Source organism: Macrobrachium nipponense, chromosome 14, assembly GCF_015104395.2.
Source record: "Macrobrachium nipponense isolate FS-2020 chromosome 14, ASM1510439v2, whole genome shotgun sequence".
NCBI lineage: Eukaryota > Metazoa > Arthropoda > Malacostraca > Decapoda > Palaemonidae > Macrobrachium > Macrobrachium nipponense.
The window spans coordinates 34,727,977-34,930,476 of record NC_087207.1 but is presented as its reverse complement, the minus strand read 5'-3'; the positions used below and the strand labels follow the sequence as shown (position 1 = coordinate 34,930,476).

The following is a 202,500-nucleotide window of genomic DNA, read 5'->3' as shown; positions in this document are numbered from 1 at the left end:
TCCAAAAACTCAACTCATTTTTCAGTATGAAGTCCAAATCGTCTTCCGTTCAGTGTAATCTTGAATCTTTCGTTCACTCTAAGTCAAAATAATTTTTTTCTGGAAAGAAAGTCAAAAGTCACAACTATCCATCAGTACTTTGTCGATAATCGTTCTTCTTTCAGCTAGTCACGTTAATAACTCCCCTTTCAAATAATAAGGTATAATGGTCTTTCTTTCATTTTGCATAGTAACACTTACCTTTCCTTCAGTTTTGTAGTCAAAATTATCTTCCAGTATCATGTAAAATTCACCTTTCTTTCAGTTTAACGTCAAAATCATCTTGTTCAGTATACATCACAATTACCTTGTTCATTCGGTATAGTCACAATTGTAGTATCATCAAAAGTAGATACTATGTTTTATCTAAAAGTTAATGTTGACAAACAACAAATTTGTCAATCTGTGTGAAGTCAAATATTCTTCTGAATTGATCTTTCCTTCAGTGCAGTTAAAATTACCCTTGAAGAAGTCTATCATTCCAGGTAAAATCTGGCCAAAATAAAGCTCTCGGTCAGTGCTCTATAATCCATTCTGAATACAATCTATCATTCTGCAATGTTCAAAATTCCACCACAAAATAAATCTTTTGTTCTAGAAGTCGTAATTCCCACCGAAAAATCCTTTCATTCACCATTCATCCAAACTTGCTAACAGTGGAACTTCAAAGTGATTGCAAAATAGGAAGGGTCTCCTCTGCTCTTGTCTACTCTAGTTAATAAATCCCTCTTGCCCTTCCCTCGATTCCATACACAAGACGGCCTTCTCTCACTAGAAGGACGACTTCAATAGTTTAACAACAAATAACGAGTTATAATATAACAAATCATTGTAACAGTGACTGAATGCTTTTTGTACCTCTGCCCGGCGTCACAAAAGATAAGGTCGTGGAAGCTTCTATAATAGCGGTATGGGCGAACGCTGCTTCGGACACAAAGGTCAAATCGACCTTAAAATCAATACGCCACATAGGAGCAACTACATGTCGAGTCACCTCTAATGCCACGCCCTTTGCGGGGAACGAATGGAATAACGCTCATGACGACCTTCAGCGTCGTTGATGAAGATCTTGGGGAAGAGGAAAACCCCACAGCACGGAATAAGCCCTTTAGATAAGAAAATCATTCAATTCTATCCCTCTCTCTCTCTCACACACATATATACATACGTATATCTCACGTATACAAACGCGTGCTTGCACACATTAGTGTGTGTGTGTGTGTGTGTGTGTGTGTGTGAGAGAGAATCTTACGTATACAAACGCGTGCTTTCACACATTAGTGTGTGTGTGTGTGTGGTGTGGTGGGTGGTTGTTGTGAGAGAGAAGAGAGAGAGAGAGAGAGAGAGAGATAGAGCGAAGAGAAGACGAGAGAGAGAGGGAGAGATGGAGAGAGAGAGAGAGAGAATGGGGGGGCGGGGGGTTATCTTCAAACCAAGACACCACCTGGCCGAAGTTGAAAACCTAAAATAAACCATAGACACGGCACCAATACGTAAAAGATGTGGCAAGACTGCCTCAGCTCCGGCTTTTACCATCACAGTGTTGGTTGTCACTACGAAAAAGAAAAAAATCTATTATTAAAAACACGACAATATTTTGGACTTCTCCAGTCTGTTAGGTTTGAAGTCTTCAACTGGCTGCCTTCCACTATTTTTATATTATTTCACAAGGGCCACTATTACTGTTCGTAACTTACACAATAATCTCGATTAGACATAAAAGAATTATAACTACTGGGAGAGCAGCAACTTCTAACAGAATCTCCAAAATCCGGTGTAAGGTTCAAATGTGTTGTATTTAGGGCCAAAAAAAGGTGTTCTAGGTCATTTTTACACTCCACATTTAATCACGGACTTTCCATGATAGTTTGAAGAGGTGTGCCAGTTTAATAAATGTGATACGATGACTGTTTCTTAAATATGATAAGCAAGTATGGTTCGAGACTGCAAACCTCCCCCAAGTTTGAGGATTTAAAACTACTACGTCAAGAGACCTACGTTTTGTAAACAAAACAATTAAAAACACCGTAGAAAAACGCAATCACCAATATCCCTTAATACAATCTTGTTAACAAACAAGCGAACCAAACAGAGAACATATCCTCTTTTGAGGAGATAATGATAGCGAGTGATGGAATGCGACAGCTTACAATTAAAACACAGCCTCATTAAGATACAAAAAATAAATAAAATGAAACAAGCAACCACCAGAAGATTGAGTCTCCCCCCCCCCACCCATGTCACACGCACTCGGGGCAACTGAGTAAAATAAGAAATAATGACAAAAGACAGTAGAAAGTTATTAGAATAGAAAGTTACCACCGGTAGCGACATTGCTTTCTACCTGACCCTGCATATTCCGTCGGTATGAGATTCCACTGGTGTAAGATTCCGTTTGCAAGAGTCCCTTCTGGAACTAAAGATTTCACTGGTACATGGACACACTGATGCAAGAGATTCCAATAGTATGAAATTCCCCTGAGATCAAGAGATCCCAGTGATGAAATAACGTCCACGAGTAACAGATTCTACTGATGAAAAAAAATTACCGTAATTCTACAGATAATATAAAGAAATGCCATGGGTATTAGGATACCCCACTGCTGAAAGATAAGCCACGGCTATCTAGAGATTCTACTGCTAAGAGAAATTAAGACGGTCACCAACAGATACCAAAGCTTTAAGATCCTGGCAAAAGAAATTCGGCGCTAATGAATTCCACTGCTATAAGAGATTCCATATGGGTGTGAGAGAGAGAGAGAGAGAGAGAGAGAGAGAGAGAGAGAGAGAGAGAGAGAGAGAGCCTTCTTTCACGCCTGGAACAATTAAAATTCCTGGCCTACAGATCATGAGATAAGGAGATAGAAAACGAGAGAAAGAGCTCTTAATGGGACTCCATTACTCGGGCGTCAATTTCCTTGGGGGGCCGAGTAAGGCGGATAGACTTTACGGCACCCAGACCACCTGGCTTCTCCTCCGAAGGACAACAAAAAACCCAGATAATAAAACACCAGAAGGTTACGTGACCGAACGGCGTCAAAAGGACTTATTGCTTCTAGGAGAAAGTGCAGCATCGAAGCTTTCTTACGAGTTCCACAGAATTCGAAAGGGGAAGCTTCGGTTTGATTCCGATATTATAAAAATAACATTCAATAATGAAAATCACACACACGCTATTTAACTGTACATGTTCTGTCATTAAAACCCGATAACAAAGCACTAACAAACTTCATTCCCGTTGTGGCAATGTGGATTTTGATTTATATCACGCACATGATCAATATTTTGGTCGAGTTATATTATGTGGGCAGTATCGAAGTTTACAGAACCTGTTATAGAGGCACTGAGGTGCTCGTAAAGAGTTACTTAGATTAGGTGTGAAGAGGAGAGGACTATTACACACACAACTTGAACAGTATTGATTGATGAAATAAGTCACTCATTTACACACACAATATAATATACATACATACATTTATACATATATTATATGTGTGTGACGTATATAAATATAAATGCGCGCGCGCACACACACACACACACACACACACACATATATATATATATATATATATATATATATATATATATATATATATATTATATATATATATATATATATACACACACACACAATATTCGGTAATGCTCAAAGGAACCATTAAAAACTAAGCTAAGCAAGGGCAAATTACTGGTTAATTACTCGATTTCGGTAAGATTGTGGGATACGCTTTCCCACGATAGATTTTGAAATCCGGAAGAAATTGAATGAATAAAGAAATTACCTTCTCAGGCGGGATTCTAACCCACACTGGTACAACACTGAGGTTAACATTTAACACAATACACAACTACTGCGCAATTCAATTATTTGAATGTAATTCTTACTTTCCGAAACAACTGGTTACGGGTTCCCCCATAAACCAGATGTCTCGGACCTAAGGCCTGGTAAGTATTGGGTTGCAGATTATATATATATATATATATATATATATATATATATATTATATATATATATATATATATATATATATATATATATATATATATATATATATATATATGGTATATATATATATAAAATATATATATAACCGTATCCATAATAGAGCAAAGAATTCAAGTTAAGAGGGCATTGTGGCTATTACAATTTCATATTATATGTATATATACATATATATATTATATTTATATATTATATATATATTATATATGTATATTATATATATATATATATATATAACTATATATATATATATACATGTGTGTGTGTGCGTGCGTGCGCGCGCGTGTATGTATAAAGTTGGTTTATATAATGTGACAGAATCAGTCTTATCACTGCAGACTCTAAGACGAGAAGTCTCGGAACTTATTGAGTCTTAATGGAAATCTGCTTATGATTTAGCTTGGAATTTTCTTTCTCTTTTTTTTGGTGGAAAATTCAAATGAGCAAAGACGGAAGTCGTCTTTCTCTACTGGTAATAACAAATTAGCAAGAACAGAGATGAAATCCCAAAAGAGGTCGTTTTTTGTTTTTCCTGTAACTCAAAAAATCAAATTAGCACAGATCGAATAGCCGAAAGGGGCCATCTTGTCGCGCACAGAGATATGTATGAGACCAAATACCCGAGAGTGTCCCTATTTCTAAAAATGACCAGATCGTTGTAGCAAAAGAAAAAAAAAAGGGCTCATCATATACTAGACAGCAGTTCATCTTTTAGTTCAAAGCATAGCGCATTATTAATGGGAAAAGAAGCTTCAGTTTCCTTTAACATTCACAAAATAAAATATTTCAATTTACCCAATGAAGGATTCATATATAACCAACTACACTGTCAGTTACATTCGACGGAAAGTACACGACTCAAAAATACATTAAGTAACCCAGTAACTAATAAATAAGCCAGATATGACAAGACATCATAGTAGGCGAGTTCACAACAAGGCGGGGATCGTTGCGAGCGTGTGAATGACCAACAACTTCCCGACCTTGGAGGAGGTATTCCAACAGCCTTCCACCCCCCCCCGCATCCATCCATCCAGCACTTCGTTCTGAGAGAGAGAGAGAGAGAGAGAGAGAGAGAGCTCCTGATACCAGGTCAGTTAACTGTGGTCGGCATCGCCGTGTTCCAAGTGGTATTACGTTCCAAGATCGGAATTTGAGATATTCGGCAGATTGCAGGAGTCCCAGTTCCATTTGATGTTCGTGAGGCGTAATCACACCAGGAGAAGTCCCATCTCTCATCGTGACGTCTTTTGAGTTCGAAATTCTATGCATTTTCTGAATACTTAGCAGTCTAAGTCTTCGCAAAGTTTGAAACACGCTCTCTCTCTCTCTCTCTCTTGTAGTGTAATCCAAGGTATTCTTTAGACCTTGGTGTAATCAGCGGCATTTTCGTTTACCATTCAAGAGGTCTCATGTTATAAGTGTTGGGGGAGGGCAGTCGGAAGGACACGCTCCGTTAAAATCACACTCAACCTTTGTTAAATTAACCAGATAATTCTCGACTTGGTAGTTAGATATCTGGCTGTGGTGGTCCCATAAGGCTTACTCCCGGAGTCATCGCCTTGAAGAGATATGTTTCAAGGTGGATGGTGAGTGAGTTTGTGTATGCACATATACAATATATATACATATTACTTATACACATACATACATACATATATATATATATATATATAGTGTGTGTGTGTGTGTGTAATATATATTATCAGTCCACTGATAATACTTCCCCCAAAAAAGGCTGCGTGCGCACGCACAGACAATACGCCGAAATGTAACAGTCGCTCGTGGGAAAATCTCGGCAACAATTTTTTAATGAAAAAAACGAGACGGTCTGAATACGCAAAACTAGTTTTCTTTAGTTAGGTCTGCAAGTAAGCCATAAAACTGTTAAAAGGAGCTTAGAATGGAAACTATTTAAAATACAGGCAGTGCAGAGGCGAAGTGGAATGAAATGTTTACCAAACCGACACCTTCTTGGAATCAAGATTCTTAGCACTACCTTCGTGATTGGGAAAGCAAATACTGACCACCTGACTTTGAGAGCTCACTGTTTAAAGAACAATTTATACGAAAGTCAGAGGATAACGAACTTACGAAAGTAGAATCAATAACAAGTGACAAAACATGTAAAATATAAATGAGTTCTCATCCGTTAAAAAAGGGAAAGCTAGGAGCCAGGAGTCCAGGAATTAAAAAAATAATTAAAGGAGAAAGTATCGCTCGAAAAACATGATGCAAAATCAGTGGGTTCTCTTGTCTTTATCTCCGTCTTTGGAAGAAAAGGTGACTGCAGAGATGCCAGGCATATCCATACTTGTGCGATCATTTATTATCACACATTAACATGGTTATGTGGCAGTGATACGGCAAACGTCCTTCATAACAATTTCCATGACCAACAATGATCAATGCCCTGCACGTCCGCACAACAGCTACAGTTGCGTAAACACCACCTTGGTATGCAGGTACAGGACACTTGCACATAAAAACGGGTCCATTTCCGTACTACTGTACTACTCATTGCCATTACACGGCACGTCTTGTAAACGTACTCACCACACCACGTGGCATTCTTATGAGTCACAGGTAGCAGGGTACATTACAGTAACATATCTCTGTATGATTCGATATGATAAATGATTAATAAAACGACATTTAATGAACGGAAGTGAAAGGTGTAAGATGTAACGGCAACGACATCATTCATGAGACAGATTAATTCCTCGTTGGACGAGTCGGTTACATGCTCGACTACCGACTAAGAGTCCGGGTTCGATTCCCCGCTCTGCCAACGCGAAATCAGAGGACTTTATTTCTGGTGATAGAAATTCATTTCTCGATGTGGTTCGGATCCCGCAATAAGCTGTAGGTCCGGTTGCTAAAGTGAGCAATTGGTTCCTAGCCATGTAAAAATCTAATCCTTCGGGCCAGCACTAGGAGTGCTGTAAATTGGCTCAATGGTCTGGGTAAACTAAGATATACTGACTTACTCATGATACAGACAATTCAAATCAAAGAGGCATATTTTGGTGTATTAAACAAGTAAAGATGAGTTCAAGACACTGAATTACACGAATCCTGTAACTGTATGCCCTTGCGTTTATATATTCTAGCTACAAAAGTGCTCACACGATGTGAATGCTAAAACCCACAACGGTCACAAAACAAAACACTGTGCAAACCTACAATTTTCACTCTTCGAGGCATCAGCACATTCAAATTTCAAAGCTGCTCTAGATTCTTCATCTTCAGAAATAACCTTCTAGAAAAGTATGAAAATATGAGAGTCATACTTTAGAAATTGCAAGTTAACAAAAAGTGAGAATAGTATACTTCAGCATTACGGTCAGCTTGGATGAAAAACAAGAAAAAATATTAATCTTAATATTTGGGTAATTAAAAAACTAAAGGTTTTTACAAATTAGTTATATATACATTGCTGAACACGTAGATGATATTCTTTTTCTTGAAAATGAATTCACTTAATCAATATGGTGTCTCACAATATATAAGAATTTCAGGCACACTTATTCACGTTTTTCGTCCAAGTGCGTCAAAGAAACTTTATCAGTATATTTCTGCCAAACTGTTATTTATGTATATATCAAACACGATATACAATACGCTCATAGCAAACTCAACGATTATGCACACACTGAAACGGCTTCTTTTCTGTTATACAAGGCTCAGTTTTTTTTTTTTTTTCATAATACACCGATTCTCTATCACACACACACACACACACACACACACACACACACACACACACATATATATATATATATATATATATATATATATATATATATATATATACACACACCTGACTTTCAAATATTAACAAACAACATGCCAGAAATGTCGTTTAATATAGAATACATTATAATTTAGGAATAACTTATACGCAAAGGGAATTATAATTAACCAGCATTTACCAATTATAATTCAAAGGCCATGGTCCAAAAGATGCACGAGTCACTTATAATTCCCACTGGTTGTTTTAACTCCCACAGTATAATAAATTCGATATTCAACGATATATGTTTCTTAATATTTGTGAATATAGATGAGATTTCGCTAAACAAAAACTGCTTTGAGTTTGGGGAGAGAAATTCCAACTTTTTTTCGCCTTGTTACAACATGTACACAAGAAAACTATCTTACAAAACAATAACAAAGAAGAAAACTTCACTACCGACAGGGAACAGCTTTATCTAGCTTATAGTTTCATTTGTATTCTCCACTTGGATTACGATAAACCCTATTTAGATAGATCTATAGATGGATAGAATTGCCGGCAAGTGTGTGCTAAAGATCAAAAGGTCGGTGACTGGTGTAGTAGTAAGAGAGGTTTAATCCCAGCATATCTATAACTTCAGTGCTTAACTGCTTATGCACCACGCTCCCACTAAATATTTCAGCCTGTTTACGTGTTAATTATACTTAATGGTACTGAAAATTTGAATACATTTGGACTTATCTTTGACAGCAAACTTACTTATTCGCAGAAATACTTAATGGTACTGAAAATTTGAATACATTTGGACTTATCTTTGACAGCAAACTTACTTATTCGCAGAACTTTAACACAATACGATTCAATATTGTAGGAAAACTAAGCTCGTTTGTATATCCCTAAAACTATATTTACAGTGGCATTAATGGCACTTGTTTCAAATCCAAATTTCACCATCGTTCAAATATCTTTCTTCTGCCTTGATGTTTGCAACATCCTTGAATCTTCATCTTTGTGAAAATGGATCGTGTAATGGTTTTCTTCATCTTAACCCAAGCTACAAAGACGTGGAGCACCATCAGGTGCGGTGTCCCGACTGACAGTCCAAGACTTCATTCCAATAGAAATCTTCTGCTACCGCCTATAATGCCTACCTGTCTGGAGTTAACGCACGCTGCTCGGACAATCCCACTGTCACCCTTCCTATAGCACTCGTCTGGAAGTCTGAAGGTATTATAGTGCCTTCTACCAGTCACCACTGCGTCCTGTTTCTTATCAGCATGTAGCCACGGCACGCTACCGAACCCTTCAAACTAACCAAGGTCCAACTAACTGGCCATGTTTAGACTTGCAGTCTAAACATGGCTCTCAAATAATCACGCAGAAAAGCAGCTTTCCGGATAGCACGTAATCAAGAACAATAATTTTTTGTGTATGGATCCACAAACTACTATTAATACTACTACAAATAATGAATGATGCTTCTTTACAATAGTACCGCACATCATTTGAGTCCTGCTCAAGGTTTCCTTTCCCCCATTACTGGCGTATTTCTTCTATAAAACAAAGATATGCAAATATGGTTTCATCAATTTTGGAGTGAAACCAGTCTTTGTATGAAAAGCCACTGACATTGCAGGGTGTCCTTTTTCAAAAGGGGAACCCTCAAAACAACAATCTTCTAACGGAAAAGCTGTATCCTAATTACACAAGAAAGAGCTCTGTAACATTCAACTCATGCAATACAAATGACAAAACCCTGTAAGTCGACAGGGAAAGATTTCAGCAGCATTTAATAACAACGAAAACCCGAGTAAGGAAATATAATTATGGAAAAAACTACGTATACCATGCAACACAAGAAATGACCTTGCTATCTCTTTTTACACTAGCGTTCCTGCTTCACAACTGTGCAAGATGTAAGTAATAAAGAAAATGACATATCATGGAATTTCTACAGATTCCCTGTCCATTGAAGTCAGTTACTGAAAACTTACGAAAAAAACAAATCTATCTAACTAATACATATTTGTCTATACACGTGTTTCATACTTTTCACTTAATCAGCATCTGAAAAGTATACTCTGTAATAAAAATTATATATAACAAACATAGTATGTATATATATGTATATATATACTGAAAACTATACAACATACAAAATCTTAAAAGAACTACAGTACAACTGAAACTCAGTGCTACACAAAATGATAAAAACGAATAACCAAACTATTTTTTACCTTGAGGTCGTCAGTACCGGTTCCCTCCCCGAGAAATAGTTGGTCACTGGCATATTATTATGCTGCCATAACTGGACTACAACCACGGAGAGAGAGAGAGAGAGAGAGAGAGAGAGAGAGAGAGAGAGAGAGGAATGTCTCCTCCGCCTCGTGTTCCACTTGGATAAGGCCCAAAACGATCCCCTCCCTCGAGGTCCTTCGCCTCTTTAGATATTGCTACAAGGAGCAGTTCCGGAGGTCCGACGTGAACAACCAGCGCGAGGCGTACCAGGTGTCAGGGGTCCCTGTAGCATCTGACCTGGTTTGTGCGTGGCGTAACGCCCAGTTTGGTCATCGTGAAGATGCTGGTGGTGCGACCTTGCTCATCAGTGGTAGTATGACTGATAATAGAATGATGGGCATCATCTGAAAGTTACCGACATAGGGTCGACGAAAATACTTGACACTTCAACCCTTTCACATAAGGTTCCTGATTTGTTACAAAATCGAAAACGCTGGCTTTTTAACCTTGTGTGTGTGTGTGAGAGAGAGAGAGAGAGAGAGAGAGAGAGAGAGAGAGAGAGAGAGAGAGAGAGAGAGAGGTAAACGTAATGAGCTTACCTGACAAATTAACCCTTTCAACTTGAAGGTCACTGATGGGATAATTTACAGACAATCGAGAAACTGAGAATTGGCTCCTTACGAGATAGAACGCGAGTGTGCTATTACCACTGAACTAAGCATTTACTGGATGAATGAACCGGCGTTAAAACAAGAAAGGTTACAGACGAACCTGCGATACAAGAACCGAGAGATCTAATAATTACGCTAAACGAGAGAGAGGAGATGGACGATATGAGAGAAGTAGAGAGAGAAGATGAGAGGAGGAGCGAGAGGGAGGACGAGGAGAGAGAGAGGACCTCCAGTGTCTCTCCCTTGTTGAAACACGTCAATCAAAAAAATAAAAATGGTCTTCGTACGTCTGATGTAAACCAGAAACGTCGATACAAATTAAAACGTTATTCGCCCTGCTGGCCATCGTGTTAAGTTAGACTGCAGTATCACACAAAGCAAGATTTCTTGTTGAAATCTTACAGTACTGAAAAGTTGTCTTTCCATTTTTCTTCGAAATCCAATTTCATCATTATATCAATTACTTAGCGTAGGCTAGCTTTTGATTTCCACCACAGAGAAGAGAGAGAGGAGGATCGAGTTCTGATTTCCACAAGAAAAAAAGGAGGGAAGAAGAAGGAGAAGGAAGAGGAGAGAGCGAGAGAGGAGAGAGAGAGAGGAGATTATCTTAAAAAAAAATTTCATATTTTCATATAAGAAAAAAAATGAGTCACTATAACCGAAGAAGGAGATAAGGAAGAACATGAGAGAGAGAGAGAGAGAGAGAGAGAGAGAGAGAGAGAGAGAGAGATTATCTTCAAAAAATTGTCCATATCATTTTCAAATAAGAAAAAAATGAGTCACTATAACCGAAGAGAGAGATAAGGAAGAACATGTGAGAGAGAGAGAGAGAGAGAGAGAGAGAGAGAGAGAGAGAGAGAGAGAGAGAATTACAACACAGGAAATGTCCTTACCAGTACGCTATTTGTAATTTCTTTATGGTCTGCGAAGTATGTTTGACAATATCGTTTTCTCTCAGACAACAGAAGAAGAAGAAGAAGAACAGAAATACAATTAGGAGAGAGAGAGCGAACGGAAATGCTCTAAAGAACAGTCTGACTTTCCTCAACATCTGGTCTGCTATAAAGCAAGCTGTAGCTTTCTGACCACCACGCTGTAGGATCTAGAATTATTTGGCTTTAATGACAAAACAGACTGAGATGAGGATAGGTTTACATTAATCTGGCGCCACGACAACATGGATCACCGAAGCATTTTGAAAACTAGGATAAACTTAACATCGTACACTTGATTAAAGCCTTTTTAACAATAATGATTAGGCGTAATACAAGGTATGAATATTGATAGTAACAACATCAATAATGATAATAATAAATTATAGGTACGATAACTGTAATACGTATATTACAACAATATCATATATCAATATATATATATGTATATGTATATGTATATGTATATGTATATATATATATATATATATATATATATATATATATATATATATATATATATATATATAGTATATATATATATATATCTATATATATATATATATATATATATCTATATATATATACTATATATATGCATACATACATACACACACACATATATATATATAGTGTGGAATAGAAGTAAATTTCTGACTAACATGAGGACCGATCCCAGGTCTATCAATTAAAAGACCAGACCGCTGCCAACCAGGTGTGGGCCTGGTTGGCAACGGTATGTTTGTTTGTATGATATTTTTACGTTTGCATGGAACCAGAGGTTATTCAGCGACGGGACCAAGAGCTTTACGTGACTTCCGAATCACGTCGAGAGTGAACTTCTATCACCAGAAATACACATCTCTCACTCCTCAGTGGAATGGCCGAGAATCGAACCAGCGACCACCGAGGTGGGACGCCAACACCATACCAACCACGCCACTGAGGCACTTTGGCAACGGTATGGACTTTAAATTAAGAGACCTGGGGTTCGATCCTGATGTGAAGTCAGAAATTCACATATATAAATGTTTAAATATATATATATACATATATATATATATATATATATATATATACATATATAGTAGATATACTATATATATATATATATATATATATATATATATATATATATATATGTATATATAGTATATATATATATATATATATATATATATATATATATATATATATATATATATATTATATATATAGTGCATGTTTGTGTATGCGTGACACTGATAGTATAGTTTAGCTATCAGAACATGCCAAGCAAGAAAATAAAGAGCAAATAATATATTTGATATACGCGTACGATAAAACTGCACAATGACTTGAATAAATTTATGACGTCGTTCAGTCCTCTTTATAACCAAGCACTGATCATCGGAAGCATCAACAATTCCTGCGGAGTCATCAATCAGCAGCAGCGGAAGCAGAAAAATTCAAAGTGGCTCGGACCCGTCGTGGGAAGCGACTGCCAGAATCGGCCTTTCGATGAGAGTGAAGCCGTTTCGTGATCACGAGGATCCCAAGGACTAAAGCTGGTTCACTATGACTCTCTATGAAAGTTGAAGTTTTTGACTGAGACCGTAAGAAGGAGTCATAGTTGCTAAGCTTCCTACCTCCTCGTGGTCCCGCTGGAAACTAGGCATAGTGATATGCCTAGGCTAAATGGAAGCTCACCCCCTGTCCCTACAGGCAGGGGGATAACCCGGCTATCTGGCCAACCGAAAGCACTCACAACGCCGGCGAGAATGAGAATAAGAAATTGAAGGATGGATGTAGAGAGTCCAACATCAGTACCCTTCGCCACCTTTAGTTCAAATGATGCTGACAACGGACATCAGCTGTTGGGGGGCGCTGATCCTGTGGCGCCGGATAGGAGTAAGTGTCCCTATTGCACTAGAGATTTCGCCATGTTTGCAGGTAATAGGCTGCACCAACGGAGAGCCCATCCGAGTGAGTACCACCAGGGAGAAATTCAAAGACTTGAAAGCCGCCCCAATCAGATCTGGTAAGATGAAGAGCTTATAAGTATGGCAAGCTATGAGCTCAAAAATTACAAAAACCCCTCCCTGAATAAAGCTATCCAAAAAGAGGTGCTCCCACATAGAACCATCGATGGGATAACAGGAAAAAGGAAATCTAGCAAATACAAGCAGCTACTGGAGGATCTTAAAGCAAAAAGGGTTAAAAACGAAGTGGAAAAAGAGTACGACGGAATATAAAGCCTGGACAAACCAAATTAAAGATGACAACCCGAAGACGATAAATAAATGCGGTAATAAGGAAATAGCAGGAATGAGTAGCAACGGAAGTAAACCGCCTAAAGAAAAAGGGAAAAGTGACTGGACATCTGCCGAGCTACAGGAGATGGCAACCTTTGAGTACAAGGTGGGAGCCACCTATCCCCGGATAAATAAGAAAATCAAGGAAAGTCTCTATCCCAGCAAGACTCTGGAGAGTATTAAGAACATTAGGAGAACCAAGCAATATCTGGAGATACTCTGCAGAACTAAACAAAGGGCTCACCTTGAATCTCCAAGTACCAGCAAAGAGCCAAGAAGAAAAAGTCTTGAAACCTCGCCAAGGACGCCAAGAAGGAGACTGTCGAACCTGCGTAGATGGCCGGTGGTCTGCTTAACACCTGAGAACACAGAAAGTGAAGGACGGATCCATCAAGTAAGCGACATGGAAAGGAGCAGGGACGGCAGTCATGATGGAATGAACAACTATCTCGAACAATGGACTACGGAAAAGGAAGCGGAAAACAGAGAAGAAGTAAGGACACCATCATCGCCACCAACACCTGGCACCCCTTCAAGCAGCAACAACGATGTATCAACGTCCTCGTCAAATACATCAGACGACGAACCTCAGGAGGACATCCCGTCTGAGGCTGATATAGAAGGAATGTATATAGACATCTTCGGAGTGAGGGAAAGAGCCAGCAGGAATACCCAAAGGATAGCAAACCATCGCAACATTCCAAATAGAATAAGAAGAAGAAGGGAGTATGCTGTTACCCAAAGGAAGTGGAAAAAAAACAGAGGGAAGGTAACAGCAGCCATTCTAGATGGGAAGGACCCCCTAGCAGACCCCTCCCTTCCGCCAGGGACTGAGGAATTCTGGGGGCGATTGTTTGGGAGAGAAAGTCCGGCGAGTTATGGAAACCCACACGAGGGAATCACGATCTTCCCAAAAATATCGATAACGGAGCCAGTATCAATTGAAGACATAAAATGGACAAAAGGAAAAACCAGGCTGGGATCGGCACCTGGACCAGACGGGGTACGACCAGGTGAATTTAGATCTGCCGATGACCGAAAAATTATGCTGCTGTACAATACCATCTTGAGACACAGCGTAGTTACTAAAATGGCTGCTACGGGACAGACCACCCTCATCCCAAAGAAAGATAACCCAACCGACCCGAGTGACTTTAGACCCATCACAGTCACCTCGGTCGTCACTTGGGGGCTACATAAAATACTGGCTAAGCGGCTGGCGGACCGGATCCCGACTTCAGCTAGGCAGAAAGGATTTAAGGCAGAAGACGGGGTCGGCGCTAATCTACTGATTCTTGAAGAACTGATCAGCAAAGCCAAGGCCAATTCCACGAGCCTTTATTTAGGATTCGTCGACTTCAAGAAGGCCTTTGACTCGGTTGGCCACAACGCCATTTTAAAAGTCCTAAAGGAACGTCAGCTAGACACGAATTCAATCAAGTATCTAGCAAACTACTATAAGAAAACCCGAACCAAGATCTTAAATGCGGAGATCCAAGTAAAGAGAGGCGTTATGCAGGGAGATCCTCTCTCCCCCATAATATTTAACATCGCCCTTGAAGCTGCTTTGGACAAGCTACCAGCTGGAATTGGGGCCCAGCTGGAGAATGAAATGATAAAGTATATAGCCTTCGCCGACGATATCGTTGTGGTGGCAACCTCAAGAGAAAAGTTGACAGCTGGATTAGAGAAACTCTTAAATGAAGCAGGCAAACTGGGCCTTGAGCCTGGACTGGAAAAGTGTGCCACCCTCGGGATCATCGGCGATAGGACGAAGAAAACCTGGTACCAGGATGGCCGACCAATCGCATACCAGGGAACCGAAATTCCAGCAATAAAGCCCGGCGAAGTATACAAGTACTTAGGAATAGAAGAGGGCGCTGACACAAAGACAAATGGGAAAAAGGATATAGGGAAATTAAGAAACTGCCTGTGCCATCTACAAAAGGCCCCGCTGAAGCCCCAACAAAAACTCTGGGCTCTGAAGAAAGTGGCCATACCACGAATGAAGCACATGGCAGTAAACAGACGGCTCAAAAAATACCATCTAAACCATCTAGATGCCGAAGTTAGAAAATTTGTAAAGAAGGCCCTACACCTCCCAAAGGACATCCCCAATGCGGCCCTTTATACTTCGCTGGAGGAAGGAGGAACAAAACACTTGTCCCTGTAGAACTAAGGAACAAGTGGGGCAGACTCAAGTCAGCACAAGACCCAGTGGTGGCTGGACTGGCGAGAGTTAAATTCGAGGCAACATCGGAAGAAGCCACACAGAAAAATGTACAGAAGCTGTGGCAAGAGAGACTCATCAATTCAGTTGATGGATCGGGTCTGAGTGAGGCAGCCCAGGGACTGAGGCATAACTGGATTGATGCCGGAACATCACTAGTCCCTGGAGGAAGGTTCTGTAACCTAGTTAAACTCAGACAAGGAGTCCTGTCCACCCCTGCGAGAAGTGCAAGAGGAAGAGATGTGCAAGGACTTTGCGACCTGGGGTGTGCCAGCCAGGGCACGCTGCATCATATTTTACAAAACTGCCCTAAGATGCAGCCCTGGAGAATAATAAGACATAACAACGTCATGAACTGGCTGGCCACCAAGTTAGAAGACCGAGGACACCAGGTAGTGAAGGAGCTGCACATCTCGACCTCCCAAGGTCTAAGGAAACCAGACCTAACAGTCTGGACTAACCAAGCAGCCCGGATATTAGATGTCCAAATTGTCGGGGATTCAAACGTCAGCTCGCTGGTCCATCTGGACAATTTGAAAATAAGGAAATACAATACCCCCGAAATAATTAGCAAAGTGGCGGATTTAACGGGCCACACTCCGACAGTGGGAGCCATCACCATAAACTGGAGGGGGGTGGCCTGCAAGAGAGCAGTGGCGACGCTCAGGAAGTTGGGCCTCAGAAATAAAGACCTTAATATCATGATCCTGAAGGCCATGGAGGGAGGCCTGTCCATATATTCAAACTATATGGGCATGGCAGGAGGAGGAGATGTTACATGATTGGCGCCCCACAGCAGATTCGGCCATGCGACGTTTCCTCGGCTCTGTGCCGTTGAGTGGAGATCGTGCCGGGACGGGAGGCAAGTTGGATGTCACCTGGAAGCCTCTCGTGATCTGTAAATAGTAAAATTAGCTTAATTTTAGGAAAGCAAATGAGGTTAGCGCTAACCATAGAGTTAGGAAACATCTGGGGTGTAGGTAGGTAGGTTAGGTTAACCAATAAAAAAAAAAAAAAAAAAAAAAAAAAAAAAAAAAAAAAAAAAAAAAAAAAAAAAAAAAAAAAAAAAAAAAAAAAAATTCTTGGATGAGCCAAATGCTTACGAGACGTTTGTTTGGCGACAGCTGATTGGCTGGTACCGGGAGGTAGGCAGCTCCCAGCCAATCAGCGGCCGCCAAACAAACGTGTCGTAGGCATGGGGGTCATACAAGAATCTACCTTAAGTGAACCAGCTATAGATGGATGTATGAGTTTTAGGGCAAAAGCCCAGGAACTGGGGCCAAAGAAGCCATTCAGCGCCGTAATGGAGATTAAATAAATTACATTATGAATGAGTTAATAAGTCTAAGAAGAAAATGGTTCATATATAAATTACCATATGAGAAATGAATGAATTAATGAAGAAATAAATGAAGAAGATGCTTAATAAATAAATATATATATCTATGATGTGATAGCTAAAAAATAATAAATGTTATTAAAATATTTTATAGACTTTAAAAAGGAGATGAGAGCAGAAATATCTGCTTCATCTCCCAAAATATCACAAAGGGATTTACCCTAAGATATCTCTCTCTGGTTAAAATATCTGGCCAAGCAACCAGAATGTGCTCCACTGTTAGCATCTCGCCACCGCAAGCACACTCTGGGAGGCTGCCCCTTCTAAAATAATCTGATGGGTCAAATAAGTGTGCCCAATCCTCAGTCTGCTTAAAACTATTTCTGTTCGCCTATCAGACTGGAAAGACGAAGGCCACGGCAATATATTGTTTCTAATATTTCTGTACTTTCTATTATTGGCAAGATGAGGAGAAGTCCACCTTTCTTGCCATTTGCTTAAAATATAAGACCTAGAAGGACCTTTTAGATCTGTATGAGGCACCTAAAGGCTGTTTCTGAGGAGACACTAGCAGCTTTCGCTTCCCTATCTGCCATCTCATTTCCGCAAATCCCGACATGTGAAGGGACCCAACAGAAAGAGACAGATTTACGCAAATAATACAAATGGAGGAGCGATTCCTGAACTTTTTAAACTAACGGATGGAAGCTATTGAATTTTTTAATAGCTTCTAAAGTGCTTTTCGAATCAGAGTAAATGACAAAATTAGTGTCGCTACTTTGAACAACTATATCCAGGGCAGAGACTATGGCTGTTAATTCTGCTGTGAATATGGATGCAAAGTCAGGTAGTTTAGCTGTATATGCTGTATCACCAAGGATAACTGCACAGCCAACACCACTACTCAACTTTGATCCATCCGTATATATTTTTGTCACATTAGTATGGACAGTTTCGTGCTCCAAGAATTTTCCCCTAATCTCTTTCCTCAGGACAGTCTTTTTTGTTAAATGCTTTTTTGCACACGGATGCTTTCTGGAAATAAGCGATGGAGGGATACACAGGATGTTTTACTTCCATGACTTTCTGGTATTTAAGATTATTACCCCCTAACATCTTCATTTAGTCTAACTTGGAATGGTCTAGAGGCTCTTATACCAGAAAAGACCCGTGAGTCTGCTTCCCTCAGCACCTGGAAAGAGGGATTTTGGGTAGCACTTTTAATTCTAGCCATGTACTTAATCCTAGTTCTTGCCTTCTCAAATCAAGGGGAAGTTGGTTAGTATCAACATATATGCTTTCAACAGGCGAAGTTCTAAAAGCCCCTGAGCATAATCTCAGCCCCATATTGTGTACAACGTCCAGTTCCTTCAGCCTGGTTTGACAAGCTGAGGAATAAATCTGACAGCCATAGTCTAGCTTGGACCTACACAACGAGTCATATAGTCTCAGCAGGGATTTTTTTATCAGCTCCCCAACTAAATCCAGAAACAATCTTTAAAATATTCAGATTGTTTAACCTTAATCTTTAAGGAGTTTATGTGGCTGGCCCATGTCAATTTCTGGTCAATGGTCATTCCCAAAATTTCACTTCATTTCATAAGGAATGATAGATCCTTTTAAAACTGAGTGTGGGAACCTCTTCCACACGCTGGCACCTAGTAAATCTTATTACAGAAACTGTTTTAGGAGGAGAATTTAAAACCACCTTTCTCATCAGCCCACTTTGTAATGGCATTAACAGACCTTTGCAGATGTTTACATACTGACAAGGCATCATATCCTGTGCAGTATATTGCAAGGTCATCAACAAAAAGTGAGCATTTAACAGGTGATGATATTTGTTGGACTATACTGTTTATTGCCACTGAAAAAAGTGTTACACTTAAAACGCTTCCTTGTGGAACACCCTCCTCCTGCACAAAAGGTTGGGAGAGTGTGTTGCCCACTCTAACCTTAAAAAATCTCTCTGTTAAAAAAGGAATATACAAATTTAATCATTCTTCCACATATGCCAATCTTGTGCAATTGTTTTATGGTGCCAATTCTCCAAGTAGTGTCATATGCTTTCTCAAGGTCGAAAAATACGCCCCGATAGTCTGACATCGTTTTGCAAATCCTTGCTGGATTTGATTGGTCAGCTTCAGCAAGGGATCAAGGGTGGAACGATTTTTCCTGAAACCAAATTGAAATGGAGATATTAGTCCTTTTGTTTCCAAAGGTCCAGCCAAACTAATCTGGTGTTTATCATTTTTTCCATCAAGCTTACACACACAGCTGGTAAGAGCTATTGGTCCTATTAGCCTGGTGGCTTGGGAAGCGTTCTTTATTAGGCTTTGTTTTTTAATGGGAAGCAATTAATTTGGATATTTTCCAGTCCTTATTGGGTAAAATTCCAGTTTCCCATATTTGGTTTATAATCTTAAGTAGATACTTTTGGCATCATCTGGGAGGTGTTTAAGCATTTCATATAAAACTGAATCACCCCCTGGAGCTGTTGATTCAGTTGAAGATAGGGCCTCCCGAAATTCTCTTAAGGAAAATTTGTGATTGTATGGTTCAGATTTTCCAGATTCAAATTTCAGAGTCATTTCGGCATTCCGAATTCTTTGAAATTCTAGAGAATAATTGTCAGGGCTGGAAACTTGAGAAAAATGTTTTCCCAGTTCATTGGCAACTTCAGTGGGCTCTGTGATCAGAGTGTTATTGACCTTTAATGAGGGTAATGGTGACGCAACAAATTTTCCACTTAGTTTCCTAATTTTGCGCCACACCACTCTCATTGGAGTTCTGGAATTGATTCCATTGATATAGTAAAGCCAACTCTCTCTTTTGGCTTTCTTGTCAAAGCGCCGCTGCTTGGCTAACGCACGATTATAGATTAATTTAGACTGAGGGGAACCACTAGTTTTGTATCGTCGGTAGCACTTCCTAGTGACTTTCCTCAGAATACCACATGTCTTATTCCACCAGGGAACTGCAGGTCTATGAGGTTTACCTTTTGTCTTGGGAATCGAGCCCTCAGCACTCTTCAGAGTGGATTCAATGAAGTAGTCATAGGCATCCAGGTGAGAGTGAAATGACTCAAACTCCCTATCTAGATTGACTCCTTTACTGAACTTGTCCCAGTCAGCATCCTCTACCTTCCACTTAGGTAATGTTTCAGATGGAGCATTTACAACATATTTCAGATGGATCGGGTAATGATCACTTCCATTCAAATCTTCATTAACGGACCAGTTAAAGTCAAGGTGGATATTTGTTGAGGAAATACTAAGGTCCAGTGCAGAGAGATGATTATTATGAATGCTGTGGAAGGTCATTGACCCATTATTATATAGGGCAACATCATTCGTGTCAATAAGGTCCTCGATTATTTTCCCCTTGCTGTCTAAACACCGACCTCCCCAAAGGGGGTTGTGGGCATTAAAATCTCCTAATAAGAGAAAAGGAGTGGGAAGTTGGTTAATCAAGGACTGAATATCTCCAATGTTAAAAGAAAGGTCGGTGGGATGGTATAATGAACAAACCGTTATCCTTTTGTCTAATATGACTGAGACAGCAACAGCCTTGTAGAGTTTGTTATTTAATTGTATTGTGGAGTGCTGCAGAGATTTATTAACAATAATTGCAGCACCTCCATGGGCACGATCACCAATTGGGGGAAAAGAGTTAAAAATAGCATAATCAAGTCCAGGATTATAAGGAGAGTTACCTAACATAGTCTCCTGCAGGCATACAATCCCTGGATGAATTCATGCATTAAAACTTTAAAGGTTTCTGTCCGGGCTCTGAGACCCTTACAGTTCCACTGAAGGACATCGAACTTGAATGTTAAGGTGGTAATGTACTACTTCCCACTCTTTGGAGGGGAAGTACTGATCCTAGGGTGGAGAGGAAAATTCTCCTTAATAAGAGATTGTTTTCTTGATCCCTTTTCATCTTTATCAGAGATTAGGGTTCTTGGCTGACAAACAGCTTTCTGAATTCGAGGCTGATGCTCAGGATTTTTACTGTGATTATGTGCATCACTACTGCTATTAGTCTTGGGGCAGCAAGACTGATGAGAACTCGCATGTCTTTGAACTGGATCTGCTTTCGGAACTATCTTCCTTGGCGGAGATATCTCTTCCAGAACACTGTACCCATTTGAATTTAAGTTTTTATGATAAAACTTTCATTATTCGGGGACGCATTTCTTATACGCTTCCTAGTGGATGCAGCTGTGGTCTTGTAAGGTTTCTTAGTGACTGTGATAATTGATGGATCCGAGCTAGATCTCTCTAGTTTGGACCACTCCTTTGGTTGCTTCTTGGTGAAATTTTTATTTGTGCCCATTTCCAAAATTTGCTTAGGGGCTGAATGTGCAACCGTTACATTTGTATTAGCTTGAGAAGATAAATTGTCCATGCTTTTGGAAGAACAATTTTTAGTATTGGGCTTCATAATGCGTACTGACTCAAGTTTCTGATTTTTTCCATTGCAAGGAGAAACAGGTTTCCGATGCTTACTGTTAGATTCAATTACTGGTGGCCTCTCATTGCTAGAACTCTTCATCAACTTTATTACAGAAGCATAGGTAGAGTTGGCACTTTTGTTAGACCCCCATTACCACACGATTTGCATGCACTGATGCTGAGATGTTCATTATCAGCCACTGCCAACACGTCTTGCTCAAACCTGTACCTGAGGCAAGAATCCTAGTGTTTGGAGAGTGATCACCCTTGCACTGGAAACAATAACGGGCTGCTCACTTGCTCCAAATTGTCATGCTCAGCAGAGCACACAGAGCATCTCTTATTATTTCCACACGAGTCTTGAATGTGGACCATATTCAAAGCATTTGCGACATTGTTTAGGGTTTCTTTTATATTTTTTTTGACTTGCATCCTCTCATGGCCAACATTGATGGTATCAGGCAAGTAATTGGAGGAGAAGGTTAAAAGCATAGCTGCATCCCCTCCCAATTTTTTAACATGAGAGCACAAGGAGGGCACCTAAGGAGAATCTCCTCCTCATTAAAAAACATGCAAGTCTCGGGAATAAACTACCCCTTTCAGCGTGTTAAAAAATCTGTGTGATGTGATAGCCTCAATATTTCCACTTTTAGGGGGTTTGAACTTTGATAATAAAACAGCTTGCGGTCTCATTGCCTGCTTTTATGAGCAAGTTCTCCATATCGTTTCAGATTACCGATAGGAATAGAACCTACTTTGTTCTCAATAACAAATTCAGCCGCTTTAATGAAATTTTCCTTTCCCTCTTTATAACTAGCAACATGCCATATAGGGGGAGGAAGCGTCCTGGTGTATGTTGCTGGTCCACATTCTTCGTCCTTAGGAACAAAATCAAACGGCTCATCGTTTCAAATTCCTCACTGAAAACACCTTAGTACTTAGAACAGAGTCATTTAGAATGTGCCATTTAATTGCAGTGTGCCTCACTAGCTTCTTGGGGAGAGGAAAATCTAATGTATGCAGAAAAGACTGCTTGTCTTTTTCTAGAAGCATCTTAACCTCTCCACCTTACCAAACTGGTTTTGGCAACACTATGCAAGCACTCGTAGTCCAATGAAAGGCTTACATTAGTGGGCAATAAAGTACTCTATTAGTCACATCAAATCACCAGTTTTTAATAGCACCCTGGTGTCGCGGTGCATGGTTCCGTGTGATAGCCAAGCTCATATCCGTGTCCATGCCTGAAGTTGTCGCCAGTGCCGTTAAGTCGTCTGATCCAGGGGAGGGCAAACATTGGTCGATATCCATGTTTTCAATATAATTGTAGACTGCTTGGTTATATCAAGAAGGTATCGTGGGTCAGTCAGGTAATCAAATTCTCCACCAATGGCACAAGTGAGAGTCGACTCCCAATGGTCCACCCCTGCCATACCCTACCCTTACGGGATAGCACCAAGACGCCTGCAGTGGGGCCCAGGTATAAGACCTATCCGCCTGCTGGGAGTTCTGCCCCCACTAATGGGGACCGACTCCCCACTCCAAACGTATGGTGGGCTTCCGGACAAAAGCCAGGAGTCCCATCCCAAACCCAAACCCAACCCCCCCTGGATTCCGATGGGCTGATGTTTGAGATGGTTCCGCCCTCAAGGTAGCAATGGGAGGGTCCCCATCACTACCTCTTGGGTCCAAACCATATCAGGTGGCGACTCAACAACCACCACAACTCCCACAATTAGCTTCGAATGCAAACCCTTCCAAAACATGATCCCTTCTCAGACTCACCTAAGCAGTAAAATTTAACAAACGTGGAAAATTCCACATAATTAATCCAAATGCTAATAAAAAATATTACATGAAGGAGAAGGATGTAGTAAGAATGAAAAAATTACAGAAAGAAGGAAAAGTTCTGACTAATTTAGTTGGATCAGCAGCTGGGCCCCAAGGACCACTGAGAAAGCAACCCCACCAGGCATCAGAGCCCAGCTGCTGGTCCCTAAGCCCCCTACCCACGTCAAGGGGTCAGCATCTAGGGGGTGAACCAGCTATAGAATCCTGTCCCACGCAAGGGAACATTGTTTGGAAACAAAATTTGCAAACTGTTTGCAAACGGTGTGCAAACGGGTTACAAACAGTGCTCAAACAGTTTGTCAATAGTATGCAACCAGTTTGGAAAGTGTCCAAAAAGTTCACAAACTGTTTGCAAACACTTGTCACCTTATATTTGTTTCCTATCCAGAATGGAAAATATTTAAGCGTTTCTATGTATATGTATATATGCAAGTATAATTTATATTTATATATATTATACAATTAATGTGTGTGCGGGTGTATACGTACATATATATGGGTGAATATATAAATACATATATACACGTATATATATGTATTATGAATAATTATCACATCACCGTGATTCATATAAATCATTCGAGTTACAAATGTCCTTTAATATCTAATTCGCTCTACCTCGGAATTGACATATTTTCATATATGTACCAAGGGGAATTGTTCAAACCTGTTCCTTTTTCTAAAAACTTCCTCACGCTTATTTATTCATTTACCCTTCCTCGAGTATTAACACTGCTAAAAAAAAAAAAAAAAAAAAAAAAAAAAAAAAAAAGCTACCTCACCAACAGGCATCCTGACGACAATTGAGGTCTGAACATGAAACATTTTTTGCCAACAGTTTCCAAGCCGTTTGCTAACTTTGTTTCCAAACGATGTTTCATAGCGTGGACAGGCCTTAATACTGCTGTAATCCGCATAAGTCCGAGCCATCAATCGCTGCGAAATGACGCGTTATTGGCGCCATCAAAGCCATTGATTTCATTTACGCGGGAAATTTCGCGCTTAGTGGCGGGTGATTTTCATGAACAACACACGAATCGTCATTAAACGATTGGGCATTAAGAAAATTGAAAATATAACTTATCGTGGGCACATTTGTAGCCATTAGAAAGATCTAAACTTCATAAGCTGGCGTCACAGCAACGAAGGTCATATACGCAATTACACATACACACACACAGAGAGAGAGAGAGGAATATTTTAATATTGAAAATTAGAGTTGCAAAAAATTATCTCCGAAGCAGAGAGAGAGAGAGAGAGAGAGAGAGAGAGAGAGAGAGAGAGAGAGAGAGAGAGAGAATTAATATTATCAGTTAATAAAATATAATAATAGTGACAGCAAAGACACTAATTATAACGATGATTCTTTGTAGTTACCACATGCAACAAAGAAAAGACTCAGTACCTGAAACAACGTTTTTACGCTCATCAGAGTATCTTTAATAAAAAATAATCGTTATTAGCCGCATGATATCGAGAAACGATATTATGACCAGTCTTCCTCAAAGGAAAGCACTCTTACAATTGACAGTAATGAACTACCTTATATGACAGCCACCCTTATTCATAACTTCGATAGAGTTAGCGCTTTTGATCACAGGCGTCACAGTAATCACGATCACTTATACAGAGATCAAATCAAAATGCTTAACAAAGCAAAACCGTTGCTGGGGTGCTTTAAAGCTTATTCACTGAACCATCGCTAGGTGAAACTACTCACAAAAACATACAACCGAACGTGAAAGTGCAATACAAATTCATTAGCATGAAAAAGAAAATTCGTAAGCAGCCACGAGAAAGTATGTGACGCACTACAGATAGGACAAATGACTGATTAGAAGCAACAGTTGCTATCAGTAGAAAGTCAGTATAATTAGCATAACAGTTGTCTTTTGAAAAACAAAACCGCCCCCATAAACAGTTTCATTCACGGTACAAATCCTTCCAACTAAGAGGGGCGAGACTCCAGTGTTTCAGGATTATCAACTTGGAGGTTCTAGATTCAAGTGATTCACCATGAAAGACTGGAATCTCACAGACTCAGACGTTCAGGATTCAAGTGACTTCATCAAAGACTAGGACGTTCAAGACAAATGTTTCAGCATCAAAGTCTTGGAGGTGTACGATTAAAATGTTCCGGATTGGGAACTGTGATGTTCAAGATGAAATCATTTCAGCATCCAAAAATGGGAATGACAAGATTCACTTTTTCAGAAATAAACATTGGAAAATTCAAGGCTCAAATAGTCCGTGACACAAGAGTGAGATAATTATGATTCGAATGTTTAAGCATCTAAGTCTGGATGTTCAAGAATAAAATGTTTCCGGATCAACAACTGGGACACTCAAGATTCAGTTTCAGAATCTAGGATTGGAGCATTCAAAATGAAAACACTCCAGGATCAATGACTAGGGAATTCAAGATGCAAATATCTGAAGATAAAAAAAAAACTGCGAAGTTTAAGAACAAGGAGTTGTAAAATCAAAGGTTAGGACGTTTAAGAACTAAAACTTTCAGATCAAAGACTTGCATGATTCAAATGTTTCAAACATCTCAGGATCAAAGAATTGGATGTTGATTTCAATGTTTCAGGATCAAAGGCTGCAATATTTAAGACTCAAGTGCTTCAGGATCAGAGACTAGAGAGTGCAAGATTAGCCTATTGCTTTCAAATCAAAGACAGCGATGTGAAGATTTACCTGTTATGATCAGACTGCCACGTTCAAAATCTCATGTGTTTAAAAACCAGTGACTGATACGTTGATTCAAATGTTACAGGAATAAAGACAGCATTCAAGATTCAAGCAATTTAGGATCAACGAATAAGAAAATCGAGATTCAGCTGTTTTAAGATTAAAGACTGGCAGGAACACGATTCAAATGTTCAGGATTCAGATGCTTAAGGATTAAAGATTTGACTTTTGATTCATGCGTTTCAGTGTGAAAGACTGGAGCATTTAATAATAAACCGTTTTGAGATTGAAGACTGAGACGGTCGAGATTCAAATGTTTCAGTCTTAAAACTTAGAAGAGGATTCAAATGTGGCAGGACCACAAGGAACAACCATTTTCCTATAAGCTTTTATCTTCAAAACTGCACATACCAAATTCTGTTTTTTTAATTAAGCAGTCTTTTTCAAATTCTATTTATTCTGATCTTTTATTGGAAAAAATGTTCCCTTCTTCATGAACAGTATTTTATGAATTTTCTTAATAAATCTACAATAATTTGCTGTTTCCATCCACATTATAATGAAGATCACTAACAGGAAAATATTGGAACTCAAATAATACAGGATAGGGTCAAGACATCAGGTCTTCCCCATTCCTTTTCCTCTTCTTCCCTTTCCCTTCTTCAAGCACACACCAGATAAGGGAATTAGGCCGCCTGTCCTAAGGGCATTTGGATTTCAAAATCCCAAGATGTACTAAAATGCAGCCGTTAATTTTCCCATAATGGCGTACTTAGGCGATTTCTCCGTACTTTCCTGTTAACAATAAAAAAAATCCCTTTATACAGATCCGGGAGACTAACCTACAAGTACTGATTATCATCTACGTGTTTTGATCTTGCCTGGCACGTCATCCAGGTCAGGAGAGAAAGAATGGTTTGATCGCGATTTCTTATTAATTCAGTAGGCCTCTGTTAACACAAGCAGTGAATCAAGTGCTTGATTTGTTAGTTGACGGCTGTGGGTGGGTGGGTGGATGGATGAATGGATGGATTCAATTTAAGGTCACAGCACTAAGAACGGAAAAGTCTTTCGGCGCTAAATATGACAAAGCAATGAAATGACACGATCTAAAATATGGACACTTTTTAAACACTTTCACTGTACTCAGCTTTCAATAATGACTCGTATTCCTTTCATTAGTTACTCATTACACTTACGGTTATGCAAGGAAAATTAATCATGGGAACAAATTGGAAAAATGGACTACATATCTTGAGAACATGTTTCAAAATGTTACGGAAAAAAATAAGGCTGATAGACGTGATTGATTGGTGCTCCGTCGAAATGTATACCATCATATGAAAGGAAACGTGAGGGTCTCGAAGGGTAATCTTCGTTTTATCACTATTCCTCTCTCTCTCTCGTACTTCCCGAGTTCCATAAAATCTGGCAACTTTATATATTACGATCCAACTTCGGGATATCTGGCAGTCAGCTCGGTCACCATTTTTCCCCCTTCTTGTCGTTAAAATCACATAATTTCTCAAAAGCTTATTTACATCTATGAAATTTACTGATTTAGAAGAAAGAAATTTTACTGAATTACTTACAGGATCTGGTGTGACACCCAGTGAGGTCTCCGAAACAGAAAATGTGTGGAGATGAAGAATACTTCTGATTGAAAAGAAGACACTCCTGACAAACATTTTACAAGAAACTTAAACTCAGCCTAAACCATCTTTGTGCATACTTTCCCGCCACATGTACTTATAATCAAACATGACAACTGATGCACCTGACAAAAATTATATTTCTTTAAGTAACACTCACAATGTTAAGCATGAATCGAAACTAGAAAAAAAATTACAAAAATGTAATTTGTTATACATTTCTCAAAGCGGTTTTTTTTTTCACTTCTTCCAGATGAAGATTATAAGCTAAGGCAGCTTAGACAAAAGATGCCGCACCAGGAAACGTGACGAATGATACCACTTCTTAATTAAAATCCGCCGGATATTAAACCTGCATGCAGTTCTCGTGAGAACTCCCTCGCTCTAAAAGTTCTTTGGCTTTCTCATAAAAAAAACTCTCAGTCCTGCTAATAAGTTTACCATGATTCTGTTATTATCTTTCCTTTGGAGGGAAATCGACACCAGAGCAATAAAAAAAAAAAAAAAAAAAAAAAAAAAATAAAAAAAAAAAAAAAAAAAAAAAAAAGGGGGGGGGGGGGGGCAATGTCACACTTTGTCAATGTTGCACTCCAGTATACGTAGTACTGTTGATGCGCTTTGATACTTTGCCCACAATTTATTATCAAGAGTAAAGCTCAGTCATTGCTAGAAGACCTTACACAAAATTAGTACGTATTAAACCGCTAACACTGCAACGAAAATTAGTGTCACAATAACGATGATCATCGACACAGGATATATATATATATATATATATATATATATATATATATATATATATATATATATATACACTAATATAACTGATATAAAACAAAAATGAAGTCACATTTCACTGTTGTTTCTCGTATGTCAGTAGAAAGAGAAATGAGTGTTCGATGCAAACGACATTTCGAACCCCAAAGTTGAACCTGCTTTGAGATGTTCGAAACTTGCCATCTCATATAGGGTACTCGAATATATGGGGAACCCATGTGGCCGCTGCAAAAGTCTACGTCAGATATCCTGATTTAACTTTTTTGAGGAGGTATTTATGAATACATTGATAAAAATTATACCTACGAAACCAATGATCTGGTTATAGCCATAGAAGGCTATAAACCAACTCTGATCAAAGCTCTATCCAAAGGTTTTAGTTTGGTTTAAATCCGTCAAGCCGTTTGACTGTGATTGAATAACAAGACAGACAGACATAACGCCCATTGTAGTATGATGATATATATACATCCTGATTCTCATTATTCTCACCCACATCTCCCCCTACCCACAGAAAAGGTGCTTAAAATGCAATGACACTTCATGACGACCAGCATCTTCAAAAACATAATAAAAATATATCACTGAAACAGAAGAATAAAGCTTGATATAACTAAATAAAACTCCAGTACCGGTCTTACGTCATTATCTTAGAAACGGAATGGAAAAGGACAAATTGTATACGGGAAGATGGAGCCCTCACATATATATATATATATATATATATATATATATATATATATATATGTGTGTGTGTGTGTGTGTGTGTGTGTGTGTGTGTGTGTTTTCGTTCAATAATGTCTTAGTAAAGACGACACCGCTTGGATTCTTGCCTATCATTTTCCTGTGGTATTCGCTTATTTAATGAAGTCACGTGCATCCACTGTGATTTTTAAGCTAATATATTTTTAAGCATAAATATATATACCTATATATATGATATCTATATATATACACACACACACATATATAGATATATATATGTATATGAGAATATATATTTACACATACACATATATATATACATATATGTGTATATATTATAGTACATATGCAGAACAATTTCTAAATATGAATTTTACAAGACAGCAAAGAGCAAAGAGGGGCAAAATAAATATAATTAGATACCATCATAAGGAAAACTCTTGTTTTCATATCATAAGCGAAAACACATGACCCAAAAGAAGTCGCAGAACGACAAGTTTCTGTGGTCATTCACCTCACGATGTACTTTAGCTTCGACACCTCTATCAGTTTTAATGGAGTACAAAGACTGAATTTGGGAACAATCATATGATGGGAGAACTTTTTACAACAGCGTAAAGAATTACAATGTATAATTGTGTGTGGGGCTTGCGTAAATGTGGACACGTGTGTTAAGCATTCAACATATAAATTATGTAGCATTGAAAATATGCACTTACTACTCAATTCCACGAGACTTCTGCATAACATAATCTTAAACTAATTTTGGCACGGTGTACTGTTATTCGGCATCAATTTAACATTAAAAGAATAACCAACTAGAGAGATCTGTTTCTAACGGCGGAAAAACATGCCCAAGTTCATTCCCATGCCTACCAATCCGTACAAAAACGACAACAGAGCGTAAATAGAAATGACGAAATTTAAAAGCCTAAATTACAGTACTTACCTACTGGCGTGGCTTCCGTCCCCCAAGGTCTCCACTCACCTACCTACCTGAAAGTATAATTATCATTTTGTACTACAAAAAATATTGCAAGTAATTTGCATCTTCACAGGTCTGTAAAGCAAAGCCTTTTATACATAGGTATCCTTCAGTTAGCACTGATGGATATGCCTATAGACTAGGCGACGATTTGTATTTCATTGAGAATGAATAACATATGTCCGTTAGTATTTAATTTTATTACTACTTAAAAATATAATGTTCAGGGAAAAAGGACCTCTAACCGTTAACTTTGAATACTCTGATGCATGACTGCTAACCGGTAACTTTGAACACCCCAATGCATAAGGACTGCTAACCGGTAACTCTAAATACTCCAATACATAAAGACTGTTAACCAGTAACTTTGAATACTCCAATGCATAAACTGTTAACCGGTAACTTTGAATATTCCAATGCATAAAGACTGTTAACCGGTAACTTTTGAATAACTCCAAATGCCCATAAAACTATTTACACCCGGTAACTTTGAATATTCTAATGCATAAAGACTGTTAACCAGTAACTTTGAATACTCCAATGCATAAAGACTGTTAACCAGTAACTTTGAATACTCCAATGCATAAAGACTGTTAACCAGTAACTTTGAATACTCCAATGCATAAAGACTGTTAACCGGTAACTGAATACTTCAATGCATAAAGACTGTTAACCAATAACTTTGAATACTCCAATGCATAAACTGTTAACCGGTAACTTTGAATACTGAAATGCATAAAGACTGCCACTGGTAACTTTTGAATACTCCAATGCATAAGGACTGCTAACCGGTAAATTTTGAATACTCCAATGCATAAGGACTGCTAACCGGTAAATTTTGAATACTCCGGTGCGCAAGGCCTGCTAACCAGTGACTACAAACTTGAATACTCCAGTGCATATGGACTGTTAATCCGTAACTGCGAGTACTCTGTTGCATAAAGGACTGTTAATTGGTAACTGAATACCCTGATGCCTAAGGACTGTTAACCAGTAACTTTAAATTTTCCGATACATAACGACTGTTGACTGGTAACCTTGAATGCTCCCATTTAAAAAATAATAATAATAATAATCGGACATCGGAAAAGTCTGCTACCTAGCTCGCGATGTGGGAGGATCTGACTCTCGCTATCTTTCTTCCATTTCTCTCTGGCATCATATATTCCCAATACCATGAAATGTCAGTTTTATATCTTGCTCTTTAAAATATACTAAAGTCGCCTTTAAAATGTGCATTATATACATACATACATAATATATATATATATATATATATATATATATATATATATATATATATATATATATATATGTATATGTAGGGGTAGACAGATATTATGGGAAAAAAAAAAAAAAAAAAAAAAAAAAAAAGGAGTCGATAATTTGATGGAAAATATCATTTAAAGTTTTGATAGGAAGGAAACGAAGGCAAAGAAATGCTTTGAAGGATGGTATGAAAGCGTTGGTGGAAAGAGAGGGCCTTACTATTTAAAAAGTGCGAGAAGTGAATGACAGTTTGTGTAGGGGATTTGACGCAGTACTATTAAGCTGTCTTGTGGAAGTGTATGAAGAATATTATTTAGCGAAAGTTGCATCGTAATCGGCTGTCGGGTTTTTTTTTCCTGGAATCATTCTTTTGGGAAACATCTTTACAGTGATATTATATATATATATATATATATATATATATATATATATATATATATATATATATATATATGTCGTGCGCCCACAAGCGCGTAATTGAAAGTTGTCACGAGGAAGTTTCTAATCATTTCAATTCCGCAGTGAAAGGCTTCTGCTCGAACACTTTCTTTTCTTCTTCGTGACGTCAGACGTATCTCTTGGATTATTCAAGATCATATCCGTTAAAGGAACAGCCATCTGTATGGAATAACGAGTTTATACGATTGGAGAGGCACTTAAAACCCAACACACACACTGCACGACTACTCAATTCATTTACCTCGGTTAACAAACTGTATTTATTCTCTTAGATTAGCATATGTAGCCTCTTGGTTATATTCTTAATTAATAAACACTACTTCGTTGAACTAAACATTGGCATATGTAACTGAACAAATCACCTAATATATTCATTCTCTGAGATGAAAATACAAAAAAATGAGTATCCAATCAAGCCATTACTGGGAGATATCTAAAATATACAGTACCTAAAATACTTTTAATGCTGCAGGCTATCTTGCGACATAAATAGATTGAACTTTATTAGATTGAGATTCAGGATTAAAAGCAAAGAATCACGCAGCACAAACCACGAATAGGTAGGAAGTATACAATACACATGTACATTTTTTTCAGCAAACATTGCCTTTTAAAGAAAAACACAAATCATACTACAATGGGCGTAATGTCTGTCTGTCTGTCATTCAATCACGGCCAAATAAACGGCTGGTCAGATGGGCATGAAACGTGGCAGAGTTATGGTGGGGACCCCTAAGATGGTTTGTAATGGGGTTTCATCCAACCTAACCCCCTCCTTTGTAGGGGGTGGGGGTGAGAAGGAATTCCCTGAAACGGAGCTGTTTCTAGCCGTGAAACGAGGCTGGTTATTCCCGTAGACTTAGTTACTTTACGATTTTTCATACATAATTTCTGTACAACTTCCCCAGAGAAAGTCGCGAATATTTCAGCTCAGACACAATAGAAGATGAAAATTATCATCAATATCCGCAAGATTTTTTGAATAACTTAAATCCATTGGGACTGCCAGTGCACAAAATAACGTTGAAGAAGTACTGCCCGGTAATGTTGCTTCGGAATTTTGATCCTGCCAATGGACATAGCAACGGAACGAGGTACACTGTTATGTAGCTAAACTCCCAACTCATCGAAGCAGTGATAGCAACGGGCCCTCACACCGGCAAACGTCTGTTCATCCCCCAGATTCCTTTGATGCCTACAGACAACCAGTTTCCGTTCCAGTTACGTCGCAGGCAGTTTCCCATCAACCTGGCCTTCTCATTCACTGCAAAGAAGTCGCAAGGCCAGACTTTGGATCGTGTTGGTGTGTTTCTGCCGTCACCCATGTTCACGCATGGCCAACTGTATGTGGCGATGAGCAAGCAACCGACTCTGCCAACTTGAAATTAAGTTGTGGACAAACTGATAATATTGTGTACAAAGAGGTTCTGTAGAAGGTATGTATAAAAATCACCCTTATTTTAATATTGCTGAGGAAATAGTAGATATAAATTTTTCACTTCTGCACCCGTATTTTAAGTTTGCTAGTAATAAAAACACCCAAATCCACTAATAGTCCAGAGAATGCTTGTCAGTGGCCATTACCAGACATTAGATCAATTTACACACGTTATATATGTATGTATGTATATAAATAAGCAGTCATTCACCTTAATACGGAATGTCCTCTAAATACACAGAAGTTTACTCCAAACATGCAGTGAGAATTATCTTTATTATACATCCAATTCATTTTCTTCTTAGCCTAAACATTACCCACAAATAATTATGTAAACCTGCAACAAAAACCAGTATTCTAATAGGTACTAAATTTAGTCTTACTCCACAGAATTTAGTGCAATAGGTTGGTATAGCCCGTTCGGGTGTTTCTTTCATTCTCTTCTATCCTTTTTCTTATCATCATTATTAATATAATTCTTTATGCGAGCACATTTACAATCACTTAGAACATGCCAAAAAAGGCAACTTACGCGTCATGAGCAATCCAGCATGAACAGATCACTAATGAATGAGAGAGAGAGAGAGAGAGAGAGAGAGAGAGAGAGAGAGAGAGAGAGAGAGAGAGAGAGAGAGAGAGAGAGAAACAAGCTGCATAATCTGTGACTTCTCAAGGAAAAGCTACTCCTTCGACAAGATATCCCAGTACGCTGTGATATCACGTCCTAATTCAGTCTCAACTTCAAGCATCTTATAAATTTATGTGCAACTTTCTTATTCTAATTCAAAGCCTGTTGCAAATGCAAAATGTGACTCCCTGTCCTAACTTCAGGCTCCTTGCAATAACTGTACAATGGGATTCCAGGTCCTGATTGCATACGTTTTGCCATTGATCATGAGGTTCCGCGCCCTACTCTCAAGCATGTTACAACTGCACATCGTGATTTCATATCTGAATTTCAAGCATCTTACAATGCTATTTTCCACCCTAATTTGAAGCTCCTTATAACTGCAATGTTATTTCATGCCCTTACGACTGTATAATTAGATTTCATGTACTAATTCCGAGCATCTTACAACCGCCCCTGTGATCCTGAAAATAAAATTCATATATCATACAACCGAACATTGTGGTTTAATGTCCTAGTGTCTTATAACTAAACGATGGGATATCATGCCATATATCTATGTGCCAGGAACGTTTATGATGTGAAATTGGTCTTACTTTAAACAATCTTATAGTTGTAAAACGCGATTTCACGTCCTAATGTTCAGCATCCTACAATGTACGAGGAGATTGCAGATCGTGATTTCTGGTGTCTCACAACTACGTATAAGGCCTCACAACTACGTCAATGGCCTCATTTCATTCGTCTTACGAGTTTCAACCGCATTGTAATCATATACCATGATTCCATGTCCTAATATCCGACATCCTACAAAGGTGCTAAAGAATTCCTTACTCTAATTTTACCTGTTTTGCAAATCGCTATTTCAATCCCTTTCCTTATCCCAGGCGCCTAAGGTGTAATTCCACGTGTCCTACAATTATTATACAAGGCAATTCCATGTTGTAATTTTAAGACTCTTAAAACTGTTCAACGTTATTAAAAATCCTGGCTTCAAGTGTCCCACATTTGTAGAACGTTATTTCATGTCCTGACTTCAGTCGTCTTACAAATGGAAAGCGCCATTCCACGTCCTAATATAATCCACCGAAGTTTTATGTTTTCACCAAGCGTCAGGTAGTTTGACTACACACTATAGAATGGATAAAATTACCAACCTAAAATTCTAATTACATAAAACCCATAAAAGTTCCTCATTACTCAAAAGAGCCTTTAGAAGTGAGCAAGGGCGGTGACCTCCTTACCAGTTCTGCAGACACTTTTACCGAAAACAAAAACATACAAGGAAAAAATGCGCCGAAGTTTCTTCGGAGCAATCGAGTTTTCTGTACAGCGAATGATGCTGTATAAAACTCTAATCCACGTCCTATGGAACTTTCAGCAACGGTGAGGTGGTGGCCTGTGTTGTTGGCTAACTTCAACCTAAATACAATAAGAACTACCGAGTCTAAAGGGTTGCAATTTGCCGTTTGATGATTGGAGGATGGATGATCAACGCACCTATTCCTAGCCCTCTAGCCACAGCAGTTTATAAGATCTGAGGTTGGGCAGAAAAAGCACGGACGGACAGACAAACAGCCAATCTATATGAAATGAGTGTTTCTGATCACCGTGTGACCGTCGTCCGTATGTAAGTAGTAACTGTTGTGGATTTTCCACATTATTTTTCTACAGAAACTCTCAGCGAGTTTCCATCCAATTCACAACAAACGTCCTGGTGTCGAGAGATCATAGTTTGTTAAATAGGGGGTCACGTTCCAAACAATGAAAACAAGGTGGGTAATGTTTGGAAAAATTTTTTTTCTGAAACTAGTGACATGATAATAAAACCCGCGTGAAAGCTTCCATAACTAGTTTGACTTAAACCATGCCACCAGGAAGAGGAGAGGGGCATCCCAGTTGCTCTATAATTTTACAGTGGAATGTGAGAAAAATCTTTAATATACAATCAAACTCTTAAAATGTAGATTCGTGTGTTGAAGGCACTGCCTGAAGACAGGGATGTGACTACAACAAGTCATGTTTTAATAAAAATCCTCTAATATAGTGCTTGCAATTGCAGCAAGGTGGAGGACCAGACGACTTCCGGCATGAAGCAGCAGACAACTAAAGAAGAAAGACCTCTCTTCGTGCAGGTAGTCATTTTCACTAACGAGGAGTGAATCTAAAGAAAAAAATATTAATGTAATTATATATATATATATATATATATATATATAGATATAGTATATATATATATATATATATATATAATTACATAATATATATATATATATATATATATATATATAATTTATGCATCAAGTACTGTTAAACCACACTCACTGTGTGTGTGTGTGTGTATGTGTAAGAGAGAGAATGTGTCTGCTTGATAATACTTGATGAATAAATAAATATATATATATATATATATATATAGATATATATATATATATATCTATATATATATATATATATATATTATATATATATATATATATATATATATATATATGCATCAAGCACTGTCTGCCAAACACATTCTCTCACACACACAATTGTATATATTCTCTCTCATTTAAAATATTATATATATATAATATATGTATATGTATATATATATAGTATATAGTGCATAATATTATATATATATATGATATATATATTATATATATATATATATATATTATATAATATATATACATATAATTTATATATACATATGTATATATATATATATATATATATATATATATATATATATAAATGCTAAAAAATCACAGTAGATCCACGTGACTTCATGATATAAGCGAATACCACAGGAAAAATAATAGGCAGAAATTCGTAGCCGAGCGCTTTCGTCCCTTAATAAGGCATTGTCGAGGCACAAATGAGATACAGTTGAGAAGAAAGTTACAAGGTAAACAAAAAGATCAAGAATACCAGATGGTTAATTGTCAAAACGGTTCAAATCAAAGAGATAACCCAGGATAATCAGACATCACACGGTCCCACACTAAAAGAGACTTAGCCGTAAGAAAAACGGAAGCTTAACCATACAAAGTAGAAAAACATTTATACAACTGACTATATTAATTTTGTTGCTTATATCTATCTACAACTTTTTAAAAATTTTTATATATATATATATATATATATATATATATATATATATATATATATATATATATATGTATAGTATGTATGTATATGTTTGATTTACTGCAACACAAGTACTATAACTACATGTGTCTGCATATTCAGGTATAAATTTCACGTGTACATAGTAAACTCTATGCAATTATACATGCACACCCCTACAAATATATATATATAGATATATATATATATATATATATATATATATATATATATATATATAAAATCATTCATAGCTATACCTAAGGAACATAAATCTCTGCGTACAAACACACATAAGGAGCAAACATGGCACATTTGCATTAAAACAATCTGAATACGGTCTAATTTACTATTTCCTTTCCTTTGTCTATTCTTTCAAAAGCATCTATAATCTTGTGAACATGTAATACATCCCCCCTCCGTCAACAAGCATCAACTGGCAAGACGTTGTTCACTGAAATACATCCTCAGATATATTATATATATATAAAAGGAAATAAACCGTCGTCACATACCAAACTAATCTATCCTACCAGATCCCCACGCCAACCACTGACCCCGTGACCTCGATCAAGTACATACCGGCCTTGGCAGCGTGACCGATACCCTCTGAACAAAACGACTCCTGTAAATGGAAATATAGAGTCATTCCAGGCCAACGTTTATTTCATCTGACGCCGATTTCACAGAAGCTGCGATAAAAAGGATATTCTCATTTGAAAGCTGAAGGCGCCTGTTGACACAGATACTGCACGCGAGCGTTTCCTGGATCACATCCCCGAAAGATGTTTTTACCAGAACCAGTTGGGGCCCCGGAAGAAGCGTAGCGAAAAGAAAAAAGCGGGGGCCCCGTAGCGAGCCCGGCGATGTATTAAAGGTGCGTCGTCTGCTGTCAGAACGTCACTAGTGAACTTGTTGGTGTGTGATGTGCTAAGGAACCCAACGGAAAAGAACTCGTCTTGTTGGTGTTAATATAATATAAGTGACTCTTAAAAAGTAAGTTTAAGAATCAAAGTTGTGTGATGAAGTGCCTGCATGTTGGCTTTCACGATTTCCACGTACGATACTCGATTCATTAAGGACTGCTCGAGGAAATGTCTATATAATTCAGGGCTGACCCAGCACAAATATTTTAACAGAAAACCTCTTGTTAAAGTTGTGGAGCAATTTTCACCAGCTTTGTTTAGTGCAATTGGATTACTACTTACTGCAACTTCGGAATCTCCAAGCAGCGCCAGTTCCCATTACCTGTTAAAATTCCAACTTTTACAATATTATGTAGTATTCAATGTGTTTGAGAATGTGAATTCTTCTCTCAATCTAAGGTTTCCTTGTATTATATATTTACACGTTGCTTAAGAAACTTAATCAAGTTTGTTTTGTGAACGATCACATTGGTGACCCGTTGCCGAGTAATAAAGAAAAAAAAAATCTTTGACGCCTAAAGTTAATAACCGTAAACTCTTTGCTCACATGAACGATAAGTTTATTCGTGTCACATCAACATTTCTTTCAAGACCATTCATTTAAATACTGGTAAATTGCCTATCGTCTCATGTTTAACTATATTGTACTAAGAACTTGTGGAATAATATTCCGATAACTAAATCCAAAAGGCGTCGCTAAAAGCTGCTACCATCATAAAACCGAAGTCATGGCGCCCATTAAGTTCACTACAAATAAAAAAAAAATTGCCAAAAATGTTCCATTTTTACGTTCATCAAAATAGCTTGTCGAATCACTGCCGGACTGCTGAATCTAATGTAAAGGCATAAACTTCGCTTTAACACTAAAGGAATCATAGTCGCGCGTTCTCACTCTTTGAAAATCACGTTACATCCACCGACATTAAGTTTAGTCTTGCGCATATCTATATCTTATAATGATAATTTGTTACTATTGCTCAAAATATTTTTCTTTTCGAAATACTCAAACTATTATTTTAAAAATTAAAATGAAAAGTTCCTCATGCTCCCTAGACAGCGCACTAACCCCGTCTCCCTCTCGCAGATGTATTCTTGGCTGCGCGTGTTGGTGCTCATATCGCTGGCGGTGTTTGCCGTCACAGCGCTCGAAGAGGACACCCAGGCCGAGGAGGCGCAACCAGTAGAAGAGGAACCCGACTTTGTGGATGACGGTGATTCCCCTCAAGGTATGAGTAAATAGAAGTCTGATACCAGCAACATGTAATTTCAATGTGTCCCTTTCTGACCTGTAGGTACTAGCCACGGGTATGTCTACTAGACGGTGTGAGGGGAAACTTGAATAGCTAAAAGGGGGTTAGACTACCAAATGACTACATATACATACATATATATATATATATATATATATATATATATATATATATATATATATATATATATATATATATATATATATATATATATATATATATATATATATATATATATACATTATATATTATATAGGTTACCCGCACATGAGAGGGGCTTGGGTTCTCCTGTGAAACAGTGAGATAAGGCAGGTTCCAATGATAAAATTATAAGTTGCTCTTTAAAAACAGGCCTTGATATTTCGAAGGTTTCAGTAACAGGAATGCTGTATATGTTTGCAATCTGCATATTTTTTATTAAAGACGCCATTAAGGATATAGTTTACATGCCGGGACAAGTTTATCTAGTGATAGATAGATCGTAAGGGCCCCGTTATTCATAGAATAACTTGCGATAACGTTTAATGATAATAAATCGTGGTCTATCATTTTATGAACTCGAAGTTTTCAAGCAATCGGCCAGTTTTCAACCTTTGCACCGACGTTTTAAATGCTTCACTATGAAAACAAAAACGTTTTATAACAAAGACGTATAAAAATCTTGCCCCTAACCTTTCGGCGACTCTTAGCAGCCAAAGACCCAATGCAAAATTCTTTACTTGAACAGTCGAGTGTCCAGTTTTTGTGCTGGTTTGACGTGGACAGGTAATAAGATGCTCTAAATCTATCCGGGTCAGTGTAAAAGGGATGGGGGTGGCTTTACTGAAGGACCTTTGCTCAGTAACGCATTATGTACTAACCAACAGTCAGCAGTAAGACGGGAGAAGGACAAGCAAAAATCGTTTATTCATAACAACTGAAGGAATGAAAAGATTACGAACATGGCAAAACACTGGAAACGTTTATGCATTTGCACACATTATTGGCTGATTAAGAAGACAGACTGGAGGGATTATTTCCGTTCGATTTTTTATAATAAACATTCAGTATCATGACATAAAGTTTTCAATATAATATACCGCTAAGGCTTTCAACTGAAGGAAAAAAAAAAAAAAAAAAAAAAAAAAAAAAAAAAAAAAAAAAAAAAAAAAAGTCAGATTTTTAAATATGTATTGCTTTCACACGCATGCAGCTGTAGCAGATTCTCCAACCTTATTTCAGGTCGCACTCTTAGTGAATGGAGCGAATCTTTCTGGAGATGGATGGGCTATGACTACGACGAGTACTATGAGGAAGATTACGACAACAACTTCATCTTCCAGGCTGCCAGTCCTCAAATAGGATACGGGCTTCCAGCCGTCGGATATCTGTCGCCTTCGGGAGGATCACCCCACTCCTCCTACAGCAGCTACGTTCCCGTCCAAGCTTCCCCGCAATCGTTCGCTCATCCAGCTAGAGATGATGAGTGAGTACTATTCCATTCTTTTTTCATGATAAGGACGATAGTCCAGAAATTGTGAAAATGAGCTTAAAAAACAAACAGTTTGTGCAAGGACAAAGGTGTGGGGCTTAATCCCAGGAAGTAACAGCAGACTATAACATGTAGCTTCTTGGTGGATGCAAGATTTTCACTTAGGGAAGATAGGGCCACATGGAGAAATCAAAGTTCTGGCGTCAAGAAAACGAACTGTTCTTACAGATGCCTTACAATTCCCCTGTGTGGTTCTGTTCTGCTCCTCGAAGCATTTTTATTAACTTCTCTGACTAGCGCCCAGTCAGAATTGTACTGATGGCAAAATAAAGAAACGAATAACAGTTAACTCTACTAAGGATCAATCTAGCAAACTCTTCATGTACTGAAATCAATACCATATCCTAATGATCTTTGCAGATCAAAGAAATGCGTTCTCCGAGGCATCACATTCAAATTTTGCTTTCTTTCTCTTTCAGCTACGACGAAGACAGCTGGTCAATCACGGATATGTTGTTCGATATGGCAATCACTGTTGTTCCCGTTGGTCTCCTCCTTTCTGCTTTGCCAACTGGTCTCTTCACCTTCGCCATCAGAAGGTTATTTGGATTCTTTTGGTCATTCAATAACTTAATGAATTACTGAATATTTAGCATATTAGATTCAATTAATCATCAACATTTTCAAAACCTGACAGTAGGAGACCCAATAACCGTTTTTTTCTTCATCAGGCGTAGCTTCGATGACAGCAACTTGCTGATCGACAGTCTGGAGCCCACTGAAATCAATCGCATCGTCTCCCTCCTGAAGAGCGACCTGACTGACCGTAGGTGCCAGGAAGAACTCTTCTGTGAGCTTAGCAAAGTTGGCGAGTATGAGGACTCTTCTTACCTACAGAAGGCTTTCTACTACATCTCGACTCTGTAAGTATACTTCTCACATAGCCTATATTATGTTATACCAAATCTACACTTACTAAGAGTACAGTTCAATGTTTTCTTGTTACATTACAGTTTGTTTCGGGCTGTGTAACCATGCAATTTCATAAATTAACTCTTTCATGTGAAAAAAGTAGGAAATAATTTATTTATACATGCAAATTTTGCAGGACACCAGACTTCCTGGCCAGCAGATTTGGTGTTGGCAGATTGTTCCGCACCACACGCTCAGGGTACTGCCAGGCACTGCAGTGCCCTTCTAAACCTTTCCTAGAACCTCCCAAAATAACCCACCAGGTTACAGATACCAACCTCATCTCTGAAGTTGTCACAGATGCCGAAAAGGAGGCTACCGAGGTGTCCAAAGAATGATCTGAACCGCTGCTTACCTTGAAATAAAACAGCCGATCGTGACAAATGAATCATCATCATAATCATCATTCTGCAATTTAGCTGACTTTTGTTCTTTGGAATACCTTAGTTCTGTTTAGTTGCTGGCAACAAACTCTTCAAGAGCTGCTTATCAGTGAAGTCAACCACAGCAGACCTGCGAGCAAAAGCAACGTAAGCTAGTCATGCTAACCAAGGATGCATACGTAGGCGTCGCATCACATCATAATGCACCCAAGGACATGGCTATCATTTAAGTTATTAGTAATCAGTACATATATATATATATGCAATGTTCTAAAAAAACTAATTTTTTATTCTCAGTTTTTCTAAATCTCTGGGTAGGTTTCTATTTTAACCACTGACGTGAACAGGTGACCGATATCTGTAGACAAATGAAATGTAGACAGACCTGCAGCAGACGCCACGGAACCACGTGACTTAGTTTAAATCTCTCACGGTGCCATAGCAGCCACAAAGTCTGGAAATGCTCACATATGCTAACTTATCTGCTACCATTAACGCAACAGCTCGCGCAATGCACAATGACTGCTGTGAGCTTATGTCAATGGAAAAGCAGATAAAACTTTGTGACTGCCATGCTGACTTGATGGACTTCAATTTGTGCTCCCTAAACATGTGTTCAGTTCTGCACACGAATTATCTATCAGAATCAAAAATATTTTTTTTTCCTGATGAAATGGCATGCAAAACGGTAACGGATTTCACTCCCTATCCAAGGCTCGGAAAGCAAACCGTAAAAATCAAATGAAAATGGATGCCAATCAGTGTGTACTTTTTGTGGTCCATTAACAAGATTCGCATTGTATTTTTGTAAGCATCCCACAACCCACACCATTATGCGTTTCACATTTCCGTTCACGGGAGATTCATTCTGCACTACTACATAACCTTCCGTAATTTAAGTGTGTGTGGTTAACGTGACTGATAACGATGTAGATACTGTATTTATTTTTGTATACGTAGAACAATGTATCATCTAGCTATTGGGGCTGGCCCTCAATCCGTTTTATACTCAGGCTCTCCTCCTGAATACTTTCCACAGTACTTTTAAGGTTGCTCAAATGACATTATTAGGACAGAACGCTTGACGCAAGGAGTCGGTAACACCTTTGCCAAGATAAAAACACACAGCCATACGTTTGGTTTATGAATTAGACTTAAATGATGTTGAAATTAAATGTAAAATTGAGTATTCTACTCATTGAAAGAATTACCATTTCAAAGCCGAGTATTTCTTAAAATAGCAAAATATTCACATGGCAAAGGTGAAACTGAATCTTTTCATGACTACGGGTAGACTTACAGCCAAAGACTTCCAATGGATTAGCACACGTCTGACATTCAGTATCTAAGGTTGCACTGATAGTTACAGATGACTTGTAAACATTGACCCTACTATATAATGCAACAGCCCAAGTCCAGTGGCTGCATCTTCATTTTTCATTGAACACAGATGTTTATTCTCAGATCGGATCGAAACAAGTGACAATAAAGACATGTGACATTACAAATGAAATGTGCTTAAAACTTACGCAACGACTGTTCAACAAGTCACACAAATGTAACTTATCACACAATCACTGGATTTTATTATGCAAAAGACACAAGCATATACTTAAATTTGCTCAGCTCTTCACTGTTTCAGATAAATTTCATGAAATGAGTCATTAGGCAGCAAATTTCATGTAAGGCTGAAGTCACTCTGCCCTTTTTGTGAACGTACACTTCACTTATCCTAGACATAATAATCATAGCATGCTTATCAGAACATAACTACCTGGGTTATTTTTTTGCCCCCAAAAAACCACTGGTGCTATTTCGTCATTGAAGTGAAGAAATAGAGGTCCAGAGACGGAAATGGACTTTACCTAAGACAAGACTGTGATATAGATTTATGTTAGCTAGACAGCCCAGAATGCCAGACATAGACGATAGCAATGACATGATTTATAAATCTTTTCTAGCATAGTGAATCGTTCTTAATTTTTCACAGAATGACAACTATCTGACCTTTTCTTTTAGTATATTAATAATAATATCTCATTCAAGAAAACTGTGGAGCTGCATTAAGGCTACGATGCTACAGAGATACATCTGGCCAGAAGTGAAGATCTGAAGTTTCTTACCGAGTTACTGACACTTGAAACTATCACTTCTAAATTTCTTAGAAGACAAGTGATTGGAAAAAAATAAACTTTTCCATAATATCTAGTTAAGGAGGCATCAAACAATTCCATTAACTGGAGATATGGAAACTGACTTTCCATGACAGAAACATTACATAATACAATACACACGGTTTAACTCTGGTTCACTTTCTTAAAGCATGCACAATAAAATTCACGGGTTATGTTGAATGTTGCATTTCAAGTGACTGACGCCAACGACTACACTTCAGTTTCGAGTGAGTCTCGGTCTGCTAACGAAGTGAACTGACCTACTGACTTCTGTTGGACCAAAAATGCAATATGAATGTAATCACAATATAAACAGTATATTATGACAAGAAACTCTCTCATCTAAGTTTTTCTTTGTTCAGACTTTTAGCACAGGACTTCTATTATATTTATGATCATGTTTTTTTTATTTGTTATCACCATTTTGTACTTCCCTTTTGTTATATTTATTAAGAATATTTATTTTTGTTCTATCAGTACAATAAAAAGCATCCTTTTCAAAGTGTCGTTATTCTTACATACGAACAAGGTCACCACAAAGAAAAGTCTCATTTCACTAACATCACACTGAAAAAACAACAGCATATGTCAATAAATGATTTTGAAAGTTCACAATTTGTGACCACTATTCCGAGTGACAAAGTTTCTTCGTTCCCGTTTCTACTAAAAAGAAAGTCCCTCTGGCACCATTATGGTTGCTGAGGTTACTATTGAGTTTAACAAGTGAGAATCGTCCTTTAGTGTCAGGCCTAAATTTCTCAAGTTCCACATAAATATTCAATTTGTGTGTACAGTATATTTACTTATCTGATTTGATTCATGTTTAATTCTTGTCTTGTGTAGTCGTATCATCAAATGAAGGTAATATAAGAGAAGGTCGAGACTGCAAGCCCTGAAGCTACAGACCTTCATCCAGCATATTTATATAAGTTAGGAACCGGTGTCGAGAGGCTGGATGATGGCAATTCTACTTGTGGAGTTCATTGCCTCAACACCGTTGTTGTTACACAGGACAAAAAAACATACTTCAAATGCCTTCTACTTTGTATCACTTCACTTTGCTCCTTTGCCTTCGTTCACATTAACATTCTAATCTGTGGAAGCTTAACAACTTATGGCCTTTCTTGACTCGATCTAAATACTATTTTCTTGTCTCAAATAACAGTATGTAACAACACCTTTCAAACAACTTTTATGTTGCAAGTCACGATAGCTTAGTTACAACTCTCAGTCCAGCTTCAGGCTCAAATGACAAAACTTCCTATCTTTGGCTTCCCTATCTATATATAATGTTTTCATGAAATTACTTTACATAATAAACTGTTGTTCCGAGTTTTCAAATTTCAACCTTTCCTTATTTCTTATGGTTTACCTCGGTGATCTTTTCTGTCTTCTACTCCTTATCTTCCTCTTTCTCGATATATTGTATCTTCAATATACTGTAAAGTGCACTGAAAAAGCAAGGCCTGTTTTCTGCCAGTGATTCAAACACTCTACATCAAGCCCTTACTTTTCAAGCATCCTGTGCTTTTTCACTTCATCCAATTATCTGTTCTACGTCTTTTGCCCTACTGCCTAATCAACAGGTCCTTACAATACCTGACACAACATAAGTCAATACGTACTGGTCCTGCCTTCCCAAAACAATCAAGATCATCATACTTCAACCTTGTTGAGTCGAGTCGAGTCGAGTTGAATATAGAATTTAGGCCATAGGCCAAGCACTGGGACCTATGAGGTCATTCAGTGCTGAAATGGAAATTGACAGTAAAAGGTTTGGAAGGTGTAACAGGAGGAAAATCTCGCAGTTGCACTAAGAATCAAGTACTACTATGAGAGGATGGATGGATGGATGTATGATATTTAGGGCTAAAGCCCAGGCACTGGGGCCAAGAAGGCCATTCAGCGCCGTAGTGAAGGTTAAATAGTTGAATTATGGTAAATGAATTAATGAATTAGTGAAAGAGATGATTCATAAAATTAGATGTGACCAATAATTAAAATAAAAATATGAAGTTTAATGAATGGTGTAATATATATTAAAAATAGTTTAATGTCTTTAAAAATCTGTATATGATATATAAATAATTATCTAAATATTATTAAAAAATTTATACACTATAAAAAAGAGACGAGAGCAGAAATATCTGCTTCATCTCCCAATTTATTTGAGAGGGATTTACCCTGGAAATATCTTTCCCTTTGGTTAAAATATCTGGGGCAAACCATCAGAATGTGCTCCACTGTTTGTATCTCGTCGCAGTAAGCACGCTCTGGTGGGCTGCTTCCTTCTAAAATAAACTGATGGGTTAAATAAGTGTGCCCAGTCCTTAATCTCGTTAAAATAACCTGTTCGTCTGTCAATCTGGATGGTGAAGGCCATGGAAGTATATTTTTCCTAATACTTCTATACTTACTATTATTGGCAAGAAGAGAAGTCCACCTTCCTTGTCATTTACTTAATACATAAGACCTAATAGGACTTTTTAGGTCTGTATGAGGCACTTTCATTGAAGGTTGTTTCTGGCAAAGCGCTAGCAGCTTTTGCTTCCCTGTCTGCAGTCTCGTTTCCGTGAATCCCCACGTGAGAAGGAACCCAATAGAAAGAGACTGACTTATACAGACAATATATACGAAAAAGCGACTCCTGAAGATTTTGGATTAACGGATAACAGCACACCCAACACCACTACCTGACTTTGATCCATCTGTATAAATCTTCACATAATTGGCATGGGTAACGTCGTGCTCTAGAATTTTCCCCTAATCTCTTCTTCAATACAATATTTCTTCTTAAATGATTTCTTGCATACTAATGCTTCAGGAATAAGCCACGGAGGATTTACAGGATGTTTTACTTCCAGGACTTTCTGGGATTTGAGATGGTTATCCCTAACATCCTCATTCAGTCGAATTTGGAATGGTTTAGAAGCTCTTGTACCAGAGAAATTCCGCGAGTCTGTTTCCTTAAGTACTTGAAAGGAGAGATTTTTGGGAGAACTTTTCATTCTAGCCACGTATCGCAACCCTAGCTCTTGCCTTCTTAGATCAAGGGGAAGATGATCTGTGTAGACATATATGCTTTCAACAGGAGAAGTTCTAAAAGCCCCTGAGCATATTCTCAACCCCATGTTCTGTACAACATCCAATTCCTTTAGCTTGGTTTTACAAGCTGAGGAATAGATCTGACAGCCATAGTCTAGCTTGGAGCGACACAGTGAGTCATATAGCCTCAAAAGGGATTTTTTATCAGCCCCCCAACTAAAACCAGAAACAACCTTTAAAATATTCAAAGATTTTTTCACATTAATCTTTAGGGCATTTATGTGGCTTGCCCATGTTAATTTGTGGTCAATAATCATCCCTAGAAATTTTACTTCACTTTCATAAGGAATAATAGATCCTTTTAAACTAAGTGTGGGAACTTCTTCCACACGCCGGCATCTGGTAAATCTTACTGCAATTGTTTTGGAAGAGGAGAATTTAAAACCATTCTCATCAGCCCACTTAGTAACTGCGTTAATAGACCTTTGCAGATGTTTACATACTGACAATGAATTATATCCTGTGCAGTATATTGCAAGGTCATCAACAAAAAGTGAGCATTTACCAGGAGGCAAGATTTTTTCAACCACACTATTTATTGCCACTGAAAAGTGTTACACTTAAAACACTTCCTTGGGGAACACCTTCCTCCTGCACAAAAGGTTAGGAGAAAGAGTTTCCCACTTTTACCTTAAAAAATCTGTCCGTTAAAAAGGAATATATAAATTTGATCATTCTTCCACATATGCCCATCTTGTGCAATTTTTTCATGATGCCAATTCTCCAGGCAGTGTCATATGCTTTTCGAGGTCAAAAAATACTCCGATGGTCTGACATTGTTTGGCGAATCCTTGCTGGATTTGGTTGGTCCGCCTCAGCAACCGATCAAGGGTGGAGCGGTTTTTCCTGAAACCAAACTGAAATGATGATATTAATCCTTTAGTTTCTAAGTGCCAAACTAGTCTAGTATTTATCATTTTCTCCATCAGCTTAAACACACAGCTGGTCAGAGGTATTGGTCTCTAGCTGGTGGCTAGGGAAGCACCTTTATTAGCCTTTTAAATTGGAACAACTATGCATATTTTCCAGTCGTTGGGTAAAATTCCAGTTTCCCATATTTTGTTTATAATCTTCAGTAAATATTTTTTGGCATCGTCTGGGAAGTGTTTAAGCCTGGAGTTGTGGATTCACTAGAGGAGAGCGCCTCCCGTAATTCTCTCAAAGAAAACCTGTAGTTGTATGGTTCAGATTTTCCTGAATCGAATTCCAGAATCATTTCAGAATTCCTAATTTTTTTTAAATTCTCGAGAATAATTCTTGGCGCTGGAAACTTCACAAAAGTGTTTTCCTAGCTCATTGGCAAATTCAGTGGGCTCTGTGATCAGTGTGTCATTTATTTTTAATGAGGGTAATGGTGACACAACAAATTTCCCACTCAGTTTCCTTATTTTGCACCACACCACTTTCAGTGGAGTCTTTGAGTTTATTCCTTTAATATAGTAAAGCCAACTTTCTCTTTTGGCTCTCTTATAAAAGAGCCGTTGCTTGGCAAAAGCACATTTGTAGATTATTTTAGACTGAGGAGAACCACTAATTTTGTAAGGTCTGTAGCACTTCCTAGTAACTTTCCTCAGAATACCGCAAGTCTTATTCCACCAGGGAACTGCAGGTCTACAAGGTTTGCCTTTTGTTTTGGGAATCGAGCCTTCAGCCCTCTTCAGAGTAGATTCAATAAAGTAATCATAAGCATCTAGATGAGAATGAAATGACTCAAACTCCCTATCTAGTATGATGTCCTTACTGAATTTTCCCATTCTGCCTCCTTTACCTTCCACTTCGGTAAAACTTCAGATGGACCATTCACAGCATATTTCAAATGGATCGGGTAATGATCACTCCCATTTAAATTTTCGTTAACAGACCAACTAAAATCAAGGTGGATACTTGTTGAAGAGATACTAAGGTCCAGTGCAGAGAAATGATCATCATGAATGCTGTGGAAAGTCATTGACCCATTATTATATAGTAGGATAACATCATTCCTATCAATAACGTCTTCAATTAATTTCCCTTTACTGTCTAGAAACCGACTTCTTCAAAGGGAGTTGGGGCATTAAAATCACCTAGGAGAAGTAAAGGAGCTGGAAGTTGGTTAATTAAGGACTGAATATCTTCACTGTTAAAAACAAGATCTGGTGGAAGGTATTATGAGCAGACTATCCTCTTTTCCAAGATGACTGAAATAGCAACAGCCTGTAGAGTTGTATTTAATTGTATTATGGAGTGCTGCAGAGCTTTATTAACGATAATTGAAGCACCTCCATGGGCCCGACCACCACTTGGGGGAGAGGAGTTAAATACTGAATAATTTAGTCCAGGATTATAAGGAGAGTTACCTAACATTGTCTCCTGCTCTGAGAGTACAGTTCCACTGAAGGATATCGAATATGAATGTTAAGGTGGTAAAAAGTGCTACTTCCCACTCCTTAGAGGGGAAGTACTGTTCCTAGTGTGGAGAGGAAAGTTCTCCTTTATAAGTGACTGTTTCTTTAATCCCTTTTCATTTGAATAGGAATTTAGAGTTTTTGGCTGATCATATTTCTGGTATTGATTCTGATCAGAATTTCTACTGCATTTGTCTTAGGGCAGCAAGACTGATCAGAACACAAGGTTCATTTGTCTTAGGGTGGCAAGACTGAACAGAACACAAGGTTCATTTGTCTTAGGGTGGCAAGACTGATCAGAACTCATATGTTTTTGGGCTGAAACTGCTTTTGGAACCACCTTTCTAGGTGGAGAGATCTCTTCCAAAACACTGAACCCATTTGAGGTTTTTATTTAATGCCATCATTATTTGGGGATGTATTCCTTGTGCGCTTCTTGGTGGTTGTAAATATAGTTTTGTTTTCATTTTTGTTTGTGGCTATTACAATTGATGGCTCTGAAGTAGCTCTATTTAATTGGGATTGGTACCTTGGCTTATGCTTGTTGGAAGTGTTTTTGGAACAGCTTCCTGAATTATTATTAATTGATTTTGGCTCCCTTTTTTAGGTGAGCCTGCAACTATCATATTAGTCACCTTTGTATTGACTTTGGTGGGCGAGTTTTCTGTACTTCTTTAAGTACAACTTTTGGTGTTGGACTCCAAGGCACTAGCAGATGAAAATTTCTTGACAGATTGAGGATTTTCATTATTTACAGTCCGTGGAGTAGCAGGTATGTGATACCTATTATCAGAAGCAGTTATTGGTTCCCTTACATTGCTGGAATTTTTCATAAGTTTTATTACTGAAGCATAGGTAGAGTTCGCACTTTTGTTTGCCCCCATTACCACACGCTTTGCTTCGCTAATGCCGACATGTTCATTGTCAGCCACTGCCAATACATCTTCAAATCTGTACCTGAGGCAAATCCTAGAATTTGGAGAGCAATCACCCTTGCATTGAAAACAGTATTGGGCTGCTACACACTCGTCAAAATTATCATGCTCCACAGAGCACACAGAACATCTTTTGTTGTTTTCACACGAGTTTTCAATGTGGCCATATTCAAACCATTTGCGACACTGTTTAGGGTTTCTTTTATATCTTTAAACCTGCATCTTCTCATGGCCAACAATGATAGTATCAGGTAGGTAACTGGAGGAGAGGGTTAAAAGGATAGCTGCATCCCCTCCAAGTTTTTTTTATGTGAGATACACAAGGAGGACATCGATGGAGAATCTCCTCTTCAAAAACATGCAGGGCTTTCGAGTATACTACCCCTTTCAGTGTGTTAAAGAATCTATACGTGCAATGCATTCGATATTTCCACTTTCAGGAGGTTTAAAATTCGATAGCAAAATTGCTTGAATTTCATTACCAGCTTTTATTAGCAAGTTCTTTCCATAATGCTTCAAGTTTCCAGTGGGAATGGAACCTACCTTGCTCTCAATACATTCATACATTCAGCAGCCTTTATAAAATATTTTCCTCCCTCCTTGTAGCTAGCAACATACCATATAAGGGTAGGAGGCGCTCTGGTACATGGGGCTGGTCCATTTTCTTCGTTCTTAGGGATAAAATCAAATGGCTCATTTAAATTTTTCACTGAAAACACTTTCGTGCTAAGAACCGAATCATTAAGAATGTGGCCATGGAGTCTTTGTTGTGCCTCACTAGCTTCCAAGGGTGAGGAAAATTTAACATAAGCAGAAAATGACTGCTTGTCTTTTTCCAGAACTAATTTCATTCTTTCCACTTTACCAAATTGTTTCATTACACTGTAAAAACACTCATAATCTAATGAAAAGTTTATATTAGTGCAATGAAGGACTCTATTATTAGGATCAAATCCACCAGATTTACTAACACCCTGGTGTCTCAGTGTTTGGTTCTGTCCGATAGCTGAGCTCATATCCATCTTCAAGGCAGAAGTCGTTGCCAGTGCCAGTAAGTTGTCGGATCCAGGGGAGGGAAAACTTTTGTCCTCATCCACAAAATAATGCCGGTTCATATTCAGAAGTCCAAAAAGTGCGTACCCAACATCCAAGAGCCCCGCTGAGACCCCAACAGTACAACAGAAAGGGAAATCAAGGCAGTCTCTAATGCCCAAACTCCCCAACCCAACAAACTGTACAAGCCCACAAAGTGATCCCAGGATACTAAGCACGCACACCCCAGACCACCTCACACAAACCGGCTCACCTACACAACCAAAACTGCTTGGTTTTATCAAGAAAGTATCGTGGATCAGTTACGCATTCACATTCTCCACCAATGGCACAAGTGAGAGTTGATTCCCAATAGTCCACCCCATACCCTACCCTTTCGGGATAGCATCAATATGCTTGCAGTGGCCCAGGTATAAGCCAATCTGCCTGCTGAGAGTTCTGCCCCCACTAATGGGGACTGACTCCCCACTCCAAACGTATTGGTGGGCTTCCGGACAGAAGCCAGGAGTCCCATCCCAAAACACCAGCCCACCCCCCCCTGTATTCCGATGGGCTGATCCCTGGAGATGGTTCCGCCCTCAAGATGGCAATAGGAAAATCCCATCACTATCTCTTAGGTCCAAACCATATCGGGTGGCGACTCGACCACCACAACTCCCACAATTAGCTTTGAATGCAAACCCCTTCCAAGGCACGATCCCTTCTTAGATTCACCTAAGCAGTAAAATTTTTCAAAAAGTGGAAAATTCCACTAAATTACTCCAAAACATTTCTAATATTTTAAATACATGAGACTCTTGGACTCAAACCCGGGAACAAATTCCAGGGGTTTAAGAGCCCCCTCACCACGTCAAGGTGGTCTCACTTTGAGGAGGCTACTATGAGAGGGTGGAAAGTAAGATGAAGAGAATATGAAAGGCGGCTGAAGGCACGCTGCAAAGAACCTTAAGTTATGCCTACAGGTTGCAACCTTGTCATCAATCTTGTAAACTACTACAGTACCGATCTTTGATATCTTATGGTAATGAGCCTGCACACTGGCACAACATAGTAGCTGCCACAAGATCAACTTCTGCTGTTTTTTTTTTTTACTTCTAGGGTAGCCATCTCAGGAGTTGCTTGATTGCAGGGCACTTCATTCTTTCGACCTTGCTATACACGTTATGCTTTACAGCTTCACGATACAGTCAAGCCCAAGTTCAACCCTATAAGGAAAGGGGGTGATAACCAAAATGACAGATATTAGTGTCTAATCCACAGTTTTCGAGGTTGCTCAGAGGAACAGTGACACCTCCCGATGCCTTTAAGTCCAAGTTCAGCCCCAATAGGAAGGGGCAAGAGAGGCAATGTGTAAAAATAATAGAAAATGACAGATATTGTTTAATCCACAGATTTTATGGTTGCTGAAATTAATAGTGACACCAATGCCCTTCAAGTTCAAGTTCAGCCCTGATCGGAAGGGGAGTAAGAAGGGAGTAGGAAGGGGTTACATGTAAAAATAACTCGAAATGACAGCCAGAAGTGTCTAATCCATACTTTTCATGGTCACTGAGAACAACAGTGACTCTCCCAATGCCCTTCAAGTCCAAGTTCAGCCCTGATAGGATGGGGGAGGGGTGTTAGAAGGGGTGGGAAGTGGGTGACATGTAAAATTAACTGAAAACAACAGATACTAGTGTCTAATCCATGGCTTTTGACGTCGCTGAGATAAATAGTGACAATCCTGATACCCTTCTAGTCCAAGTTCAGCCCTGATAGGTAAGGGGGTAAGCAAGGGGTGGGAAGGTGGTGATATCTAAAAAAAATAATAATAAAAAAATAACCAAAATACATATATTGGTGTCTAATCCATAATTTTTGAAGTTGCTGAGACTAATAGTGACACTCCTGATACCCTTTATTTCCAAGTTCAACCCTGATAGTAAGGAAGGAGGGTGAGAAGGGGTAGGAAGGTGGTGACTAGTAAAAATTAACTGAAAACTAAAGATATTAGTGTCTACCGCATAGTTTTTGAGGTAGCTGAGATGAATAATGAAACTCCTGGCGCCCATTAAGTCAAGTTCAGTCCTGATTGGAAGGGGGTGTGAGAAAGGGTGGAAAAATAAAATGTAAAAAATGAGATACAGTAGAACCTCGAGATACAAAATTAATCCGTTCCGAGGCGCCTTTCGTATCATGAGGTTTTCATATCTTGGACCACATTTTACATGTAAAATGGCTAATCCGTTCCAAGCCCTCCAAAAACACCCCAGTAAATTTCATAATAAAGCTAAATTGACCTATAAACAATGAAATACTACAACAATTTGGACCATTCAATACGTAACTTAATAATAAAAATGCAAAACCTGTAAATAAAGTGTATATTAGTGTACAAGAAATATTATTACTTTAACGTAAAATGTGGAAGCTTACCTTTCGAGTGAGGCTATCTCCGAAAGTGGCGGCAGAGGAGGAGGACAAACGGCAGATAACGTACGTACGTACGTACACTTAACTTTACGAAAACACATAAAAAATTTAAGGAAAACTATAAAACTAAAACTTACGAAACACATTAACCCTCTTACGCTGGAGCGGTAAATAAAAAATTGTCTCCCGTGTGCCGGAGGGGTTTCGGAGTGAGAGCGGAAGCGGAAAAAATATTTTTTTCAAAAAATCACAGCGCGCTTAGTTTTCAAGATTAAGAGTTCATTTTTAGCTCCTTTTTTTGTCATTGCCTGAAGTTTAGTATGCAACCATCAGGAATGAAAAAAATTATCATCATATATAAATTATGCGATATATGATAGCGCAAAAACGAAATTTCATATATAATTGTATTCAAATTGCGCTGTGCGCAAAACGATTAAAGGTAACAAGTTACTTTTTTTTTCGTTGTAATGTACACTAACTTGCAATAATTTTGGTATATAACACATTGTAAAACGATAAAAGCAACACAAAGAAAATATTATCACAAAATAATGCATGAATTCGTAACGCGCGGACGTAAACAAATATTTTTTTCAAAAATTCACCATAAATCTAAATACTGTCCTAGAGACTTCCAATTTCTTTCAAAATGAAGAAAAATGATTGAATATTACTATACTGTAAGAGTATTAGCTTACAATTGCAGTTTTCGACCATATCTGACGAGTTAAAGTTGACCGAATGTCGAATTTTTTTATGTATATATTTTTTATATGCAATTATTTCGGAAATAAGAAAAGCTACAACCTTCAAATATTTTTCGTTTTATTCTACATGAAATTACGCACATTTTCATATATAAAACACTATGAAATGCCTAATATGAAACGGAGCAAATATTCCGAGAATGGGACGTACGCATTTCGGAGATCTGTGGCGGATAATCCGCGCGCGGAGGGAAGGAAAGATTTTTTTTTAAATTCAACATAAATCTAAATATTTTGCTAGAGACTTCGAATTTGTTTCAAGATGAAGATAAATGACTGAATATTACTAGACTGTAAGAGTTTTAGCTTACAATTGCGTTTTTCGACCATTTCGGTAGAGTCAAAGTTGACCGAACGTGGTTTTTTTCTATTTATCGTGATTTATATGCAAATATTTCAAAAATGAGAAAAGCTACAACCTTCAATTATTTTTTATTGTATTCTACATGAAATTGCGCACATTTTCATATATAAAACTTTATGTAACGGCTAATTTAAAAGGGTGCAAACATTACCACAATCGCACATATGATTTTTTCGGAAGAGTTGCCGCGCGGACGTAAAGAAAATGTTATTTTTTTCATAAATTCACCATAAATCGAAATATTGTGCTAGAGACTTCCAATTTGTTGCAAAATTAAGGTAAATGCTTGAATATTACTAAAATATAAGCGTTTTAGCCTACAATTGCGTTTTTCGACCATTTCGGTAGAGTCAAAGTTGATCGAAGGTTGAAATTTTGGCAATTATCGTTATTTATATGAAAATATCTCAAAACTGATAAAAGCTACAACCATGGTTTGTTTTAAGTTGTATTGTGCATGAAATTGCGCACATTTCCATATATAAAACTTTATATAACGGCTAATTTTAAAATGGTGAAAACATTACCACAATCGCATGTATGATTTTTTTCGGAAGAGTTACCGCGCGGACGTAAGGAAAAATTTTCATAAATTCACCATAAATCGAAATATTGTGCTAGAGGCTTCCAATTAGTTTCAAAATTAAGGTAAATAATTGAATATTACTAAAATATAAGCGTTTTACCTTACAATTGCGTTTTTCGACCATTTCGGTAGAGTCAAAGTTGACCAAAGGTTGAAATTTTGGCACTTATCGTTATTTATATGAAAATATCTCAAAACTGATAAAAGCTACAATCATGAGTATTTTATTGTTGTATTCTACATAATAATGCGCACATTTTCATATATAATACTTCATGTAACGGCTAATTTACAATGGTACAAAAATTATGTCAAAGTGACGAAATAATTTCCGAGATGTGTCACAGATACTTTTTAGTGCGGCAAGAAAGAAATTCGCGCTTGCGCGCCTGCGTAACGATTGTAAACAAAACAACACCTTGATCCATGAACTCCCAGCATCCCCCGAGGCGCGTGATTCAAAAGTTTTAGGCTGGTAGGCCTATAAGTATTTTTCCGCGAATTTTAAAAAAAACTTTTGTAAGTCGACGTAAAATACGTCCAGTCGGCACACGGGAGACAAAAAATGTCGACGTAAAATACGTCCAGTCGGCGTAAGAGGGTTAACAAAACTGTAACACTTAACTTTACAAAACTAAAAATAAAATTTTTTTTCTTTTTTTTATTTTTAACTTTTTTTTTACTTTTACATAAGGCTTTTTTTTTTTTTTTTTTTTTTTTTTTTTTTTTTTAACAGAATTTCAACTTCATCACCACTTTCAACGTTCTGTTTTTCATCACTTGGTTCTTCCTTTTTGCTTTCAACTTTGTTTTTTATCACTTGGTTCTTCCTTTTTGCTTACTCCTGCTAATGCTGAAGGCCTCTTTAAAAAATAACGATCCAAGGAAGATTGCTTCTGCCTACTTTTCACAATGTTCCTGAAACGACTCAGGCAAACGTCATCGAACTGCGCAAGTATACGACCTGTGTGAGCCTTTTCGGGGTGTCTTTTTTCGATAAACGATTGCACTTTGTGAAAAGTGGCTAGAACATCCTTAATTTCTGCCGTTGTCATAGGGTCCTCCTCCTCTTCCTCGCCGCTGCTAGAGAACTCCTCTTGAACAACGTTATGTTGCATGGCCTCCAACTCCTTCAGGTCATCCGTCGTAAGCTCCTCTTGGTGCTCCTCGAGAAGGTCATTGATGTCGTCCTCGTCGACGACTAGCCCCATGGACTTGCCGAGTGCAATGATCTCGTCAAGACCTGGTTGGGAAACAGTTTCGGGATTGTCAACTGTTTCTGACTCTGCAGCACCAGCTTCGCCCACGTCAAATCCCTCGAAGTCTCGGGCGGATACGGCATCAGGCCAGAGTTTCCTCCACGAGGAATTCAAGGTTTGCCTCAAAACTTCCTGCCAAGCTTGGTCGATGAGTCTGATGCAAATGACGATGTCGAAATGCTCCTTCCAAATTTGAAGCAAGGTGAGGTTTGTGGTATCGGTGATGTCGAAACATCTCTTGAAAAGATGTTTCGTGTACAGCTTCTTAAGTTTGCTATCACTTGCTGGTCCATGGGCTGGAGGAGAGGGGTGGTGTTGGGCCAAAGAAAAAGAATCTTGACAAAGGAATACTCCGCTAGGATATCTTCCTCGAGGCCAGGAGGGTGGGGAGGGGCATTGTCCAACACCAGCAGACATTTCAGGGGGAGGCGCTTCTCTTCCAAAAATTTCTTGACTGTCGGACCGAAACACAGATTTACCCACTCTGTGAACAAAAGCCTCGTTACCCAGGCTTTTGCATTAGCCCTCCACATCACTGGAAGCTTCTCCTTCAGCACTTTGTGGGCCTTGAAGGCTCGAGGAGTCTCGGAATGATACACCAGTAGGGGCTTCACCTTGCAATCCCCACTGGCGTTTGAACAAAGTGCGAGCGTAAGCCTGTCTTTCATAGGCTTATGCTTGGGTAGCTTCTTCTCTTCCTCCGTGATGTACGTCCGACGAGGCCTATTTTTCCAAAAAAGGCCAGTCTCATCACAATTGAAGACTTGCTGAGAACTGTAGCCTTCCTTGGTCATCATCTCGTCGAAAGTTTTCTTAAATGCTTTGGCCGCTTTTGTGTACGAGCTGGCAGCCTCCCCATGACACACCACCGAATGAATGCCAGTCTGTTTACGGAATTTCTCGAACCACTCATGCGAAGCCTTGAACTCTGGGGTTTGCGTTGAAGTCCCTTCCCCTCCGTCGTCTTACGCCTGCGCAATCAAATCGCCGAAAATAGCGCTGGCCTTGTGGGCAATTGCTGTCTCCGTTACCGTATAGCCAGCGATTTCCTTGTCTTTTATCCAGACGAGGAGCAGCCGTTCCATCTCGTCGTGCACGTGGCTCCTCTTGCTGGACAAAATAGTGATGCCCTTTGACAGTGTAGCTGCTTTGATGGCATCCTTCTGTTTAAGGATGGTGCCTATTGTCGACGGATTACGGCCGTATTCCTTTGCGATCACACTCAATCGCATACCAGCTTCGTACTTCTTGATGATCTCCATCTTTGTCTCCAAAGAGAGCATGCGCTTCTTTCTGTGAATTTCAACTTTCTTGGGACCCATGACTACGTTATCTTGTACGTAATTTACGTGTAAGTAACACAATAAAGTTTTCGCACAACACGATAATAGTACTGCAACGAAATCACTAACGAATTTACGTTACTAAACGAAATCGTTGGACCAAACGAATGCCGTGTGCGTACGATAAAGATGTTGGTACGAAGAGGCCGAGATAGGTACGCCACCACGTATACGTATAAGATGCAAGATGGGAGGGATGCTGTCCAATAGGAGAGAAGGATTTCATGGTGGTGACTAGCATCAGGAACCAATGGGAGAGCAGGAGGATGGTGGCAAGTCTACTAGTACCAAGATGGCGGCGCGCGGCACAAGTTTCAAAATTGTTATCCGGGCGAATCTCGGACTTTCAAAAACCTTTCGTATCTTGAAAACTTTTCGTATGTAGAGCCGTTAAACTTTTCGCATTGGCTTTCGTATCTCGAGTTTTTCGTAAGTTGAGCCTTTCGTATCTCGAGGTACTACTGTACTAACATCTAATCCATAGTTTACGAGGTCGCTGGGATGCATAGAGATGCTCCCAAAGCCCTTCAAGTTCAGCCCGGATAGGAAAAGGGGGGGAGAGTGAAATATAAAATGTATCAGTGGTCATTTAGAGATTTCCCAGTCAGTGCTGGGTTGGTCACCTAGTAGAATACAAAATTTAGGCGCCAGGTGCTGGGACCTATGAGGTCATTCAGCACTGTAAAGGAAATTGACAGTCAAAAGGTTTGAAAATTGTAACATGAGGAAAGCCTCGCAGTTGCACTATGATCAATCATAAGGAAAGACTGGAAAGTAAGATAAAAGAAAATATGAAAGGTGTACAGTTTAAGAAATGAAAGTGGTTACAGCTAAAGGCCGAAAGTATGATGCAAAGATCCCCAAGTAATGCCTACAGTGCACCGCATGAGGTACGCTGATGGCACTATCCACCTATGGAGGATGAGTTTAATCTTATACAACAATTTATATTTTTAACACAAAACTGCATTTTTTCTGACTTAATAGCTAGATAAATTGGATAAATAGCCAATGATGGGGAGAGGGACCAACCTCCTTAACCATTTTACACCAAGAAAACCATCCCAGTGATCAAGAATGATGTCGAGTAAAAATAACAGGTTTTGTCTCTATTTTTCATGTTCAATGCCAAGTGTTAAACTTTACTGCTCAAAGTTGTAGCACTATAAACTAAAGATAGTAACTGCACGAATGCACTTCTCTACTGTAAATTGCAGCATACTTTGAGTCTGGCTGACATCAGTCCCTTGAAACTACTGTTCATGGTGGATAGTTTAAGTCAACACGAGGCTAAAAATTAAGAACACCTACTATGGGTTTCAAAGTGTGTGCAAGCACGTTTTTGGGCAATAACTCTGTAACGAACACTCGTATCAGTACGAGATTTTGCTATAGTGTATTACACCCAATGCCGTAATTTATAAGAGAATTACGAATCCCTAATTGTAAAGAATAAAAACACTTGTTCTTGTACCAAGAGGCAAAAACTCGATTAGCCAGAAATGGATACGAACACAACAGTACAAAAAAGCTCCATCTACTCTCCCTCACTTGCCCCTCGCCCTTCTCTCTCTCTGAAAGTTGCTTCAGTTTATAATTATTTTGTATGATTTTTTTCTACCTATCTATCGATCTATCTTCTGTCTAATAATTTATAGTGTTGTATATATCTAATGATGTACTCGGTTACCTGCCAGTCGACTGATTTATCTATGCTCATCTCATCTCTCTCTCTCTCTCTCTCTGTGGTACTGCAAATGGTTATTAGAATGAGAGATATCTGAATGTATGGTGGAGTAGTAGAACGATAGACACTATGATTGATGGTAAAGCGATCGTTATACTTATGGTTGGTTGCCTTCTTCGTAATCCCATTTGGACTCGGGTCATCAGCCATATACTTGTATTACAAAGGTGAAGAAGAGATGGCTACCTCGGAACTTGGAACATAAATGTCAGCAAGATTGCAGAAATGCATTTGTCATTAGATTAGATTAGATTATAAAGTTTTTGGCACATAGCCAAGCGCCGGAGCCGAGGGGCCATTCAGCGCATATATATCTTAAGAATAATAAAATTCGCTATTACACAAAGAAACATACACACAACCGATCTAACATACAAATCATTCATTCATAAAAACCAAACAAGAAACATAAACCAATTAAAAGATAATTACAATTCGTAAAAAAGACCAATATTTTTTAAAAATTTCATAATTTGCTCTGCCTGAGCACCTTCACCTAAAATATTGGCAAGTGTCTTATTTGCCAGCAAACAAGCTCTACGTTTGGTTTCAAAATGAGGGCACTCCACCAAAATATGCACCACAGTCAAATCCACATGACAGGTGGAACAGCGAGGAACCTGCCTATCCGCTCCACTCATCATTAGATACCCGTGAGTATATTTAGTGTGGCCAATACGTAATCTAGCTAAAACTATCTCAGACCTTCTATCCATCCGGCTATGAGGCCAAGAATGAACAGAAGGCCTAATCGACTTTAATTTAAGATTATTATCTAAAGTAGACCAGTGGGCCTGCCACTGGTCTCTACAATAAAATCGAATGGTATTTTTAAAATCGGAAACAGGGACACCCATGTTGGAAATGTGCCTAAGCCTAGTTGCAGCCTTAGCAGCAGCGTCGGCTCGCTCATTCCCAACAATTCCAACATGGGACGGAGCCCAACAAAACCTAACAGAAAAACCTCTTCTATTAATTAAAAGATAAAACCAATCTTGTACTTCTTGCACTAAAGGGTTGCAAGAGACTAGGCTTTTAAGAGAAGATAAAACACTTAAAGAGTCGGTAAAAATGGTAAAAACCTTGTTAGTATAAGAACTATAAAAAATATACTTAAGAGCAGTCAAAACTGCCAGCAGTTCAGCTGTAAAAACAGAGGAATTAGATGGAAGCTTCTTTTTAATAATATTATCACTAGTCACTACAGAGCAACCAACACCATCAGAACCCTTCGAACCATCAGTATATATATGTTGAGAATCACCATGTTCAAAAGCATGGTCCAAAAAACTTGCCCTCAACTGATCACCAGAGCTGATACTCCTGCTGTCCCTAATTGGGCAGATTTCTAAAAGTGGCCTATTCCAAGGAGGAAATTTTGAGGGCGAAATTTCAGCTACTGCAGGGGGTAGTAATCCCACCTCCCTGGCAGAGCTTGCTAGTCGAACTTCAAGCGGCTTTGGCAGTCTAGGTCTATTTGGGGCTCTATCAGTTGGTTCTCTAACATACTTATAATTAGGGTTCAGCTTTGATGCAAGTACTCTTGATATGACTCTCAAGCCTAATTCCTCCCTACGGATAAATAGTGGGGGAAAACCTGACTCAACATATAGGCTTTCTACTGGAGAAGTTCTATAGGCTCCCGTACAAATACGTAAAGCCAAATTATGGACAACATCTAATTTCTGCAGTTGTCTTGCATGCACAACCATAAATTTGACAACCATAATCAATTTTGCTTAGGCATAAAATCTGGTACATCCTCAAAAGGGTGATTCGATCTGCCCCCCAATTAAAATTAGAAACAACTTTTAGAATATTAAGACGAAGCTTCACGTTACATACAACTTCATTAACATGTTGAGTAAAAGTTAATTTCGTATCAAATGTAATACCTAGATACTTAATGCTATCTTCATAAGGTAAAATCGAATCATTTAAAAACAGCGTAGGGATCTCTTCCACTCTTCTTAATCGGCAAAATCGTATAGCTTTGGTTTTTTCTGGTGAAAATTTGAAACCTTTAGCACTGGCCCATAATGTTGAAGCATTAATAGCAGTCTGGATCTTTTGACAAGCTTCGACAGCTGTAGACTTGCTACAGATTATTGCATAATCATCAGCAAAGGCCAGACCATGCACCCCGACAGGAACTTGTTCTAGTAGGCCGTTGACAGCTACATTAAAGAGTGTTGGACTAAGGACGCTTCCCTGAGGTAACCCTTCTTCTTGAGGGTAAGCAGAGGAAATGTAAGAGCCCACTCTTACTTTCAGGTAACGTTCTCACAAAAAATCTTTCAGACAATAGAACAAATTACCCACAACACCCCACTCTACAAGTTGCAAAAGGATACCCCCTCGCAAGGTAGTGTCGTAGGCTTTTTCTAAGTCAAAAAACACTGCAACAGTCTGGTTTTGCACAGCAAAAGCATTCTGTATCTCCCGAGTAAGGAACATCAAAGGGTCAGAAGTACTTCTATTTTTCCTAAAGCCAAACTGCCGATTAGATAAAAGATTCTTTGAATCCAAATACCACACAAGTCGAGCACTGACCATCCTCTCATAAATCTTGCTAACACAACTGGTTAGAGCAATTGGCCTATAGTTCTTAGGAAGGAAGGAATCTTTAAAAGGTTTTAAAACAGGCACAATAATCGATATCTTCCAAGACACTGGTGAAGTTCCTGAAAGATAAAAACTGTTTAAAATGTCTAAAAGAAACTGTTTTGTACTTCTAGGCAAATTAAAAATCATTGAGTACAGTATATCATCTTCCCCAGGAGATGTTGGGGAAGATAACGAGATTGCTTGATCTAATTCTTTCATGGTGAAAGGAAGATTATATGACTCTGAATTTGAACTAACAGCAGGAACAACCGTGGTACCGTCCCTAATATTCCTGAATGCAGTAGAGTAATGTAGGGCACTAGATATATTAGAGAAATGCCTACCAAAGGTTTCTGCAACTTCTCCAGAATCAGATATGAGTAAGCCATCAATTTTCAATATAGGCAAGGGAGGTGGAGAAAATTTCCCTTGCAGCTTTCGGATTCTGTTCCAGACTAATGACATAGGGGAATCATATTTCAACTCTCTAATATATCTGATAAACGATTCCCTCTTTGCCTGCTTAAATGTTTTCTTTTGCTTAGCAAGAGCTCTTTTATAGATAATTTTATTGACCAAGCAAGGATATCTACGATATCTCTTGTAGCAAGTTCTTGTTATCTTTCGGCTCAAGGCACATGAATCGCTCCACCAAGGTACTAGAGGACGACGAGGTTTACCAGAAGTTCGAGGAATAGACAGCATGGCACCACACAGCAATATACTGATTAAATACTCATAAGCAGATGTTGGGCTCTGAAAATCAGTTATCTCTTTATCAACTTCAGTAGATTTTTTGAATAATCCCCAGTCAGCCTCCCCTACTTTCCATTTTGGTAAACATGGAGATGGAATATTTTTCATATACTTTAAGTGAATGGGCCAATGATCACTGCCATGATCATTCTGGTCTACTACCCACTGATAATCTAACCTCAAAGACGAAGAGCAGATAGTGAGGTCAATGGCTGAATCAGTATTATGAAAAACATCATGTCTTGTAGGGGAACCATCATTCATTAAAGTGATGTCATTTAAGTCAAGCAGCTGTTCTATTATTAAACCCCACCGGTCGCAGTTTGGCTCTCCCCAGAGAGTGTGCTTGGCATTAAAATCCCCCATCAGAATGAAGGGTTTAGGAAGCTGGTCTATCAGTGTCTGAAGATCGTTTAATTCTAGCTGACGAGGATTACCCTGCGCATCCTGCAATCTACTTTCTAATGATGGATCAAGGTAGAGAGAACAAATTGTGATCCATTTACAATTAAAAATTTGGACTGCACAAGCCTGCAACACAGAGTTCAATTGAACAACCCTGTGATTAACAGACTTGCGGACTATGATGCCTGTGCCTCCCTGAGCACGTACACCTATCAGGGGTGGAGACCTGTGAAATGAATAATTAAAACCCACATTGGGTGTGTGCTCTCCCAACTTTGTCTCTTGTAGACACATCGCAGATAAATCATGTTCCCTAAACAGAACCCGAACTTGCTCTCTATTTGGTATAAATCCACGGATGTTCCATTGCATGAGCGCCATTATTTAGAGGAAGGGATCTTAAAATTCCCTACTAATTTAGGAATCTGTGTCCTGGTGAGAGAGATCTTATCAGTTTTACCAGTACTATTTGACCTAGATCTAGGTGTTACAGATCTTTTAGAAGATGGGCTTTCACTTGCCCTTTCAGTTTTACTTTTGTTCTTTCTACGATTGTTGAGTGACCGTGAATGAGGCGAAGAGGGAGAAAGGGCCCTCTTCTGACGAATAAAGAGGGCCTCTATCTCCTCACCGTCATCTCCACGGTGCACTGTAATGTCAAGATCAGGTGAGGGCTCAATGTCAGGCAATGTCCCTGACAGAGAAAAGTCGTCAACAAATTGAGACCTGGCTTGAACCCTTGAAACAACAGGGTCCCCTGGCTTGACCAGTGTCTCTACAACATGAGGAGCCCCGCCAGAGGGGCCATGAGGAGCCCCGCCAGAGGGGCCATGAGAAGCCCCACTAGGGGGGCCGTGGGGAGCCCCACCAGAGGGGGCGTGGGAAACCCCACCAAGGGGGGCACGGGGAACCCCACCAAGGGGGGCATGGGGAGCCCCAACAGGGGGGGCACGGGGAGCCCCACCAGAGAGGGCATGGGAAACCCCATTAGGACACCCCCGGGGAGCACCACCTGAAGGGGCACCAGAAGTAGCAATATCCAGCTGTTGTGCCTTCAAGGCATCTGAATAAGTTTTCCTTCCCAATAGCTTCTTGGCCTGTCCCACACTGATGTGTTCAGCGATAGATTTAAGTAATGCCTCCTGTTCTTTTTTAAATTCACTGCATTTCTTATCTCGGGCTCGATGTTCACCCTTACAGTTCACACAAATTACCGGTTCAGAACATTCCTCGTGCTCAGGCTTGCCACACGATTCACAAAGTTTATTTCTGGTGCAAACATTTGAGGAGTGTCCAAAGCCAAAACATTTAAAACACTGGAGCACTCTCGGTCTATAAGGACGAATTTTCATAATTTCATTGTCAAGAACAATTTCAGATGGCAAAAAAGGACTTACAAATGTTAAAATAATCATAGACGAGCGGGGCACCTTGAAAACCTTCCAAACCACGTCTGGACACATCTCCAAAATTTCCTCTTCGTCCATTTCATGTAAATCTTCATTGAAGATGACACCCTTTGCGTAACTAAAATTATAGAGAGGTTTTACCTCTTTTATCATACCTTTGGGATCAAGCTTTAAATTTAGGAGCATTACTGATTGAACATTGGTCTTGGCATGAACTAAAAAACTACTACGCCCAAAGCGAGTTACTTCTGGGCTCCCAACATTGCCAATCTTCTGGCTTACCAACCTTTTCACCTTGAAGAGGTTGCCTCTCTCACCATGTGTTGAAATAATCAACCACTTAGCTGGGTCTGGTGATCTGGGGGTTTTACTTATTTTATTCGAATCTTTAGTTTCAGTTGGTGGTCTATATATCTCAAGATACCTAGGGACCTCTTCTGCCTCTACAAGTCCAACACTCATAGAGTCTGACCTAAACTCTCTGTAGGCTCTGTGAGCTTCCGATTCATTGTTGAAAAATATCCAAAATTCAAAACAACCGTAATTTTTTCCAAGTCTATTCCGTAATTCTTTTACATTCCCAAATTTACAAAATTCATTGAATAAGGTTTCATAATTCCAGTCTAAAGGGACTGGTTTTACATACAAAATGTTTGTAACAAGGAGCTCATTAGAAAAAGGCTCCAAAGTCACAATGGAAGAATTACCAAAATTTTCCTTGTCCTTATCCTTGCCCAAGTCGTCAACAGAAGGTTTTAGTGTGTCCATAAGACGTAGAATTGATGATTCGTCCAGGTAGTCCCCCACCCACCATGGAGCCACATTTAGAGGACAGTGTTATCCCATACAGGGCTGCCCTAGGGGTACCACCCAGATATACACCCCACCCTCAGTGCTTAAGGCGTCATGATGTCCGTCGAGATCAGACCCAGCACTAAGAGCGGGGTTTGACATCTAAACTTTCCCCTCGCTCGACCACGTTAGGTACTCGAGTTCTACGGATGAGGTGGCATGCCAACCATCCTCACCCTCCATCAAATCCAATGAACAAGTCCAAATCATGTCCAAAACCAATCCAAGTCATCAACATAAAAACCGTGCCTTATAGAGGGAGGAAGCAGAAGGAAGAAAAGTTTTAGTAAAAGGAAAAGGGCTGACTTATTTAGTTGGATCAACAGCTGGGCACCAAGGCCCAGCGAGAAAGTAGTTCCCACCAGGCATCAGGGCCCAGCTGCTGAACCCTAAGCCCCCCATCCTCGGCAAGGCTTCAGCATCTGGGGGGTGCATTTGTCATGCAACTTTTCAACTTTTATAGCAAAGAGAAAGCTGCCAATTTCCTTCAGATTGCTTTGAATAGGTAACTGGTTATAGTTACTCTGAGTTACAACTAAAAATGGAGCCTTTCTCCGGGACATTCATTAAGAGTTAAAAGCCTTCATTATATCAATGCACATATTTTCAAGTCATGAATGCTTATTTCATATATATAAAATCCCTTCCTTCATACAGAACTTACCATTGTGTTACAGCGGCCCTAAGTCCTAACACTAATAACCATTTACAGTACCACTACCAGAGAGAGAGAGAGAGAGAGAGAGAGAGAGAGAGAGAGAGAGAGAGAGAGAGAGAGAGAGAGAGAGAGAGAGAGAATGGGCAGATCAGTGCAGAGATAAATTAGTCAAATGGCAGGTAACAACCGTGCGGATCATTAGATGTATGCAACAATGTAAATTATTAGATAGATAGATAGAAAAAAATCATACAAAATAAGTTTAACCAAGCAACTTTCAGAGAGAGAGAGAGGGGGGGGGGAAGGAAGGAGGGGGGTGGAAGTGGAGGGAGAGGGCAGACAGAGCTTTTTATACTGTTGTGTTCGTATCCATTTCTCGCTAATCGAGTTTTTGCCTCTTGTTACAGAGAAAAGTGTCTTTATTCTTTACAATTAGCGATTCAACTACTCTTATAAATTACGGCACTGGGTGTAATAGTACACTATAGCAAAATCTCGTACTGATAAGTGTGTTTGTTAAGTGTTATTGCCCAAAAACCTGCTTGTACTGTCTGTGAAACCCACAGTAGAAGCTGTGACACTGACAGAACCCAAGAACTAGGTGTGGATATCATCTTAAAGAGCCACTGAGAAAGAATGGATCTTGCTACTAGCAATTGATGAGCAAGTTAAATTTTATTTTACAATAATCTCAAGTAGTCTGACCAACCACCGAGATAATTAATTTAGCTTACACAAGACTTCCCTGAACGATTTTTCTAGATTAACAATATTTAGATTTTAGTAAATTGTGGATTTTTCAAAATTTCATAGCTGGGTTAAAAATGTAGGAGATTTTCACAAAATTTCTTTGAATAATTTGTTTCCAAAACTTTACATCAGTTTTTTTTATGTATTATATTTTGGATATTCACACACACTAAAATGTAACTGTTAAGTGTTACATACTCTATATTAGGTACACACATGGGAGCTTCCATGATTTACGGGCTTAAAAAGCAACAGCATAATTCAAAATGGAATTACATAATTTTGGTTATCACTTCTGAGCGACTGATTATTGTGAGGGATAAACACATATGGAGTGGGAGGTGCAGGGAGTGTGTGAATTAGCACCTTTTCTCTTTGGCATGGTGTACAAAAATTACAAATTCTTTCTTGTCCAAAATGCTCCATAAATCTACTTTGGCTACCATATATCACTGGTCAAACCCTTGGGTAATCGAGTAATGCAATATGTTTTCTGATTAACACAATTAGTGTATAGATCACACTTAAATAAGGGATACTGACTTCTGAGACTATAATCATGCACAACGGAAGTGTGTCAGCGAACACACATTAATATGACTTTTTACTCAACTTTCACAATGTAAATGTAATTATATAGGACAGTGCTTAAAGGTATATTGCATTTAGTTCTTGTTCACTAGACATTTGGTCATAACCATTAAATTAGAATGCATTTATGGGCAACAGATTGCACATCAATGCAAATCCAAGTTAAGATAAAATGATTAGGTATTGCATTTAGACCTTGCTTGCCATTGTTGAGTTTTAACTGTTTAAGATCACTTAATATCTGTAAGTCTCTCTCTGCAGGTTTAAAAACTCTTGGAATGAATTTAGTCAAAAGTGTGATGTAAACTTTTCAAACGTAATAACAACTAAAGTTTGGCCTCTCTCTCATTATGTGGCACATAACAAAATCATTCCTGTACGCATACAACAAAGCTGTCCTTGTAAATAATTTTCTTGATTATAAAAGGTAGACTCCCATCGTTTACTGCTAGTGTTAAGAGGGTGCTAATAAAATCACTTCCCTGTGTAACTCTGTCTGCAAGTGGGAAAGTCTTTGAACGATTATTACAAATTTTATCTTGAACGATATGGTCTGTTACAAAATTTTCAATGAAAATTGACAAGTTACCACATACAAATTTTTTTATGATGTTTTTAATATGGAGTGCACCTCCGTGCAGTATCATAGACTTTTTGTATACTGTATCAACAAAAATAACTGCTATTCTAAGTCTGTATTCAAACCCTCTATGGATGTGGTCTTCCGGATGAGAAAGAGAATCTTTTAGGGATCAAAATCTTATTTTTATGTAAATGTAATACAGGTTTGACATGCACCATTCCCTCTACAATTTGCATAGGCAACTTGTTAGGAAATTGGGAGTTAAGAAAGATCCACAGAGCATATTATATGTAGATGACATTGTGTTGTGTGCCGAGTGGAATGGGGTACTGGAGGGAAGTTAGAGATTAGCACTGGAGGATAAAGGAATGAGGATAAGGAGGTCAAAAACAGAATATCCTGCATGTGCACCACCACTGAAGGGGATAACAGGGAGAGTAGGCAGTCCCTGGTTATTGCTGATCCAATTTTATGGGGCTTGTCTATCGCCGAAAATCGGTAAAATGTGCCGATTTCCAGTTAGTGGTGCCAAAACCCAGTACGCCGAAACTCTTCGATTTTCGGTTATCACTAAGTTGTCGGAATGGAACCACCACCAATAACCAGGGACTGCCTGTATGAGGTTAGATGGAGAAGAAATGGAGTAGGCAAGTTCAAATAGTACTCGTGGTATATAGTAGAGGCTGGTGAAAGAATGGATGGATAAGTAAAATATTGGATATAAGCAGGTTACAATAACTGGAGGGCTGCCTCTGGAATCCTTTGGGTCAAAAAAGTGCCATTAAGACTAAAGGGAAAGTTCCATAAAGGAGTGGTAAGACCAGCTATTTGTACGATATGGAATCAGCACGTATGCCAAAGACAGACAAGGAGAAAACCGATGTGGCAGATATGAGAATGTTAAGATGGATGTTTGGTGTAACAAGGGAGGATAGGGTTAGGAATTAATATATTAGAGGGTCAACAAAGATGGTTGAAATATTTAAAAAGTTGAGGAGGCGAGGCTGAGAGAGTACAGACACCTACCGAGGAGGGAGGAAGACCTTATTGGAAGGCATACTATGGAGATGGAAATGCACGGTAGAAGATGAGGAGGAAGACCAAGAAAGATATGGAGAGAGACTGAGGGAGGAATTGAAAGAGAAAGGTCTTAAGCAGAAGCACACCACAAAGGTAGATGGAAGCAGCTCATCCAAAACGGTTACCTCGTACAGAAACAGGATTAGGCCGAGATGAAAAACTTGTTAGGAAATTGGTCTGTAATTGTTCCTTGGTTTGAAATGGGAATAACTGCAGCTTGAGGAAACAAATTTCTGATCCACAAACGATTATAAAGGTGTACAACATTAACCCTAATAATTTTACTAATTAACTGATGGCCATTACTTTCTCTTTCACGTCTAGTTTGATATCATAGATAGTTCCATATTGTAGTACCACCTTTATAGAAAATAACTTCGGTTTTCAAAACACACTGCTGAAATTCTTGCCGAGGAAGCCCTGGGCCAACTTAAATTATAACAAAATTAAGGATTCATCAGACATGTAGCAGGTTTAATACTTTGTAACTTGAGTAGGTAACTGCACAGAGTATCATTACATGCCAAGATAAACAGTGTTACTCAAACGCTACCTTGAAGAAAGCTATTTTCTCTATTTTCATCTTTTTATTTATCAGAAACATACCATTGAATACCTGATAAGTTCAGTCAGTTAAGACATTTATGAATAAAAATAAATATCCATATACAGTACAGTACAGTGTTATGTACTGATTCAGTAGTAGATACAAGAACCACGATTGAGATAGTATGGGCATGTGTTAAGGACTGATGGCGAGGAGGGAGTGAAGAGGGGTTGGGAAGAACCTGTTAGAGGAAGAAGATCGAAAGGGAGACAGAGAAGTAGATGGCAAGATCAAGTGAAGGAAGATATGGAGAGAAGAGGCTTGATGGAGGATGATGCCTTTGATAGAAGGCAGTGGAGAAGGCGCATCAGGCAACCGACCCCTTAATGTAGGGATAAGGTGGGCAAGAAGTTATGTACTTATTCAAGAACTGAGTATCTCCAAGTTGTGTCACGCCTTATAAACACTGAAGAAGATAACCACAGGTGTTTACATTGAAAAACTTCAGCAGGTATACTTTCTAAATTAAAGACTTTGAAATCTTAAGCTGTCCTACAGTTTTGAGAACCAAACTGTGACAATTACAATTTCAGACCCTTGCATATACCACAAATTCATTCATGTATTTACCACATCTGGTAAAGCACATTTGTTGTTATTTGCTTTGCTTGTGTCTTTTCTCGGTTAAGCTACAGAGCATATTATGGGAATGCCGTATTTTTTCGAAAGTTGGTAAGAAGAGGGTTCCTTACCCAGTTAACTGTAGCAGTGTGATTTTTGTGTAATCGATCCTACAGTGTTTCAAAATTTACTGTAATTATTTCTGTACCAATTTTGATTTTACAGTAGTACTTTTCTATATTAACGATGAGATTAACATTTTCATAATGTATTCCCAAATTGTGAGTAATATTACAGTTACTATAGTGATTTCTACTGAGTAGAAGAGTTTCTTACTGAGTAGAAGAGTTTCTTACTTGATTAGAAAAAAAAACTTTTTATTTCTAAACACAATCTGCTATATTAGCCAGAAAATGTTAATACTGGATATACCCAAGACATATGACCTCCAAGATTATGTTCTTTTTATCACTTTTCTGAAATATTCAGGGACCTTACTGTATGCTGCTCAAGTGTGTTACCAACATTCCTATAGCAACATGGCATTTGCAATGTCACTTTCATGGTTAGTCTATTCTGCAATTTCTTGCATCAACTTTTTAGTGTGCTTAGCTGTCCACCTAATAAGTGCTTTACTTCCACCAGTTTTGATAATGTGTCAAACCACCAAGGGGTTGTGAGTTTATTAGGGAGGTTGGGGACATGAAGGTAAGTAATGGAATGATGTGATGCAATTCGTTTCCTTGTGCTTTCATATATATTGATGTTGAATTTCTCATGTGCAATCCTTGGGTGTAAAGCTACACTCAAAGATCCCACCTTTTAATCCATATTCTTTTCTCAGAGATCTAAGGTATATGTTGCTGCTATTTGTTAATACAAACCTTTAAGTGATTTCTATATGGATGCTGTTGGGTACTTGGTACTAAATCTTCAGCAATTTTAAGAAATGTTCATTTTCAACATACAAGCCAAGGACAAAAGCAAGCAGCTATGGACTTAAAAATTAATAAATCTAATAATGTACGTACATACTATACGTACATCTGAGTCACTATGTACTCAGTTTAACTACAAAATTAGTTATATTAAAGAAAAAGCTTATATGTACTGGAAAAGTTGCACACATTATATTTGCAAGGCTATTTTCAAAGGAGGACTTTAAATCTACAATGCAATTGATAAAGCTTTGGCCCTAACTGTACAATAATAAATTTTCCCTAGATTTACAGAACTAATATCTCTGGATAAATATCACATACCATGACAAATTATATGAACATTAGAAACAGTCATTCAACAGTCGCTACCACAACCAAATAACATATCCAAATTCCTCAAATAATTGCATAACTCCTACTAAGCAATCCTCAATTAAGTAGCGGAGATAAAAATTTTTAGGGGTAGGACTAAATGAAAACCTTGTAAACTCTTATGTGTAATTTTAAAATATTCACTTTTAGTATACAAAATTTCTATTAAAATTATATGAAAGTATGAACATTGTTGTTTAATGTCTTTATAACTTATTAAGACAGGAATAGCAATGAGTTACGGTATAAAAAAATAAAATAAAACAATACAAATTTTTGTTGTGTCTTCAAAATCTTCCCTTAGTCTTGAAATATAGTATTGGATAGTTTACAATATTCCTCTATTACCTATTTTAATTTAGTCACTTTCAAAAACCCTTGGGTCATTGAGGAGAAAACTATCAACAGGCAATAGAGGAATATTTGGAGGAGTTATTTTACTCTTAGAGGTAATCATTAATCTGCCATGAAACAGACTTTTTCTCAACTTGATATCAACGAGAGAGCTTTCAGATGTTTCAACATCAGACTTGTTGTCTGGCATACCATCATTTTCTGTTTCTACTTTATACTCTGTTCCATTTTCATCATTTCTTTGGTTAGGCTGGTCTGATGAACAGCTCTTCTTCTTTGTTTTCTTAACAGGCAATCCAGAAATACGAATCAACTTCCATGGCACTGTAGGTTTTTTCACAAGTTTAGGATTGTATGAATACTGGCTAGAAAAATGTTGATATTGACGAATAACCGTTTGAACTTCTTGGTGGATATAAGTTTTGTTTCCAACATCTGTTTTATCCTCTGACAGCTCTTGCGTTTGAGTGTGCACTGAAGAATAAGATTTACTATCTATTTCATCCTCTGTTTGGGAGCCCCTATTATGTAATTTTTTCTTCCACATCTGAGTCCATTTATTGTGCATTAAACTCAGCATCTTGGGGGTTACTTGCGATTCCTTTGAAGAAAACAAGGTACCTGTCCCATGAAATTTCTTGACAATTTCTGAATTATAATCTTTGGTAAATTCAATTTTATTTCCGCCAGTCTCTTTACAATTAGTACCAGGTTTGTCTTCCGTCTTTTTCAACTTTCTAACTTTGTCAGTTTCCCCAGAGTGCTTCCTTTTCTTGGAATGAGATTCAGATGCAGCAGCAATATCTAAATCAACATCATTCTTCGACACCTGTCCAGGACACTGCGATTCCAACTCACTGGATATAAAATAGTCTGATTTTTTTTCAACCACTTCATCTTTTAATTTCTTACTTTCAAAGTAATTTGCATTACTTTTACATAAACCTTGTAACTTACACAGAGATTTGATGTCTAGAACTGGGGCAGTATTTGTTTCAAGGATATGAAGTGTTGCTAAGAGCACCCAGTGAGACCATTTATCCGATGCATGTAATGCCTTCCTATACAGCACGTTAAACACCATCTGAAATACAAGTTAATCAACTCACCAAAAATTTTAAAAGATTGTATAATCTAAACTATTGTAATAATTTTACACCAAATCACTAATGCACAGCTTAACACAGATTCCAATTTTAATCTTATAATACATGCTTTCAATAAATACCTATCACAGACAAAAGTAGGACTGGGTCCTGATAGTGCAGTATTCTCAGCAGCACCAGATGATATTCTGGAAAAATTCTCTCGGCATACAAAGACCATACATTTATACATTTAATAATAGTATGGTGTATGCTGTCACCATAAAGTTATCAGGGCCAAGGTATTTTCCTAAAGTCCTGAGATAGCAATCAAAACTGCTATCATGAACTAATAAACCTAACCTGACTGTGCCCTTTGAGGCAATAACAAACAAGCAAGGTGGAATAAAAATGCCTGGTGCCATCTGATGGATAACTGATGCTACAAGCAAAAAAAACTATTTAGGAAAAGTTGTCACTTCAGATAATTATAAACAAAATTTTATGCCAAAAACTAAGATCTCTATGTATATGGGTTACTATAGCTGGTTCACTTAAGGATGTTTTTCAGCTATTTTTTTCTAGTTTCTTTGATATTTATGTTTTGCTCCTAAATTCCTATATAGGGACTACTCTCACACTGATATTAAAACAGTATATGAAAAAAAAAACTTATTTCATGAAGACATATGCCCCGACGATCGATTGCCGAGCGTAAAGTTTTGCCATGTACCGGTATGGTAAGTACAGTAATGTACTGTATTTTGCTAACGAATACAGTAATAGCATGAAAACATTCTTAACTTAGAGGTTGGTTTCCAATACATACTGCATATCATAATAGTGCTTGATAAAAAAAAATACCATAAGAAACATGGTTCTTTGATAAAAAATTAAGTCAGTTTTTGTTTTCAGTTGATTCCCAAACATTCAAATTTTTTATGGTAAGATACTTGTACATATCTTCTTTATTTACTGACCAATTTTCACCATTTATAAATCATTTTATTCAGAATTTGAAACTGAAAAAATGTATCAAAAATTTTCTACATTTGTATGCATATTTTCTATGATGAATTTTGGAAACCAACATTGCATGAGTGGTAGTGAAACCTTGTGCACTAGCCCTCACATGATTATGAAATATATAAATTTCTTTAATAAAAATTTTCAGCTTGAAATCCTGCATAAAATGAGACCAAAACCATAAAAAATTGATGCATAAATAAGAGAGTTATTAACGATTATATTGTTGCAGTACAGTATAGACAGAAACCATTCCCTTAAGGTAGATTCTTGGGTGAGCCTTATGCTTATGAGACAATAGGCCATGATACAGGCGGTCCCCTTATGACGCCAATGACAGAGACTTGTCCTGTTATGGCTCCAAAAATCGCCGATTTTATAGCGCTGGACAAGCCCCATAAAACCGGATCGCCAATAACCGAGTCTCCCGATAACCAGGGACCGCCTGTATAGAAACAACAGGTAGCCCCACGCGCAGGTCCTGTGTATTTTTATGTAACCGACCATCATCTGTGACGCCACACAAACTGGTCGAAGCGACAATTTATTGATGTACATAGGGATAATTGCCTTTATTACACTTCTGAAATGTGATTTAATAAATATCCCTCCATAGATTTCAGCGATGAATAAAATTTTGGACGTCCAATATTGTAGTTCAAGTGAACATCGATACTGGAGAAATCAAATATAGGCGAAATTTTGCACAAATAAGGTTTCTTTTGTGTGAAACTTTTAGAGACTGATGGGATCCTGGAGACTGAGGTTACAGGATTTTTTCCACGGTTTTTTTAACTTCCCTGTCTTGGCCTTGTGTGTATTTGGAACTTCGTTATCAATTGCTTTAAAGTTTAATTCTTTTTTTAAGTTGTCTGTTGGCACGAGTCCACCTTACAGTTCATTTATTTTGTCAACTTTGCATAGCGTAATTTTGTGATAAAATTGTGAGACCCAATTTTATGACATTAAATTATGTTAATTTAACAAAATACATAAACTGAAAAGCACTCATGCCAATGAACAACTTACAAAAGGAAGGAAACAAACTTTTAAAAAAATTGATAACAAGGCCAAGACAGGGAAGTTTTAAAAAATCGAGGAAAAAAATATGTGACCTCAGTCTCCAGGATCCCATTAGTCTCTAAAAGTTTCACACAAAAACAACCTTATTTGTGCAATATTTTGCCATTCGATTTCTCAAATATCAATATTCACTTGAACTACAATATTTAATATGTCCAAAATTGTATTCATTCCTTAAATCTATGGAGGGATATTTATTAAATTACATTTCAAAATATAAAAAAGGCAATTATCCCATTTTTAAACATCTGACTTACCTGGTAGTTATATATATAGCGTAAGTCCCTGTGACGTCACGGCAGAATTTCAAAACTCGCAGCAATCGCCGATTGGGTAGTCAGGTGTACCACCTGTGCGCCCTCTACCCAGGTACCTGGAACCATTCCAACTATTCCTCAGATCTTCCCTGCCGCCGTTTCGGTGACATCGTGGATTTTCGCTCGCTTTGGCCCGTGCTTTTTCGCAATTGGTTTGGTGAAGTACACTTTGGGTTTGGCTTTCACTTGTTTTGGAATTTGTTTATGGGATTTTCTTGGTGCTGTTTAGATTTTGTTGGTTCGACCCTTGCTTGTCTTTATCTCTCTCTGACTTTTCCTATATGTCTGACTCTTCGAGTGTTAGGAGGGGTGTGAGGGGATGTAAGACCCGGCTCCTAAAGCCGCCTCACTCCATTTGTATGAAATGTAGAGGTAAAGTTTGCAAGTTGGATGATAGATGTGATGAATTTATAGGTTTGGCTGATAATGAGTGGATGGAATATGATCATTATGTGCGTAAACTTGAAAGAGACAGGATCAGAAGGAGTAAAAGTAGTATGTCTCGTTCTTCTAGGGATAGTTCTATTCCCCGTGTTAACGAGCCTATTGATCCTTCCCCTGTAGAGGTAATTCCTGATCCCACTCTTGATAAACCTAGTTGGTAGCCATTCAAGCTCTGGGCGAGAAAGTAGAATCTCTCGCAGAGGACAGGGCAAAATTGTGGTCAGACGTGAGGGAGTTGAAAAGTGCAAGTGCTAGTGCTAAAATCAGTGCAGTGGAGGGTGTGCCCGCTCGGATCTGTCGTGCTCCTAGTCCTAGACCTCTTCCAAGCTCACCAACCCCTGTGAGAGGGAAAGTCGACCGACGAAGGGAGGCGAGAGGTTTTAGCTCCCGAGCGGCCGTCCCCTCGAGCGTACCTGTTGATGATCCCCAGGACGCTCACCCTCGCCATTGGAAAGGCGAGGTTAAAGTGTTTTCTTCATCGTCTGATGACGCAGTACCCAGAAGGGGCTGGCGTCAGGCTTCGAAATCTAGACCCCTCAAAAGACAACATCCAGTAGAGCAGGACGCCAAGCGTCAAGAACTGCCAGGATGTAGTCATTGGAGCAGCCCGGAGCGCTTCCCTTCCAGCTCCAATATTTGCTCTCCTACCAAGCTAAGACACAAGATGTCGCACAGGCGGCCGTCGTCTTTGGTAGGAGGCAAGGAAATATCGGACGGGGGGAGGCCTTCGGTGCCGGCAGCAACTCCAGAACACTTCTCTTTCGACTACGATGCTTGCTCTCCTACCAAGCTAAGACACAAGATGTCGCACAGGCGGCCGTCGTCTTTGGGAGGAGGAAAGGAAGTATCGGACGGAGGGAGGACTTCGGTGCGTGCTGCAACTCCTGATCGCTTCTCTTTCGACTCCAATGCTTGCTCTCCTACCAAGCTAAGACGCAAGATGTCGCACAGGTGGCCGTCGTCTTTGGTAGGAGGAAAGGAAGTATCGGACGATTGGATGCCTTCAGTTCATGCTCCAGCTGCTCCTGCGGATTGGCATTCATCTTCAGGACGTTCGTCTCTAGCTGAACAGGATGAAGAGAGAGATATTGATGTTGCGGCTTCCCCAGTCTGTCCCCAGCAGCAAAGAAGCTCCGCAAATTTCTTACTGCAAGATTTGCAGCAGAAGCTCTCCTCATTAATGCAGTCTTATCAGCCTGCTACAAGCAAAGACAGCATACGTCAAAAGCTTGGACGAAAAGCTGGACGCCAGGACGTCATGCCTCAAAAGCTGGACGCCAGGACGTAGAGCATCAAGGTTTTCAACACCTAGACGACAGACGTCAACATTCTGGACACCAGGACGCCGAGCGTCAAGAGCCTGGACGCCAGGCGTCGAGATTCTGGACGCCAGGACGCCAAGCGCCAAGATTCTGGATGCCAGGCGTCAAGATTCTGGACGCCAGGACGCCGAGCGTCGAGAGGCTGGATGCCAGGATGCCAGGCGTCAAGAGGCTGGACGCCAAGATGCCAGGCGTCAAGAAACTAAAAGCCAGGACGCTGATCGTCAAGATTCTCGACGACAGAGCACCAAGAGTCAAGAAGCTGGATGCCAGGACGCCAGGCGTCAAGAGGCTGGACGCCAAGTCGCCAAGCGTCAAGTATTTGAACAGCAGGACGCCAAATGTCAAGAAGTTCGACACCAGGAAGCCGAGCGTCAGGATTCTCGACACCAAGACACCTGCAGGCGTCAAGAACATTCTTTGGAAGCACCGACAAAGCATGACATCGCTACGTCGGTTATGGGTCGATCGGAGGAAGGGAAGGATAACTCCCCCCCTTCTCCTTTTGGTCCGATGAAAGACTTTTCCGACGAAGAGAATCAAAGAGATCTACAGCCTTCGTCAGACTTGAAAAGACTTATGAAAGTTTTCACAGAACTTTTTCTGGAAAACTTTGTTCCAGCTGCCCCTCGTTCCCCACCTTCAGAGTTCACTTTAGGGAAGGCAACTAAGAAGTCCAACTTCACAAAGATGGTGTTATCACGCTCTTCAAAGAGAGCATTGAAAATTATGAAGGAATGGATGGACACGAAGAGAGACCAAGGAAAGACAGCTTTCTCATTTCCTCCGGCCAGATTAGCGTCCAGATCTAGCATCTGTTATGATACTGGAGAAGCTCTCGGTCTGGGAGTTCCCGCTTCTTCCCATGGGGACTTTCTCGAGTCTTGTGGACGCTTCTCGTCGCATGGCCATGGGAAAGATGAAGGTTTTTTGGTCATCCTCTGAAATGGACCACCTCCTAAAAGGGATTATTTAGAGCCTTCGAGGTGTTTAATTTCTTAGACTGGACTCTGGGATCTTTGGGGAAGAAATTAGAAATTTTCAAGTCTGCTGATACAGAAGAACTTGTTCACCTGATGTCTTGCATTGACAAAGCTCTTCGAGACGGGTCGAACGAGCTAGCGGCTCTTTTCTCTGCGGGAATCCTGAAGAAAAGGGCCCAAATATATTCTTTCCTTGCTTATGAGGTCACGCCCATTCATCGGACCTGCTTTATGCGCCTCTTTCAGCACAAGAGTTGGTGAATGAGGTCTCCTCTGCCTTAACCCAAAAGGCCATGCAGGACTTAATATCGAAAATCCCCGATAATTGTTTTTACAATAATCGGGAACCTTGCCGAATGCTCGAATTCCTGGAATTTCTAGCGTTTGCAAGAACAACTGCTACTGAAGTAAGAATATCTCTCAGTAGACGACCAACCCTGGAATACAGAAGCAAACATCCAGTTTGGCTTGAACTTTCATCTTCGGGTTTTCTGTTTTCACTATTGAAGCTTTCCTTAGGGGAAGACTTCTCCTTCACTCTCTTGACTAGAGAAGGAAGGGTGTAGATTTCCTATCCTTATTCTCATTCCTCGAAGGGAAAAGAATTTAGGATGGAAGTCGTTGTACAGAAACCTACAAATATATGACGTATATTACCCTCGAGACACGATTCTGTTCAGCAGTTGAATTGTCCGGGGGGTAGTCGCATACCGTAGTTAATTCTACGGTTTGTGACCGAGACGACTAGTATCCTAATGGAACTGCAACTCGGGACTGTCTGCATCTTCCCAGGAGTTACCAGTTTCGATATTTAAGATACTTATGGTATGGTCACGACAACACAACCTCAGTTTTTTGTATTTACCGAAATCCGTTTCATTTAGATATAATTGCTCGAGCATAATAGATCCCATTTTTAACGCTCAATTATTCTAGCCGAACGCATTCCTTCGAGGAATGGATTACCTGGCAACTCAGGATAGCGAGTGAGCAAGAACTATCTGAGTAGGGGGCTGCAGAAAGACAATCCATTACCAGCTGGCTCTCCGAGATGCACGGTCAGCTTATGTCTCTCTCCCCTACAATGATTGACCACCGAATCTTTTCTCTGTCCAACAATATCGGACTTACGTCTCCGATTAACAGGGATTCTCGCATACATGAATGACATCTTCTGCATCCCCTAGGATATTGCGAGAATTTTCATCTTTTATGCTTACCGCACGGTAACAGAAGTCTTTACTAGTCTCCCGCTGCATCGCATTGCGATAATGTGGAATGTTTTCTTCAAACATCTGAGTTTGTCTTCAAAATATCTTGTATTTGGAGGGGTGCAATTGTTCATTGTTCACCCCGAATTGACAGATATATACGGAAGACATTGCCTGCTCCCCGACTTGCCAGCTCTACTTCCAAATGATCAGCCCATGAGAAGTAGTACTTCCCTGTGTTTTTCATTACTGTAAACCGCCCCGCTTTCATTGCAACTACAACCCCTCACCTTACAGCAATGAAATAGCTGTTAGCGTTTTCAGTCCTTTGTAAGCGATATATGATAGCGCAAAAACAAAATTTCATATATAATTGTATTCAAATCGCGCTGCGAGCAAAACGGTTACGACAGTCTCGGCTTACAACGTTCCGAGGTTACGACGCTTTTCAATTATATTCATCAGATATTATTTCCAGGGTTACGACGCCTACAACACTCGTCTGGCAGATGAAATATGACACCAAAAATGCAAAATAATCAATATTTGAAGATTTTATAGATGAAAAATGCCATAAGAATGCAGTTTACATAGTTTTCAATGCACCCAAAGCATTAAAAGTAAGGTTTTCTTAGGATTTTTGACAATGTTCCGGCTTACAACAATTTTTGGCTTACGACGCGTCTCAAGAACGGAACCCCCGTCGTAACCCGGGGACTGCCTGTAATTGCATTTTTCGACCATTTCGGTCGAGTCAAAGTTGACTGAAGGTTGAAATTTTGGCACTTATCGTTATTTATATGAAAATATTTCAAAACTGATAAAAGCTACAACCATGAGTTATTTTTAGTTGCATTCTACATGAAATGGCGCACATTTTCATATATAATACTCCATGTAACGGCTAATTTAAAATGGTGCAAAAATTATGTCAAAGTGACGAAATAATTTCTGAGATGTGTCGTTGATACTTTTTAGTGCGATAAGAAAGAAATTCATGCATGCGCTCCTGCGTATCGATTGTAAACAAAACAACGCCTGATCCGTGAGCTCCCAGCAACCCCCAAGGTGCGTGATTCAAAAGTTTTTGCCTAGTAGGCCACTAACTATTTTTCCGTGAATTTTTAAACTTTTTATATTGACGTACCATACGTCCAATCGGCACCCAACAGACAATTCATATCGATGTTTAATACGTCCAATCGGTGTTAAAGGGTTAAGTAGAGGAAAAAATCCGCAATCTGGGCTACAAATGTCTCTGAAGAAATATGATGTGATGTCTGAGACACCATCTATGGAAGACTGCCTACTTCAACTGGTAGACGTTGAAAGTAGACTGGTGTCTGCACTTTGCAGTAGCCTCTGCAGCTACTCTTGAAAAACCCTTTGCTTAGAAAAGTTTTCCACAGTCTGAAGCCTGTCAGAGTGAATGTGGAAAACCCTTGGTGGTATCTCCTGAAATGCAGTTTTCTGGGTAGCCACGGATTTGGGGAACAGTTGCAGTCGCAATCTGCCGATTTGGGAAAGCATAGACGGTACGCTAATTTTATACTGCATGTATGATGTGACCCCTTTAAAATTAGCTTCAAAATTAGGTTTCAAAAGTCGCATAATATGCGAGTATATACGGTATATACTTAAGACGCCTATAAAAGAGCTAAGAACTGTCCTTTTTGTTATTTCAAACTCAAGAAAACCCAGTAAAATGCTTATACCAGTACCTGATTTTTTAAAATAAGTTTTATCACAAAAGGTGAATCTAATTATGAAACCGATATGAAAATACAGTAATTTGTGGATATTTCTCATAGTTAAATATCATGAATATGTGAATTTGCTGAGAATAATGGGCAGATATGGTCCACAGACACATCAGCAAACACGCGAGTCCGCAAATCTCGAGAACACGAATGTGGGGGGTCCACTGTAGTTTAGTGTTACCCACAAAATTTTTCATTCAAGCTGCCTGTAATGGACCATACTTGGTCCTGCAGGATCTTAAATGCAAAAAGGAAATGGAACTGGAATGAGTGGCAGAAATTGAGACAAAGGAGGAAGGAGCTAATCAAAAACTAGAAAAATGGCCATAAACTATTTTATTAACATCAACAAGTCACAGTTTACACATTATATATAAATGAATCAGTAGCAAAGGTTTTATTTAATAAACAGAAATGAACCAGCATATAAAATTACCAATTTAAATTCATACTAATGAGATTAATTTACATGAAACAAAATCAACACTGTCAGTACAAATAAAATATCACAAGCATGAGCAACAAGTAAAAATATTAACTGTACAAGTGACCAGCAAAATAGACAGTTAAAATATAAAACAAAATCAATAATCATAAGTGCTGCATATAAAACATTACCAGAAAAATCAATGATAATACAAACTATCAAACCAACATAACGATGGTTGCTGTCTCGATACAAAACCATCTATGTAGTTACAAAATCATGAAAACACTTAACATATGCCCACGTCCTAACTATCAAAAGTAACCATAAGGATACAAGGATCAGATCACCCTCACGGACGCAAACACCCGAGACATCAAGACAGCATCTTGCTGTCGAACAGGAAAAAATCTTCACACCAGATGAACAAGGCAGAGTCATTGAGACAGCCCTTGGCTGCCAAACAGAAACACACAAACAATAGGACGGGGTCACCCTCCAACAAGAGGTCACACATAAGGATGTCAGTCCCAAGGACATCCAGGTAATTATACCTGGCACTGTTCATGCAAAGACTGCTCTCTGACTCAAGCACTGGAGATCTGACTCACAGACCAAATACTGACTGGTCAGTACTCCTCAATACCTTGCTACTGACTGACATCAACTAAAAAATATAAACAAAACACCAACAAGTAAGGCGGCAACAAACACAACAAGGGAACAAACTTTAAACAATTGTCACAGAAAATCAACTGTTAATCCTTGTACTGCCATATAAGTAGGACTTACAGCTATGTAATTACTTAGTAAGTTACATATAGTACAAGAACTATAAACATATTGCTAGTTCTCTAAGCTACAGACGAAAATATGACACTGTGCAAGCCGCTTAACTCCAGGTACCAGCCAATCAAGAGGCCACCAAACAGATGTCTCGTAGGCATAGGGCTTACCCAAGAATCTACCTTAAGGGGGCCGGCCGGAACCTCTATATATGGAGGTATAGGGCGAAAAATGCAGTCATGAAAAAATTCATGGAGCTTCATATGGCAATTGAAAATACGTATACGAAATATTTCGTCAAAATTCCTCTTACTTTCGTAGTTACAGGGTAATTAGTTAACGTAACTCAATAAGCCTAAAACATTGATCCGTACAAGAAAATGCAATATTTCTTCTATTATCGTAAATTTTGATAATTATTGTCAAAGAAATTGGGAGAAATGGCATCTGTAGACATTCCCCGAGTCGAGAAGGAGACTTCAGGCCGCTCAAGCTACCAGTCCTGATTCATTTAGTGTGATCACAGACGTCACGTAGTCTACACGTTCGATTTCACGTCTGACATTCGCCTGCTTTCACGTATGTTTATGTATGTTTCGGCAAGAATTTCATCATGCCAATGAGGAAAAGACAAGGGAAACATCTCGCTAACATACAGACGAAGAAAAATCGCTCAAGTATTATTACAGAATATCATAATATATGCGTAGTTAGTGAAGAGAGAGGGGAGGGTTGCTTAGTAACGTCTTGCTTGACAGCACACGTCACACTGTGCCTAAGGCTACGATCTTTGAGCAAAGAGATCTTCATTTATGATAAATAACAAAGTTTTGTTTTTTTAATACCCAAAATGGAATATGAAATTCATAATAATCATGATTTATTAAACTGTCTTTGTAAAAAAAGTGTACGCCTTCGAGTTTCACCTCTTGACATTCTCTTGCAATTACGTTTGTTTATCTTTGTTTCGGGCAAGAATTTCATCATGCCAAAGAGGAAAATACAAGGAAAACATCTCGCTAACACACAGAAGAAGAAAATTCGCTGTAATAAGCAGAGTTAGTGAAGGGGAGAGAGAGAATTGCGTAGGAAGGAGTGCCCCATCTTGCCTCAAGCAGTGCCCCAGGCTGCGATATATGAGCAAAGGGATCATCATTTATGATTAAATTATGATAAATAAAATACTTTTGGTTTATTAATACACAAAAAACAAATATACATTCATAATAATCATTATTTATTAATAATGTCTTTATAGAAATACGAAGGAAAACTTTGAACGCCCGTATCTCAAAACTATACTTATTGATCTTCAAAATCTATCTTCTCACTTAGTTTTAAAGCTATAACATTGGAATTTGGTATATAACTCAGAAAGACATTAAAGAACAATCAAATAGAGCCCTTTTTTCCAATTTTTATTTCGTATTTTTTTTATAAATTTTTTTCTCCTGATTTATAGGGTTTATTTTTTTACCATATTGAAAAATTCATATCTAGCAAAAAAATGACTTTTAGAAAAAAAACTCTCCATTCGATTGGAGGACTACATCAGGTCTATATATGGTAGTAATCCCAGGTCTTAATATTAAATATCAAGGGAGGAGATAGAATTTGAAAAATGGTTATTTTCGGGATAAATCGCCCTGGCGTCACAAAACCGAAGGTCAGAGGCGAAAATCATATGCGGTTTGGAGGCGAAAATCATATGCGGTTTGGAGATGTCCCAAGTCACCTTATTAAGTGGTATGAATATCAAAGTCCTGTCCTTAAAAAAGGGCATTAGCCGGCCGGCCCCCTTAAGTGAGCCAGCTATACCCCATGAACACCATTCCCCTGGGAAGCAATCCAATTATCTTAGGAGAGGGGGATGACCCAGTATCAGTATGCTGTCCTTTTTGCTTTTATTAGTATAATAAAGTTTTGTATTTTATCTGCTAATAGTATAATGCCACTTGGGGAGTGTTTAGTAAGGTTCTTTGTTTATCCTCCTAACTGGCCTGTTATTTTTAAACAAGCTGTTATATCTCTCTTTTTGAGTGATGGCACCTTTACAACCCACCACCCTTCTCAAGGAGTTTATGTCTTATTCCATAAAAGATAAACAAAGAATCCTTTTTCTGAGCCGATGATGGATGTTGCTGTGGTTGGCTGCTACATTGGATTGCCTATGGAACTACCAGCTGCAATTATTGCACTCTGCTGTCATTGTGCATTGAAATTATTTGGATTACCTGTCCTGTTAGATTGCAGCAAGCCCTGCTGTTTTAGCCATCCTTCTGGAATTATTTGGCAATCATCATCGCCCTTGGCTCAACGGACCTCTGTTACTTGTTGAGGTCATCAGCTTTAAGTGGTCACGATTTAGGGATTACTGCTGACTTGGCCCTGTCATCCCAACCTACCCAGTATTTATTGAATTTAGTTAGTTTGTAGTGTTAGGATCGTATCAGGACAATTACCCCCCCCCATCATGACTACCCCCTATGACAACTACCCCCCTGATCAACTCATTTTATAAATGGTTAAGCATAATTTAAATGAAACTGATAAAATATAGTTTAAAGTATTTTTAATGTATACAAATACATTTACATACAAAATTCTTACAAGAAAGTTGAAAAGTCATAAAAACATTAAAACACGTTGAAAAAGTCATAAAAACATTAAAACAAAAAGTAAAAAGAAATAGCTTAAAAATGGTATTTTCATTTTAAAATAAGTTTTTAAATATACTGACCTGGTAGTTACATATATATAGCTTTATCCCGCCGATTTGTCGCGCGCACGGCAGAAATTCAAAATTCGCGGCTATCACAGATAGACGGTCAGGTGATCATACCTGTGCTCCCTCTACCCAGGTACTTGGAACCATTCCCATTTGCCCTCAGAAATTCCATGCCCCTGTTCTCAGAGGGGAGGAGGGAGGGACCTTCTATATATGTAACTACCAGGTAAGTATATTTAAAAACTTATTTTAAAATGAAAATGATATTGTTGATACAATAAAGTTTCATACATACTTACCTGGCAGATATATACATAGCTAAGACTCCGTCATCCCCAACAGAAATTCAAATTTCGCGCCACTTGCTACAGGTAGGTCAGGTGATCTACCGGCCTGCCCTGGGCGGCAGGACTAGGAACCATTCCCGTTTTCTATCATATTTTCTCTCTTCCACCTGTCTCCTGCGGGGAGGCTGGGTGGGCCATAATCGTATATATCTGCCAGGTATGTATGTATGAAACTTTATTATATCATAACAATATCATTTTCATACAATCAACTTACCTGTCAGATATATACATAGCTGATTGGCACCCTTTGGTGGAGGGTAAGAGACAGCTACTTATGGAATAGACAGGTAAACAACATATGTTGTAGGTACAAATAAACCTTGGTTCCTACCTGATAGGTGGTAGACTTTGTGGCTGTTGCCCAGGAGTCTGCATCACCTCAAGAAACTTTAGCGAGATATATGATCTATGGCCAAGAGTTCTTGTGGGTCTGCCGATGGGGTCTTATTCGCTTACTCGGCAGAGCCTGAAAGGACTTTGTCAATGGGTGCTGATCCACTTATATGACAATACACCTTATGAAGGAGCACACAACCAATCCCGACCACCTGATCCTAACCACCATGTTAGTATTAAAAATTGTTCTGAGTTATCCCCAAACTCTTCACAACAACCATAACTCAAAAACCAACTTACACACGCACACACAATTTTCAAAACACAAAAAAAAAAAATAATGATAATAATAATAATAATGATACTCATCTAATAAGATATCACAAGAGTTCCTTACTGAACAATAGTGACTGGCCGCCAGTGCGACGTCTGCACTTAGTCAGCAGAAAGTCTAGAACATATCTAATAGACGTTACGTACCATTTAAGGATTGGTGTTAGCTCCTATACCCAGGATCGTATCCGCAGACACGAAAGGACCCAGAGAAAAACATTTCTCATAGGTCACACGAACGTCTTTCAAGTAGTGAGATGCAAACACTGAGTTACACCTCCAATATGTCGCTTCCAAGATATTCTTTAGCGACATATTTCTGTGAAAAGAGAGAGACGTCGCTACTGCTCTCACCTCATGTGCTCTTACTCTCAAGAGTTTAAAAGAGTCGTCAGTGCAGACTTTGTGAGCGTCTGTAATGACGTTCCTAACAAAAAAGGCTAAAGCATTTTTGGACATAGGTCATGAAGGATCCTTAACAGAGCACCAAAGACCTTGTCTAGAACCTCCCAACTGTTTCTTCCTCTGCAGGTAGAACTTTAGAGCTCTTACTGGGCAAAGAGACCTTTCAGCTTCTCTACCGACGAGACCCGATAAGCCTTTAACTTCAAAGTCTTTAGGCCATGGATTCGAAGGATTTTTGTTCTTTGCCAGAAACAATGCTTTGAACGAATAGATGGCCGAGTCTCGTTTGAATCCAACTTTATCATCAAGGGCGTGCAGCTCACTAACTCTTTTAGCTGTCGCCAGTGACAAGAGAAACAAACACTTTTTCATTAAATCTCGAAACGAGGCCATATGAAGAGGTTCGAACCTTCCAGAGGACAAGAACTTCAGGACAACATCGAGGTTCCAGCTAGGAGGAGATGTATTCTTAGACTTCGTGGTCTCAAAGGATCTTATAAGATCGTGTAGATCTTTATTATCTGCAAGCTCTAGGCCTCTATTTCTAAAGACGGCCGAAAGCATACTCCTGTAACCCTTTATAGTGGATACAGAAAGATGTGATTTCTCTCTCAAGAATAACAGAAAATCGGCGATTTCGGTTACAGAGGTACTGGAGGAGGATAACTTCTTCGACTTACACCATCTTCTAAAAACCTCCCACATGGATTGATAAACTCGTATAGTGGAAGTTCTACGGGCTCTAGCGATCGCGCTTGCAGCCTTGCGAGAAAAGCCTCTCGCTCTGACAAGTCTTTCGATAGTCAAAAGGCAGTCAGAGTGAGAACGGGGAGGTTCTGATGATACCTCTCGAAGTGCGGTTGTCTGAGAAGATCCATCCTTCTTGGGAGGGATCTGGGGAAGTCTACCGTCCACTCCAGTACCTCTGTGAACCACTCTTGAGCAGGCCAAAAGGGGGCTATCAGGGTCATTTTCGTCCCCTTCGAAGCCACAAACTTCCTTAGCACTTGTCCCAAAATCTTGAATGGGGGAAATGCGTAGACGTCTACATGAGACCAGTCTAGAAGGAAGGCGTCGACTGTTAGAGCTCTGGGGTCTTCTACCACTGAGCAAAAGACTTCCAGTCTTTTTGAGAGGAACGTGGCAAACAGGTCCACATGAGGAGTCCCCCATAGAGACCAAAGACTCTGACAAACTTCTGAGTGGAGGGTCCATTCTGTGTGAAGGACCTGGTTCCTCCTGCTTAGCCTGTCTGCCCTCACGTTCCTTACTCCCTGAACAAACCTCGTCAGGAGGGAGATGTTCCTCTGGGAGGTCCACAGTAGAAGATCTCTTGCGAGTTCGTACAGGAAAAACGAGTGTGTCCCTCCTTGCTTCCGAATGTAGGCAAGGGCGGTGGTGTTGTCCGCGTTTACTTGGACTACACTGTTTGTCACTAAAGGTTCGAAGTTCTTTAGAGCCAGGTGTACGGCTAACAGTTCTTTGCAATTTATGTGCCAGGACACCTGAATTGCATTCCAGGTGCCTGACACCTCTCTCTTTCCTAAAGTTGCTCCCCAACCTTTTTCCGACGCGTCGGAAAACAATACAAGGCTTGGGTTCTGCACCTCCAGGGAAATACCCTTGTTCTCCTTTAGTGGGGGCAACCACCATTCCAAGTGTTGTCTCATCACCACTGGAATGGGAAAACTGTCTGAGAGAAGTCCTGTCTTCTAGTTCCACGATCTTTTGAGGAAGAACTGAAGAGGACGGAGATGAAGTCTTCCTAGAGGAAAGAACTGTTCGAGCGAGGAAAGGGTCCCTAAAAGGCTCAACCATTCCCTCGCCGAAGTACGTTTTTTCCTTAAGAAGAGAGAGACTTTCTCTAAGCCTCTCACGAGTCTCTCTTGAGAAGGAAATACTCGAAAACCCCGAGAATCCATCTGAATCCCCAGATAGACCAAGTTCTGGCTGGGGATCAGTTGAGACTTCTCGAGGTTCACGAGTAATCCCAATGTTTTGATCAGGTTTAGGATCAAAGCAAGGTCCTCCAAACACTGTCTCTCTGATCTGGCTCTGATGAGCCATCTCGCCACATTTTTCATCAGGCTTGTGAAGACCTGAGGAGCAGTGGAAAGGCCGAAACACAAGGCCCTGAACTGGAAGATCCTTCCCCCGTCATGAAACGGAGGTACTTCTTCGACGAAGGATGAATCGGGATGTGAAATAGGCATCTTGGAGATACAGAGAAACCATCCAATCCCCTTGGCAAAGAGCCGCAAGGATTGACGCAGAAGTCTCCATGGTGAACTTCTCTTTCTGAACAAATTTGTTCAGAGCGCTGACGTCTAGAACTGGTCTCCAGCACCCCCAAGGCTTTCGCAACCAAGAAAAGGCGATTGTAAAACCCCGGGGAGTTTTGATCCAGTACTAGTTCTATTGCTCTCTTGTCCCACATCTGATCCACCATTCGTCGAAGAGTATCTCTCAGAACAGGGTCCTTGTAATTGGCGGACAATTCCCGCGGAGTTGAAGTCAGGGGAGGATTGTCCTGGAAGGGGATGTAACATCCCTTCTTTATTACAGACATCGACCAAGCGTCAGTATCGATGAGTGCCTAGGCCTCCGCAAATCCTCATAGCCTGGCACCTACTGGTGTTTGGAGGATCCGTACATCACTTTCCCCTTTTAAAGGGACGGAAAGATGATCTACCTCTCCTCTCAGGCGCTTTCCTTTTTGAGGGAGCTCTAGAGGGAGGACCTCCTCGAAAGGGCTGAAGAGACGTATTTGCCCCTTTCTTCTCTCCCACTACTACTGGTCTCTTCTTTCAGGATGACTGAAGGAGAAGATCCTGGGTCGCCTTCTCCGTTAGTGAACGGGAAATATCCCTCACCAACTGAGAAGGGAACAGAAAGTCAGACCTAGGAGCAAACATCAAAGCTGCTCTTTGTGAGTGAGACACCGCTTTTGTCAGAAAAGCGCTAAAAACGGACCTCTTCTTCAAGAGTCCCACTCCAAATAAGGAGGAGACTTCCCCTGAGCCATCTTGTACCGCCTTGTCTATACACGACAATATACAGAGGAGAACATCAGGATCGAGGCCCTCCGAGTCATGGGCCTTCTTGGCCATCACCCCAAGGGACCAATCCAGGAAATTGAACACTTCCAATACATGGAAGAGTCCCTTGAGGAGATGATCCAGCTCAGAAAGTCCCCAAGTCACACGAGAAGAATTCAGGCCATGCCTTCTTGAAGCGTCTACCAGGCTGGAAAAATCAGCTTCCGCAGAAGCTGGGAGAGAGAGTCCCATATTCTCCCCTGTCTGGTACCAAATATGATATTGTTATGATACAATAAAGTTTTATACATCCTTACCTGCAGATATATACTTAGCTTTAGACTCCGTCGTCCCGACAGAAAAGGGATTTTGACGTAGGAAAAATCTATTTCTGGGCGAGGAAGCCGTGTCGCCCAGTGAAATATGTCTGCTTTAGCACTATTTCTAGTAAAATATTGCTATAATACCAGAGAACTGCTAAATTGGACATGTCAGAAGCTTCTGACTCGCTCACCTATATAAAAGGTGTCGGTATGAAACTGGGGCGAGTGTTAAACACTACCACAACACGCTACAGGTAGGTCAGGTGATCTACCGTCCTGCCGCTGGGTGGCAGGAATAGGAACCATTCCCGTTTTCTATCAGATTCTTTCTCTCTACCACCTGTCTCCTGCGGGGAGGCTGGGTGGGCCATTAATCGTATATATCTGCAGGTAAGTGTATGTGTAAAACTTTATTGTATCATAAAATATCATTTTTATACATTCAACTTACCTGTCAGATATATACTTAACTGATTGGCACCCTCGGTGGTGGGTAAGAGACAGCTAAATACTGAAATAGACAGGTAAACAACATATGTTGTAGGTACAAATAAACCTTGGTTCCTACCTGATTAAGCGGAAGACTTCGTGGCTACTGCCCAGGAGTCTGCTTCGCTTCAAGAGCCTCAGCGAGATAGTGATCTATGGCTAAGAGATCTTGTGGGTCTGCCAATGGGGTCTTATCCACTTACTCGGCAGAGCCTAAATGGCCTTTGTCAATGGGTGCTAATCCACTAATATGACAATACACCTGCTTTAAAAGCATATACGAGGAGCAAAAACATACATCCCAACAACCTGATCCTAACACCTGTGTTAGTTCTAAAGATTGTAAGGAGTATCCCCAACTCCTGACAACAACCCAAAAACTCAACACCACTATATACACACACACACCAGTACCAAAAATAAAATTTTGTACACCCTTATTTGTCTGATATTCTTCAGTTCCTTCTGTTTTAAAAAGCCACGGTCGCCTGTGCGACGCCTAGTGCCTTCGACAGTCGAAAACCAAGAACATCTCTAACTATAGGGTTTACGTACATACACAATAATTAAGGATCAGTTTTTGCTCCAAGTCCCAGCACCGTATCCGCTGACACAAACGGACCGAGAGAGAAGCACTTCTCATAAGTTACCCTGACATCCTTCAGGTAATGAGATGCAAAAACTGAATTGCACCTCCAATATGTCGCTTCGAGAATATTCTTCAACGACATACTCCTTTGAAAGGCTAGAGACGTATCAACCGCTCGAACTTCATGAGCTTTAACTCTAAGAAGTTTGAAGGAGTCATCTGGGCAATCATTGTGAGCCTCAGTAATTACACTTCTTACAAAGGCTAAGGCGTTCTTAGACATGGGCCTTTTAGGATCTTTCACAGAACACCATAGACCCTGTTGACAACCTCCCAGCTGCTTCTTTTTACTCAGGTAAAATTTAAGGGCCCTTACTGGGCAAAGGGACCTCTCAATCTCTGCCTACTAGGTTCGACTGGCCCTTTACTTCAAAGCTCCTGGGCCAGGGCTTTGAAGGATTTTCATTTTTCGCCAGAAATAAAGTCTGGAACGAACAAATGGCAGCCTCTCCTTTAAAACCAACCCTAGAATCAAGAGCGTGTATCTCGCTCGTTCTTTTGGCTGTAGCGAGAGACAACAGGAATAAACATTTTCTCGTAATGTCTCTGAAGGAGGCAAGGTGTGGAGGTTCGAACCGCTTCGAGGTTAGAAATTTTAGGACTACGTCCAGATTCCAGCTCGGGGTTCTAGGAGTATTGATTTTTGTGAAGTCTCGAAAGACCGGATCAGATCATGAAGATCATTATTATCAGCTATTTCTAGGCCTCTGTTCCTGAAAACAGCTGAAAGCATACTCCTGTACCCTTTTATAGTGGATACGGAAAGATGCGATTCCTCCCTCAAGAAAAGAAGGAAATCTGCAATGTTGTTCACAGAGGTATTGGAGGAGGACAGCTTCTTCGATTTACAATATCTCCTAAAGACTTCCCACTTCGATTGATAGACCCGTATAGTTGACTGTCTACGGGCTCTAGCGATAGCCTTTGCAGCTTTTTGAGAAAAGCCTCTCGCTTTGACGAGTCTTTCGATAGTCGAAAGGCAGTCAGAGCGAGAGCGGGGAGATTTTGATGATACCTCTCGAAGTGGGGTTGTCTGAGCAGATCTGCTCTGTTTGGAAGAGATCTGGGGAAGTCCACCGTCCATTCCAGTACCTCTGTGAACCAATCTTGAGCTGGCCAATATGGGGCTATTAGAGTCATCCGCATCCCCTTTGAGGCCACGAATTTTCTGATTACTTCGCCCAGAATTTTGAATGGGGGAAAGGCATATGTATCGAGGCCCGACCAATCTAGTAGAAGGGCGTCAACAGCGAATGCTCTCGGATCTTCTACTGAAGAGCAGAAGATGTCTATCCTTTTGGAGAGGAACGTGGCAAACAGGTCTATGTGAGGTCTCCCCCATAGAGCCCAAAGATGTCGACAGACCTCTGAGTGGAGGGTCCACTCTGTGGGAAGGACCTGGTTCCTCCTGCTCAGTCTGTCTGCTCTCACGTTCCTCTCTCCTTGGACAAATCTCGTGAGGAGGATGATGTTTCTCTCCTTTGCCCAAACTAAGAGATCCCTCGCCAGTTCGAAGAGGGAGAATGAATGAGTCCCGCCTTGCTTTCGAATGTATGCCAGAGCGGTGGTGTTGTCCGAGTTGACCTGGACCACCCCATCTCTGACTCTTGATTCGAAGTACTTGGGGGCAAGGTGTATGGCTATCAATTCTTTGCAGTTGATGTGCAATGACATCTGCTCGTTCGTCCAGGTGCCTGACACTTATCTTGTTCCTAGCATCGCACCCCATCCCGTTTCCGAAGCGTCTGAATACAACACTTGGCTTGGGTTCGGCACAGATAAGGACACTCCCTCGTTCTTTTTGAGAGGGGCTAACCACCATCTCAAGTGATTCTTTACCTCGAGAGGTATCTGGAACGAGTCCGAAAGTTGTCCTGTCTTCCAGTTCCATACTTTCTTTAAGAAGAACTGCAGGGGGCGAGTATGAAGTCTCCCTAGGGGGAAGAACTGTTCCAGCGAGGAAAGAGTTCCTAGAAGGCTCAACCATTCCCTCGCCGAACTTTGTTCTCTCCCTAAGAAGTTTGAGACTTTCATAAAGCCTCGTATGAGTCTTTCCTGCGAAGGAAAAACTCGATAAGCCCGAGAATCCATCTGAATCCCCAGATAAACCAGGTTCTGGCTGGGGATCATCTGAGACTTCTCGAGGTTCACGAGTAATCCTAGAGATCGAATCAAGTCTAAGGTCATTTTTAGGTCCTCCAAACACTTGAGTTTCCGATCTGGCCCTGATTAGCCAGTCGTCTAAGTAAAGGGAGATTTTTATTCCCTTTAAATGAAGCCACTTCGCTACATTCTTCATTAGGTTCGTAAAAACCTGAGGAGCTGTGGATAGGCCAAAACACAAGGCCCTGAACTGAAAAATCTTCCCCTTCATTACGAAACGAAGGTACTTCTTTGACGAGGGATGAATGGGAACATGGAAGTAGGCGTCTTGTAAGTCCAGGGAGACCATCCAATCTCCTGGACGAAGGGCCGACATCACCGATGCAGAAGTCTCCATACGGAACTTCTCTTTTTCTACAAATTGGTTCAGGGCACTTACATCTAGAACCGGTCTCCACCCTCCGAAAGCCTTCGGGACTAGAAAAAGGCGGTTGTAAAATCCCGGAGAGTGTGGATCTAGCACCGGCTCGATGGCTCCCTTGTTCCACATTTCCTCTACCATCTGAAGGAGCGTGTTTCTCAGCACAGGGTCCTTGTAACGAGCTGACAGTTCGAGAGGAGTCGACGTCAGGGGAGGTCTGTCCCTGAATGGGATGCGATATCCCTTTCTCAGAACCGACATCGACCAAGGGTCGGCTCCTCTCTTTGCCCAGGCTTCCGAGTATTCCAGTAGCTTGGCGCCCACAAGTGTTTGGAGGTTCTGTATGCTATTTTCCCTTCTTAAAGGAACGGAAGGCTGATCTTCCTCGCTTGTCGGAAGTCTTCTTTTTGAAGGGGGGTCGTGTCTTGGGACCTCCACGAAAGGGCTGTTGATACGGAAGTGAGACTTTTTTTAGCAGCTGTCGTAACTGTTCTGTTCTTCTTTGCCGATTGGACAAGAAGGTCTTGCGTCGCCTTCTCAGTAAGTGAGTGTGATATTTCCTTCACTAACTGAGAAGGGAACAGATTTTCAGATAAAGGAGCGAACAGCAATGCAGTTCTCTGAGAAGGAGAAACAGCCTTGGTCAGAAAAGAACCAAAAACCGCTCTCTTCTTAAGTATCCCTGCTCCAAAGAGGGAAGATACTTCTCCAGAACCATCCTGGACCCCCTTATCAATACAGGCCAAAATGCTATGAAGCACTTCCGGGCTAAGACTTTCCGATTCTTGAGTCTTCTTAGAAATTACCCCAAGGGACCAGTCTAAGAAATTAAAAACCTCCAGCACGTGGAAGAGACCCTTGAGGAGATGATCCAAATCAGACATGCTCCAAGTAGATCGTGCAGAGGATAAGGCTTGTCTCCTAGAAGAGTCTACCAGACTCGAGAAATCCGACTCTGCAGAAGCAGGAAGAGATAGGCCCATATTCTCTCCTGTTTCGTACCAAATGCCTCTTCTACCTGTCAGTCTGGAGGGAGGCATACAGAAGACAGTCTTTCCTAGTTCTTTCTTGGAATTCATCCAAGAACCGAGAGATTGGAGAGCCTTCTTCATTGAAATGGCCGGTTTCATTTTCAAGAAGGCAGAGGACTTATATGGCTTATTGCTCGAATAGAGAGACCGAGGCGAAGGCGGAGCAGCAGGCCTCAGCGATTCTCTGTATTCCTGGAGCAGAAGTGCGGATAAAGTCTTATAATTAGACAGTCCTTCATTAGCTGGGGCTTCGTCTTCCGAGATATCCTCTAGCTCGAGCCCAGCTGAAGGAGAACGATCCCTTGCAACGGACAAACACTCCGTAGGTCGCACATATTCTGCATTAGGAGAGCTTCTATTCGGGGAAGGACTGGCGGAAAAACTCTCTCTACGTTCTTTTGTAAGAGAGCTGGAAGTCCTTTCTATTCTCTTACATGATATCACCGATCTTTCCTTCTGAAGTCCCAAAGAGGAAGATCGCTTCCGAGGAGAAGAACTCTTGGAAGGTGATTCTAGCCTGGAAGGTTCCGCATGTCTGGAACGTTCCGCTTTTGTAGAAAGCTCTTCGCGCTCGGAGAGTTCCTCTCGTGCGGAAAATTCCTCTCGTGCGGAAAATTCCTCTCGTCTGGAAAGTCTCGCTCGTTTGGACTGTTCCACTCTTCCGGAAAAAGATTCCCGTTTGGAAAGTCCCAAGTGTCTTGAAGGCGATCGCGCTTTGAAGTTCCCGCTCGCTCGGAAGGATCCGAGCGCTTGGAAACTTCCGCTTGAGTGGAATGCTTGGAAAGTTCCGTGCGTCTGGAAGGTTCCGCGCGCCTGGAAAGTTTGGAACGTTCGGAATGTTCCACTCGCCTGGAAGATTCCATGCGCTTGGAAGATTCCGCGCGTCTTATGGAAAGTTCTTCCACGGGTAAGGAGAGATCAGAACGTCCGCGATGTTCCGAGCGCTTGGAAGGAAACTTTTTGGTACGTTCTGTTACCGTAGAAGATTCCGTGCGCTTGATCATTTCCGAGCGCCTAATAGACTCCTCACCTTTGGAAGGTGCTCTTGCTCGGAAAAATCCATGGAATGGTCCTTCAGTTCGTCCACTTCTTCGTTCCTTGACCTTCTCTCCTCTCTACCGGAAAGTTCTCCTTGCCTGGAAAGGGCTTCTGTCCTAACTGGCGCTTCTCGCCAAGATGGTTCTTCCGGGTCTGAGGAAAACCACTCATCTATAGGAGCTCGTTGCTTGGGAGAAGATGGAACAATCTTAGGAACCTCTCGTTTCAAGGGAGGTACCTCTGAGAGCGCCGCGGACCTCTTTACAGGAAGGGAGTTATCTTTCCTACGAGGTTTCTTGGAAAGAACTCCAACCAATGAGGAGATCTGTTCCTGCACTTTTTGTAGGATCTGAGCAGTAGTCGCATCCCTGTCCGTGTCGGAACAAGGGGAGGGAGATCTGGAAGGTGTCTGAGATTCCCTTACAGCACTTGGAGTCAACAAGGTTCTCTTTTTTACTGAAGAAGCCTCTTCAGGAAAGTGTTCTGGACTCGAGTCAAGCGCCGTAGCTTTCCAGCTCCTCTTCAAGGGGCGAGAAAGATTCGTGTCTTTCCACCCTCTTCTAGGTTAAGGCGACTCTGACGACGAAAAACACTCACGAAGGATGCTTTTCCTGTAGCAATCCCTGGCAGTCTGGGGCGTAACAGAACCTGCCGAAGGGACGCCTGACCGGTGGGGAACCTCTACAACCTTCGTACGGCTTTCAACATTCCTTCTCCTCTGGGCCAGGGAGCTTGGAAGAGGTCTAGACCTGGAAGCGTTGTAGAGCCGATCAGACGCCCAATCCACTACACTGGGGACACTCACATCACTGTCCACTGTTAAATCACCACTCTTACCTTCTATTATTATTATTATAAGAGTAGTTTAACCAGACCACTGAGCTGATTTTCAGCTCTCATAGGGCTGGCCCGAAGGATTTGATAAAATGCCAGGTCTACGCCAAAGGCCAGGAACTGGGACCAAATAGGTCATATAGTATAATGCTTAATAAATTAAAATTAAGTAAAAAAAATGCACAAATTAAAATTAAGTAAAAAAAATGCACAGAGGCATAGGCTTTCATACTAGAATACAAACAGGCATTAAATACATTTACTCACATTTCCATACATACTAAAAATGTTATTAAAATTAACAAATAGTCAAGAAACTTAAAAATTTGATCTAAAATTCATTAATTGCTCTGAGGTTTTTGTATATATACTTATTTTTATATTTTATCAATTAAATCAGTGTTTCTTAGAAACGTCATAATCGGAACGACTGAAAATGTGAAAGATTCTGACAAAATATCTTTTAATGCTTTACAGTGGGGCATCGCTTATTCACGGATCAGTATTCACGGATCCAGATAATCACGGGTTTTTTCTTGGACCGTTTCTCATGTTACATAACTGGTATGAATCGCTGCATCACGGGTTTGTTGTGTTGCGTATGCGATGTTTTTCGGTAGGCTAACCCTCGGCCGTGGTCCGATAACTACCAACATTCATTTAAAGACTCATATAATGATATTAACTGACAATAAAGTTAATAAAACCATTCTCACCTAATATATTATTGTCCTATCTTCGAAATAAATAGCCTATTCAAGGTTTATGTATGACGTTCATTGGTAGGCTAAGCGTAGTTGCAGTGCGATAACCACCAACGTACACAAACATTCACATTATGATATTAACTGACAATAAAGGTAATAAAACCATTCTTACCATATATATTATAGTCATATCTTCATAATAAATAGCTTATTCAAAGAATAATTGCACATCATTGCACTCAACTTATCGTCGGAGTGGCCAGCCACAAAATGTAAGCATAAACCTTTACGTACGAAAATGGTTTATGTATACAGTTGCGTTCAAAGCGACATTTTTTGTTTGATAAACTGTTAGAAATTTTAATAGTAGTGGTAGTGTAATTACAGTAGTAATAACATTAAGGCTAAAATTAATTCGAACTTCATTATTATTTTGGCAGTATTCGTATATATGTAACTTCTCTGAACAATGAAGTCATACAAATGCTATTTGTCATACATTATCATAAGTATTGCTGTTTGTTATTGGCGACGAAGCGTAAACGAAATACATAAAAGCATTTTTTACCTTATATATTATCGTCATATCTTCATAATAAAAAGGCTATTCGTGGAGTAATTCCATATCAGTGAAATCAATTTTATCTATACGAGGCCAGCCAGCTGACAAAATGTATGTACGTATATGAAAATCAAATTATGGTAGCGTTCACAGCAAGATTATCTTTCGAAATTTTTATAGTACTATTCATGCTACGTAGTAATAATGTTTGGAATATACGTAACATTAATTTTCAATACAAAATATCATCGTTATTTTGGTAGTGAATAATAGTTTAGAATTATCATACATACACTGCATTGTTATGGGTTTGTGGCAGTGATAAAACAACCAAAATAACGTTCTCCTTTAAGTCGTCATATCTTCATAATAAAAAGGCTATTCGTGGAGTAATTCCATATCAGTGAAATCAATTTTATCTATGCGAGGCCAGCCAGCTGACAAAATGTAAGTACGTAAATGAAAATCAAATTATGGTAGCGTTCACAGCAAGATTATCTTTCGAAATATTTATAGTACTATTCATGCTACGTAGTAATAATGTTTGGAATATATGTAACATTAATTTTCAATACAAAATATCATCGTTATTTTGGTAGTGAATAATAGTTTAGAATTATCATACATACACTGCATTGTTATGGGTTTGTGGCAGTGATAAAACAACCAAAATAACGTTCTCCTTTAAGTCAACGCGTTTAGGAAAAACATGACATAGAATCGACTTTGCGACTTCGTTCACTTTGATACACGATACAATAACTATCATTTGTATTACTAAAACCATCTTCACATAAGTAATTTTTCGTAAGATATGTGTTGTTGCAAAAGCTAGCTTATACATAAAAGGCTTTTATAATTTAAGTCATCTTAGATATACATATGTACCCAAACTCATTGTGGGGAAATTTACTACTGTTTCCTCGGATATTGAAATACTTTAGCATCATTCAAACACTTTAATAATATAATGCATAAATACTAGGCTATACACATTTACATCGTATACAAATACTACATACAGTTATATACACATACTTTTATTTACAAAGTTAACAGTTATATACACACATACTTTTATATACAAAGTTAATCATATGAGTAGTGATCAGACGACAGCTGTGCACTGGACTACGTACGTACTACTTGGAAGATAAAACAAACAAAAATTTTGTTGTTGTTAGTCGGCGGGATAGATTAACATTTTTCCAGAGATTAAAGAGCTGAATTTTGTTTTGAAGGTATGTCAACCGCGTTAGTAAATAGGTATCATCTTCTAAGGAAATTTTTTTTCTCTTCTTTTTGCGGAAGAATCTTTAAGCCATTTTGCATTCAAAGTAATGAGAAGGAATCATTCTATTCTTCATGATATCAGTAAAATACTTACACTAATAATAAAAACAAACTACGTACTGTATGCAAAACACATACATCATCATTAGCTTCGTGTGTGTAAACGTTCATTCTAAGAAATTACAGAGTAGTATAACTAACACCTGATTGGTTGGTCGGTAACCATGGAGATCTGTTATCCAATGACTGCCCTCTGCTTCTGTTCTATTTATAGACATATGCCATGGATGGCACTAGGTTTGAACGTTACCATGTTCGTGATTTTCTGACTGCTGACGGCAAAAATTACTCAATAATTTTCTTTATATAATTATTCCTTCGTGAAAACAATAATATAATAATGCGGTTGTACATACCGTTCAAAACAAAATAAAAATTCAAGCTCTTTAATCTCTGGAAAAATGTTAATCTATCCCGCCGACTAACAACAACAAAATTTTTGTTTGTTTTATCTTCCAAGTAGTACGTACGTAGTCCAGTGCACAGCTGTAGTCTGATCACTACTCATATGATTAACTTTGTATATAAAAGTATGTGTATATAACTGTTAACTTTGTAAATAAAAGTATGTGTATATAACTGTATGTAGTATTTGTATACGATGTAAATATGTATAGCCTAGTATTTATGCATTATATTATTAAAGTGTTTGAATGATGCTAAAGTATTTCAATATCCGAGGAAACAGTAGTAAATTTCCCCACAATGAGTTTGGGTACATATGTATATCTAAGATGACTTAAATTATAAAAGCCTTTTATGTATAAGCTAGCTTTTGCAACAACACATAGCTTACGAAAAATTACTTATGTGAAGATGGTTTTAGTAGTACAAATGATAGTTATTGTATCGTTAAAAATATCAAAGTGAACGAAGTCGCAAAGTCGATTCTATGTCATGTTTTTAACTTTAACGTATAGTGGTATGAAAAACACCAGTGTGTCGTAGCGATGCGTCATCAATATAGTGGTATGAAAATACCGCATGGTGTTGTAGCGATACGTAATCACAAAGTACAAATCCTTTTCCCGGACCATCCTCAGAATTTTACGACTCTTCAACTTCAAGATCGATATGGTGAAATATATTATATAGTCATACTTATTGTTAAAATTCACAAGTTGAACTGCAAAACATTATTATATTTTGATTGTTATGTACATATATTTTTTGTGTTTTACGGAATGTTTGTTTTGAAAATAATACCTATTAGTGAACATATGGTATTAATTGTCCCACTATTTTATTATAGGTGATCTTAATTATCTCACATTCATTTAGCAGTATTATATTAATATTATTTAAATAAACTGTAATTAATAAATAACAATAATGAAAAACATAAAGGGAAAAATGTTTTTTGCTGCAGTAGTGGTGTTGTTTGATTATGCATCTGACCTCACATTTCCGAAATCTGAAAAATTCCAAAAACCGAAACATCGGAATGTGTGTGTACTGCACATTTTTTAAACACGCACACAATGTCTACACATTTACTGATACCCGTTGGTGAAAGACTCAAATTACAGTACGTACGTATTTATTCCAGAGAGAGAGAGAGAGAGAGAGAGAGAAGAAGAGAGACGAGAGAGAGAGAGAGAAGAGAGAGAGAGAGAGAGAGAGAGAGAGAGATAGAGAGATGATGAAGGACTCTAAGGCGTGTTATTTTTACAATTATTTTATTATCTTGGGATTTTTTTTTAATCTTGAGATTTTCTATTCAATTCTCGAGATTAATAAGAAAATTACCGTAACTTGACTAGCATCAGCACACATCTGAATGACTCGGCCATTAGCAGGCTAAACCACCAACCTTATGAACTTGCATGATACATGAGATACATGACAAAACACAAAACCACTGTTCATTGGTGAAAATTTTGGGGTCGCACGATATGGGAGATTGCACGTTATTCGAGTATATACGGTATGTGATTTTTTTTAGCCTTTTATGGAACAAAATCTAGCAAGAAATTCCCATTCCCAGTTGGAACACTGGCCTACTCACGTTTGTCCATGGTTTGTTTGTTATGAAATGTGGTGTGCGGCGCGTTCTTTAAATTGTACCCATATAAACGAGTTAATTATGTGGCATCCAAAAGCCCTGATTCTTTTACTCTTATGGGAAAGACGCCTAAAGGTCAGATGAAGGTTTTTACGTGGAATATACTATTAACGTGTTGTGACGAAGGGAAGAGATGTTTCGCTGCATACTGCTGGTAGCATTATCGTTATTATATTACTGGATTGCACTGCAAAATCGTCGCCATCTTTTATCAACAGATTGTTGGTGAGTACCCATATGATTTACATAATTTTGATAGTTCTCTTACCACTCATCCTCTCTTTCCTTGTAAAAAAAGAGGCCCACCATGCGTATGTAGGCTTCTAGCTGTAATCCCTAGGCTAGTAGGCTACATATGTACAGTAGTACATATACTACATTTATTTGTTAAGGCTAATTTTGTACAATAACTTTAAAACTGTCTTGAATTTAGTTTTAGGTGATAGTTGAAAACATATTTGGTGTTTGAACTAAAGTAGGCAGTTATAAACATTGGAATAGTGGTCTTGGGTGGGTTAACTATTAAAGTAGGCAGTTTTAAGCAATTTTTGAGGGGGGTATCAGGATAACACGGGTATTTACTTATCACGGGGGGTTCTGGGCCCTATCCCCCGTGGATAACGAGGCCCCACTGTACTTCCAAAAGTTGACAGTCTCTGCTGGTCATACTTTGGACAATGACACAATATATGTCTGACAGTTATCAATTCCTTGCACTCTGAGCACTCTGGAGCAGGGTCACGTGGGCTGCTCATTAAGTGCCCATGTGTCAGACGAGTGTGGCCTATACGTAAACGTGTCAGGATTACTTGTGTGTCTTTCTCTCTGATATATGGAGCTCCATTTCGTAATGTCAGGTTTTATTTGTTTTAATTTATTACTTTCAGGTTCTTCGTTCCATATATTTTGCCATTTTTGGGCTCAAGCCGTGTCACCGGTGAAATGTCTCGTTAGCCATTTCTAATATATAAAACTAATGCTAAATATACTAGAGAATAAACCAAAGGGACTGACTGAGGTTACTACCCTCAGGCGAGCACTTTTGTAAAATAAAAATGTCGTGTATAAACCAGGGGCGAGTAATACAGCCACGTTTCCTTCAACCCCACAGAAAGATCCTCGTCAACAATCCCCAACATACGAGGTGCCGTTATACAGGCCGCCTCCCCGCAACCAACACCCTCCTCCCGAGCGCCATCTACAACATCTTAAGTTAGCACAGCGACCTGGTAGCACGAGATTTTTATATCTGTGTATTATTTTAACTTTTTGTCGCTTTATTGTGATTCAACGATGGCAGCTTCCGTCCCATCTAAGTTGAGTACTCAGAACATGCTTTGATTTACTTTTTAGCTGGTAGATCGCCGTTTTTAAGACGTTTAAGCTCGTTTTTACTGGCGCTTCACGTTGCGTTATCGTGGGCTTCGTCCGCATGGCGGCCGTTGTTTACGCTTGGGCGATATTTCTACCTAATTTTGTAAATTTATGATCTTTATGCGCTTGGTTTTCTGGGGAGGGTCTTCCTTGGTAGTAAATTTCGTAATATCGAAACCTTATGGCTAGGATCGAGTGTTATTCGTTCCGTTATTTTCGATACTTTTATATATATATATATATATATATATATATATATATATATGTATTTATACGTAAGGAAGATACTCTTTGATTTCCAAGGTTAGGGAGTTCTAGTACTCCTTTATTTAGCATTTATTCAAACCCTTTTTTCATCTGTTAAGAGCTTTTTCGCAAGGTAAATTCACCTTTTACCTTTCGTGTTTAGGCCTAGCACCTAGGTTAGGTTGCGCTCTGAACCCCGCGTGGTGGCATATCTGTGCTGTTTTTAAGCGTAGGCTATATGTTGGACTTATCTCTTGTCTCTGAGATTTCGATCCCAGGCAATTCAAAATTTAATCATTTTAGGGCTATAGGGGTTCTAATTAGAGTAACCTAGCGTAGGTTATTTAGGCTAGCCTATCCTAGTAGGCTACTTCTTGTTCGCCGTCTTTCTTTCAGTCTGTCCTCTTTTGACTTTCCATCAACGGTCGGTTAGCTGTTGGGAAACAGTGTCTGATCTTTAATTATAACCTAATAGGCTTGCTTTTAGGCTAGATCCTGCGGCCGTTTGATGGAGTAGGTTTCATATTAGTTCATAGAACTGATTACCTACTAGTCATCTTTAGATGGAGAGACAGTTAGAAGGGAGGCGGATAAGAAGTGGGGAACGTTTGCAGTGTTAACTTTTGGGTCTCGAGTTGAGTTGGTTGTCTTCATAGAATATCGTTTCTTTATCTCCGACCGCCAGACTCCGGTGGGGCAGAGTGAGAAACTATTATTTTTTCTGTTTACATCTTTCATCCCCTCTCCGTTCTATTTAGACGTGAAGGATCACAAGATTGATGTTTTTGACAACCAGTTCCTCACGGTTCGACTCATTTTGTTTTCATTTCAAACGTGACTGGCTCCTTCCTTCGTATCCCGGTAGTTCCGGGATACCAGCAGGGAAGGGTAGGTCTTCTCCCCACAATGACTTATGTTATTATAGTATACATAGATCAAATTTGACGTTAATTTCCTGCTTATGTTCAAATCGTGGTAGGTCTGGAGAACTGGACCCGGATACGTTTGAATTTCATAGGGAATTGGTTGAATTACGTATACGATTGTCTGATAATTCATTCGGGATCGTGGTAGGTCTAGTATCTAGGCCCGGATACCATCCTGCTGGATTGGCATCTCTAACATTCATTTATCTTTAGCTCTAACTGTAGTAATTTTATCCGATCGGTGGTAGGTCTATTAATATAGGCCCGGATACCGTTAGGATAATGAAATTTATATTGTTTAGCATGTTTTATAATTATTTCATTTTGTTTTATACCGTTTTTCTAGACGTTGGCAGGTCCTGAAAAACGGACCCGGATATCGTCCGGAAATAACGGTGGTTCATTTATCGTGTTTATCTTTTACCCATGTCCTCTTTATTAAGAAATTCTGTAGTCCGGCGATGCCGGATTACGATTTTAGTAGAGGCACACTGCGGTTTCAAGAGATATTGTATGTGTTTTTCCGAGTTTCCTTCCCTCCTGACTATTTTGTTAGCTTCTCATTCCGGCGACGCCGGATTTTGAGTGGAGGGAGAGTGAGGATTCTCAAGAAAAATGTAAATTTATATCATCCAAAATTTTCCGGGGGTACCCCGGGAAAATTACTGTTATAGTTTAACACGATGATTGGTGGATACTCATATGTAAATATCTCTTACAGATGTTACAGTGTGCTGAAGTGGGCTGTTCCGCTATGCTCCAACAGCCGTGCGGACATGTAGTGTCGCACTCACTCGGCATGTGCAGTCCAAGTTTTGCAAGAGACGGTCTGGCATTATGAGAGATGCCAGGTCTGCTATGATCTCTACGCACAGATCACTGATGACTCGGTAAGTAGACATATAATCTGTGCTTACTGTTCTCTGTTTTATTAGATGAATGGTTTGCTATACATCTGAAGTATTTTTACCTGCGTCTGATCAAGGATTCTCTTCCAGGCCCCTAAAGAGGTGAAAGATACGGCACTCGCCACCTTGAAGGTTTGGGTAGGTGGCTTTGGAAGAAATGTAGGGAAAGCTAGGCCCTATATTCTTTCCCGGGATGCGGCTTCCGTCATCTACCTTAATTCGAAGACTTCGGCTGTAGCGGAAGAAGTCGCGGCGCCATATCTTCAAGATATAAACGAAGAATACCATAGTTTAGAACCTTTAGAGGGACCCGAGGCAGAAGTAGTAGCGGAAGTCGGCGGCTTGCACTTATCGTCTGAGCCGATGCAGACGGAGCAGGTAGGTGAGGCAGTAGCTAGTCCTTCTCCTTCAATCTCCTCCTCTGACTTCCCTCCTTTTCCTTCTCTTACTCCTTCTCCAGTCGCTTCTCGTGTCCCCTCTCGTACTCCGCCAGGGTTCGAGGGTTTTGGGAACATTGATATAATTAAGGCAGCGTCTGTTCGGCCTAAGGTGAAGACCGTGAAGACTAAACAGCTGCCTGCGAAAGTGACGTCCGGCACCTCGGCCCCTTCTGCCGCGGACTCCAACTCTAAGAGTAGATCTAGCCGAAGCGGCAGCAAGGACAAGTCCTCACGTAGGGGGGGGGACTAAGGAGAAGCTTGCTACTCCTTCTCCTGCTCCTTCACCGGCTTCTACCCCGATAGCTGCTGCTATCCTTAGTCCGGCGCCAATTCCGTCACCGACTTTCCCGTCTACATCAGGGGAAGTGCCGGTTAACTTAGAGGTTCTGACTTCCCTTCTAATACAGAAAGTTAGTCAAGAAGTTTCCTCTCAAGTAGCTAGGGATATGGCAGCTCTTTCAGGCAAACTGGAATCGCACATGTCTCGTACGGACCAGTCAGTATCAGAGCTGTCAGGGATAGTGAGCCAACATCGGTTAATGATGGCTCAGACAGGTGGAAACCCACAGCTTTTGTCGATCCTGCCTAATGCGGCCAATCTACCTCCCTTTGAAGCAGGCAATCCGTGGCGTTTAGCTTTTGGAGCTGTTTTGCGTGATGGTAAGCTCACTATCGAAGGGTGCGGGACACGCCCGTTAGAAGATTTTGAGTTTCCCCCGACAGATTTGCAATCTCCTTTCTTAGGCTATGCAAGGTTGACCAAGGAAGCGCTTGTAAGGGAAGATAAGGTTCCGGCTGAGACTCTTATCTTTCCAAGAGAAGCGGCTCAGTCAGCTTGGCTTAGGATTATGAAGGAGATGGAGTGTGTCAACACTAAGATCACTCCATTTAAAGGGAAATACACCACTTTCATTATCCCAAAAGATTACCCGCTGCCTTGCACCACGAAGATCGCCGAGCTGACCCTGAAAGCTGCGGAAGAAGACAAGCCTCTTCCACAATCGAAGGAGACAGACTTGACGTCTTTGTTGGTGCCCGAAGATCCTACATACTGGCATCAAACTCCGGAAACGTTCCAGAAAGGGAAGTTGGAGACAGATTGTGCTTCAACACAATTTAATGAGAGACTCCTTAAACTACCTGAGCATCTCATTAAGGCCGAGTTTGAAGCAAGGTGTAGGCTGAGTCGGTCCCTTCACTCAGTCACTTCTGCGGAGATGATTGCTTCCACCTATCCGACTGCTCCGGAATTTCAGGTCCTTACCAAGTCGTTGTTAGGCACATTTCAACACGACTTGTTTGATTTCGCGGTGGCTCGAAGAGCCTGCCGGAAGTTTGTCCTAAGACCAGCAACGATCAGACATGAGCCTAATAAGCTCATTAGATCTTCAATATGGGGACCTTTCCTCTTTCCGGAGGATTTAGTAGCTCAGGTTACTCAAGAGGCAGTGAGAGCCAATCAAACACTTGCAACCAGATGGGCTCTTAAGTTCAAGCGTCCAGCAGATCCTTCCCCGCCAGGCGCTCAGAAGGCCAAGAAGCCAAAGAGGTTTCAACAGAGAAGGTTTCAAAGATCTCCTGCGGTGAACCAACCTTCCACTTCCATGCCTCCGCCACAACAATCATACATGTGGGTACAGACACCAGCACCACAGTCTAATCAACCCTTACTTCCATCACCGGCCTACAACCAGACTTATGAGGCACATACTTCCTTTCAGAGGTATGCTCCTAGAGGAACTAGAGGACGTGGTACCTCCAGACGGGTCGGCGGAGGAGGGGGAAGGCTCGCAAGAGCCAGACCCTACAGAGTAGGTAGAGGTTCAAGACCAGCTGCCAACCAATGAGACAGCCAAGGTAGGTGGGAGATTAGCTCTATTCAAGCACAGGTGGACATTCAACACCTGGGCACACAGTGTCATATCAAAAGGTCTGGGATGGAGGTGGAAGAAGGGACCACCTCCCCCATACAAGTTTTTTCAAGACCGGACACCAGATCTAGTAGCTTTCACTCAGGAACTACTCCAGAAAAGGGCAATAAAAAGAGTCAGGAACATCAAATTTCAAGGCAGACTATTTTCAGTCCCCAAGAAGGGCACAGACAAGAGGAGGGTGATTCTAGATCTTTCACGGCTCAATTCCAGTATAGTATGCGACAAATTTCGCATGCTAACCGTGACCCAAGTGAGAACCTTACTTCCCCGTGGAGCCGTCACCACCTCTATAGATCTTACCGATGCTTATTATCATGTGCCCATAGCAAGGAACTTGTCCCCTTACCTAGGGTTCAGGTTAGGAAGAGAGGCTTACTCCTTCCGAGTCATGCCGTTCGGCCTCAATATTGCTCCCAGGATTTTCACCAAGTTGGCGGACGTGGTAGTCCAAGAACTTCGGAGTCAGGGAATTCTATTGGCTGCATACCTGGACGATTGGATAATTTGGGCTTCCAACAAAGAGCAATGTCTGGAATCAACCCACAAAGTCATGAGATTTCTAGACCATTTAGGTTTTCAGATAAATCTTCAAAAGTCAAGACTGGTCCCCAGCTCCAAGTTCCAATGGTTGGGACTACAGTGGGACCTCCAGACACACAGGTTTTCAGTTCCTTGGGAGAAGTGCAAAGAGATTACGAAAGCCACAAGGCAGTTTATAAGAAACAAACTAGCATCGAGACGGGCCCAGGAAAGGATTCTAGGCTCCTTACAGTTTGTAGCAGTGACCCAACCGGTACTGAAAGCCAGACTAAAAGACTTCAACAGAATTTGGAGAAGTCGAGCCAATATAGGCTTAAGAGACAAGCTATCAAGAATTCCCCTGCTCTTACGCAAGAGTCTAAAACCTTGGTCTACAGCCAAGAGTTTAGCAAAGACAGTACCACTTCAGTATCCTCAACCGGATCTGGTGGTTCATACAGACGCATCCCAAAGCGGATGGGGAGGCCATTCCCCTACTCAAAAGTTTCAGGGAAAATGGTCCAAGTCCTTCCAAAGATTCCATATAAATGTGTTAGAAGCTATGGCAGTTTTCCTTACTCTCAAAAGAAAGTTACCTCCAAAGAAAGGAATACATATCAGGTTAGTCCTCGACAATGCAGTAATTGTTCACTGCATCAACAGAAGGGGCTCCAAGTCCAAGTTCGTAAATCATGTGATGATTGCGATCTTCTCTCGAGCACAGAAACGTCGCTGGCACCTATCAGCCACACATCTAGCAGGTGCCAGGAACGTAGTGGCAGATGCTCTGTCAAGGACATCCCCATTGGAGTCGGAATGGACACTAGACGCACAGTCGTTTCAATGGGTGTCCAAGCAGGTCCCGGGTCTTCAAGTGGACCTTTTTGCCACGGAGTCAAATCATCATCTTCGATGCTATGTGGCTCCCAACCTGGACCCTCTGGCCTTTGCCACAGACGCATTGTCTCTGGATTGGAATCTTTGGAAGAAAATTTATTTATTTCCACCGGTCAATCTCCTGATGGAAGTCCTTCACAAGCTCAGGACATATCGAGGGAAAGTAGCCTTGATAGCCCCCTGGTGGCCGAAGAGCAACTGGTTCCCTCTAATACTGGAATTGAAGCTCCGTCCCAGACGGATCCCCAATCCAATACTGTCACAAATAGTACAAACCAAGAAAGTATACGCTTCCTCAAACAGTCTACAAGCCCTAACTTTATGGAGTTTATGAAGATGGCAGCTCTTCATGATTCTGGTATTGATCTGGAAAATATTACATTCCTGGAATCTGATAAAAGAGATTCTACTCTTAGACAGTATGACTCTGCTCTTAAGAGGTTGGTTAAATTTGTGAAAGAAAAGGAAGTGCAGGTTATGACAACCAATCTAGCAATTTCATTTTTTAAAGAATTGTTTGATCAAGGCTTAGCTCCTGGTACTATTACGACTATGAAATCTGCCCTTAAAAAGATTTTCCTGGTAGGGTTTGGGATAGATTTAACTAGTTCCTATTTCTCCTCTATCCCTAGAGCTTGCGCAAGGCTGAGACCTATACATAGGCCTCAGTCTGTTTCCTGGTCTCTAAATGAAGTTTTGAGCCTGGCTTCCAGTATTGATAATGAATCCTGTCAGTATTTAACCCTACTTAGGAAAACTCTATTTTTATTAAGTTTAGCCTCAGGAGCAAGAATTTCTGAACTGTCGGCCTTGTCTAGAGATCCAGGCCATATAGATTTCCAACCTAATGGTAATGTTTTACTTTCACCAGACAAAACCTTCTTAGCCAAAAATGAAAGTCCACAAGATAGATGGACTCCTTGGTCAATAGTTCCTCTCCCTCAAGACGCTTCTCTCTGTCCAGTTCAATCTCTCAAATCTTATTTAGATAGAACGTCATTTAAGTCCTCAGGCCCCTTATTCATGAGAGAAAAAGGAGGAACAATTACTATGAAAGGTATCAAACAACAAATTCTTTACTTTATTAAACAGGCAGATCCTGACTCATTTCCCCTGGTTCATGATGTCCGGGCAATTGCTACCTCTATTAACTATTTTCAGCATATGAATTTTGAAGGTTTGAAAAAGTACACTGGGTGGAAATCTTCGACAGTTTTCAAACGCCACTACCTTAAATCTCTTAATGCACTTAAGTTCCCTGCCGTGGCTGCAGGAAGTATTGTAGTTCCTGAAAACTCTTAACTTCCTCTTTCTTTGACACCTCCTTTTTTATTTCCCACTTGCCTGCCTCACCTAGTTGTTCAACCCTGCTTTCCTCTCCCTCGGGCCTTCAACAGGCACGGGTGGGGAGTTTTGTATTAGCTTGTTTTAAGAGATCCTTTAGTACCAAGTACTGCTGTATTGTTATAATTTTGTATTACCTTTAGACTTTACAGGTGAACTCCTGTAGCTGTACATAAATTCTTTTTTGAATTCTCTCATTTTGTTAAGCTGAGAAAGGTCTTTTGTTAACAATACAAGTTTTTTTGTATATTGGGGTTTATATATATTAAAATTCTTTTTATATTTAAATGGTTTAGTTCTCCTTCCTTGTTACAGTATTTTCTTTATTTTCAGCTTGCCCCATTTCTCTGGTACGATTTCACCGGTGACACGGCTTGAGCCCAAAAAAGGGATTTTGACAGAGGAAAAATCTATTTTTGGGTGAGGAGCCGTGTCGCCCGGTGAACCCACCCTTTAATAATATCTTGATCTCCCACCCGGTGGTGGTACAAGCTGAGGGTTGCTAACTCTAGATGTTGTAGATGGCGCTCGGGAGGAGGGTGTTGGTTGCGGGGAGGCGGCCTGTATAACGGCACCTCGTATGTTGGGGATTGTTGACGAGGATCTTTCTGTGGGGTTGAAGGAAACGTGGCTGTATTACTCGCCCCTGGTTTATACACGACATTTTTATTTTACAAAAGTGCTCGCCTGAGGGTAGTAACCTCAGTCAGTCCCTTTGGTTTATTCTCTAGTATATTTAGCATTAGTTTTATATATTAGAAATGGCCAACGAGACATTTCACCGGGCGACACGGCTCCTCAACCAAAAATAGATTTTTCCTCCGTCAAAATCCCTTTTATTTACAATTCTTGTTTTTAAATAAGCTACAGTGTCACTAACAGGGATTTTTACATCTGTTCTCATCATGTGGACTGCCTCCTTGGCTGCTTTATCAGCTTCTTCGTTTCCTTTTTTTCCGACATGGGCAGGGATCCAACATATTTCAATATTTTTTCCCTTTTTATATAAATTATAGAGTAAAAACTTTATCTGTTGCACAATATTATTTTTGGGATTATAACTATTAATGGCTTCTATAGCGCTTCTAGAGTCACTATAAATCACGAAATTATTAAGGGAGTGTTCTTTGATTATTCTTATGGCCAATGTTATTGCACATAACTCTGCTGTAAATACTGAAGCATTATTGGGAAGCGAGAACTGGCATGTTTTATCCGGGAGGGGGACACTGCAGCATATCCCACTCCGTATTCTGACTTGGATCCATCTGTATATATTGCATAATGTGGACCTTTTTGGTTTATGTGCTCTATTGTATGTTGTTTCTGATGTTCTGGGGTATAGGAATACTTTTTTGATAGAAATTTTAATTTTGTGCAAATGTTTATTTTATTCATAATCCAAGGAGGAGGTAGTTTTACTATTGGAGGTAGTTGGATATTTATATTCAGTGACTCAAACAATCTTCTTGATCTAATTGGAAAAGGTGGTGAATGATTGTTAATAAATACATCCCTTAGTTCAAATAATTTTTTGGTTGGTGAATCACTTGACTGAATTCTTAGGGCACTTTTCATCGTTACTAACTCTCTATGGAGAGAGAGAGGTAGTGAACCACATTCTACCTGTAAAGAGGAGGTTGGTGATGATTTAAAAGCTCCTGTACATATTCTAAGTCCTTCATTATGAACTGGGTCCAAAATTTTCAGTACTGCGTTTGAAGCTGAGCCGTATATTTCACTTCCGTAGTCAATGATAGACAACACTGTTGCTTTATATAGTAATGTAAGGGTTTGTCTATCAGCTCCCCAATTAGTGTTTGATAATTTTCTAATTAGATTCAATGCTTTTTTACATTTTGACTTCACATATGTTATGTGGGCTTTCCAGTTCAAGTGAGTATCAAATACTAAACCTAAAAATTTTGCAGTCTGGCCAATTTGTATACTTTGATTTCTGATTTTCAAATCTATTTCTTCACCTTTCTTCCATCTTTTATCTTTATAAAATATTACTGCTTGAGTTTTACTTATGGACAATCTAAATCCTACAGATGAGGTCCATTCATCTATTTTTATTATAGATTTGTTAATGATGCGCTCTGCATGTTTAATGCGAGATGCTGAATAGAAGATGGCAAAATCATCCATATAAAGGTTGCTTTTAATTCCGGTGGGCAGATTTTTATTAATTTCATTAATTGCTAAGGTAAATAGTGTGCCACTAAGGACACTTCCTTGTGGAGCACCATTTTCTAGTGGGAATGTTCTGGACAAAGCATCATCAATTTTCACCTGAAAATTTCGATTTGTTAGAAAACTTTGGATAAACATGGGTAAATGTCCACGAACGTTGTTGTTTTGTAATGCTTTTAAAATAGGATACCTCCATGTAGTGTCATAAGCCTTTTCTATGTCAAAAAAGACTGCCACAGTTATCTGTTTTCGTTCAAATCCTCTGCATATATGGTCTTCTAGGATAGAGAGAGAATCCAATGTGGACCTGTTACTCTGTGACCCAAACTGAGTGTGAGTTAAAATTTTGTTTTCTCGAATGTGCCATGTTAGTCGAGCATTTACCATCTTTTCAAGTAATTTGCATAAGCAACTTGTTAAGAGATATTGGTCTGTAATTATTAATATTGCTAGGATCCTTTCCAGGTTTGGGGATAGGAATTATTATAGCTTTACGCCATTCATCAGGAAATAAATTTCTAAGCCATAAATGATTATAAAATTGTAATAAGTATGACTTTGCCAGCGGAGCTAAGTGGTCGATCATCTCAAAGCAAATATTGTCACCTCCAGGAGCAGATTTATTGCTGTTCGAGAGAGCATATTCCAACTCTTCCATATTAAATTTTCTATTATAATATATATCTTCTTGTGTTTCAAAATTTATTGTTATTAGTTCTTCATTATTTTTCTTTGTGCGGAAGTGCTCATCTAAATTTTTATCGCTACTTACATTAGCTAAGTTTTCTCCTATTATATTACTTATTTCTTTTGGATCAAGTATTCTTTTTCCATCTTTCAATATGGCATGTCTAGGTGGTTTAACTTGGGTACCATTTATTTTTCTGAATTTTTCCCATATTTTTTGTATGGGAGTATTATTAGAGAGATCTGATACATATTTCCTCCATGAAATTATTCTTCCTTGAATTACTTCCCTTTTAAATTTTGCAGATATTTTGTTGTATACAGGCTTTAATGTATCGATTTCTAATAATAATATAGTCATTTTTTGTAAAGTTCCTTCTAAAATTGGCAATGTTTTATTAATTTTATTGAACGTTCTATTTAAATTATCTAACCATCTCCCTATTGAGTGTTTTATATTAATTAATTCTGTTAGTTTATCAGACCACCAAGGGACTTTGTGCTTTGTTGGATGGGGCTTTGACTTTGGTATTGCTTGATCAGCAGCCTTTTAATGAAATCAACGAGAATTTTGTTAGTTTCATTATGGTCTTCTAAATATTCAAATGGTTGGATATTTCTCGTGTGCATTTCATATTTCTCCCAATCTGCTTTATTAATGTTGTAGTGAGGAACATGTTTTGCAGGATTATTATGTAATAAGGATATTAATATTGGGAAATGATCACTGGTGTGCAAGTCATCAACTATATTCCAATCTATTCTGTCAACTATATTTGTTGTACAAAGAGTAAGGTCTACTGAAGAAAATGTTCCATGTGTTTTTGAAAAATATGTACTAATTTCGTCATCATTTATACAGCACATGTCGTTTGACTCCATGAACTCTTCAATTTTACTTCCTGCTCTATTTGAGATTGTACAGTTACAGTCCCATAACGGGTTGTGAGCATTAAAATTCCCTACTATCAATGTAGGTTCTCTGGCATTGTCAAACAAATCCATAAGTTTTTCTATGTTGTAATTTTTGTTAGGTTGGTTGTATATGTTATAAATTACATATAGTTTTTTATTCGTATTTTGATGCTTGATATTTGCAAGTCAGCAAAGTTTACAGGTACCCTGTCGTAACATACTTTGTTATGTACATATATAGCAGTACCTAAATTTCCTTCTTCTTCTCTAGATGTAGATACTAAGGTATATTTACCAATTGTTGATACTGTTTTATTAACCTGTTGTAAACATAATATCATTGGTTCGTATTCTTTCAGTAAGCGTTGTAATTCTCCCAAATGTAATCTGGTCTGAAGACCATTTATGTTCCATTGTATTATATAATTATTGAAAATATTATGTTAAGTGTGTTCAAGCATTACTTTCTTGTTGTGGTTTATCTATTTGCAATTTTTCTAAAATTTTATTTACGACATTTATTTGTTTTTCCTTATACGACATTAGATGTCCAATGCACATACAGCCTTTTTTGTGAGTCTCTAGACTAGTGGTTTCTTTACTTCTACATTTTATAAAATTTCGTATAGTGTTTGTTAAACTGTCTTTTGTTATGTTTCTGTCTTTGTTGCATAATTCTATGAAACATTCATTACATCCACATGTGTTTTTATGTGTCCTCCTTTTTTCATTTACTCTTAGTGCACCAATTACCAGTGATGGGGTAATCTCTTCTCCCTTCACATAATCATTTTTGTCTATGGTGTTCTCCTCTATAATTTCTTTATTCTGGGTATTTCCATCCATTTCTTTTATTATTACTTTAGGAGACAAAGGTAAGTTCTTATTTTCTGGTCTGTGCACTTTTTTTGGATCCTTGGTCTTTGCGTTAACAGATACCTCTCTAATAATTGTTGGCTTTTTGGTTTTGGGTGGAGTTCTCTCTAAAAGCCTTTTTTTATCTTTAGCTACCAGCTCATAACTATCTCGTGATGTTTCAGTGATACATGTATCATTTTCTTGTGTTTCCATTTCCCTTAATATCTCAAATGAATTTGAACATATATCTGCACAAGTTTCTTGGTTTCTTGCTATATTAGTTTCTTGTAAAGTTATTTTTTCTTCTGATTTATCTACTGGGGGTTGGTTACTTGCTTCCATTTTCGTTTCATTCCTTGAGCTCAATGCAGTAGAGAACATTTGCTTCCTAGCGGGATCATGCATCCCTCTAACTCTCAACTCTAGTTTGGCTTCTCTAATTGGCATTCCTGATCTCTCCTGAAGTAATTTTAATTCTGTGTTGTATATAATACATACACTCCTTAGACCTAGCATGGTGATTTTGGCCACAGTTCACACATTTTGGTTCACCACACTTCCACTGTGTGGTGTGTTCGTCGGATCCACAATACGCACATATAGATTTATTTCTGCAATTTTTCCCTGTATGTCCATATTTACTACAGTTTTGGCACTGTAGTGGCTTTGGAACATAAGGCCTCGGTTCTCTGTTTTGGCCCATGATTTTAATTTTGAAAGGTAGTTAGTTCTTGGCCTTCAAATTTTATTTTTGCTATTCTCAATGTATTTTCCTTATTTTGTCTACTGGTTAAACTATATATTTCGCAATCTTGCACGTTGTTGTACCTTTAAGGGAATCCAGCAAAATATTTTTTTCAATTGGTTCCTCACTTTTAGGAAGTACTACAGTACCCTGTACGCTGTTCATACTGTCATGTTTTCTTATGTTTACCTTTATATTATCAATGCTCTTTATAGTTAAATAGTTTTCAGATTGGTTTTTTGTAGTGGTTTCTATTAACCACACCTGGTCTTTTATTTGTCTAAATGACATTTCTGAGGTTGGGTGCCTACTTGACAAATAATTCTCCAATCGTAATGCAGATATTTTTCTATCAGTTTCCAAGGTCAAGAACCTTGACCAACTTCCACTCCCAAAAAGGGAGTCGAAGTGAGTCAAGGTTGGGTCAATTCTAAATATGCTTTTTCTTTGCGGCTTGTATGGTATTAGATTTTTAATACCAGCCTGTTCTTCATTACCTGGGTTTTCCTTAGAATAGTCCATTGCCATGCCAGAAGTCGTAGGTTTTTTTTTTTTAAGTTTCCATATATATAAAGTTTAAATATTTCGTCCAGGATGAGATCCCTCTCACCAAGGAGGCCCAACTGAGGGAGGAGCAATACTGTTACGCTGTGGTAACTGCCCTGGGACACTCACCTGGATATACGCCATACACACAGTGCCTTAAGGGTCGTCAGTCCCATGAGATCGGACCCAGCACTGTGGGCATGGCTTAACATAAAAATTTGCCTCGCCTCGGACCACGTCAGGTACTCTAGTTTTACGGGTGGAGTGGCATGCCGTCCAACTCCACCCTCCATCAGGTTAAAAGAGCAGTCAATTCAATATTCCAAAACCATGCCAGGGTCGTCAACGAAAGAAGAAGAAGGGAAAGGGGAAAATTTATAAGGAGGAGGAGTAAAGGAGTTAAAGGTCCCAATGTTCAGTTGGATCCACAGCAGTCTTACCTTCTAATGCCGCCATTTTGACCTGCATTCTATGAAGGGTAGCCTTCAGATCCGCAATTTCCGCTGCTGAATCTGTAGGATTTAAAATGGGTGAAAGGGCAGAAATAGGGGGAGAAGGATTAATTAATGCATCATGGGGAGAAGCTAGAAAGCTAGAAACTAGTTCGCTAGACCTAGATCTACTTGGCTTTTGGAAGCTTTCCTCAGCCTATCCCTTTCTAGCTTCTTCATATAAGAAGTAAGATTCTTCTATTCTTCTGCACTCAGGTTCTCGCACTCCATACAGGTGTTAGAAAAAGAACATTCATACTTTCTACAACGCCTGCATGCAGTGTGAGGATCTACCGAAGTTTTCGGCATTCTCACCCTGCAGCCCTCATTCACACACCTCACAACACTCGAGTCAGACATTCTTAGAAAAATCCAAAATAAAGTTCAAGAAACGGTCCACAAATAGCATATGCCAATACAACGATCCAGGTACGTCACCAAACGTCGGTCAAGAAGATCAATTGCGATGAAAAAAGAATTCCAGCCAGGAGGTACCAACAACAATGTTGACAGTACCGGCGACAGAAAGAATCTGATAGAAAACGGGAATGGTTCCTATTCCTGCCACCCAGCGGCAGGACGGTAGATCACCTGACCTACCTGTAGCGTGTGGCGCGAAATTTGAATTTCTGTCGGGACGACGGAGTCTAAAGCTAAGTATATATCTGACAGGTAAGTTGAATGTATAAAAACCTCTTTTGCCTGTAAGTCTAGCAGGGGGCATACAGAAGACAGTTCTAACCAGATCCTTCTTCGTTTTCATCCAGTTATCCAGAGACTGGAGAGCTCTCTTCATAGATATAGTCGGTCTCATTTTCAGAAAAGACGAAGACTTTGGCGTCTTGGCGCAAGAAAAAAGAGAGCGCGGAGAAGGAGGAGCGGCAGGAGTTAAGGAATCTCCATATTCCTGAAGAAGAAGAGCTTTCAACACCTTGTAATTTGAAAGCCCTTCTCTACCACGAGTCTCGTCTTCTGAGTCCTCTTCAATAAAAGGATCAGAAGGAGAATCCAACTTCAAGTCTTGGGGGTCTTTCCAAACATCTCTCTCTGCGGGAGACAAACTTCTAACTGGAGAGGGGCTAAGAGCATGTACAGAGCCCCTATGAATCAAAGCTGACGTCTCGTGCCTGGCTGGCTCCTCGCGCTTGGCTGGCGCCTCGCGCCTGGCTGACGCTTCGCGCCTGACTGACTCCTCGCGCCTGACTGACTCCTCGCGCCTGGCTGACACCTCGCGCCTGACTGACTCTTCGCGCCTGACTGACTCTTCGCGCCTGACTGACTCTTCGCGCCTGACTGACTCCTCGCGCCTGGCTGGCTCCTCATCCCTGACTGGTTGACGCTTGGCTGGCGCCTCGCGTCTGACTGGATCCTCGCGCTTGTCTGGCGTCTCGTTCCTGGAAGACGCTTCTCGTCTGGTTGAAATCTCGCGCTTGGCTGGCGCTTCACGCTTGGCAGACGTCTCGTTATCGGAAGACATCTCACGTCTGACAGGAGCCTCACGCCTGGCAGGAGAGAAAGAAGATGAGACTTCTTGACAGGAAGTCTAACGTCCTTCCTACGAGGAGGATCTTTCGAAAGAACTCCGACCAACGCGGCTAACTGTTCTTGAACCGCTAAAAGAATCCTCTTGGAAGCCTCTCCAGCGTCCTCTTCAACAGGAGAGGGAGACCCCGAAGGAGTTTTACACGGACTGTCGTAACAGGGAGACGTCAAAACCACCTTCGCCTTCTTGATCGCGGATGGAGCTTCATCAGAAAAGCGTTCGGGGCTCGAGTCAAACAAAGGCTCTTTCCAGTGCCTTTTCAGGGGCCTGGAAAGGTCCGAATCCTTCCACCCTCGTTTAGGTGAGGGAGAAGCGGATGAAGAGAAACTCTCTCGGAGGACGCTTTTTCTAAAGCAGTCCTGAGCAGTCTGTTGTGCTACAGAGCCTGCTGAAGGGACGCCTGACCGGTGGGGATTCTCCACAACCTCCGTAAGGCTTTCGACTTTTCTTCTCCTCTGGGCTTGGGAGCTTGAAAGAGGTCTAGGCCTGGGAGCGTCACACTAAATACGTCACTTTCACTAACCTTACCTTTCATGGCAGCCATTTTAGATTTCATCCTATGAAGTGTAGCCTTCAGATCAGCGATTTCCGAGGCTGAATCTGAATACAAAGCTTGTGAGGGCCCTGATAAAGAGGGAGAATCAAATGCATGGTTTACAGAAGAGTTAGAATCATGAAAAGGCTCAATAGGCCTTGTACTACCCGCACCCTTAGATGCAGCACTTCTAATTCTATCCCTCTCTAACTTCTTCAAATGAGAAGTTAGTCTTCCATTCCTCAACACTCAACCTCTCACACTCATGACAGATGTTAGTCAAAGAACATTCAAAACCTCTACATTTACGGCATACATCGCTTTCATAGACTTGTTGTGTCTATAAGCCATCGAAGTCGCCACAGCTCTTACTTCGTGTGCCTTGACTTTGAGGATTGGGAAGCTTTCCTCGTCACAGTTCTGGTGAGCTTCCCTTATCAAATCCTTGATAAAGAACGCCAGTGCATTCTTTGACAAAGGTAACGAAGGCTTCTTCACCGAGCACCAGAGGTTGTCTGCCTGTCCTCTCATGTTTTTGGTTCTCTGCAGATAAAATTTCAGGGCCCTCACTGGACAAAGGCCTCTCTCCTTTTCCTGTCCTACTAAATGAGATAACCCTGGTATGGTAAAGGATCTGGGCCATGGCTGAGAAGGATTCTCATTCTTGGCGAGAAAACCTAGTTGCAGCGAGCAGACTGCATTCTCTCCATTGAAGCCTACATTTTTGCTAAAGGCTTGCAATTCTCCTATCCTCTTGGCTGTTGCCAACGCAACCAGGAATAGGGTCTTCTTGGTGAGGTCCTTCCACGAAGCCTTGTCGAGAGGTTCAAACCTGCTCGAGGTTAGAAACATCAGGACTACATCCAAATTCCAAGAGGGGGTTGTGTTGTCCTTCCTCTTAACTGCGGTATCCCTTGATGGTTGATTCTGCTAGTTTCTCTTGGTTTCTTAAGTATAACAGAAAATCTGCCAGTTGAGTTAGAGAGGTACTGGAAGAGGAAATGTTGTTAATTCTGCACTATTCCCTGAACACGTCCCACTTAGACTGGTACACCTTGATTGTGGACGTCCTCCTCGCTCTCGCGATTGCTCTTGCAGCTTCCCTCAAAAAGCCCTTCGTTCTTGCCAGTTTTTCGATAGTTGAAAGGCAGTTAGATTGAGAGCGAGGAGATTTTGATGGTATCTCTCTATATGTGGCTGTCTGAGTAGATCGCTCCGACAAGGTAACGATCTGGGGGTGTCTACCAGCCACTCCATCACTTCTGTGATCCAGGGTCTCGTGGGCCAAAACGGAGCTATCAGGGTCATGCGGACGTTGCTCGACTCCCTGAACTTCAAGACTCTGTCTAGGACCTTGAATAGGAGGAAGGCGTACGTGTCTAGTCCTTCCCAATCCATGAGAAAGGCGTCCACTGCCACTGCTTCCTGGTCTGGGACTGGCGAGCAGTAAACAGGTAACCTCTTTGTTCTCTGCGTAGCAAAGAGGTCTATTGACGGTTCTCCCCACAGATTCCAAAGCCTGCAGCACACCTCGTGATGTAGGATCCATTCTGTCTTGAGAACCTGTCTTCCTCTGCTGAGAAGATCCGCTCTGACATTCTTCTCTCCCTCTATGAAGCGAGTTATCAGAGTTATGTTGTTCGCTTTTGCCCACAGCAGGAGATCTTTTGCTGCCTCGTAAAGGGAATCCAAACGAGTGCCTCCTTGTTTCCTGACATAGGCCAACGCTGTGGTGTTGTCTGCGTTGACCTGTACTATCTTGTTTTGGACCTCCTCCTGGAAGTGTAATAGCGCTAGATGAATGGCCACCAGTTCCTTTATGTGGCATTTTTTCTAATGGTCTTCCCATAGACTCGAGATCTCGCCCTTCCCCAGTGTTGCACCCCACCCCACATCCAATGCGTCTGAATACAACACTAGGTCGGGGTTCTTCTGTTGAAGTTCGAAGCCTTCTTGTAGCTGGTTGGGGTCGTCCCACCAACTCAACTGATTCCTGATTCCCAGAGGGATCGGAATCCACGTCTCTAGGTCTTGGTCTCTTGTCCAGTATCTTGACAGATGAAACTGAAGTGAACGTAGATGTAGTCTTCCCAGGGAGACGAATTGCTCGATCGAGGAGAGGGTCCCCAGCAAACTTATCCATTCCCTCGCCGAGCAGGTCCATCTCCCTAGGAAGAGCTTCACCTTTTTTAAGCATTCTAGAATGCGTTTCGGGGCTGGAAAAGCCCGAAAAACCACTGACTGAATCCTCATCCCCAGGTAGATGATGTCTTGTGAAGGCGTCAGCTGTGATTTGGCAAGATTTACTACGAGTCCCAGCTGTTGCGTTACAGTCATTGTTACTTGTGGATCCTCCAGACACTTTTCTTGCGACCTGGCTCTGATTAGCCAGTCGTCCAGGTACATCGATATTCGTACCCCTTCCAGATGTAACCAAAGGGCCACGTTTGAAACCACTCGAGTGAAAACGTAAGGAGCCGTGCTTAGTCCAAAACAAAGTGTTCTGAACTGATAAGTTGTTGCCTGATGTACAAACCTCAGATATTTCCTGTAGTTCGGGTGAATTGGGACGTGAAAATACATGTCCTGCAGGTCTATCGACACCACCCAGTCTCTTTGTCTGGTGCCTGCTAGGACTGAAGCAGAAGTCTCCATGGCAAACTTGACTTTGCTCACGTACTTGTTCAGTGGACTTACGTCCAGAACAGGTCTCCAACCCCCCCGAGTTCTTGGGTACCAGAAATAGTCTGTTGTAAAATCCCTCTAACGAGGGGTCCTTTACCACTTCTATTGCTGCTTTTGACAGCATCTAGTTTACCTGCTCTTAAAGAGCTGCTGCTTTGCTCCCCGAGTATGTAGCTGTCAACTCTAATGGCTCTGACGAAAGAGGAGGCTTCCTTAGGAAGGGGATCTTGTATCCTTCCTTCAGTACTTCGACTGTCCAATCGTCCGCTCCCCTTTGGCTCAACTCTTGCCAGTAGTGGGATAACTGGCTCCCACTTGTGTCTGGAGGTTGTTGAGTTCATTTTTGGGGTTTAGGTTGCTGTTTGGGGTTTTTACGAGGTTGTCCTCCAGCAGCCATTCTCTGGGTTCCTCTCGAAAGGGCTCTCCCACGAAAGGGCTGACGCGTGGGAGGAGCTTCCTTCTCCTTTCTGGCTAAAAAGTTTGCCGGAAGAACTTTCCTCACAGTCCTTGTAATTAGATCTTGTGTTGCTTGTTGCGCAATAAGTCCTTCACTAGCTCTGAAGGGAAGAGCTGTTTGGTCAAAGGAGCATACAAGAGCTCTGATCTCTGCGCGAGAGTCACTCCTGACGACAGGAAAGAACACAGCATAGCCCTCTTCTTAATAATACCTGCTGTGAAAAGGGCTGTGAGTTCGACTGTCCTGTCCCTCACAGCTTTATCGAGACAGGCAATAAGGTGCATCTGCATCTCGTTCTTCTCGTCCGTCACGTCTGCGAGGGCTCCAAGAGTCCAGTCCATCAAGCTGAAGACTTCAATAGTCCTGAAGACACCTTTCAGCGAGTGGTCCATCTCCGATGTGGACCACATCACTTTAGCCTTAGTCATGGCCGTTCTACGCGAGGCGTCTACGAGTCTGGAGAAGTCCCCTTGGGAGGAGGCAAGAACTCCCAAGCCGAGAGCCTCCCCAGTCTCGTACCACATGCTAGATCTAGAAGCCAATCTCGTAGGGGAAAAGGAAAAGGTTGTCCTACCCTGTTCCTTTTTCTTCAAAATCCAGTCGTTTAGCGTCGAAAAAGCTCTCTTCACCGACCTGGCTAAAACTGTCTTCTTGAAGGAGGAAGACTTCTGGGGTCTACTCTTCATAAACTGCAAGGGCGGGCTCCGAGGTACCGCCTGCTGAAAATCAGTAGGATACAAGTCTGCCAATACCGCAAGTACGTAATCTTTTCAGATACGCTTCATGAAGAGTTTCTTGCGTCTCCTCCTCTGAGATCCCTTCCAAAGGATTGGCGTTTTCCGATGTCGAACGAGCGAGGGAATCACGCGCGTCGTCCTGCTTGCGTGCGTCATGGATGCATCCAGCATGCTGCGAGGGAGCGTCATGATCCTTGTCACCTCCCGTCACACGTCCAGCTTGCTGCGAGGGAGCATCTATGAGCGCTGCAACTTGCAGCGAGTCAGCGTCTTGCTGGCTGTTAGCGTCTCGCTGTGCTAACTACGGTTGTATCCTCTTCTTGGGTCTGTGGACATCCTTAGATTCCTTCTTGCGAGCTTCCTCTCTTAGTCCTTGCGACTTGTAAACGTCAAACAGAGACGTAATGGACTGTCGAGGCTGTGATAAGAACGCTGCTTGCAGTGCCTCTTGCTGCTGGGGAACAACTGGAGATGGCACTGCACGTATGTCTACAGATTCGGAGATTCTAGCTGGGGTCTTCTGGCGAAGAGGTGGAGATGCCCCTTGCGACACCTCCCAATCCGGGGGAGGGGGAGAAGCGTGAACTGACGTAATGTGCACGTGTTCTTCCTCTGAAGAACTATGCGTCCTACACCTCTGTTTAGGCGTGGATGTGTCGTCCTCCTCCGACAGGAATCTCTCCGGAGAGCTCCAATTACTGCAAGAGGGTTGCTGGAACGAAAAGGGGGACCTGCGTCTCTTGAGAGGTCTCGACTCTTGAGGTTGTCGCCAACCGCGTCTGGGTCTTGCGTCTTCCGAGGATGACGAACACTTCCTCATCTTGCCTTTTCTGCGGCAAGGGAGAGCGTCTTGGGATGCGTCAACAGGATCGCTCAAGGGGACGTCCGCTCGCTGTTCAACATCTCTCACCTCCCTTAGCCTGTCGACGTTCCTTCTCCCAGGGGTTGGGGAGCATGGAAGAGGTCTAGGGCTAGGAGCATGACAGACACGAACGGACGCACCCTCCACTGCACTAGCACTGTCCCCGAACTTGCGCTGCAAACCACGCACTGCCCCCCACATCACTTCCTTATCCGACATAAGGGATTGCACTTTCACACCCAAGGCAGAAATAGCAGCCTTGATATCTTTCATGGTAGGCTCACTTACCTCCGACTCCGCAGTTGGATCTGGTACTACTACCTTAGGGTTAGGATCAGGAATATTAGTGTTAGACAAGTTAGAAAGGACTTGACTATCAGAAGATTTAGTTGACAGAACACTCAAAGATCTAGCCCTCCTAATTCTGTCCTTCTCCAATCGTCTCGCATAACGATCATATTCTCTCCACTCTCTCTCCGACAACCTTTTACACTCATTACATCTGCTATTCTTACATACTGTGTGGGGATCAAGAGCGGCTTTTGGAAGCAGGGTCTTGCACCCCTTCATACACATTCTAACAACAGAGTCAGCCATCTTGAACATTCAGAAAACAAGTTAAACAGTCCAAGTCGGAAACCAACAAAGTCTATCTTATCCGTGTGAAAAAGAAAAGGAAAATCCAATATCAGCGAAAGCCATCAAGAAAAACCAAGCAATGGGTACTTCACCAATTTGTAGTTAAAGCAAACCCAAACAAAGTAGAGCGAATTTCCAACCTGTTGCTCGAACGACGGCAGGAAATTTCTGAGGGCAAATGGGAATGGTTCCAAGTACCTGGATAGAGGGAGCACAGGTATGATCACTTGACCGTCTATCGGCGATAGCCGGGAATTTTGAATTTCTGCCGTGCGCGCGACGAATCGGCGGGATAAAGCTATATATATGTAACTACCAGGGAAGTTAGATATTTAAAAATGCAGATTATATGCAATACTTCGTAAATATTGTACCACATCTCTATTTTCATAAGTTTTAGTGACTGAAATAATCCAGTTTGCAGCATCTAAATAATTCTTTTGAGATGGCTGTCCAGGAAAACCTGCAAAAGATTCAACCATGTGTATTTGTTGTAATGAATGTTCTCTTTTAATGCATGTTAAAAACTTCCAATATTTGGATGACAACAACCAACATTCGCTAAGAAACTCCTGTGCCACCCTTCTACTGCATTATTTGTTCTAGGAAGTTCATCTGCCGTTCTGTTGTACATACTCCACAACTCTATTTCAAACAATGGTTCGCGCCTTTTTCCTCTTTGACATGGACGTCCTAAGTACGTGTCTTCGAAGTAGTCTTGCGATGGATATGTTTCAGGGGGGAGTGTTACAAACCCCAAAAAGGTCCGCTCCAAGTTTGATATTATGATAAACAAAAAAGAATTCAACACCAACAGTTGAAACTGGGGATACAAATATAGAAAGATACACAAACACAACAAAGGTTTATTTACAAGCTTACTAACAAACATAAATGCAGAATGGTATCTCCTATTTACATAAACAAAGGTAAAATCTTACACTACATGAACTGGGGGAACAGTGACGTAATGTTAATACTTGCTGGCGAGTTTTGCGCTGTCGGAGATCTATGCTCGAAGCGGTGGCTTCACTAAAGGAGAACTGTAGTTGTAGACGTCTTCTTGACTCCGCATTGCAGAAAATAATATCTATTCTTGATACCTGAAGGGCAGGGACTCCTCGGAACCTCTTGTAGAAAGTTTCTTCTCTCAAGGCTTGCTCAACGTCAAAAATACCTCAGTCGTCCTCCCCTACTTGGACGACTTGACCAGAATCCAACCAAATTCTCGAGCACCTTTTCCTCTCTGATCCTTCGTCTGTTCCTCCTTCTCTTATCTCTCTCTGATGATCTCTGATCTCTGCTGCTGGGCTCTCACTGATAACCTGATCTGTGACTCTTACTGATAACCTGATCTGTGACTCTTACTGATGATCTGCTCCCTCCTACTTCGTCAGTTGTATTTATAAGGCATTCTGGGGGTGGGGCTTACCAGCGAACGTCACAGGCTCCAGAGACGACGGGAACGATTTAGAAGAATTTCGATGGAATATTGCATCAGAAATCCCGGCATTCCTCACGTCACGTCGGCGTCTGTCAAGTTCCACAACACTCCTGCCGATTCTAGAACCATCATGAGAAGAGGCGCCTCCAACACACGTGCGAAAGCCTCCGAGCTTCAGAACTTCTTGAATATGCGTTTTCCTTTCCTTTAACCCGTAATTCTTTGCTATAAAGCAATTACCATGACAGGGAGGAATTCACACAGAGTTTCGAATAATTTTTCATTGCGATGGAAAACTCTTTATCCTCTAGGTATCACTGCTGAAATCCCTAAGATTGAACTTTTCTATATACGCTTTGGCAAAGGTGAAAAAAGCACCCCTTTATTTCGGATTGTGGGAATGCCAGTTGTAAGCTATTAATCATACTCTTTTCAAAGTCGACCATGATAGTCTTTGCGGCTAAATCATGTTTCAGTAGTTTTAACTGCTCCAGTATGTTTGAGTAAGTTGTTTGGCTTTTATCTGGTAAAAGAGCATATATTAAAGGAACTGAACGATTATTTATCAAAGCATGAATCGTGTATAATTGTAAAAATATCTGAGGCGCTGTTTTGAACGTTCCATCTAGCGACCAATGTGACGCTTGACATAGGTAATCCAAGTTTTTCTGTGTTCCGAAGATCAAAATTCGTTTCTCAATGTGCCCAGAGTCGAGAAGCAGAAAATCTTGACCATCTTGTGTTTTGGTATGCTCATCTGTTAAAACAAGTTCTTGGGCATTTAAAGGCAATGGCCATGAGCGAGATAAACGTTGTCGATGGCGTCTAATATTACGTCTTGATTGATTGATTGATTGAGAGTTATCTGGCATCACAACTACCAGGGTCACCGACGCCGAATACTAAATGTGATCTTTATATTACGTCTTAAATGATGAATTGGTGGTAGGTTTGCTCCCGTTTCTTCATCAATGATTCCACAAGCCTCAGAAAGTATTTGCCGTGCTGTTTCTTCTGTATTGATGGCCCGCATATTGACTCTGGATAGTTTTTGCAGCTTCAATTTTTGCTTTAGATGGCGCATGGGTGTGATTATGAAGGGTACCAATAACTTCCCTTCGTTAAATATGAACTTTTACCTTAGCTTTGCAACTGGCTTTGTTTCTTCTTTCTTCACACTCAAAAGACACAACACCGTTTGCCAAGTCTTTCTGCTTAACATATATATATCCATCAAGCACTAGTCTGTCTTTTCCTCTAGAACTTCTGATAAATTCCATGTTGCTTAGGGGATCTTGGTTGTTTCACTAAATGTCAAGAAAAGAAATACATGCCAAGAACATAGATAAAGAAATTCTTCTTGAAACCATTTAAGAAAATTTTAGTTTATAAACAATTTCAGAAAATGATATTGTTAAGATACAATAAAGTTTGTTCATACTTACCTGGCAGATATATATATAGCTGTATTCTTTGAAGTCTGACAGAATTTCTAAAAACTTACGACACACGTAGTGGGAGTAGGGTGGTTAGTACCCATTCCCGCCGCTGGGAGGCGGGTATCAGGAACCATTCCCATTTTCTATCAGATTTCTATCTCCACTGTCTCCTGAGGGGAGGTGGGTGGGTACTTTAAATATATATATATCTGCCAGGTAAGTATGAACAAAGTTTATTGTATCTTAATATCATTTTGTTCATGAAACTTACCTGTCAGATATATATATATAGCTGAATCCCACCTTTGGCGGTGGGAGAGACAGAAAAGGATTTTAGGAAACATATACATGTAGATGATTGACATCTTGGTTCCTTACCTGTTAGCATAGCTGACTTCGTGATTACTGTCACCCAAGCCTGCATCTGCTTCACTAGAGTTACCAACAAGGTGGTAGTTGGTGCGCTCTAGATGATCTGTCAACAGGGACGTGACCACAATGTGACTAGACCATGACCATACTTCTGAGGGCAACGAGGCAAAACCACCTCCTAAGTTAGCCTAACAAAAAACTCCCACATAAAAAGGCTAATAGAAGGGAAGTCCACATTCGGCAGCCGACCCTACAACCATAAAAAATACAAAGATTAAAAAACTCACCTACCCTTTTCTATGGGAAAGGATGAGTGCTACCTCGTGCCCCCAAAATAGTGTCTGCGGCGACGTATGGCCCAAGAGAGTAACAGTTTTCGTACGTCGTTCTCACCTCCCGTAAGTAGTGCGAGGCAAACACCGAGATACTCCTCCAAAAAGTGGCACTCAAAATGTCTTTGAGGGCCATATTCTTCTGGAAGGCTATCGAGGTCGAAATAGCCCTCACCTCGTGAGCGTTAACTCTTAACAGTCCAAAGTCACTGTTCTTGCAAGATGAGTGTGCCTCCTTTATGGTGTTCCTTAAAAAGAATGCCAGTGCATTCTTGGACATGGGCATATCTGGTCTCTTGACCAAACACCATAAGTTCTCCGCAGAACCTCTACAATTCCTTGTTCTCCGAAGGTATTCTCTTAAGAGCCCTGACAGGACACAGGACTCTTTCTGGCTCTTGACCAATGATCTCTGCCATACCCTTGATCTCGAACGCCTTAGGCCAAGGGTTGGAGGGGTTTTCATTCTTAGCCAGAAACGTCATACCCAAAGAGCAGACCACATTATGCCCTTTGAAGCCGACGTGCTTTCTAATAGCTTGTATCTCGCTAACTCTCTTCGCCGTCGCCAGAGCAGTTAGGAATACAGTCTTCTTCGTCAAGTCTCGCAAAGACGCAGTGTGGAGAGGTTCAAAGCGACTTGACATTAAAAACTTCAGGACCACGTCTAAGTTCCAAGAAGGCAACTTTGGTAGAGGCACCTTGGTGGTCTCAAAAGATCTCAATAGATCATGGAGATCTTTGTTATTAGCAAGGTCAAGACCTCTATGACGAAAAACCACAGATAAAACACTTCTGTAGCCCTTAATGGTCGACACTGCAAGCTTCAAATCTCGTCTGAGATAAAGTAGGAAGTCGGCGATCTGGCTCACAGAGGTCGTGGTAGAGGAAACTCCTTCTTCTTACACCAGCTCCTAAAAGCTGCCCACTTCAATTGGTACACCGCGATTGATGAAGGTCTCCTCGCGTTGGCGATAGCTTTAGCCACAGGTTTCGAAAAACCTCTTGCTCTGGCCAGCTTCTGGATAGTCTGAACGCAGTCAGACCTAGAGCGGAGAGGTTTTTGTGGTACCTCTCGAAGTGGGGCTGTTTGAGTAGTTCTCTCCTTAACGGAAGAGATCTCGGAAAATCCACCAGGAAGGACATCACCTCTGTGAACCAGTCCACTGCGGGCCAAAAGGGGGCGATTAACGTCAACCTCGTCCCCTCCGAAGCTGCGAACTTTCTTATCACTTCCCCCAGAATCTTGAAGGGGGGAAATGCGTAAAGATCTAGGCCCGTCCAATCCCACAAAAGGGCGTCTAATGCTACTGCTCCCGGATCAAGAACCGGGGAGCAGTAAAGAGGAAGTCTCGCCGTTCTTGATGTCGCAAAAATGTCCACCAAAGGACATCCCCAAAGACCCCACAGCTCCTGGCATACGTCCTGATGGAGGGTCCACTCTGTCGACAGCAATTGACCTTGTCGACTGAGGAGATCTGCACGAACGTTCTCTACTCCGGCATTGAACCTTGTTAAGATCGTGACTTCTCTCGTCGCCCAAAAAAGAATCTCTTTCACTAGAGCGAACAGGGAGCGAGAGTGCGTTCCTCCTTGCTTCTTCAAGTATGCCAGGGCTGTGGTGTTGTCCGAGTTGACTTGGACTACGCGACGGGAGACTTTGTCTTGAAAGAACCGGAGCGCTAACTGAACCGCTGCCAGCTCTTTGAAGTTGATATGCCAGGCTACCTGTTCCCCTCTCCAGGTGCCTGACACTTCCTCCCCCCCTAGTGTTGCTCCCCACCCCGTGGATGACGCGTCGGAGAACAACTAGGTCGGGGCTCCGAAGCTTGAGGGACATGCCCTCTGACAGCTTCAACGGATCAAGCCACCATCTTAGATGGCTCTTTACCTCTTCTGAGATGGATAAAATCATGTCGAGGTTGTCCTTGTCTGTCCAGCTGTCCGACAGGAAGCACTGAAGAGGTCGGAGGTGTAGCCTCCCCAGGGAAAAACTTCTCCAGCGAGGAAATGGTCCCCAGCAGACTCATCCATTCCCTCACCGAGCATGAATCCTTCCCTAGAAAGGCTGACACTTTCTCTATGCCTTGTTGCTGACGTTCCTGGGACGGAAAAGCCCGAAAAGCCACTGAATACATCTGAATCCCCAGATACACGATGGACTGTGTTGGGGTCAGATGTGACTTTTCGAAGTTCACCAGAGTCCCAGGGACGCAGCTAAAGACAGAGTCGTTTGCAGGTCCTTCAGGCACCGGGTCTGCGAAGAAGCTCGTATGAGCCAGTCGTCCAGATAGAGCGAGATCCTGATGTTGGAAAGATGTAGCCACCTCGCCACATTCTTCATTAAGATGGTGAACACAAATGGGGCCGTACTCAGTCCGAAACAAAGAGCCCTGATCTGAAATACCTTTCCTTTCAGGATGAAGCGAAGGTCTTCACTGATTGGGGATGTATCGGGACGTGAAAGTAGGCGTCCTGAAGGTCGAATGATACCATCCAATCTCCAGGTCTAAGGCCCCCAGAACTGACTGAGGTGTCTCCATCTTGAACCTCTGCTTCTCTATAAAGAGGTTCAGACGACTCACGTCCAAGACCGGCCGCCACCCTCCCGACTGTTTCGGAACTAGAAACAATCTGTTGTAAAATCCTGGCGTTGCCAGGTCTAAGACCTGTTCCACTGCTCGCTTCTCGAGCATCTGCTCGAGCAGGTCGAAAAGTATCTTCCGCTTTTCTCGAGGATACGACGGGGACAAGTCCCTGGGAGTGGAAGTCAGCGGGGGCGACTTTACGAAAGGGATTTTGTACCCCTTCTCTATGATGTTGAGAGACCAGGTGTCCGCCTCTCTCTCTCTCCAGGCTTCTACAGACAACTGCAGCCTGGCTCCTACCGGTGACTGAAGGAAGGATCTCTCACTTCTTGCCCCTAGACTTAGCCGGGGCTCTACCTCTAGGAAGACTTCTTCCTCGGGGTGAAGATCTAGCTGAAGTTCCTCCACAAAAGGGCTTCTGCTTTTTAAGAGACTGGCCTCCTGAAGACGTGGAAGGGCCAGTAGGACGTCGCGACGATTGAGCCAAAAGGTCTTGAGTGGCTTTTTCTTGAAGACTTACTGCCAGGTCCTTCACCATAGCCTGGGGGAAGAGATGGCTCAAAAAAGGCGCATACAAAAGCTCTGCCCCCTGTGAGGGAGAGACAGATTTAGCTGCAAAATTGCAATAAAGCGATCTCTTCTTCAAAACGCCTGCTGAAAAATGAGAGGCTAACTCCTCCGAGCCATCCCTGACGGCCTTGTCCATGCATGACAATACACTGGACAGCTCCCCCAGGCTGATCGAATCTGGCTTACGAGACTGGTTGTCTAACACTCCAAGACACCAGTCTAAGAAGTTGAAGACTTCCAAGGACCTGAAAAGGCATTTCAAAAGATGATCCAGTTCTGAAGTCGTCCACGAAACTTTAGCTGAAGCTAAGAGAGATCTCCTAGAGGCATCCACAACGCTGGCGAAATCTCCTTGCGCAGAAGTAGGAACCTTCAGTCCCAACTCTTCACTAGTTTCATACCACATCCCTGCCTTACCACTAAGTCTAGACGGAGGCAGGGCGAAAGTAGTCCTTCCTTGCGCTTTCCTAGATTCCATCCAGGTGTTAACCTTACGGAAAGCCCTCTTGGTAGACAGCGAAGTCTTCATTTTAACAAAACCAAGCATCTTGCTTGCTTTCGACAAAGAAAACTGCGAGGGAGAAGGCGGAGCAGAAGGAAAGAAGGTATCCCCAAACGAATCACGGAGAAGCCGAGCCAAGACTTGGTAGTTCGAAGAAGCAGACGTCGAAGGCTGTTCTCCGTCAACATCCTCAGAAGAACAGCTTAATTCCCCTTCTTCCTTGCCAGAGTGAAACCCCGAAGGAAGAGGCAAAAGTCCTTTTGCTCCGAGTCTCATATCCGAACGATGTCGAGAAGTGGGGAGCGAACCCGAAACAGAATCCTTCACAGTCACGGGGTCAGAAACCAAAGCTTGAGGTGAACGTGATGTTGCACGAAGACGTGAAGCATCAGCAACAGACTCGGGAAAAGCGTCCGAGTGAGAGCGAACTTCCACGTTCGCGTCCAAAGCGATCTTACGAACTTCTCTACAAGCGTCCAGCGGAGCGTCCATCCTAGCGTCCAGCGAAGCGTCCAAACAAACGTCGAGCGAAGCGTCCCTCCGAAAGTGCCGCGAAGAATCGGGTCCTGCCTCCTGACGAGCGTCACGTTGAGCGTCGACATGAGCAGGTCGAAGAGGAGCAGAAAAGGAAGATGCTCTTTCCTTACAACGAGGGTCAACACGTACTGAAGTCCGTCCAACAGGTACAACTTCGTCGTCAGCAAAAGCGTCGAGATCGGAATGCCGATCGTCCTCTCGCCGAGAAGAGAGGGGAGCGCGATGAGACCTCTCTCTCTCATGACGTCTACCGCCACCTCTAGACAAACACTGGGGAGAAGAACGAAGTCTAGAGGGCGAAACACCAGGAGATGGGGAAGAACGAGGAGAAGGCGGAGGAGACTGTCTGGTCCTTTTGATCGGCAGTCTGTTGTCCTTCTTGCGACGAGGAACCGTCTCCTTCTGCTTAAGCAAAGCATCCAGTTGACGTTGCATAGCGAGGATTATCTCAGTCTGAGAAGTCTCCTTACGAGGAGAAGAGCTGTGCCTGTGAGAAGGCGAGGGGACGCCTTCTTCCTTCTCACAGGAAAAGCCCTGGCTCTAGAGCGACTGGGGCGCTCGAAGGCGTCATCGTCAGATGACGTCCTAGTCTTCTTCTGGGGCGGAAAAGCTACGCTTTCCGGAGAAGACCGCCAATCAGACAGAGCATGACGTGAAGCGTCTTGATCTTGGAAGGTCCTCTTCAGAGGCCGCGAATCCGGACGAGATTCCCACCCCTTGCGCGGGGAGGATGCGTCGGAAGACGAAAAACAATCCTTAAGGAGGCGTGCTCGAGCACGCTCCTTAGCAGCCTGGGAAGCGTCTACAGGAACTGCTGAAGGGACGTCAGATTGGTGGGGGATCCCCGTAACCCTCCTTCGGCCTTCGACCTGCCCTCTCCCTGAGTCCTGGGAGTCCGGCAGAGGTCCCAGCCTAGCGGCGCTATAGGGCCGATCTGACGCCCCCTCCACTTCACTAGGGGCACTATCACTGCACTTAGCACTTTGCCTGTTTTTAAGGGCAAGAACTTTGGATTCAAGCGTCTTCAACGAATCCAAAATAAGCGAAAGGGCATTACCCTCCGCAGACACCACTTGAGGGCCCGAAGGCAACACTACGGGGTTAGGAGTTACAAACTCTACAGGAGGGTTAGAAGGGGATACATGAATACCCTGTCTGCTACCCGATTTACTCCTGGAGGAAGACCTCCTGATCCTGTCACGCTCTAATTTATTAACGTAGGATTCATACGTCTTCCATTGCACATCAGTCAAACTTTCGCATTCAGTGCAGCGAAAATCATACATACTTGTCCCCTACAACCTTTACATACTGTGTGAGGATCAACCAAAGCCTTTGGTAGCCTCACCTTACATTCATCCTTCATACACACCCTGGCGCTAGCCGAACTAAACCCAGACATATTTAAGGAAAAAACCAAGCCAAAATCTAAACAATCCAAAGTCAACGTATGCCTAGCTATCGATCCAATATCAAAAAACCAAAAAGTCAAGAGGATACTCAAGCCAAAAACATTTTTCCAAAATCCTGAGGCGGAGGTGCTGTAAACAGTTGTTTACAACACCGGCGACAGAAGAAATCTGATAGAAAATGGGAATGGTTCCTGATACCCGCCTCCCAGCAGCGGGAATGGGTACTAACCACCCTACTCCCACTACGTGTGTCGTAAGTTTTTAGAAATTCTGTCGGACTTCAGAGAATACAGCTATATATATATCTGACAGGTAAGTTTCATGAACAAACTATTTAATTGTACTTAAGAGTAATTTAGAGAGCAAAGACAGTTTAAGGAAAAATGTGTGTGTTGTTTTTTTAAGTAATTCTAGTCTGTTAACCACTGTTAACCATTTTGGGGGGGGGGGGGGGGGGGTAGTAGTAGTCCTAGGAGGTAGTTGTCCTAGGGGGTAATTGTCCACAGGGGTAATTGACCTCGGGGGTAATTGTCCACGGGCAGGGGGGGGGGTTATTCTCCTAGACCCAGCTTTTCATTCTTCCACTTTCTGGGCATTCTTTTTCAGTATGTGTTTCTTTCTATTTTTAATAGTACATATGTGTTTCTTTCTATTTTTAATAGTACATATAAGTGTTTTTTTTTATATATATATATGTAGGGGTAAATTTGTGTTTTTGGATATTTTTGTATTATGGGGTTCAGGTGTTATGTCTAGTGTTTATGTACAATCAAACCTCGGATTTTATATACCCTGGTTTTTGTAAACTTTTTCTGACAAAGCTTTTACTCGGGTTTTGTACATATCCTCAGACTTCATACACTCGGAAACGCTCTTTAAAGGGCCCACCTCGTGACTAGGCCTCGTACCAAGCGCCCAAACAAAGCATCCCAAGTTCTCACATGAACCATTCTTATTTGTTTTCATTGTTTTTTGTGCTTTTTGTGTTTTTAGAGTAACTGCTAAATAACTGATCATGGGGCCAAAGAAAGTTCCAAGTGCCAGTTCTTCTGTAAAAAGGGCAAGAAACACTATAGAATTAAGAAAGAACTCAGCAAAGTGTTGGAGGGTGTTGCATCTCTCATCACAGTAAGAAAATGCTGATAGTTAAGGCTAGCAGAGACAAGTTTGAAAAATTCAGAAAACGAACGGGCTTACATAACGTGCCTACTTCAGTGATTAAGGACCTGTTTGCAAAGTGAAGTGATGTAAAACATTTTGTGGAGAATGATCATCCCAGCAAAGATGTTGTAAGCCATGTCTCCAAAATCTTTAATGACAATGTCGTGTCCCACTTGGCAAATTTTAATGATACCAGAGCGAAATATGTCTGGACAGTTTTGTTTTGCAGCCAGGGTCAAGCGACTCAAGCGTGCCCTAGTGCCAGTATTAAAAAAAAGAAAAAAAGTGGGGAAGTAATCTCGGATAATGCCAGTAAAAATGGAAGAGAATTAACCCCAGATAGGTCCTTGATACCTGAAGTCCTTCTGGAGGGGGATTCCCCTTCCAAACAATAACCTCTCTTCCTCCTTCTCCCCTCCCCTTTGTCTTTTATACTCTAACCAGTCAGTCTTCCATAAAGGAAAGAGTGGGCCCCCACCCCGTATTCGCAAGGGATGCGTACCAGACCCTCCCCCCCCCCCCCCCCCCCCCCCCCATGAATATTTAGAACCCACGAATAGTTGGAACCCCTATAAAAATGCTTAAAACCTCCTATTTTGGTAGTGAAAAAAAAAAAACAAAAAAAAAAAACTTTGTGGATATTTCTCATGGAAAAATGCCACGAATAGGCAAATTTTCTGCACGAATAATGCAAGGAAATATTACAGAGAGAAATCCGCGAATAGGTGAGTCTGCAAATCCAGAGAACGCAAATATGGGGGTCCACTGTATTCTAAAAAAAATAAATGAATAAATAAATAAAATTAAAAAAAAAATAAATAAATAAATATTTTTGGGTGTCTGGAACGCATTACTAATTGTATTTACATTATTCCTCATAGGAACTAGTTTTGGATTTTGTGCATTTTGAACTTCGTGGGACGTTCTGGAATGGATTACTTACAAAAACCAAGGTTCCACTGTATTAAATTTTAAGTGGTTTTTCTGTGTTTGTTCCCATTAAATCATTTTTTCACACACTGGTACTATCTGCATGCAAGATTCTACCCAATGAGGACTTCATTGCTGGTAAGGTGAACATTGAAATTGGAACTTTTGCTTTATTAATTAGTATATTGGAGAGGTAACCATTACATTTTGGCGACTGTGACAGGATCCTTTGACCCTTAGTGTTCACCTGAGTGTGCAAGATTGATTCTTAGGGTTTCTGTCAGGCAGCATATTTTCACCTCCTCTTATTTTGTTTTGGGTAATTTATTGTGTATGTGTGTATAATTTTTGTATAATGTCATTATGACTGCTTTGAATGTAATGCAGCTACTTAGTGGAGAAGGGGGGCAAGACAGGTTTAAGTAACCAAGTAAGCAGGATTTGGAGGTGGTAGCCAATTTTTTTTATACTAAATACCTGACTTCGGTTAGGAAGGTTTGTTATTGTTAGAGGAGTATGAGAGGGTAAAGTTGATGAAGGCGGACGGTAAACCAGAAGGTTAAGCAGCTAGAAGAGGTATTATCTGTGGAGATGCTGAATAGACAGATAAGATTGAAGTAGATGGAAATTGATCTGCAAAAGTTAAAAGTAGAGAAGAGAGAAAAAATTACAGCATACTATACTGGCACCACACAACAATGATGGAACCAGCTACATCACGTACACAAACCGACACCATTACCAATTACAGTGGACGAACAGAGGAACAAAGTTAAACTAAATAGTTTAGGGCAGGTTACAGTTTCATGCAACAAAGGAGTTCCCATGTGCACTGTGAGGGAAGTCATGGTCCTCACTTGGATGCTAAGTAAAAGCATACAGGCAGTCCCAGGTTATCGGCAGACTCGGTTATTGGTGATTTATGGCGCCATAAGGAGCCTTATGGTGCCATAAGGAGCCTTATGGTGCCATAAGGAGCCTTATGGTGCCATAAGGAGCTTTATGGTGCCATAAGGAGCTTTATGGTGCCATAAGGAGCCTTGTGGTGCCATAAGGAGCCTTGTGGTGCCATAAGGAGCCTTATGGTGCCATAAGGAGCCTTATGGTGCCATAAGGTGCCTTATGGTGCCATAACATACCTAAGAGAGGTGCCATAATGGTGGCAACAACCGGTTATCAGCGCCATACATAATATAATAAATCGCTGAGTTTCGGTTAATTATAGACCTTGACCTTTACCATGTTTAATGGCTTCATAATCATATTGGGTTCAGATTCAGTGACTGGGAGTTGAGACAATGAACTATCTGTTTCTTCAACAAGTCAATTTGGTACTTTGACCGACAAATCTTTCTTTAAAATAAAATTAGAAGAAACCTCTTCAGTTTCACCCAAACATTCTTCCTGATTTGTTTTTTTGGATTTTGGAGGGGTTGCATTTTCAAGGACCCATTTTTTCTCACAGTTTTAGATTCTGAGGGTTCAGGATCAACCATATCCACTTTGGAGAGATCTTCTATATCTTTGAAAGCTTCCTTAGTGGCGATATCTCAAATATGTTTTGTATTAGAATAAGAGTTTCATGCTTATTTTTAGGGTTTTGAATGTCATTGCTTTTTGCATATTCATTTATTCTATTGATATGCTTACGCTTAAATGAATATTAGTAAAAGAATAATATGGTCCAGGGTGACTCAATGAAGAAGAGTTGGAGGCGCTGTGATTCTGCAAATTAGGTCTTGTGGAAGAAAGCACCGTTTTTTAACCATAAGTCGAATCACATGGACTGGATAAAATGCTTGAATAAGTTGTTCCTCTGGTATTATTACTTCCCGAGTTTTTTCCTGGCTGCTCAAAAGGTAATATGCTCATTATTAGCTGTTTCAACTATAGTCTGTTCCAGTTTTATTGGGGGCAATGGAAACAAAATTTCTCTTTTATGCATTCTGAAGAGAGGTCATGGAACTCGAAGCAGTTCAAACATCTTTTCTCATTGGTGCATCTGACACTGACATGGCCGAAATCATAGCACTTATAACACTGCATGGGCCTTGGGTGAAATTTTTTTACTTGGATGTTTAAGTGTCTAATTTCAATACAGTCAGGAAGATAAGGTGTGGAAACACCAATAATAGGCACTGCTATTTCCTTTTAGTTTTCTAACTTTGAAAATAGTAGGAGGGCATCTCTTCAGTATGGCCTCTTCTGAAAACTCATAATCACCACAATAAATTATTCCCTTTGCATGGTTGAAGGTATGATGGGGAAAGACACTGTATATTATCAGAAGAAGAGGATGTAAAAATGATATTGTTATGATACAATAAAGTTTGTTCATACTTACCTGGCAGATATATATATAGCTGTATTTTCTGAAGTCCGACAGAATTTAAAAAACTTCCGACACACGCAGTGGTCGGCCAGGTGGTTAGTACCCATTCCCGCCGCTGGGAGGCGGGTATCAGGAACCATTCCCATTTTCTATTCATAATTTTTATTTCCACTGTCCCCTGAGGGGAGGTGGGTGGGTACTTGATTATATATATCTGCCAGGTAAGTATGAACAAACTTTATTGTATCATAACAATATCATTTTGTTCATGAAACTTACCTGTCAGATATATATATAGCTGAATCCCACCGTTGGAGGTGGGAAGGGACAGAATAGAAGGATTTTGGGAAACAAATGCATGCAGATGATTTACATCTTGGTTCCACCTGTTAGCATAGCTGACTTTGTGATTACTGTCACCCAAGTCTGCTTCTGCTTTACTAGAGTTGCCAGAGAGGTAGAGACCTATAAAGCTGGTGCACTCCAGATGATCTGTCAACGGGGGCGTGACCACAATGTGACTAGACCATATTGACCATACCATGAGGGCTAACGAAAGTAAAATAAATATAATTATATATAAATAAATATATATCACCACCTGACCAACCTAGCCAAAGTTAAGGTGTGTTAACTAAGGCTTAAGAGTTAAGAAGTCGCCGTTGTCGGCGACTCTACAACTAAATTAAGAGCTCTTCCTAACCATTTTCTACAGGATAGGATGAGTGGTACTTCTTGCCCCCAAGGTTGTGTCTGCAGACACGTATGGCCCTAGCGAGCAGCAGATCTCATATGCCATCTTCACATCTCGCAGGGAGTGTGAAGTGAACACAGAGTTGCTTCGCTAAAACATGGTACTCAGGATGTTGCTGAGTGCCATGCTCTGTTGAAATGCTTCCGAGGCCGCGCCCTCACCTCGTGAGCATTTAGATAAAAAGATTTCAAATCTTTGTGCAAACACAATGAAGGAGCATTTTTGAAAGAACTCCTTAACACTAAAGCCAGGGTGTTCTTCGATATGGGCAAGTCTGGTCTTTTTCGGAACACTGCAGATTGCCCGAATGACTTCGACTTTCTTGAGTTTTATGTAGATAAAACTTGAGAGACCCGACAGGGCACAGGACTCTCTCTGGCTCCTGCCCACTAACTTGTGCCATCCTTGCTTCCAAGCTCCTGGCCCAAGGACAAAACGGGTTTCCATTCTTAGGCCACAACGGAAGGCTTAGAGAGCACACCGCCTTGTGTTCTCTAAAGCCAAAACTTGTGATGATGGCTTAAAATCTCACTAACCCTCTTTGTCGTATCTAGGGTGGTTAGAAGAAGGCCTTCCTGATCACATGCAAGAAGTTAACAGGTAGGAGAGGTTCGAATGCTTTGACATCAAGAACTTCAGACTACGTCTAAGTTCCATATTGAAAGCTTCGATCTGGACATGTACAATCAGTCCGTCTGTACTAAAGTCAGGTGACCGACCAGTTGACCAGTCAGACGAATCAAGGACAGCAAGGCTGTACCCTGAAGACCATAAGGCACTATTCTTCGCTGAAGGATGAGTGTCTGGACTGCCTGGGCGATTCAATCTAAGCAAACTTTGGGGGGTGTATCAACGCAACCCAACGTCGCCAGCGAATCAACTCCTGAGCAACTCCTGACTCGAGCTTCTGGTGCCAGGAGAAAGGAGCGAGGAGCAAAAAGGCAATTCAGTTCCGAAGGAAGAATGCCTGACAGTCCAACCTGGTCTGTTACACGATCATCGGGGGTGTATAAACGCAACCGACTTCGTCAACAAGAAACTCAGGGCTACTATATGTCGCCTGATCTCGCACGAGTGTCTGACTCCGAGAAAACAGGTGAGACAAAAAGTAGATGGTGAGAGAGTTTCGAGATTCCACAGAACTCAAAGATCGTGAAGGGCTTTGTTGTTTGACAGACGCAAATCTCTGAGCCCAAAGGCCGTCAACAACATATTTGCGTATTCTTTAATAGTTGTGAATGCCAGCTTATCCCATTCTTCAGACGGAAATGGAAGACGGTAATCTTATTCCTGTCAACATCTCGATAGTCTGAACGTAGTCAGACTCAGAGAGGAGAGGTTATAGGTACCTTTCGAGTTAGAGTAGACCGACTCTCTCGGAAAAGGTCCTTGGAAAGTGAACTAGGAAGGATGTGACCTCTGTGAATCCAGGATCCTGAAGGCCAACATGGGGCAATCAGCGTCATTGTCGCTCCCTGTGACGTCATAAATCCTCTTATTACATTTCCTAAGCGATTGAAAAAGGGGAAAAGAGACTAAACATCCATCCCGTTCAATATCATAGGATGGCGTTTAATGGTACCGATCCCGGATCGAGAATAAGGGAGCAGAGAAGAAGAAGCCTCTTCGTCCTCAACATATCAAAGAGAAGAATGAAAGGGCGTCCCTAAAGTCTCCACAACTCTCCACTTACTTCTAAAAAAAGATTCCACTCGGAAGTCAATAGTTGCTGCTGTCCATCGAGACGATTCGTACGGACTTTTGCAATCCTGTAACGAACCTCTAGAGGATCGTTACATTCTACGCCTGTTGTTATAATAGGCTCTTTCTCGTAAACTCGAACAGGGACCGAGAGAAGATACTTCTTAAGATATGAGAGAGCTGTGGAATATCAGAGTTGATCTGGACCACTGGTTCCAAAAACTCGTTTCGAGGACTGGAGGGACGACCGAATTGCTTTTACTTCTTTCAGATTAAGATCCAGGACATCTGAAACCCTATCCAGATGTCCGGCACCTTCTTTCTATCACCTCAGGTGATAGACGCACTGAGAGATGTTCAGAATCATTCCTAGATCTTGAATAATATTTCAGTTTCCCGGTAGGAAAAACCTGTGGAGGTCTGAATTGCAGTCTATTCGGGGAAACAAACTTCTTCAGGAAGGAAATGGTCCCCAGCAAGCTCATCCATTCCCTCCCCGAGTATGCTTACTTCCCTAATAAGGCTGCGCTTTGCCTAAGCAGGAGAGCATATAAAATGTTGCGGTAGACTCGTAGTTCTATACCGTGCGGTAACGAGCACCGAAAGGATTAAGAGATAACTCTGTTGAACATAGTAAGGCAAAACGAATGCAACGTTTATTCATTCACGTAAGAAATCCCCTCAATCTTAGGCTAAAGTCCGTGATTGTAGGACAGAGATAGAGTTAGTCAGTCAATCCCGCAGGAGAGGCGTAACCGCCAGCACAGAGATACGGTTAGTCAGTCAATCCCGCAGGAGAGAGAGACGTAACCTACCGCGCATGACAGCGCACGATCTGTTACTGGTTCGGTTGGACTGGAGGACAGACACAGCAGCAGCTTACGAACGTCGTCTCTTAACTTTATGTCTGGGTTGCCAGCTACCCTATTCTACGAAGAAATAGGTCCGTTATTTTTTGAGCAGAAAGAGACTCTCAAGCTGGTATATTTAAGCAAAACAGAAAACGCTAAATATATAGATGCGTTTGTGTTATCAGAACACTACCATACAACGGTAAAAGATAAATCGGAAACTCCTGGAAGGCTGCAGGGAGTAACGATTAAATGTCCTTAAAATAATAGACAATAGACCTCTCGGTTGCCATCCGAAGAGGTAACTACAGCAAGCGTATATGACTTGAACCAACCAGTAGTAAAATAACGCAAGGCAAAATATGATATCACAAAGTTTGTTCATACTTACCTGGCAGACATATATATAGCTGAATTCGGAAATACAGCTACATACATATCTGACAGGCAAGTTTCATGAACAAAACTTAGAGAATCGAAGCAGACAGCTCAAGCTTCTTATGTTATTGGACATAAGCGTTCATTGACGTAGTCTACAAGTCTATTTCTTGTACTAGTCTGCGAATGACGAATGAGAGCTCTTCCGAATCTTGTCAATAAGAGCTTATTCGCTTACGCAATATCAAGTTAATGAGATGTTTGTCAATGAGAACTAACCCATTTACGGGACAAAGAGATATTTTGTCAATGAGGGGATACCCACTTACTTGACAAAACGAAAGTATATTGTCAATGGGGGAAAGTCACTGAATTGACAAAACGTAATCCAGGAAGTCGAGCATTTTATTTTTCCGATTCCCGTCTCAAACGAGGAAGGGGCAAGAATCCTGTTAAGAGACTGGGCTTACGGCAGGTAGAACGACGATGTTCAATTCGGCAGCGTAGTCCCGACTAGAAACTAACAAAATCTATCATCTGAAAAACCCTTTCAGATGGGCTAAAAAGCTTGCAAAATTATCCTGGGAAGAGGAAGAAACTCTCCAACCAGCTTCCTCTCCTGTATCACAACTAATGCCTGCTAAAGCTTAAAATTTATTGGCAGTATGGCAAAGGAAGTCCTGTCTTGCGCTTTCCTGAAGAGCGTCCTTTTGATGAGTGCCTTTGCAAGAATCCTACTGAACGTTGCCGAGAGTCCTGACGTGCAGGACGTCGAGCCTTTACATAACCCGTAACTCCCTTATCGCAAAGTCTTGACTGCGGTAGAGAAAAAGAGATCTTCCCTTGAGCTTTCCTTAACTCCATCCACCTTTGCGAAAAGCAATATAATATTGACAGAGACCTCTTGAATTCACGAAACCCGAGGTCTTGCTGGGTTTCGAAGACGAAGTTGTCTGTTCACTTTAAGCTTCCTCCGAAGCACTGCTTACTTCACATTCTTGAGGCTCAAATCTTAAACAAGAGCTTGAAGAGTTCAACAGAAACGTTCAGCCAGGAGACAAACCTGGCGTGCGCTGGCGCGCGCTCGGCGTCCACTGGCGAGGACGCTCGGCGTCCTGGAGCGCGCTCGGCGTCCACTGGCGCGCGCTTGGCATGCACCCGCGCGCGCCTGGCGTCCATCCGAGCGTCCCGTTCAAGCCGAGCGTCAAAAGAAGCGTGCAGAAAAGCGTTACGCTCCTGACAGGCGTCAAAACAAGCGAGAGAAACTGCCTTCTTTTTCATATTTCTCGGTGGAAAGACGTACACGTGATCAGGCGACGTTCGCCTTCTTACTTCTCACTGAAACGCATAACGAGAGAGACGTGAAGCGTCCTCTTCTATAAAGCTTCTATTTAGAGGGCGCGAGTCCTTCCGAGAGCTCCAACCCCTGCACGGGGTGGACGCCTCGGAGGACGAGAAGCAATCCTTCGAGATTCGTGCACGTGCACGATCTTCCGCAGCCTGGGAAGCGTCAACAGGTCCTACCGAAGGAACGCCAGATCGATGTGGGTTCCCCGTAACCCTCCTTCGGCTTTCGACATGCCCTCTCCCTGGTCCTGGGAGTCCGACAGAGGTCCAGGCCTAGAGGCGTTATGGGGCGGATCTGACGTTCCCTCCTGACGAGAGAGAGGACGTGAAGCGTCCTCTTCTCTAAAGCTTCTTAGAGTCCTTCCGAGAGCTCCAACCCTTGCGCGGGGAAGACGCCTCGGAGGACGAGAAGCAATCCTTCAGGATTCGTGCACGTGCACGCACTTTGGCAGTCTGGGGATTTTCATCAGAAACTGCCAAAGGCACGCCAGATCGGTGGGGGTTCCTCGTAACCCTCCTTCGGCTTTCGACATGCTCTCTCCCCGGGTCCTGGGAGTCAAGCAGAGGTCCCGGCCTAGAGGCGAAATAAGGCCGATCTGACGGACCCTCCACTACACAAGGGGCACTGTCACTGCACTTAGCCACTTCACTATTGCGCTCTAAAGCAAGCACTTTCGATTCTAAGTTACGAATCGAAAGAGTATAAGAGAAAGGGCAATAACCTCTACAGACACTGTTTTAGGGCCCGAAGGCAACATTACAGGGTTAGGAGTAACAATAACAGAAGTAGCACTCTTCACAACAATGAAGGAAAGCGATCACCTCTCGCAGACATATTCATAACCCGTAGGCCATACTATAGGGTTAGGCAAAATAAAGTCTACAGGAAGGTTAGCAGGATCACTACCCTGACTTTTGTTTACTGATTAATTGCGTACATACGAATCATACTTTTTCCTTACGGAATTAGACATGTTTACTGATTAATTGCGTACATACGAATCATACGTCTTCCATACGGAATTAGACAAAGTCTCACACTCCTTACATGACAAATCTCAAGAAAGAAGCAAGACCCATACCCCTCGTGCATACCAAGTGCGGATCTACCGAAGCTTTAAGTAGCCACACCCTATCTTTGCAGACAACACCCTCTGAAACTAGCCTAACTAGATTCAGATATCTTAAGCAAAAATGAATCAAATTCAAATCAATTTAAGATAGCGTATGCCTAGCCACAAATCCAAGTAAATAAATTAAAAGACAATTAGGATACTTAGCGGCAATGAAGTTTCCAAAATCCTAAGCCGGAGGTACTGAAAACAGGTGTTTTCAGCACCGGCGACAGAAAAATTATGAATAGAAAATGGGAATGGTTCCTGATATCCGCCTCCCAGCGGCGGGAATGGGTACTAACCACCTGGCCGACCACTGCGTGTGTCGGAAGTTTTTTAAATTCTGTCGGACTTCAGAAAATACAGCTATATATATATCTGACAGGTAAGTTTCATGAACAAATTATTTAATAATACTGCTCGAGTCTCATTGCCAGCTTTTATCAGTATACTACGGCCTTAGCATTTTAAATTTCCTTGTGGGATGGTAGCTACTTTTTTTTCTAGGTACTCATAGCCCTTGATAAATGTTATTATCCCCTTCCTTGTATGAGGCTACTTACTGGATAAGTTCAGGTATGATCCTAGGAGACAGTTCCTGAACCTCATCGTACAAGGCAGAGGACAAAATCAAAATCTGAATCCAATAAATTTTGAACACGATACAATTTTTTATGGCAGTTAAGGTCTGGCAATTTACCATTTTAAATATTTAAATAAGCAGTCTTAGCTTGGGAAGTGGCAGCATATGTGATGTAAACCTCAAAAGCTTGCTTGTCTTTTGAAAGCTTTAATTTTAATTCTAATAACCTCTCCAAAATGTTTTAGAAGATTAAATATATATTCATAATTTATACTGAGAGCAATGCTCTCACAATATAAAACTTACATTTTCATTTATACTGCCAGTCTTTAATCCTCTGGCATGCTGGAGAAGTGGAAAAGAAAGGTTCCAGTGATAACACTGGACACCTTATTATTGGTGGGATGATCCTTTCTATTGTCTAGTCGTCAACAGGGTTTTCTTTACTCAAGTTGGCAGAGGTCGTCAACACAGTTTGGGGTTTGCCATAGGACCCAGGGGTAGGGGAAACATCATCAATATTCATTTTTTTGGAGGGGGATGGGAGGGAATAATGATAAAAACAAAAATACATGGGAAAAAAAACTTTTATGGAAAGAAAATTTTTAGACTACCTGACATCCTAAAAGTGACCTCACTAACCTTTTATGGAATTAATTTCTCCACCAATGACACCAGTGAGAGCCGACTCTATGGAGAAGTTATGGAGTTCCATTTGACAACGTCTGTGTGTGTGTGTGTGTGTGTGTGTGTGTGTGTGTGTGTGTGTGTGTGTGTGTGTGTGTGTGTGTGTGTGTGTGAGAGAGAGAGAGAGAGAGAGAGAGAGCGAGAGAGAGAGAGAGAGAGAGAGAGAGAGAGAGAGAGAGAGAGAGAGAGAGATATGGTTAACGACTGAATTGGCTGTTGGTGAGTTCTGGGTCATCTGCTGGTCCTGTTAGTTGTCAGAGTTCTGTGTTTTTGGTTAGTTTTTAGTCAGTCTTGGGTTAGAGCCTGTGACAGCCAGTAGTGTTAGCACCAGTCAGTAGTGTCATTATAGTCAGCTAAGTTGTGTTTTGTTTGTTGTTTAGTTATGTTTTGTTAGTTTGATATTGTTGCTTATGAGTTGTTGTGCTATGAGGTTTTTGTTGAGTTGTATGTGAGTTCCTGTTATTATTATGTGAGTTGTTATGGTTGAGGGTGGTTGTTGGTGTTGTTAGTGGGTGTGTGTTGCCTTTTTGTTTTGTTTTTTTGTGTTAGTGATTGTTTGTGCAGTGGTCTTTTGTTGTGGTTGTGTTCCTTGTTTGTTGTTGAGTTCCTTGTTGTTTGCTGTGTTGTTGAGTTGTGTTCCTTGTTTGTTGTTGTGTTGTTCAGTTGTAGGGTTGTGTTCCTTGGTTGTTTGCTGTGTTGTTGAGTTGTGGTTATGTTCCTTGGTTGTTGTGTGTTGTTGTGGTCTTGGTTGTTGAGTTGTAGTCCTAGGGTGTTGTGTTGTGGCTGGAATATCTGTGACCTCGACAGCACAGGATAGCCAGGAGTATGTGGAGTGGTGGGTAAAGTACATGTGTTTTGAGAGTTTTTTGTTTTTTGTATTTGTGTTTTTTTTGGTTTCTGTGTTAGGTAAGTCAATTGTCCTGCATATTCCGTAGTGTGAAGAAGGCAGTGTGACTGAGGGTGAGTTGGGCAGCTGGAGTGAGTAGGATTATGGGGGGGGATTTGCCCGCTTGTTTTCTTAAGCCACAACTCCCAAATGTCCACTCCCTTCCCTACCCAAAAGGGATGGTACCACCACGATTAGAGTGGCTCAAGTGTAAGCCAACCTGCTTCACAGGACAAAGCATTTCAGGAATACATTGATCCCCACTTTAGTCATAGTGGCAGGCAAACCAGACAGAATGCCGAGAGTCCTATCTCATAAAAACCTCCCCACCCCTGGAATCCGAGGGCCAATTTGGCACCGAGATAGTTCCTCATGCCAATAAAAAGATACTGACATTCCTATGGTCCGAACCGAGATAGTTCCGCATGCTAATAAAAAGATACTGACATTCCTATGGTCCGAACACTATCCGGTAATTGGCTAGACCACCACAGCTCCCACAATTGGTTTGAAAATAACTCCAATGGTATCCCTTCCCAGAAATCTAGACAGTGAAAGGAGGATGAGAGGTTGGATAGCAAGGTGGGAGACAGTTGCTAAAATTTGAAGGAGGTTGAAGTAATAATAGAAAAAGTATGAGAAAAATTTATAGTCAAACTAATAAAAAAATAATTCCTCAGTTCAAGAGCCCTCTTGCCCGTCACAAGGATTCAACACGGAAATGATATTCCGCGTTGAAGTCGAGTGACTCTGTCAAGGCATTCTCTCGTTAAGAGGGGATATGGTGGTAAGATAACGCCATAGCCTAAAGTTAAATGGAATCTCAATAAACAAACTCTTGTTAAAAGTGAGACAGTAATCTTAGTTACATGACCTGTTCAGATCTGTGTGTGTATGTGTGTGTGTGTTTTTACACTCCAACCATACTTAATGACTCCTCCAACTAAAAAAACCTCTAGAGCCGATTGGTGGAACTCTTTTCTACCAGAGAAAGAGCCCTTCCCCTATCCCACTAAGTAAACACTGTTACCATATAATTTTTTTTAAGTGTCTCAAGAAGGTGTAGCAGGTAGACTTGTTCGCAACTGTACCTTTGTGGTTAGTCCAAACAATTCCAGTATTATCAACTGGCATTAGAGACATGCATACTAGGCTGTAGGATAACACAGTTATGCAGCCGACTCCTCTCTGTCCTATCTTTGACTCCCAGCAAATGCTGGTACAGAATGCATCCACACCTAGGTTAAATGGTGGAGGCAGACCAAGATCAAACCTTGCCAATTTGAGCTTCGCTTTACCACTACACTACACCAGTAATGATAATCTAAAACTTTAAGCAGTGATTTCTTTACCTTTATATCAATAATACAATTGAAAAATATCATGGTCTGTACTTATGTTGACGCAAAGGACTGCCATTGCTTCTACCTCTTGTAATTCACTACCAAATATACTAATAAAGAAAACATATTACTGTAGGTCATACCTTAGCAAGGTCTTCTGGCAAAACATTTTTTGGTAGATGAATAGGTGGTATCACTTCCTTCATATTATCATCACTGTCTTTGCAGTCCATCATAGTCCTGTAAAGTAAAAATATACGTATGCTCAAAAAACTCTAACATTATGTCACAGACTTTAGGTACAGTAATTTGCATTTTGACCAAGTATACAAACCAAATGAGTATTGCTGGGCATAAGCTGAAATCAGTGATTAAACTGGTAACAAGGTAGATAACAGTTAGTAAGGGGAACCTAACCGCCCCACCCGCTCCTCACCAAGCACTTCTACCTTAAGCATCAGGAACTCAACAGGATTCTGAAAGGCCACAGTTTGTATACCTAGGAAAAGTATCAAATTTATAAGTACTTTGCATTTTTCCTTGGTATACAAACTGTAGCTTTCATAACTAGTGTTCCAGCACGTAGTGTGTTTTGGCTTTGTACTGACTAAATAAACAATATCACTGGCTACGCCTAGGGCTTCTGGCCTGACCTCTGCTGGCCTGCTTTGGCCACTGTAGTGTCTAGCCCGATTGCAAAAGTATCATGATCCACAAAACATAGAACAAAGAGTAAAGATGCTGCAACAAGAGAACCAGGCGTAGGCAAACCAGGTCCGAGTCAACCTGCTTTGTCAGCAAAGACCTCTCTGAGGGCATGTAGTATGTAACCCTTCTGACAAGGCAGAGGAAGAGAAGTATCTTCTCCAAGCAGTTTGCCCACAGCAAATTATCATGCCCAGAAACAAGATCAGTCACTTGGTGGTCAAGAACCCCTTGGTCAAGTACAGACCATGGCAGCCCCATGAAAGCCTTGGGTTCCTTCTTCAGACCCCAGCAGGATTCGAGGTGCGATGGACGATCCATAGACAGGGCCAAGATTGTTGTGGTGACAAATCAGTGGAATGATCTCTGCAAATGTCCTAAGCATCTCGGGTGTCAGCATCATGGAAGAGAGGACCGTCAAGTCCTTCCAGGGTGTGGTCCTTCCAATTCACTCTCCCTGCAAGAGGGAAAACCTTACCAGACCCAAGACCCATCCTGCACTGCTTGGAATTCCTCCTGTCTGTCTGACTCACGCCTTCTGGTAAAACCCAATGAGGTTGAGGGGACAGGTAAGGAGGATTGGGCACTCTCACCTGTCCTGCCAGTAGAACCAGCAAGAGAGGTGAGAGGCAAGATGTGCGCGGTCACCAAACCATGGTGGTGACTGTGGCATAGGTCTAGGAGAACCCTTTCACCTTGGAAAAGCATTGTCCTGAGGACAGCGGAAAGGTTCACACGAGCCAAACCAAATACGTACTACCCTGCCGAGCACCTGATTCAGATCAAGCACTTGACTTGACCAAGCTGGAACAATCACGCAAACACAATAGGGGGGCTGAGGAAAGTCGAACACATGGTTGGCTGGGGAAAACTTCCACTGGCCTCACGTGTCCCAGCCTTGTTCGCGGTCACTCTCTCTACCGAAGAAGACTGAGCAGTGAACCTCTGTGCTTCTCCATGTGTTGGGTTGGAAACTGAGACACCGGACCGGGCACCTGGCCGACCACTTTGCGCCTCGACACTTTCTCTCGCCCTGTACCCAAACTGGTACGGAGAGAGGTTTCTCCACACAAGTTTGGGATGTTCGAGACTTTGGGCTCAAACACTTGAAGTGTCTCAGTTAGACCGAGCACACAACACAGCACCAGTCTTCGAAGCAGACTTCATAAAATGGGTGATGAAGGCATGGACCAAAGTCTGCGCCCCCTCGGCTCTTAAAATGGCAGGCCTTAGCGAGGCCTGCGAATTGGTTCCCAAGCCTGAAGGCAGGGGAGAGACAATGAGAGAACCCTCTGCTTCTCTGTGGAGGAAGACAGCCCATTAGAAGCCCCCTTGTTGTAACCCAATAAGAATTAAAGCAACACTCAAGTATGTATAGGCAGATGGCGTTGGGTGAAAATATGTAAGGATGTGAAAATATGTAAGGATATTCAAACAAAAATTTGTAACACAAATTTATTCTTAAAAATAACTTACAACTAATAAATGGAATTTTGGCCGCTTTACATTTCACTTTAAAATCTCATATACACTCAAGCACACATTAATTTTTATGTAACTAGTGGTACCTCGAGATACGAAATTAATCCGTTCCGAGACGGCCTTCGTATCAAGAGTTTTTCGTATCTTGGAACACATTTAACATGTAAAATGGCTAATCCGTTCCAAGCCCTCCAAAAACACCCCAGTAAATTATATTTCCAGGCCTAAAACACATGTTCTTGGGTTACGACGGAAGAAATATGACTCCAAAAAGGCAAAATACTGTACATACTCGAGTATTATTCAACTGCATATAATGTTCAACCCCATTTTTACTGCATATATTAGGACTTTGGCATATGTCCCTTAGCAATAAGCCTAGCCTATGTTAGCAGTTGCTACTGTAGCCTAGTCTATGATTCTGACATCTAAACCTAAGAGCTAAAAGCTTAGAATATGCCAATAAAATGTATAAATAATCAGTATGTACTCATTTCAAATTATTAATAATTAATCATTAACTATAATACACAAGCAAACAAAAAACAAACCTTTCAATCGATTGTTTACATTCAGATCTTACCTGTCTTACGAGTATGGAACGAGCGCCAAGCAATCATTTTTCCTAGCACACAGTAAGCCATAAATTGTCATTAGTATGTATCTCTCTTCAACTAATGAAACCACCAAACAGTATAATAACCATTCATTTCTATTCTTTATTCTATCTTTACCTAACGGAGATACAGAGTTACTGACAGCTATAATGAAACATATGTACAGTAATACCTTGGGTTACAAATTTAATCCGTTCCAGAACCTGCTTCGTAACCTAAAAAATTCGTAACCTAAATGGATTTTCCCATAAGAATGTTATAAAAAGCAAATAATGCGTTCCACCCGACCATGAATGACCATTTCAATTCATATTTTTCCATTTATTTTTGTTCACTAAGGTTGAAAATTCGTGTAGGAATTACATAAAATTATAAAATTGAAGAATGAAATTAAATATAAACACTAGATATAATATGCATGCACAGTAAAACCTGAACTTTACCTTTGGCGAGTGTGGCTGCTGGCTTGACGGAGACGGGAGGAGGGGAAGGGTGAGGAGGAGAGGGTTAGGGCTTGGGGGGGAAATCTCCCTCCGTGAACACTTCTGGAAGACTTTCTGGTTCTTTCTCTAGAGAGCACCGTTCACTACGATCACTAATTTTACGCTTACGCGACACTGTGTCGTCTTTCATAATTTTGAAAAAATATTTTTCTATGGAGGCTTGCTTTTGCCTGTTCTTTAAAATTTTATAGAAATGACCCACCCCATTATCGATAAACAAATTTGTTGCACTCTTACAAGCCTTTTCGCAAATGATGCTCTCACTTACGTAATCTCCTGCCAGCTGCTTCTCGTTTATCCAAACCATGAGCAAATTTTCTACATCGTCGAGAATATAAGGCCATTGTTTCGTCAATACTGTGACACCTTTTGATGCTTTACTGGCTTTAATTTCTTCCTTTTTCTTCAAAATAGTGCAGATCATTGATTGCACCGCTTGAAGAATGCTGCAATGTCTTTCACACGCTCGCCTTTATCATGCATTTGGATAATTTCCTTCTTCATTTCGACTGTAATCATCTCCTTCTTTCTTATGCTTTCCTTCTTGCTGCTTGCCTTCGTCATCTTGGGAGCCATTGTCTTTAGTATTTGGGTAATAGTAATGTATAAGCACTGTCATGGAAAAACAACACGTGCGCAAATCACTAAGCAAATTTGAGAGCGTATCACGGACAGATGCGTTCAATCTTACCACCAGCGAGATAGTGAAAGAGTTATGGTTTAAAAAGGGTCAAGGGATGCGTGGGAGGAAGTCACGTGACCCTCGTTAAGTTTTGGCCGAAAAATGGCGTTCGGCCAATCCCCCTCATGATGTAAACAAAGCAAGGCGGTTAAGTTTTGGCCGAAAAAAATGCGTTCGCAGATCCCACGCTCATCCGATGTCCGATGTAAACAAAGCAGGCGGCCTCCCATGATGGAAATTCGCGCATTCGTATTCCAAGTGAAATTCGTATTCCAGAATGAGGGCGTCACTTCGTACGTTAAAAAATTTGTATACTAATCGGTTCGTAACCCAAAGTATTACTGTAATACGTATACGTAACGTAATAATAAAACAGAAGAAGAATTCTAAAAAATGCGTATTTGTTGGCAGTCTGATTTATTTTATATTTTATATCTAATTCACTTTTTTTTTATTAAATGTATTGCATGTACTCATTTCAAATAATTATTAAATAACCATTAACTATAACAAACAAACAAAAAAAAGCTTCCAAACGTCTGTTTACATCCAGCACTTATGAGTATCGAACGATCGCCAAGCAATCACTTTTACACAGTAAGCCATAAATTTTCACTCTCTCTCTTCAACTACTGAAACTACCAAACAGTATAATAACCATTCATTTCTATTCTTTATTCTATCTTTACCTAGTGTTTTTTTTTATTAAATATATTGCATGAATACTAAGTTTTTCAATTTACAGCAACCTTTTACCAATAGAATACTTAAAGCACAAGGGGTAGATGCTGACCAATAGGAGAGCAGGACCTTATGGGGTGACTAGCATCAGGAACCAATGGGAGAGTGGGAGGATGGTGGCGAGTTTACTCAGTTGGCGGCGCGGGAGTTTTAAAATTGTTCTCGGTGGTCCAGGCGAATCTCGGGACTTTATAGCAACAACCTTTCGTATCTTGAAAACATTTCGTATGTAGAGCAGTAAAATTTTTCATATTGGCTTTCGTAACTTGGATTTTTCGTAAGTTGAGCCTTTCGTATCTCGAGGTACTACTGTATGTACTTAATGTACAAAACTAAACCCATCAAAAATAACCCAATATGTACAGGCAGTTCCCGGTTATCAGGAAAGACTGTTCTGGGTGATCTGGTTTTATGCTGCTTGTCTAGTCCCTTAAAATCGGCGATTTAAGGCCCATAACAGGCAAAGTTCTGGTTATTGGCGTAAGGGCCTGACACCTTAAAAATGTTATTTTCATGATAAAATAAATTTTTGAACATACTCACCTGGTAGTTATATACAGTAAGTCCTCGGGTTACGCTGGTCTCGACTTACGATGTTTCGTGGTTACGAACGCGCCCCCATAAAAATATAAAAAATAATATTTTGCGTCGTTCCGTCTTACGCGGTTTAGCGTCGTAAGCAACGTAAACAAACGCGAACTAGTTCCAGGCGCATGGCGGAAGAATACGCTTTGTGGGGGAGAGGACGGCGTCGCTTCGCTACGCTCAGTCCTCGCCCATACGCCATTTTGGTTGTTTACACTGCCTCTCTCTCCCTCGTGTTGTATCGTTTTTGTAACTTTTTGCTCTTTGTTATGGCTCCCAAGCGCAAGGCGGACTCTTCTGATGGTAGTGCATCGAAGAAAAGAAAGGCCATCACCATGGAAATTAAAGTGGACATTATAAAGCGATCCGAGAAGGGAGAAACGCCAACAAACATTGGCCGCTCGCTTGGCCTTAGCCGTTCGACCGTTGCTACCATTATCAAAGATAAAGAGCGCATCGTTGAACATGTGAAAGGATCTGCTCCTATGAAAGCGACAGTGATAACTAAGCAGCGTAGTGGTCTAATAATTGAAATGGAAAGGTTATTGGTGCTTTGGTTGGAAGACCAAAATCAACGGCGTATCCCAGTCAGCCTTATGGTGATTCAGGAGAAGGCGAAAAGATTGTTTGAAGCATTGAAAAAAGAAAAGGGGGAGGGAAGTGAAAGTGAAGAGTTTGTGGCTAGTAGGGGTTGGTTTATGCGATTTAAGGCTCGGGCCAATTACCATAACCTTAAATTGCAAGGTGAAGCTGCTAGTGGGGATGAGAAAGCAGCGAGTGAATTTCCTAAAGCGTTGTCTGAGATAATTAAGGAGGGGGGTTATTCTGCTCAGCAAGTGTTTAACGTAGACGAGACAGGTTTGTTTTGGAAACGTATGCCTAACCGCACTTACATCGCCAAGGAGGAGAAGTCAGCACCCGGTCATAAAGCCAGCAAGGAGAGGCTAACTTTACTTCTTGGGGGTAATGCTGCTGGCGACTTCAAACTGAAGCCCTTGTTGGTGTATCAGGCTGAAAATCCAAGGGCACTCAAGGGCATTTGGAAGGGTCAACTACCAGTAATTTGGAAGTCCAACAAGAAGGCATGGGTGACACTTGCAGTGTTTGAGGACTGGTTCGTAAACCATTTTGTTCCAAGTGTGGAGCGGTATTGCGCCTCCAAGGGTATCCCCTTTAAGGTGTTGCTAGTGCTGGACAATGCCCCTGGACACCCTGCCCAGCTCTGGGAGACTTCAACCCTAATGTCAAGGTGGTTTACCTTCCACCTAATACCACGGCCCTTTTACAGCCTATGGACCAAGGAGTGATTGCTTCGTTCAAGGCCTACTACCTACGAAGGACAATTGCTATGGCTTTACAGGCAACTGAAACCAAGAAGGACTTGACTCTGAAGGACTTTTGGAAATCCTACAACATCCTTGATGCTGTAAAGAACATTGCTAATTCCTGGGAGGAGGTTAAGCAAACAAACATGAATGGTGTCTGGAAGAAAATTTGTCCTCAATTTGTGAATGATTTCCATGGGTTTGAGGACACAGTTCAGCTAGTTGTCAAGAACGTTGTTGCCCTGAGTAAGGAAATCAATTTGGAGATGGAGGTTGATGATGTTACAGAGCTGCTGGAGTCTCATGGCGAGGAGTTATCTGCTGAGGACCTGATACAACTGGAGAAGCAGATAATAGAGGAAGAAGAAGAAGCACCCACCCCAGAGCCTAAGGCTTTCACAAGGCAGGACTTGATAAGAGGTTTTGCAGAGTTGCAGCAAGCGTTGTCAACTTTTGAGGCTCAGGATCCCACTTGGACAGGTTCACAAGGGTTTCCAGAGGCGTCATGGATTTGATGCAGTGTTACAAGGAGATCTTGATGAAAAGAGGTCGCTCTCTGTTCAGACTAACCTGGAGCAGTATTTTAAGAAGGTAGAGAGGCTTGCGGAGATCCTGTACCCTCTACCTCAGCTGCCTCTGCTAATCCAGCAACCTTCTGAATGTTCTGCTAACCCAGACTCACCTGCCCCAGTATCTCCAGCACCTTCTGTAGGTTCTGCCTCACCTAAAGACTCACCTGCCCCAAACATCTCCACTAGTAGTTCTGCCTCCCCCCCACCAAAGACTCACCGCCCCAACATCCCACATAGTATGTTCTGCCTCACCTCAAGAATCACCTGCCTCAGCACTTCCAGTACTTAGTATGTTCTGCACTCCCCAAGAATCATCGCCTCAGCATCTCCAGCAACTTCTGGAGGTTTCTTTTCTTTTTCTTCACTAACCTCCCCCAGTCTCTCCAGCACCGCAGCTTCCTCTCCAGTGTGCAAGCCAATCAAACTAATAAAGGTAAGGAATTGTTCTCTCGTTGTTATTGATAGGTATTTACATTAAATCATGTGGTATTTTTCAATGTTCCGACTTACGCTGAAAATCGTGTTACGATGCATCGTAAGAACGGATCAACGTCGTAACTCAAGGACCCCCTGTATATAGCTTACGTCCCTGACATCACGGCAGAATTTCAAAACTCGCGGCAATCGCCGATTGGGTAGTCAGGTGCACCACCTGTGCGCCTTCTACCCAGGTACGTAGAACCGTTCCAACTATTCCTCAGATCTTCCATGCCCATAGTCTCTAGAGGGGAGGAGGGTAGGAATTTAATTATATATAACTACCAGGTGAGTATGTTCAAAAATTTATTTTATCATGAAAATAACATTTTCAAACATCTAACTCACCTGGTAGTTATATATATAGCTGATTAACACCTTTGGTGGAGGGTCAGAGACAGCTATCATCGTTGGAATTGACATAAGTGTTAATAAAAACAAACTTACGGGTTCGTACCTGTTAAGGAAGCTGACTTTAATGATATCCTGCCTCATTGTGTCTGCTTTCCTTATGAGGTCCAGTGATCCACCCAGGGGGCTGAGGACCTCTTGGAGACTGTAAACCGGTCAAACCTCTATGTGACTAGACTCCCTACAATACTCTTGTTCCGGGCGCTACTAAGGAACAAGTTGATCACCTGACTAAAGATCAATGATTGTGGAAGACTGCATCCAGTCTCCACAAACAACCATAACTTTTCAATAGTTCCAAGATAAGAAAAAAAGAGTATTGGATAATGGGTTTTAAGGGGTAGACCCTTTTCCCACTACTGAAAGAGCTGCTACAAACGGACCCAGTGTGTAGCAGTCCTCATACAAAGTTTGCACTTGCGTAAGATAGTGCGACGCAAAAACTGACTTGCTCCTCCAGAATGTTGCGTCCAGGATATTCTGAAGGGATCTATTTTGTTTAAATGCTAACGAGGTAGCTACGGCTCTAACCTCGTGAGTCTTAACTTTAAGTAGCTTCAGTACATGCTGAATGCGCTTCCCTAATTAATTGCCTTATAAAAAAGGATAGCGCATTCTTCGACATTTGCAGAGGGGGCTTCTTGACCGAATACCAAAGCCCTTCTGAAGTGCCACGTAATTGTCTCGTGCTCTCCAAGTAATGCCTCAGAGACCTTACCGGACAAAGAACTCTCTCTGCTTCCTCACCCGTGAGATCCGAGAGGTTCGGAATTTCGAATGACTTGGGCCAGGGTTGAGAAGGGCATTCGTTTTTGGCTAGGAATCCCAACTGTAGCGAGCAGATGGCTTTGCCCTGTCTGAAACCTACAGTTTTGCTGAAGGCATGGATTTCACTGACCCTCTTTGCTGTTGCTAGGCTAATCAGGAAGAGAGTTTTCATGGTGAGGTCCTTAAAGGATGTTTCCTGTAAGGGTTCGAACCTGTCACTCATGAGAAACTTGAGGACTACATCCAAATTCCAAGATGTTGAGGATTGTATTCTTTCCTTAGTTGTCTCGAAGGATCTAAGAAGATCCTGTAGATCCTTATAATCAGATAGATTAAGGTTTCTATGCCTGAAGACAGCTGCTAGCATGCTCCTATAACCCTTGATAGTAGAAGCAGAAAAGTTACGTCTCTTCTTGAGGTATAGCAGAAAATCTGCTATCTGAGTCACAGAGGTACTGGAAGAGGAAATAGAGTTGTCCCTGCACCATCCTCTAAAAGTCTCCCACTTGGATTGGTATACCTTAATGGTTGAAGACCTCCTTGCTCTTGCAATTGCACTAGCTGCCTCCCTCGAAAATCCTCTAGCTCTTGTGAGTTTTTCGATAGTCTGAAGGCAGTTAGCTGAAGAGCTTGGAGGTTTTGGTGATACCTTTCCAAGTGGGGCTGTTTGAGTAGATCTACTCTTAACGGAAGGCTTCTTGGGGTGTCCACCATCCATTCCAGTACCTCTGTGAACCATTCTCTTGTCGGCCAGAAGGGTGCCACTAGAGTCATCCTGGTTCCTTCGTGAGCCACAAACTTTTGCAACACTCTGTTTACTACTTTGAATGGGAGAAAGGCGTACACGTCTAGATGTGTCTAATTCAGAAGGAACGCATCTATGTGGATTGCTTTGGGGTCTGGGACTGGAGAACAGTAAGTCTCCATCCGTCTTGTCTGCGCTGTTGCGAAGAGATCTATGCAAGGGCGCCCCCAGATTCGCCATAGACTCTTGCAAACTTCCTGATCGAGAGTCCATTCTGTTGTCAAGACTTGATATTTCTGCTCAGGATGTCTGCTCTCACATTCTTTTCTCCCTGAATGAAGCGTGTTACCAGAATCACGTTTTTTCCTTTCGTCCAGAGGAGCAGTTCTCTTGCTGCTCTGTACAGAGACTCTGAGTGTGTCCCGCCTTATTTGCTGATGTAGGCCAACGCCGTTGTGTCGTCGGAGTTGACCTGTACCACTTTGTTCCGGCCTACGCTCTCTAATTCCTTGAGAGCTAGGAAAACTGCAGTCAATTCTTTCAGATTGATGTGGAACTTTTCTTGCGAGACTTCTAACTTCCCCAGTGTTGCTCCCCAGCCCGAGTCCGAGGCGTCGGGATCGTTCCACCACTGTAGATAGTGTTTCATGTCGTTCGAAATGGGAATACACATTGACTCTAGTGTCTTCTTCTTGTCCCAATGCTAATTTAGATGAAACTGCAGAGGGCGTAGGTTCAGTCTTCCCAAGGAGACAAACTGTTCTAGCGAGGAAAGGGTCCCCAGGAGACTCATCCATTCCCTCGCAGAGCACTTCTGTTTCTTTAGGAAGTTTCTTATTTTCTCTAAAGCTTGTTCCGTTCTCAATGTGGACGGAAAAGCCCGAAAAACCTGACTCTGAATCCTCATCCCCAAGTACAAGATTTCCTGGGATGGGATCAGTTGGGATTTTTGGTGGTTTATCAGAAGACCTAGGTCTTCTGATAATCGAATTGTTTTCTGAAGATTCTCCAGACAGTCGGCGTAGGAATGGGCTCTGAGGAGCCAATCGTCCAGATACAATGAGGCTCTGATGCGTTTCTTGTGTAGCATTGCTGCTACGTTGCTCATAAGTTTTGTGAAAATTTGAGGTGCGGTATTTAGACCGAAACAAAGAGCTCGGAATTGACATGTTTCTGTCTTGTAAACAAATCTTAGATACTTTCTGGAGTTCGGGTGGATCGGGACGTGAAAATAAGCATCCTGGAGATCCAACGAAACCACCCAGTCGTCTCGTCTGACTGCAGCAAGACCTGATTTCGTTGTCTCCATAGTGAATTTTGTTTTCTTCACGAAAAGATTCAGGGAACTCACGTCCAAAATCGGTCTCCATCCGCCCGAGTTCTTGGGGACCAGGAATAATAGATTGTAAAACCCCGGAGATTCCAGGTTCCGAACTCTTTCTATTGCCTCCTTCTGAAGCAGCATAGAAACCTCTTGTTGTATCGCTAGAGTCTTGGACTCCTCTCTGTACTTGGCTGACAGATCGATCGGTCTTTCTGTTAAGGGGTTTTTTTTTCCAGAAAGGGATCTTGTATCCTTCTTTGAGAAGCTGAATAGACCAAGGATCTGCTCCCTTTTTCTCCCATGTTTGCCAGAAATTTTTGAGTCTGGCTCCTACCACTGTCTGAAGAAGATCTTTGTCAGACTTTATTACTTCCTCCTCTGAAGCCTCTTTTCTTAAGAGTTTTTTGTAATGGGTCTTGCATTCCCTCTCCTGAGGGATCTACCTCGAAAGGGCCGAGAACTATGTGGTAGAGGAGTGGTTTCTTTGAGTTTCTGTCCTGCAAAACTTGACGGAACAACTCTCCTTGCTGCTTTAGTCATCAGATCTTGTGTCGCTTTTTGGGTCAGAGCTGAGGATACTTCTTTTACCAAACTATGCGGAAAAAGATGAGTCGAAAGGGGAGCGAAAAGCAGTTCCGCTCTCTGAGTGAGCGTTACTCCACTCGAAAGAAACTAACAAATTTGGGCCCTTTTCTTTAAGATCCCAGCTGAGAAAAGGGCTGCTAGCTCGTTCGACCCGTCTCGATGCGCTTTGTCAATGCATGACATAAGGTGAACGAGTTCTTCCGTTTTGGTAGACTTCAAGTTTTCAATTATCTTCCCCAACGAACCCAGAGTCCAGTCTAGGAAGTTAAAGACTTCGAAGGCTCTAAAAATCCCTTTGAGGAGGTGGTCCATTTCTGTGGGAGACCAAAACACTTTCGTCTTCCCCATGGCCGTCCGACGAGAAGAGTCCACAAGACTAGAGAAGTCCCCATGGGAAGAAGCTGGAACTCCCAAACCTAGGACTTCTCCAGTGTCGTACCAGATGCTGGATCTGGAAGCTAATCTGGTCGGAGGAAATGAGAAAGCTGTTTTTCCCTGGTCTTTCTTAGAGTCCATCCATTCCTTCATTAATTTCAAGGCTCTTTTCGAAGAACGCGATAATAACATCTTCGTAAAGTCGGATTCTTTAGAAGCCTTCCCTAGAGTGAACTCTGAAGGTGGGGAACGAGGGGCAGCTGGCACAAAACTTTCTGGAAAAAGTTCCGCAAAAACTTTCATAAGCCTTTTAAGATCTGCTGAAGGTTGTAGATCTGTTTGATTGTCTTCCTCGGAAACGACTTGCATCTGATCAAAAGGAGAATGGGGGATGTCTTCATTCCTTTCCTTCTGATTGAGACAATAACTGTATTTAGCGATGTCATGTTTCGTTTGTGCATCCAAAATGAAATCTTGATGATCGACATGCTTTCCAGTTTCTTGATGCCTGGAGTCTTATCGTCCAGTACCTTGATGCCTGGCGTCCTGTCTCATGACGTTTTTCGTCTGTAGTTCTTGCTTCAAGACTTTTGTTTAGTCGGCGTTTCTTGCTTCCAAGACTTTTTTCGTTCCTGGGTGTCTTGCTTCAAGGACTTTTTTCGTCCTGGCGTCTTGCTTCAAGACGCTTTTACGTCCTGGCGTCTTGCTTCAAGACGTTTTTTCGTCTGTCGGTCTTGCTTCAAGACTTTTTCGTCTGCGTCTTGCTTCAAGACTTGTTTCGCGGTCTTGCTTCAAGATTTTTTCCGTCCGTCTGGCGTCTTGCTTCAAGACCTGTCGTCATCGTCGTGTGCTTTTAAGACTTTTTTCGTCCTGGCGTTTAACAGTAAGAGTAGCAGGTTGATATGACTGCATAAGAGAGGAGAGTTTCTGCTTAAAATCTTGCAGTACGGAAAACTGCGGAGCTTCTTGCTGCTGGGGACAGACTAGAGAAGCTGCAAAGTCAATCTCTCTCTCTTCATTCTGTTCTTCTTGAGATGAAAGGCCTGAAGAATGCCAATCCGAAGGAGGAGCAGGAGCATGCACTGAAGGCATCCAATCGTCCGATGCTTCCTTTACTCCTACCAAAGACGACGGCCGCCTGTGCAGCATTTTGCGTCTTATATTGGTAGGAGAGCAAACATCGGAGACGAAAGGGGAGCGATCAGGAGTTGCAGCACGCACCGGAAGTCTCCCTTCGTCCAATCCTTCCTTACTTCCTGCCAAAGACGACGGCCGCCTGTGCGACATCTTGCGTCTTGATTTGGCAGGAGAGCAAGCATCGGAATCGAAAGAGAAACGATCCGGAGTTGCAGTTTGCACCGAAGGTTTCCCCCTTTCCAATATTTCCTTGCCTCCTACCAAAGACGATGGCCGCCTGTGCGACATCTTACGTCTTAATTTGGTAGGAGAGCAAATATCGGAACTTGAAGGGAAGCGCTCCGGGCTGCTCCAATGACTACATCCTGGACGCTCTTGACGTTTTTCGTCCTGGCGTCCAGTATCAAGACGCTCGGCGTCCTGGTATTTTCTTTTAATGGGTCTGGATTTCGAAGTCTGACGCCAGCCCCGTCTGGGTACTGCGTCGTCAGACCACGAAGAAAACACTTTAACCTCGCCTTTCCTATAGCGAGGGTGAGCATCCTGGGGATCGTCTACAGGTACACTCGAGGGGACGACCGCTCGGGAGCTAAAACCTCTCGCCTCCCTTCGTTGGTCGACTTTCCTTCTCACAGGGGTTGGTTAGCTTGGAAGAGGTCTAGGACTAGAAGCACGACAAGTCCGAGCAGCCGCACCCTCCACTGCACTTGCACTAATTTCACTATTCACTTTAATCTCTCTCATATTAGACCATAATTTATCCGTCTTGTGCCAGGGATTCTACCCGTTGACCAAGGGCTTGAATGGCCATCATCATGTCCTGTAATGATGGACTTTTACCTGTTTCTGAAACTGGATTTGGTAATGATACAACAGGAGGAGGCTCAATAGGATTATCAAGGGATAGAGAACTATCTATTCCTTAACTGTCTATGGAGGAGCAAGACAAGGTCTTCTTCGCTCTCCTTATCCTATCCTTCTCCAATCTGTGCACATAGCGGTAATATTCAATCCATTCAGTCTCGGGCAATCCCACACATTCATTACATCTATCACCTATCTCACAAACTTTTCCTCTGCATTTACTACAAATAGAATGAGGATATAAAGAGGATTTAGCAAGTCTAGTCTTGCAACCTTTCACACACATTCTCAAACTTGAAGCAGAATCAGTCATGATGAGAAATCAAAAAGAGAGATAAAAAACAAGCAAAGGTCAAACCAACAATATCGAAATGAAAGTCAAGAAAAATCCAAAATCAAAATCCAATTCAAGCGAAAGCCAAAGCCAAAGTGTACTTCACCAAATAATACTGCAAAAGACACGGGCTAGCGAGCGAAATTCCAACGATGTCACCGTAGCGGCGGCAGGGAAGATCTGAGGAATAGTTGGAACGGTTCTACGTACCTGGGTAGAGGGCGCACAGGTGGTGCACCTGACTACCCAAACGGCGATTGCCGCGAGTTTTGAAATTCTGCCGTGACGTCAGGGACGTAAGCTATATATATAACTACCAGGTGAGTTAGATGTTTGAAAAGTAGCTTTCACGCTTTGATGGGTCAGTTGTGGACCCCCAAGTTGCTGCCCCCCTCATCGCAGATATCTAAGCCATGGTTTCGCTCACGGCGGAAGGGGATATTGCTAAGGACGTCACAGGAGAAGTTGCGGCCCTCAATTTGGACCTAGAGCCCATGACTGTGAACGTCATGGGCAACGGTAAGGGTGTAGTTGAGGCAGATTCTGTAGGGGCTCAAGGGCTTTCCTTGAGTGCTTCTCCTTCTCCTTCTCCTATTCCTTCCACTTCTACCTCTTTCCGGGGCTTCACGGAGAAGCAAAGGTCGGTTCGACCCAAAACTTCCTCCGTGATCCCCAAAGTAAAGTCTTCTACAGGCTTTAAGCCTGTGTCGAAGTCCTTGCCGAAGAAGTCGGCTCCTTCCTCTATCCCTAACTAAGCCCTCGGCTCACCATCCCGGGGCGGATAAGACAAAGGTAGCGTCTTCTTCGTCTTCGAAATCCCCTAAACACAGGTCTCGGAAGGAGAAGGAGAAGGCCCCCTCCTTCGACCCCGAAGCTTTCTCCACCAACATTCTGGAGAGGGTGGGAGACGTTGTCGGGAACCTGGTGAGCGCTAGGTTCCAGGAAATGTTCTCCCAGCTGTCAAGCTCGGTTAAGGCCTCGAGTCAGTCGATCCAATCCCTGGCGGAGATCATGACAGCCCAAGAGAATGCTATGACGGGCATTCGGGATTCGATTACGGCAGGACATTCGCAGTCCGGTCAGGTAGTTTTACCTTCCGTCATGCCAGACTCATCAAAACTTCCTACCTTCAAGCCTAACAACCCTTGGAGGATCGCAGCATATCCTCCCTTTGTGGAAGGTATGCTCTCAATCGAAGGCATTGGAACTCGGAGGCTTGAGGACTTCGAGTTCCACCCCAAGGACCTTCAACCTCCGTTTATGGGCTACGTCCGGCTAACAGACGCAGCCATGATGAGAGAGGATAAAGTCCCAAAGGAGACTGTTATCCTCCCTCGCGAACAGGCGCAGCAGGCTTGGCTAAGGAGTTTGGATGAGTGGGAGTGTGAGAACACTAGCCTCACCACCTTCAAAAGCCCTTTCACTATCTTCACCATGGTGGAAGGCACTCCGCTCCCACTTACCTTTAAGGTAGTGGAAGCAACTTACCAGGCAGCTCTGAAGGATGAGCCTATGCCCCAGCTCCATGAAACGGAGCCGACCTCTCTTCTGATCCCCGGATCAGAGAACTACTTTGAAGGTGCAGCACCCACGTTCACTGTAGGAAAGTTAAAACCAGACTGCGCCACAACGCTATTCAGCGAGAGGTTCCCCAGACTGTCCGAGTCGTTTATCCAGATGGAGTACGACGCCCAGACTAGACTTAGTAGGTCGCTTACCTCCTTGACGATGGCAGAGATGACGGCTCTTGTTTACGAACAAGAGCCATTGTTTAAAGTCATGGCAAAGTCGCTTCTGCATACAATGCAGTGCGACTTCTATGACTTTGTCGTCACAAGGAGGAACTGCAGGAAGCATGTTCTGGTGGAGGCCACGATCCGCCATGAACCAAATAGGCTTATCGCTTCCTCTATTTGGGAGACAGACCTCTTCCCTGCTCCGGTAGTGGCTGAGGTTCTACACAAAGCCTCCAAGGTCAATCAGAGCCTCAAGGTCAGGTGGGGTCTCGTGACCAAACGGAAGAATGAATCTTCCAGACCCAACCCCAGATTGGAGAAGAAGCCTAGGAAGTTCCAGTCCTTCCAGGCTCCACAACAGGCTCTGGTTCAGGCAGTGCAGGTACTTTAGGTACCACAACACTCCTCGTCAAAAGCACATCCGCAACAACAGTAAGTGCTTTTGACACAACCACCGCAACAGCCCCAGCCATCAACCTCCTTCGCTGTCTCGCCGGCCTATAACACGGCTTTTGGGGCCCAGTCCTTTCAGCCATTTAATAGGTTCGCCAGAGGCAGTCGGGCCAGGGGTGCCTCTCGCCAAAGAGGATCCGGCAGGGCCACCAACAGGGGCAGAGGTTTCCAGGGAGCACGTGGAGGTCGCCCCTCGGCAAACCAACAATGAGCGTCCCTAGGTAGGAGGGAGGCTATACCTCTTCCGCCAATGGTGGGGGTTCAGCCCTTGGCCTCAGAGCATAGTAACCAAAGGTCTGGGCTGGAGCTGGCTAGAAGGCCCTCCTCCACCCAACAATTTCTACCAAAATCCAACAGCGGAATTGATAGAGTATACCCAGGGTCTTCTTCTCAAAGGAGTAGTATCAAGGGTCAACAACTTAAAATTTCAAGGACGCTTGTTCAGCGTGCCAAAGAAAGACTCAGGAAAGCGAAGAATCATCCTAGACTTGTCCCATCTAAACTTATTCATTCCTTGCGACAAGTTCAGGATGCTGACCGTTTCGCAGGTACGGACCTTACTTCCCCGTGGGGCCGTCACAACCTCTATAGATCTTACAGATGCCTACTATCATATTCCAATAGCCAGACACTTCCGCCCGTTCCTAGGCTTCAAGCTAGGAAACAGAGCTTATTCCTTCAAGGTAATGCCATTCGGGCTCAACATCCCCCCCAGGATTTACACGAAACTTTATCTGGACGATTGGCTCATATGGGCAAGGACCCCCAAGGAATGTCAGAAAGCAACGGTCAAAGTAATCAAATTCCTGGAACACTTAGGGTTTCAAATAAACAAAACCAATTCCAGACTAACACCGGAATCTCGATTCCAGTGGTTAGGTCTACAATGGAACTTGGGTTTGCATACTCTGTCAATCCCGCCATTGAAAAGCAAAGAAATAGCCAACTCCCCAAGGCAATTTCTCAAGCAACGTCAAACCTCCCGGAGGAGCCAGGAGAGGATCTTAGGCTCACTCCAATTTGCCTCAGTCAAGGACATTCTTCTAAAAGCCAGACTGAAGGATATAAACAGGGTCTGGCGTTGAAGAGCAAACCGCAGTTCCCGGGACAAGCTAGCCTCTATCCCGGCGATCTTACGGAAACGTCTCCGCCCATGGACAGAGGTAAAGAACCTATCAAGGGCAGTACCCCTTCAATTTCCCCAACCGTCATTAGTGATCCATACGGACGCTTCACTAAGCGGGTGGGGGAGGGTACTTGCAGTACAAAAAGGTCCAGGGAACCTGGTCCCTACCATTCCGCCAGCTATATACCAATGTACTGGAAGCCATGGCAGTGTTTCTTACTCTGAAAAGGCTTCGTCCACACAAGAAATCTCATGTCAAGCTGGTCCTAGACAGCGCAGTTGTAGTCCACTGCATAAACAGGGGCGGATCCAAATCAAGTCACCTGAATCATGTCCTAATAGCCATATTTTCTCTGGCAGACAGGAACAAATGGCACCTGTCACCCACCCACTTAGCGGGGGTAAGGAACGTGGTAACAGATGCTCTGTCACGCTCCGCCCCGCTAGAATCGGAGTAGACCCTCGACAAGGAGTCATTCAAATGGATCTGTCAAAAAGTCCCGCGGCTTCAGGTAGATCTCTTCACCACAGAGCCGAATCACAGACTTCCTTGCTATGTGGCACCCAACCTGGACCCTCTGGCTTATGCCATGGACGCTATGGCCCTAGATTGGAATGTGTGGGAAAAGATTTATGTTTCCCCCAGTGAATCTTCTTCTGAAAGTCCTGAACAAACTCAGGTCGTTCAAAGGCCGGGTGGCTCTAGTAGCTCCCAATTGGCCCAAAAGCAATTGGTTCCCCCTACTTCTAAAATTGGGACTCCGGCCCCTACAAATTCCCAATCCCAAACTGACCCAGTTAGTGCAAACAAGGACTGTGTCCGCTTCCTCAAGGATTCAGAAAGCCCTAACTTTATGGATTTCATGAAGTTTGCAGCTCGCAGGAATGCTAACATTGATCCCCAAAATATTACATTTTTGGAGTCAGATAAAAGGGAATCCACCTTACGTCAATATGACTCAGCCGTTAAGAAACTGGCTATGTTTCTTATGGGCTCAAACACACAGATTATGACCACGAATTTAGCCATATCCTTCTTCAGAACATTGTTCGAGAAAGGTCTTGCAGCAAGCACAATTACTACTACCAAATCGGCTCTTAAAAAGATCTTCCAGTTTGGTTTTGGTATAGATTAACAGATTCTTACTTTTCCTCTATACTGAAAGCTTGTGCAAGACTTAGACCCTCCGAGAGACCTAAGTCAGTTTCTTGGTTTTTGAATGACGTTCTTAAGTTGACCTCAGAAATAAATAATGAATCATGTGATTATATAGCCCTCCTGAGAAAAACTTGATTCTTGCTAAGTTTAGCCTCAGGAGCTAGAATTTCAGAACTGTTGGCTCTTTAGAAGGAACCAGGCCACATTGAATTCCTTCCCTCAGGAGAGGTGCTTCTCTCTCCAGGTCCTCAATTTTTGGCCAAAAATGAAGAACAACAAGATAGGTGGGCCCCATGGAAAATCCTACCACTTCCACAGGACAAGTCCCTATGTCCTGTCAACTCCTTAAGAGCTTACCTGAGTAGGACGATCTTAAGATCTTCAGGTCTATTATTCATCAGGGAAAAGGGTGGTACGATCTCCTTAAAAAGTATCAGACAACAAATTCTCTATTTTATTAAGCAAGCCAACCCGGAATCCTTTCCCAGGCTCATGATGTGAGGGCAGTTGCCACATCCATCAACTATTTTCAACACATGAATTTTGACGATCTTAAGAAATACACAGGCTGGAAATCTCCGACAGTTTTTAAGCACCACTACTTAAAAGTCTTTAGAAGCCCTTAAATTTTCAGCAGTGGCAGCGGGAAACACAGTTTCCCCTGACACTGCTTAGCATACTTATCAACCTTTCTCTGTAGCCTTCCCTTCTACCTGCCTTACTTGCACCCTTGCTTAGCTAGGTCGCCTCTATTGTACATATTGCCTTGGATGTAGTTGTTCATACATCGTTTGCTTTGCATTAGGGCTCAGTTCCTTTGCTTGTTTTGTATAATTGTCAACTTATTTGTTTCTGTAGCAGCGTACATGTTTACCATTAAGTAGCTTTAAGGTTGTTAATCTAAGTAGCTTTAAGGTGGTTAAAACGTATGGTTTTACCTTTCATGAACTTTTGCACCATTTTGTATCTTTAAGTTGTACATTATACCAACTAATTTTACTTGTGTTTATTTTACCTGCTATTTCAATGTTTTGTGCAGTCTTCCAAGCTTGGTGGAGCCAAATTCTCTGGCACTATTTCACGGAGCGACACAGGCTGAGCACAGAAAAGGGATTTTGACGGTGGAAAAATCTATATCTGGGCAAGGACCTGTGTTGCCCAGTGAAATCCCACCCTCTTATTTTGTATTCCTCACCCTGCTTGGCCCAAGCTTGGGTGTTATCTTCAGGAATGACGTCAGAGGCGCTCACTGTAGTAGTAGAGGGTAGCAGGGCTTTAGTTCTGCTCCTCTGTAGTTGAGGTTTTGGCAGAGGAAGAAGCTAAATGGCAAGGGACCTCTGGTAGTGGTATCCACTTGCTCTTTATCTATATCAACACCTTTTATTAAAAGGTGAGCCAGCATTTATCTTGGCACTATAGTTTCTCTTTTTCTCTGGTATGAATAGCAATATTTATACCTAGAAATAGTATCAAAGGAACCTATTTTCACTGGGCGACACAGGTCCTTGCCCAGAAATAGATTTTTCCTCCATCAAAATCCCTTTTTTGAAATCATATTTCTTCTGTCAGATCGGTGTATGTAACCCTGGAAATAATTTCTGATGAATATAATTTCTTCTGTCAGATCGGCGTCGTAACCCTGGAACATGCGTTGTAAACCTGGAAATAATTTTTGATGAATATAATTGAAAAGCGTTGTAACCTTGGAACGTCGCAAGCCAGGGACTGCCTGTATGTATTACAAATATATATTCAAAATAATAAAAGAACAATCCCACCAGGAATTCGTGATTAACGGCTTGTTAGCAAGAGCTCACAAACATACGTCTTCCTTGGAAGATGGCCGAAAGCAAAAGAGGAGTGTTTATATCAGGGCAGGTGGGCCTACCGGACGGTAGTTACTACCTAACAACCTTGTTCCAGCCTCTGCTGAAAGTAATTCTTAATGTAAAGGACCAAGGGTTTTTTATATCGTGTAGGAATTATGACTTTTCTATTGTGTTTAGGTTGCTTGTTACGAATTTACTGTTAATTTATGTCAGTTCTGTAATTTACCTCAGAATTGATTATGCTGACCATCCTGGAACGCTATCTCATATGTGCAGTGTTACAGGGGGACATCTGGGAAAAAGTGGATTTAAACACAGTTCATAACCTTATTTTGGTGTTTAACTAATTATCTAAATATCAAGTGCACTGAAGTCCAGAAAACTCACTAGGTTTCCTCCGCACAAGTGCCAATGGCCGCCAGTGTTTTACCATTGTTGTAAAGAAACTGTACTAGCGTCCATTGGTACAAAATTTTTGCGTATGCCAAGTAGTGTTACACTAACACCGTTAAACAAGCTCTGGAAAGGTAGTGGCCAATTGCAGCAAAGGGTGCATCGTTATTTGATGGGATATGCCACAATGGATTCAAAACTGCCTTGAAAACACAGGGTAAATGACCATGCAGCGACATAGCAGCCACCCAGGTATTTCTATATAAGCATTCCGCATCGTTCGTCCCACAGAATACGAAAGCCACAAGGAATTAGGGCGTCAAATGTATTTCGCCATGTTTAGTACAAGCCCCTGGGGGTTAATTACAGTCATCCGAATAAATATTACTTAAAATTCTTGTTCAGGAGGTTTGCTTGTTTGTTTGTATGGTGCTTTTACATTGCATGGAACCACTGGTTATTCAGTAACGGGACCAACGGCTTTACGTGACTTCCGAACCACGGTGAGAGAGAACTTCTATTACCATTATTCAGGAGGTAAAACTGCATAGAAAAACCGCAAGTGCCAAAGTCTACCGCCACCCATCCCGAAATGCAGCCAGCTACCCAAAAAAGTACTTTAATTCACTGCCATGAGCATCAGTCTAGAGTTATCGCCTATCCTGGCAGCACACCGAGGCCTCTACATTCCTCTCAAAGTGTTTTCTCCTAAATTACCAAATAATGGCATAGGCTAATTCAATTACTTTTTTGGAGGGTGGCAGCATTCCAAGAGAGGAGGCTGCTATGTCGCCGTTTGGTCATTTACCCTATACTATTACAAAGACTTCATAAGCTTTTTACTACAGTTCATATGGCAGTTTCCTACTAGGTAAAACACCACAGCAGGCCAACCCTCATCATGGTGGACGGGTCTTATTCACTCGATATTTAATTGGTGAAACAAGAATACAATTGAAACTCTAAGAATACCATTTAAAAGACTGAAGTTTCGTCAACATAATGTGATATATGAAAGCCCCATACGAACTAAAATAAGCATGTGAGCTCTTCGTAAAATATGTTTTCAAGGGCAGTTTTGAAATCCAATATGGCGGCTACGTTTTGCATGGAAGGTTCTGATGAGTGACAGCCACCATCTTTCCCCCGCCTTCCCAGCACTCATGTGAACAATGTTAGCGTATATATGTAACGTTTATAGATCTTACTCAAGATTGCAGTTGTAATCAGCACAATACAACTACATTTTGTTGCCTATATTAGTGAAAGTATGAAACTTGTTATTCCCGGGGTTATGGTTTGAACTGAATTCATTCTTACCTTGTAATCAGCGGTTTTTATCCTTACTGCCATCGCAACTGAAACTCCACAGTGCTTATTTGATTGTTATTATACACATTTTGGTCTCAGTTCACTCCACATTGCACTTTAAACCCGTTGTTGTTGCTGGTTCCTAAGTGCGCGCGCCACAAACACAGTTACGAACAGCAGACGACGAAACTGCAAAGTTTTATTCCCTAAATTGTTTACTTTACTCGTTATTTAGTTTAAATTTACTTTGTTATTTAAAAATTTTAATTTAATTCATGTATATTATCCCTTTTTTGCAACCAAATTACCCTGAAAAATTACAGATTATTTCTAAAGTAGATACAATCAAATTTTTCTAACGTTTTCGTACATCTGGCTGCCGAAAACCATAGAGGAAGGATTACAGATAAGTGCAAAGAGGAACGACTACGGAGAAGTGAATTATATACATATTTTTTTTTTTTTGCTTTTTTTGTTTTTGCTAGCACTTTTCATAGATTTCAGTCTATATTAGTATTTTGAATTTCTTTAATAACCGTATGCCAGAAATAAATGTAACCTTTAATGTTTGCATGCTAAGAATGGCAAAATCATCGCTGCCACATTAGTGGAGGCTTCACACATATGCTGTTTCATTATTATATACAGTTTCCATGAATTCTAGTTGTCATAGTAATGCAATAATGATAAAATTGCTTTAATATTTATGTATATATACTTCCAATACATAGCCTAATTTCACCAATTTCAACGTGTGTGTAGTCTTATACCCAGTTTGGAGGGTCAACACATACCGAATGGCAACAGAGAGAGAGAGAGAGAGAGAGAGAGAGAGAGAGAGAGAGAGAGAGAGAGAGAGAGAGAAAGGAAGGCGAAGGAACGAAGGAAAGGGGTGGTGGTGGAGGGGGGGGGGAGGGTAGGTGGAGCTTTATACGCGTGTTCGTATCCATTTCTGCATAATGGAGTTTTTGTCTCTTGGTACAAGGACAAGTGTCGTTATTCTTTACGATTAGTGATTCACGATACCCTTATAAATTACGGCACTGGGTGTAATGCACTATAGCAAAATCTCGTTCTGATACGAGTGTTCGTTACAGATATAGGTATTGCCCAAAAACGTGCATGCACTGTCTCTGAAACCCATAGTAGGTATGCTGCTTAGTTGTCAATCAAGTTTTTTGTAATCAAGTATTTTTTACAAGCTAGCTATTGAATAAATTTGTATTTTTCTCAATCAAAACATATGCCCCTCAATGCTAACTTTCCTCTTTTAACGACTTTTTGGTCATTGCAAATTCAGCCCCATAATTTCTTATGGTGCGAAAACAGAGGCGCATCAACCGAAAACGATTGCGTCACACTACGGCGATAATCCGGCAGTAAAACATCTTCATATATCCAAAAAGTAAATAATGAAGATATATATGCGCATTACGATTATACCAATTACATGAAGAGCTGATAATCTGCATGAATAACTGGTAAACTGTTCTGCAAGAAAGTTGAGTAAAGCAATTATTTACAATAGGTATGAAAGTAAAGATGTCGTGACGTCATAATACAGGACTTAAAAGAACGTTCTAATTCCAAAAAATAATTACTTAAATTTGAGTCAGAATCGAGTTACTTTTCCAATAACGAATATTTTCAAATTAATCATCATAAATATGACAATTTGTCCAAAATTGCATTTTTCCTAACTATACAAACCTGAGGTCCTTTTACAATAGGAAGGTACTAGCGGCAGCTGGATAGGTCGTAAGCTTTCGAACAAGGGGTTCGGTAGTTAACTGCTTGTCCGACAGGCGCGCGCGCGACTGGGAGGTAAACAAATCACTTTTGCTTTTGGCCCAAGCAAAAACTGCAGAGTGAGGGGTGGCATGAGGTGGGACTATGTGTAAAAGGACCTCAGGTTTGTATAGTTAGGAAAAATGCAATTTTGGACAAATTGTCATTTGTTCCGACACGGCATACAAACCTTCGGTCCTTTTACAATAGGACGACTCACTTCTTGGTGGGATGAATCCGAGTCTTTTGTGAACAGACTGGTGTTCGCCCAACCTTGGAATGCCTCCCTGGTCGTAAGAGCAAGGGAGGGATCCAAGCCTCTGTCCGATTGATCGGGGTGTGCACCGCAGGATCAATGGTCAGACCTCTGGACCGAGTACTAAGAGAGAGGCAAGCGTATCTCTTCGTACCAGCACTGTAAGAACTTGTTCCTGTACAGGAGCAAATATAAAGTCATGGGTTTGTCACTTGTTGGCATCCACTTCCCCCCCCTTGTAGGAGGAAGTGGTGGATATTCTGCTCCTATCCCTAGTGAAAGGGATAGGATGGGGCTCTGTCATATAGCTCACCTGCATCTCGTCCTCATCCAGCGTAGTGACGACCGTGGCCCTCTGCCCACAGGTAGAGGAGGAGGAAAAGATGGGAAGAGAAAGCCAGTCACTCACTCATTCACACATCCATCCGCACAGTCACACCAGGACTCGATGCTGTTCAGCCTGCGAGGGTCTAGGTTAGCTACACAACTTGTTGAGCAGCCACCACGGGTCCCAAGGAAAAGGTATCCAAGGACCTGTGGGCAATATCCCGAAGGTAGAAGGAGGTGAAGGTAGTCTGGTTGGACCAGACACCTGCCTTCAGGACCTGCGCCACAGAGAAGTTCTTATGAAACGCCAACGAGGGGCCAATACTTCTGACTTCGTGAGCTCTCGGACGGGACGTACGGATGCCGTCACTACCATCAGCCTCATACGCCCTCCTAATGACCTCACGCAGCCAGAACGAAAGTGTGTTCTAGGATACTTCTTTCTTGGTTACCCCGGTGCTAACGAAGAGGCGTCGACACTCAGGCCTGAGGTGTCGAGTTTTCTTCAGATAGCGCCGTAGCGCCCTCACAGGACAAAGCAGCATCTCATCCGCATCATTATCGGTGAAGTCCATTAGGGAGGGAATCGTGAGATAATGGTGAAGTCCATTAGGGAGGGAATCGTGAAAGACTCGAACCTGTCGTCAGGGACCGAAGGTTTCTGAGTCTTCACAACGAAGTTCGGGACGAAATCGAGCGTCACAGATCCCCATCCCCTGGAGTGTCATACATCGAAGGAAAGACCATGAAGTTCCCCTACTCTCTTCGCCGATGCCAGGGCCAGCAAGAAGAGGGTCTTGAGGGTCAGATCCCTGTCTGACGACTCGGAGTGGCTCAAAGGGTCTTCGAGTCAAACTCCTAAGGACGAGAGTCACATCCCACGCAGGGGGCCTGAGTTCCCTGGGTGGGCAAGGAGATCTCGAACGAGTTCGAGATATCCAATCCCCTCAGTTTCAGGACAAGTGCCAGGGCGGCTCTGTATCCTTTGACTGTGGGGACTGAGAGGAGCTTCTCTCGGCGAAGAAAAACGAGGAAATCCCCTACCTGCTGAAGAGTGGCTCTGAGAGGAGATATACCCCGTCTACGACACCAACCACAGAAGACGGCCCACTTCCCCTGGTACACAGCTGCAGAGGACTGACGGACGTTTCCAGCCATCTCTGTTGCTGCGCTACGAGAAAAGCCTCTCGTTCGCAAGAGATGGTGGATTACAGCCAGCCGTGAAGTCGTAGGGACCGGACTGCTTGGTGGTACCGCTCGACGTGTGGCTGGGCGAGAAGGTTGTGCCAAGGGGGAATCTCTCTCGGTTCTTCTGCGAGAAGAGCCAGCAGGTCCGGATACCAAATGGCCTGTGGCCATTTGGGAGCCACCAGGATCATCCTGAGATTCGGGGTGACCAGTGCTCGACTGATCACCTTGCGAATCAGGCTGAACGGGGGAAAGGCGTAGACGAAGAGGTTGTCCCACGGGTGTTGAAGAGCGTCCTCTGCAGCTGCCCATGGGTCCGGCACAGCTGAAAAGAAAACCTGAAGTTTTCTGTTGTGCCGGGTGGCGAACAGATCCACGACTGGTCGCCCCCACAGGTCGAAGAGCCTTTCCGCCACGTCCTGGTGTAGAGACCACTTGGTCCCTATCACCTGATCCCGACGGCTGAGCTCGTCTGCTACTACATTCCTCTTCCTTGGAATGTAGCGTGCCGACAGCTCTATTGAGTGAGCCTCGGCCCACTCGTGCACCTGCCGAGTCAACTGGTACAATGGGAGACACACTAGGCCCCCCTGTTTGTTGACGTAAGCCACCACCGTGGTGTTGTCGCACATCAACACCACTGAGTGTCCCACCAAGCGGTCCTGAAACTCTTGGAGCGTGAGAAACGCTGCCTTGAGTTCCAGTACATTGATGTGAAGGTGCTTGTCGTTCTCGTCCCACACTCCCGAAGTCAGCAACTCCTCCAGGTGTGCGCCCCACCAATCGGTCGATGCGTCTGAGAACAGCTGCATCTCCGGGGGGGGAGAGCGCAGAGGCACTCCCTTTAAGAGGTTCCTGTCGTCCAGCCACCAGGCTAGGTCCTGCCTCACCTCCGGTGTCAGAGAGACTGGAAAGCTTGGGGGATCCGTTGCCTGTGACCAACTCTCCTTTGGCCTCCACTGAAGAGACCGCAGGTGAAGACGCCCGTGAGGGACTAACTTCTCGAGTGACGACAGGTGTCCGATCACGACTTGCCATCGCTGAGCTACCTGTTCCTGCCGAGACAGGAACTGGTTGGCTGCCTCCCTGAATCTGCTGATCCGCGAGTCTGCGGGGAAGACTCGCCCTGCTACCGTGTCGATCAGCATACCCAGGTACTTCATCCTCTGCTTGGGCTCGAGATCGGACTTCTCGAAGTTCACAACGATCCCCAGATCGCGACAGAACTCGAGTAGCCGATCCCTGTCCTGTAGCAACTGCGAGCGGGAGCTCGCCAGGACTAACCAATCGTCGAGATACCTCATCAGACGTATCCCTTGCGAATGGGCCCAAGCAGACACCAGAGTGAACACTCGCGTGAACACCTGTGGGGCGGTTGAGAGACCAAAGCAAAGTGCCCTGAATTGGTACACCGTCCCGTCGAGGATGAAGCGGAGGTACTTTCTGGAGGACTGATGAATGGGTATTTGGAAATACGCATCCTTCAAGTCCACTGAAAGCATGAAATCGTTCTCCCTGATGGAGTCGAGCACGGAGCGTGCCGTCTCCATCGTGAACCGGGTCTGGCGAACAAACCGGTTCAGGGGAGAGAGATCTATCACCGGGCGCCAGCCCCCCGTAGACTTTTCCACCAGGAAGAGTCGACTGTAGAAGCCCGGTGACTGATCCGTGACGATCTCTACAGCTCGTTTGCTCAGCATGGTCTTGATCTCCTGTCTCAATGCTACGTCCTTCGAAGATCCTGGAACGTACGACTGCTGTTGGACCGGGTTGGAGGTGAGGGGTGGCCGAGATTCGAAGGGTAATAGATATCCCTCCCGAAGGACATCTACTATCCAGGTCTCGGCGCTGTGGCACTGCCAAGTTGCCCAATGGCTGGCCAGGCACCCCCCCACTTCCGGCAGCAGGTGAGGGGGAACGCCGTCCCTAGCGTTTCCCCCCTTTCTTCGACTTCTTCCCAGAACATCCTCGCGAGAAGGAGGGCTGGGAGAAGGGCTGGTTACGGCCCCCCTTTGCCGAAGTCGAAGAAGACAGAGTCTTTCCACGGGGCTTCGACGCGACTACCGTCTTAGCCACCGTGGAAGCGCCAGCCGAGCTCTTTGGCTTGGCCGCAGTTCGAGGCTGCCCAGAAGCCTTCGAAACTGCCTGGTGTACCAGACGGTCACTGTCATCATTGCGCCGTCTGTCCACCGCAGCGTCCACCATCTCTCCTGGGAAGAGAGACGTGGAACTCCGTAACGGTCCATTGCGAAGTCCCAATGCCGCTTCACGCCCAGCCGCCCTGGAAACTCGAGTAAGGACAGCGTCCCTACGTCGGAGAACCAGGTTGGCCCACAGGTTTACCGTCTGGCGGGCAAGAAAGGAGATGGGTCTTCCCCCAGACTGGCAAAGTCTCCTAAAGGCCGAGTCATCTTCGGGAGAAATTCCCCCGGAGTTGGCTGCGACCTTAGATACTGTGAGGGACCACAGATCTATCCAGGAGACGGCCTGGAAAGCTGCCATGGCAGTGGATTCCAGGCCGAGAGCCTCTTGCTGCGAGAACCATAGGTTCTCTGACAGGAGCTGCTGCAGAGACACACCCGGCGTTAGCCTGGCTAACTCCGGGTTCACCTGTTTGGGCGGCATTGGGTCTTCGGACGGCACGTAGAAACGCAGCTGTCGCAGTAGAGGAGGCGGAAGTAGCTTGCTCGACCTGCCAGACTTGAGAGAACCGTCTTGTCCGGAGACAAGACTCTACCTGGTCCAGCATTGAGTCGGCAAGCTCCGATCGCGGCAGTCCCACCGTCGGTCTGGGTTCCCTCTTCGGGCCCCAGAACGACTCGAGCCGGGACGTGGGCTCGGAAGGTGGGAGCGGCGATCCTTCCCCGAGGTCGTTGTGCTGACGAATCAGCGCAATTACCTCGGCAAAGTTCCTCTGAATCTCAGGAGTGACTGCATCCTGAGGAGTAGGACCATCCAGTCCCTCGAACAGGAGCAACTCCCGAGACCCTCCCCCCTCGAGGGGGGGAACAGCGACAGACCCCTCTCGGTCTCCTCCAGCCACTTGCGCATACGACCTGGCCGGTCCGAGAACCGTGCCTGGTACGTAGGGCGTCGTGGTGGGATCATGAGGGGCGCACCCCTCACGATCACTCCTCAATACCTCGCTCCTCCCGGTGTAGCCCGAGGAGGTTGAAGGTATGGGAGAGGCAGACCTGACGCTCCCTCCTCGCTCGCTGGCAGAACCAGCGGGCTTGGAGGGCTGCAGGCGATCGCCAACCCGCGGTGGCGATCGAGCTGCAGGCCTGGTCGAGCCGTCTCGCTGTGGAGAACGGCTGGACTGAGCACAGCGGCCCCGGTCTCGCGTGTCAGAAGAGCTGGTGCTGGTGGCCGTACCCGATCGCTCTCTGTGAGAGCGACGGTCAGGCGACCGGCGAGCTCCACTGTCACGGTGAGACCGGTGCATATCCTCACGGCACGTCACGTCGCTGGTACCAGCCGTGGCTGGCGCCGGCGAACGGGGGGACCTCTTCCCAGCCCCAGGAACAGACACAGGAACGGCGGCGGTAGTCGGCAACATCACGTCAGTAAACAGCGGCTGGGCAGGTACGGCAGGCTGTACAGGCAGACCAGGTGGACAGACCAGCGGCACAGACATCCTAGGTACTGGTGGGAGGTCCAGGGGCGAGCTCTTCGGGCACACGAAGTCCGGTCGAGGCAGCACGGCAAACCCAGGTGGCGGCATCACACTCCCCCGTGGTACGGCAATCGGCCCCTGCACCGATGGAGTTGGTGTGACAGACAGACACCGCGTGCGGGGTATACACCAGATGAGGAGGTGAAGCATAGCCAGGGGTTGACAGGGTCATGGTAGTGGTTGTCACCGTAGCGTGCGTGACCGCAACAGAGCCAGCAAGATGGTAGAGCAGCCCCTGGACACTCGGCACGCCCTGCAGACCCAACGATGCCCACACCTGTCCGAGGTCGTCCTTCGCAGCAACAGCACCTGAGGAAGCAAAGGTCGGGTGATTAGTTAGGATTCCTCTACCCGTCCGTGCGATGTTAGATAACGAATCGGATAGAGGACCCAGAGTACAACTCAACGTCGGGGTATCTCGCGCCCTCCTCCACACTCGACAGATCGGGTGAGGAGAAGGACCTAGAAACCCCCCCCGCAGGGGAAGGCGCCAAACGTGGGAGCTGAGCAGGCGGCAGGAAAGAAGACGAAGTGTCCGTAACCAAAGGAGTCGCGGGAGAGCTCTCCGACGACTCCTTTGTAGGCCTTCGCTTCTTCCTACCTTTGTACAAGCCCCACTGCGCCTCCGACCAAGACATACACACTTCACAGGGCTCGGTGCGGGTACATTCGCGGCCCCGACACCGAGCGCACAAAATATGGGGATCAATTTCTGGGAAGGAGCGGAACTTACCGCATTTACGCCCTTCGGTACCCGGACACAATCTCCGGAGGGTAGCGGGGCGTGGAGACTCCATAATTGATCAGAATCAAATAAATGATGATGAAATAAGAATGATTGTACTTACAATGATTCACACTAACACGAAACACAACCATACAACCAAGGAAAGCAAACGACAAGAAGCGGGCAGAGAGCGTAGAACACACACGTCCACTCGCTGTGAGGCCGAAAGCAAAAGTGGTTTGTTTACCTCCCAGTCGCGCGCGCGCCTGTCGGACAAGCAGTTAACTACCGAACCCCTTGTTCGAAAGCTTACGACCTATCCAGCTGCCGCTAGTACCTTCCTATTGTAAAAGGACCAAAGGTTTGTATGCCGTGTCGGAACAAATGTAAAATATTGATGTTTTACTATTTATTTAAAAAATGATCGAAGTGCACTCTTCGTCGTCGTCTTCTACAAAACAGTTGTTTACTCGGTGAGGAAAAGTTTTCCGTTTGTTGTGATAAAAGTGCCCCAGCATCTGTGGGCACAAGTGGTTTGCGGATTTATCACAGGAAATGGTTAGTTTATTGACACAAGCGACTCCGTAAACATCGAGATGGCGTCAATCTTCTAAATACCTCGAGTTGTAAGTAAAAATGTTGAACACGTTTTGGTGAGATTTGCACTACGTTTGAGACCGTTTTCAGTACCCTCTGTTTAAATCTTAAAATTTGGCCTTAATTTTTAACTTTGGAGAAAATACTTACTTCGAAAGGAGAGTAGAGGTCTTTAGCTCCGTTTCTCACCAACAACAACTGATGCCCATCTCCGGTGTCAGGACGCGTTATGTACTTTTTCGGAGGGTGGCAAGCGTTGATTGTAGGTGGCCTGTTTGGCCTGCCGTGGAGTTTTACCCTAGGTAGTAGGTATCTCCTTTTGTTAATGAAACTTCAATCTTTTGAAAGGTTTGCTGGTAATTCTAAGCCCTCATTCCATGGTAAAGTAGACTATGGCAGTTGACATTTTCCTACGTTATTTTACTTACTGAACAAGAATTTAAAGTAAAATTTATTCGGACGACTGTAATTAACCTCCAGGGGCCAGTACTAAACACGGCGAAATACACTGGACGCCCCAATCCCTAGTGGATGTCGTATCCACGGTTACATTTCTTGCAGGAGGGATTGGGGCATCCAATGTACCTTTTTCGCCATGTTTAGTACTGGCCCCTGGGGGTTTATTACAGTCGTCCGAATAAATATTACTAGCTACTTTAAATTCTTGTTCAAGTAAAATAGGGCTAATGTAGGAAAACGTCAACTGCCATAGTCTACTTTACCGAGGAATGAGGTCTTATAATTACCGGTTTGCTTAAAGAATATTTGGTAAAATTACAGTTTCAACCATTATGGGAAAACTGGAATAAAAATATATTTGTTGCATCAGAAATAATGTAGTTCCAACGGATTTAACATTTATTTTGACTGCAAACCATCCGATTTAGAGATTTACTATGTAATTTGAGTTAAAAAAAAAAGTGTTTTTCCAGAAAAAGGTAAATGTCCAGGAGAAGGCCGCACCCGTTTTTCAAGTATTAACGACGAAAAACGACGAAAAACGGCAAAAAACGACCAGATTGGTGTTGCACATCGCATAGAAACATGAGGAAATGATTAAAAAAGAAACTAAGAGTTACTCCTACACACAAAATCTAAGCATAAACCTACTACTTCAATTATGGGGGATCCCAGTGGGAAGCGGGGTTTTTGGGTGGGGGAGGAGGAGAAAAGTGATTTTCGGGGCACTACCGAACCTAATACACCCACCTAACCTTACCTAGGGCCCTGTACCCCTACCTAGGCCTAGCGGGGGGGCTCCGCCCCCCCTGCGACCCCCCCTTAAGGCCACAGTGATTTTTGGGGCACTACCGAACCTAATACAACCACCTAACCTTACCTAGGGCCCTGTACCCCTACCTAGGCCTAGCGGGGGGGGCTCCGCCCCCCCTGCGACCCCCCCTTAAGGCCACTACCTAACATCCATCAAACCAAATCCAAAGTGATGGTACTGCTGTATACATCGTTAGCTATACTACCACCATTATAATATACTCTATAAATTAATGAAGCTTACCTTAAACTGTTGGTTGATGAAGATGTGCTGCTGCTTTGAGGAAAACGTGAAGCCATTGCAAGGTTCCCTGACATGCAACTTAAAGTAGGAAGTGGCCAGGTACCCGACGACCACATTGCACTGCAAACAATCGGTAGGAAATCGAAGGTCTGTCAAAATTAATGCCAGAAGGGCCAGCCACTGCCTCTGCCATAGCTACAGGAAGACAAAATGCCGTTTTTTGCCTTACTATTCGAGTATTCAGTCAAACAAGGATACCAGTGGACACTAGACAGGTAACTTTTTTACTCCGCTGAAATGCTAGTGAAACTTAGTTTTTGACTAAAGTCGTTCGTAATTGGTTATGAAACCCATGACGTCATAACGATGTCACACCTCTCAGCCAATAATGAGTAACTGGAACTGCTTTTGTTTGCGTAAGAAAGTAAGTTAGAGGGCTCATTAAAAGTAAACATTACCGTAGAGGAAACACCTCACCCGACTTAGGAAAAATTCGAGGTAAAAATGACAATTTGTCGAAAATTGCATTTTTCCTAACTATACAAACCTGAGGTCCTTTAACAATAGGAAGTAGCTAGCGGCAGCTGGAACGGTCGTAAGCTTCGAACAAGGGGAGAACGGTAGTTAACTGCTTGTCCGATCGTCGCGCGCCGCGCGGACTGGGAGGTAAACAAATCACTTTTGCTTTTGGCCCATGCAAAATACGCAGAGTGAGGGGTGGCATGAGGAGGGACTTTATGTTAAAGGACCTCAGGTTTGTATAGTTAGGAAAAATGCAATTTTCGACAAATTGTCATTTGTTCCGATACGTAATACAAACCCTCGGTCCTTTAACAATAGGAAGACTCACTTCTTGGTGGGAGGAATCTGAGTCTTTTTGATGAACAGACTGGTGTTCGTCCATCCCTGGAATGCCTCCCTGGTCGTAAGAGCGAGGGAGGGATCCAAGCCTCTGTCCGATTGATCGGGGTGTGCACCGCAGGATCAATGGTCAGACCTCTGGGCCGAGTACTAAGAGAGAGGCAAGCGTATCTCTTCGTACCAGCATTGTAAGAACTTTTTCCTTTACATGAGCAAATGTAAAGTAATGGGTTTGTCTCATGTTGGCATCCACTTCTCCCCCTTGTTGGAGAAAGTGGTGGATATTTACTCCTATCTCTAGTTAAAGAGATAGGATGGAGCTCTGTTGAATAGCTTACCTGCATCTGACTCCTTTCCAGCAAGGTAACGACCGTATCCCTCTGCCCACAGGTAGAGGTAGAAAAAGATGGTGAAGAGAAGCCAGTCACTCTCTCATTCACGCATTCATTCTCCCAGTCATACCAGGAATCGATGCTGTTCTGCCTGCTCGGGTGCTGGGTAAGCTTACACAACGTGTTGAGCAGCCACCACAGGTCCCAAGGAAAAAGTATCCAAGGACTTGTGGGCAATATCCCGAAGGTAGAAGGACGTGAAGGTGGTCTGGTTGGCCCAGACACCTGCCTTCAGGACCTGCGCCACGGAGAAGTTCTTACGGAACGCTAAGGAGGGTCCGATACCTCTGACTTCGTGGGCTCTCGGACGGAGCGTACGGATGTCGTCGCTACCATCAGCTTCGTACGCTCTCCTGATCACCTCACGCAGCCAGAAAGAAAGCGTGTTCTTGGAGACTTCTTTCTTGGTGACCCCAGTGCTAACGAAGAGGCGTCGACACTCAGCCTGAGATGTCGAGTTCTCTTCAGATAGCGCCGTAGCGCCCTCACAGGACAAAGCAGCATCTCATCCGCATCGTTATCGGTGAAGTCCAGGAGGGAGGGGATCGTGAAAGACTCGAACCTGTCGTCAGGGATCGACGGATTCTGAGTCTTAGCTACGAAGTTCGGGACGAAATCGAGCGTCACAGATCCCAGCCTCTGGTATGTTTAACATCATAAGAAAGGCCATGTAGTTCCCCTACTCTCTTCGCCGATGCCAGGGCCAGCAAGAAGAGGGTCTTGAGGGTCAGATCCCTGTCTGACGACTCTCGGAGTGGCTCGCAAGGTCTTCGATCAAACTCCTAAGTTACGAGAGTCACATCCCACGCAGGGGCCTGAGTTCCCTGGGTGGGCAAGACCTTTCGAAGCTCCTCATTAGCAAGGATATCTCGAACGAATTCGAGATGTCCAGTCCCCTCAGTTTTAGGACGAGAGCCAGGGCGGCTCTATATCCCTTAACTGTGGGTACTGAGAGGAGCTTCTCTCGGCGAAGAAACACGAGGAAATCCGCTACCTGCTGAAGAGTGGCTCTGAGAGGAGACAGACCCTGTCTACGACACCAACCACAGAAGACGGCCCACTTCCCCTGGTACACAGCTGCAGAGGACTGTCTGACGTGTCCAGCCATCTCTGTTGCTGCGCTACGAGAAAAGCCTCTCGTTCGCAAGAGATGGTGGATAACAGCCAGCCGTGAAGTTGAAGGGACTGGACTGCGTGGTGGTACCGTTCTACGTGTGGCTGGGCTAGGAGGTTGTGCCAGGTGGGTAGTTCTCTCGGTGCGTCCGCAAGAAGAGCCAGCAGGTCCGGATACCAAACGGCTTGAGGTCGTTTGGGAGCCACCAGGATCATTCTGAGATTGGGATGACCAGCGCTCGACTGATCACTTTCCGAATCAGACAGAAGGGAGGAAAGGCGTAAGCGAAGAGGTTGTCCCAGGGGTGTTGGAGAGCGTCCTCTGCAGCTGCCCATGGGTCCGGCACAGCTGAAAAGAAAACCTGAAGTTTTCTGTTGTGCCGGGTGGGAAACAGGTCTACGACCGGTCGCCCCCACAGGTTGAAGAGCCTTTCCGCCACATCTTGGTGTAGAGACCATTCGGTCCTTATCACCTGATCCCGACGGCTGAGCTTGTCTGCTACTACATTCCTCTTGCCTGGAATGTAGCGTGCTGACAGCTCTATCGAGTGAGCCGTGGCCCACTCGTGCACCTGCACTGTCAACTGATGGAGCGGAAGAGACACTAGCCCCCCCTGCTTGTTGACATATGCCACTACTGTGGTGTTGTCGCACAACACCACTGAGTGTCCCACCAAGCGGTCCCGAAACTCTTGGAGAGCGTTGAACGCCGCCTTGAGTTCCAGGACATTGATGTGAAGGTGCTTTTCGTGATGGTCCCACACACCTGCAGTCAGCAACTCCTCCAGGTGTGCGCCCCATCCCTCGGTCGATGCGTCTGAGAACAGAAGCATCTCCGGGGGGGGAGTGCGTATAGGCACTCCTCTTAAGAGGTTCTTGTCGTCGAGCCACCAGGCTAGGTCCTGCCTCACCTTGTCCGTGATAGCCACGGGAAAGTAAGGAGGATCCCTGGCCTGGGACCAACTCTCCCTTAGCCTCCACTGGAGAGACCGTAGGTGAAGACGCCCGTGATGGGGATAACTTCTCGAGTGACGACAGATGGCCGATCACGACTTGCCATTGCTGTGCTGCCTGTTCCTGCCGCGACAGGAACCGGCCGGCTGCCGACCCTGGAATTTGCTGATACGCAAGTCTGCGGGAAAGACTTGCCCTGCTACCGTATCTATCAGCATACCCAGGTACTTCATCTTCTGCTTGGGTTCGAGATCGGACTTCTCGTAGTTTATCACGATCCCCAGATCGCGACAAAACTTGAGGAGTCGATCTCTGTCCTGTAGCAACTGCGAGCGGGAGCTCGCCAGGACCAGCCAATCGTCGAGATACCTCAGAAGACGTATCCCGTTCGAATGGGCCCAAGCCGACACCAGAGTGAACACTCGCGTGAACACCTGTGGGGCGGTTGAGAGACCGAAACAAAGTGCCCTGAATTGGTACACCGTCCCGTCGAAGATGAAGCGGAGGTACTTTCTGGAGGACTGATGGATGGGTATTTGAAAATACGCGTCCTTCAGGTCCACTGAAAGCATGAAATCGTTCCCCCTGATCGAGTCGAGCACTGAGCGTGCCGACTCCATCGTGAACCGCGTCGTGCGAACGAAGCGGTTCAGGGGAGAGAGGTCTATCACCGGGCGCCAGCCCCCCGATGCCTTCTCCACTAGGAAGAGGCGGCTGTAAAAGCCCGGTGACTGGTCCTCCACGATTTCTACAGCTCGTTTCGCCAGCATGGTCTTGATCTCCTGTCGAAGAGCGTTGTCCTTTGCTGATCCCCGGACATAGGTCTGTAGATGGACCGGTTTGGAGATGAGGGGGGGCCGAGACTCGAAGGGTAGTAGATATCCCTCCCGAAGGACTCTACTATCCAGTTCTCGGCGCCGTAGCGCTGCCAAGTCGCCCAATGGCTCGCCAGGCACCCCCCCCACTTCCGGCAGCAGGTGAGGGGGAACGCCGTCCCTAGCGTTTCCCTCCTCGTTTCGACTTCTTTCCAGCACCTCCTCGGGGAAAGGAGGGCTGGGAGGAGGGCTGGTTGCGGCCTCCTCTCGCAGAAGTCGAAACAACTGGAGTCTTCACACGGGGTTTGGACGGTGCAACCGTCTTCGCCGCCGTGGAAGCGCTAGCCAAGCTCTTTGGTTTGGCCGCAGTTACTCGAGATTGCCCAGAAACCTTCGAGACTGCCTGGTGGACTAAGCGGTCACTCTCGTCAGTGCGCCGCCGTTCCACCGCAGCGTCCACCATCTCTCCAGGAAAGAGAGCTGGGGAACTCCTAAGAGGTCCATTTCGTAGCCCGAGTGCCGCCTCACGCCCAGCCCCCTTGGTCACTCGGGTAAGGACTGCGTCCCTACGTCGAAGAACCAAGTTGGCCCACAGGTTAGCAGTCTGATGGGCGAGGTAAGAGATTGCTCTTCCTCCAGACTGGCACAGTCTCCTAAAAGAAGCGTCGTCTTCGAGAGCAGAACTCCGAGCCGGCCGGCCGCTACTTTGGATATTGTGAGGGACCACAAATCCAACCAGGAAACTGCCTGGAATGCTGCCATAGCGGTAGATTCCAGGGCAAGTGCCTCCTGCTGCGAGAACCATAGGTTCTCCGACAGGAGCTGCTGCAGGGACACACCTGGAGTCAGCCTCGCTAACTCCGGGTTAACCTGTTTCGGCAGTATCGGGTCTTCCGATGGCACGTAGAATCGCCTCTGCCGCTGTAGAGGAGGAGGAAGCAGCTTAGAGGACCGTCCGGATTTTAGCGAGTCCTCCCGTCCTGAGACGAGATTCTCCACCTGATCCAGGACTGAGTCCGCAAGCTCTGATCGTGGCAACCCCATCGTCATTTTGGGCTCCCTCTTGGGACCCCAAAATGACTCGAGCCGGGACGTGGCTCTGCTGGTGGTAGCGGCGATCCTTCCGCGAGGTCATTATGCAGACGCATCAGCTTAATGACCTCTGCGAAGTTCCTCTGTATCTCGGGCGTCACAGCGTCTTGTGGAGTAGGAGCCGTCCAGTCCCTCCAGCAAGAGCATATCCCTCGATACTCCTCCTTCAGAAGGAGGAACAGCGACAGACCCCTGACGGTTCGCCTCCAACTACTTGCGCGTACGTCCTGGTCGGTCCTAAGACCGTGCCTGAGCCGTACGGCGTCATAGCCGGGTCACGAGCGGCGCACCTCTCGTGATCGCTCCTTGGTACCTCGCTCCTCCCGGTATAGCCCGAGGAGGTTGAAGGTACGGGAGAGGCAGACCTGACGCTCCCCCCTCGCTCGCTGGCAGGACCAGCGTGCGTGGAGGGCTGCTGCTGATCGTCAACCCGCGGTGACGGTCGAGCAGTAGGCCTAGCGTCGCCGCTCGCCTGGGGCGATTGGCTCGGCTGAGAACGTCGAGACCGATCTCTAGCGTCATGGCGAGCTGCCGCTGGTCACCGTCTCCGCCCGGTCCCATCGGGAGCGGCGGACGGGTGACCTGCTAGGCTCCCTTTCGCGTCGAGACCGGCCAGCGTCCTCTCGGCGCGTCAAACCGCTGGTACCAGCCGTGGCTGGTACCGGCGGCCGTGGGGACTCCTTCCTCGCCTCAACCCGTGGCCGGTCAGCGACCGTCACGTCAGCCCGAGCAGCCAGTTGGTCGCTGCGAGAGCGTCCACTGGCCTGGCGAGAGTCGTGTGCACGACTCTCGCCAGTCTTCTGCTCCGCGCCGCTGTCTTGACGGCGAGCGAGCTCGGACGTCAAAACTTTGGCTGGACGGTCCTCTTTGGAAGAGCGTCCACTCGGTGCTTCTCGCGAACGAGAAGCGGCCGAGACGGAACCTGGTTTAGCGGCAGAACCGCTAGCACCAGGTGAGGACGCACCAGCGAGGCTGATGCACCTCTGGTCCCCGTCGACTTCTTCTTTGCAGAAGAAGCGACGGGCCCTGTACCCGAAGGAACAGGAGGACCAGCAGAAGAGCTCCCCAACTCGCCTGAGCGAGCCGGGCCCTTAGAAGATCCCGAAGGAGTCTTCTTAGGGGGGGAGGAGGCAGCCTTCTTCTTCTTCGGCTGTTTAGCCTTAGAAGTCGAAGGGGAAGGAGAGGCAGCAGACGACGAAGAAGACGATGAAGACGACGACGACACCTTCTTCCTCTTCCTCTTCTTCTTCGCCAGGCTCCGCAGGACAAACGTCAGGTCTTCCATCCAGGAGGGAGCCGGGGCAGTTGCCGAAGCAACAGGGCCCGACTGCACCTGTCCGGAAAGACCTGAGACTGTTACAGCAACACCAGCAGCAGGAACAACAGGAACAGGTCCGGGAACAGCAGGAACGGCAGGAACATCTGAAATGGAATGTGCAGGCCTATCTGAAAAGGAAAGAGTAGCTGGAACGGCAACAGGTACGGCAGGCACGGCAGGTACCACGGGAGAGCCAGGCGTCCTGTCGACAGTCACCGTCATCCGTGGCACTGGCGGCAGGTCCAGGGGGGTACTCTTAGGGCAGCGGAAGTCCGGGGTCGGCAAAGGAAAAAATCCAGGTGGTGGTGGCATCGTCCTCTTTGGAACGGCGGCAATGGGTTTTTGTACTGCCACCGTGGGTGTCACCGACATTATATGGGGCGTATATACCAGATGTGGTGGCATCTCATACGCTGGTGTCGTTAATGTGGTAGTAGTGGTGGTCACCGCACCATGAGTGACCACCGCCGACCCCGCCAACCGCTGAAGCAACCCCTGGATGCTGGGCACTCCCTGCAGTCCCAGCGACTCCCACACCTGTCCCAAGTCGTCCTTGCGCTGATGACACACTGCGGTAGCAAAAGTCGGGTTAATTGGAGGGGCTTCCCCGCGCCTGGGGGGCGAAACACCCCCCCCAGAGCGGACGGAAGATCCCGAGTACAGCTGTACGTCCGGGTAGCGGGCGCCCTCCTCCACACTCGACGGATCGAGAGAGGAAAAGGACTCCGCTACCCCCCCCGCAGGGGAAGGCGCGAAACGTGGGGGCTGGCCGGGAGGCAGGAAAGAGGACGAAGTGTCCGTCACCAAAGGAGGGTCACTGGACTTTCCGATGACTTCTTGGCCGGCCTAAGTCTCTTCCTGCCCTCGTACAGCACCCACTGCGCCTCGGACCAATTCATACAAACCACACATGGTTCGTTGCGGGAGCACTCTCGCCCCCGACAACGAGTACAACCTTCGTGGGGGTCCACCTCAACGAATGACCTGAACCCTCCACATTTACGCCCCTCCAGCCCGGGACACACACTACGGGCGACTGGAGGGCGCGGTGATATTTCCATTTCTTCCAATTCACTCATTGCAAGAATAATAGAATTGAGAAAAGTACTTACAATCACTCCTGATATACAGAAAGAGAAACAAATACTCAAAGTTGAAGCAAACGACAAAGCGGGCAGAGCGATGGCGAACACGTCCTTCCCACACACGGCCGAAAGCAAAAGTGATTTGTTTACCTCCCAGTCGGACAAGCAGTTAACTACCGTTCTCCCCTTGTTCGAAGCTTACGACCGTTCCAGCTGCCGCTAGCTACTTCCTATTGTTAAAGGACCGAGGGTTTGTATTACGTATCGGAACAAACTTAATTTTTTTTTTCTCTGTAAGTATGCATTAGCGACAATAATGTATTGAGAAGAAGTGTTTTGTTATCACGTGCTTTACTCGGGAAAAATATCAATATAATAGATTTCCCATAATGGTTGAAATATTTAATTTTGCTGTGCTTCCCCAACCTAGCCTAAATATCGAGCCAAATAAGTGGCCTGTCGTGATACAGCAAAATATTCGCTTAACCTAAATTATAAGATAAAGCCGGGTCCTGACCTAACCTAAATAAGTTCGTCGTGCCCCAACATGGCGGGAATCAGGCCGCGCGAGTAGATAGCTAGGCCTAAAGTGAAGTTGTGCAGAGTTGGTACACACGAGATCCACAGCTAACGGAGCAAAGTTGGCCACACGTTCCGTAACTTAAATACCCTAGCCTACCTATGGTATAGGTTAGTTGAAGTTTGCGTTTGTAGGTTCATGACCTCGGCCTACCTCCTACCTAGAAAGTAGTAGGCAACAGGTACTAGTCTGGCAAAATCATTTGGAACAGAACGGACTCGAGGCTAAACGCCAAGCAATTGAAAGAACAGGCATTTAAATATACCTATAAAACAACAAACTGGACACAAAATGCACTTACGATGAACTCAATATCATCCGGTGTAAATGTACTTGGTTAATCTTAATACTTCCCGCAAACGAACGACAGGGAACGAAGATATCAACTCAACAAACTCGCTCAACTTTCTCTGAGAGCCTTCGACCGTTCGACGAGTGTCTTGAAGATCCATAGTTCCTTGATCTTCTTCTTTTACAATAATGATGTAGTGTTGTCTGCTGCCTCTTGCTCACTGTAAGTAATTTTCTAATTGTTTTAGGGAATATATACGGGAACTCAAAATCATATGAAACATGAAGAAGAAGTATATTAGATCCAATTGTATTTTTTATAATACGTAAGAATTGATTGTGAGATATGCTACATGGACATAGGGTACTATGCTAGGTATTTGCAGACGTTTGTACATAAAGAATATTAATGATGCATATGGGAAAATAAATGATGTTCTTACTAGTGTAACGGAATGGATGACATTTAAACGGGGAAAATTAAATTCAAAAATGAATTATCGCTGGCAGGGAAGAAAAACGATTTTAAAACCTTGGTAGTTAGTTCCGACCTCTGCCAAAGTACGTGTGGTAGGTTGTACCTCCTAATATGGTAGACTGTAATTCGTCTCGCAGTGTTCAAATATAAAATGTAGTAAGAGTTCTTAGAAACAGTGCCTTTGTTTGGAAATATCTCGATGAGTGTTCTACAAAAAAACAAACAAAAAATTGCTTAATTGTGTCATAAATAGAGTGGACTATTGCCACACTATCCATTATAACCCATGGTGTAATTTGTTTAGCTGCAAAAATATATAATAAATAAAGGGGGAAGATTAATAAAGTGATTCATAGAGTGACAAGATTACGGCTGTACCGTTTGAGTTACACTATGTATAGTCAGAGAGCCACCCTCTAAACTTATGGAGGGCCCTGAAAGATAAACTTTTGTATCTTATATTTTTGTAATTACAACATTCCGGGAGCGTGGAGATGTAAGATACTATTAAACATTTCATTGCGAACTCTATGGAATAAAACAGAGTCCAGAAGTCACTCTTCGCGTCAAACGTGTTCAAGAGAGAGACGCCATGTCTGAAAAAAAGTGTTATATCCTTATAGTGTTATTTTTGTAGTTTAAATGTAAAAAATTTCCTTCTGTTACGCCAGCTGCATAAGGATAATTCTATAAAAACTAATGTATACTCTAATGTTATAAAAAAAATACATAAATAAACAATATTTACTGAAAAAAATATACATGTTTTTTACTAGTACTGTCTGAAACAGCCTCCAGGTACATTGTATTACCGCTTTATCACAGGATATACAATTGCTGGTGCTCTTTGGAATGATAACTACAGTAGTTAATATCTATGGCAACATAGGCTAATTGTAATACCTCAAACTCAGAATTTTACTTTTCATACAAAATAACGTAAAATGGCTTTCCCTAAGATTCTGTTACGATTAGTTTAATGGAAGACATAAAAACAAATTATGAAATATATAGAAGGCACTCAATCAATGGAATTTCATACGGTATGACTACTGGTACTGACACAGCGCTTAACTTTATCGCCAGTTTTCTTGCAAAAATACATACAAAAACATAAGATTTACTAGGAATAAAATACACCTATTTCTGATTAGTGTGCCTGAAATATCTCAGGATATATCATATTGTTGATACTCCTCGGAATGATAACTACAATAAAAGTTAATATCTATGGCAACATAGGCTCTTGGATTTATCATCGCAGTTGAAACTGTGTGCTTCACCTTTTCAATCAAATCAGCATCCTCCTTGACTTGTTTATTTGAACTTCTATGACGGCCCTCAGATGTTTCTCTATGTAGACAATGCTTTTCATTGCCTCCGAAAATTTGGTTAATAGTGTCAAAGCCTTGATGTACGTATTTGTCACGAATTGCTCGGTTTTGTGAGATGTCTTTAAATAAAAGAGGATTTTCCCCCTCTATTATAAGTAAAACAAAATCCAATGTAAAGAACTTCAGGTTTGTATGTTAGGAAAATCATAAATTACTTTTAAAATTTGCTATGTTTAGTAACTGCAACACCAGTGAAAAACAAGATTAGTGATTTTTACAAAATAAACCTGTGTAAGATGTGGGCCTTGGAGCATCTGTTATGATGGAGTTGGGCTGAGAATCAAGAACGTAACTTGTGGCCAGTAAGTAAGCAACGATAAAAAATGTGAGTGAGATTTAACATTGTAGATCTACTGGGTACCTGCAATTTAATATTTGAAGGTGGGATGGGGGAGGTTGTTGCACAAAAACTTGTTTAAGAATATTGTTTTTAATAAAATATAATGGTGAAAGCTTGAAATGAATTGCCTGTGAGGTTAGAAGGGTTGAAATGATTAGTGGAGAAAACAATAAAGATAAATGATTCTAGAAATCTGTTTAAGCTACAGAAAAAGGAAATGTTGAATAAAGCACAGAAGTTAGCCAACCTAACCTATTCCGTGATAGAAAAAAGCTGCAACAAAGTTCTAATAGGTAAAACATTCTGGAAAAATATAGCTCTACCATCAGTCTTATATGGAACCAATGTGGTTAGTCTAACAGACAGAAATAGAAAAATTACAAAGAATAGAGAATGGGGTATATAGGAAAATATTAGGAGCATGTAGAAGTACAGTAGTAGCCACATTAAGGGGGGGAGATTGGAGCATCTTCCATGAAAAGTAGAATTATGAGTGGGAAGATAAGCTATGTAAATAATACTTTAAATGGACGGAAAGAGATACTAAAGAAAATAACTACAGATATGCAAGAAAGGGAAAGAAAATGGTGGAAAACAGTGGAAAAGTACATGCATGAAGTTAAAATAAATTTAAGAAAATTGGAAGGAATCCAGAACTGAAATAAAGGACAAAGCCAGAATATGGGACACAGAGAGGTGGAAAGAAGATTTGGAAAATAAAGTGACTGTGAATATATATAAAATGTGGAAAAGAGAAATAAAAGATGAAGAAATTTATGATAATTCTACTGGTTCAATACTTCTCTTCAAAGCCAGAACCAACTCTCTTAATTCAAATATAGCAAAAAGGCACCAGAATGAGAACACCTGTTGTCCTTTTTGCCATAATACAGTAGAAGACATATTTCATTTTTTCTTATATTGTTGTACTTATAGAGAAGAACGTGTTAAAGCAATAGGGCTACAGCAACCCTGTGAAGAGAAGGAAAGTGACATAGTTGGAAAATTTCTATTTACAGGTAACAACGAAATAAGAAAAAAAAAACCATATACTTCATGTGGAAAAAAAGAGAGAAAAAAAGGAAAGAACTCAACAAATAAAAAAAAATAGATAAGAGGCGCCGTTGCAAAGGCATTGCCTCGACCTATAACTACTACTACTACAGCTTAGGTGCAAAAATTATGTTTGACCATCTACAAAAAGGGGAAAATAATAAAGCATGAAGAAGCTGTGTATTACAGCTGTCCTTAATAGGTAAATAACAGATATAACAGATAAAACTGATGGAAAAATAAGCCTCAATATTCAGCAAGTAGGAGAATGCACACAAAATATGCTGTAGACAATAAAAGGTGCAGTTTATGTAAATTGATTGAAGGTGCGGTTGACAAGGCTGTTGTGTAGGTGGCTGAGGAATTATATATCTGTTTTGGTAAGTGTTGCCTCCGTTATAACTAACAGTAAAATTGTTTTTCAATGTGCTAGTTTAACTATGGTGATATCACAAGTTTATTATACACGTTTGTAAAGTAAGGAGGGTGGATGTTACAGAACCTACTGAAACCCAATTGAATGTGCACAGTCGTTAGAAATGGGGAAGATAAAGAGAACATGTGTCTGGGACAGCTGAGAAATGCTATGTAAGGGTTGGTGTTTGTTGTTTCAGGAAGAATGTAAAAGTCTGAAGACTGTTAGTAATATGAGTGCGCCAGGAGAATAATCCATAGTTGTATTAAATGTAGATGCTCCAGGATGAGAAAATAATGAAAGTGAGTTTCTGGAAGAGTGGCTCTATTCTTGGCTGAGTTTGCTACCTCAAAATTTAAGTATAATGGAGAAAAGGCTGCATAGCTGGTAGGCATGAAGTTCCAGGAGTAACTCAGATAATGAAGTTGTGCCAAAATGCTTTTGTTTAAGGAATTGATTGCTGGAAATACATGGTTTCCAAATACGTAAGTGTATTGCCAAGCATTCTTGGAAAAAATTAGTAAATGGTGGGGAAAAATTATATTGGGTTAGTGTAGAGTAGATGAAACATTAAAATAAAGCATGTGGCTTGAGAAATGTTTAGTCATTAGATTGGAATGAAAATAGAAGTTCTAATATGAGAACATGGAACAAAAACATGTTTATAATTGCACTTAAGACAAGTTAGTTTCATAAGAAGGCAGTGAGATTAGCGTATAAGAAACAGTAGTATAAACCTGAGCAGGAGTTGAAGATATTGAAGTGGGAATATGCAGAATTCAAACATGGAATTACAGAATCAATAGGAGTTTGTGGGGAATAGGAAGATGAGAAAGAATGAAATCAATAAGTGGTGCGATGGAGAGATGAGAGGTTGAGCCAAAGGAAAAAAATAAAGTACCTGAGATGCAGTTGCAGTACAGGAAACCTTATGTAGTCCTGATCTGCAAGATAATGATAAGGTAGTCTGGAGGAAATAGAAGGCAACTACCATATTTTATGATGAAAATACAGAAATATCAATAAACATGTGGACCCTAAAGGAAACTATGCAAGTGGAAGGATGCTGCCTGAAGGCAAATTCAGTCCTAATTTGAAAGATCTGAATGATGTAAAATTGGATTATAAAAGAAAGAGGCCAAGCCTTACTGGGATTCTTGTTTTTAGCGAGAAAAATCACAATTTTTGGAAGTAAATTATATTTTTCCTAACTATACAAACCTGAGGTCCTTTACATAAAGAATTACTATTCAGCGCCAGCTGGACCGGTCGTAAGATTTACTAACAAGGTAGTTCGGCAGTAACTGCTTGTCCGATGGTCAGGAGTCCCGCCCGACTGGAGGTAAACATATTATATACTTTGCTTTAGGCCCAGGAACATAGTGAGGGGTGGCATGAGGTGGGACTATGTCTAAAGGACCTCAGGTTTGTATAGTTAGGAAAAATACATTTTACTTCCCAAAATTGTTATTTGTTCCGACACGTAATACAAACCCTCGTCCTTTACATAAAGGAAGAGTCACTTATTGATGGGTGGAATGTGTCTTGTGAACAGACTGGTGTTCGCCCAACCTGGGTTCCCTACCTGGTCGTGTGAGCAAAGGGGGGGAACCTAGCCTCTGTCCAACTGATCGGAGTGTGCACTGCAAGATCAGTGGTCAGATCTCTGGACCAATTCATAAGAGGGAGGCAAACATACCTCTTATGAATAGTAAGCAAGAACTAGGTCCTATGTAAGAGCCCCTATGTGAGAGCCAAGTATAAAGTATTGGGTTTGTCTCTTACTGATGTCCACTTAGCCCCTTGCTAGGGAAGGGACAGATAAACACTTCTATCCCTAATGAAACGGATAGAATGAAGCTCGGTTACGTAGCTTACCTGCATCGCCGTCCTGTCCAGCGTGGTGACGACCGCTACCCTCTGCCCGCAGGGAGAGGGAAGAAAAAGAGGAGGAAGAGAAGACAGTCACACTCTCATTCACTCTCCATTCATGCTGTCTCACAAGGACGAGATACTACCTTGTCCAGTAAAGGAGCTGGGTAAGCTACACAACTTGCTGAGCAGCCACCACAGGTCCCAAGGAAAATGTGTCCAAGGACCTGCGGGAAATATCCCAAAAGTAGAAGGAGGTGAAGGTGGTCTGGTTGGCCCAAACCCCTGCCTTCAGTACCTGTGCCACGGACAAGTTCTTGCGGAATGCAAGGGTTGGACCAATGCCTCTGACTTCATGGGCTCTTGGACGAAAGGTACCGGTGTCGGCACTCCTGTTGGAGTCATACGATTTCCGTATTACCTCACGAAGCCAGAAAGAAAAAGTGTTCTTGGACACTTCTTTTTGGTCACCCTGGTGCTAACGAAAAGGCGTCGACACTCAGGCCTGAGGTGTCGAGTTTTCTACAGATAGTGCCATAGCACCCTCACAGGACAAAGCAGCATCTCATCCACATCATTATCGGTGAAGTCTTCCAGGGAGGGGATCATGAAGGACTCGAACCTGGCGTCAGGGACTGAAGGGTTCTGAGTCTTCGCTACGAAATCCAGTACGAAATCGAGCATAACTGATCCCCATCCCCTCGAGTGTTTAACATCGAAGGAAAGGCCGTGGTGTTCTCCTACTCTCTTCGCTGATGCCAGGGTCAGCAGAAAGACGGTCTTGAGGGTCAGATCCCTTTCTGACAGCTCTCGGAGAGGCTCGTAGGGTCTGTGAGTCAAGCACCTTAAGACGAGAGTCACATCCCACCCTGGGGGCCTGAGAGATATTTCCATGAAAATCTGCTACCTGCTGAAGGGTGGCTTTGAGCGGAGAGAGACCCTGCCTACGACACCAACCACAGAAGACGGACCACTTTCTCTGGTATACTGCTGCAGAGGACTGTCTAAGGTAACCAGCCATCTCTGTTGCTGCGCGGCGAGAAAAGCCTCTCGCTCACAAGAGATGGTGGATGACTGCCAGCCGTGAAGACACAGGGAATGAACTGCCTGGTGGTACCGTTCTACATGCGGTTGGCACAGCAGGTTGTGCCATGGGGGAATCTCGCGCAGTGCCTCTGAGAGAAGAGCCAGCAGGTCCAGATACCAAATGGCCTGAGGCCATTTGGGTGACACCAGAATCATCCGAAGATTGCTGCTGATCAGCACTCTGCTGATCACCTTGCAAATCAGGCAGAATGGGGAAAAGGCGTAAACTACGGGGTTGTCCACGGGTGTTGGAACACGTCCTCTGCAGCTGTCCATGGGCCAGGCACAACTGAGAAGAAAACCTAGGGTTTTCTGCTGTGCCGGGTGGTGAACAGATCCACTACTGGACGGCCCGATAGGTTGAAGAGCCTTTCCGCCACATCTGGGTGTAAAGACCATTCAGTCCCAATCACCTGATTTTGGCGGCTGAGCTTGTCTGCCACTACATTCCTCTTTCCTGGCATGTATCTGACTGACAGCTCTACCGAGTGAGCTAAGGCCCACTCGTGCACCTGCATCTTCAACTGGTGCAACAGGAGGGACACTAGGCCCCTGTTTGTTGATGTATGCCACTACCGTGGTGTTGTCACTCATCAACACCGCTGAGTGTCCCATCAGTCGTTCCAGGAACTCTTGGAGTGCGAGGAACTCAGCCTTGAGTCCCAGGAAGTTAATTTGAAGGTGCCTGTCATGATGGTTCCACATTCCTGCAACCATCAACTCTTCCAGGTGTGCACCCCAACCCTTGGTCGATGCATCTGAGAACAGCAGCATTTCTGGAGGGGGAGTGCGCAGGGGCACTCCTATTAAGAGGTTCCTGTCATCTAGCCACCAGGCCAGGTCCTCACTTACTTCCTCCGTGAGAGGAACCAGGAAGGATTGTGGACCCCATGCCTGTGACCAGCATTCCTTTAGTCTCCACTGGAGAGACAGCAGGTGAAGACACCCGTGAGGGACTAACTTCTCTAGTGATGACAGGTGACTGATCACAACTTGCCACTGCTGAGCTGACTGTTCTTGTCGTGACGGGAACCATCTGGCTGCCTCCCTGAACTTTCTGATCCGCGAGTCTGCGGGGAAGACTCGTGCTGCTACCGTATCGATCAGCATGCCCAGGTACTTTATCGTCTGCTTGGGTTTGAGATCTGACTTCTGGAGATTTGCCATGATCCCCAGATCGCGGCATAAGTCGAGGAGTCGATCTTTGTCCTGTAGCAACTGCAAGTGGAGCTCACCAGGACCAACCAATCATTGAGATACCATATCAGACGTATCCTGACCGAATGGGCCCATGCCGACACCAGAGTGAACACTCGCATGTACACCTGTGGGGGGTGTTGAGAGACTGAAACAATGTACACCGTCCTGTCGAGGATAAAGCGGAGGTACTTCCTGGAGGACTAATGGATGGGTATTTGAAAATACGCATCCTTCAGGTCCACCAAAAACAGGAAATCGTTCTCCCTGATGGAATCGAGCACTGAGAGTGCTGTTTCCATCGTGAACCGAGTCTGGCGAACGAATTGGTTCAAGAGAGAGAAAGATCTATCACCAGTCTCCAGCCCCCCCGTAGACTTCTTCACCAGGAAGAGTCGGCTGTAGAAACCCAGTGACTGATCTCGCACGATCTCCACAGCTCCTTTGCTCAGCAAGGTCTTGGCTTCTTGTATCAGTGCTATGTCCCTGGCAGAACCTGGGACATACGTCTGAAGGTGGACTGGGTGTGAAGTGAGGGGTGGCCTCTACTCAAAGGGCAGTAGATATCCCTCCTGAAGGACATCCACTACCTAGGTCTCAGCTCCGTAGCACTGCCAAGTTGCCCAATGGTTCGCCAGGCACCCCCCTCACTTCCGGCAGCAGGTGAGGGGGAACGCCATCCCTAGTGTTTCCCTCTCTTCCCCTTCCGCTTAGCCGCTCTCCCACGAGAGAAGGAGGCTTGGGAGGAGGGCTGATGCTCACTCCTCGAAGCGAAAGAGGAAGGCTGGGTTTTTTCCTCGCGCTGCCCTCGACAGTGCCAGCGTCTTTGGAGTGGAGGAAGCGCTAGCCAAGCTCAGAGGCTTCACTGCAGTTGCCCAAGACTACCCAGAAGTCTTCAAAACTGCCTGGTGTACTAGGCAGTCACTGTCCTCAGTTCTCCGCTTTTCCACTGCAGCGTCCACCATCTCTCTGGGGAAGAGAGAGGAGGAAGCTAATAACGGTCTGTTCGTAGACCCAGTGTTACCTCTCGACCGGCTACTCTGGTTACCTGAGCCAGGATTGAGTCCCGTCATCTCAGGACCAGGTTCCCGTCATCTCAGGACCAGGTTGGCCCACAGGTTGGCCGTCTGGTGGGCGAGGTAGGAGATGTCCCTACCTCCAGACTGGCAGAGTCTCCCAAATGCCGAGTCTTTCTTGGGAATGATAGCTCCTGAGGAGGCTGCGACTCTGAATACTGAGGGACCACAGATCCAGACAGGAGACGGCCTGGAAAAGCTGCCATGGCAGCCGCTTCAAGGGCCAATGCCTCTTGCTGTGAGAACCAGAGGTTCTTTGACAGCAGGCGATGAAGAGGCACTCCCGGAGTTAGCCTAGCTATCTCCGGATCAACATGCTTGGTCGGCAACGGGTCTACTGAAGGCATGTAGAAACGCCGCTGGCGAGGCAGAGGAGGGGGGAGCAGCTTGTCCGACCTGCTGGACCTGAGTGAATCTTCCTGTCCAGAGGCAAGAGCGTTCACCTGGTCCAGCACACCGTGGACCGTGGTATACCCACCGTCGCTCTGGGTTCCTTCTTAGGTCCCCAGAATGACTCTAACCTCACTGGAGGGAGTAACCACCGATCCTTCCCCGAGGTTGTTGTGTTGACGAATCAGCACAATGACCTCTGCTAAGGACCTCTGTATCTCGGGGGTGATCGTGTCCTGAGGCGATGGTCCGTCAGGTCCATCCAGGCCGATCGCCTCTTGAGACACTCTTCCTTCAGGAGGAAGAACCTTGCCAGACCCCTCGTGGTCTCCTCTAATCACTTGCGCGTACGATCTGCTAGGTCCAAGGACCGAGCCAGGATCGTAGGCTCTCGTGGCGGGACCATAAGGAGAGCACTCCTCACAGTCACTTCTGTTCGCCTTGCTCCTCCCGGTGTAGCCCAAGGAGGTTGAAGGGGCAGGTGAGGAAGACCTGACGCTCCTGCCTTGCCTACCAGCAGAGCCAGTGGGCTGGGAGGACTGCAGGCGATCGCTAACCCACAGTGGCGATTGAGCTGCAGGTCTGGACCAGCGTTCTCCATGTGGGGAAGCGCTGGACCGAGGATGGTATCATCGGTCTTGTGTGTCATGCAAGCCATCCGATTCCGGTAGGAGCGACAGTCGGGTGACTGGTAGTAGTGTCCACTGACACGGTGAGAGCGAGTGCCTTCCTCTTGATGCGCCACGGTACCAGTTTTCCAGCCGGGGGGACCTCTTCCCAGCCTCGACACGTGAACAGTCCGGTGGGACCGTCACATCAACCCTGGGAACCGGGGGATCGCTGCGGTGAGCATACTCAGCAGTCTGGACCTTGGCTGCACAGTCACCCGTGGGTGACTGTACACTCGGTGGCGCTCGCAAGCGAGCGGCCGAGATGGTTCCCAGTCCGGAGGTGGAACCTCTGGAGCTGGGAGCAGAGCTACAGTCCCCGTCTTCTTCTTCCCTAAGGAAGGAGAGATGGGCCCTGTTCCCAGAGGAACGGGAGGACCAGCGGAAGACCCACCTGTCCTGCCGGAGTGGGACAGGCCCTTAGAAGTCTCTGAGCGAGCTTTCTTGGGGCAGGCGAGGCCACCTTCTTCTTCCTTGGCTGGGGGGCCTTGGAAGTTGAAGGGGAAGAGACGGCAGAAGACGACAACAGAGAAGACGATGACACCTTCCTCTTCTTCCTGGACTTCTTCTTCGCCAGCTTCCTCAGGACAGCAGACAGGTCCTCCATCTAGGATGGAGCTGTGACAGTTGCGGTAGCAACACGGCCCAACTCCACCTGTCTGGAGGGACCTGAGGGAGCAGCAGCACTTCCACAGGCAGGTACAGAGGCAGCAGGTACGGCAACAGCTACCAGAGGACGGTCTAGAGGAGAGCTCTTCGGGCACTCAAAGTCAGGGGGCGGGGCGTGGACAGCAAACCCAGGTGGCGGAGGAACCATCTCCTTACGGGGCAAGTACGGTAGCGGGGCTTGTACCGCGGCCGAAGGGGTGACCGTGGCTATGTGCTGGGTATAGACCGGGTGCGGAGGTGCGGCATAACCTGGTGTTGACACTGTGGTGGTAGTCCTCATCTCCACCCCGTGAGTGACAGGGGGCACAGCCAGGTGATGAATCAGCCCCTGGATACTCGGAGTGCCTGGAAGACTCAACGATCGCCACACCTGCTGAAGCTATCCACCCGCGGAGGCAGACGCACCTGGAGAAGCAACAGTCGGGTAAATAGGGGGGGGGGGGTGTTCCTGTTTGCTCAAAGGGGGAAGGATCCCACCCTGAACAGACAGAAGACCCCGAGAGAGCCATAGACGGGAGTTGACTAGGAGGGAGAAAGGAAGACGTCATGTCTGTCACCAGAGGTGTCGAGGGAGAGCTTTCTGAAGAAACCTTGGTGACTTTACGTGGTTTCCTCCTCTTCTCGTACAACTCCTACTGCTCCTCCGACCAGGAGACACAATTATCACAAGGTACAGCCCAAGAGCATTCACACCCTCGGCACCTAGTACACAATGGATGAGGGTCCACGGCATTGCTGGAACGAAACGCCCCACACTTGCAGCCTCCAACTCCAGGGCACACTCTCCATTTGGAAGGGGGGCGAGGGGGCTTCTCCACTTTGTGGGACTGCATTGTGCCACAGCGATGCAATTCCACAATAAATGAACAAAAATAATGAAAAGAGTACTTACAATCTTACACATACTAGTATTCTTAAAGAAATAGGTAGAAGTAAGCAGCTTTAGGTTGATTTCCAACAGTAATCTCCCAACAGAGGCAGGCAGAGAGGCGAGCACACGTCTTCACCAGACGGCGGTTGAAAGCAAAGTGATATGTTTACCTCCAATCGGCCAGGACTCCCAACCTTCGGACAAGCAGTTACTGCTGAACTACCTTGTTAGTATATCTTACGACCAGTCCAACTGGCGTTGAATAGTAATTCCTTATATAAAAGGACCGAGGGTTTGTATTAAATACTCTCTGAGTATTTAATATTTTGTGTGGCCTCCATCTGCCTGTACCACAGCCTGCATTCTTGAGGAGTATGATTTCAGCAAATTGCAAAAAAGCTGAGACTCAAACTCCATTTCCCTGAGCACTTCGGTCACCTCTCTTTGCAGGTTGTTGAGGTTTGGTATACCATCATAGTTCACTGTGCACGTTTCAACATGATCCTTTAATATACTACCAATGTTTTCACACACAATAAGGTCAGGGGAGCTACCTGGAAATTCACTTGATGAGTAGAAATCGATACCACTGTTCCGAAGCAGCTCCTGTGTCTGTAGAGGCTTGAAACATGGTTCCTTATCATGCAAAAATGTGATTTTTTCAACATATAACACATTTTCAGGATTTATGAGGAAAGGAAATACTCCACCAGTAAGCACAGCTTCTTTTAAGTATTCCCCATTCCATGACTGTCCTTTTTCTTTGATGATCCACATTACCCATTTGGCTGTGAAACAGAAAAATTCCCAAACATTCAGGAAATTTCACAACTAGGCGATAGCGTATGCCATCGCTGATATCATCCAACTTTGCAGCCCAAATGATGTAATTTTTATGATTTGGCTTCCTGACTGTGTAAATAAAGAATTCATCTGATGCAGCAACATGGAGAAAGTCAGCTTCATCCCAATCTTTAAGAAATGAACCACAAAACCTTGCACGGTCTTCTCTCTGTTGATGAGTGATGTTGGGCTTGCTGATAACATGAAATAGCTTGATACCAGATTTTTTCCACTCATGATATAGTACAGCACTATAACTTCTCTTCTTTCCCCTTTTTGCTTCCAGTTCAAGCACCACCTTATGTAAAGACTTTCTTGGTCTACCCACTGCCTCAGCTATGATATCTTTTGACTCCTGAGAAAGGACTTCAGGCCTTCCAAGATTCTCACTCTTTTCGCAATGACAGTCATATGGATTTTTGTTCCAGTTTCTTTTAACAATGAATTCATCTCTTTTAATGTATTTAGCTATCCAGGAACGTGAAATGAACGATGCACCAGCATCCCTGGCCTCTCTGAAGGTTATAGCCTGAATTCGGTCAATCCATCTGATTTCCTCCAACATTGTTCGATGACTTTGACTGACCACCTAGGGAGTAAGTTATCTTATGTGCAATTAAATTAATTAAAGGGCATCACTCCATCAACAACTTTAAAAGTCTAAGCATTTCCCTGATTTCAGAAGTCTAAGTACTCCCCTGGTTCTAACTCACTTTAAGTAAATTGAAGGAAAACAGATCAATTACCACTCTATGTTTCTACCTAAGCATATCATATTTATACTGGTGAAAAAGAAAACACTTATAAAAATTTTATATACAAAAATTTACTGTTACTTGAAAACAAAGCAACGTTTAATTAATTCTTGAATTGATTATGTAACATTAAATCAAAATTAATTTATCACAAAATTCAAGAAAATTAATTCAATCAAAATTCAAAAGTGTTAGGCAATAATTAAAATTTGGAAATTAATTCACAAGTGCCAAAAAACAATAAAACTTGAAAAGAATTCTAAGTTAATGCAAATTAATTCACAAGTGCTAAATTCAATTACTAAATGTGCAATAATTAATTAATGAAAACAACTAAGTTAACTAAATTGTGAATGCAAATGAAAACACAGAAAAAGGTGTAAAATACCAAAATAGCAAAAAGAACCAATTACACAGAATATAAAATAAAAACACACTTCA

At 42.5% G+C, this 202,500-nt stretch overlaps 2 protein-coding genes across 2 annotated transcripts; one reads left to right on the top strand and one right to left on the bottom strand.

Moving 5' to 3' along the window:
• The first annotated feature begins 38,404 nt into the window (after window positions 1-38,404).
• On the top strand, window positions 38,405-45,198 carry LOC135226454 (uncharacterized). The gene is made up of 6 exons (XM_064266047.1): window positions 38,405-38,516; window positions 39,531-39,672; window positions 40,918-41,161; window positions 41,647-41,766; window positions 41,899-42,090; window positions 42,276-45,198. The coding sequence occupies exons 2-6, from the start codon at window positions 39,531-39,533 to the stop codon at window positions 42,475-42,477; spliced, it is 900 nt and encodes a 299-aa protein (XP_064122117.1). The 5' UTR covers window positions 38,405-38,516; the 3' UTR covers window positions 42,478-45,198.
• Window positions 45,199-72,935: 27,737 nt separating this feature from the next.
• Window positions 72,936-189,148, bottom strand: LOC135226456 (uncharacterized). Its single transcript, XM_064266049.1, has 3 exons — window positions 188,963-189,148; window positions 148,281-148,377; window positions 72,936-74,264 (listed from the first exon to the last, which is right to left on the bottom strand). The coding sequence occupies exons 1-3, from the start codon at window positions 188,977-188,979 to the stop codon at window positions 73,185-73,187; spliced, it is 1,194 nt and encodes a 397-aa protein (XP_064122119.1). The 5' UTR covers window positions 188,980-189,148; the 3' UTR covers window positions 72,936-73,184.
• Window positions 189,149-202,500: the final 13,352 nt, after the last annotated feature.

Excerpts from the sequence above, each read along its gene's own strand:
- LOC135226454 (XM_064266047.1), top strand. The coding sequence starts at position 39,531 with ATGTATTCTTGGCTGCGCGTGTTGGTGCTCATATCGCTGGCGGTGTTT. Across the intron at positions 39,673-40,917 it reads TGACGGTGATTCCCCTCAAG|GTCGCACTCTTAGTGAATGG; the intron begins GTATGAGTAAAT and ends ACCTTATTTCAG. Across the intron at positions 42,091-42,275 it reads TTCTACTACATCTCGACTCT|GACACCAGACTTCCTGGCCA; the intron begins GTAAGTATACTT and ends CAAATTTTGCAG.
- LOC135226456 (XM_064266049.1), bottom strand. Across the intron at positions 74,265-148,280 it reads TGCCAGAAGACCTTGCTAAG|ATGGTGTTTAACGTGCTGTA; the intron begins GTATGACCTACA and ends CTTGTATTTCAG.